Source organism: Ovis canadensis, chromosome 3 (genome assembly GCF_042477335.2).
Source record: "Ovis canadensis isolate MfBH-ARS-UI-01 breed Bighorn chromosome 3, ARS-UI_OviCan_v2, whole genome shotgun sequence".
In the NCBI taxonomy this organism is placed as follows: domain Eukaryota; kingdom Metazoa; phylum Chordata; class Mammalia; order Artiodactyla; family Bovidae; genus Ovis; species Ovis canadensis.
The window spans coordinates 3,950,420-4,212,713 of NC_091247.1; the positions used below are offsets into that span (position 1 = coordinate 3,950,420).

General features: G+C 50.4%; 4 protein-coding genes and 2 long non-coding RNA genes across 34 annotated transcripts; 3 read left to right on the forward strand and 3 right to left on the reverse strand.

Moving 5' to 3' along the window:
• Positions 1–4,907: 4,907 nt before the first annotated feature.
• Positions 4,908–17,474, reverse strand: GFI1B (growth factor independent 1B transcriptional repressor). 6 transcript variants are annotated; one of them, XM_069579983.1, is made up of 7 exons: positions 16,949–17,474; positions 9,497–9,615; positions 8,883–9,023; positions 8,204–8,475; positions 7,501–7,638; positions 6,434–6,599; positions 4,908–5,651 (listed from the first exon to the last, which is right to left on the reverse strand). In XM_069579983.1, the coding sequence occupies exons 2-7, from the start codon at positions 9,594–9,596 to the stop codon at positions 5,473–5,475; spliced, it is 996 nt and encodes a 331-aa protein (XP_069436084.1). In that variant the 5' UTR covers positions 9,597–9,615; positions 16,949–17,474; the 3' UTR covers positions 4,908–5,472. The 6 variants fall into 6 exon arrangements, with proteins under 6 accessions (XP_069436084.1, XP_069436088.1, XP_069436085.1 ...); XM_069579987.1 differs by having other exon boundaries at positions 6,434–6,692; positions 16,949–17,134; XM_069579984.1 differs by having other exon boundaries at positions 8,204–8,472; positions 16,949–17,098.
• A 9,017-nt stretch (positions 17,475–26,491) lies between these two features.
• Positions 26,492–28,820, reverse strand: LOC138436483 (uncharacterized). Its single transcript, XR_011255429.1, has 2 exons — positions 28,693–28,820; positions 26,492–26,683 (listed from the first exon to the last, which is right to left on the reverse strand). It is a non-coding gene; the product is annotated as an uncharacterized lncRNA (long non-coding RNA).
• An 11,315-nt stretch (positions 28,821–40,135) lies between these two features.
• Positions 40,136–92,353, forward strand: TSC1 (TSC complex subunit 1). Of its 12 annotated transcripts, XM_069582078.1 has the most exons (25): positions 40,444–40,517; positions 49,091–49,153; positions 53,423–53,655; positions 55,780–55,875; positions 56,176–56,360; positions 60,445–60,548; positions 61,661–61,813; positions 63,968–64,112; positions 65,624–65,778; positions 66,158–66,231; positions 71,804–71,979; positions 72,800–72,912; positions 73,251–73,362; positions 73,688–73,800; positions 75,561–75,630; positions 76,057–76,161; positions 76,410–76,968; positions 78,008–78,051; positions 78,634–78,800; positions 79,778–79,960; positions 80,821–80,931; positions 81,746–81,868; positions 86,218–86,405; positions 86,491–86,652; positions 87,010–92,353. In XM_069582078.1, exons 5-25 carry the CDS (start codon positions 56,255–56,257, stop codon positions 87,521–87,523), a joined length of 3,477 nt encoding a protein of 1,158 aa, XP_069438179.1. In that variant the 5' UTR covers positions 40,444–40,517; positions 49,091–49,153; positions 53,423–53,655; positions 55,780–55,875; positions 56,176–56,254; the 3' UTR covers positions 87,524–92,353. The 12 variants fall into 12 exon arrangements, with proteins under 12 accessions (XP_069438174.1, XP_069438183.1, XP_069438181.1 ...); XM_069582080.1 differs by lacking the exon at positions 55,780–55,875 and having other exon boundaries at positions 40,157–40,488; XM_069582077.1 differs by lacking the exon at positions 53,423–53,655 and having other exon boundaries at positions 40,157–40,488.
• Positions 92,354–93,251: 898 nt separating this feature from the next.
• Positions 93,252–107,220, reverse strand: SPACA9 (sperm acrosome associated 9). 7 transcript variants are annotated; one of them, XM_069582092.1, is made up of 5 exons: positions 107,037–107,220; positions 100,527–100,702; positions 95,006–95,208; positions 94,124–94,271; positions 93,252–93,320 (listed from the first exon to the last, which is right to left on the reverse strand). In XM_069582092.1, the coding sequence occupies exons 2-5, from the start codon at positions 100,671–100,673 to the stop codon at positions 93,309–93,311; spliced, it is 510 nt and encodes a 169-aa protein (XP_069438193.1). In that variant the 5' UTR covers positions 100,674–100,702; positions 107,037–107,220; the 3' UTR covers positions 93,252–93,308. The 7 variants fall into 7 exon arrangements, with proteins under 7 accessions (XP_069438193.1, XP_069438191.1, XP_069438192.1 ...); XM_069582090.1 differs by lacking the exon at positions 107,037–107,220 and adding an exon at positions 106,419–106,603; XM_069582091.1 differs by lacking the exon at positions 107,037–107,220 and adding an exon at positions 102,476–102,561.
• A 7-nt stretch (positions 107,221–107,227) lies between these two features.
• AK8 (adenylate kinase 8) lies at positions 107,228–241,121 on the forward strand. Of its 7 annotated transcripts, XM_069582096.1 has the most exons (14): positions 107,276–107,420; positions 108,968–109,052; positions 110,475–110,559; positions 116,854–116,903; positions 119,133–119,246; positions 129,044–129,112; positions 156,813–156,894; positions 157,440–157,511; positions 157,995–158,195; positions 162,271–162,402; positions 169,935–170,024; positions 191,518–191,659; positions 239,613–239,693; positions 240,787–241,121. In XM_069582096.1, exons 3-14 carry the CDS (start codon positions 110,478–110,480, stop codon positions 241,022–241,024), a joined length of 1,353 nt encoding a protein of 450 aa, XP_069438197.1. In that variant the 5' UTR covers positions 107,276–107,420; positions 108,968–109,052; positions 110,475–110,477; the 3' UTR covers positions 241,025–241,121. The 7 variants fall into 7 exon arrangements, with proteins under 7 accessions (XP_069438194.1, XP_069438195.1, XP_069438196.1 ...); XM_069582093.1 differs by lacking the exon at positions 108,968–109,052 and having other exon boundaries at positions 107,228–107,420; XM_069582097.1 differs by lacking the exon at positions 108,968–109,052 and having other exon boundaries at positions 107,274–108,413.
• LOC138436490 (uncharacterized) lies at positions 192,422–231,491 on the forward strand. The gene is made up of 3 exons (XR_011255430.1): positions 192,422–192,493; positions 193,298–193,330; positions 231,412–231,491. It is a non-coding gene; the product is annotated as an uncharacterized lncRNA (long non-coding RNA).
• Positions 241,122–262,294: the final 21,173 nt, after the last annotated feature.

Below are 262,294 nucleotides of genomic sequence, written 5' to 3' on the forward strand. Positions count from 1 at the left end.
AATCATATGGTGTATACTGATTTTAAACCACTTTTTCACTTAAGATATCATGAACAGCTTCCTATGTCGATGCGTTTATTCGGCAAAACCTATTTTCTGTTCAGTTTTTTTTTTTTTTTTTTAGTAAAAAAAATACACACACACACAAATCCGAGTTTCTTTTATAGATAGCATTGAGGGTGAAGTCAACCCTCCTTCCCAGGCTCCAGAAACAACCGCTATCAATGGCTAGCTGTGCCTTCCTCGGATTTGTTTCTCTAAGCACCCACAAACGTACGTTGTGCTGTTTTTAAAGAGTCAGCACGCGATCGTGAAGCAAGCGTGTTTCACTCCACGTCAGCACTCAGGCCCCTTCCGGGTCAGTCCTTGTAAAGCACACTGGCTCTTCATGATGGCTGCTTGGATGACCGCGGTCTGGGTGTGCCAGCGGTCACTTAGCTGATCTCTCCTGGGAGGTTAGGATGGTTCCAGTGTTGTTGTTTTTTTTTCCATTTCCAGCTGGCTTCAGAAGATGACCCAGTAGCTAACCTGTGGTCCCTTCATGACTCTCTTTCGTGTGAATTCCTGGGAGTGCAGTTGAGGGTCTGGGGTGAGCACGTGTTGGGAAACCTATGTGCTTGCGGGACTTCCCTGGGGGTCCAGTGGTTAAGGCTGTGCTTCCAATGCAGGGGCTGCAGGTTCGATCCCTGGTTGGAAAACTAAGATCCCACATGCTGTGCAGCCAAAAAAAGAAAAAAAGAAAAATCTGTTCACTTCAACTGGGTTTCCAGGGTTCAGGGGAGGGAACACTGTTGGCCAAAAGGGTAGAAAATGGCCTCGGGAATTCCCTAAAGTCCTCTTGGGAAATAACAGGGAAGACCTGGCTTCCTGTACAGAATCCCAGGGAAGTGGGATGGTGCAGCCGTGACGGTCCCGTGCGTCCACTCTCCATCCCGGGGCCTTCCCTGCCTGACTGGGGGCAGCAGGAGAGACCCAAGACCCAAAAGAGTCTTCCCAAGGCACCTGAGCCATTGACTGCTTTGGGGGAGGACCCCAAGAGACATGGGAACTGAGCTTCGGAAAGATAATCTGTCTTGGATGATCGGTGTGGTCTGGGGAGCCGGTCGGAGTGGGGAGGTCCTCTCCTAACAGGCTGGGGTCAGCTCAGCCACTGTGCAAATGCCTGGACGGACTGCCCTTGGGAGATGCATTTCCATGCCGACCACTGATTTCCATGGAGGGCCGCCTGGCCTCTCCCAGCGTGTCCCTCAGGGGCTGGCAGGGACCTGGGGATGTCACCTGAAGCTGCCACCACCGGTGGGACATTCCATCGGAAAACTGATTCAAATGTTGCATTCTGCTTCCTGATGTGACCAGTTCATTTTAATATTAAAATACCGGTTTTGTCATGTACCGCGGAGTAAATAGATCCTCCAAGTTGAGTTACGGACGCCACATCTGACTTGTTCCATCCACACCCTTCCAGTCCCCAGTAGCCGGGTCGGTGCCGCAGTCGGGCAACCCCTCATCTCCCGCACAACCTTAGAGGCCGCCGCTGACTCCACATTTTCCGTAAGCAGGGTCCCCTGGCGTCGCGCACTCAGCCTCACCGTTCTGGTAGGAAGGCCCTAGACCGGAGGGTCAGAAAACCTGGACTCTGTGTGATGTCACAGCCAATAGGCCTTGTGAGGGGGCCCATCAACTCTGCCCCCAGGGCCCTTTCCCTTGGGCAGGAAAGGGAAGCCCTGGGCAGTCTTCTGGGGGCTGGATAGGCCTTCACATACAGGGACTCCACGCTGGGCATCCCAGATGAGGGGGTGGTAGTGGGCTGGGGCACAGAGAACGAGCAGCTGGACTCCCTCCAATCGCAGCAGCTGGAGGAGCCACTGTACCCACATGGCTGGGCCCCCCGACCCCAGCGTGCTGAGTGAAGCCCTGCCATCGCAAAGGCTGAGATGCTCCCACGGGCCACAGCACAACTTGCTGGCTTGTGGGCAGATGCTGACCTGAAGGCCTTCTCCAGGACTGCGGCTCCGCGTGGGTAGCCCATCCTCCCTGGGACCTCCCTGGGGTTCCCGAAGCTGAGTGAGGGGTGGGCGCAGGGAAGGGGTGGCAGGGTGGCTCTGCCCTCCCCCGCCCCGCCCGCACCCTGCGGACTCTTCCCAGGAAGCAGGTTTCACAATCGGATACCTGCCTGTGCGCTGACCCCCTGTCTCTGCAGTGTGTGTGGAGGTGGGGTTTTGGCACCCTGCTCCGAGGCTGCAGCCCCCACTACCGCCCCACCACCCTGTCGTGGGCACTGGGTGGAGGGGTCGATGAGCGCAATCCCACTCTCCCAACCTCAGCAGAGGAAGAAAGACGCCTTGTCTTTCTTGAAGAAAGAGCTCCTCTTCCTAGCCCCGCCCTGCCACAGAAGTGGCTGAAATCCTGATATTAGAGTGGTTTTGTTTAGCAAACAAGGAGCATGCAAAGTAGTTCCCCCGTAGGTGTGTGTGTGTGTGTGTGTGTGTGTGTGAGTGTGAGTGTGAGTGTGTGTGTGTGTTCCCGTCCTCTGGGAGGTACAGGCTCACTCCAGGTGAGCCTGACTCTGCTGTGTGGCTTTGGGCAAGTTTTCTTCCCTCTCTGGGCCACGGGGTCCCCATGGACGGGAGGAGGGGCCGGAGCAGGGGTCTCCAAGGGCTCCAGGGGCTCCAGTGGATCGGCTGCCAGAGGCTGTCTTCCTCGGACTTCAAGAGCAAGACCTGCAGGACAAGGATCTGAAAGCCTGCCGAGGAGACCAGACCACCTTAGTATGCAAATCCCAAGCCTCCACCCCACCCTCCACACACCTGACGGGTTTGTGCAGGGGAATTCTTGCTAAAGTAAACAGGAAGGGCCTCTACAATGAAGTACGCCAAGGGGTCCTGCCCAGCCAAACCCAGAGCCTGGGAGCCCAGGGATTTACCATTCCCCAGGGGCCTCAGAAACCTCTGGACTCAGCGTGGAGCACAGCAAACAGATGTCACTGGGAAGAAAGGCAGAGACTCAAAGAAGACCTGGATCCAGTGACCCCAGCTCTGCACTTACCCGCTGGGTGACCTTGGGCAAGACGGGTGACCTCTCTGAGCCTCATTTACACCCTCTCTGTAACATGGGGTGACGACACCTCCTTTGCAGAGGGCCATGTGGGTCAGAGACAATGTCAAGCAACCTTGGGCCCAGCTTGGCACCCGGAAGTGACTCATTCAGAAGTGTTCATCGCAGCGGGCCAGGCATGGGCTTGGTGCTGAAAGCCAGAGCCCAGAGGGAATTCTTTCCAGCAGAGAGGAAGCTTACCCACAGATAACTACTAGTCCAGGTTCGGTGTGTTCTGAGCTATAACCAAGGAGCCCAAGGAGCTCAGTGTTTAGAAGCAGGAGAAAAACTCTGGCTGGAATGACCAAGGGAGGCTTCCTGGAGGAGGCAGCACTTGAGCAGGCCTTGTAGGACAGTCAGGACTTCAAGAGGGCATGTTCATGGCCTAGCAGCACTTACCATGTGCCGGGCCCTGCTCACTGCTGTATAGGCGTGGCCTCAGGGGATCCTCCGACAGCCCACAGGGAGGATCCATTCATCATTTTACAAAGGAGAGTCTCATGGCTAGTGAGGGGTCACACCTACTAAATCTCTTCTGCTGTATGAGGTAACAGTCACAAGTTTCAAGGATGAGACATGATATTGTTTTTTTTGGGGGGGAGGGGCATTCTTCTTTTTTAAAACTTATTTTAAAACATTAATTTATTTATTTATGGGCTATGCTGGGTCTTCTTGCTGTGTGCAGCTTTTCTCTAGTGGTAGAGCAGGGACTTCTCGTTGCAATGGCTTCTTTCGTTGCAGAGCGCCTACTCTAGGACACACAGGCTTCGGCAGTTGCGGCTTGTTGGCCAAGTTGCTCTGAAACACGTATGAGGTCTTCCCGGCCCAGGGATTGAACCTGTGTCTCCTGAACTGGCAGGCAGATTGCTTACTACTGAGCCACCAGGGAAGCCCCTGGTGACCATTATTCTGCCTACCACGGTGATTCCATTAAGGACCTTGCGATGGGAACGGTCTCCCGGGTGATCCAGGTGGGGCCCAACATGATCACAAGGGTCCTTACGAGAGGGAAGCCAGCAGGTCAAAAGCAGAGGAAGGAGGTGGGCTGATGGGAGGTCAGAGTGATGCATCTGGAGATGGAGGAGGTGACCACAAGCTGCGGGATGCAGGCAGCCTCTAGATGCTGGGAAAAAAGAGGCAACAGAGTGTCCTTTGAAGGTTCCAGAAGGAACCAGCTTCCAGACACCCTGACTTCTACCCTCGTGAGACACCCTTTGGATTTCTGACCTCCACATCTGTAAGAGAATGCCTTTGTGTTTTTGTTTTAATTTTTTTTGGCCACGCTGCGATCCCTGGGTTGGGAAGATCCCCTGGAGGAGCGCATGGCAACCCACTCCAGTATTCTTGCCTGCAGACTCCCTGTGGACAGAGGAGCCCGATGGGCTGCAGTCCACGCGGTCGCAAAGAGTCGGACACGACTGAGTGACTAAGCGCCACAAACTGCGCGGCATGCAGAATCCTAGCTTCCGAACCAGGGGTCGAACCTGCGCCCTTTGCATTGGAAGCGTGGAGTCTTAACCACTGGACCACCAGGGAAGTCCCCCTTGGTGTTGTTGGAAGCCACCAAGTTTGTGGTGACTTGTCATAGCAGTCACAGGAAACTGAGAGAGCCCCCAGCTGTGCCCACCTGGCCCCTGCCTGCCGTCTTGTCACAGGGGTCTCTCGTGGCTGTGCCCGGCACTTACCAGTTTGGTCTGTCAGCGTGTCTGTGAGTGACTACAGAGCTTTTTCTGCTTTTCGAGACTGCACCATCCCTCCCCAAAGCCTCAAGCACTAGTTTATACCCAGTAGGTACTGAACAAATGCTGGTCAAATGTAAGTAAAGGGGTGTCTTTATTTTTATTTACAGCTGTTGAGAGGAGCAGGCTTCTGACAGCAGTAACTGCTGGTTTCCCTGTGGCCGGAGTGCCCGTCAGAAGTGGGGGTCAGCAGGCACGTTGGCTGAAGCAGAGGGGTGCTGGGCCTCCCACTGAGGCGGGAGATGGCTCTGACCATCTGTGGCGGCCAGAAAGAGGCCTGCTGAAAGCCAAGCTGACCCGATCCCCGGGGACAGCATATAGGGGAGGATTTCTCTGGGCCCACCTGGGGCTACTCTGGCCTCCTGGGCTCTGACAGGGGCGGTACTGAGCTCCTGGACCTGCAGACAGCATCAGCTTGAAAAAGACCAGCTGACACACTTTGTGGCAGGGGAAGGGTCGGTCCGGAGAGGGAAAGTGACTTGCTTGAGCTCACACAGCTATCTGAGTCTCGAAACAAGTTTGATGAGTCCTGTCCAGGGCTCCCTCCAGGAGACTGGGCATCTGGGTGTGTGAGACTGGCCTCTGCCCAGGTGGCACGGTCTCGCCGGCAGTCCGGCGGAGAGCCGGGCTCCGGGCAGCCTCACTTGAGGTTGTGCTGGCTCTCACGGTGCCGTCGCAGGTCCACTTTGCGCTGGAAGCCCTTGGCGCACAGCTCACAGCTGAAAGGCTTGAAGCCCGTGTGCTTCCGGCTGTGGGTGATGAGGTTGGAGCTCTGGCTGAAGGCCTTCCCGCACACCTGGCACTTGTGTGGCTTCTCACCTGCAGGGCAGCAGAGACAGGGTCAGGATCATCCGGGCCAGGTGCCCTGCATTTGTTCTCTGGGACTTTATTATGTTTTATCTCACATTCGCTTTTGAAAATTATTAGAAAAGGGAGGCAAGAAAAACTCTGACCACCCACCCCTTCCAGGGAATTGTATTCCAGTTTTAGGGGTAGGGACTGGGTCCAATTTATTTATGAATGGAGCCCAGCACCTGGCCTGGGGCTCTGCACACAAGAGGCACTGATTAACAGCTGAGGAATGAATGAGTGGGGGAATGAATGAATGGAGATACGGAAAACGGATGGCTGGAGGGGTGACTGGATGAGAGAATGAATGGATGAGCGGCTGTGGGAGGGATGGAAGCGTGGAGGCGTGAATGGGTAGCTGGAGGGATGAATGAATGACAAGCGGGGAGGCGTGAGTGGGGGAGTGAGTGGAGGGAGGAGTGACGGCGGCAGCGGAATTCACCTGCCGCTCTCACTTCTCCCCGTGGGTCACAGTGCTGACATTTCGCTCTCTCCTTCTGGTATTTTTTCTGTGCATTTTCTTTCCTTTAAGCAGCACAGCGTCCAGCCCTCCCATTGGAGAGAAGCAGCCTCCCCTGTCGGCCTGACACCCCACCCGCCCTCCCCCCAGCCTGGTCCTAAGGCCTGGACCTTCGAACAGTGATGGGCGAGGATGCTCAGAGGCTCGGCCTGGGCCCTGCGGGGGTGCTTGGAGGGGCTGGGGGGCCCTGGGCTGGTGGGGACGGTGGGGTAGAGCGGAGCCCAGGCCTCACCTGTGTGGATATAGGTGTGTTTCTTCATGTCAGACTTCTGGTGGAAGCGCTTGCCGCAGAACTGGCAGGGGTAGGGCCGCGTGTCCGAGTGGATGAGCAGGTGCGTGGACAGGGTGGACGACCGCTTGAAGGCCTTGCCGCACATCCGGCACTCGAAGCTGCGCTCCTGCCGGAGGAAACGAGGCCCCGGGGGGTCAGGTGGGGCCTCGCGGCCCGGGGCTGCCAAGCTGGGCGCAGGACTGGACCCGGCCGGGATCCCCTGAGGAACAGGACACTCCGTTGGGGTGGCCTCGAGGAGCAAGACACAGGAACTCCCCATTCCTGCCCCTCCCAGGAGTGGCCGAGGCCTGGCGGCTGAGCCGGCTCCTGCTGGGGAATCCTCCCTTGTGGTTTGCTTAAGAGTCTGAATTCTGCGGGCCCCGACTCTGGCTTCTGCCTCTTACTCGCCACATGACCTCAGGCAAGTCATTTAACCTCCTTGAGACTCAGTTTCCTCATCTGTACATTGGACTAGTGAGCAGTGACCTCAAAGGGTCGTTTGGAGGTTGAGAACTGAGCCGGCAGCTGGCATGACTGGACGTGATCACGAAGGGACGGTCTCACCATCCCGGCCTATTTCTCCACCTGAACTTTCAGATCTACCCAGGTCAGGCCCTCAGGTCAGTTTCAGGCACTTTCCCTGGAATGGGATTCTGAAGAAGGGATCTTGGCATCAGGCAGGGCTAAGTGGATGAGATGAGCATTTAAATCTGACTCCCAGATTGTAAGAGTCAAGGACCTCAAAGGTGAGAAATCTGCTCTGAGCGCCCAGAAGGCGGGGCGGTTCCTCAGCATCCCAGACACCCACCTGAAGTCCCACCTGAGCCCCTAGCCTCTTCCAGTTGTACGCGGGGCCGGCCTGGTCCATCAGGGGCTGTTAAGGGCAGGTGATGGACACCCAGATCGAGGAGGCAGATGAAACGGGGTCCCAACCTGTCACTCTCAGAGGCACGGAGAGAGTCCCACCCCAAGTGCCCTAGGATTCCTGGGGAGAGCACCGGGGCTCGGGCGCTCGGCCAGCTGCCCACCTGGGAGTGGACGTGCGTGTGCTGCTCCAGGCTCACGGAGTGGCCGAAGGTTTTCCCGCAGACGTCGCAGGCGAAGGGCCGGGTCCCGCTGTGGGAGCGGCGGGCGTGCACTTCCAGCCCATGAGGGGTGGAGAACACCTGTGTGTGGGGGCAAAGGGTGAGGCCTGGGGGGCTGCGGAGGGGAGGGGGTGCCCAGCTTGGCCATAGCTGGACGTACAGAGGAGGGAGCAATCCCGTGATCACTGGATTGCTGACTGCTGGCGCGTGCTGTGTGTCCCGGGAAGGTCTCTTTGTCTCTCTGTGTCTGGTTTTCCTGGCTATAGAATGACGTGGGAGGGGGGGCATCTGGAAGGCCCCTTCTGGCCCCGTCTGGAGGCTGAATTGTCTGGTGGTTAAGAAGCGGGAGTTGGGCAGAGCCAGGTGGGAATGGTGATTCTGATATCTACTTGCTGTGTATTCTGGGGCAAGTGACTCGACCTTTCTGAACTTTAGCCCTTCGTCCACCTCCTGGAGCTCAGGCACATCGAGTTCTTAGCACAGGGCCTAACACATGGTCAGGGCTCAGAGTGATGATGAAGACGAACACTGTGAATTCTTGATCCCACCAGAGGACCCGAGTCACAGCACAGGGGATGCCCAACTACAGACACTCGTGGCTGCCAGGGTGCTAGGGAGGGGGTGCGAGCAGGGCCCGGCCGCCCACCTTGCTGCACTTGACACAGTGGTATGCGTCCATGCCCGGGGAATAGTGGAGGCTGAAGTCCAAAGGTGGCTCGGCGCTGGGCACCAGAGGGCTGCCATACAGGCTGACGGAGCGCTCCAGGAAGGCAGACTGCATGGTGGAGGGGGCCTGCCGGTAGCTGTGGCCGTAGGAGGAAGCCAGGGCATCCCAGGAGAAGCTGGGCTTGTAGAATGGGGGTGAGTCAGAGGAGGGCGTGTCCCCATCCTGGGGTCGGGACGTCACGGCAGGTCCTTCTGTGGAGGGTGGGGTGCTCATCTAGTGGTGATGCTAAGAACAGGGTGCCCGCTCCCCGCCACCCTCCACCAGAACCCCATGCTGAGGTTTTGGTGTGCAGCCCAAATTATTCTCTGCAGGGGGAAGGTCTGGGTGCTCACTGCGACTCCTCGAATTTTCAGTCCAGAAATGCACCCCAACCCCTGCAGAGCACCCACCTCCACTATGTGGGCCTGCCCACCACACGGGAGTTCTCTTCTGGGAATAAGCTCAGTATCCTGGAGGGATCCAAGCAGAAGCCAGAGAGCCTGGACTGTCGACCCTTCCTGACTCTACAGCTCCAAGGGACCCTGCTTCCTCGAGCCTGTCCACCCTCTAAGTCCCCTTGTGCCCTCTGGGGCGAGGCGGGGGCCCCTGGGCTGAGCACCTGGGCCTGAGGCCAGCCGGGTCATTGAGCTCTGCTCCAGCTCCAGCTGCGGCTCCCGTTTGAGGTCCGTCCAGCCCAGGTGCTGGTTTGGGAACAGGGAGCTGAGGACGGGGCTGATGCTCGGGACCTGGTCCCCGGCCACTGTGAGGGAGACAAGACAGTCAGACTTTAGCTCTGCTTAGAGGTCTGGTAAGAGTAGGAGGATGGAGGGACACCAGAACGACCCACTGTGGCTTCTCCTGGAGACTCACACGCAGGGGCTTATACCCAGGATGCTGGGAGCAGGGCGGAGACCAGGAGGAGCCCCCCCACCCCTTGGAGAGCTCCATTTTTCCAAGCACCCAACTTCAGCTCTGGATCAGCCCTCCAATCACAAATCACGTGTCAGCTGCTGAGGACCAGATCCAATCAGGATGCGCTCATCACCCCTTCAGGGTGAGAAGAGATGGTGCAGCCATCCATCCATTCATTCATTCAATCAGTATTTACTGAGCTCCTCCTGATTCCAGACTTGGAAGAGCGGCTACTTCCGGATGGGTTTCTCCTGCCTCCCCCTCTTGTGGGGCAGGGAGGCCAACGGGTGCGGCCTCGGACCAGCCTGGGCTCTGACTCACCAGGGCCAAGGGCAGGTGGCCAGAGCAGCTCATCCTCCTGGGCTCGGGGCTGGTGGTAGGTGTGAGCCTTCTTGCTCTTCACCAGGAAGGAGCGTGGCATTGTCAGCGGCGCCCCACACCTACCAGGAGAGAGGGTAAGAAGGGTTAGGTGGGACAAGAGGAAAATGCTCCCTTATGTTTCAGGGCCTCCTCCTAAAATCAGAATCTGTTGACTTGAGTTGGATGAGTGTGCCTGCAGGTTCAGTCACTAAATCATGTCTGACTCTTTGCAACCCCGTGGTCGCCACTCAGGATCGTGTCCATGGGATTTCCCAGGCAAGAATACCGGGAGTGCATTTCCACTTCCTCCTCCAGGGGATCTTCCCAACCCAGGGATCGAACCACGTCTCCTTCATTGGCAGGCGGGCTGTTTACTGCTGAGCCAGCAGGGAAGCCCCTTAAAGAGGCTTGAACAGTGTCCGCTTAAAGTTCGTGTCCACCCAGAACCTGTGACTGTGACCTTGCTTGAAGATACTTTGTAGATGCAATCAAGTGAAGCTGAGGTCACACTGGGTTTGGTGAAACCCTAGATTCAATATGACTCATGTCCTTCTAAGAAGGAAATCTGGACACACGACCCAGACACGCACAGGAAGAAGGCCACGTGGAGACGGAGGCAGAGGTTGGAGGGATGAAGCCCCAAGCCAAGGATGGCTGGCCACCACCAGAAGCTAGGAGAGAGGTCTGAAATAGACCATACCTCAGAACCCCCAGAAGGAGCTGATTTTGCCGACACTGACTTTGGATTTCTAGACCCCAGAACCATGAAATAACCCACTCCTGTGTGTTAAGGAAACTGGTTTGTGAGTTTTGCTTTAATATTTATTTGTATTGATTTAGTTATTTCCCTGGTGGCTCAGACAGCAGAGCATCTGCCTATAATGTGGGAGACCTGGGTTCAATCCCTGGGTTGGGAAGATCCCCTGGAGAAGGCAATGGCAACCCACTCCAGCGCTCTTGCCTGGAAAATCCCACGGACGGAGGAGTGTGGTAGGCTACAGTCCATGGGGTCACAAACAATAGGACACGACTGAGCGACGTGACTTCACATCAGTGGGCTGCACCAGGCCTCAGCTGCAGCTTATGGGATCTTTGATCATTAGTTGTGGCATTCCGGACCCAGTTCCCTGACCAGGGATCGAACGCAGGCCCCCTGAATTGGGAGTGCTGAGTCTTAGTCACTGAACCACCAGGGAAGTCCTGGTGTTTTGTTAGAGCAGCTACAAAGCCTAACGTCCCTCGCTGCTCACTTGCTGGCAAGCCAGTACGCTCCCTTCTAGAAGATCCCAGATCAGATTGCTCCTGCCGCATACCGAGTTGTGCTGGGAACAGAGAATGAAGGCCAGGGGCACTTCCGTTTGTGACCCACTGTGGACCCTGCACCCAGAAAACGGCTTCCACATCCCACTGGAGTCTGCATTCAGAGACCATGGAAACTTGCCGTCTGAGCTCAGGTTTGGGAGTCAGATGCTCATGGGCTGGAATCCCATAACCTCTCTGGACCTGTTATCTTTTCTGTAAGGTGAGGCCTCCAGGTTCCTGGCAAGCCCACTGTATGCACTCAATGCCTATCAGAGGGGAGCCTGGCAGGTGGGCTGCAACAGGGGAGGCCACATCCATCGCAAAACCCGCACGATCATGTAAGTCGAGAGCAGATGCCGCCCTTGTCCACGGGCCAGCCCAGAGCCCGCTCTCCAGGGAAGGAGGGGCCTTTTCTCTCACCCTGTGGGTGGAGGGGATGGCTGGAGTTGTATGCGGGGCTCAAAGCCCGATGCTGGAGGCCTGAGGTCATTTCGGGCACACAGAAGAAGAGGTCAGTGTCCACCAATCCCAGAGACTGAGCGCTGGGAGCCCAGGCCCAGCACTCAGCCCGCAGGTCAGCGGCTGGGGCAGGGGCAGAGCCAGGCCAGCCTGACTGCCCGGTCCTCCTGGCTTCAGGTGCAGAACCCTCTGGGGCACAGAGCAGCTCCGGCCCCTGCCCCCCACTTGTTTCACCTCCCCAGTCCCAGCCATGAGGGTCTCCTGAGAGGTCCTGGAAGAGAGAGCATCACCAGGTGGTCCTCCGTGTGCCCCACCCCCAGGCAGAAGTTGAGAGGAATTACTCAGTCACTGCCAGTCTGACAGCAGCTCTGCGTGGGCCTGGAGGAGGAGTCACGCTGGGCAAGGCTGCGGGTGTGATAGGGCCAAGCGCGGGAAAAAGAGCGCGGGAAACAGCTCGCGGGGCGCTCCAAACAGCAGCAAGGCTCTGGGTGATAAGGCCGTGGCCTGGGGTGGGGGGCTGGGAGCCAGCAGATTAGAGGGCGCTTGGAGCCCTGCCTGGGGAGCCGTCCCCATCACCCCTTCCCCAAGGGGACAATCCAGAGCAGGCACTAACCGTGCCCAGCCCGCCTGCCCCTCTGGGAGCAGCAGGAGCCTGGGCTGCGGCCGCTCCGCCCTGGGGGCAAGGCTCAGGCCCAGCCCCCCCTTGATGGAAGCCTCAGTGTCCAGATCTGCTGAATGGGGATCACAAACCAACCTCCTGGGGCTGCTGTGCTGAAAAAGGACCTTTAATTATTCCAAGCGTGTAAGGGGCCCGGTGTGGTGCCTGGAGGGCCTCAGCCTGCGGAGCAGAGGCTTGGTAGGGGCGGGCACCACGTGGTCCTGGCGGGTCAGGTGGCATCCCCGGTGCCTGGGCTGAAGCCAGCGGGCATGGACGGGCATGAGCCCTGATTGGGAGCCGGGACATGCTCCAAGCCCCTCCCCTCTGGGCCCTGAAATGAGTGGGTGGGACCTGAAGGCCTCTGGGGTCCTGTCCAGCTGTCAGATTTTGACGTCAAAGGCCGGGCTGTCCCGCCATCTTCCCCAGGCTGTGGGGCAGCCGCGGCCGCCTTATCTTCCAGCGACAGTCTTCTTCCTCCTGCCTCCCTGTCTCCCCCGACTCAGGGCTTCCCACACCCCCTCTTCCTTCCCCCTTCTAACTCTTGGGTTCGGGAGCACCCCCCTCTTCTGCCCCCAGATGAGGCCAGACCCTGGGCAGAGTGGGAAGAGACCTCCACACTCTGGAGACAGGCCGGGGGGGGTGGGGCTGGGTTCCCCTCGCCTTTTGTTTTGGGGGAGCCTCCAAGACCGTGGTCTGTCTTTCAATCAAAAGATGATTAAAAAAAAAAATAGCATTTTATTAGTCGATCAGCTAGAACCAGAGGTAGCTGTTAGCTCCGTTGAGCTAGAATACAGGGGGATACTTCTTGCAGCCTCAGCTCCGATGAGCCTGGCCTGTGAGCTGAGTAGCTATGACCCCATTTTACAGAGAAAGAGGTGAGGCTTAGAGACTGGCTCAGGGTCCCAGAGTGAGGCGGAGCTGGACTCAGAGGTCCGTCTCTCAGGCCTCCATGCTCTTGACCATCAGACCGCTGTGGTCAGTAGTTCAGGACAGAGGGACCTGAGCTGACCAGCTAAGGAGGAGACCCGGACAGCGTGGGGTCATCAGCTCTGACCCCCACCAGGCGAGGAAGGGAGTGATCATTGTCGCGGGTCACAGGGGGACACCCAAGGCTGACTGAGCCACGTGGCTTGTCCAGGGCCTCGCAGCGGGGCTGGGCCCATCGCCCCTGCCCTGCAGGGCCTGGACTCCTGGCCCCGCGCTCTGCTGGACTGCGTGCGATCCTTCCAACACTAAAGATTGCCTGCCTGGAGCAGGGAGGGGAAGGCTCCCTGGAGGGGCAAGAGTGGGGAGAGGGGGAAGTCAAATTCTCTATCTTTGGTCTTTTTAGGAACCCAGCCGGCCCCACCTGGGTTCATGAAGAATTTGGGGTGGAGAGGCTGGCAAGAGAACAGACTTCTTTTAGGAAGCTTCCAGGACCACTTGGGCTCAACCCAAGGAAACCCTTGAGGTCAGCTGATGGGAATTCAGGTGACAACACATCGGCACTTCTGGGGCTTGGGGGCACTGAAATAAGGGAGCAAGGGGGTCCCTGGGTGGGGGAAGGTTCCTCGAGGCTTACTCTAGTGACACTCCCACTCCCCACCCCCGCCCCTCCCTCCCTAGAATATTTTCTCCGCTAAGCCTGGCATAGTGACATGGCACAGCCAACCCTCCAGCTGAGCCATCAAGCTCTCCGTGGGGGCCAAATGCACCCAGAGAACTTCCTTCTGGCCCCTGTGAGCTGAGTTTAAAAAAAAAAAAAAAAAAAAACAGGAACCAATCACCTATACTATAGTTAATTAACAACCACACCGTTTTGATTCACACGAACCTGTTCTGAGAAAGAACTAAGAGCAGAGATTGTGAAAGACCAAGATTTCTTCATAAAACAGAGGCCTTGATGGTATCGCAGCCTCCGGAAAGAGCCTCGTTGTTAATATCCCTTCAGAAAGCCCCAGTCCTGATAGAGGGTCCCCCCCGCCCCAGCCCCAGTCAGACTCTCGGCCAGTGCTTCTGAAGGGGGGCAGCCCTGCACCCTGACTTCCACATGGAGCCGGAGCAGCTGGCCTGGGGTGCGACCGAATTGATTGCAAGTTCTGTGACCTTGAACTTGACCTCGTCTGCCGCCAACCTGGGGCTTGGTTTTCCTATCTCTCAAAAGGACGGCTGGATTAAGAGATTTCTAAACTTCCCTTTCACTCTAAAATCCCATGCTGGGGTTCGTTGTCTCTGAGCGCGGGACTGACCCACCTTGACTAAGAAACTCATCACGAGGGTTCCCTTTTTGGGAGGGTTGAGAAAGCCTCCGTTGTTTCTCAGCGTCTGCTAGGAGGGACCCCTGGACTTCCTTTATGTTTGAAGACATGACTCAAGGGGAAACACAAACAGACAAACAAGCCAGTCATTCCATGTAGGAGGCAGGGGCATGGGTCCTGGTCTCTCTCGGGGCCCCAGCAGGGAGTGGCCATTAGTTCTACGGGAAATTTGGAAGGATCTCAAAAGCCTCTTTGTAAATTCAGAGAATGTAATGTCAAAAAGGATCCCTGGTGTTCCAGTAGCTAAGACTCTGAGCTCCCAATGCAGGAGGCCCTGGTTTGATCCCTGGTCCGGGAACTAGATCCCACATGCTGCGACTAAGACCCACCACAGCCAAGTTAAAGAAAAAAAAAGAATGGATGAATCCATCTCTGGGTATATATTGCAAGCAGGGATTTGAACAGATATCTGTACCCCCAGGTTCATAGCAGTATTATTCACAATAGCCAAAAAAGGCGGAAACAACCCAGATGCCCGTTCATGGATGAATGGATAAATGAAATGCAGTCTAGACATACAAAAAGAATATTATTCAGTCTCCAAGAGAAAGGGGATACTGACCCATGCTATAGCATAGATGAACAATGAGGTCATCATACTACTTGAAATTAAGTCAGACACGGAAGGACAACTACTGTATGATTCTGCTCACGTGAGTTGCTTAGAGTAGTCCAGTTCAGAGACAGAAGGTAGCAGGGTGGGGGCCAGAGGCCGGGGGGAGGGAAAAACGGGGAGTAACTGCAGTGGGGACAGAGTTTCGGTTTTTTGCAAGATGAAAAATGTGCTGTAAATGGCCACTGGCCGCCCCTGAGCCGGCTGGTTCAAAGAGGGTGAAAACGGCCAGCTTCAGGTTCTGTGTCATTTACCGCAATAAAAACCACAGGGAGTGAACAAAACATTTCCCCAGCACCTCTAAAGGAGAGACTAAGCAGCTCCATGGATTTGAATTCCTTGAAACAAAGGAACAAAAACCCCTTTAAGACAGAGGAGGGGTTGAGAGGTTGTGTCACAGTGAAGCATCGCATATGATCAGGCTGGTTTTCCCGGGTTGGGTTGCGGGGGGCTGGTGATCTGACTCCTAAGACTCTCCAGTTGAACCCCCTACCCCACCCCACTGTCCTGACAGCCTGGAGGGAATGCTCTGCCCTGGTTTTGAGTGGCTCCATCAGTCAAACCTAATCAGGTAGAGCTCTCTGGTGGTTCCCAAGAACTTTTTGCTGAGAAACTGATATTCTGACCCCCAACGCTTTTTTTTTAAATTTTGGCTGCTTAACTTGCCAGATCTTAGTTCCCCAACCAGGGATGTGATCGAACCCGTGCCCCCGGTAATGGAAGCATGGAGTGCTAACCACTGGACCTCCAGGGAACACCCTCTGCCCCCCAAATCTGAGTTGGAAGAAACCTCACACGTCTTATGCAAAGAATCCTTTCCGAACCACCTCTGAGGACCAGAAACTTGCCCCTTCACTAAGACTGAAATCTTTTTTTTCTTAATGAATTTTACTGGAGTATAGTTGCTTTGGGGGGCGATGGGAGCCATGCTGCACAGCATGTGAGATCTTGGTTCCCTGACCAGGGATTGAACCAGTGCGCCCATGCGCTGAAACTTGGAGTCTTAACCGCTGCTGGGGAAGTTCCTGAAATCCTCTACCCATTGTCCACTAAGAAACGTGTAGGGGGTGAGTCCACGTGGGCAGGTGCAACTTGCCCGGCTTCCAGGTTAATTTGTGCACCCCTCCCCACCACGGTATCTCATGAACACGGTGGATGTTCTTCCCAGAAAAATGTATACAGGCATATACCCACAGTGATTCTGTGTACTGCCCCCCTTAACAAGCCCCAGTTTAGAGCGAGCGCCTCTCCCCATGCAGATTCTGTCTTGGCTTTTCCTTCAAAATTAGGTAGAAGAGGCTAAGGCACCACCTCTCCCCGTGACTTGTTCCTGGAGGCTGGGGATATGGTGGAGATGGCAGCCTCCCCTCCCCTGAGGGGCTCGGATGAGAAGAGCCTCTCTCTCCAAGTGAACCCTCTCCCAGGATCTTTGGTGAAAGTTGCCTGGGACTCTGGATGCTGAAGCTGGGACTCCGTTCAGTCCTCAACCCCACACTCTCTCATTTCACAGCCAAGAAAGGCTCAGATTGTCCTGGGGACAGACCCAGTCCGAGCCCACAGGTGGGGCAGTGCGGGGCACCTCCACATGTGACTCGCCTCGCCTGTCCGGGTCCCTGGGAGAGCTGAGGGTGGGTATGACACTGTGCAGGCAGGTGACCTCTGTCATCTTAAAATCAAATCTTCAAAGGGTGCTCATGGGACTTCCCTGGTGGTCCAGCAGTTAAGACGCTGAGCTTCCACCGGTCCGGTTCGGGTTCTATCCCTGGTCAGGGTTCTATCCCTAGTCAGGGAAACTTAGAGCCAAACAAGCAAACAACAAAAACATCCGCGGTGCTCACGCGCAGTTGGAGGAAGATAATTCCCACCAGGTGCGCGGGCTGGAGGCATCTCAGCTAAGACTGCTTCTTTGCCACCTCTTCTCCTCTGGGCTCGAGAGCTGGAAGCCACATTCCACAAAAGAGATTTTTTTCCAGCCCACCTTAGTCTTCCGAGGACTGCCAAAGGGACTAGGTAACCTACTTGGAAACAATCTAAGTGAGATATGCAAATTTCAAAAGGAGAGGCAGGGGCTTCTCCGCACTCACCTGTCCAGAGCCGGTCTTCGGGAAGAACCTGGCTGCGTCTCTCTGCGGATCAGCACCGCCCGGTCAATTCGTGACTCTCGGCACAAATAGATACTTCTCCTTTTTTTTTTTTTTTCCCACCCTCTGTGTGTGTGTGTATGTGTTTTCCTCTTCTGTTCCCCTCCCTGATTTTCAATCTGATTATTTGTGTCAAAATCTGGCGGCGAGGGAACAGCCAATGGAGAGAGCGCCAGGGCGCGGAGCTCTATTTGCTTATCAAAGCTCTCCAGGACTCCCCATTCTCTTCCCTAACCCTTCACTCCAGGAGCTGCACTCTCTCTACGGAAACTTTTAACAACTTGTGGATTTTAACAGTGATGGCTAAACCCTTAAAATTTTACAAAGTGAAGTTGAAATACAACATTTACTTAAAAACCTGATCTTGCTTAGAGAACTCATTGAGTGAATCTCTTTCTTTCCTTCTTTCGCTTTCTTCCCCTTTTTACTTCTTTTCTTTCTTCTCCTTCCCTTCCTCTGCCCCTCTGTGGACTCAGCTTCCCCAGCGCTCTCCTAGGAAGCCCCTGGCTCGCGCTGCTGCAGACTGCTTTTAGAGGGGCCCCCTCTTGTCCTCGCAGAAGTCGCCGTAAAGAAAAAAAAAAAGTCAAAATTCACGCTTCCCTAGCCTTGACCCTAGATTGAGTGAGGAGCAGCGGGCGTGGTACTGAGCGCGGGCGCTTCCCGCATCGCTGGGACCCCCAGCCGCCTGGCGCACCGGGCGGGCTGCGCTCTGGTCCCAGGGCCCGCGTGTGCTGCCACCTGGTGGCCGAGGCGGGCACGGGCCGGAGCTAGCCTCCAGGTGTCCCGGACCCCGCGGGAAGGCTGGGAAGGCCTGTGGGGGACATTCCAGCCCCTTTGGCACAGATGTTCCTTTGAGCTTCCCTGGGGGGAGACGTGGGTTCGATCCCTGGGTCGGGAAGATGCCCTGGAGAAGGAAATGGCAACCCAGCACTCTGGCCTGGAGAATCCCATGGACGGAGGAGCCTGGTGGGCTACAGTCCATGGGGTCGCAAAAAGTCGGACCCGACTGAGCGACTTCACTGGCACAGGGGCCCACCCCTGACCCCCCTGACCTCCTCCCTCCACCTCGGCCCCTCAAGCCTCCTCCTCCTCCTCCTCCTCCGGCTTACTTACAGGATGGCTGGTTTGTTTCAGGAGGTTTTGCATATGGGGAGAACTCACAGAATAGAGCACTGTTAGGCTAATTTGCATGCTCTGCCAGCCAGCCACGCTGGACAGATTGTGTTTCCCTCCTAAAGAAAACAAGTTTGGCGACAGGAAGCCCCGACCCAACTGGAGGCCAAGGTCCGAGTTGGAGAGAAAGAGGGGCGGGGTTCGGACGAGAGGTCTCACGGGCGCAGGGCCGGCGGGCAGCGAGCGCCAGCCCTCGGGCCCCGTCAATGCCTGGCTCCCAGGTCTGAGGGTCCACAGGCCACGGGTCTCTCTTGTTGGCGGTGAGAGAGTAGTGGCAATGCCTGGAATTTTCTCTGCATCCCGTATTTTGCCCACAATCACCTGGAACTGTTTGTTGTTATGCAGAAAATTTGACAAATAGTTCAAGGACGTGAAGAAAAGCAAAAGCGGGGGAATCCCCTGGTAGTGCAGTGGTTAGGACCCTGCGTTCATGGCCAAGGGCCCAGGGAACTGAGATCTTACAAGCCGCGCAGTGTGCTCCTCCCCAAAAAAAATTTTTTAGAAAAATGATTACATTAGAAATAAAAAATTATTAAATAATTCAAGGACTTGTCCCTTAATTTATTTCATTATACACACATGCTCACCTTTTGCTACTATTAACTAGCTGGTCTTTTCCCTCCCCCCACTGAATGTTATTTTGTTTAAATACCGCCTAAATGTTCTTGCGGCTTTTATTAACATGTTTCATGATTTCACAGTTTTTCATGACTTACCTTAGCCTCTGCTTCCTCCATTTGGGCCATTTAGTTGCGTGGGGTATTTTCGAGTGTAAAGCCATTGTATCAGGCATGTGCAGCTAGCTGTTGTTCTGAGATGTAATCCCACGTGGGGTCCTTCTCCCCCTTGAGTAACCAACTCAGGGATTCCCTTCTTAGACCAGGATCCCAGCCTGCAAGCAAAGGTAAGCCTTCCCTAGAGCCACCCGTGTGTGTGTGTGTGTGTGTGTGTGTGTGTGTGTACACTCAGTCTTGTCCGACTCTTCTTCGACCCCATAGACTGTAGCCTGCCTGGCTCCTCTGTCCCTGGGACTCTCCAGGCAAGAATATTGGAGTGGGTTGCCACTTCCTCCTCCTGGGGATCTTCCCGACCCAGTGATCAAACCTGCATCTCTTGTGTTTCCTGTATTGGCGGCTGCTGCTTAGCCGCTTCAGTCGTGTCTGACTCTGTGTGACCCCATGGACGGCAGCCCTCCAGGCTCCTCCGTCCATGGGACTCTCCAGGCAAGAATATTGGAGTGGGTTGCCATTCCCTTCTCCAACCTTTGAGACAGACTAAGTGATGTCTCTGCTTTTTAATATGCTGTCTAGGTTTGTCATAGCTTTCTTTCCAAGGAGCAAGCGTCTTTTAATTTCATGGCTGCAGTCACCGTCCTGAGATCCTTAGGTTTCTCTTCAGCCAAAATTTGGTCATTAGGTTTAAGAGAATACTTATAGGCAGAATCTTTAGCACTACGCCACCTGGGAAGCCCAGAGCCACCTGGGGCCCCCTCTGTGGGAGAGCAAGAGTTCAGGACTCTGGAGCCTGAGCACATCAGCTGAAGCTGGGAGAGCCCAGCAGCCTCCTCACACAGGCTCCTGCGGCTGAGGCCATGGCCTCCGGATCTCGTCCAAGAGTGTCCGCAGAGACAACACCAATCCCTTCAGTAGACAGCCCTGGAGATGAAATGCCCTCACTGAGCCTCTCCCCAGGGCTAGGTCGCACCAGCATCCTGGTACCCACTCACCCACCATTCATTCACTCCAGGTCTGTTGGTACCTTTCACATATCCGGTGCCTCCTTCTCCTCTCCCCTCCCGCCAGCTAAATCCTCCAGAATAAAAGCCCACAGACTGGGTGACTCAACTAACATTTATTTCTCACAGAGGCTGGGGAGTCCAAGGTCAAAGTGCCAGCAGATCCAGTCTCTGCTGAGCACAGGCTTCCTGGCTTGTAGATGGCCACTGTCTCACTGAGTCCTCACGTGGCAGAGAGAGGGTGAGCCCTGGCCCCTCTTCCTCTTCTTTTGAGGACACTAATCCCATCCTGGGGGTCCCAACTTCGTGACCTCATTTACCTTACTCATAAACCCATTTACCTTCCAAAGTCCCCACATCCAAACACCGTCACCTTCATTCACTGACACGGGAATTTGGGGGGGGACACGGACACTCTGTCCATCACATCCTTTAGCTAATACATGTTTAGTGAATACAGATTAGGCACCACATGCCAGGGTTTCAAACAAGAACCAGACAGGAGCCCCAGTGAGTTTCTCCTTTGTCTAGCAGGTGGGACAGAATACACCGAAATTTGTAATTTGGGGTAATAAGTGCTGTGATATAAACATGGTTTGCATGTAAGCAAATTGCGTGCTACAGTCCATGGGGTCACAAAAGTCAGACACGACTGAGCGACTGAACTGAACTGACCTGGGCTTGACTGGTGGCTCAATTGGTAAAGAATCCGCATGTGATGCAGAATGCTCAGGCGCCTGGTTGGTGCGGTTGTGGGCGCGCACCACTGCTGCGCCCGAGTGGCAGGCACTGTGGGGCTCCCTGCACCCCAGCTGCCTGCAGCTCCTGTGCTTGGACAGAGCCCCCAGTCTCCCTGAATAACTGAGTCACCACAGGACTGCGATGGGTGCTTTTCCAGCGCCAGGAGGCAGGTCGAGGAGGATGGGGGTGGGGAGACAGCCTCTGGACGCCCCACATCCACCCGCATGGCTAAGACTACCTGGTCCATCCTCAGGTTGCAGGAGCAGGTGGGCTCAGCTCCTGTTTGCTGCATTCTGTGGCCGTGGTAACTCGAGGCCATGAAGGTACCCAAGGTCACACAGCTAATGCCAGCTGGTGCCAGGACCACAGCCTGAACCCTGCCGCCCCCCCACAGAGCCCAGGTGAGCCTTGCCAAGGTCAGTGTGTGCCTGTTGTTGGCTGAGACAGGAGTCCACAGGGTCCCTACCCTCAGATCGCTGCTGGTCTCATTAAGAAGCAACTGGTCTTTTTCCTTCCCCCACCGAAGTTATTTTGTTTAAATACTGCCTAAATTTTCTTGTGGCGTGGGGAAACGGACCCAGACGTGGAGAGTTAGTGAAAGAAGTGACATCTAAAATTGACACCAGACTGAGTTAGTTGGGTAGAAAAGGATGTGCAAGAGTTGGAAGCCAGGACCTTCAGACAAATGACAGCGGCCAAGTCCAGCGTGAGTGGAGGAGGCAACGGAGGGGAGGGGAAGGAAGGATAGCACATTCGAGAGATGAGCCTAGAGGGACTTCCCTGGTGGTCCAGGGGCTAAGACTCTGAGCTCCCACTGGAGGGGACCCGGGTTCAGTCCCTGGTCAGGGAACTAGATCCCACATAGTGCAACTAAAGATGCCACCTGCCGCAGCAAAGACCGAAGATCTCACGTGCCGCAACCGAGACCCCCGGAGCCAAATAAATGCTTAAGTTGTTGCCATTCAGTCGCTCAGTCATGTCCAACTCTTTGCAGCCCCAAGGACTGCAGCAGGCCAGACTTCACTGTCCTTCACTATCTCCCATAGTTTGCTCAAACTCATGTCCATGGTGATATTATCTAACCATCTCATCCTCTGTTACCCCCTTCTCCTCCTGCCTTCAGTCTTTCCCTGCATCAAGGTCTTTTCCAATGAGTCGACTCTTCACATCAGGTGGCCAATGTATTGGAGCTTCAGCTTCAGCACCAGTCCTTTCGATGAATATTCAGGATTGATTTCCTCTAGGATTGACTGGTTGAATCTCCTTGCAGTCCAAGGGACTCGCAAGAGTCTTCTCCAACACCATAGTTCAAAAGCATCAATTCTTCAGCACTCAACCTTCTTTATGGTCCAACTCTCACATCCATTCATGACTACTGGAAAAAACATAGCTTTGACTATACAGACCTTTGTCAGCAAAGTGATATCTTTGCTTTTTAATATGCTGTCTAGGTTTGCATTGCTTTCCTAAATAAGTATTGAAAAAAATAAAAGCATCTGCCTTCCAATACAGGAGAAACGAAGCGAAAGTGTCCGACTCTGCGACCTCATGGACTGCAGCCCACAGGCTCCTCTGTCCATGGGATTCTCCAGGTGAGAATACTGGAGTGGGCTGCCATGCCATTCTCCAAGGGGATCTTCCCGACCAAGGGATCGAGCCGAGATCCCCCACATTGCGGGCAGATTCTTTACCATTTGAGCTAGCTGGGAAGCCCCCCAATACAAGAAATGTGTTCAGTCCTTGGTCATTGAACTAAGATCCCAGATTCCTCAGGCCGTGGAGCAGCAAAGCCCTTGCGTCCACAGCTAGAGAAAGCCTGAATACTGCAACGAAGACCTAGCGCAGCCAAATTTTAAAAAGAGAGAGAGAGAAATGAGCCTAGAGAATAAGTAGTGGCAAGATGAGGAAGATTCCTCTCCGGTTGAAGAACCTTCAGTGATTTTCCTTTACCTAACAGGACAAAAAAACCTCAGCTTCAGAACTGACCATTCAGTATATTCACAGCGTCAGAACTCTTTCAAATGACAGCACTTTTTCAGATGCAAGTTGCAGAAACCTGATTTAAACTGGTTTAAGAACAACAAAACAGTTTCTTTCATGTCACTGAAAAGTGTCTACTTCAGGTATGGTTGGATCCAGATGCTCAAATGATACTGTCTGGATTCAGCCTCAGGACATTTACACTTGCTGTCCCCTCTGCTGGATGGCCTAACCCAAGATCTTCCCATGGCTGACTCCTTGTCATCCAGGTCATGGCTGAAATGTCACCTCTGTGGCCAGATCTGCTTGAACACCAACTAAAGCAGGACCTTCCCATCCCAGGCACTTTCGCTTCATCGGCCTTGCTCTTCTTGACATTCATAATTTTCTGAAACTATCTTGTGGATTTCTTTCCTTTTTATTTTGGGGCCTGACTGCCCATAAGGAATGTGAGCACTACAAGAGCAGGGGTTGCATTTGCCTGGCTCACAGCTGAATCTCCAGTGCTTAGATCAGTGTACGGTAGACACTGATGGCGTATTTATAGAATGCATGGATGGATCAATCAGGGCATGAATAGCTTACTTGCCATCTCTCAGCTTTGCTGTATCCTGGGGCTGAGATCCCCAACATTACTAGTTGCAGTCTATAAGCTTAGAAACTCCAGAGGAAAGGTAGATGCTTTCTCAATAGTTTCAGTAAGAGGCCAGGGGCTGACTCTAATTGGCCCATCTCTGCGCCATTCACTATGGCACAAGGAGGGATATGGGTCTCTCATTGGCCAGGGCTGGCCAGCTTTCTGCGAAAACCACTCCAGAGTGGGAACAGGGCTTTGGCAAGGACACAGAAGAAGACCATATAGATTGAATAAGGACACAGAGATTGAAGGCAAGAGGAGAAGGGGGCAGCAGAGGATGACACGGCTAGATAGCATCACCAAATCAATGGACATGAATCTGAGCAAACTCGGCTAGACAGTGGAGGACAGGGAAGCCTGGCATGCTGCAGTCCATGGGATCGCGGAGTTACAGATGACTTAGTAACTGAACAACCACAACAGAATAAGGCCAGCAAGGTGTTGGGGAAGCCTCCACTTTCTAACCATCCTGGTCACCTGAATATGTTGCATCCTTTTCTGCTGGAGATTGTTGAGTGAAGAAAAACAAACAAACGCACAATCTAAAAGTTGAGAATTATGTTTTATTTGGAAGACGCAAGCCTGGGAGACAGCCTCTCAGCTCTGAGGGATTGTTTCAAAGAGGAACCAGGATACATAAGAGTTTTTGCAAAAACAAACAAAAAACACCCAGGCAGCTGAACGTCAAAAGATGACCGCTAATTAAAGAAAAGTCCGGACATCTCAAGTTAATGAATTTAGTGCTTTTCTACCTATGGGAAGAAGCAAGAGTCTGGGTTTAATGAAACTATTCCTTTGATATGCATCCTAACTCAGTATCCTGTTTTTCTCCATCCTGAATCCCCTAGGGGGCACCCCTGGGTGACGGCTGCAGTGGCAGCTGGCTTGGTGACCACAGGCGTGTCGTATCAGTTTACCAATATCTGCTTACTGATGTTCTGTGTCCACCGGACCAAATTCCAACTCCTGCCTCTGCGCTTCCTGTTCCCCCTTTCTCTTCACTCTGCTCCTTCAGGAAGCCTTCTGGATTCCCCACAGTCTCTGGGGTCACCTGTGGAATAAAGGACTTGGCCCAGCCATGACAACCCTTGGATTCTCGTCTCTGTCCTCACCATGGGCACTCAGCAGATTCTCATTTACTTTTCGTTGTGCTGAGTCTTTGTTGCTTCACCGGCTTTTCCCTAGTCGCCGAGAGAGGGGGGCTGTTCTCTAGTTGGGGTACGCAGGGTTCTCGTTGAGGGGGCTTCGGCTCTAGGGCAGGTGGGCTTCAATTGCTGCAGGTCCTGGGCTCCAGAGCGCAGGATCAGTAGTGGTCGCACAGGGCCTTAGTTGCTCCAGGACACGTGGGATCTTTCCAGATCAGGGATCAAACTCATGTCTCCTATACTGGCAGGCAGGTTCTACACCCCTGAGCCACCAGGGAAGCCCCTCGGTTGCTTGTTAATGAGGCCAGCAGCGATCTGAGGGTAGGGACCCTGTGGACTCCTGTCTCAGCCAACAACAGGCACACACTGACCTTGGCAAGGCTCACCTGGGCTCTGTGGGGGGGGGCGGCAGGGTTCAGGCTGTGGTCCTGGCACCAGCTGGCATTAGCTGTGTGACCTTGGGTACCTTCATGGCCTCGAGTTACCACGGCCACAGAATGCAGCAAACAGGAGCTGAGCCCACCTGCTCCTGCAACCTGAGGATGGACCAGGTAGTCTTAGCCATGCGGGTGGATGTGGGGCGTCCAGAGGCTGTCTCCCCACCCCCATCCTCCTCGACCTGCCTCCTGGCGCTGGAAAAGCACCCATAGCAGTCCTGTGGTGACTCAGTTATTCAGGGAGACTGGGGGCTCTGTCCAAGCACAGGAGCTGCAGGCAGCTGGGGTGCAGGGAGCCCCACAGTGCCTGCCACTCGGGCGCAGCAGTGGTGCGCGCCCACAACCGCACCAACCAGGGGCCCAGCGTCACGGGAGGCAGCAGTGCACAGAGTCGCCACACGGTGGCGCTCCTTCCCCTTTACCGCTAACAAATCAGCTTGAAAACTGGCTATTTATTAATATTTATTTATCTACCTGGACTGCAAGGAGATCCAACCAGTCAGTTCTAAAGGAAATCAGTCCTGACTATTCACTGGACGGACTGATGCTGAAGCTGAAACTCCAATACTTTGGCCACCTGATGCGAAGAACTGACTCATTGGAAAGAGTGATGCTGGGAAAGATAGAAGGCAGGAGGGAAAGGGGACAACGGAGGATGAGATGGCTGGATGGCATCACCGACTCGATGGACATGAGTCTGAGGGAACTCCGAGAGTTGGTGATGACAGGGAAGCCTGGCGTGCTGCGGTCCATGGGGTCACAAAATGTCGGACACAACTGAGCGACTGAACTGAACTGACCTGGGCTTGACTGGTGGCTCAGTTGGTTAAGAATCCGCATGCAATGCAGGAGACACGGGTTCAGTCCCTGGATTGGGAAGACCCCCTGCAGAAGGAAATGGCAACCCACTCCAGTATTCTTGACTGGGAATTCCCATGGATAGAGGAGCCTGGTGGGCTACAGTCCATGGCGTCGCAAGAGTCAGATACGACTTATCGACTAAACCACCACTATTTATTTATCTATCTACCCACTTATCTATCCATCTACCTAATCACAAAACAAAATATGGTCAGAGTAGAAAGAGGAAACTAACACACGCACCTCCACACTAACGTGTGCTCAATCTCCGCCCTCCCTCCCCACTCTTTCCCTCCTCCCTTCTCTCCCTGCTCCAGTCTCCCTCGCCCCTCATATATTAAACACGGGTGTGCATGCGTCCTGAGTTGCTTCAGTCATGTCCAACTCTTCTCAACCCGAGGGACTGTAGCCAGCCAGGCTCCTCTGCCCATGGGGCCGTGCCCTCCTCCAGGGGATCTTCCCGACCCAGGGATCAAACCCATGTCTCTTACATCTCCTGCACTGAAATGCACGCAGGTGCTTCCCTGGTGGCTCAGACGGTGAAGAATATGCCTGCAATGCGGGAGACCTGGGTTCGCTCCCTGAGTTGAGAAGATCCCCTGGAGAAGGGAACGGCAACTCATTCCAGTATTCTGGCTTGGAGAATTCCATGGACAGAGGAGCCTGGCAAGCTACACAGTCCACGGGGTTGCAAAGAGTGGGACATGACTGAGTGACTTTCACTTTTTCTTTACCACCAGCGCCACCTGGGAAGCCCATTAAAAACATATGTGGATATAATGTTTTTCAAACAAACCTTTATTGGTCCTTTGCTCTTGGGCACTGCACAGGTAGTCTCTCCCTCAGTCCATGAGCTCAACCCTCCCATCCTCTCACCTCCACGACTCTCTCGATGGGAATGGGCGACATCCTGGAGGACCACTGGGTGAGCTTCTGGGGTGTCTTCACGTCACAAGATGGCTGGTTTGCCTAGAGGCCCATGATAGGAAAGAGGGGTGTTGAGACTCGGGTGGGAAGCTGAGACGACAAGGGAAGAGCCTGCAAGGACCAGCGCTCCTGCCTGATGCCTCCCAGCATTGCCAGCAGGAGCATGAATCTGGGGACCCTGTTTCTAGGTTTAGGAAATAACCGGATGATCAAGCAGCTTCTTGATCCTTCTCGGCTCCTTCTCCCCCACAGTGACTTCATGGAGCCCTCTGGCAGGAGGCTGGGGAGGGCTGGAGAGGGAGAGAGTGACTGTACATCCCCAATCCAACCACCTGAGGCTTCAGGAGGGGACACCGAGGCCTGGCAGGGGCAGGACTCCTCTCTTTCCACAGCCCTTCCTAATGGAGACCCTTGTTTATTGCCTCCCACCTAGAAAACTCATGTATGTTTTATTTATTATTTTTAATATTTTATTCATTTGGCTGTGCCAGGTCTTAGTGGAGGCATGCAGGATCTTTCTGGTCGTACCTTGTGAAAATCTTCACTGCTGCGTGCCAACTCTTGGTTGCACCATGTGGGATCTAGTTCCCCTGCCCGGGATTGGGCCTGGGGCCCCCGCAATGGGAGCTCGGACTTGGCCACTGGACTGCCAGGGAAGTCCCCCATAACTTGTATCGGTTTTTATAAAGCATGAGACCCCAGGGGCAGCTAATAGAGCAGGTAATGTCTGATTCTCCAGCCAGTTGGGTGCAATGGGGGCACCATTGTGGTCTGAGGACCCGCTGTGGTCTGGGTTGCACTTGGCCTTGACACTCACCAGCTGCAGACCATAGGCAGCCACTGGCCTCCCCGAGCCTCAGAACTGCCGTCTCTAAAATGGAGCTAAGATAAAGCTTCCCTCGGAGCTGCAGGTAGCAAACTAAAATGATACACCCAAAACGTTTTAGACATGCTACAGCACTTTAAGTGGGGGAGGTGGTACATCTCAGCAGAAACCCTCAACAGCAGGCTCAAGAGCTCTGCCCTCTCCCCCTCTCACAGGACAGTCTGGAAGCCTGAGCTGCTGGGGGCAAACGAGCGAACAAGGTGTGTCGGCCCGATTCTTAGCAGGTGGGCTGTGCTCATTTACACGGTAGGTTGATTATTAATGAGACTCATGACATCTGGTTACTGCCCTGTGAACCCTCGGTGACTTCCGCGTTTGTATTCTCTGGACACTCACAGGAGGCTGTGGGCGTGGAGGAAGGAATCAAAGTCCCGTGGACGTTTACCCAGGCCAGAGAGGCTGCAGGGCCTTCGCAAGCCTTGTGTCCTTCAGTCTCAGGGAGCAGTTGGTCCCTAGGAATTACTGACCAAATGATGGGAAGAGCAGCCCCAGGGGCAGCTGGCACCAGAGTCAAGTCCACATGTGATAAGTGTGTGTGTGGCACCTGTCAGACCCCATCAGGGCAAAGACCCCACCTCCTACTCCTCAGTCCAGCTCCACGGCAAGCACATGACAGCATCAGTGAGCCTGCATTATCTGACACAAGTTTGTATTATTTCCAACAAGCAGTGTGTATGTATCTGAATATGTGTGTGTGTGAAGTTGTGTGGGGGGTCATTAACCAGCCTAAGGAGCGGGAAAATCACCCCACGGATCCTCACCTCCCTGGTCAAGGCCCCACCCCCCACCCCAACCAGGCAGCAGCCCCAGCAGACAATGGCCTTGGAGCCTGGATCAGCAAACAGAGGAGTTTTCTGTGGCTACTGAGACGGGAGAGACTCTTGTCTTTCCCCACATCCTATGTGGGTCAGGGGTCTCTGGGCCTGGGGCATAGCTTCAGCCTCCAGGCCAAGGAAACAAAGCATCAGAGGAACCCACAAATAAGTGAGAGCCGAGGAAAAACATTCAGGACGACGAACACATCTCTGCAGAGAACTGGACATGCAAACCCATCTGGGCAAGAGCGCTCTATCTCAATGCCGAGCGGCACCGGGAGTGTCCTGCAGGGGGCGCTGTTTTCCAGCCGCCAGGATTTGCACTCAAATTGCATCTATTTTGCATGTACCTTCAGAGGTTTTCAAATTACTGTTGTATCATTGTCCCCTGAAGAGTGAGCGTTTTTTCATTCCTGATGCTTCTTGTCATCCCAAGAGCATGTAGGGAGGTCTCCTCCTCTGAAGGATGCAAGGACCTAGCGGTCTTTCGACTAGAGTTGGTACATCCTTGGAAGGTGGTCTGTGTACACTTTTCTGCAAGCTGACTGGTTTGCAGTTTAAAAGGACACGTATGGTAAGCTCATCTGGAAAGTAGGAAAGAATCCTTTATAAGCCACCCCGCCCAGATCCAGCCATTCCGCTCCCGGATACGTACCTGAAGCATCAAGGCAGGGTCTCAAAGAGACACCTGTAAGCCCATCTTTCCAGCAGTCGTATTCATAACAGCCTAGCAGAGGAGGCGCCCAGTGTCTATCAACAAATGAATAAGTAAACAAAATACAGTATATCTGCACCATGGAATATTATTTAGCCTTAAAAAGGAAGAGAATTCTGGGGACTTCTCTGGTGGTTCAGTGGTAGAGTCCACCTTGCAATGCAGGGGACGCGGGTTTGATCTCTGCTCAGGGAATTAAGATTCCACATACTGCAGAGCAACTCATCCCGCAATCCACAGCTACTGAAGCCCATGCACTCTGGAGCCCATGCTTCCCAACTAGAGAATCCATGCACCGCACCGAAAGACCCTGCATGCCACAACAAATAAACAAAGGAAGAGAATTCTGACACGTGCTATAACACAACAGGTACGAACCGTGAAGACACCCTGTTACGCTTAATAAACCAATCACAGGACAAACACTTTATTCCACTTACACAAGGTATCTGAAGAAGTCAAAACCACAGCAACAGAAAGCAGAATACTGACTGCTAGGGGCTGGGGCAGGGAGATGAGCTGCTAAACAGGTGCAGAGTCTCTATTTTACAGCAGAGAGTCCTGAAGACAGATGGTGATGGTTGGTTGCACAACAGTGTGACCGTGCTTAACGCTGCTGAACTATATACACTTGAAAATGGTTAAAATGTAAATTTTACGTTATGTGCAGGTTTTTTTGTTGTTGTTGTTCATCCACTCAGTCGTGTCCAACTCTTTGCGACCCCATGGATTGCAGCACACCAGGCTTCCCTGTTCTTCACCATCTCCCTGAGTTTGTTCAAACTCATGTCCACTGAGTCAATGATGCCATCCAACCATCTCATCCTCTGTCGTCCCCTTCTCCTTCTGCCCTCAGTCCTTCCTAGCGTTAGGGTCTTTTCCAACGAGCTGGCTCTTTGCATTAGATGGTCAAGAGAATTGGAGCTTCAGCATCAGTTCTTCCAATGAATATTCAGGGTTGATTTCCTTTAGGATTGACTGGTTTGATCTCCTTGCTGTCCAAGGAACTCTCACGAGTTTTCTCCAGCAACACAGTTCAAACCATCCTGCTCAAACCTTTATTTTTCACAGACACAGAGAGTGAGGGTGAAGCCCAGAGAATCCCACCATCTCGTGATGAGGATCTCTGATTTCCCTTTGCCACGAAGTCCAATTATTTTTTGATCTTTCAATATTTTTGAAAGATTACTTTATTATGAAACATTTCCAAGGAAAGTGAATGAAACATGTCTAATGACACCTATATACCCGCATCTGTTATTCAACAATTATCATTTGCAAACTGTGCTTTATCTTTCTATATGCATTTGTGAGTGTATATAAATGTGTTTTCTTTTGATAAAACATTTTTAAGTTATATTGCAGACAACATGACACTTTGCCCATTAATACTTGAACACATATCTCCTAAAAACAGGTATTCTTACATCACATAACTGTCATGATCACACCTAAGAAAACTGTCAATAATTTCCCAGCATCACTGAATATTCAGTTCATACTCAATTTTACCCCCAATTTCCCCCAATTTTCTTCCAGAGTTGCTCTTTTAGAACCAGTTTCAAGCATTGTATTTGCCTGCTTCTTTAGCCTCCTTTTCGGAGAAGGCAGTGGCACCCCACTCCAGTACCCTTGCCTGGAAAATCCCATGGACGGAGGAGCCTGGTAGGCTGCAGTCCATGGGGTCACAAAGAGTCAGACACGACTGAGTGACTTCACTTTCACTTTTCACTTTCATGCATTGGAGAAGGAAATGGCAACCCACTCCAGTGTTCTTGCCTGGAGAATCCCAGGGATGGGAGAGCCTGGTGGGCTGCCGTCTATGGGGTCGCATAGAGTCGGACACGACTGAAGTGATTTAGCTTAGCTTAGCCTCCTTTTGAGCTTTCCCTGGAGGCTCAGCAGTAGAGAGTCCACCTGCTGATGAAGAAGACTCAGGACTGACCCCCTGGGGGAGGAAACGGCACCCCACTCCAGGACTCTTGCCTGAAGAATCCCCACGGACAGAGGAGCCTGGTGGGCTACAGTCCATGGGGTCACAGAGAGTCAGACACGACTGAGCACGCATGTACACACACATTAGTCTCCTTTATGATATTACTAGAACAGTGCCCTCATCCCTTTCTTTTGACATTGATTTTTTTTTTTCCCCTAAAAGAGCTCAGGCCAATTTGGTAGAAGGGCCTGCTTTCTAGATTTGTCTGTTTCCTGGAGGTGCTGTTTAACCTGTTCCTCCCTCCCATGTATAGTGGAAGTTAGGGCCAAGATTTGACTTAACTCAGGTGAGATGTTTTAGGCAAGGATACTTCTCAGGTACTGTGGGCTCCATGGCATTGGAGGTACCTAATGTCTTTCATGATGTTGTTTGGTCCCTGGGTTAAAGAGGTGACAGCCAGCTCTCTCCATCACAAAGATGAGTTGAGAAAAACCTGTGCACGTGTGCTAAGTCACTTCATTGTGTCCAGCTCTTTTCGACCCTGAGGACTGGAGCCCATCAGGCTCCTTCATCCATGGGATTCTCCAGGCAAGAATACTAAAGGGGTTGCTGTGCCCTCCTCCAGGGGGTTTCCCGACCCAGGGATCAAAAGAGTAAGACTTTCTCATCACGTAGAAATCCTGCTCCCACAGCCTTCCCCTAATGGGTTTGGTCTCCACTGATGGTTCTTGCTTGAATCAACAGTTTCATTGTTGGCTGGAAATAGTGATCCTCTATCATTCCTTTTGCATTTATTATCTGGCTTCCCCCCCCCCCCCCCCCAGTAAAGAAGAGCTTTCCCTCACTAACTCTGGATGAGCCAGAGTTCTTCCAAACATTAGAGTGTAAGTGATGCCTTTTCTTTTTAATTGCCGGTTACTATAATAAGGTGTTGGCATAGCTGGATCCTGTAACTCTTCTCTCCTTTTTTCTCCTTAAATTTGAGTTATCACTATGAGCGCGTGGGTTTGTATTTTTTAAACGTTTTACACTACAATCCAGAAACTCCTTCTTCTGGTCGGTGTGTTAGTTTCTGAGAGCTGCTTTAGCAAATGACCACAACCGGGAGGCTTAAACAGCAGAGCTCTTAAACATTCTGTTTCGGAGGCCAGAAACCTGAAATCAATTGCATTTCTCCTGGAGTGAGCTTTCTTTTCATGTCTTTTGCCCTCTTTTTCCATGCAATCAGTGGGCTATGAAAAGATTTTAAAGAGGTCCCCCTGTATCAGGAGGCTTGTTTGTGACATAAGTTGCAAATACTTCCTCAGCTGTTTTCTGCCTTTGCTTGTTTCCTTTGCTGCTGTACCCAAGGGGTTTGGTTTTGTTTCCGCTTTGTTTTGGAGGCTGGCTGATTTATCAGCCTCTCTTCTCTTGCTTCTTTCTAGCCACTTCCAGAAACGTTTTGCCCCTCTCCATGACAGGAAACTCACCTGCGTTGTTTCTTTAGCACTTTCATGGCTTCTCTTTCGACACTTAAGCACTTTGACCGCTTTGGAGTGTTTTCTGGAGTAGGGTGTGAAGCAGGGATCCAGATTTATCTTTTCCAAGGAGTCCTGGCATAGTCTTCAGGAGAGGCCCAGCTGAAATAAAACCTCTAGCTGCGGATGCTTCTCCTCTGGGGGACAGGGGAAAGGGAGGGTTTCATGGTGACTAAAAGACTCCTCCTGGACATGGAGAACCCCGTGTAACATGGTCCTCCACATCGTACTGCAAGGGGGAGACAGAGACCTGGTCGGGGGTCTGGGTGAGGAGGTGGCCTGCCCAGGAGAGAGGGAGCCCAGGATTTCAAAACTTCCATCCGCAGGTGTCAAAGCCAAGATGGAGCCTTTTCCAATATTCAGCAGACAACTTTCTCCTCTCCTTTCCTCAACTCTCAAACCTTCAGAGGATCCTCTTTGCCCGCACACACAGTTCAGGCTTTTATTTATTTATTTTTTTAAGCTCAGGGCCCTCCATGTCCTGCCTTTCTCATCTCCCATCCCATGTATATCTTAAATCTGACCACTGATCAGCCAACGAGCCTTAGGTGGTCTTAACTTGCTGCCTTCTTGAAAACTGGGTTTTCCTCCTGTAAAGCCCACCTGCCTCAACACCATTAGTCAGGTTCCTGATTAAACTGGAAGCAAAGTCCAAGTCCCAACCCCACCCACAGGTTGCCCTCATCACTCTGAGGGCACCCGCTCTGCGGGGTGGACCTGACTCTGAGTCACAGCACCATGGGCCCCCTTCCATCTCATCTGCTGGGCTCCGTGCACCCTAAAAGCAAGCAGGGGATTGACTAGTGCCCGCCTCCAATTCACGTCCACCCAGAACTCAGCATCTGACCTTATTTGGAAGTAGAGTCTGTATAGATGTAATTCAGTTCAGATGAAGTCATACTGAATTACTGTGGGCCCCAAAGCCAATGACTGGTGTTCTGATAAAAAGAGGAAGGGAGGGAGTCCCTGGGGGTCCAGTGGTTAAGAATCTGCCTGCCAGTGCAGGGGCCATGGATTCAATCCCCGGTTAGGGAACTAAGATCCCACATGCCACAGGGCAGCTAAGCCTACGTATCACAACTACTGAAGCTTGTACGCTGAGAGCTCGTGCAACAAGAGAAGCCACTGTAATGAGGACCCAGTGCAGCCAAAAATAAAATACATGAATAAATAAATCTTAAAAAAAAAAAACCACAAGAGGAAAGGACACACACAGAGGAGCGCGTCACCTCTTTACCCAGTGACTGAATCTGCATCTGTGAAAACACACAGGGAGCGAGGACAGGTGAGGATGGAGGTAGAGAGTGAAGGGATATAGCCCCAAGCCAAGGGACATCATCACACATGGCGGGCAGCCCCCGGGAGGCAGGAGAGAGGTATGGAACACTCCCCATCAGAGCCCTCAGAAGTCAGCCCTGCTGACGCTTGGTTTCAGATTTCTGGCCTCCAGAACAAAGGAAGAATACGCTGTTGTTGTTTGGCCATGCCACACGGCTTGTGGGATCGTAGTTCCCCGACCAGGGATTGAACCCAGGGCCCCAGCAGTGAGAACACCAAGTCCTAAACACTGGACCACCAGGGAATTCCTTATGCTTGTATTATTTAAAGCCAGCCTGTCTGTGGTACTTTGTCCCAGCAGCCGCAGACAGTGGAGCTCGTGCAAGCAGCTCGTGCAAGTGGAGGGAACGATAACGCCAACATTCACTGGTGCCCACACTTTGGCAAGTGCTCTGATGAGCGTTTACACAAGTCTCTCACTGGACAGTCCTAGTGACCCACTGAGCTGGGTATTTAAGGCATTGGTGGCGTCCCTATTGTCTAGGTATAGAAAAGGAAGCTTGGGGACTGGCCCAGGCCACACAGCAGGGCTGCAGAGCCTGGGTCTCTGCTCTGCCCATCCCCCTCTGTCCTCCTAGGTGGCCTGGTGAGTGCACTGCACACTACGGCCCCCATGCCACCTGTCCTTTATGAGTAAGTGTTGGAAAAGGCATCCTTGAACAAAACCTCAAAAACCCAGATCATAAGTCAAAAAAGAAAGAGGACAGTAAGGAGGAGGAGGGGTCGATAACACCAAAATTAGCGTCTGTTTTTCAATGAAGTACAATACAGTAATAGTTAATATGACGATAACAGACAGGGGAAGACACTGGAAATATCTGTAGTCAATGAAGGACACATTTCTGTGTGTTGCAATTCTGCAAATCAATAAGGAAAAGAGAGTAACTCTACTAGAGAAAAAATAGTCAGAAGAATTGGCCATTTGTAGAGGATAAAACCTATAAGACTAACAAGAACATAAAGAAATGCTCCATCTCATTAATAGAGAGAGGTAAGCTAAAAAGAGAACATATCACCATGACAGGCCTATTATACTTCGCAGCTGAAGACTGTTGGCAGGAATGTGGGCATTTCTGTAGACTTCCAGTGAGACTGTACACTGGGGAAGCTGTCCTAGAGAACACTCGGGTGGTGTTACCTTCAGTCTGTAAAATTTCTGGGGGTGATGGATACGGTTAGCACCTTGGCTCTGGTGATGGTGCCACAGGTGTATGCCATGTTCGAAGTCATCAAGATATAACATTAATCTTCTGCATATCAAATGGCAACTCACTCCAGCACTCTTGCCCAGAAAATCCCACGGACAGAGGAGCCTGGTGCAGGCTACTGTCCGTGGGGTCACAAAGAGTCGGACACGACTGAGCGACTTCACTTTCTTTCTTTCTAAACCTCTGTAAAGCTGATTTTTTTCTCTAAAAACAACAAAAAAGAGTAAGTCCATGCATACTCTTTGACCCACCAGTTTTACTCCTAGTTATGTATCCCAAAGAAGTTCTCAGCTGGACCCATAGGGAACAGGTGCGTGCGTGTGTGCTAAGTCGCTTCAGTTACGTCCAATTCCTGGAGACCCTGTGGACCACAGGCCACCAGGCTCCTCTGTCCGTGGGATTCTCCAGGCAAGAACACTGGAGCGGGCTGATCCATGCCCTCCCCCAGGGGATCTTCCCAACCCAGGGACTGAACCCACACCTCTTAGGTCTCCAGCACTGGCGGGCAGGTTCTTTACCACTAGCTCGACCTGAGAAGCCTCAAGGGAACAGGTACACTGAGGTTTATCACAGGTTTTTTTCTGGTGGGCTTTGGGTGTCATTCCATGGGACAATTGAGAGTAGACTGGGATAAATCCATATCACTGAATAACTGTCAACAGAAGCTACTGGTTGGATTTATTTAGAGCGACGTACATGGGCTTCAAAACAACACTGAGGGGGGCAAAAAGTAAGAAGCAGATTGCCATCTATGACATAATCCATTTACATGAGTTAAAAATATATGCATACATTTGTATACATATATGTGTCTATTCTGACAGTGATAGACAGCAAGGGGACAATGACAAGATCTGGAGAGGCCAGGGCTGTGAGGGGCCCTCAGGGCTACTCTCTGAAACTTGGACTCCATCCTCCAGGAGACTGGTGACCCCCAGAAAAACATCTATTTCTGCTTTGTTGACTATGCCAAAACCTTTGACTGGGTGGATCACAATAAACTGTGGAAAATTCTTCAAGAGATGGGAATACCAGACCACCTGACTTGTCTCTTGAGAAACCTATATGCAGGTCAGGAAGCAACAGTTAGAACTGGACATGGAACAACAGACAGGTTCCAAATAGGAAAAGGAGTACGTCAAGGCTGTATATTGTCACCCTGCCTATTTAACTTCTATGCAGAGTACATCATGAGAAACGCTGGGCTGGAAGAAGCACAAGCTGGAATCAAGATTGCCGAGAGAAATATCAACAACCTCAGGTATGCAGATGACACCACCCTTATGGCAGAAAGTGAAGAGGAACTAAAGAGCCTCTTGATGAAAGTGAGAGAAGAGAGTGAAAAAGTTGGCTTAAAGCTCAACATTCAGAAAACAAAGATCATGGCATCCGGTCTCATCACTTCATGGGAAATAGATGGGGAAACAGTGGAAACAGTGTCAGACTTTATTTTGGGGGGCTCCAAAACCACTGCAGATGGTGACTGCAGCCATGAAATTAAAAGACGCTTACTCCTTGGAAGGAAAGTTATGACCAACCTAGACAGCATATTAAAATGCAGAGACATTACTTTGCCAACAAAGGTCTGTCTAGTCAAGGCTACGGTTTTTCCAGTGGTCACATATGGATGTGAGAGTTGGACTGTGAAGAAAGCTGAGCGCCGAAGAATGGATGCTTTTGAACTGTGGTGTTGGAGAAAACTCTTGAGAGTCCCTTGGACTGCAAGGAGGTCCAACCAGGCCATTCTAAAGGCTATCAGACCTGGGTGTTCACTGGAAGGACTGATGCTAAAGCTGAAACTCCAATACTTTGGCCACCTCATGCGAAGACTTGACTCATTGGAAACGACTCTGATGCTGGGAGGGATTGGGGGCAGGAGGAGGACGAGAGGATGAGATGGCTGGACGGCATCACCAACTCGATGCACATGAGTTTGAGTGAACTCTGGGAGTTGGTGATGGACAGGGAGGCCTGGCGTGCTGCGATTCATGAGGTTGCAGAGTCCGACACGACTGAGCGACTGAACTGAACTGAAAGCAGGGGGCTGCCATGCAAAAAGCTGAAGCAACAGGACCCCTCAAACGGATGAACCTGTGATACTGAAAAGGATGTAATTTTGACTAGTGGGGTACTTCCAAAGGCCTTCAAATCTTACTGTGTCTGGACGGCCTTTTGGGAAGGACGGAAATCCAACTGAAACTAGAATCCGCTGAAAACAGTTTTTGCCTCATGGAACTCAGAAGCCCAGGGTAAAGCTGGCCTCAGGGACTTCATAAATTGAGGGGAGAGCAGCCACCATTTCTCTTTTCATCTCTCTCTCTTTCTCTGTATCTTTTCCATCTTTTGGCTAGAGCGTTCATGGAGCCTGAGGTAGCAGAGGGAGAAGGGGAGGGCCACAGCTTTATCTTAGTTCAATGACCCCAGAGGAAAGACAACAGCTCTTTAAGCATCCATGTATAAAGACTCAAGGAGGCACCCTGATTGGCCCAATTTGAGTCACATGTCCAACTGTGCCAATCCCTTTGGCTGGATGCTTGGGATCTGGGATTGGCCAGATGGGTCCAGCTGCCTGAGGTTGATGCTGTGGTCCCAGGAGAGGGAGGGGGAGATGCTGCCCAGGCAAATACACAGGTGTGCCTCATACACAGCAAGTCAGTGCCGCCTGCCTCCGAGAGCTCATCCCTTCTGTTTTGTCACTGAGTATGGACATGATGGTTGGAGAAAGGCTGCCCAGAAGCTCGTGATGTGGAGAGGCTCCAGGGAGGTATGTGGAAGACAGTGGTCTGATTAACATCTGTCTGAGCGCTGAAGAATTGATGCTTCTGAACTGTGGTGTTGGAGAAGACTCTTGAGAGTCCCTTGGACACCAAGGAGATCAAACCAGTCCATCCTAAAGGAAATCAGTCCTGGATATTCATTGGAAGGACTGATGCTGAAGCTGAAGCTCCAATGCTTTGGCCACCTGATGCGAAGAACTGACTCACTGGAAAAGACACTGATGCTGGGAAAGATTGATGGCAGGAGGAGAAGGGGATGACAGAGGATGAGATGGTCGGGTGGCATTACCGACTCGATGGACATGAGTTTGAGCAAACTCCGGGTGATAGTGAAGGACAAGGAAGCCTTGTGTGCTGCAGTCCAAGGGGTCACAAAGAGTCGGACATGACTTAGTGACTGAACAACAAGTCACTGACAAAATCAATCCCAGAAAAACAGAAAAAAGGGAGCCAGCCCCTGAGCAGGGGCAGGGATGCCTCTGCCTTTCCTCCTAGCCTCTTCTCACAAGCCCCTAGCGGCCCATATTGAGAGAACTATTACCATTCTTCTTCCAGATACTGTATAAACAGTAACAGTGCAGTTACGGTCCCCTTGAGGGCCAGAAGCTGATGAGGCTCGTGTATCACTGCTCTCTTCCACGGAGGATACCATTCCAGCAGGATGAGGTCACTGAGCCAAGGAAGAGGGGGGTGGGGAAAGGGGATTCCTGGGCTGGAGCTCTGGAGTCATGCCCGTCCCCCGACTCCATCCCGCCTGATCCCTGGTGGATTCACAGTGTGCTACAGTGCTAATGCCAACGCAGGAATCTGCTCCTGTGAGATGGTTTGTGGACTAGGGGAACCTGGGCACTCCCCTCTTCTCCTCCAGCCCTTCCATCTCTGGGTCCCACGCTGACTATGCTGGGTGACTACACAGAAGTTAGCAACGGGTGGACTGACTGCAGGCAGTGATTGGATGCCAGTTGTGAGAGCATTGAGGAATGCTAACAAAACTAACATTTATTGAAATAGGTTCTGTGCTGGTTACATCTCAAGGTCTCATTGGATCCACCAAATCCCTATTCTGTAGGCATCATGATTAATATTAAAACCCCTATGTCGTAGACAAAGAAGCTAAGGCTCCGATCATTAGCATGATAGCAGAAACCTGTGTTCACACTCTGGTCTGTTTGAGCAACAACCTCTTGGCTTCCCCAGCCGTCTCCAGGCACTGTTAGGCTGGTGGAATTCCCAAGTCAATGCCCACCTGCCCCATAAGCCGGGATGGTGGTAAAGGCTGTGCACTGCTCCAGGACCCCCGGAGAAGTGGGCGTGGGTGGCTAAGGGCCGAGACACGCCCTGGGCTCTGCTCACATGGACTGTCGGCCCAGAGCAAAGGCCTTCTTCTAATGCTCGGAGCCTCTCTGACCCTACAGGCTAACAGCAGTCCTATCTGGGACCACACTGGGCCTCCTGGAACCCTGGCCACTCTCACAGTAGGCCCCTTAAGCCATATGTTGCCTTGTGACCCAAACAGTTCCCATGACAAAACTTGTTATTTCCATAACTCAACCCGCGTTATCTCCAGGTGCTAGCTTCTTTTAGTTCTTTCCTTCCCAACTGCCTCTCCCACTTCTATTTCATAAAACCCACCTTTTCTTTAAGGCCTAGCTTGATGCGCACCCCTTCAGAAAGCCTTTCAGATACCTCAGACTGCAGCCTCTATCACCCTGCTCCGGATTAGTCACAGCGCTCACCACAACCTGCCTTCGAAGACCATCATCTTGTGAGCATTTACCCTGCGTGGGTCACGGTGCTTAAACACCCTCCATACCTTATGTCCCTGAATCCTCACTCCACTCGTGTTATCACGCCCATTTCACAGAGGAAGAAACTGAGGCTCAAAGGACTTCAAAACTTGTCCAGGTTTACACAGCTAGGAAGGGGGCAGGGCAAGGATTGAATGAAGGGGTTGGGCTTTAAAAGCGGCCAGCTCTGATGATGGTGGTTTTCCACAGATGTCGTTACCGGGTGTCTGAAACGCTAGCAATCTGAGGGGCAGAAGTCAGTGTGATTCTCCGTAAGCCCTTCGCCCACGGGGGTCCCATTGGCTCCTTGGGAAACAAGATGGAAGCTCTGCGGTCAGGCACAGGGAGACCCTCACTTGGGGAGTATCCGGGTGTGCGAGCCTCTGGAATGCAGGAGGCACCCCAACCACACCCAGCGCGGCCAACTTGTTTACGCCTCTTGCACAGCCCCTCCCGCCCGGCCCGGGTCACGTGACCGCCTCCCCGCCCCTCGCTCTCTCGCGTGGCTCCTCCCCGCCGCGCCGGCTCTTCTTTTTGCCTCCTTCGGAGTCACAAGATCTCTCAGCAGCTCCCTTTCGGAATCCTTCCGCCCGTCCCCGCCTCCCCACCCCCCGTAACCCCCCTACCTTACAACTCCTCTTGGCTTTTTCTCGACCGGTTAGCACAACCAGTAATGAGCAGAACGGCCCCTTCTTTCCAAAGGGGCAGTCGGCCACGGTCAACGGTTCTCGGGTTCGAGGGCGAGGCGAGGTGCGGCTGGGGATTCTTTTTCGTGGCGGAGGCTGCAGCGGCAGTGGTCATTTCACGACGGGGGGGAGGTGCTGTACGTCCAAGATGGCGGCGCCCTGTAGGCTGGAGGAACTGTGAGGTAAACAGCTGAGGGGGAGGAGACGGTGGGTGAGTACGGGGGTGTCGCCCCTTGCTTTTCGCTGGGGTCTTCTCGGGGCGGTCCGGGCACCATGACCCCAGTCTGGGAAGCCCTGTGGGGCTGGGGCAAGGGGCTCATTGCCGGGGAAGGGACCCCGGGAAGGGGGGGTTTGGAGAGCTTTCCCCTCCCTCTTATTACTCGCTATCTCCGACGGGGCCTGACGGGTTTCTGGGGGAAGAGAAGCGGCCCCGGCCGGCCCTTGGCCCCTCCTCGGCGGCGGAGGGGACCGCTGCACCCCCCCGGGCCGAGGTGTCGAGGGCAGGGGGTGAGGTGGGCCGCTTTGCCAGCCCCTTGCTTGGTGGGGTGACAGGTTCCCTCGGGGTGCGGAGAGCCGAGGAGAGACCCTCCGCGGGAGAGGCAGGTCTGGATTGGGGGGTGGGGGCTTGTGCCAGGGCTTGATGAGAAGGGTCAGGGGGTGGGGGCGGGGAATGAACGGAGTCTGCCTGTGGGCATCGGGGACCTGCCCGGACTCGGTGTCTCCGCTGAAATTTGCAGGAGCGTGTGTGCCTCGCTCCAGGTGTGCTTCTGGGTGTTTAATTGATGGTGAAAGACAGTTACGTTCCAGCCGGCAGAGGTGATTCTTAAGAGACAGCTATTTGCAGAGCCACTCCTAGACGCTCATTCATTCATTTGAGGAACTTGAGGACGAAGAACCGGCAGTCAGAGAGCCCTTCAAGAATTAAAGCTGTTTCTTTGTGTTTCCTAGTACAGAGTTTTGCTTCTGGCGTTCTGGGTTTGGAGGGGTGGGGGTGGGGGCTTTGAAGGGGGCGCGGTCCTCCTGACACCAGCAGCTTGTTGACGGAGCGCGCACTTTGGAAGGGCTCCGCAGTCGTCACCTCCTTTAGCCCTCGGGACAAAGGGGAAAGGCCGCCACCAGGAATCCCTCCCATTTCTCAGATGAAGAAACTGAGGCCCAGAGAGATTAGGGAACCGTGCCCCAAGGTCACACCTCTAGGATTCTGTGAGCCGGGATTGGAACTGGAGTCTTGATTCCAAGACTGTGCTCCTGTCTTTGTACTTAACATGATTCTCGTTTATCTGTTAATAGATCAGATCTGACTTGTCATTCTTTCTGATCAGGTGATTAGAGTTAATCAGTTGGCCAGGGTTTGTGCATAAGTGCCTGTGTGTGCGTGCTTAATTTTGAAGAGGGGCCCACTTGCTCAAATACTTTAGCTTTTGTTTGGGATGGCAGTGTTGTGACTATAAACACGGTAGTCTAAATTAGGCTGGAAAGTATTTGATGTTTTCATAAAACCAATGCGTTTACTGCAGAAAGAAGCCATGCTAAAATCCTTGCCGGATTTTTTATAGAAAGCATAGAAATAGCACTTCACTTGACACAGCCTAAGCTGGTAAAAGTACTAAAATAGAATAATATTCTTCTGAGATACTTGGATTTATAATTTGGGGATCAACTTGGAATCATCTGAATTTGCACTTGTTGACAAAACGGGGCTGTAAATTTCGAGAAGCGTTATAAAACCCAACCTTGTGGGAGCCCTTGATTTACTGAGCAACCACCTGTGATGCTTAAGTTGAACATTCCCGAGTAAACCTGGAATATGCAAATATGGAAACTGATTTAAGGTCGTATGGGGAAATGCAAACTTTAACCGTCGTGCATCAAGCAAATGAGGCGCCTCAGAAACAGTGAAACATCCTTTGCTATGGCCCTGGGGAGCTGCAGAATCTTCCTCTAACCACCGGGTGTAAACTTAAGGGGTGTTTATCGAAGATGTAAATGGGAAATATCCTCTTGCTAAAGTTAATATCTTAGGCCAAACACTCTTACATCAGGTGCATGAAAGGGCGAATGATGTAAGCTTTCTCTGCTTCATGCATTTCCTGGTGTCATAGACTTTGGTTTGTTCCTAAATTCCTAGTTAGACAGATTCCTAGGCAGCTACCCACATTCTTTCTTGTTTTCCGTTAAATTGGAGTGTCTCAAATCCTGTGACTCAGTTGTACTCTGCCTGATTGGATTCTTAAGAGGGAAGACATCCCAGTCTGCGGGTGTAACATGATGCCTTCTGTTCTTATTTGTGAAGTGAAACTAAACAGTCTTGACGAGGACAGATCAAATATATTCCTGTCTGTAGAATAATGAAATTGCTGGAAATGAGAAATCTCTCAACAGTAGTGTCTGTCAAACCTTCATGCACAGGTAGTTTGCATATGTCGCTGAGGACACCCTGGATATATATTTTGGAAGAAGTTATAGGTGATTCTGATGGCACCAGAGGTTGAGGACCAGTGGCTGAAGTTATCAGTTTGGCTATTTTTCTTTTAATTTATAATTCACTGCAGAGGCATTTCTTAAAATAGCTCCTAACCTCTGGTGTATATAGTGGTGGGTGAATTTGGGGCTCTTGAGGTACAGCTGACTTGATCTTACAGGTGTCTTCTTTTAAAGTTTGTTAAGGTGCAGGCACCATTCTTTTCTGGGTTCTAGGGCCTTGGTGGACTAAAATTAACGTTTCCTGGAATTAATTAGATAGTCTTGACTGCAGATGAGCCACATACAGCAATACATCAACCATTTCAAGCTTTTCTAAAAGTCACATAGATTTCAAGTACTTTGGGGGTCAGGTTAAACATTCTATGTTGATCGAATCAGGTGTTAAATGGCTTTATAATAACTAAGCAAACCAGCGACTTTTAGCTTGACCTGTTGAGTTTTTATTCTTTCCTATCACATTTTAGAAAAAGATATTCCTTGTAAGTGCCTCATATTATAAATCTCTTTGAGAGATTAGTTTTATTGGTATTGGTTTTATCAATTAAGTAGCTGCAAGCATGAAAGAAAAGTGTACTCAATAGCATTTAAACCTCTACTTTTAGCTTTTTGCTTTAAAAATAAATATGTATAATTGGCATATACTTAAACACTAAATTTTTTCCTCTCAGTGTTTCGTATAGTTTGTATATGAAAAAAAAAAACACAACAGTTTTTTTCCATTGGTCTGAAAAAGATTTCAGCCCATTTAAATTGGTCTAAAATTACCATCAACGATTTTAGATTTTTCCTTTTCTGCTTTGCTTTTTTAAAAAAATTATTTTTTTATTGAAGGATAATTGCTTTACAGAATTTTGTTGTTTTCTGTCAAACTTCAACATGAATCAGCCATAGGTATACATATATCTGCTTTGCTTTTTAAGCCTGTAGTTCCTAAACATTAGTAATTTGATGTCTAGTGTCTATTTTTGGGAGGGGGGAGAATAAAAAAACCAAAAATTTTCATGTATATAAAACATGTATAATCCCAGGACCTTGCTTATTTCTTCTTACTTCTCTTGTGTAGTACTAACTTTTTTCTATACAGGGAAGTAGCAAAAGATAACAACACTTTTAAAGGTTGAATGAATTCAGGTTATCATCTAATGAGTAAAGTGCCTGAAAAACCTGGTTTTGATACAAAACCAGACATGGTAGTTACTGGCCTAGAATTCACAGGTCACCTTCTAAAGGGAAGATGATGGCAGTAGAGCCCATGAAGTATCTGAGTGACAAGGGATAATTTTACTCTCCTGTTGGTGATGGAGGGCACACTGGGCCGCGGTGAGAAAGAACAGATGTCGTGACCTTACTGTCTGCAGTGGTTAAGACCTGTGCTGCTCTGAGTACAGAGCACACAAGCACAGCGAGAAACATGAAATGTATCCATTTTAAACTACAGAATGACTTCATCAGTGTTTCAAATATGTTAGTAAATGTTGACTTCTAAGCCTTATGTACCTAGCAGTACATTTTGTGTAGTAGTAATGTTATAATAAAGTTTGTATTTATTGGCACAATGCCAAACAGTGTGCTAAAGTTTTTGACATTTGTGATCCTGTTAACTCTTCTTGAAACCTTTCAGGGACAGGAGAGGGAGATGAGAAATTGGAGGTTTCAGTAACTTATTCAGTGAGTTGAGCTAGGATTTGAACCCTGTTGGTTGACTCCAGAACCCACACATTTAATCTTTCACTTGATAAATAGTCTGAACTGCTGAGCTCATAAACTATTTGAAAGGTCAGTGGTTCTTAAGATTTTGGGGGCCTCAGTTCCCCTCTGAGAGTTTGTGGGAAGCTGTGGACCAAATACCCTTTTCTGTCCCATCAGCTCCAACAAAATTCACACAGATAAGAAAGTTTGAATAGGAACTTATAGACCCAGCCTGAAAGCCGGTTGATCATTCCAAATAGTTTACTGCTCTTAAAAATGGACTCGGGCTTTCAGAAACAAAAGCAACCCACAGATAGGAAAGGCCTAAGTCTTTTAAAGATGGACTGTGTACTGCTTGTACTATATTTTGTTAAAACTTTTATATTGAAAGGTTCTTTACAGTTCACTGGGAAATCAACCTTAGGTGTCACATTAAAAGAAATTATAAGTGGAGAACTCAGGTGTGTAACTTGCTAAATTCTTGTCAGGCTTAGGATTCAGTCCCTGTGTACCTTTATCACCTGGCAGAGTTCCATTGGGCTTTTTTCCAAGGTTTAGCCATTATCTTTTTTTTCCTTTTGAACCTCAAAAGTATATATATATATTTAATATTTCTTGCCTTCCCCCTCCTTCCTAGACTAGTGGTTCAGAATCACCTGGAAGACCCCACTTCCAGATTCAGAAGTCTCAGACCAGGCTTAAAGCCCTAAATGATGGGTGTTGCTGGTGTGAGGACCACCTTTGAGAACCACAGGTGTTAGTCCTAGACTATCAAAGCTTGTGCCTTTATTTCCTAGGAGTTTTCTATTTTAGTCCTTGAACTTGAAACCTAAAGAAAACTTACAGTTTGCTCAGATTTATTTTAAGAGAAGCTCTTATTTTGAAACATGACACTTGGTTTATTTTCTTGGTAAATAATTTTGTTCATGGTAATAGAAAGTTAAAACACAAGAAACATAGTTTATAGATGAGGTGGTGGTTGCTGTTGTTTTAGTCACTGACTCAAGACCGACTGTTTAGAACCCCATGGACTGTAGCCTGCCGGGCTCCTTCTGTCCATGGGATTCTCCAGGCAAGAATACTGGAGTGGGTTGCCATTTCCTTCTCCAGGGGATCTTCCTGACTCAGGAATTGAACCTGCTTCTCCTGCATTGTAGGCAGATTCTTTACCACTGAGCCACCAGGGAAGTGCCTTATATTATAGAAAACGTATACCTAACCAGAATCAGTGTCTCTCCCTGCAGACAAGATGCTAGAGGATCCACCTATGAAATAGGTTATACGCTCCAGCAGATTGTCCTTTTGGGTCCCTGATGGCTAACATTCTGAATGGAGAACCTGGAGCTCCTCCTCTGTTTATACAACCTTGAGAGGGACCACACTGCTGAGACCATTTAAATCACACATGACTATACATATTGCCAGGTTTTGCTCTCAGCTGTTTCACTTTCACACACTTGAGTGATATTTCCTTCTCTGCAGAAGTAGGAAGAGGAATTGGAGCTCATATCTTACCTTTTTTAGTTGCATTTGTGCTGAAGACAACTTTATTCACTTGGTAGAATATTCCTGTAAGAAATCACCTGAGCGGTACGGAGCCAGAGCCAGGCCTGACTGTGTAAAGTATATTATTGCCATTTTATTACTGTCTGTTATCGGTGTAATGTTGCTCTTCTCTTTGTGCTGTGCTTGATAATGACATAGTCCATCTCTGCCTCAACCTGTGTCTGAATTGTCTTTGAACTTTCTTAGATAAAAACCTCAGTATACAAAACAAGTTAGTGAAAAGACAACTACCTACCTTTATTATACCTGTAGTTGTTTTTACATCATTGACAAGTTGTACAAGATTATCTTAGGCGATGTGATACATAGTTACATATTTTATGTGGGGTTTGTGGTTCTGAAGAGTCCCAGGGGTGAGAAGGCCACACACAACACTTGATTTTCCAAAAGTCCGAATATTCAGCTGATATTTTCAGATAAAATGCTTTCTGAAGGCATTTGGGTGCCTGCCACGAGTGTTTCATGAAGGCGCACACAGCTCTTAGCGCTCTCAGCCTGTAATGCAGAATGCTGGGGTAGAGATGCATGAAACAGTCACCCTGCTGGTGACACCTCCACATGGCTGGGCTAGCTGGAGTCCACGTGTGGCCCCGTGTATAGAGGCCATCCCTCTGGAAACACCTAAAGAATGAAATGAAGGTGAAATGTGAAAACAAGTTGGCCTGTGCTCCTTCTGCTTAATCTCAAAACACTGAAGCACAGAGCTCTCATCTTCCTGGAACCCACCCTTTATTTTTATTCAGAGAGACTTCTTAATTGCCCTTGTAGAAAGGCAATCACCGTGTTGCTTTCAGGTGAGAATACCACTTTGGGGTCAGACATCAAAGAGGAAGGGTCTAGGTTTGAGGGCATGTTTCCTTTTTAATTTGGCTTCTGAAGGTAAGAACATTGCATTGGCCCTGTTACGCCCTGACAGGTGTTTCCATCAGAACCCCTCAGGGGGACACATTTTTGAGGAGGGTCTTCTCCATTCCTCACTTCTAAGCAGGAAGTTCACAGGTCACATGATTTTCCCTAGTAGTACCTCCATGGGGCAGGATTTAAATATAAGTGAACAAGTAAACACTTCAAATACAAATAATGGCAGGTAGCCCTTGACTCGCCAACACTTATTACCATTACCATCTTTTAGCATGGTGGTAAAGATGTTAAGTGTTAATGTCGAGCATTGGACAAAAACCGTTCTGACTTTCTATGCCAATTTCTTTATCTGTGACGGTGATCCTGGCTGGACAGGCTACGAGATCGCATCTGGTATTACATCCTAATTTTACCCTTGCCTTAGATGTTCCTTTTCAGGTAAAACATCCAACTGCGATTAATTGCAAGAGGAGTCTGCATGACTCACTGGACTCACAGCTGATTCTAACATTCTCAAGATTAGAGGCTCCACGGTTTTAACTGCAGCCCTTCTGGTGGAGTGACTGTGGCTGGGCAAGCACTCCCTGTCTGAATGGTTTGCTTGGCCTCCTCGGAAAGCCAGCCTCTGCCCAGCTCTGCACACACACTTGGCGTATGCTGCTGAGGACTGCTGGTATTAAATGCCTAGAATGTGTTCCACAAGGAAAGATAATTACCCCATCATCTGAGCATGAAGTTTTAACTGTGAGAGAGCTGCCCGACACGCTAGTTCAGCTTTGGCCAGGATCATATATTGAAGGGCTTGCTTCTAGGCTCTTCCATGTTGACTGTAACTAGGCCTGTGTTGTATATGAGGTTCAGCTGCCATGTCTACATCCCACCCTGGAATGGCTACCAAAGAAGCTGGTGAACTTTTTGTTGACCCACACAGAGTATATTTGCCCATTGGGTACCGGACGCTAAATAGGCCCTGGGTGTCCACCAGTAGACCCAACAGGTGGTCCCAGTCCCCATGGAGCTCACAGTCTAATCAGGCTGTACCTAAATGTAGTTTGAAGGATCCACATTTTAAAAAGCAAACTGGAATGTATATATATTCGTGTTAAACATGGATATTTAATATAATTTAGAAAGGGGAGCAGGAGAAGAAAATAGAAAAATGCTAGCTGTTCTCAAATATGTTTGTCATGCAGAGGGATTAGGTTAAGGTGGTGCTGTTTTGAAGGCCGAGTTCAGCTTTGTACATTTATTTAAGAAATGTTCTGACTCCTAGTCATTCTGTCAACAAGTCCCAGACTCTGTGGCAGCTGCAGGAGATACAGCGCTGAAGAAGCCCCGTCTTTCCTTGCCTGGACTCCTGTGCTGTTGATGGGGACATGCTCAGTAACTCATTGCACTTATTTAATTGGGTTGTGGTCAGTGACACCGAGAAACACAGGCTACAGGGAGCACATGCTGGGCCTCGCCTGGTCTGGGCGTGAGTGGAGGAAAGTGAAGGCTTCTCTGAGGAAGCGCCTATTCAAGCAGAGAATTTGAGGGTGAAGACGGAGCTCGGGAGCGGGCAGAGGTCAGGTCTCGGGGGCACAGGGACTGCTTGTACCTGGTCCTGAAGTGGGGAGCACATAGGTCAGCTGAGAGAAGGTGAGGCTAGTGGGGCAGGGGCGGGGGGCTTATGGGGGACCAGGACGTGCTTCATGCCTGGCGCTATTCTTACTCGTGGGGCACGTCAGGACTGCCCCACGCAGCCTTAGGAGGCAGGCGCCGCGGCGCTTCTCTCCGTGCAGATGACAGGATTCAAGGTTAGATGTTAGAGACGTGCAGTCACCCAGCCAGAGTTGCGTGGCTGCTCGGTGGCGGGGCCTGGGTTTTTCTACTCCGAGCTCTAATTCTAGAGCCTGTCCTGCCGGCGCATTTACTGCCCACTCATTTATGGCTCTAATAAAGACAGTTAGCAAAAGGCAGACTTTACAAGTTCAGCGCAATAGAAAGAATTTTCCCGCAGCCAGCTGTTCGGAAATGTAGATGGGGAGAGGCCTGTGCACCATTCCAGTGGAAACCAGATGGCCACCTGTCAGGGATGGGGTGGAGCGGGAAGCCAGTGACCCCCAACACCCCGCTGATGGCATCTGGGATCTCACTGCAGCGTGAGATGGTGATTTACAGATATGTGTTTTTTCTCTCCAGTGACCATGAAAGACACCAGGTTGACAGCACAGAAAACTAAAGTACCAATTGTCCCCAGAACAGGTAAGGTGTAAACTCAGTGCAGCGGCCGTGGGGAAGGGAGGGGAGAATCATTTATCTTGTCTGTGGTTGCACTCGTGCAAAGAGGTTTCTTTGCATTCAGGATGTAACGTTGATGATTTTAGCTATTTGCCAGTAACTGGACCTTCTGTGCCGTGAAGTAATTAGTCAAATTATCGGTAATTTATTAACGGCTTATTGAGTGCCAGGCATGGTGTTAAGTGCATCCTATGGTTATTTATTTTCCTCTTCACAGCCATACTTTTGGTATGTCTTCATTATGCAGATAAGGAATTGGGCTCTGAAATGTTACATAATTTTCCTAAGGTTGTATAGCTGGGGTACTTGCTTTACCTGCAACTCAAATCAGTTCTGTCTAACAGCAAAAATTGGTTTTAACTACTAAATAAAATTGAATCCTGAGTGTTTTGAGCAAGCCATTTAACTAGCACAGAGGTTCTCAACCCTGGCTGTGCCTTAAAAACCCACATGGGTCTATAAAAACAAACCAGATGTCCTGTCTGGACCCTGCCCCTTAACCTGCTCTGGAGTGAGGCCTGGGCTTCAGGATTTCATAGCCTCTCCAAGTTATTCTAGTGTACGAACTAGGCTGAGGACCCCTGAGCTAATGAGTTAGCATTTACATCCTAACATGGCTTTATCTACTACTTGTCTTAATCAGTTTTCTGGGGATGAGATGTATGCTAGTGTGCTTTTTAAGAGCTGGAGGATTCCTAGAGTCCTAGAATATATCCTTCCTAAATACAGGGATCTAGCGTGTCTGTGGCTAGGAGTGTGGCCTGAGTGGCCCCTGAGCAGGATGTTGAATTTGGAGGCAGGAGTGCGCAGTGCAGCAGCTTTCTGTCTGCAGGAAGGGCATAAGGAAGATGGGAAGGCGTTCTGTCCGCCGTCTTTGTGCACAGACGGCTGATGGGACTCGGCTGGTGCCTCCCTGGTTGCCCTTTGCTGTATTGTCACTGTCTGCCTCATCTTGCCTCATAAGAGTTACGAAATAAGGTGAGGATTTTTGCCTTAAAGCTTGCTGTCTGTTCACAAACAGGGTCTTAATACAGATTGTAGACTCACAAGAAGGTGGAAGAAGCATTGTTCCCTCACGAGTACGGAAGACTTCCTTGAGTTTGACTTCTCATTAAAAAAATTTTTTTCTTTTAATTTTTATTTATTTTTGGCTGTACTGAGTCTTCATTGCTAGACAGGCTTTCTCTAGTTGTGGTGAGTGAGGATGTCTCATTGTGGCGGCTTCTCTTGTTGGGGAGCATAGACTCTAGAGGGCATGGGCTTCAGTAGTTATGGCTCATGGGTTCAGTTGCCCCGCGGCATGTGGAATCTTCTAGACCAGGGGTCAAACCTGGGTCCCCTGCACTGGCAGATGGATTCTTAACCTTGGGCTGGTGGTCCAAGCAAGTCCCATTTTCAAGCGTTTTATGGGTACGTCACCCTGTCCGTTGTTGGTTGGCCACTGAATATGTGTTTGAACCCAGTGTCAGATGGTCCTGTTCATAGCCTCGAGGCCCAAGCTGAATGTCACACATCAGAAATCTCAGATTGTATTAAATATTTTTCAATATTGCACTTGTTTTATGTTACAGTAGTCCTATTGTTAACGTCTGAAATTTTAACGTAGGAAAAGTACTTGGTCAGCACCATCAGCTGCTGGACTGCCCCCGTGTTAGCAGGTGGGTGACACTAGAAAGATGTTCCCCTTCAGCTGCCACTTTTAGCCCCATCACTAACCTTTGTGGACAAAGCAGAATGGAATTCAGGAGAGTTTCTGGTAAATTATGTTTTAGAAGGAACCTGTACCTGGGATTCATAGCTTGGTCAAGCCTCAAGGATCCTTCATCTTAAAGCCACCTTAACAGTTATTGACAACCTATGTCAGTCATCTTGAAAAGCTTTTTGTTTAAATTTTTAGCCCCCACAGACACAAAATACAAGACAAAAACTATAAGAAATTGTCTTCCTGTAATGGTTTTATAAAATCTGTTTTGAAATTTTTGATTAGTGAGTATAAAATGTGTTTGAGTATTTCATTTTTTTCTTAACATTGTTTTTTTCATATTTATGTTTGACTTGAAGATGATTTATCATGGATATTGTTGACTGTGGTTTGGTTTTTTTTTTTCATGTTTTAAAATTTAGATAACAAGCTGGCATTTTATTTTTAATTCACCTTCACAAGACGTGTGGTGTTCCCAAATCTGACTTTTTCTTGAAAGACTACAAATTAGGATTACAAATTAAATGAAGTTATTAAATGAATATTTTTTATGATAAATGTAAAACAATTATATAAAGGTTAGAATTAATTTCTTTTGTGTAGCCAAGTATTGTTAAAAGTTTTATAAACATTTGGCTCAAAGAATAATTAATGTTATTTGTAAAGCTATCTAGTGAACCTACCTTCTTGATACTCATTAATACATTTAACTCTTTGAAAGTCCTTAATTGTTTTCGAACATAAAAATCACATTAACCGAGGCTTTTATTTTTAATAATAATAAATGAATAAATATTGTATTGATGGAATTTCAACTTATAAAACACAAAGCCTAGATGTTGCATCTAGAATGTTTTCTCTTTGTTCCGATATTAACGGTAATCCTAAATGCATGCCTGTCCACATTACAGACATTGTGTGGATTACATATGATGGTAACATTAACATATCCTTGCTGGTCACACGTACACAGTCCCAGAAATGCTGCTAAATGCTGCTAAAGTGGCCGATGGACCGTTCAACTTTCAGTCCTACAGACCAAGGCCACAGCCAGATTTGGGCCAAAAATAGAAACTAAAACCGAGCTTTGGTAAATCCCTGTTTTCCATGTTTGTTGAGACCATGCTAAGTGTTCTGTTTGATCAAATCTGGTTACCAGTGTAGGGGTTAAGTTTGGTTTATTCAGAAGTAGTGATGTGGAACCCCTGTGTTGCTTTTGATTAGGTGGTCAGGGAGGCCTCTCCAAGATGGTAACATTTTGAGCAGAGACTTGAAACCAATAGCAACACGAGGATCTGGGAGAAAAGCCCCCCAAGGACAGAGGCAACAGCAAGTGCAGCGGCCTGCGCAGGGCGCTGTGTCCCTGAGCCTTCGGAACCGGAGACTAGAGTAGGACGGCAGGGTGCGGCGAAGCAGGCCGCCCCGTCAGGTGCGCCTGGCAGCCACAGCAGAGCCGACTCTCGTGAGCTCCACGGGGAGCCGCTGGATGCTTTCACATGGGAGCAGTGGGGTCTGATTTCCCTGTTTCAGAGTGTCTTGGTGGTGGTGTAGGGGAGAGGAGTGTTGGAGACTGCTGGACCCTCGTTCTTTCGAGGGGACACGATGGGGGCTTGGACTGGGATGAAACGGAAGGGGTAGTCGGTGGGCTTGCTGGAGGATTAGATGTGAGCATTAGAGTGGCGGAAGAGTCAAGGATGTCACCTGGGTGTCGGCTGTAGACTGATGGTTGTGCCTATTACGGAGGTCCAGGAGACTGGCAGAGGGACAGGTTTTGGGGTAGGGAGTGGGTGTTGAAGGTCATGACTCCCTAATACAAACAGCATCATTGATGGCACTGTACTGTGCCGTGTGGCCCCCAGTGGTAGTCTTAAACTAAACAAAATGTTTCTCTGGTGGGTAGGATACAGAACTGTATGAACTCAGATACTGAACTCTCGGCTTTTCCCATCTCCTGTTTGCTATGCTTGGTTACTTCCAAAATGGAAGCAAGACGTTCATGGCGAAAGCAGATGCCTGATGAGCTGTGGTGCTAACCTCTCAGTGACTTTTCCCTTGTCTCCTCTAGGCTGTAAAGTGTGTTTAACACGTGCAACTCACCCACTCCCACCACATCCAGCTGGAGCTGGTCCCTTCCCTCCCTTGTGTACTCACTGAACCTTGTCCATTTCCTGCTCGTATATGTCTAGTTCTTCATGGCACACGCCAAGTCTGTCTTCCCTACTTAGCACCCTGCACTTAACCAAGTATTTGAATAAGCTTAAAAAAGAGAGAGATTCCGGTCATGGAACTAATTCCAAAGGCTTATGATTGAACTCCTGAGAGGGCTTTTTAGAATGTCAAAAATCCTTGAACTTGAGGCACTTAAATGAAAAATCCCACAAAAAACCCATGATTTATATTTTTCCTGGGGGTAAGAAAAATATGATTAAAGGTAGAATTTTAGAACTGAGGAGACAAGCAACAAAAGCTTGTTGCCAAAAAAATGTACAAGTGTATTTTAGACTGAAACATTATTTTTGCTTTCTGTAAAGCACTTGGAAAGAGTAGCCTCCAGAAACCAGACTTTATACCTAAATTACAGCCTGAAAATAAGTGAGGTGGTCTGTGCCGGTCAGCCCTGAGTGCCGCCAAGTTGACTGGATGGACGCCATCTTTGTCTAGTTGCTCTGCTCCGGGCTGCCTGCATTTGCAGGAGCAGCTCCGACACGACTGTCTTCTGAGCGCACGGAAGACAGACTCAGGAGCCTCACTAGCCTGAGACAAGGCAAGTATCCGCTTTACTAGCACAAAACCAAACTTAGGGGCAAAACACCTCTAAGAATCATTTGTGAGTTACCCGAAGTAGAAATGAATGTGGGGATCAGCTAGATAAATGTGCTGTTAAAGTCATTTTGAAAGTGGTGACCCAAAGATTTTCACCAGTATTCGTAATGGTGATATGTGAGTACCACTCAGTGAGTGAGTGTTTGTGCCAGGTACTGTGCTTAACTGTGTGATATAGGTTATCTCATTTAATCCTTTCGATGAACAATAAACCCTGATAGGTTGGTATTGTCTTCGCTTGTGAGTTTAATATAATCCAACTTACAATAAGGTGAAATTTGTTTCTATTTTCAGCTTTCACTTTTTACAGTGAAACCTTACTGATTATGGTCTCACATTTCTGAGTCCTTTGAAATGACTTCCTTTATGATTTACCTGTTGGATTTATACTTACGTAAATATAAATTTGTATTATATTTTTATTATACAGCATGTTTTCTGTATCAAGATTTGCTGTCAAAAATTTATTTATATGTTTTAATTGATCTTTCTGGCTAATGAATTTCTGATTCACCAAAAGAAAAATCACTGAATATCACCAGGTTGTAATTAAACAAGAGCACGGATAATAATAAGTTAATACTCACCAGTTTCAGGGGGTCATTGCTACTTCAAATTTGGCATTCTAGAAGGAGGAGCTTAACTCTTAGCAGTTTTTCCTTTGTGTGGTGTTTCTCAAATGGGGCTTATTTACCCTTAAAAGAATTATTCTGGAGTGCTTATTAAAATGAAGATTCCTGAGTCCACAATTCAGTTCCAAAATGGGCCCAGAAAGTTAGATCTCAGGTGATTTTAATACATGCTGAAGCCTGAGAACTGTTCCTTTTTTAAGTATGTATCTTTATTTATGTATTAATATTTAATTGGCCGCACTGGGTCTTAGTTGCAGCATGCAGGATCTTTAGTTGTGGCATGTGGTGTCTAGTTCCCTGACCAGTGATTAAACCTGGGCCACCTGCACTAGGAGCACAGAGTCTTAGTTACTGGACCGCCAGTTCCAGAACATTACTCTAGCTTACTCAAAGACCAGCAAATACAAATTAAGAGTATATTTTAATGTGGCTGCAAGTGACTATACAGTTGGTCTGAGAGCTGGGCCATCTAAGTTCTGCTTTACTGTGGGACCTTGGCAGAATTGTTTATCCTTTTTGAATATCCATACTCTGATTTGTAAAATAAAGATAATATCTGCCTGCCTCACAGTCACTGTGATGATCACAACCACGAGTTAGTTTAATGTCATGTTTATGGACTTAGGGCTTTGAGTGAAGTACATTTGGGGTCAAATTTCAGTTCTCCCCGGTTTTGCCTCCTGATAGCTTTGTGGAGAAGGCAGTGGCACCCCACTCCAGTACTCTTGCCTGGAAAATGCCATGGACGGAGAAGCCTGGTAGGCTGCAGTCTATGGGGTCACTAAGAGTTGGATACGACTGAGTGTCTTCACTTTCACTTTTCACTTTCATGCATTGGAGAAGGAAATAGCAACCCACTCCAGTGTTCTTGCCTGGAGAATCGCAGGGACCCGGGGAGCCTGGTGGGCTGCCGTCTATGGGGTCACACAGAGTCGGACACGACTGAAGTGACTTAGCAGCAGCAGCAGCTTTGTGACACTAAGCAAATAGCTTGATCTCTGTTCCTCTCCCTGTAAAACGGGGGATAAAAGAACCAGTCATACTGTAGTTATATATGGAGTATATTTGATGATATTTGTGAAGGGTTTGCAGTGCCTGTCTAAGAAATAGTAGCTGTTTTTACAAATACAGCTTTAAAAACCATAGTGGGGAGAAATGAATGGTTTTAAGTGTGTCTAGTGACTCGTGGAGAGTGAGCTGCTTTTTTATATAAAGTGACTGCTCCACTGCTATGAAGGACTGAGTATTTGAAGGTGCAGATTTTGCCCTGATGCCCCTGTTCCTTCATACCCACTTTGCTGTAACCAGCAGCATTGGAGTGTGGGATCGGTGTCTGGAATGAGGGGCATAAACTGAAAACAGAGGAACCATCCCGGGTTGAAATCAGGTTTCGAACTCATACTTGTGACCTAACCGGCCATACTGTCTTCCAGACACTGATGGGGTTATCAAGAAGATAGCATTCTTTCAGTTCTTCTGAAAATGGTTCATCTACTCTTTGGACCAGTGATTTGAAGCCTAAACCCAAGGTAGAGTCAGCAGTAATTAATAAAACTAATAAAACTTCAATTTAGTCCTGTCACTAAGTTGCTGGGATGATTCCAACTGGTTTTTGTGTTTTTTTTTTAAATAGGTTTCTCTCTGTTGCATTGCCTAGAACTCCTCTTCATAAATTTGTCAAGAACACCGTTATTTACACACCTTTGCTTCTTTTTATCAAAAGTGTTCCGGACAAACACTGCTTTGAAAACATGCTCAGATCATCTGGCAAGTAGGTTTTTGTGTGGGGGGAGAAAAAATTATCACAACATTTCTCTTCTGTTTTTTAGTCTGGTCGTGGCACCAATGAAGAACCTTCAAAGTCTTTAATGCGTGTCCTGAAGCAGCAGAGCACATTCGTGTCAGACAATGGCCCAGCAAGCCAATGTTGGGGAGCTCCTCTCCATGCTGGACTCCCCGCTGCTGAGTGTGCGTGGCGATGGAACAGCCGTCTTTAAAGAGAATCTCAGTTCTGGTAAGCCAGACCCTACCCTGGTTAGCCGCTTCATCTTCTAAAGAGAGTCTTTAAAACCACCAGGAGAAAGCATACATGGCTGATTCATTCTGTAGGTGTGTTAAGCTTTTGGTTACGGAACTATTTATTCACAGGCTGTGCACGTGCTCAGTCGCTTAGTGGTATCCAGCTCTTTGCAACCCCATGGACTGTAGCCTGCCAGAACTCCTCTGTCCATGGAGTTTCCCAGGCAAGAATACTGGAGTGGGTTGCCATTTGCTACTCCAGGGGATCTTCCTGACCCAGGGGTCGAACTCACGTCTCCTGCATTGGAAGGCAGATTTTTACCATAGAGCCACCTGGGAATCCCTTCACATAAACTCACAAACATAGAAGTAAGAATCCCATAAGGGACCTTGCTTGCCCAGCCTGTACTGTTTCAGTGAACCTCCCTGACTTCCCCCCGCATAGGTATTTTAAAACAAATCCCAGATACATCATATCATCTGTCAATCATATGCCATTTTTAATATGAAACATGCTTGTGTGCATGCTCAGTTGTGTCTGACTCTGCAACCCCTGGACTGTAGCCCACCAGGCTCTTCTGTCCATGGAATTTTTCTAGACAGGAATACTGGAGTGGGTTATCATTTCCTTCTCCAGGGGATCTTCCTGGCCCAGAGATTAAACCTGCATCTCCTGTGTCTCCTGCGTTGGCAGGCAGACTCTTTACCACTGAGCCACCTAGAACTTCTTTTTAATCATAGAAATAGAAGTTTAAACAGTACCCTTTTTTCGCTTGCCAGATTGGCAGAAATCAAATATTGGTCATATAAATGGGTGTTGTTAGCAGGAGAATGAATACATGGGAGTTTACCCCTTTGGGAATATCTGTCATTAATTAAAAGCACATGCCATTTGGTCCACTTATAAGAATCCATATTTCATTCACTTGAATGAAATGTAACAAAAACTCGGAAAAACCAAAAGTACCCTTCAGTAGGTGGCTGACTGAATTAACAGTAGAGCCGTGAGGAGAGCGAGGAGCTCGGCCCAGACAAGGAAGCAGCTTGTTGGTGCCGTCGTGGAAGGTGTCATGACGGCAGGAAGAAGGGAGGCCCTTCCACCGCACCGTGTTGAGTGGGAAGACACGCGTGCGCACAAACTGTGGCTGTGTGGATGTGGGGGCTGTGTGTGAGTGCTGCTGCCAGGATGAGAAGTTTTGAAAGGACATGAACCAAAGCCAAGAGTATTTGTCTCTGCAGTGGCTTGTGAGGCCAGTGGTGAGGAAAGCTGTTACTTTGTGTTATTCCCTTTCATATAATCTGAGTTGTTAACAATAGGCATGAATTATTTTTGTCACTGCTGCTGCTGTTGCTTTTTTTTATGATCCAGTGGATATTGGCAATTTGATCTTTGGTTCCTCTGCCTTTTCTAAATCCAGCTTGAACATCTGGGAGTTCTCGGTTCAGGTACTGTTGAAGCTTGGCTTGGAGAGTTTTGAGCATTACTAATGTGTGCTGGTGCTGCTAAGTCACTTCAGTCATGGCTGACTCTATGTGACCCCATAGACGGCAGCCCACCAGGCTCCCCTGTCCCTGGGATTGTCCAGGCAAGAACACTGGAGTGGGTTGCCATTTCCTTCTCCAATGCATGAAAGTGAAAGTGAAGTCGCTCAGTTGTGTCCAACTCTTAGCGACCCCATAGACTGCAGCCTAGCAGGCTCCTCCATCCATGGGATTCTCCAGGCAAGAGTACTGGAGCGGGGTGCCATTGCCTTCTCCGTACTAACATGTGAGATGTGTGCAATTGTGTGGTAGTTCCAACATTCTTTGGCATTCCCTTTCTTTGGGATTGGAAGGAAAACTGACCTTTTCCAGTCCTGTGGCCACTACTGAATTTTCCAAATTTGCTGGCATATTGAGTGCAGCACTTTCACAGCATCATTTTTTAGGATTTGAAATAGCTCAGTTGGAGTTCCGTCACCTCCACTAGCTTCGTTTGTATTGATGCTTCCTAAGGCCCACTTGACTTCACATTCCAGGATATCTGGTTCTAAGTGAGTGATGACACCATCGTGGTTATCGGGGTCATTAAGATCTTTTCTGTATAGTTCTTCTGTGTATTCTTGCCACCTCTTCTTAGTATCTTCTGCTTCTGTTAGGTCCATACTGTTTCTGTCCTTTATTGTGCCCATCTTTGCATGAAATGTTCCCTTGGTATCTCTGGTTTTCTTGAAGAGATCTCTAGTCTTTCCCATTCTATTGTTTTCCTCTATTTCTTTGCATTGATCACTGAGGAAGGCTTTCTCATCCCTCCTTGTTATTCTTTGGAACTCTGCATTCAAATGGGTATATCTTTCCTTTTCTCCTTTGCCTTTCACTTCTCTTCTTTTCATAGCTATTTGTAAGGCCTCCTCAGACAACCATTTTGCCTTTTTTGCATTTCTTCTTCTTGGAGTTCGTTCTCATCACTGCCTCCTGTACAGTGTTACAAACTTCCGTCCATAATTCTTCAGGCACTCTATCAGATTGAATCCCTTGAATCTATTTGTCATTTCCATTGTAGAATCATAAGGGATTTGATTTAGGTCATACCTGAATGGTCTAGTGGTTTTCCCCACTTTCTTCCATTGAAGTCTGAATTTTGCAGTAAGGAGTTCATGCTCTGAGCCACAGTCAGCTCCCAGTCTTGTTTTTGCGCGCTGTACAGAGCTTCTTCATCTTTGCCTGCAAAGAGTATAATCAGTCTGATTTTGGTATTGGCCACCTGGTGACGTCCATGTGTAGAGTTGTCTCTTGTGTTGTTGGAAGAGGGTGTTTGCTGTGACCAGTTTGTTCTCTTGTCAAAACTCTGTTCGCCTTTGCCCTGCTTCATTTTGTACTCCAATGCCAAATGTGCCTGTTACTCCAGGTATCTCTTGATTCCTGCTTTTGCGTTCCAGTCCCCTATCATGAAAAGGAAATCTTTTTTTGGTGTTAGTTCTAGAAAGTCTTGTAGGTCTGCATAGAACTGTCCAACTTCAGCTTTGGCATTAGTGGTTGGGACATAGACTTGAATTACTATGATGTTGAGTAGTTTACCTTGGAAATGAACAGAGATCATTCTGTCATTTTTGAAACTGCATCCAAATACTGCATTTTGGACTCTCTTGTTGACTATGATGGTTACCCCATTTCTTCTAAGGGATTCTTGCCCGCAGTAGTAGATATAATGGTCATTAGAATTAAATTCGCCCATTCCGATCCATTTTAGTTCACTGATTCCCATCACTTCATGGCAAATAGGTGGGGAAACATTGGAAACAATGACAGACTTTATTTTCTTGGGCTCCAAAATCACTGCAAATGGTGACTGCAGCCATGAAATTAAAAGACCCTTTCTCTTTGGAAGAAAAGCTATGACAAACCTACACAGCATATTGAAAAGCAGAGACATTACTTTACCAGCAAAGGTCCGTCTAGTTAAAGCTATGATTTTTCCAGTCATGTATGGGTGTGAGAGTTGGACCATAAAGAAAGCTGAGCACTGAAGAATTGATGCTTTTGAACTGTGGTGCTGGAGGAGGCTCTTGAGAGTCCCTTGGACTTCAGGATGATTAAACTAGTCAGTCCTAAAGAAAATCAGTCCTGAATATTCATTGGAAGGACTGATGCTGAAGCTGAGATTCAATACTTTGGCCATTTAATGTGAAGAATTGGAAAAGACCTTGATGCTGGGAAAAATTGAAGGCAGGAGGAGAAGGGGGCGACAGAGGGTGAGATGGTTGGATGGCATCACCAGCTCAATGGACATGAGTTTGAGCAAGCTCAGGGTGTGGGTGATGGACAGGGAAGCCTGGCATGCTGCAGTCCATGGGGTCGCAATGAGTCAGACATGACTGAGCAACTGAAATGGACTATGGCTACTTAGGCATATAAACTTGATATTCCTGTTGTTAAACCTAAATTCATTTTAGAAAACAGAAATACAACACTTCATGTAACTTTGGGTTGTGTACAAAGAACCATTCTCTGAATTTTGTTACTGGCAACTATTAATATTTGAGGTAGGTTTAGAATGTTAGAGGAAATAACTATTATAAATAGTCCTTTTCTTTCTTTAGACCGTGGTCCGATGCTTGTGAACACCTTGGTGGATTATTACCTGGAAACCAACTCTCAGCCTGTATTGCACATCCTGACTACCTTGCAAGAGCCCCATGATAAGGTACCTGCTGAATAGTAGAGATCTGATTCACTTTTTCCGAGGGCCGTGACTGCGTCTGTGTAGCCCCAATACCTGGTGTGTTTATAGCTTGCTGCTTCCACTTCCGTGTGCCACTGATGCTGCTGCTCCCAGATTGTAACTACACATACAAATAGTCGTCAGGACTTTTGTTTCCTGAAAAGGTTTCGAAATACAACATATTTCAGAGGCCTTCAAAGATCTTGCTCTCAGAAGAAATCCTGTCATCCTAAGCTATAATTGTATAGTGACGATGATCCATAAGGTACCCATCTTTAAACACGTGCTCTGAGAAGGGTTTTAATCCTAGTTTTAGACTTTTAATCCATATGGCAAATGCTGTAAATGTGAGTACCTCATGGGGCTAATTGCCTAGTGCTCTTTCCAAGCACCAGGCACTTGGAAGGCTTCTTTATGTTTTGTTTTTGCTTTTATTTCTGTTGATGGTAAATAGGTGGCAAAGCCTCGCAGCTGCACATTCTGATTTGTCTTGAGTCCATGTGTACTGGTGATTTTCTTAACTGAGCTTTGAAGGCCTTGCCATTGTCTGCCTTGGGTGGTGTTTTTGTTTTTGGTTTTGTTTCCCACTCTGGGCTGAATTTTAACTTCTGCTGCTGCCTGAGTTATATCTGGGGCCAAACCATGGAAGCAAGGCCCTGGTAGCAATAAGTAGCTGCTTCCAGTAGGATCCCCTGAAGTTTCAGCAGCTTCCACTTATTCGAGGCTTATTAGAACAGAGGTTATTCTAAGAAGTGGCCTATTTGTATTTCAGAAAGATACAGAAGAGTCTCCTTCCTGCTTACAGACCTGTATTGTGGGGACTCTCTTTCAGGAGTTGCAGGCTGGCTGCCCTCTCTTAGGACTCATGCAACACAACAGTGTGTTTGTTTGCATGGCTTTAAAAAAACCTTGAGTTTGATCTCTCTACCTGCATGACCCTTTTTTACATCCAAGTGACGACTCGAGAGACTGGAGTTAGTCACTGCTGCCTCGCCTCGTGTGCACTTCATGCATTCACATGAGTGTTTCCCTGGGGTCCCTTGACTTTCCTCAGCTTTATTGAGATCGTTTCTCTTGTTCTTGTGCATGTTCAGCACCTCTTGGACAAAATGAATGAATATGTGGGCAAGGCCGCCTCTCGGTTATCCACCCTCTTGCTACTGGGCCACGTCGTGAGGCTGCAGCCGTCGTGGAAGCATAAGCTCTCTCAAGCACCTCTTTTGCCTTCTCTACTAAAATGTCTCAAGGTACGATGTTTGTAAGGATTTGCACGAAATAGCTTCATCATATAATTTCTGAAATTCTGAGGACCTTAAAACAAGCCAGCTAGATTTTAACTTGGAGAGTTTAAAGACGTCTAGGCATTTGGCTCTTCTTGTAACACGGTTCAAACTTGGTGCTTGGGAAGCTCTCAGCGCGTCACTGTGTCTAGTGCAGTTATGTGTGGTCCCAGCAAATATGGTCACTTTTCGATCAGATTGGTTCAGCATATGCTATCCCAGCCCTCTTTGATTTCATCATTGTCTAGCCTTTTGTCAGTTAGAAATGTACTGGTTTTGTCTTGGGGGAATCCCTATTTCTGCATTCTCTTTTGGCTAATAGCAAAATGGCTAAGACTTTTAATTATTTAGGAGCAGGTTCTGGTTGCAGCTGTAACGAGGTTTGTTTGGTAGAAGCCCTTGCCAGACTGTGTTCTGCTTTTTTTTGCACTCAGCTTAGTGCACTTTTCTACAGAGTCAAAACCTAAGTGGGACCTTGTGGTTTCAGTTTTGACCATGGCTTACTGAAATACTTAGGGCGTTTGTTTAACCTGTTATAGTTCCTGGGCTTGTTTCCTACCTGTAAACTAGGGAAATGTGGGTGATGTGAGCTGCCCGCACCTCCCAGACATGAGGGTGCCCAGTAGCATTTGTTTCAGGATGGCCAGCCTTTGAAGGCATCTGACACAGCACCGTGCGAGTTGATTTCTGTCTGTGCCAGCGAAGGGCAGCTGTTTATCCTCCCTAGAGGTGGGTCTCAGGGAGTCACGGGGGTAGGGCGTCATAAAGATGTGCATTTAATGTTAAGGAAAAGCAGGAGCCACTTCAACAGCTTAATTTTTTTAAATGAATGGATTGATGAGAATATAATCTGATTTTGAGGCACACTGTTTAGTTCAGATTGAAGAATACTTAACCTTTTCCAAAAGAATAAGCCTTGAAAATTACTTACAAACTGTTAACCCAAACTTTCAGTTAGGATGTTTTGTTAGTGTTTTTGTTTTTTTTTTTTTTAGTCAGAATTCATTACGGATTCTTGATTCTCCTGTCAGTATTTTATGTTTTTCCTATTAGATGTCTGCCATAACAGATGGCTTGGTGCTTGATGTAAAAACTAAATCTATTTAAAACTTTATTTCCAGGTACTTTCCCTGGTGGTCCAGTGGCTGGGACTCCATGCTCCCAGTGTGGGGGTCCCGGGTCCAGACCCTGGTTGGGGGACTAGATCCCACATGCCACAGCTAAGAGTTCTCATGCCACAGCTGAAAACCCTGCATGCCGCAGCTCAAGACCTCATATGCTGCAATTGAGACCGGGCACTACCAAATAAATAAATTCATATTTATTAAAAAAAAGAAAAAAACTTTATTTCCAGACTCATAGGTTCCTTTTTTATGAGGAATAATGAATGTTCTAACCTGAATGGTAGTCTTTTGTTTAATGTCTTGTTTCTTCAGTCTGAATTCCAGTTACTTGGCAGACATTCATAATTTAATTATGGTCAGGTGAGCCGCTATAGCTAGTCTAAGTTGATTTATTATTCATCGGTTATTAAGTTCAGTTAGTCTAAATTTATATGACTTTTTAGACGTGGTCAGAGGTCCCCGTATCTTTTTTATTTGCTGGTCTCTAAATACTGCTGTGAGGTGAGCCATTAAGAAGATTTGTTAGTGCCATACTAATTTCATATCAAGTTATACTTCTGTTATGATCCTTTAGAAACAGAGAATGACTTGTTCATGTATATGGGTCTTTTTACCTGACTTTTAAGAGTAAGTACGGCATAATTTGGCTGAATGAACAAGAATAGCAACATTTCTTTGTTCTGTTCAAAAGCAACTAGTGCGTCCCGCCAAGGGCTATTTACAGCGCATCCGAAGTATCTGGGTTTGGGATTTTCTAAGCCACGTTTAAGCCCTGCCCTGGAAGAGTTTGGTGCCTGAGTACGGTCCCCACAGACTCAGCTTGGTTGAGCTGGTCCTCAGTGGCTTGTGGTTGAGTCCGTTTCAGTGTTGTGCCCCCAGCATCCTAAGGGGTAGGATGAGTCTATGCCTGTGTTCTAACTTGAGAACCTCTGAGTGTGCTGATCTAATGCTGCACACCTGAGAGGTGTCTCTTCTCGCTTGACCTTCCCTCCTCCAGATGGACACCGACGTCATTGTCCTCACAACAGGAGTCTTAGTGTTGATAACCATGCTCCCAATGATTCCGCAGTCGGGGAAACAGCACCTTCACGATTTCTTTGATATTTTTGGCCGTCTTTCGTCATGGTGCCTGAAGAAACCAGGTAAAGATCTCCTTCTATACCCGTCATGCCGCACCAGGTGAGTGCTTTTGTGAATGATGAACAGGTCATGTGCTGGAAGAGAAGGACATGTAGAATCCTGTCGCTGAAATGGTTGTCACCAGCCAGGTGAGGGAATACCTCAGCTAGTTTCCACCAGGGGCACAAATAAGAAGCAAGACAGGGACTTCCCTGGTGGTCCAAGGGCTAAGACTCCAAGCTTCCAATGTCAGGGGTGTGGGTTCAATCCCTGGTCATGAAACTTAGATCTCATATGCCAAGAAATTAAAAAAAAAAAAAAAAAAAAACATGACTGTGGAGATACTGTCCTTATTTTGTTGGCTTAAGAGGATTAGTTGTCAGAGAAACTGAGTGGTGGGTACAGCTTCCTGATCTTCAATAAACTGAAAAACAGCTTAAAATCTGTGTTGCAGCAGTATGGGACTATGCTTGTGGGGCACGTTTGTCCTCCTCTTGGTCTGTAGTGACAGAGTACAAGCTTCTGGTTCAGAGAACTCGTCCGTTGTACATGTGGAAGGAGGAGAGAGAACCTGGCTGGCCCTGATTAGTCTTCCAGGTTTCAGTACAGGGGGATTTAGTTTCTACATCAACAGGTAGCACAGCTCTATCAGAATGACTCAGAACCTGTAAACATGTGAGCTTTGGGATCTTTTGGTCCTCCCAGCATGAAATGTTCACATCAAAAGAATGAAACGTGTAAGCCCTGGGAAATGGAACACTGTGGCTTCTTGTACTGGATTAAGTAACAAGCCCGAGGCCTGTATGATGCCAACTTGTCTAGTAGGCTCTTCTTGCTTGAGGAGAAAGGAGTGGCCTTCTCTTTGTTTTAGAGCAGCTTTATGTATACCATTGGGATTTTCCATAGGGTCTGGATAAGGCTAGATGAATTAAATTTTCTATTTCTCCCACTCTTAGCTCTTTAAGCTAATTTCAGATAGTAGCTTTTCACTCTGTAGTTAACGAATCTGCATAGCTAAGACTACGAACTGATTTTAAAAGGTTCTCACACATTCATTCCACAAATATATGAATGCCTGTTATGCAGCAAGCTCAGTGAGAGCTCTCAGGGCACAGAGGTGAGTGAGTTGGTGCTCTTCTTGAGGTGTGTACTGAATCGGGCTGTGGAGGAGACGTACGATGACAGCTTGCAGGGGGTATTCTTGTAAAGGTGCTTAAGTATTACAGTTCTAGGGTCCTTGTTAAGGGGTGCCTAGAGAGGAGGGCAGGGATTAGATCAGTGCAAGCCTCTGTGGGTTACTCCAAGTAGATGGGAGTTCATCCAGAGGCCATGGGAGCCACCCACGGATTTCAGACAGTGGTGTCTGGTGTGTTCAGATTTGGGTTTTAGAAAACTGTTCTTTACTTACTGTCTTTGGAGTGAGGCGGGAGCACACATATGCAGAAAGTCCTATTGGCAGCCTGTGTGTGTGTCTGTCTGGCACACACGTGTCCCGTGTCCAACTAGGAGCCCCCTCAATGGATTTCTTTTTTAGGCCACGTGACAGAAGTCTATCTCGTCCACCTCCATGCCAGCGTTTACGCTCTCTTCCATCGCCTGTATGGGATGTACCCTTGCAACTTTGTCTCCTTTCTGCGTTCTCACTACAGTATGAAGGAAAACCTGGAGACTTTTGAAGAAGTGGTCAAGGTAAATGAACACCCATTTGTTTGCCATTTGGTGTACTATGGAGATGGGCTGCATTTGTAAGTTTCGTGTTAAATGTTAGGAAATTTTGAAAAGAAATTCAGCCTTCTCCCCATATTGCTCACTGCCCTCAGCCCTGGTAACTATGAATCTATTTTTTGCCTTTATAGGCCTTGCCTGTCCTGAATATTTCATGCTTATGGAATCATATAATATGGTTTTTTGTTAGTGGCTTCTTTCACTTAATGTAATGTTTTAAGATTCATCCATGTTGTGGCCTGTGTCAGTACTTCATTCCTTTGTATTGTCAAATAACGTTTTATTGTGTAGAAATACAACAGAAATTAAGCCTTTTATAACTTGTCAACCCAAACTCTTTTAGCCAATGATGGAGCATGTACGAATTCACCCGGAATTAGTGACTGGATCCAAGGACCATGAACTGGACCCTCGAAGGTATAGAACCTGAACTAGTGACAGAATTTCATAGAGTCACTTGAGAAATTGAACACGTGATCTCAGAGATGTCCCTTTTGAGATGTTATTGGAGAAGACAGGTTTCTCTGTTTATTTCATTTTAAAGGACTTGCACAGTGAAGCATTTTGCGTGCCTGAGTCTAAGACATACTCCTCGCTGACAGAGGAAGAGGTTGCATTGCAGGTGCCTGTCCCATAGAACCCCAGAGGGCCGGGAGCTCGGTGGTCTATGATCATGCGAGGTGGGCAGTGATGGGTGTGGTTGGAAGCAAACACACTGTGGGAAATCTGGATGTTGAGTGGTCGGATTCCCCTGGTCGCTTTCTCCATCCTGCTTAGCCAGGTGACTACCGTCCTCCACGGGGCCTGGTGGAAGTGCCCAGTTTTATCTCTGGAGAAGTGGAACCTGCCAGCCTCCTTAGTTGAGAATGCCAGGCTTAGTGGAAGGTGGAGCTGAGTCACGACCAGAAAGAAGGAAGTGAGGTGAAATCTACACACCAAGCTGTGTGAGGCTCAGCCCTTCCCTTGCTTCTCTCTGGCTGCTCCCCAGGCAGGGAGTTGATACCTTTTGGAGGAGAAGTGATGCTTGGATATTGATGTTTGAGGATCTCCCTCTGAAAAAGATGACTCACTGCTTGATCACCTCAGTAAATCTCAGATCTCCACAAGCCCTCCCTCTGCTACACAGACCTTTTATCTGAGCAACTTGCTGTGAGATACATGTAGAGGAGCTTAGAAAACGTGTAAGCAAAGTTTATAGTAATGTGTGGATGCTTGTGTAGATACCACTTTAAAAAAATGGGACAGTACCCCCTCCAGTTGCAATCATCTTTGTCCCTGGTCCCTGTCTCACCTTAGAGACAACTGCCGTTCTTGCTTTCATTTTAATCATTCTCTTACTGTGAAAAAAAGTCTTCATCTTTGTTCACTTTGTGTTTGGTTGCAGTGAGTCTTTGTTGCTGTGCACAGGCTTTCCCTAGTTGCCGCGGGCAGGGCTCCTCTTCGTTGCAGTGCAGGGGCTTCTCGTGGTGGTGGCTCCTCTCGTTGCAGAGCCCGGGCTCTAGAGCCTGAGGGCTCGGTAGCTGCGGCTCGCAGGCTTAGTTGCTCCATGGCACGTGGACTCTTCCCAGGTCAGGGATTGAACCCATGTCCCCTACATTGGCAGGCAGATTCTTAACCACTGTGCCACCAGGGAAGTCCTCTCTTTCATGGTTTGACCACATGTGTTGTTTCATTTTGAGAGCAAGCAAAGTCTGGCCTTGGAAAAGGCAGTCTTGTCACCATGAGATGAAGGTTCCCAGGAGTAAGAGGAAGAACCAAGAGGGAAGAACTCGCGGCTTACCCTAGTCAGGGCATCTGGTGAGACCCATAGCGAGGGCCAGGTACTGAATCTGCTGCCGAGTTACGGCAGAGGGAGGAGACTGCTCTGTGTGCACTCGTGGCAGCTTCCAAGTGTAGGTCAGAGAAGAATCCTCCTGTGGGAAGAGATGAATGTCCTTAGCTAATCCAGGGAGAGCAGGCACTTCATTAGTGTATTCATTAATCAAGACAAGCTAAGTACCAACAAGTTGTCTAGGCCGCCTAGATGCTCTGTCCCTCTGTTGGGAGGATGGTTCGGTGGCAGCAGAAACCTTAGTGAGGGCCTGTGCACGCCTGTCTCAGTGTGCGTTCTGATCTCAGCAGTCGTCTTCGGTGCCTCGTGCACGGCCGCCGTCTGACTCTCGTGGCTTCTCTGCCTCTCACCTGTGCACGTTCTCCCCTTTCCTCTATCTCATGCCTTTCTGGGTTTGCTCCTGTTTTCATGGGATTTTAGAGAAAGGATGCTGTTTTCTGTGTGGGTATAGATTTCTGGGTTGGGAGTCATTCTCATTCAGCAGTTTGAAAGCGTTATTCCATTGCCCCTTTGCCGCCAATGCTGCTGTTGAAATCCAGAGACATTCTTATTTCTGATCATCTGTGTTTATTGTTTTCTCTTTGCTCTCAAAATACTCTGAAACTTCCTAGTGATGTCCCTTGACATGAATCTGTTCTCGGTTTTCAGTCTGGAAGCTCTTATCTTTAAATGCTAGGAAATCTTCTGCAGTTATATTGTGCTTGATTTCTTTTCCTCTGCTATCTCTGTCTTTCTTTCAAGAATTCTTAGTGTTCTGATTGAGAATTCCTTGAGTGGTTCTCTGCTTTTCTTTGCTCTCCTGTTTTTTCTCTCTGCTCTCTTGTCCTACTTCCTAAAGATTTCATTGTCTTTAGCGCTTAATCCTTCTGTATTCATTTCTGCCACGTTTTCAGTACTAAGAACTCTTTAGTTCTCCGGATGCCCCCATTGTTTAAAATTGTAGCCTGTTTTTGTTTCATGGATGCAGTCTCAAGTCTTTGATAAGATTGATGGGAGGTTTTTTTTTTTTTAAGGTTTTCTTTTTCCTACATAGTCTTTTTTCTCTAAACTGCCCTGTTGTTCTTTTTAAAATTTTGAGGCTTTTTGCAAAGATCTGGTGATCTACTTGTATTTGGATGAGGAGACTAAAAACCTCTGTTCACAAGGATGGGGCTTGTTGACTTTGTGCTTTCTTGTAGGTTGTTCTGAGCATCTGTAGGAGATGCTGCTATCAGTATTGGTTTCCTTTTGAGTTGGTCAGACTTTTTCAGAAAAGGGCTTTCTGATCTCTAGTCTGCAAGAGTTGGGCTACTCCTGGAGAGTAGAGACTGCCTGGTGGGAGAGATGAGTGGTCTTGGCCTTCAGAATGTACATGCTCACTTAACTCCTCTCTTTGGAGTGCCTCAGTCCCTTGACTCTGTTGAACCTCTTCAGAGATGAGTCCAGATTTTGGAAAGCCAAGTGGGATCTCAGGGCTCAGGCAGGGTTTACCCCATCTTCTTGATTTTAGCTGCCCTGATTGACCTGTCACTCATCTCCAGTTCTAGAAATACTTCATGTATGCAAGTTCTTTTGCTTTTCAAGGATTCTCCAGTATAAGTCAGGTTGACTTTTAGCTTTGAAACATTGGCAACTTAGGGTTCTGCTTTCTGGGATTCAGTCACTACTTGCCGTTTGGCTTTCTGGTTTCAAACACATGTGGTCCTGTTCTCTGTTTCCTCATGCTTCTCTTTCTTGTAGGTTTATATTTAAAAGGAAACAAACGTTGGTGGGGCTTGGGGGTATTGTGCAGTTGGATGCACACATCCAGTCTGTTGCGTTAATTAGGAAATCTCCTGGTTCAACTTAAAGGGCCTCACTCACCTTGGATAGGCGGGTCATCTAGCCTTTGAAGAAAGGCTCTAGTACCAGAGACAAGAGACCAATGTAAAGAGTAGGTAGAGGAGCTAGCAAGAAACAAAGATAATGCAGAGAGCAAAAGGAAACATCTACAGTAGCTGCAGAGATGAGACATGAGTGCATATATAAAGTTCGGGATGCTACGCAAGAGGCTAAAGAAAGCAGTGCTGGAAGTTTAAAACTAGAGCTAAAATAAGGATTCTGATAAAAGAATTGGAGGGTATATTTGAGGGTATCTTAGAGAGCAGAATCAAAGGATAGAGATGAGTTAGATGAAAGAAATTTAAAATAATCAGTCCAGAAAGTCTAACATCCAATAAAAAGGGGAGGAGAAAACTTTGGTAGGGGAAGAAATTGTGAAAGAAATAACAGAAGAAAATTTCCAATACAAGTACAAATGATACAAGAAAATACAATCATAGAATTGAAAGACATGAGTTTCCAGGTTGAAGAGGTTTATGTAGTTCCCAGCACAGTCAATGAAAAAGAATGCTACCAGCTCAATATTGTGACATTTCAGAAAAAGAAAAAAAAAAAAACAGGATCAGAAATCAAAATGAGGTTAGCTTCTGAAACACCTTCAAAATGGAGAGAAAAAGGTTTTTAGCTTAGAATTTTATTCCTAGCCTGATTGCCTATCAAGTATGAGACATTTTTAGATACGCAGGGACTCAAATTTACCTCCCATGTACCCTTCTTTAGTGAACCATTGAAGCGTGTTCTTCACTAAAATGAGAGTAAAATCAAGGAAGACAGAGTCCAGGAAATGGGGGGCCTGACTTAGGGTCTTCGACAAGGGGAGTCTTGGTATAACTTGTATAGCAGTGCTGAGAACAACCAGTAGGAGAGGGAGGGCTCTGGCAGGCAGCTCTTTAGGAGAAGCTGAACAATCTCGGTAAATGGTTTGCATTTTGTTATGTAAAAATTATATTAGGCATTTTCCCCCAGCTGTTAGAGCAAGTTTAGGAAGGATTAGTATTAGATACATGGAAGACTGAGGTAAAGAAACAGAAAAATTTAAACTCTAGGAGAAACTAAATTGGACAGAAGGGGAAATATTACAGAATACTCTTTGGCTCAGCTGTCAGTGGTACTGATCTAGTCATTATAATGCATTGTTCAAAATCAGTTTAGAAACAACAAATCAGTGATCTGCTGTTTTGAGAACACTGGGGAGGATCCGTGGAAGTGACCTAAATGCTCACCTACCATAAGGATGTTAATAGTTGATGTCTAGAAATTCAGACGTCAGAAATTTGATGCCTAGAAATTTGGAGGTAGGGTTACAATTTAGCTGGAAGCTGAAGCCCAGAAAGTTCCTTCATGCTCTTGGGGGCCATTGTCCTCTCCCACTCCTGGCAGTCATCATCTGCCAAAAGCACGCTTTTCCATGGCAGGGTACCTTTCTGTAGACCCTGTCTCTCTGGTTGGACCTTAGGTGTCTCTTTTCTTCTTCTGTGACAAGCTGTGCTGACTGTTGTTGTCCATCTTGATATGTGTCTGTTTCCGCAGGCTGATTTCTTAGACATGGAACTCTGGATCACACAGCAGGACTCTTGAGACAATTCTTTAAATATCCTCATGGGCTTTCTCTAGGTTCGAGACTTGCTGAGCTGTCTTTCTGGTCTAGGGATGGATGAGAATCCTGAGGGTTTGACGGGAGACCTTAAGTCAGCCTCAGCTGCCTGGCAGTTCCCAGGCCCCCCTGTTCTGTGATTACTTCTGTTCCAAAGGAGAGTCCCCTGCTGACTGCTCTGCATAGTCTGTGTTCTGTTTTGAGGCTATGCCTGGTCTATTGTTGCTGAAACTTTGGTTTCAGATTAGTTTCTGATAACTTGATATAACCATTTTAAATAGGGTATAGGTTTGTAAGGCTTCCCTGGTGGCTCACTCCACCTGCAGTACTGGAGACCTCCTGCAATGCAGGAGACCTGGGTTCAGTCTCTGGGTTGGGAAGATTCTCTAGAGAAGGAAATGGCAGCCCACTCCAGTATTCTTGCCTGAGACGTCTCATGGACAGAGGAGCCTGGTGGGTTATGGTCCAAGGGGTCACAAGAGCTGGACATAACTTAGCGACTAAATCACCTCCACTATAGGTTTGTAAAATGAATGGCTAATTCCTTTATCATAGTGCTAATTCGTACTTGGGCTGGGGTGGTTCTGCCTTATTCTTGCTGGTCATAGTTCAGTGGCTGGCATTGAGTCTGCACTCTGAAGTATTTGATGGTTTGATTAAATGGATTATAACTTGCATTTCTTGACTTTGACTGTCTTCTACAGGTGGAAGAGATTAGAAACACATGATGTTGTCATAGAATGTGCCAAAATCTCTCTGGACCCTACAGAAGCCTCATATGAAGATGGCTATTCTGTGTCTCACCAAATCTCAGCCCGTTTTCCTCATCGTTCAGCCGATGTCTCTGCCAGCTCTTATGTTGACACACAGAATAGCTATGGTAAAAAGTGACTTTGGTACTTATCTCTTTACAGCTTTGTCTCTGGAAAGCATTGTTTATTGTTGACTTCAGTTTCTTTTCCTACAATAAGGCTTAGTTGAGCGCCTAGGAACTGTTTCCCAAATACTTAAAATTTGGATTTGTCTCCGTTTTCTCCTGATTAACTTCTCCCCTAAGTTTAATTCACAATCTTATGACGTTAATCTCCACCTTGATAGTATATCAGCAGAGTTGGGCTGTGTCCTCAACACTTAACAAAGAAAATGGATGGAAGGATATGACTTATAGGCTCCTGTTTATAAAGGAAGCTTCTACTTTCTCAGACGCCCTTAGTGAGGCCCTCTGGGCCGTCACATTGACACAGTTTTGAATGAATCTGGACAATTGGATGAAATGAAAGTCTAGGCTTATCTACAGGTAGCACCTGCTGAAATTGTCATACAAGTTGTGCTTTTTCAAGCTATTCTGAAGCTTAAGACATCAAACCTTAGTGAACTTTATTGCTAAAGAGTATTATAAAGTGTTAGTCACTCAGTCATGTCTGGCTCTTTGTGACCCCGTGGACTATACCCTGTCCAGCTTCTCTGTCCATGGGATTTTCCAGGCAAGAATACTGGAGTGGGTTGCCATTTCCTTCTCCAAAAGGGTCTTATGAAGGGCCTTTTAAATGCTACTTTATACCCATGGACATTAGGAGTCCCCTCAGCCTTTTTAAATGTAGGGAACTGAATGCTATCAAATGGTCTCGAGGACCATAGTTCTTTGTCAGAATGACTGGAACCCCACGCTGACCCCATGTGTTCTTTCCCTTCCCTTGTAGGGAATGCTACTTCTACCCCCTACTCTACTTCTCGGCTGACGTTAAACACGCCAGGGCAGCTACCTCAGACTCTGAGTTCCCCGTCGACACGGCTATTAGCTGAGCCGCCACAAGTACGCTGTCAACTAGTGTGCCTGCTTTCTTCTCTACTTGCTGGTGAAGCTGGCCTTTGGGGTCAGGGTTTAGCCTGCGGTTGGGAAAATCTCTCACTGCTTGTTTCAGGAATTAGTTTTGAGGATGCGTCATGTTTGCAGAGAAAGTTAACTGTTGCCACTTGGGTTTCTGTTGGCGTCTAGGCTTAGAAAATGCAATGTGTCTCTTGATAAAGCTTTAATAAGATTGCTTTTCCCAGTTGAAAGGCTAAATTTAAAATGATTGTTGGTCACAGGCTTGTACCTCGGGAGGTGGTGGTGTTTGTTTTTCGTTGCTGACCTGCCTGTTAACTTCCTAGGCTACTCTTTGGAGCCCGTCTGCAGTTTGTGGGATGACCACTCCTCCAACTTCTCCTGGAAATGTCCCACCTGATCTGTCACACCCTTACAGTAAAGTCTTTGGTACAACTGGTATGTATGGCTTAGGTTAGGGTTGGTTGATTGGTTCAGGCCTGCCTGTTATGATAAGGAACAGTCTCCTCTAAGATCTAAGAGTTTGAGAGCCTCTTGCAGTAGGAAGCCTAGTTTTGATGCTTAATACAAATGCCTGGAACTTTCAGCAGTTAAAGTGAGCCTTAAAAAAAAAAAAAGACTGATATAGATTCTCCAGAAAGTGAAGTGCAGGAGCTTTCTTTGCACTACTAGTTAGGCTGGGAAAGAAAAAGAAGTGGCAGTTTTCCTAATCGTTAAACTGACAGTGTGTTTGTGTGTGTGTTCTGCTCTTGTCTTGGAGCAGGTGGGAAAGGAACTCCTCTGGGAACCCCTGCAACCTCTCCTCCTCCAGCCCCACCCTGCCATTCGGACGACTACGTGCACCTTTCACTCCCGCAGGCCACTGCCCCCAAGAAGGTTTGCCGGGCTCGCCTGCTGTCCCCTCGCCCATGCACAGAGACTTGCTTCCAGCCTCACTTTGGGAAACCTTTTATGCCAGTTAGAAGTCTGACCTAAAATGTAATGGGTTTGAATCAGATCGATTGAAAATAGACCAATCAGCAGCTCTCATAGAATGTGGTCTGCTGACCCTGAGGATCCCCAAACCTTCTAAGAGACTCTGCCAGGGCAAATCCACTTTCATAGTTACTCTTATGTGGTCATTCGCCCCTTTTTTCTGCATTGGCGTTTATACTCATGGCATAGAAACAGTGGTGGGTAAGATGGCTGGCCCCGTGGTATGAAATCGGACTCTTCTAGTGGCATTGCATTCTTCTTCCTTGATGTGTCCTTTCAGTTCGGCAGAAGAAAAGAAGCGACAACCAAAAAAAAAAAAGTGCCAACCTCGAGTATTCTACAGAAAGAACCCACGTGTTTAATATTGTTTGTGATAAAACAGGAAGTAGACATAAAGCAGCTTGCGTGCATACCAACATGTGGTGGTTTCCATAAGCGCTTGTGACATTGTTAGAGTTGGGAGTTGCACTAGTTGCTCTCTTTCATGGAACAGTAGTCTTATTTGAAAGAATAACTGGCGACAAACCATGGTTACTCAGACTTGAGTATTAGGCAGGCAGTTAGCTGCTTAGATGACAAACTGGGTCTGTCACTTGAAGATAAACAACTGACGGTCTTTGTTGCCCACGATAAAAACGTGCAATTAGAATATTAAAAAACTGGTATCTGCCACCGAGTGCTTGATAGTGCCCCTGAGTCTTTCATGACAAGATTGAAAAGTCTTGGGAAGCTTGGTTGATAGGTTTGAGTTTTCAATATCGGATAATGAAATGTTTTAACACTTAGAAGATATGCATAGCTTGGTGAGCCAGTGTTCTGCCCGCCTTGTGTGTGATGTTAAAGACCCACATGTAGGTAATACCTCTGGGAGGCAAGAGAGACCAGTGGATCTTACTTAACACGATGTGAAGAGTGAATTGCCATGGCTTCAGGTTCTGCTCCATAACTAACCTTGAAAAAAAAATACCCTTGTTGAGTTTTGGAGTAACATCAAAGATGGTTTTCTGCAGTTATCTAAAAAATCTTTCTGCTTTTTATAACTGCTTATCCGTGGGGGCCTAGAGTTTTTCTCCTACGCTTTAGCCAGAATAACCCAGCAGAGCAGAGGCAGCCATAAGAACCCAGCCTCCTTCCATTAAGCCAGATAGGAAAGAGATTGCAGAAATGTGGAACCACTTGATCCTTCTCATTAAACTTACCTTTGTTTTGGGAAATATAGTTATGTTTCATAGAAATATGTCATTTATGTTTATATCTATTGGGTTGGGTATTTTTCTGGCCGTGCTGCACAGCTTGTAGGATCTTAGTTCCCCGACCAGGGATTGAACCCACCTCCTCAGCAGTAAAAGCATGCAGTCCTAATGTTGAACCACCAAGAAATTCCTGAGTTTGTCAAGTGAATTAATATTTTTAAAATTCTGTTTTAGTTTCTGGCTTGGTAACTATCAATAGATTTAGCCATATAAACAAAATCCTTGAGATTCTTAGTCACTGTTAAGAACAGAAAGGTGTCCTGACACCAGTTTGAGAACTACTGGGCTAAACTTTAAACTCCTTTATAATATACTAAAATTTGAGGAGTTTAGGTTATTTCTCTAGCATTAGAGACCATGCACACAGTTTTCTGCCTTGTGATATATAAATGGTACCTGTCTTTTCAGGAAGAGAGAACAGACTCTGCAAGGCCCTGTCTACACAGACAACCCCATGTTCCGAATGACAGAGGATTAGGTAAGGCCTCTGGGTAACGGTGGACCTTGCTTGACTCTTGATGGGTTGGGTCATAGTGTGGAAGCAGGGAAAGTCCAGAGCACCATGAAACACTGAAGCCCAGAGATAATGAAACATGTAATTAATTCTAAAAGGCAACCTCATAATGGCATCGTGTAAAAGCTGCTGAGTACTTGTGTCTTGAGCTGATCAAACCATGGCTTTATCTGTTCTCTGCAATGTTAAGAAAGAATGGAGAGTTTTGTCTTCTGTGGTATCTTGCATTGGATCATTGTAGCCTTTTGGCTCTGGGAGTTCCAGAAGAGAGCTGTCTCCCCCTGTCTTCTTCAGCAGGAGAGCCAGGGTGGGCCTGTTCTGTCACAGTGTGAGCAGTTCTCACGGGGATAGGGGTCTCCAGCATGTTTGACTGTTTTGTTTTCTCTTTAGAAGAGCTGCACGGAGGCAAGGAATCTGTCACTCTCAGTGATCTTCCAGGGTTTTTAGGCGACCTGGCTTCTGAAGAAGACAGTATTGAGAAGGATAAAGAAGAAGGTAACGTGTGCAGGGTTCTGGGCTTGTGGAGATGCTGCACGTTGATAAAGCCCTCATTCTGCCCGAAAACCGGGACTCAGTATCAACATGCACAGGATTGTCTGCTTTTTCTTCCTTTGGGGGAGGGAGATGGGAGTTTTGTTCTGAGCCCTGTGCCTGGTCCCTCTGGGTGACACAGGGCAGCACACAGCCCCACACTGCCCGGCCTGACCCGGATGCACCGTCTCTTCCCTCCTCCCTCCTTGCAGCGGCCATATCTAGAGAGCTGTCTGAGATCACGACGGCCGATGCCGAGCCCCTGGTTCCTCGAGGAGGCTTCGACTCGCCCTTCTACCGGGACAGTCTGCCGGGCTGCCCGCGGAAGACCCTCTCAGCTTCCTCCAGCACTCAGGGCCCCAGTGCAAACCCTGAGCCTTTAAACTCCTCCCTGGACAAGTCGGGGCCTGACACACCAAAGCAAGCCTTCACGCCCATAGACCTGCCCTGCGGAGGCACCGGGGAGAGCCCTGCCGGGAACAGGGAGCGCCAGGCCTCCCTGGAGGCCAGCATCCTCACCCCCAGCCCCTGTAAAATTCCACCTCAGAGGGGAGTGGGGTTTGGCAGTGGGCAGCCTCCCCCATACGATCATCTTTTTGAGGTGGCATTGCCAAAGACTGCCCATCATTTTGTCAGCAAGAAGACGGAGGAACTGCTCAAGAAGGCAAAGGGATGTGCAGAGGAGGACTTCACGCCCTCCGCCTCCCCCATGGAAGTGCTGGACAGGCTGATTCAGCAGGGAGCGGACGTGCACAGCAAGGAGCTCAACAGGTGAGGCTCGGCATGGGGCTGCAGTCTGCACTTCCCACCTGGTTCGCAACTACGGGAAGGCAGGAGTTCCTCTTCGCGCGCTCACCAGAGGCAGCTGGTTCTGCGTTTTGTCGGGTGTCCTCCTAGCCTGATGCTTTTTCAAACCTACGAATGTACATGTCCTCTGTGCATGTTACCCTCAGGCCATTCCTTAGGTAACGGGCCAGTGAGAAATGAGTCTTCTCTGCATATAGACCCTCCTGTGCTGTGAGCAAGCGTAAATGCTTTCACTCTGCTCTCTGACACTTGAGGACGAGCTTATTGCATTCAAATAATAGAGAAATACTGGTCACGAAGTCGCCTTCTCCAGCTACAGATTATTTGTTGTTCTGTTTTGGTGACATAGCCCATTAGATGGAGAATAAAATCAACATTTCACTGCAAGGTCCAGGTGGCCTGTCCCCACTTCTGGCTCGCACACACAGGTTAAGAACCCCCCTGAACAGCTGTTTTCAGCCCTTCTTTTACTATGGTTTTCAAAGGTGACCTAGGAAAGGATAAGAGAGTCACTATCCATAGTAATACTGTTCCTAAACAGGCTCTTAGCGGGTGAGGGCTTTCATTTTTCCTCTGCAGAATAACCCAAGTGGAATTTGACAGATAACTGTCCTGTTTAAGGTCTGTCTTGAGTGAAGTTTAGTGTAGTAGACTCAGGTGAATCAGCTGCTGTGTCCTTAACCTGGACAACAGTAGCCTCTCAGCAGAGCCGCACCCTGTGTATGGTGGCAGGGAGGGCTGAAAGCAGCGCCCAGGGTGTTTGATCTCTCCCTGCCGTGAGGAGCCGCCCAGCATGCCCAGGCTGCGGTGTGAGCTGTGAGTTAGGGGCCTCTCCATTCTGGAGACGCAGCCATGCTTACTGGGGGCTCTGACCCCCTCAGTCCCCGGGGGACTTCAAGTTTGAAACTGTCTCGCGCCTCTGGCTTGTAATCACAGAGACGTGATCTGCCTAGTTTTTCCAGCTGAGATCAGTAACTTTGTTACTCGACAACTTTCTTCCTAGGTTGTCTTTACCCAGCAAGTCTGTGGACTGGACCCACTTCGGAGGTAAAGTTGTTACTTCAGCTCCAAATCCAGCCAGCAGGGATCCTGCCTGCTGGTGGCCCTTTCTGTCCTTGAAGGAGGGTGCCCCTTCCTGTCGGCTCCAGCTGGGTTATCTGCTTGGCTACATGGTAGCTCACATGTTGCAAAGTCAGCATTTCCTATTTTTGAAAAGTGGCAAGGAGCCCAGTGCTTGAGAGCAGAAGTGCAGGAAGGCAGCCCTCCCGCCAGGCTTCTCCCTAGAAAAGATCCAGGTAAAGTGAGGGGTAGTAGGAAGGTACCCGTGAAGCATGGAAAGGAGTCTTGAGTAGACACACATATAATCATATTCCATAGGTGGGGAGATACACAGGGCTCTCAGCCATCCTGCCTCATGCCTCTCCCTCTGTGTTCCTTTAAAAGGGAGATAGGTAGCAAGCACTGCCCCCCCACCCCCACCCCAGCCCCCAGTGACTGACTGGGAGCCAAGTGGTCATTGGCAAAGCGAATGACTTCTTCCTTCAAGAATTGCGTTAAGCTCTGGGCGGGGCCTTGGTTGAACAACATGTAAAAGGCATCTCTGCCATCCTCCCTCTGCTTTAAAATCAGGCTCTCCTCCCTCAGATGAGATCCGCACCCTCCGTAACCAGTTGCTTTTACTGCACAACCAGTTACTCTACGAGCGTTTCAAGCGGCAGCAGCACGCGCTGCGCAACAGGCGGCTCCTGCGCAAGGTGATCCGGGCCGCGGCTCTGGAGGAGCACAACGCTGCCATGGTGAGTCCCGCGGGGCGGGGCGGGAGGCGGGCTCTCCGTCTGGCCCCGCCCACCAGCTTCTGGGTGGGTCAGCCTGTGAAAGGCCGCATTCTTGGCACCTGTGGGGACGAGTGATTTTTGGTGTTTGTTGGTCTGTCATCGGCGGTGATGATAGCAGAGAAGAAAGGTGATTTTGTTTCTCCAGATGTAAAACCAGCTCTCGGGACACAACTCTCGTGACAAAAACTCGTGGGGGGGGTGGTGAAGCCAGTCAGAGCTGGACATGATCTTGGCTCCGCGGCCCTGTTACCTTAGGAAAGTAATGGAGCCTCTGGAGGCCCCTGTCACCCATTACGTAAAATGAGAGTAGTGATAGCAGCATCTCCTCCTCAACTGGGGATGCAGAGAGCACCTGCCCAGTGCAGGGCAGGGTGGGAATCCAGTGTCTGTCACTTGAGTGACCTTGGCCAGTACCAGTGCTCACGTCAGCACTGGTGGTTGTGTGCTGAGTCAGTTCAGTCGTGTCCGACTCCTTGCAACCCCAGGGACTGTAGCCTAGCAGGCTCCTCTGTCCATGGGATTCTCCAGGCTAGAATACTGGAGTGGGTTGCCGTGCCCTCCTCCAGGGGATCTTCCCAACCCAGGGATCAAACCTGCATCTCTCACATCTCCTGCATTGGCAGGTGGGTTCTTCACTACTGCTGCCACCTGAGAAGTCCAGTGCTGATGGTTAGGACTTCTGAAAGTATTTGGAGCAGGCTGATGGCTGGGAAAAGTTCTTTCAGCCACTTCTGATCCACTTGCTAACGCGCAATTTGGAAACCCTTGACCAAAAGCCAAGTTAGACAGCAGTGAGCTGGCAGGTTCCGGGTCTGTGGTTACAGCCTCAGGGTAGCTCGTGACTGTTCAGGTGAAACGTCTGCAGTGTGTGTTGAACTTGAGCATCACTGCCCAGGCTGGAAGGCAGCTAAAATGATGGCATCTTTGGTATGTGCTAGAAAGACCAGTTGAAGTTGCAAGAGAAAGACATCCAGATATGGAAGATTAGTCTGCAGAAAGAACAAGCCAGGTACAATCAGCTTCAGGAGCAGCGAGACACGGTGGTCACCCAGCTCCATAGCCAAATCAGACAGCTTCAGCACGACCGGGAGGAGTTCTACAACCAGAGCCAGGAGCTACAGGTATGGACTGCAGAGGAGGCCAGAGAGGGCGTGAAAGTCCTGGCTCATCTCTGAAGTCATGGCGGCTGGATTTCGTGTCTGGTGCTCTCTAAGGGCAGAGGGTCCCTGGCTTTCCGAGTTCACAGTTCTTTTAGCATTTCAGTAACTTTGTGCTGGTACTCCACAGCTGAAAGAAACACCTGACAGTTCTGCTTATTAAGTAGATCCAAATAATTTGGGTTTTGGGTTCTAGCAATTTGAGAGAAAAAATTGAAATAGTACACATGCATTTTTTTTCAGTTTTCAATTTTATTTTTTAATAACCACAGCTATTTCCGAATGCTGAGTGTACCTATGGGCGCTGCAGAGAGTCTCAGACCTTGGAATCATGAGACACTGACTCCCTCCATTCCTGTTTCACATTGCTTTCCTCATGGTGATGTGTATCACAGCAGCCACCTGAAAGCACACACAACTGCTGACGCTCAAGCCCTGAGCTGCCTCCAGCTCGCAGTTCACATCATGGCCAACAGATGTCGCTGTGTCTCCCTCAAAATTTACCACTGGCCCAGCAGCGCCCCTGTGAGCCTGCTGTGTAGCCCTGGGGCTCTTTGGAGCACAGTTTGGGAACTGCAGACTTAAGGTGGTTTGTTTTTGTTTTTGTTTCCCTTTTGTTAATTAGTCAGAAACTCAGAAATTAGCGGTAACTGCCTTTTTTTAAAACTAAGACGTTAGCTTTAAGTATGATGGCCCAGGAATAGTAGAGCAGCCAAGGCCTGAGGCTTTCCCAGCTCTCTGTGGACGGTGGGCTGAGGGCCGGGTGCCCCGGGGCCCGAGCTGCCACTGCTCTGGTTGCAACTTCCTGGCACGTGTCTCTGCAGACGAAGCTGGAGGACTGCAGGAACATGATCTCAGAACTGCGCGTGGAACTGAAGAAGGCCAACAGCAAGGTGTGCCACACCGAGCTGCTGCTCAGCCAGGTGTCCCAGAAGGTAAGAGCCACTTCCTCTTCCAGGCAGGACATGTGCAGTGCCGCTGTGTCTGTGTCAGGGGTGCCCAACGTCCCCTCCCCCACAGGACGTGGGGCAATGTCTAGAGACATTTTTGGTTGATGTCTTTGATGCTGCTGACTTGGAGTGGGCAGGCAGGTATGGTACCCCTAAATATCAGGCGGTGTGCGGACAGCCCTGCAGCAGGGAGCTGCCCAGCCTGAGCCCCAGGAACTCCTCCTCAATATTTGTTCACATAAACGTGAAGAGTTCGTTCAGCTTTTTGATCCATGATCTTTTCCTCTCTGGGAGTCATTGCACTCTCTATAAATTGCTTACTCAAGAACCAGTAGGGGGACTTCCCTTCCGGTCCAATGGTTAAGACTCTGCGCTTCCACTGCAGGGGGCAGAGGTTCGACCCCTGGTCAGGGAACTAAGATCCTGAATGTTGGGCATTGTGGCCAAAAAATAAAAATAAGTTGAAAAAGAACTGGTGGGTTTCCCCTGAGACTTCATTCCTCTGGGCCTAACATCCCTGCTGTGGGATTGTATACGTATCCATCTCCTCCAGGTGTCCTGTAGGTGGCCAGTTTCGACATGGAGCATTTGCACTTCTTCCCCTTTGCAGACGGACAGTTTTGAAGTGCATTTCTGTCCATTTGTGTTGCCCTCGGACGCCTCCATCCCCACTGGCCACTGTGCTGTGTACGGTGCCCCAGCCCTGAATAGTCTGCTCCCAGCTGCTTCCCTGCTTCCTGCCCCTTTGCAGCTTTGTGTCATCAGCTCTTTCACTTTGCTTGCTTCTTGTCTCGGTTAGCTCTCAAATAGTGAATCGGTCCAACAGCAGATGGAGTTCTTGAACAGGCAACTGTTGGTTCTTGGGGAAGTCAACGAGCTATATTTGGAACAGCTGCAGAACAAGCATTCAGACACCACCAAGGTATGTGGGTTCGGGAGCCAGACCTTGCCTGGGATGCTCTTACGACCCAGGCAGTGTGTCTGTGGCACAGGCTAGAGGACGGCTTATGAACTGTTTCCTAAAAAGTGTCTTGGCAGCCCTAGGGCTATTTCCACCTCTCCTTGGCCTGGCAACACAGGCTCCTTTCAGCTGTCACATGAGCTTGTTTCCCCTAGTGGGCCACTTCAAAATTAAGTCAGGCACAGGTAAAAGCACCTGATGGTACTTGGGACAGAGTAGGTGATGAAACTGTGTTCTTTCTCTTAGCCGCGCTCCCTTGAAACAGAGACAGACAATGAAATAGCTTGGGGAAGCCAGTTCTGTTTAGAGCTCTCAGGGATGTGGGTTTATATTGCTATACATATTTTTTTCTCCTTCGTGATGCTGAATTTAATTTCAGCAAATGGTGGTTCAGTGCTGGCAACCAGGCCAGCATCAGGATGATCTCTCCCATTGATTAGTGCCTCACCAGTGGTGTTGAGGCAGAAGTTTTACATCACTTTATAGATAGCCTAGGGTAACATCAATGAGTGAGTTGGGATGGAATTTTAAGAGTAAATGCTTAGATGCTTTCTGTCAGTAATTTCTCCATCACGCATAGGCATTACTGAGGTTTCTTGGGCTTGTGCTTTATCAACTTTTTTTTTGGGCCAAATAAAGGGAGTAGTCTTAGAACCAGAGAGATGTAATTTCCTTAAGAGTTACTCCTTACTTCTCAGCTTCTCTCAACTCAGATTCAGATTCCCTTTAGAAGGATGTTAAATGTGGAAATGTCTCTAGAAACCAGGTCTCACCTATTTTGAAAGTATAATGGCCTTGGAAGAAGAAAGAAGGGAAAACAGGCCTGAGGAACTAGAGGACATCTGATAAAGCTACTCAAATACACTTAATATCTCCCGAGGGAAGTGTGGCTGGGTTGGCCTCTGCGGTGCTGTTTTCTGATTGGAACACTTAAACTCTTGGGACCTCGACCAGGCCCCCTGACCTCAGTTCATAAAAGGGGCATGGTGACACTGACTTGTAACAAAAAAAAGACTTCAGTGGCTTAACTGTAAAGAGTGTCATTATTTAGCTTGACAAGCAGTCCCGAAGCAGGTGAGTTCCAGGTTGGTAGGGTCAGATGTCGAGGGACAGCATCAAGGAGCCCGGTTCTTTCTGCTTTTTTGCACCACCCAATCTTATCTTGTCAACCTGTGCTCCTGGTTGCAAGGTGTGTGCCCCAGTTAGTACTGTCACAGGTAGATGTCATGATGTCCCGAGGAGGAGGAGAACATCACTGCCTGCAGGGCTCTCATCCAGGAAACCTGTCCCACCAGACCTCCCACCCTTCTTACTTGCGAAGATTATGTTCTGTGTCCAGTAATGCTCAAAATTCTCCAAGCCAGCTTCAACAGTATGTGAACCAAGAACTTCTAGATGTTCAAGCTGGGTTTAGAGAAGGCAGAGGAACCAGAGATCAAATTGCCAACATCTGTTGGATCATAGAAAAAGCAAGAGAATTCCAAAAGACATCTGCTTCATTGACTACGCTAAAGCCTTTGACTGTGTGGATCACAACAAACTGAAAAATTCTTAGATGGAAATACCAGACTACCTTACCCGCCTCCTGAGAAATCTATATGCAGGTCAAGAAGCAACAATTAGAACCAGATATGGAACAAGGGACTAGTTCCAAACTGAGAAAGGAGTACGTCAAGGCTGTATATTGTCACCCTGCTTATTTAACTTATGTGCAGAGTATGTCAGGCAAAATGGCAGACTGGATGAAGCACAAGCTGGAATCAAGACTGCAGGGAGAAATGTGAATAACCTCATCTATGCAGATGACTCCACCCTTATGGCAGAAGGCGAAGAGGAACTAAAGAGCCTCTTGATGAAAGTGAAAGAGGAGAATGAAAAAGCTGGCTTAAAACTTACATTCAAAAAACTAAGATCATCGCATCCCATCCCGTCATTTCATGGCAAATAGATGGGAAAACAGTGACAGACTTTATTTCTTGTGCTCCAAATCAGTGCAGATGGTGACTGCAGCCGTGAAATTAAAAGACACTTGCTCCCTGAAAGAAAAGCTGTGACAAACATAGACAGCATATTAAAAAGCAGAGACATTACTTTGCTGACAAAGGTCTGTCTAGTCCAAGCTATGGTTTTTCCAGTACTTATGTATGGACGTGAGAGTTGGACCATAAAGGTGAGGGATGAAGAATTGATGCTTTTGAACTGCGGTGTTGGAGAAGACTCTTGAGAGTCCCTCAGATAGCAAGGCGATCCAACCAGTCCATCCTAAAGGAAATCAGTCCTGAATATTCATTGGTAGGACTGGTGCTGATGCTGAAGTTCCAATACTTGGTCACCTGATGCGAAGAACTGACTCATTGGAAAAGACCTTGATGCTGGGAAAGATTGAGGCAGGAAGAGAAGGGGATGACAGAAGATGAGGTGGTTGGATGGCATCACCGACTCGATGGACATGAGTTTGGGTAAACTCTGGAAGTTGGTGATGGACAGGGAGGCCTGGCGTGGTGCAGTCCATGGGGTCGCAAAGAGTCAGAGATGACTGAGCAACCCCATGGACTGTAGCTTGTCAGGCTTCTCTGTCCATGAGATTTCCCAGGCAAGAATACTGGAATGGGTTGCCATTTCCTTCTCCAGGGGAATCTTCCCCACCCACTGAGGGATCAAACCTCCGTCTCCTGCGTTGGCAAGCAGGTTCTTTACTGCTGAGCTAGTTTGTTCACTACCCTGTGCTGAAGTCTGGAGCCATCTACCATAACTGGAATGACCACATTATCCAGTCCCAGTCCTGAGCTTAACTCCGTCCTCTTCTGGGCGAGGAGGCATTAAGCTTGCTAGTCATCTTCATGGAAAAAGGGCCTTCAGGGCTACTCATCTCCTTGCTCCTTGTGGTTTACTATCTTCTTTAAAAAAAAAAAAATGTAAATTTCATGTTAAGCTTATCTTACCACAATTAAAAAAAAACACACACCACACAAATGCAGCACATGCTTGTTAGAAAAGTGTCCTTTCCGCCTCTTTTTCCGAGTGCCCGTGTACACTTGCTGTTGCCGTCAGCCAGCAGGCAGGCTGTCTTCCTGGCATGATTGACAGGCCTCATGTGTGTGTCAGGTCTGCAGATGCTGCCTTGCCCGAGCAAATCTGCTCGGTCACCTTGTGTCGCTGGCTTGATCTCAGCCGGTGTTAGAAGAGAGCAGGGAGCAGGATGAAACAGCCCACAGCATACTGATAGCTTATGGTGAACAGTGTCAGAGTCGTGATCTCTGGAGAAGATTTAGCTTCGGGGCCAGGGACCAGGCTTGATCACTCAAGAGCTTTCGTGTGGCAGAGTTTTATTAAAGTAAGAAAAGGGCCAGAGAAAGCCTCTGACGTAGACATCAGAAGGGGGACAGAGAGTGCCCTTCTTGCTAGTGTTAACAAGCGAGTTTTATACATTTTAAATCGGTTGTTACAGTTAATCAAAAGAATGCCTCAAGGTTATAAACGTCTTGCCAGACCCACTCCCACAATTTACATTTTAGAATAACAGGATTAGAGCTTAACAGAGAGATCCTACCAGACCCACTCCCATAATGGACATTCTAAAAGACCAGGATTAGTCAGAAGGTTTTCAGGAAGGAGAAACTATCTCAGCAGCATACAGTGTTATTTAATGCCTCGTACAGAGTTTAAACTGAGTTGTTTGTTGTGTAATCATCAGTTTGAGGCCTAAAGAAAAAACATTTATGTGACTAAGACTAAGGAATGTAGAGGGAAAAAAGTTTGTCCTTTCCTCCTCCTTGAGAATTCCAGACCACTTTCTTCTCCTCAGGGACCCCGGACTTCTTACTAATCTGCCTAGGAATCGACTTTCTCAGTACCACCACCTGAGATCATCACTGGATATTGGCGTGTTTTCAGAATGTATATATCTATATAGTTGACCGTACCATACACATGGCTTTCATAGTCTTTTACTGATATATATCATTTAAAAAATTTGTTGAAGATGTATTTTAATTTACTTAACTGTTTCCTTAACGTTAGACTTCACAGTGTTTCTAGTTTTTTTTCTTCTAAATATCCTGTGATGGTTATTTTTGTGCCAAAATGTCTGTTTCTGTTTCAGATAATCTCCACAGGGTTAGATTTTAGGGAAGGATTGGTTGGTTAATACTCACTGCCAGCTTACTTTCCAGAAAGTTGTACCAGTTTCTGTTTCCACTAGCAGTATACCGATGTTCTCAGTGCTTGTTATGTAGATTTTTCAAAGTAGGTATGGTGTGTTCATTTTCTAAAAGTACTAACTCCAGTTCCTTTTTTTTTTCTTTTTTAAGGAAGTAGAAATGATGAAGGCTGCATATCGGAAAGAGCTAGAAAAAAACAGAAGCCACGTCCTCCAGCAGAATCAGAGGCTTGATACCTGTCAGAAGCGGATTTTGGAACTGGAATCTCATCTGGCTCAGAAAGACCACCTTCTTTTAGAACAAAAAAAGTACCTAGAGGATGTCAAGCTCCAGGCAAGGTAACTGCGGCGGGGAGGCTCCTGCTGCGATGCGTTTATCGGGTAGAACCTCCTACACTCTGGTGGCGGGGTCCTTGTCTTTCAGAGGACAGCTACAGGCTGCAGAGAGCAGGTATGAGGCCCAAAAGAGGATCACCCAGATGTTTGAATTGAAGATCTTAGATTTATACGGCAAGTTGGAGAAGGATGGCCTCCTGAAAAAACTTGAAGAGCAAAAACCAGAAGCAGCTGAAGCAGCAGAAGAAAGGTAGGAATTGCGAGCCGGCAGCCGTGGCCTTGTTGGGAGGCTGCGCAGACCGACAGAGCAGGCTCCAGCCTGACGAGCTCTGAGCTGCATCCCTGAGGGCCCAGCTGTCCTCTCTGCTCCTTTTCCTGGGCCCCGAGTTGCTCAGTAATGGTCCCAGGGAGCATTTCTGTTTAAGATCGCCATCTGATGTTCATGCGCTCTCGCGTGTGTGTGCCCTGTTCTAGGACACAGAGCAGGCCAGTGGAGTTCCCCATCGGCGTGAGCACATGTCACTGTAACCCCGTGCCTCCCCAGTGGGGTTGGAGTGGTTGGACGCCACAGCCACCAACCCCTTCCTCCCCCTCGGATTTCTTACAGGCTTGACTACTGTCAGGATGGCTGCTCGGATTCGGTGACAGGGCACAACGAAGAGGCCCCCGGCCATAATGGTGAGACCAAGCCCCCGAGGCCCGGCGGTGCCCGGGGCAGTGGCGGTGGCAGAGGTGGCGGCAGCAGCAGCAGCGAGCTCTCCACCCCGGAGAAGCCCCCCAACCCCAGGGCGGGCCCGTTCAGCAGTCGATGGGAGACGGTGGTGGGTGAGCCCACTTCCGGCACTCCCACGACGGTGGGCTCGCTTCCCAGTTCAGAGAGCTTCTTGGGCATGAAGGCGCGAGAGCTGTTTCGTAACAAGAGCGAGAGCCAGTGCGACGAGGACGGCCTGACTGTCGGCAGCCTTTCCGAGACCCTAAAGACAGAGCTGGGCAAAGACTCGGGTGTGGAAGCCAGGCCCCCCTCGGCCCTCGATGGCCCGCTGCCGCCTGCCCCAAAGCCGGACAGCGTGGGCCAGCTCTGCATCATGGACTACAACGAGGCCCAGCTTGAGCACAGCTAGGGATGCTGGCCGTCAGTGTTAACTCGTGTGTCGCTGGCCTAGACAGGAGGTGTGAGTGCCCGATTCAGAGCTTTCCTGTTTCCAGGGCTTGAGGGGCGAGCTCCCGCAGAGGAAATGGGATGGGGGTCCTTTGACAGTTGACTGAATGCAGAACGGTTTTCGGATCTGGCATTGCAGCGCCTCTTCACTTTCCCATCGGCCACCCCAAACCCTCTCTTCCATTTACCTGGCAGTGTGTACTAGCCCGAGGGCCAGGGTGCGTTCCTCACTAGCTTTATTTCCTTCCTTTCCCGCCCCACCCCCAAATGGTTGCGTCCTTTGAACCTGTGCAATATGAGGCCAAATTGAACCCTGGAGTCTGACACACCACCCACACCTTTCCTGAAGTTCAGTTCACTGGGCAGGCTCCCTGTGAGCCTAGGTCACTGGTGGCGTTGCAGGTAAGTCCAGTCCTGTCCCTTTCCAGGAGGACGTGGCGTGCAAAGCTGAGCATCTTGACATGAGAGCTTTTATGAGATGTTGTCACTGCTTTTGGTTTTAAAGTCCAGCATCTAAAGCCGCAGAGCTCAAAAAACAATGGTTCATTCTCTCAAGTTCTTTTGGCGGTTCTGATAAGCTTCCTAGAAAGTTCTGTGTGAACAAAGGTCTGTTGTTGGAACAGTCTGGAGCTGGCCCTGTGGAGACTGTGCTCCCCGTGTGGCACGCTCTGTCCCCCTGCCCCACTACCTCTTGTTTACGTGGCGTTTGCTTGAAAGCTGGTACTGTTCTGTGCGGAGGCTGGGGTGGGGGCGGTCAGGCCTGGGCCCTGCATGAGAGAGGCCAGTGACTTAAGCAGCGCCCTGAGCAGGAAGGTGCTGTGTGTGTGGACACCCCCTGCAGGCGGAGTGCTGCTGGCCTCCTGCCACAGGAAGCCTCTGAAGGTCCAAAGAGCTTCTCCCGAGTTTCTGGCCGTCATTCCTCAGGCTGTGAGAGTTGCCTCACTGTAGGAGATTCTACAGGTATCAGCTTTTCACTCCAGTTCCTGCCTTCAGGGGCTGACCCTGCAGGGAGCTGGGTGCTGCTCCCCCACCCCCGGCGTGAGTTGGTCATGGCAGAGCATTAAGACAGAGTCCTGGAGAGGGTTGACAAAGGCTGATGTCCTGGACCCACAGGGCCTGGGTGCATGCGCTTGAGAGAGGTGATAGCAGTCAGAATACGGGGGCTGACAGAAGCCGAACCCAGCAATTGCTCCTGAAATAAACGCTAGAAGCCTAATAAGGATTGTTGCCTGGGTTTCCAGCTGAGGCCTGGGCAGGGAGAGGCTGGTAGTAAAGAGCCAACGACCTTGGCGTGTCTCTCTCTCAGTTCAAAGTGTAGAAGGGTTCATCCATGAAGAGGGAAACAGCACGCTGTAATGGTACGGAACTTCAGTGCGTGTGGACGCTTCTGGCACATGAGGGTGATGGTCTCTTTTTTTAAAGCGTGGAGAGAGTTCTTAGCATCCTAACCAAAGGGAGCTGGAGAGTCAGTCTCCTTGTCCCTGTGGCTGTGCAGGCAGCAGCCCTCCTTGGGACGGAGTGTTCGGGTGTGACTGACTGACCGACCCCAGCCTGAGGGAGGGGTGCCCAAGCGCGCTCAGCCTGGCCCAGCCGGCTCCGCGGTTGCTGCAGGATGCCGACTGGAGTGCTAACAGTGCTGCACATCTAACTCAGCTGTTTGCAGAGGAGAGCTTAGGAATGCACGCATGCTGGTTTCCTAGTCCCACTTTATTTAGGAAAGGCAGGCATGAACAAATACAGGAAAGAAAAAAATGTTACAAGATTAACTGCTAAACGTGGTTCTAAATGTTCATCCTCTCCCCAGGCCCAGGAGATCCCTGCCACAGAACAAAGATACCAGGCACTTACAGCCTTTATCCTCACTGGCAAAAGCAAGGAGGCCAGTGTAAAGAAAAGAAAAAAAAATTTTTTAATGGGCAGATTATAAAAATACAGGGAAGGAGGAAGCTGTGGGGTGCAGTGGACTGGGACCCAGACAGGAGGGCCCTTGGTACACACCTCCAGCTGGGGCGTCCGTGTGCTCAACTTTCCAAGAACGGCTGGCCCTGAGCAGCTGTACTTGACTTCCTCTGGGCTCTTGGAGGCCGTGGGTTGTATGCAGCCAAGGTTGGGGACGGAGGCCTGGGATCATGAGGAAGTTACCCAGCCTGAAAATGTAGGCTTTCATCTTCCAAAGGACTTGAGATGACGATAAAGTTTGATTTTCAAAATCATAGACCTGCTGAGAGTCAGCGGGTTGGTCGATTAGGCTGCCAGTGAGTGTGTGTTTGTAAGGATGGAAAGGGGACAGTGGTAGTGGAACTCCCAAGAGAGAATTTAGGTCCAGGGACCGCCAGGGCAAAGGCCGGGGAACTGACGCTGCCAGGTTGAGCCTGTCCTGAGACTGATGAAGCAGTGTGGTGTTCACAGGCATTAGGGTTAATCTCCACCAGAGTCACCCGGAGCAGGCCTACCTGCCTGAGTTGTTTGGCCAGTGTCCGTAACCTGATGTCCACCTGACGCTAACCAGGGTCAGCACAGACCCTGGGATGACTGAGGTCTGCTTCTTGGGAGCATGAAATGTTTTAAAAGGGAGCACTACAGAATCACGGGAGGGGGGGATGTGTGGGTGTTTGGGGCGGGGGGAGTGGGGAGAGGGAGGAAGGTGATAGCATGGTCTCTATAGAGAAAACGAGCTCCTGAACCTATCCCCGGTATAGAAGCACATGGATCTCTATCAGACAGAACTTTCATGAATTAAAAAAAAAAAAAAAACCCTTGTGGCAAGATTCTGCTACAAGTCTGTGAGATGTTACTGTGGAGTTGGAAGAAATACCAGAAAAGTAACTGAAATCCCAGGTTAGGAGATAGAGATCATTTCTTGGGACAGAAGTTTCCTTGGAGATGAGCGCAGGGACTCTCCACATGAGGCGGGTAGGTGGATGTGACCTCCCTAGGTTTGTCAGCAGTTTTGCAGGAGCGAAAACTGCCTAACCTTTGGGAATACGCTGCTGCTGCTGGAGGTTCTTCCTAGGCTCTGTGAGTGGAGAGAAATGACAGATAAGCTACTTTGTGAGCCAGGATATGTGTACTGTATTTCGAGGGAGATAGTCCAAACTCTTACTCTTGAAAGATTGTTAAAAGAGGTCCCAGAAGCCACTGACAGCTGCAGAGGTCTGCACCCCCGCAGGGCAAAACCAGGACAGGGGAGAACAGAAGTCCAGAGTTGGGCCATCTCTATTTAAGGCAGCACGTGGCGTGTAGTTTCCAGTGTTTTGGTTGAGAAAGATAAAACTCTTAGTAGTTTTGCAGAAGAGGATAAATGATCATGAGGATGAGAGAGGGTGTCTGGAGACCACAGAGGTTCACACTCACAGTTAATTAAAACTGAGTGTTTCTATGTAGAGAAATGACAGGAGTGCCATGACTGGCCAGTGTGAATCCTCACCAGATACTAGCATATGCTGCTTGAGGCCGGAAAGAAAGAACCGAAGAACAAGTGAAAAGAAATGCTGCACGAAGATGCGGGTTTCTGACCAAAAGCAATAAGATGCGGTAGAAAGTGTGGATGGGTCTAAGGAGGGATTTGAAAACAGTCCGGGGCTGCTGTGGGCCGTGGCCTGCCTTGTGCGGATATTCTCCGAGAGGCCAGCCCTGTCCTCAGAGTGGCCCCTGGGAGCCCACCCAGAAGTGTGTGTCTCATGTGAAATGACCTGAATCAGCACGTCTCACTATGGGAAATCGCCCTGTTGGAGGTGCGTGCTTTAAAACTGACCAGCAGTGAGCGTGGGAAGGTGTGTGTGTATCTGTTTACGTCCAGAGTTCTCTGACACGTGCCCCCACCCCCCCACCCCCAGGTGGCAGCAGAGGACTTGGTGGCACTTGATTAAGCTGTTCTCTAGCCTGGTCCCTGAGCTGCTGCTTGACCCCCACCCCCACACGGCTCGTTCCCCCGTCTGTGACTGACGTTCCCCAGAGGTGTGTGTGTAGGGGGGCGCCTTTCCGTCTTCTCCATGCTGTCTTGCAGTCTGTATGCGCCGACCTGAGAGGAGAATGAATGGCTGTAGCAGCTGCGAGGGGAGCCTGTGGGGGATAGTTGAGCGTCTGTGCCCGCGATGGCTTTTGGCCTTGAAACGAGTTCACGAAGGCAGAGGAGCTTTCTCTTCCCCTTCCCATCCCAGTGCCACCAAACTGTCCATCCTCGGGGATAAGTAGACTAGTTGAACTTGGAATAGATCTTTTAGAGGAAACCCCACCCCACCTTCCCAGACCAACTCCTCCCCGTTTCCCCACCTCCATACAGTGTTTGTACAGGAGGGTACGGCGCTGTTCTCAGCAGCACAGACTTTGGCTTATCGAAGAGGCAGCCAGGCATTTTGCACTAGGAAAAATCAGTGGTCACTTTTCAGAAGACTTCTATGGACCATAAATATATTACGGAGGAACAGATTTTGCTAAGACATAATCTAGTTTTGTAACTCAATCATGGATCAACCACACGTGGCTACCTTGCAGTTTAAAGGGGGTCCCATCAGTGAAAAACAGATTTTTTTTTTTGGCTGACTGCTTTTAGCTAAATTTAAGAAAGTCATCTTTTGTCAAAAGGTTTCCACCTTCCCATCTCGATCTTAAGAGCATGTCAAACAGTCCACATCAGATGCCAACACGTGAACTGCAAGAGAAAAATGGTACAATCGTAGTGAATGGGAATCTGAATCAAAAGGGTTTGCCGTCCTTCTCAGAATGTTCAAAAATGTCAAGGCAGTTGCTTGTGTTTAACTGTGAACAAATAAAAATTTATTGTTTTGCACTACTCTGCTGTGTTGACATGAAGTGGCTCATGTTGGCCTCTGAGGGGTTTCTAGGCTGAGTGGGAACTGGCTCCGGGTCTGGACTGCTTGGTTATTTACCCCAGGTGCTAGAAGGATGCTGACAGGTGGAATCAGACTTTAGTCCCTGCAAGAAAGACCTTTTGTTCTGGCAGAGCCTCAGATTCTACCTGTGTCTGTCTCAGATTCGTGCCCTCTCCCCAGAGTGTGTGGTGGTGGTATAGGAGGGGTGACTGCAGTCATCTGTAGCATACCGGCCTTGGTATCTGCCTGCCTGCCTAGGGGTTGGCTGGCACACAGGGTTGCATACAGTCCTTACAGTTGAGCCCAAACGACACTGAAGTTGTCAAGCCTTGCTGAATGTGTCATGCGAGTGTGCCAAGGGGAAGGGGCCGCCCGCATCCACGGCCTGCCCTCCCCATCAGGCATTTGGAGGAAGGTGGTCTAAACTGCCTTTAAGGGGTTGGCTGCACCCTGGCCTGACCAGGGAAGGAGCGGAGGTGAAGACCCCTGTGTGTAGTGCGGGTTTCCACGGCTCACCTCTGCCCAGCTGCCCTGGAAATCGGTGTGCTCTGCCCATTAGAATGGAGGAAGCAGCTACTTTGGGACGAGACTTTGAGGTGGCACTTTTAAGTGTTGTCTGGAAAATTTAGATGTTCTTGTCTGAGTAGGCCTCTAACTCTGCAAAGAGTTACTGGGCTGGCCTGCTGTGGGCCTCTGGCCTGAGCCTCTAGGGAGCAGGGGCAGGTGTGTCCCCTGCACATGGGCAGCTTTGCCAGCAGTTCCGCTCGTGGGGCTCCTGCCCAGCATCCTCTGGTGTCTCGGAGTGAGTGTCACTTTCTCTAAGGGGTAAGTGCCAGGAAAGCCGGCCAGGCAGAGAGGTGCCAGAACACGTTTTTATTCTTGACTGTCGCCCCCGAGGAAGCAAGAATACAGAAGCTAAGTCGCCCCCTGTGAAGGGAAAAACCAACAGTGAGACAGCACCTCTGGCAGGCTCAGCACCAACGCCACAGTCCCAGCGTCTGGGCTGCAGTTAGGTCGTGAGGACCAGGCGACCGTCCTGCAGGAGCCACACTGGCAGTTCTTCTGGCTTCTCCCCGTCTCTCTCGAAAGGAGAGGCTGGGCGGCTTGTTCCCCTTTGGTCCAGAGGCCTGACCCCATCGAGCATCCTCAGGCCGGAGCAGCTGTCCCGCGGCCAGAAGGGAGCCGCGCGGTCTCCTCCGGCTGTGCAGCTGGGCCTGGGTGGGAGGGTCAGCGCCCCAGCCCTTCCAGGGGCCCACCCTCCTCCCCTGAACCCACCAGCGGCAATGTAAATGGGGGTGCTCCTCCTGGGCACAGGGCCTGACACTCGGAGGCGAAGGAAAGTTAGAGGTTAAAGCGCTAGAGGGAAAGAGTTTGTAGGTTGTCGGTGGGGCGGCCCCCAGGGATTAGTAAGTGGCGAGGGTGGTGAGCACCTGTACAGATGGATCAGCTGGTGGAAACCAGGCTTAGTTACAGGGTGCCCCGCAGGATGGGATGGGAGGGAGCATGATGGGGTGGGGCAGGGCTGGGGTCGGGCGGGCTCCCCCAGCTCTGAGTTACAGCTTCCCACCAGGTGGTCTCCAGGGCGGTTTTGAACTTCCTTGGTCTTTCCCCCCAGGTTTGGGGACGTTCTGTATCAGTTGCCCACAATTTTGTTTCCGAAGCTGGGGCTTGGTGCCTGAGGCCTGGGGAACGTGTGCGGTGGCCCGCGTGGCTGCCTGGGGCTCACTCACTTGCTGCAGCGCTTTGCGGGGCAGCTTTTCCGAGTGGGCGACCCACTCTTTCATCAGGTCTAGGATGATGGGGATGAGACTGACCACACCTCCATAGTGGTTCCGGGCCTCGTCACAGCTGAGGTGGTTCACCACGTCGTGGGGGTATCTGCAGGGCAGCGGGAAGGGCTAGGTGAGCCCTGCTCCGGGGACTGGTGTGCTGGGCAGGGTTTTTTCCTGAGGCTGCCCCCGCTGCACAACCCTTGGGGAGGTTTTAGAGCTGTGCACCCGGCCAGGCCAAGCTCTCCATGCCAGGCATGGTGGTGGCTCAGCAGGTTTGGGGCCCCAGAGCCCCCAGGGGTCCCAGTGTGAAGGGTGGGAGCAGAGATCCCTTGGCCTGTGGTTGGCAGAGAGCTGGACAGGGGCTGAGGAAACCTGCTGTCATCGCCCTAGGCGCGCCGCGTACCCTTTGACTCTGCTCACCCTTATACCTAAACAGCTTGCTCCGGAATCTGGTACTGCATGCTGTGGATCGATCCCCCAGGGCTCAGAATGAGGGAACCCAGTAGCTAACGCCCGTGGGATCAGGCTCCTGATGTCCCTCTTCTTTGTGGGGCTCCTGGGAACAACTGCTCTGTGAGCCCTGCTTCTGGCCCGGTGCTGCCTCCAGCCAGAGGGTTTGCATTTTGCTAGGTCTCGGCCTCAGAGCCCCTCATTTTCAGTAAATGATTTGTCAGGTCAGAGTCACTCGGGTGAACCAAGGGGCCTAGGATTTTCCAGCTGGGGACCTCTGGACAGTAGCCCCAGGACTCACTTCATCTAGGTCTGGTCCTCTCCCATCCCCACCTCGGCCCCTCCCACATGTACGTGCGGAGACCCCTGAGGGGACCAGGAGGGTCTTACTTGGCTTGCAGGCTGCTCAGGTCATTGCTTTGGCTCACGAGGGTCTTGCATTTCTCGAGGAGGTTGTTGGTGACAGGGGTGCCAGCGTGCAGGGCCTCGAAGTGCTGGCAGAGCTTGCTGAGCTCTGAGCAGATGTCCAGGAACATGAGCAGGATGCGCCGGTCTGTGGAGTTGCTGCAGTGGTGCTCCATGTAGCTCTGCACCTGCACGGGCCCGCCGGGCGTGAGTGCCCAGGGCCCGCGAGCACCTGCCCTGGTCCTCCCGCCCTCCTGGGTCTACAGGCCTATAGACTGCGAATGTTGTGAAGTGTCCTGGGCCCCATGCAGAAGGCTCCGCGGGCTCCGTCTCACTCAGCCCTCGCTCGAATGCCACCTTCCAGGTCCCCTTTTTCAGTCCTCATTTTACAGATGATTATAAGGCTCAGAGAGGTGAAATACCTGCTCAGGTACCACTGCAGTGGTGAAGCTGAGTCACCCTAGCTCCAGGGCTCTGAGCCCAGACCTCTCACCAGACCCAGGCAGCTGAGCCAACACCTGAAGTACAGGGGGCTGGTCCCTGACTCTTGATGCTGAGGTCCCACCCACTTTGAGAATTGCTGGGCTGGGCCACTCAGTCCACAGAGCAAACTAGAATCTGTTGCAGTCTTGTTGTCCTACGTTTCCAGGGGCAGAGAAAGGAGGGACAAGTCAGTAAGTAGAGCTGGGAAAACAGTGGCCCGTATGAGGAAAGAAATGTAGCCTCCGCCTCATGCCACAGACAAAGTCAACTCCAGGAGAATGGAGAACTTGATTACTAAAAACGGACTTCCCTGGTGGTCCAGTGGCTAAGACCCTGCTCCCAGTGCAGAAGGCCCGGGTTCCATCCCTGGTCAGGGACCAAGACCCACATGCTGCAACTAAGTTCACATGCTGCAACTAAGACCCACGTAAATAAATGGAGCCAAGTAAAAATCAATATAAAAAATACTACAACTAAAGCTTCCATGTGAATGTGTTTTAGTGGAAGGGAAGTTTTTCATCACCAACTCAATGGACATGAGTTTGAGCAGGCTCTGGGAGTTGGTGATGGACAGGGAGGCCTGGCGTGCTGCAGTCCATGGGGTCGCAAAGAGTCGGACACAACTGAGTGACTGAACTGAACTGAAGTTTTTCTTAAGCCACAAAAGAGGCTAAGGACAGTGATGCAGCTGATCTAATTTCAACTCATTTCCCTGGAGACCCTGGGGGCCTTTCCAGCTCAGGACATCCCACATCTGGACACCCAGTCAGTCTGGGTCTGAGATCCACATGGGCACAGGAGGAGGGGACTCCAGTCTGGGCAGGATTAACTGACGCATTCCATGTGGTCCTACCCTCAGTGATCTGCTGGAAGGGGGTGTTTCCCACCTCCTCCAGTTCCCAGAAAATTGTAAGTCTAAACCTAGGTTTTCCTGCCGCTCCCAGCTGCCTTCTTGTCACTAGGGGATGTCTTTCCCCAATGATCTCAAGTGGTCCTTCCCAAGGACAACAGCTTTGTGTAGGGGAAGAGGCTTTTGACACCCACAGTCTCTGCCTATACACCATGCACACCTGCCCCAGTATCCGGGGTAGGGACGAGCCTGCACTGTGGCGTAACTACAACAGAGCGGTGTTACTGGGCTACCTGGGGGACACTGCATGCAGGGTGCAGGGCAGGCGGTCACTTCCGATACCCTGGGCCAGGAAGGGCAGGGGCAGGGTTGAGAGTCAACACAGGTGGGGCCGTTATTCACCAAAAGCATTCTTGAACCTAAAGGCAAGAAGGAGCACACTGGGGTCACAAAGCCCTGATGGCGATTCTGAGCAGAGGCGGGGCATCTCAGGTGCTCCTTCCTGATACTAAACACCTGTCCATGCCTGTGGAAGGCTGAGCCTTTGAGGGACAGGCTGACGAGGATGCAGCCAGTTTACTTTCAAACAGTTCAGAGGGAGGAGGGCGTGCATCAGTTCAGTTCAGTTGCTCAGTCGTGTCCGACTCTTTGCGACCCCATGAATCGCAGCATGCCAGGCCTCCCTGTCCATCACTAACTCCCGGAGTTCACTCAGACTCACGTCCATCGAGTCCGTGATGCCATCCAGCCATCTCATCCTCTGTCGTCCCCTTCTCCTGCCTCCAGTCCCTCCCAGCATCAGTCTTTTCCAATGAGTCAACTCTTCGCATGAAGTGGCCAAAGTACTGGAGTTTCAGCTTTAGCATCATTCCTTCCAAAGAAATCCCGGGGCTGATCTCCTTTAGAATGGACTGGTTGGATCTCCTTGCAGTCCAAGGGACTCTCAAGAGTCTTCTCCAACACCACAGTTCAAAAGCGTCAATTCTTCAGCACTCAGCCTTGTTCACAGTCCAACTCTCACATCCATATGTGACCACTGGAAAAACCATAGCCTTGACTAGATGGACCTTAGTCGGCAAAGTAGTGTCTCTGCTTTTGAATATGCTATCTAGGTTGGTCATAACTTTTCTTCCAAGGAGTAAGTGTCTTTTAATTTCATGGCTGCAGTCACCATCTGCAATGATTTTGGAGGCCCCCAAAACAAAGTCAGCCATTGTTTCCCCATCTATTTGCCATAAAGTGATGGGAACAAATGCCATGATCTTCGTTTTCTGAATGTTGAGCTTTAAGCCAACTTTTTCACTCTCCACTTTCATCAAGAGGCTTTTTAGTTCCTCTTCACTTTCTGCCATAAGGGTGATGTCATCTGCATATCTGAGGTTATTGATACTTCTCCCAGAAATCTTGATTCCAGCTTGTGCTTCTTCCAGCCCAGCGTTTCTCATGATGCACTCTGCACAGAAGTTAAATAAGCAGGGTGACAATATACAGCCTTGACGTACTCCTTTTCCTATTTGGAACCAGTCTGTTGTTCCATGTCCCATTCTAACTGTTGCATCCTGACCTGCATACACATTTCTCAAGAGGCAGGTCATGTGGTCTGGTATTCCCATCTCTTTCAGAATTGTCCACAGTTTATTGTGATCCACACAGTCAAAGGTTTTGGCATAGTCAATAAAGCAGAAATAGATGTTTTTCTGGAACTCTCTTGCTTTTTCCATGATCCAGCGGATGTTGGCAATTTGATCTCTGGTTCCTCTGCCTTTTCTAAAACCAGCTTGAACATCTGGAAGGTCACGGTTCACGTATTGCTGAAGCCTGGCTTGGAGAATTTTGAGCATTACTTTACCAGCATGTGAGATGAGTGCAATTGTGCAGTAGTTTGAGCATTCTTTGGCATTGCCTTTCTTTGGGATTGGAATGAAAACTGACCTTTTCCAGTCCTGTGGCCACTACTGAGTCTTCCAAATTTGCTGGCATATTGAGTGCAGCACTTTAACAGCATCATCTTTCAGAATTTGAAATAGCTCCACTGGTATTCTATCACCTCCACTAGCTTTGTTCGTAGTGATGCTTTCTAAGGCCCACTTGACTTCACATTCCAGGATGTCTGGCTCTAGATAAGTGATCACACCATCGTGATTATCTGGATCGTGAAGATCTTTTTTGTACAGTTCTTCTGTGTATTCTTGCCACCTCTTCTTAATATCTTCTGCTTCTGTTAGGTCCATACCATTTCTGTCCTTTATCAAGCCCATCTTTGCATGAAATGTTCCCTTGGTATCTCTAATTTTCTTGAAGAGATTTTTAGTGTTTCCCGTTCTATTGTTTTCCTCTATTTCTTTGCATTGATTGCTGAAGAAGGCTTTCTTATCTCTTCTTGCTATTTGGAACTCTGCATTCAGATGCTTATATCTTTCCTTTTCTCCTTTGTTTTTTTGCCTCTCTTCTTTTCACAGCTATTTGTAAGGCCTCCCCAGACAGCCACTTTGCTTTTTTGCATTTCTTTTCCATGGGGATGGTCTTGATCCCTGTCTCCTGCACAATGTCATGAACCTCAGTCCATAGTTCATCAGGCACTCTGTCTATCAGATCTAGGCCCTTCAATCTATTTCTCTCTTCCACTATATAATCATAAGGGATTTGATTTAGGTCATACCTGAATGGTCTAGTGGTTTTCCCTACTTTCTTCAATTTAAGTGTGAATTTGGCAATAAGGAGAGCTCATGATCTGGGCCACCGTCAGCTCCCGATCTTGTTTTTGCTGACTATATAGAACTTCTCCATCTTTGGCTGCAAAGAATATAATCAGTCTGATTTCATTGTTGACCATCTGGTGATGTCCATATGTAGAGTCTTCTCTTGTGTTGTTGGAAGAGGGTGTTTGCTATGACCAGTGCATTTTCTTGGCAAAACTCTATTAGTCTTTGCCCTGCTTCATTCCACATTCCAAGGCCAAATTTGCCTGTTACTCCAGGTGTTTCTTGACTTCCTACTTTTGCATTCCAGTCCCCTATCATGAAAAGGACATCTTTTTTGGGTGTTAGTTCTAAAAGGTCTTGTAGGTCTTCATAGAACCATTCAACTTCAGCTTCTTCAGCGTTACTGGTTGGGGCATAGACTTGGATTACTGTGATATTGAATGGTTTGCCTTGGAGACGAACAGAGGTCAATGTGTCGTGTTTGAGATTGCATCCAAGTACTGCATTTCGGACTCTCAGTACTTGGATGCAATCTCAAACACGACACAATGATCTCTGTTCGTCTCCAAGGCAAACCATTCATTATATCTACTACTGCAGGGTGTGCATAAACGTGGCTAAATAGTAAACAAACTGGCGTATCTGGGTGAAGGTTATATGGGTGTTTTTCTACAGGTTTTTAAAATTTCGAGTTAAACTGGGAGAAATTTTCACAAAAATTAAAAAGTTTTTTTTTTTTTTTTGAGGATACTGCCAGGCCAGGGTTGTTCTCTGTGGCCCCGTGTGCTTCTCCTAAGCAGTTCTGAGCCTGGTCCCCACTCCCTAGCAGGTGGCATCTCTTCAGTGGGAGAGAGATCCATCTAGAGCTGTGCTTCTCAGGCACCTGGCTTCCTGGAAGGCTGCTTCAGTCTTGAGACCTCCACGTTTGGCAGGGCAAACTTGGACGGCAGCTCACACAAAGAGGAGACTCCGGTTAAATGAAATCATTTGCAAATGTGACTTGGCAATGTGTGCTTGGCGGGTCACAATTTCTCAATCCCAGGGGGATCCAGTGGCTGGGACCATGTACATCTATCTGTTCACCTCATATCCCTGTTTTGAGCCCTAGGGCCTGGGATGAAGGGCGCTGCCAGATGCTGGGGGCGTGGGCTTCCAGATGAGCTCATGAAGTCTACCAGCAGCCCTGGGAGGTACGTGCTGCTCTTTGTACATTTTTAGTTAAAACCAGCCGGAGGTCACAGAGGTGGCATGTGGCAAAGCCAGGACTTAAACCCTGGCCCAGCGGTGTCTCCAGCCTCCGCTTTCAGCCGCTTTCTCACGTAGTTGTTGAGGGAATGAGTGCCTGGCTTGTTCCACAGTTAGGATCTGAGACCTGACCTGCACCCACACGCTGGCCCTCTCTGGGCCTTGGTTTCCCCAGCTTTTCCAGCAAGGGGTCGAGGCCTGGCCCCGCCTGCCCGCCAGTGCCTACCTGTCCGATGCTGGAGATGGGCCGGATCTTGTCGTGGGCATTCTCCCTGCAGTGCTCCAGGGCCCCGATGAAGGTGAATTGCTGCTGCTGGAAGATCTTGTACTTCTGCTCCACGCTCCGCAGGGACTCTTTCACCTCATTCATCATTCTACGTGCTCACCGGGGCACGGAGGAAGCTGTGCAGAGGAAGAGGAGAGTCCTGAGGTCCCAGGGCGCTGAGCAGCTTCCCACAGCCCTGGGAACGGACACAGTCTTCATCCCCATGTTGCAGAGAGGGAGGCGAGGCCCTGGGAGGCTGTGCACCTGCCCAAGAACCTGGCCAGCTGTCAGGGACACAACCAGGCTTGACTCAAACCCGGCCCAAGCCCCATTACCCTCCAGGGACACGGTCTTTGCTGCAAACAAGACTTCCTTCCCTTAACTGTAGACAAGAGTTTCTCTGGGCCTCAGTTTCTCCAGATTGTGGGTCTCTCTCTCTCTCTCTCTCTCTCTCTCACACACACACACACACACAACACACACTCACACTCTCACACACTCACACTCACACACTCTCACACTCTCACACACACACACACTCACACACACACTCACACACACACACTCACACTCCGGGACACAGTCCAACCCTTAGTTTCTCCAGATTGTAGGTGTTTATCTCACACACACACACACACACACACACTCTGGGACACAGTCCAGGCGTCAGTTTCTCCAGAAGACTGGGTGTCTACCACACACACACACTCTCACTCACTCACTCACTCACTCACTCTGGGACACAGTATGGCCTCAGTTTCTCCAGATTGTGGGTATCTATCACACACACATACACATGGCCTCCCATGGGTCACAGCGTGTAAAATCTATTTCATCAGCTGGGACCCAACTGCTTTAAAATATCTGCCACTCTACAGTTGGTAGGAAAGTCTAGGGATTGTTTTCCAGCTAAGCAGGGGGAGGTCGGCACTGGGACCCTCTCGACTTGTCTGAGGAGGTGCAGTTACCGGCTCTGGGCTTGGAGCAGGAGCCCTGAACTCGGGTTTGCCAGTCCCCAGGGCAGGCCTGGCACTTTGAGCACATGCCCAGTGCCCGGGGTCACAGGTTTATGAAATGTTAGGGCTGGAAGGCACCTCAGAATGTCAACTCCGCTTAACTTCCAGGGGAAGCTGAGGCCCTGGGTCTCACAGCACGCTTGTGCCTGAGACACCCTAGGTCCTGGGTTTCCTGAGGTCTCACCACCAGCATCCTCAAAGGTGCCACAGCCGCTGTCCCTGCACCGTGAGGCCCCGGCACACGTGGAGCCCAGGCTCGGCTGCACAGAGACAAGGCCCCAGCGAGACGCTGCAAGTGGAAGAGGCCAGAACGTGGGTGGCGGGGCGCCAAGGAAGGGAAGGATGCATTCCAAGCGAGCTACCAGGTCCCAGGTAGGGAGGAGGCTTGCTTTCTGCTGGGCTCCCCTCAGCATCCTGAGCACAGCAGGATGGCAATGAGGAAGTCTGTGGTGAGGAGATGGCATCGGGGATGCGAGGACAGCAGACCATCAGGTGGCCTCCACAACACGGCAGGAGGGGTGAATCCCCGAGCTGGGGAGGGCAGGGGACAGGAGGCCGGGGAGCTGCTGCTGTCCTGGGCTGGGAGCTAAACGCAGCCCTGTTGCCACTGTAAAGGGGCTGCGCCAGGAAGGGGCCCGACCGTTGTGCCCCGCCAGCCAGGGTAGTGGCCCTGCAGACATCATGGGACCCTCTTGGCAGCGCCGTCCTGGGCCAGGCCTGACCCAGGGCCATGCTGGGTGGGGCCTCCTTCCACTCAACTTTCTCCCAGTTCTGGTTCTGCTGAAGCTAACCCTAACCCAAGCCAGGCAGGGAGTGGGGTTGGGGGTTGCCGCGGGGGCCATGGTTGGACACCTGTCATAGCCAGCCAAGGCCCACCCCCCCAACCAGCCCTACCTGCAGGCGGGAATGACGGTCAAGCTGGCTGCAGTGGTTTTCTGTTGCCTCCCCATGGAGGCAGGCCTACCAGGACCTGGCCTAGGGCGAGGAGGGGGAGGCACTTACCTGGGTGCAAAAGGTAAGGGGGTGCCAGGCACTCAGCAATCAAGATAGGTAAAAGCAAGCATGACGTGTGCCCCCCCCCCCCCCACACACACACACAAAGCCGCAGGGGCTGCTGACGGCTCGGCCTCCTCGGGGAGGAAGTTCTGAAAAGAAGGCAGGCTTTGGAGAGGAGGGTGGGCAGGCAGGCAAGCAGAGGTGGTGGGGTCCTGGGCAGAGGGTGAAGGCTGTGGGCAGGGCGAGGCTGAGGCCCCACGTGAGGGCAGAGCTGTGAGGTCATCCACGGAAGCTTCTAGCACAGGAGGTGCGGAGCACCTAAGGCGGTCAGTCATTCATGTTGAAGCGCCTGCCAGGGGTCAGACACCTGCAGGGTGCTGGACTGGGCACACAGCGTTCAGCCAAACAGACAAGACTCCTAACCTGGAGGGACGTCAGGAGTGGGAGGCAGACAGTGAGTGAATGGATTAAGGAGCAAAGAAAGTGAGGGGGACGGGTGGGGGTGGCCAGAAGGGCTACGTGGCCTGCAGGAGAGGCACATGCAGGAGGCAGGCAGGTGCAGGGGAGGCCGAACTGGAGCCGAGCTTCAGCCTTCACCGAGATCCCATGTGGCTCGCCCCAGTCCTCCTAGTAACAGCTGGCTACGCAGTGAGGCTCTAGGTAAACCCTGGACAAGCCTCATCTCAGATGCTCGCCACAGCCCCTTGAATGAGGTACCACAGTTATTCCCACAGGACAGACAACAAAGCTGAGGTCTGGCAGCTGGTGAGCAAACCCAGATGTCTCACTCACTTCTGCCCGATTTCACTGAGCCTGAGATCTTTACTTGGTTACCTCCCCTCTTGCCCCCACCTCAGTGAGGGTCCACTGAGAGAAACACACCGGATACCAGATTGACTGAGGCTGGAGGTGGGTGGGTGGGTGGGTGGGTGGGTGGGTGAGGTGTGGATATCAAGGGCCTACACTACCCAGACCCAATGCCTTGCTTCCACTTGTATGAGACTGTTCCGTTTCCCCATCACAAAGCAACGAGGACTAGAATTCAGTGTACCCCGCTCTCTGCTGCCCTCCTGGGCTTGCCAAGTTCTTCAGGGATAAAGCCCTACCTCGGCTGGTGGCCCCAAGAGCCCCTGAGAGCAAAACCGACTTGGTTCTTGATCCTATTGACTTGTGACATGCGCACCAGGAATGCCGTGCGGGGAGCTGTAACAAGCTACCCAAAGTGACTGTCCCTTGAACAAGAGTCACCGCAGTCAAATTAGTCTAGATGAAAGGCAGGGGATGCAGGCGCTTCTCGATCTGGGGGAGGAGGAAGGAAAAAGTGATTACCCACTAGATTTTCAGCTTTAATTGATTTGTATTTTCCCAGGCTGTTAAAGAAGATTAAATCATGGTATGAAAAGTGCCTAGGGCTTAAAATAAATGAGGAGAAAGGCAAGTCACTTCAGAAATGTCCAGGAAGCAAGCTAAACCTCCCCAGTGCAAATTGCAGGCCTGGTGGTTGTGTTCTTTGTTCAGAGGGAGGCTGCTTCCTTCTCTTCCCCAGCTGTCTCTGCAGTTGGATTTGACTTGACAAGTCTACCAAGGTGTGCATGCTTTGAGGAGGCAGTTCTGAGGGGAGAGCCCTTTTCCCTTGGAGGCCGTGTCTCTGGGCTGGTGGCTGCTGGGAAGGTTTTGGCTAGGAGTCAGGAAACTGAGTTCCAGGCTGGCTGTTGTTGTTGGTTTGCTCAGTTATGTCTGACTCTGTGACCCCACGGACTGCAGCATACCAGGCTTCCATGTCCTTCACTATCTCCTGGAGTTTGCTCAAACTCACGTCCACTGAATTGATGACACCATCCAACCATCAATCCTCTGTCACCCCTTCTCTGCCTTCAATCTTCCCCAGCATTAGGGTCTTTTCCAGTGAGTTGGCTCTTCGCATCAGGTGGCCAAAATATTGGAGCTTCAGCATCAGTCCTTCCAGTGAATATGCATTAGAAGGCTGGCTCTACCTTGGATTTATGAGTGACCTTGGCCTAGAATTTTCCCCTTTCTGGGCCTCAGTTCAGTCGCTCAGTCATGTCCGACTCTTTGGAACCTCATGGACTGCAGCATACCAGGCCTCCCTCTTCATCACCAACTCCCAGAGTTTACCCAAACTCATGTCCATCGAGTTGGCAATGCCATCCAACCATCTTATCCTCTGTCATCCCCTTCTCCTCCTGCCCTCAATCTTTCCCAGCATCAGGGTCTTTTCAAATGAGTCAGCTCTTTGCATCAGGTGGCCAAAGTATTGGAGTTTCAACTTCAACATCAGTCCTTCCAGTGAACACCTAGGACTGATCTCCTTTAGAATTGACTGGTTGGATCTTGCAGTCCAAGGGACTTTCAAGAGTCTTTTCCAACACCACAGTTCAAAAGCATCCATTCTTCGGTGCTCAGCTTTCTTTATAGTCCAACTCACATCCATACATGACTACTGGAAAAACCATAGCCTTGACTAGATAGACCTTTGTTGGCAAAGGAACGTCTCTGTTTTTTAATATGCTGTCTAAGTTAATCATAACTTTCCTTCTAAGGAGTAAGCATCTTTTAATATCATGGCTGCAGTTGCCATCTGCAGTGATTTTGGAGCCCAGAAAAAATGAAGTCAGCCACTGTTTCCCCATTTATTTGTCATGAAGTGATGGGACCGGATGCCATGATCTTAGTTTTCTGAATGTTGAGCTAAAGCTCAACTTCTTCTCTCTCCTCTTTCACTTTCATCAAGAGGCTCTTGATGCCATGATCTTAGTTTTCTGAATGTTGAGCTAAAGCCAACTTCTCTCTCCTCTTTCACTTTCATCAAAAGGCTCTTTAGGTCTTCACTTTCTGTCATAAGGGTGGTGTCATCTGCATATCCGAGATTATTGATATTTCTCCCTGCAATCTTGATTCCAGCTTATGCTTCATCCAGCCCAGTGCCTCTCATGATGTACTCGGCATAGAAGTTACATAAACAGGGTGACAATATACAGCCTTGATGTACTCCTTTTCCTATTTGGAACCAGTCTGTTGTTCCATGTCCAGTTCTAACTGTTGCTTCCTGACCTGCATGCAGATTTCTCAAGAGCCTCAGTTTATTCATTTGTAAAATGAGGGAGTTTGAATTAGAAGCTCCTCAAGGGCTCTTATGATTGATTCTAATGCTCTGTGATTGACAACTGATGAGGAAAGAGACCCAGAGAGGGGAAATGGCTCAGCCAACAGCTTTGCACCATTCTGAGCCTCCAATTTCTCATCTGTAAAATGGAACAAAGGTACCTATTTCTCAGGGTTGGTGCAAAGATTCAGTGAGATAATATCTCTAACAGTAGCAGCTATGCATTGCGCATTCACTACACATCAGTTACTAATACTTCTGATACATTAGCTCATGGAATCTTCCATAATCCCCACTCCATAGGGGAGGGAAGTGAGGCCCAGGGCAGGCTGGCACTGTTAGTTGAGAGTGGAGTCAGGATTTGAAATCTGCGCAGTCTGCATTGACTATGCTATACTCCCTCTCCATAATGTTCACAGACCCCATAGTTTTGTCGAGAGTAAAGCTCAAAAACGGGCAGCTCCTCCTGAGAAGAGCAACTGGACAAGAGCTAGAGCTTCCATTTCAGTGCGGTGGCCGCTACCAGGCGTTCCATCCCCCGCCCCCCACCCCCCACCCGGGATGAACACCATTCGCAGACCTCCTTCCCCCCGTCGCGTCTCACACCATCGGTCTCGGGTCAGCGGCAGCAGCCCCCTTCCATTCTCCAGCACCACCCCCCTCGCCCCCCAGTTTCCAAATCAGGGCTTGGGTGGCCCTCCCCAGGCCTGCTTTAACCTTGGTTGTCCTAGAGCGGCCTTCACTCAATGGAGCGCCCTGAAGCCGGAGAGTCTCCGCGGGTGTCTGGGGCCCGGGAGGGGCGGGGAGGCCCTTCCCGGGGCTTGTGAGGAGGGGTGGGTGGGGTGGGGAGAGCAGGGGTGAGAAGGGGCGGGGCCGCGGGCCTGATTGTTACCGCCGCTGCCACAGCAATCGGGTCACGTGGCAGTCCCGCCCACGCCGCCGGAGCTGCCCGCTGGGCCGGGGGTCGAGGCACACACCAGTTCGTCCTTTTTCAAACACCCTGCCCCACATGGCCCGGAGTTGGTGATGGACAGGGAAGCCCTGTCGTGCTGCAGCCCATGGGGGTCGCAAAGAGTCGGACACGACCGAGCGCCTGAACTGAACGGCCCCACATCTACCCCCGCGTCTTTCTTTTAAAGACAGGGAAACTGAGGCCCAGTGAGCGGAGCTGGGGTGGCTCAAGAAGCACCGAACGCCTGGGCCGGGGCGCCTTGGCGGAAACAGAAGTAGGATCCGCCTCCCGCCTCTCCCGGGCCGATGTGTCCTCGGGGTACTGTAGGGTGTCTCAGCACAGGAGGGGGCCCTCTGAGCCAGGAGGCCGCAGCAGGAGGAGACCTGGGGTTCCCCGCTGAGGCGCGCAGATTCGGGGGGCGAGGCCAGAGCTGGAAAGCACTTGCTTCATGCGGCTGAGGAGACCCGGCGCCAGCCTTGCCCCAGGGGCGGAGGCGGGGGCGGGAGCGAAGCGTGCTGGTGACGCAGCGGCGTGGCGCCCCTGGCAACGGCGGTCCCCAGGGAGCGTCACGTGCTGATGACGCAGAGGCCCTAGCGACGGCTGTCCCCAGGGAGTGGCGCCTGCTGATGACGCGGGGCCCTAGCGACAGCGGTCCCCAGGGAGCGGCCTCGCTGCGAAGCAGCATGGACGCGACCACCGCCCCTCACCGCATTCCCCCGCAAATGCCCCAGTATGGGGAGGCGAACCACGTCTTCGAGTTGATGCAGGTGATCCAGGCAGCCCTGACCCATCGCGACACCAGGCGGTGGCCGGGGACCATCTTGGCGGCGATCCGGCTGCGCGCTGGCGACCCTATATCTGGGAGGGGTCACGTCTGTTAGCCACGAGGCCGCCCGACTTGGGGTGTCCGACACGACTGTGTCATCGTACCCCCAAGGAAGCTCTCGACCGAAAGATGCTCCTTGACCCTATTCGGCTGGCCCTGGAGGGAGGAAAAGGGGGCAGGCCATCCCGGCCGTGACTGGACCCTTGCTCCGACCCAGTCAGGTCGATGACCTGGAAGAGGTTCCTTCCTTTTTCTCACTTCCCCTGTTTGTGAAACGCCAGGTTGCAAGAGGTGGTTTCCAAGGGACTCATCGGGTGCTGACCATTCCCAGGCTGGCTGCGGTGTTGTGTCTGAGCTGGGGAGTGTCTGAGTTGAAGGTGGCCTCTCCATCCTCTGAGAAAGACCGCCTCCTGGGACAGCGGCCGTGTGGTGTGGACAGCAGCTTTTCCCACCCGGCCCTTTCTCCTCAGAGCCAAGAGTTCAGGGAAGCTTCTAAGCCCTCACCCTGAGTTCCCGACCTGACTGACCCACTGCCTGTGTGAACTGAGGCAAAGCCACGCCCTAGCCTGTTCTCCAGGTTTCTCTTCTGCATCTTAGGGTGGTGGTTTAGTCGCTAAGTTGTATCCGATTCTTGCGACCCCATGGACTGTAGCCCGCCAGGGTCCTCTCTCCATGGGATTTTCCAGGCAAGAATACTGAAGTGGATTGCCATTTCCTTCTCCAGGGGATCTTCCCCAGCCAGGCATCCTGGGGAAGTGAAAGCTTTCAGGAACTGGACTGGAGGATCTCTCAGCCACTCAGAGGTTCTGAGGGCCAGAGGGAAGCTGGAGTATTTGTCTGCTCCTCCGGGTAGACCTCTCCCCATCCCCAGAGGCACCTCCTCAGTGATGCCTGTGGCTATTTGAGCGTCTGACAGCTCAGAGCAGAGCTCAGAGTAAGAAAGCCGCGTCTCTATCTTTCCTGCGGACAGGAAAGATACTTTCCTTTGGAAAGTGTTCACTGATAGAGGGCGCACGAGAGATTTCTAAAACCGAGTGGCCGATCTGAGTAGAGGAGATGGCTAGCTGAGTCCTAAGCCCTCAGTGGTGTGGCGGGCAGGACACGGACAAGTCCTGGGGGCACCCTAGTCTGCTCTTAGGGAATCTGGTGTCTCTCATAGCAGTTGTTGGAAGGGGTAGCCTGAGGAAGCTTTTAGTCCATTATTTCCAGTCCTTAGTCATTTCTGTGCTACCTACATGGTTTTTCATCATTTTCATTTTTTAGCATTTTTATTTTAAAATGATTTTGGACCCACCGGAAGTTACGCAAGTAGCGCAGAATTCTAGTGTATCCTTCCGCCAGCTTCCCCAGGTAATAACATCTAACGTAAGGGTAGTTCATTGTCAAAACCAGGAAACTGACATGGGCACAATACTATTAACTAGACTACAGACCTTATTTGAATTTCATCCATTTTTACGAGCACTCTTTTTTTTTTTTTTGTATGAGTCTACGAAATTTGGGGCTTCTCAGGTGGAAATGGCAACCCACTCCAGTATTCTTGCCTGGAAAATCCCATGGACGCAGCAGCCTGGTAGGTCACAGTCCATGGGGTCTCAAAGAGTCAGACACGACTGAGCAACTTCACTCACTCACTCACTCAGGTGGCTTAGTGGTAGAGAATCCACCTGCCAGTGCAGGAGCCACAGGAGATGCAGGTTCAACCCATGGGTGGGGAAGATCCTCTGGAGAAGGAAATAGCAACCCTCTCCAGTATCCTTGCCTGGAAAAATTCCATGGACAGAGGAGCCTGGCGGGCTACAGTCCATGGAGTTGCAAAGACTCGGCTGTGGCTGAGTCAGTGAGCATGAGCACACGCACACGCCACACACTGAAATTTTACCACAGGTATAGATCACGTAACCAACAACATTTCCATCTTAACGTCATCATTTCTTTAAACCAGCCCACTCAAAAAAAATTAACTTATTTTACCTCATCCTAAGATTTGATGTACTGGTTTTCCTAATACACATTAGACATGCAGCTGTGTAAAAGTGGATTTTAGAATATTCATCCGTGAGCTATCTAGAATCATCTCACGCAGTCTCACCAGCACCACAGCACCATGGATCGTGTCCAGCTGTGTCTTAATAGGTGTGGAAGCTGAGGCCCGGAGAGGGGAAGGGACTGGAGAGATGCGGCTCGGGGCTGGGCCTTCTCGCCGTTCAGTGCTCTCTCTGCTACGCCGTTCTCCGTCTGCCCGGAAAGGGCTGCAGCCCCTGCCTGCCCGTCCCTAAGGCAGAAGGCTGCTCGTTTGTGCGCTGGCACTGCTCTCAGCTACCTGATTCATTTCTGTGCCTTTTGTTCTAGAACCATGGAAGCTGTTTTACTTTAGAGTTAAATGGCCAGACGGTCTCTTTAGATACCTGGCTAGTACATACCCTGTCCCACACTGGACAGATGCAGGTAGCGGCAGTGGCCACGTCACCCAGCACACGCTCTGTGTGGGGCCCCTTCTGTGGTTGTGCTGGGCACTGAGATGTGGGTGAGGCAATAAAGGGGATGCGTGCTGGCCAGAGGAGCGTGCCGCAGGATTGACCTAGTGAGCGTCATGGGGAAAAGTGTGTGATGCTGAGGGAGCAGCATCTGCAAGGGCTCTGAGGGGTGGATGGGTGCCCTGCAGGAGAAGGGTGGAGAGAAGGCTGGTCTGGGGGGGGCCACAAAGGAGCTGAGGGGCAAGGGCCCCAGGACTACTTGCTCTGAGTCAAGGGCGCTTCCCTCCAGCTCCGCCTCCTTCCAGGTGCCCCCACCCCCAGCAAAACCCATGTGGCCCGTCCCTCACACCTCTGCTCCCAGGGACCGAGGCAGCCACCCACTAGGGTGGGAGGCAGGGAAGAGATCATGCCCCATAACTGGTATCCATAGCGATGCCAGGTTGCTTGGCCACCGGAGCCAGGGGCCTTGGGTGCCCATGCAGGCGTCAACCCCCTGAGTGTCTGCCCTGTGCCCACAGAACATGCTGGAGCAGCTCCTGATCCACCAGCCCGAGGACCCCATCCCGTTCATGATTGATCACTTGCAACGAGACAACGATTATGGTGAGCACCAGAGTGGGCCTCCCCCTTCCCCCGTTCCCAGCTGTCCCTTCCCTCTGCCTCCTGGGAACCACTCTGCCCTTCCTGTGCCTACAAGGGAGGTCAGAGCAGGGATGGGGACAGGTTTTGACCACTTGGGAGGTGGTTAATTGAAAAAAATGCCGTCATTTCTTCTGGAGCACAACTTATACAAATGCTCTTGCCAAGTGATTAAAATGGAAACCTCCGAATGGCCCACGGAATCAATTATTAATGCTTTGGCACGCCCCAGCTGATGTCGCCTGATGAGTTTAAGCTCTGTGATCACTCCACTTGTCAGGTGTAAGTGTGGCTTCTGGTCTACCCAGACAGGCCGCGCTCGGCTCTTCCTGATGGTCTTGTTACGGGCTCCTGTTAATGAGTTCCAGAGCTCCCCCAAACCTTGCCCGAGTGAATGCAGGCCAGCCAGACCCAAGGCAGGCACTCGGGACAGGGAGGAGGGAGAGGAGGCGCTCTGTCCTGCGGTCAATTTGCCGAGTGGAGGCGCATGAGCGGAGGAGTGTGGCTGTCCCTCGTGAGCTGTCAGGGAGGCCAGTGTCCCGGAGCTTTGATGTTTCTTTCACTGGAGCATTAGCTGCTTTGAAGGTGCTCCCGGTGCAGCAGTGAAACGAGTGGTGCAGCTGAGAGGGACAGAGGCCTGAGATGCCCGTGGCGGGGGCAGAGGCCTCACGTGAGAAAGGAAGTGAAGTCGTTTTTTAAAAAAATGGTGAGAGAGAGGAGACTCGGAACCCATGGGTTCCCAGGCACGCCTGGCCTCTTCTGGGGGCCCGCCCTCAGGTCCTGGGCAGGCCCAGCCTGTGGGAATGAGGCGCTGTTTCAGAGGCCCGAGCCTGGCAGCGTGATGTGGCCTGGAGCACCCCACACTCCTTTCCCGAGCCTCCAGGGAGGCAGAATCGCACGTCTACACTGGGTGTGAGCTGCCGAGGTGCCCCAGGTGGAGACCGAGCCGGGGTGGCGGGGCTGGGGGTTGATCCGCTCTGCCCTGCGGGGACTCTTCTAAGGGGCCTCGGTTATCTGGTCGTCTGGTTGGTGTGGGAGGGAGGGCAGCTCCGCTGCTCTGTGGGGGTGAGAAGCCCCCTTGCTTCCTGGTGGTCCTGCTGCAGACCCCCACTCGCTGCCCCCGCCTCGCCAAGTGGTCTCTGTTGTCTGGAGGAAGGTGTTCCTGCAGCCTTACCCCCCACCACGCCCCCATGTCGTTTGGAGCTGGAGTTGCTAAGCTCTGATACCAAGGGATGCAGGGGGCACTTCTGCCCGTGTTCCCCTCTCATGCCGCCCCCCACCCAATCAATAAAGCAAAGCACAGTCAAAAGAAAGTAAAAGGCCAAATAAAGCCTCAGTTTCCTCTGTAAAACGGGCATGTCTGGTCGCTGAGATGGAGGTGGCCAAGCCCCAGCCTGGTCCCTAGTGGTGTCAGTGGAAGGGACGCCGAGGCCTGGAGGTTCCCACTGGACTTCAGGTGATGCTGGGCAAGTATCCGCTTTCGCGAAGCCCGGTGAGAGTTTTCCGGACTAAAACCGTACTTGAGAAAAGAATGCTTTGCACTCTGCGTTGGAGGGTGTATGTAATGGTCTGGTTGCGGCGGTACTTCCTACTTCCGGCTTGAAGAGTTCTGTTCAGGGACGTGTGTACCGCGCTGTGTGTGCCCCTGCCGCCAAGCTCACAGCTTCACCAGTCTCCCCGCCAGAACTTCAAGAGCCTGACATCCAAGGTACCACTCGTCTTTACGCTTTCGTCTTGCTCCTCTCTGTGCAGTTACGACTTTCAGCGTCGAACTGACTGCTTCACCAGAATGAAATCCAGACATCACCTTCCTGTTTTAGCCACGATGCAGTTGTCGTCAGGGGGGCGCTCATCTCGGGCGCCGGCCGTCCCGTGCCCTGGGCCACCCCTCCCCACCTCCTCAGCATCCCTTCCATTTATCCGCAGGCTGCCCTCGGCAGAGCCCTTCCTCCTTTCTCCATGTGACACCGCTCTGTCCCTCTCCAGTGGGGTGGAGAATTCAGACCCTCTTCATTCAGCTAGAGCTGGGGTGGGGGCTTCTGACTGTCCTCCCCCATGCCTGGAGCCTTAGGCTTTGGGCCCAGACACTGTCTCAGGGAGTCGAGTCATTGGATCCCAGGAACCGCAGGTTGGAGGAGTCAACTTGTTCCCACAGCCCTCCAACCCCACTCCCCCGCCTTGGGCCGGCAGCTCAGAGGGACGCGGGCACATCTTTTCCCTTTGGCTCAAGTCCCACTGCTTAAGTGAAGAGAGGGCATCTCTGGTGTCCCTCCCACGCCCAGGCCTCCACCTCCAGGTGAAGCAAAGATGCGGGAGAAGGAGGGGAGGACGAGGAAGATGGGAGAGGACCACGCTTCTGGGATTTCTCTAGGAGAAGGAAAGCCGGAAAGAGTTGCACCCACCCTCATGGTTCTAAAAGAGGACGGGGGCCTGGAGAGGCCCCCTGGTGTCCAGTGAGCATCCCTGTGGCCCTGAGTTAGTGAGTCAGTCGGTCTTGCCTTCTCCCAGCCTTACAGTGGTCCATGTCACCTGCAGCCAGGCACTCAGCCCCCTGCCTCCTTGGCCTGCGTGTTGGGTGGGTGGGGGTTGCCTGTGATGCGTGGCGACATGGCCAGTGGCCAGTGTAGAGGGACAGAAGCCTCTGGGCTCCTGGCGCTGAGTGTGCACGTGAGGGGCTGGGGGAGCCGTTGACACAGGGCTGGCAGCCCCTTCGCTGCGAGAAAAGCAGATTTAGTACAAAGTGAGCATTTACAGTAGCCCTGGGCAATATTAAAGCAGGCAATGGTGTATATAATGGTGTGTTTCGTTTTTTATCAAACGTTTGTCCAAGAAAGCTGTGTATTAGAGCTCCAATACCTAAGGGTTTTCTTGTGAATTTTAAATCATGCTCCTAGTTAAACCTCAAAAGGCTCTGTGGATGGAAAGGTTTTTTGATTTCCTTTGAAGTGGGTTGAAGAAGTTGATTACTCTTGGCAGTCAAGCAGCCTTTTATGACACTGTTTATAAATAATTACTCATGAGCAGGGCTGGAGTTTCAAGGTGTTAGATTTTAAGAAACTGAAATTAATCACATAAATGTGTGCGAGAAATTAGGTGGAGAGAAAGGCAGTGTGAATGTTCCCCTTTTAAAGTATTTTCAGAGATGTGTACAATTTGGGTGCCACTTACAGGAGCCCGGAAGGCGGGCTGGGGTTGAGGGGGGCTTTCCCCAGCAGCTGTGGAGCCTCGTAACTTTGTCAAAACAAGCGTATGACTTGGGAGTCCGCTTGTTCCTGAAACGCTGTTGTCAAGGTGCAGTCCCCCTTTCTCGGTCCCTCAGACCCTGAGCCTTGTTGGGTCCTGCCCCGGTTCTCGGGTGCTATGGCGGAGGCTGGGGGTTAGAGCCCTGGAGGGGCAGCAGGGTGGCGGGCACAAAGACCAGACCCACAGCCCACCGCTGCCTTCCTCTGGCTTTGGCAAGTGGGCGTCCTCCCCGTGGTCTGAGCAAGCTCTTTGCTGGAACACGCCAGGCCCACCACCCTTGACCCCCCATCCTTGCTGCCCTAACGCTGTGCCTCCCCTCAACCTCCCCTGGTACCCCAGTTCCAATCTGCCCTGATCAGGTGTTCCCAAAGCCACCTCATTTCCAGACTCACCCACCTTCCACTGCTTCTCTCCTCTGGTTGGGGCACCCAGGAAGGCCTTGGCCGGGTTCCAAGGCCAGAGAGAGGCTGGGCCATACAGCTCCGTCCTGGCTCCCAGCCCCGCAGCTGAACATCCCTTGCCTGCCCTGGGCCTGCGTCCTGAGCTTCACCGCCCCATGGCTGGGAGGTGCTCTCCCTGGCAGCCTGTAGAGCCCACAGTGGCTGTGGCCAGGTGGTGGCAGGGCAGCCCCTGTGGGCCCTGTGTGTGAATGGCATTCTGGGCTCAGGCTACTGGGCCAGGTGTCCAGGGCAGCAGGGTTGTCCCCCTCACACCCCTCGGTGACTGCCCTTGGGGCCTGGCTCCTGTGGGTGGCCCTGGGCCTGGCTCCTGCCTGGGCAGGATTCTCTGAGCCATGCTGGGCTGTGAATAAACCTGCCTCTATGCGACTCAGCCCCGTCCACGTCCCGCAGCTTGCACCCAAGAGTGGCGACTGGCAGAAGGTGCCTTTGCAAAAAGGTAGGAATGGTGGTGACAAAGGCGACCAGACACTCAGCAGCCAGAGGGGGACGGCCAAGGACAGGCCATCGGAGGCCCTGCGGTGTGCTTGGTTACTCGCGGTTCTAGCTGCTGGGGTGGAAGGTGAGACGTGGTCCCTGCAGCTGAGACACCCTCTCCACTGCTCAGCAGGTGGATGGGACTTAGCACGGCAGCAGCACCCTTCAGTCAGGAGAATCCCGGGGGAGGAACCCAGTGGGGCTGGGGGTTGAACGGAGGGAGGTGAGGAGGACACCCCTGTCGGGGAGGTGACAGGTGACAGGTAGGAAGATGGGAAGAGCGTCATCAGAACGAGAAGTCCAAGATGAAGGGAGAGGCTTGCCCAGGGCTTCTGAGTGACCTGGATCCCCAGCAAAGGTAGCTCTTAGGGTGCCCAGGGCACATCCCAGCTCCTGCAGAGGTCAGGCCCCTCAACAGGGGTCCACGGGTACTTAAGGCCAGAAGAACCCTGGCAGCTGTGGAGGGCGGGAGGCCCACCAGGTGAGTGTGGCTTTGAGGGGAGGGGGTGTTCAGGGGTTTGCTGGGCTGGAGCACGGCTGTGCGTCCTCCAGCAGGCACCCTCCTGTCCTTCATCCCTGATCGCATCGCCCGCCCAGAATCCAGGCTCGCAAAGAGCAGGTTACCTACATTTCACACCGTGGGGCCAATGGACCAGGTTTAGAAATGAGGGACGCGACAGTGTTTGTTCTAAAGCCATCAGCTGGGGACACGCAGGAATCCAGCAGCAGCGGTGTGTGCGGCCTCATTCGTGGTCCTCTGAGAGACTGCTCCCTTGCAGAGACTGGGCAGAGGCCCTGCTCCCTCCCAGGTCTGCGCCGAAGCAATCACCTCGCCCACCTGGTGTGGCTTCCATGCTCTTCCCAGCAGACTCAGCCCCATGCAAGTTTGGAGGGGGTGCTCAATGAGTGTTTGTGGAGTGAATCGGTGAATTACCTTGAACTTGCCCTCAACATTTCCCCTGAAAATGAGAAAGGGCTGTGGAGTTGGGGCAAAAGTCTCTTCAAACCCAAGCAGCCCGGCTGGGTACTGGTGTGCTGATCATGAGTTCACGGGCCACACGGACCCTCCAGTTCCTTCTCCGTGTCCACTCTCAAACTAGGAGGTCTCTGCATGGATGTGGCTCCTTCTCAGAGGCCTGGCAGGAACGGGCCCCATGGGTTGTTGTGCACACCTGTTCACCTGTCCCTGGGGGTGGGACGGGGCCAGGCCAACAGGCGGAGCCAGAGGCCGGCTTCCGCCCTCCTTCTTCCCGGGTGCTGATGCTTCTCGCTCCCCGCAGTTGGGGGATGGGTGACATCATCAGTGTGGCACCCAGGGGGGAACCAGCTTGGAGTCCACACACCACATCTTGTTGCCCTTGTTTTGACCCAAGCGCACACTTTCCAGCCCTCTTCTTTAGATGCTGGGTTTTTTTCCTTCTTTTCCAATGGCCAGTACCTGCTCCCTAGTCCACGAGTGTCTTCAGGGCTTCTGCAGGGGCCAGGAACCTTCCAGAGCCAGGAGTGCCACAGTGAAGCCCGTGGTATCCATTTGCATAGAAATATCCATATTTGAAAACAAAGCCTTTCCTATCTGGGGTTTTATAAATCTGGCTCATACACTCCAGGCTTTTCCCTATTATTTCCTTCTGTAACATGATGGGGAATACAACTTGCTAAATAAAAAGGCATAAATATTTAAAAAAAAAAAACCCACCTTTGAAAGTCGATTTACATAAAATACAGCTTTATTTGAGAGCGTGTCCCTGAGACAAAGTCCCTGTTTAAAATGCTTTATGGTGTTTGAAATCCCAGTTGTTCTGGATATTTATTAGTTCGGCAAACAAGTTACCGTGTCCACGTCCCCTTGGAGACAGAAGAATAAACCATCTCAGTGATCACTTACCTCTCTAAACACAGGATACGTTCTATGGTGGGAGCGTCTCAGAACCGCTGGGTTACAAACGACCGCATCACTCCCAGAAAATGAAATCTGGGGAGGAGAGAAATAAATATACCCAGAGCTCTGCAGACACGAGAGGGTTTTTTTTTTTTTTTTTGTCATACTGAACAGTGACATTCAAATCTCTTCATTTCACAGTGCCGAAGATTGTAATATTAGGCCCACCTGCCTCGGGGAAAACAACCATAGTAAGTGTATCATATTAACTGTGGTAATATGGTAATATCTCATTTATCCTGCAAAGCTGGACTGAGGCTGCACCTCGGTGACTTTTCAACTGAGACTTTTTTCATCTCTTCTCTCTTCTGCTTCCTAACTTATTTTCTCATTACAAGAGGCAGCATGTGTTTGTAGTAGAAAACCTAGAAAATACAAAAGACAGAAACAGATTTCCCCAATCACACAGTGATGAGCATTCACTGAACACGTGAGTTATGCCTGCCAGGGTATTCTCATGGCTACGTGTCCACCATCCTGGCACACCCTTCGTTCCACCCTTAGGATTCGTTTCCAGAAGGAGAAGGTCTGGGTCAAACAGCAGACTTCTGGTATAGAACCTTTGGGTTCACCAGTAAAATTTTAATCGTGCAGTGTGTCAACCAATCAGAAAAGCAGAGAAACGGCGCCAGAGAGACTCATGTACCCAATTCCCGGATTTTACAGGGACTTGTCATTTTGCCACATTTGCATGGTTTTCTCCCCATTTCAAAGACAGTCGAGCTTTCAAGACACAGCCGATGCCTCATCCCACTTTGCTTCTCCCTTTTTGTCTTGCCCTCGTGGGAGACAGCCTCTGTCCTGAAGCTGAAACTTCGTTCCCTGTACGGTTTTAATCTTTCACCTCCTTTGTTAAGTGCCAAAAAACACCTTCAAATTATAATAATCTGAAATGGAACTCTTTCTTGTTCTTTAAAAAAGCCTGGTTAATGAACATCAGGTAACCATAAGTTAATGATAAATAACAAAGTCCTGCTCTACAGGACAAGGAACTATATTCAATGTCTTGCAATAACCTGAAATGGAAAAGGGGCTTCCCTGGTAGCTCAGACAGTAAAGAATCTGCTTGCAATCCTGGAGACCCAGGTTCGCCGACTTAATGGATGTGAGTTTGAGCAAACTCCGGAGAGAGTGCAGGACAGGGAAGCCTGGCATGCTGCAGTCTGTGAGAGGCACAGAGAGCCAGACACGACTTAGCAACTGAGCGACAATAACGGCAAAGACTTTTACGCATATCTGAGTCAATTCGCTATACACCAGAAATGAACACAACATTGTAAGTCAACTGTATACTTCAACGAAAAAAACAAAACATCGGTAGACTGTGGAAGACTATGTCATCACTGTCAGCACTCCTCCTGGGCCCACAGGCTGTTTCTCTGACCGGCTGGCACCTTGTTTTATTCTGAAAAGGAATCAAGATGGCTGTTCTTACATAAAGCCACATGCAGCTACCCTGCTTTTGGAGTGAGATTCGCCAGCTCTTCAGTTAATCTGTCATCTGTCTTGTCTGTCCATCCATTCATCCATCTGTCTATCTCTCTGTAGTGTTTCTACTTGGTTCCTCAGGACCAGGCTGTCAGCGTTCACTCTCTCTGAATCTTCCCTCCCAGTCTCCATTTCCCTGCCAGAGACCACGGACTCCCAGGCCTGAGACCTGGCAGCCACTGGCACTAGCTGGCGTTTCAGCCCCAATTCTTTTGGCAGATTCACAGGCCCCGCCCCTGTCCACTGTGTGGAACACACAGAATCTAATTTTCCAGGAAGATGATAATAGTAAAATCCCAGCAGGCTGCTTCCTGATCTCGTCACTGACACCTCCCAGCAGGAGAAGCAGCGAGATTAAGGTTCATACCTGCCCCGGGGGACCCCCAGGGCCTTCTGAACCATCCTGATGCTGAAATAGTCATCAGTATAATCTTGGCGTTAAGAACATTTGGTTGTATGGTTATTCTTTACAATGTATTCTTCCCTGGAGGAGTATACAGAGTGGTCATTGGTGAACTGAACATTGACTTGGCCCGGACATGAGTCTCCCAACCTTTAAGAGAGGATGAACTTGGAGTGCGTGTCGTGACCCCTATTTAGGGCCTGTCCCCCTGTTTCCTGGTTTAAACTTTCAAGTTAAGAACTCATGGTCCAGAGAGCTTGAAAACGCAGGCCTAGGGCAGTCGAGCATAGGTTTTCCAGGTCCACTTAGAGTCAATGGCTGGTTGAAGAAGAAATGGCAGGCAAGCAGAATCCTTTGGCTGGGAGGGATTCTGTGGCTTTGTCTCCCCTGGTGGCCTCCTTCCAGCCAGAAATGATGACGCTTCCCTGTGGGCAGCCCTTCCTGGCAGAACATGGAAGGACCCAGGCATCGGAAAGGCGTCCTCCTTAGTCATTCCTTCCACAAAAACGTTCTTTTCCCCTTTCTTCAGGCTATGTGGCTTGCCAAACACCTGAGCACCAATCTTCTCAGCGTGGAGGGCTTGATAGCAAAGGAGTATTCCCCTCTGGCGGCAGACGCCAGGATGCACTATCAGAAGTTCAAGGTAGGATGAGGGGTTCTGGGAAACAGGATGGGGTGAGAGCTCCCCGCAAGGCGCCTCCATCAGCTGCTGCACTCCTTCCATTTCCTGGTGGGTTGGGGTGACATGAGACCCAGGCAGGATGGGACCGAAGGAAGGGAGAGGTCTTCCGTAGGGCACAGATCCCGGGGGCTGCCGGGGGAGAGGCTCGTGGTGCGCCAGCCTCAGCGGCTCACGGCAGTGGAGCGTGGAGGGTGGCGGCCCGCCCTGCTCTGCTCAGGGTCAGCCGGACCACGTGGGTATGGGCGGGGCCGGCGGGGCCTCCATCCGCAGGCACTGTGCCTCCTGGCTTGCACCGGGACCTGGTAGGCCTGCGCCGGCGGGGAGCGTAAAGGGCAGTGGTCCGGCTCTCCTGTGCTATAGCTCAGGGCCACTTCCTTCGACTCCTCTGGGAGGGCGCCCCGTGGCATCCCCGGAGGCTGGGGGTCTGTTTCTACCATCCCACCACCACTGTCTTTGAAAGACGTTTTTAAAAGGGACACTTAGGGCTTAAGCATGTTGGTTCTCTTAAATACAGAAATTTCCAAATATCTTTTCAAAAACTCCCCTTTGGAGCATAAGAGGATGTCTTAGTCCATGCCAGCCGCTGTCACAGACTGGGTGGCCCAGAAGCAGTCTCCCCCACACTCCTAGAGGCTGGCGAGTCCGAGGTTACAGCGTCCGCAGACTCACTGTCGGGAGACAGCCGTCTTCTCACCGTGGCCTCGCATGGCCAGAGGACAGGGAAGCTCTGGGGCCTCTTGGTCTTATTTACGAGGCTGCATCTGCAGGACCTAATTGTTTTCCAAAGGCCCCACCTCCCGGCACCATCGCCTTGAAGGTCCTATAGGACTTTGGGGAATGCAGGCATTCAGCCCAGTACAGCAGGGGTGCTCACCCGTTCAGGCGTTCCTCACCCACACCCGGGCTTTCTCTTGTTTGTGTGGGGAGAAGGCTGAGAACAGTCGCGATCCCAGTGTTTGCTGAGCATTGCCCAGGGCTCTGCCCGCCTGTTGGGGTGACCAGCCGGGGTCTCCCGCCAGTCTCCACAGAGGCCGTGGCTGAGGGCTGGTTGCCTCCCGTCTTCACCTTCACTCACAGGCAGGCTCTTGACCAGATAGTGACCACGTGTGGTCACTGTTCCTCCAAGAACGTGGAAGGAAGCTTCCAGGCCTCGTGGGCAGCCTGTGAGTGATGGCCGGTGGGATGACTCTCATGGCCAGCCCGTGGTTGTAAGTAGCAGAGATCCGCCGGGGCTGCCCAGGGCAGGAAGGGGAAGCTGAAGGCGGATGCACTGACTCCTGGGCTCCAGATGGAGAAAGCACCCATACATCTCCCCATCTCTGAGGCCGGAACCTGGGCAGCACCCTGGCCTGCTCTGCCCTGTGTGGTCGCTTGTCCCTTGTGTCCATTCTCTCTGTGGCTCTCCCTTCGTCTTCTGTGTCCCTTCGTCTCTGTCGTCCTTGCCTGCTCATGACCGCCTACCTCGTCCCAGTTCCTGTGTCTTCAGCTCAGACCATCCCCAGAGGCAGCGCCAAGGCCAGGTTTCCAGAAAAGGGAACTGCGTGGGCCTGCTGGTCAGGTGGCTGCGGGGCCCTGCCAGCTCTGGTGAGGGGTGTGCACAGTGGATATGTCGAGGCCCTGGAGCTCGGCCATGGGCAGGAAGGCCTGCTGGGGTGAGGACATTCCTGGGGATGACATGTCACTTAGGCAAACCCCCAGCCTCAAATTTGCTGATTTGCTGAAAGTAACAATTTGATGGAAGAGAAAGAAAACCTCACTCAGCAAGACTAGCCTCTCTACCCTCCCAGCTGGTGAACCAGCTCTAAAACCGCTTAATCCAGAGCACTTGCTGACCCCATGTTCCTGGCCAGGACTCTTGGGGAAGCAAGCGATGCCCCCTGACTGGCCCCTGTGTCTTGCCGGAGTCCGAGTGTATGGTTGGAGTATGGGGGATGGCAGCCCCAGGAATGGGAATCCGGTTTTAGAAAGAAAGCGGTTATCTCATTTCCTGCAGAAGCTAAACTTTCCAGGGTAGGGGAGGGAGGCTGATTTCTAGGATAAAGATGCTTTTATTAGGTTTATAAGATTCAACAGCGAGGAGGGAGTTTAAGAAAATTCCTCCTGGGTTTCATTACTCTAATTATCAGACCACATCGAAGTGCTTTCAAGGGTGTCTTGTTGGGGTTCTTTGGTTCGGAAGCTCGGGTGGGGGGAAGATGAAAGGCCAGGGCGTCAGGACTGATGAAGGAGGGGAAGGTTCTGAGGAGGCGAGGGGGCGCGTGGCCTTGCCGCGGAGCCGCCTGCCCGCGAGGCCGCTCATTAAGCTTCGTCTTTAAAGCGCTGCTGATCCAGAGCCTATAAAGCTCTCTTTTGCAAGCAGCAATAATACCTTCAAATACGTAATTTTCTCCTGTTAATCTCTGCTCTGCCTCCTATATGGAATTCTCTCATACAGTCGGTGTTAACCAAGACATCTCCATCTTGTAATTTCCAAGCGGTGGCTGAAACACTTCCCAATTGCCTCCTGTGTGCCAAGCACCCTCCCGCCAAACCACGGGAGACCCAAAGATGAGTGCCTTCTCCTTGCCCCCGGGAGCTGATAGCCACTGGGGCGAGGGGGAGGGGGGTACCGAGGGTACCCAGCCCAGGCCGCAGGACAAGGAAGCCCTCATGCAGTCGCTGGTCTCTGGACTCAGTCATTTCCTGAGGGTTCTCTGAGCACCTGCTAAGCCCCGAAAGTGGCTCTGAGTATACAGGCAGCAGGGTTTAGGGACTCTGGAGCCAACCCGAGTCGTGCTGAAAGCAACGATGTGGAAGAACCCAGCATCTGGCAGAAGACCCGCACAGGCAGGGGTGGCTGAGGAGGCTGGGGGTTCCAGGCCGCCGGGGTGGGAAACAGCTCTGTGTCTGGGTGGTTTGTAGCGTTGTTACAAGAGGTTGTAAAGGTGCCCAGAAGCAGTGGGAAGCATGTAAGAACATCCACGGACCCATCATCCGGCTTCAGGCAGCGTCATCAGCTCATAGCAGTTCTGACCCATGGAGATGCCCCAGCCCCCTGCTTCCTGGTCATTTGAAAGCAAACCCGCCCTGCACTTCATTTCATCTGAGACTGTGCTAGTCTATATCTGCTGAGAGGCTGAATATATTATACAATGGCTGGACCAGACCTCAGATGAGATCTCTGGCCTGCAGCCACAGCAACCGGCCCAGGAAACCAACCTGCTGTCTTCAGTAACCGGCCTCAGAAGCCAGAGGGCTGAGAGTTATTAGACTGGGAGGAAGTCAGCCTGCGCCTCTGGTTCAGTCCAGGAAGCCCAGCAACAACCCCGGTCACAGTCAGTCCCAAATGGCCAGGACTTGCTTCAAAGTGAACTGCCAGCTTCCCTAATGCTTGTCCCCACTTCCGGCTTGTGACCGGGGAAGGCCAAGTCCACTCCCCTAACCACGTGCACAGGATGCCCAGCTCAGGGCGCCGATAAAGCCGTCCCAGTCCTCTGCCTGCCAGATGCTGGCGCTGCGGCCGACCCCCCTGTTGGCGTAGACTGCCACTAGGCAGACTGGGCTTTCCTCTTTCGAGAGGTCTTTGTTGCCACACCCCGAAAGATAAAGGCACAGCCCTACACTGTCATGCTTAGAAAACTTACCCATATTTCTCCAGTGCCCCTTCAGGGTTAAACTCCCCCGAGGAGGTGGGTGTCTCACGGTTCTTGCCACTGGCCCACCCTGCCCCGGGGCACTCCTGGGAACACCTCCCCGGGCAGGTGTCTCTCATCTCCTCTCCACGAGGACCAAAGCCACCTTGGCGCTCTGCGGCGCCTCGTTATTAAGTTGGTTGAATTCACCTGCTTTGTCAAGTCTCTGTTCCTCACCTGCTCCCTTTGGGTCCGTCTCTAAGCCTGCCACCTGAGTCAGCGTCACAAACACCACAAAAAGGCTCAGAGAGGGTGGCCCCCGCAGGAGAGGGGGGTGGCGTGGGGTAGGGAGCCTGCGTGAGGCCAACTGTAGCCCAGGGTGTGAGGCCGAAGGCAACGCCTGCCCAGGTGCCAACCCCACACCTGTATGGCCTGAGCTTGAGCCCCGCCTTGGGCTTGTGTCCGGGGCTCCTGAGAGCAAACCTGGTCCTGGCCCCTGGTCCTGGCCCCTCTGGGAGTTTGGGAAACGAGGGAGAAAAGAGTCAAGTCCTACTGGGCTCTCGTCACACAGGATGTGATCGGAAGGTGAAGAGCTTCCACGGGGAAGGGACATTTCTTGGTAGCTGAAGTTGAATGTGATCGCTCTTGATTATTTTAGATTTTTACTAGGAAAAAAGAAAAGCTTTATTAATTGAAATCCCTGCAGTAAGCATGCATATTTGCAAATGTAAAACTGCCCCAACCAGAGGTCCTCAACCCAAGCAGCGGGTTACTCACCCGGCAGCGTGGGACTGCCTTAGTCTGGATCTCTGGATGTGGGGCCGGGCATCTGGAGTCAGTTCCCCTCCCTGGGGAATCCTCATCTGATCAGCTGGGAGCCCACCCCTCACACCACCCATCTTTCCTCATGGCAGTCGTTATTTGTACAGCTCTGCTGCTGCTGCTGCCAAGTCGCTTCAGTCGTGTCCGACTCTGTGCGACCCCATAGACAGCAGCCCACCAGGCTCCCCTGTCCCTGGGATTCTCCAGGCAAGAACACTGGAGTGGGTTGCCATTTCCTTCTCCAATGCATGAAAGTGAAAAGTGAAAGTGAAGTTGTTCAGTCGTGTCCGACCCTCAGTGACCCCATGGACTGCAGCCCTCCAGGCTCCTCCGACAGCAGTACTGGAGTGGGGAGCCATTGCCTTCTCTGTTGTACGTGCAGTGATCGCTAAATCGAGGTTTCTTTTGGAACCTTGCATAAGGAACAGACCAGCCTGTGTTTGTTGTGTGACTAAATGACCCACACTCTGAAGGCTGGCCCAGCCAGAACATGCCAAAGCTGGGTTCTTCCTAACTTCAGTTCTGTTTAGCTCCTCCCTTCAGTCCCATTTACAAATCAAGAGCCTGATGGAGCCTGATGCACCCAAGTGCCCAGGTGTCATCACTGTTTAATAACATCCAGATCATGAGACTTGTGCTCTCGGCCTGCCAATACCCACACAGAGTGTGGTCCCCTGCAAAGCTTCCCAGGATCTCCCCTCAGTCCTGGCTCCCAGTCCTCTGGGGTGGTCTAGCTAGTCTCCGTCCCCCACCCCACCCCGCCATCCCACCTGCCTCCTGGCTGCTCCCTGTGCGCTCGGCCCTTCCCTGTCTGCCCTTCTAGGTGGTGGTGCAGAACGGTCCTCTGGGAAGATTTGGGGTGGTGGAGGAAGTTACAGCCCAGGAGGCGGGCAGAGGAGCCCAAGGACCAGTCTCCTTGGCTCCTTTCAAGTTCGCTGGCCGTTCCCACCCTCGGGTCTCCCTTCCGGCCCCCTCCCTCTGTGGGGCTGTCGGCTGCCCCTTGCCGGGGTCTGTGAGATCCCTTCAAAACCCGGGCCCCTGCTCCCCACCCCACCCCCACCATCTCCTGTCACTGTTTTGGAAGCTAGAACTAGGAGAGTCTCTGCCACGGAAACCTGTTCTGACAGCCCTGAGAAGTGGCAGAAACTTTGAAAAGAAGAGTTGTCTTTAAAGAATTCTCTAATCAAGTCTTAAGTGAGTTCCAGTCCAAGTATGCCTTTCCTCCCCCAGCAGCAGCCCCTTCAGAGGCAAGGGGACGCCGTCAGGCCGACCGGGAGCCTCAACTCTTCCCCTCCCCGCTCTGCTCCAGACTGAAGTTTGTACCATCGATTAGGACACCTGCAATTCCTGAGCAAGCGTCCACCCAAGGGTGACACGGGGACGTCAGGGGCCCCGAGGGCGGGGCCTGGTGATGAGACCATGCAGGCTTCTGTCATCCCAGGAAAAGAAGCTTGGGCTTGAAAAGTTCAGTGAGGTGCCCGGGGACAGACAGGGCTTGAGCGGCCACACCAGAGGCTGCCCCGTTGGGACAGGGGAGGCACCTGCGAGGTTCCCAGCCAGCAGTTCTGTCCTGGGCCTGGGTGCTGGGAGAAGAAAGGTCCAAACTGGAGCCACACAGCTGATTCTGCCCGTTATGGCAAAGCGCCTGGCCAGCGGGCTGTCGCATTGCCCCTGCATGGGAAGACAAGGGCCGGGGGCCTGCACCTGTGCTGACCTTCTCGGTGACCAGCAGGGACTGCACTGGGCTCCATCCAGTTTGTCCCTGATTCTCCCCCAAAGCCACACTTTGGGGGCAGGGGTGGAAGAGCGTGGCAGAGCTTGGGAAGGAGGGAGCCTGATTGCCGCAAAGACAGTTTGGCAGGGCTCCGAGCAGCGGCCCCCGGGAGGCCCCCGCCACTGACATGACACATCAAAGCTGGTACCGAGACAGCACCGAGGCAGGGAGCGGTGGGGGGCACCCGAGAGGGGCCGCGCTCAAAGTCGCCAGCCTGTCCCCCGCCGCGCAGACCATGGGGGGCACCACGCTCCACCCAGACCTGTCGCCTTTCAACCCGTGTTCTTTGATGGGCTTGCACCCCCCCATCCCCCGTGTCCCAAAACCTGTTTGAATGCTGTCTCCTGAATGGGTGATGGCAGGAAAGGGGAGGAATCATGGGGTGGAAATCACTGTTTCTGGGGTCGGCAGGGACACCCAGGGACAGGAAAGGATAGGAACCACGTGGAGGGGAGGGGCAGTGCTCCTCCCCGTTCCCCTCGCCAGTCTTGGGGGGCTCTAGTTGGGGCAACATGGGCACCAGCAGGATAGGTCACTCTCCAGCAACTTCTTCCATGTACCATGGGGCTCTCGGATGCTGGAGTTTGTTTAAGCCAGTGGTTCTCCAGGTGTGGTCCCTGGACCAGTATCCTCAGCATCACCTGAAAACTTGCTCAAAATGCAGATTCCCAGCCCCACCCCAGACCTGTGGAGTCAGAACCCTGGGGCGGGGCCAGTGATCTGTGTGTTAACAAGCTCTTCCAAGATGTGTGTTCCAGTTGAGAACTACTGGCTTAAGCAGGACGGAGGGCAGATGTAAGGACACAGAGGTGCCTTAGGAGATACTGAAACGGGCTGGGTGCTGGCTGGCCTCTGGCCTGCTCTTCTGAGTGTGCCTCTCGTTCTTCGCTCGCTCTCCTGCTCCTGCTTTTGCGGCCCACTTTGTAGAAGAGGCCCATGACTTTCAAGGTGTGCTCTTCCTCTTCGAATCTGACATCCTGGAAAAGCCATTCTGGGGCTGAGAAACCTGGTGTCTCTCTCCTCTTGTGCTGGGTTTCTTCCCTTATACGCCCCTTGTGCCTGCAAAGTGGCTGCTGCCGCTCCAGCTCTTCCATCCTCTCAGCTTTGGATCCAGTGGACAGCAGAGTTCCTGCCCCTGATGATTTCACTCATGTCCTGGGTTTATTAAGGGTGCCCCCGGCTAACGATTGCCACAGCACCAAGTCCTTGCTGGGGGCCACACACACACCAGCAGCCACGTGTCCCACCTCACTAATCCTCACGGCAACACTGAAGGACCTTGTCTGCATCTCATTTACAGACTCAGAAAGCAAGACTCAAAGCTTTGAAGGCACTGGCCAGGGTCCTTAGTGGGTGGTCAAGGCCCAGATGGAGAGCATCTGAGTCCCCAGCCAGTCCAGTGGGCCCCCAAGGTTCTCCCTGGGAACGTCCTTCTCCTGAATCCAGAGAGAACCTCCTGGATCACTACTCACGACCTTCCTCCCCCTCCCCCTCTGGCCTCTGACCCTCCCCTGTGGGCCAGTTCCCGGGGCATCCTTCACCACCACCTCCATCTGCCCAAGCCCAGCCTGCTCTTGTTGGGGACCCATTCAAACAGCTCAAGGAGATGGCAGGTCAGGTCACTTCTGGAGAATCCAGGATACCTCAAGCCCCGGAGAGGACTGTCCCCTCACCTCCAAGGTCCTCTCTGCACGTCCAGTACCCCATTCGCTGTGTCAGAATCACTCTTGTGTGCAAACTGACCGAACTGTTCCCTCGCACAGATAAACATGGCAAACATCAGTAGTTAGCGGGGCCGGGCACCGTCTGTTTTCCCGACCCTTGCTCCTAGGCTCTAATGAGAGTGAGGTGTGGACGTGTTCTCCACATGTACAAACACTTATTAATGTCCACATCTAAGTCAGCAGCCCCGCGCATCCCCCTGACCTGTCCCAGCAGCTCTGTGATGTCCCAGCTCTGTCCCTTCAGGCATCCCTGCAGCACTCCAGGCAGAGTCAGCGTTCCTGAAGCAGGATCTGGTCACTCTGAATGCTGGGTCTAGAATGAGAGATCCAGACTTTTCTCCAGCATCACTAAAATGTTGCCAGGGCTCCCATTCACCCTAAGGATCCTTGGGGAAATCAGGGCAAGGTGCTTGTCCCCACTGTCCCTCCCGGGTCCCCGGCTTGGCCCAGAGAGTGTAAGATAGGTCTCCTCTGCCCCTCGCCCCATAGCCGGGTGCCTCTGTGTGCGCCCAGCGCAAACCTGCTCGGCCCTGGACGCAAGGACCCTCCCCTGCACCTGGCAGAAGTCCAGCCCCTTCTGGAGACCAGTCAGCCCTGAGGTAGCTTGGGAGGTGGGCTGGGGCTGGCCAGGTTGGGGAGTTTGGGGAGAACCACCAGCTGTTAGTGACCGGGGATCATGGCGACACCTGGGAGTGAGTTTTCCAGGGGCATTGGCTCTGGGGCATGTGAGGCTTTGTTAGAAAGAACAGACCTTGTGAAAAATGGGACGTCAGTTCTGGTCCAAGAGAGAGGCTGCTGAGAAGAGAGGAAACGGAAGGAAGGCCGCTCTGAGCGTCACCCTGCACTGGTCCAATCTCCCCGAGCCTGGCCTGATCGGGTTCAGGTCCCACCTCTGCCCTTACCTGGCTGTGTAGCCCTGGGGAGATGGCCTAACCTCTCTGAGGCCCAACCGTAAAAGGAGGATGACAATAGTACCGACTGTACGGAGCTGCAAACGTGGGCTGCCGCAGCCTGGCACCCAACATACACTCGGCAGAAGCCGCCGCAGGCTCACTACTTACTGAGTGGATTAAGGAGCATGACGTGCCGTTAGGTCACAGGTCAGCAGGGCTTCCTCCGCCCCTGACGCTGTGCTGGTGCAGGCGGGAAGGGGTGCGGGCCAGCACCTCACAGCCAGGTCTCCGGGGGAGAAAGCCCTCCTTTCTAGCATTGGCCCATCTCCGTGGGACAAACACCATGGAACACCAGGGCCCGCTTCACGGGACGTGGGGATGGGAAGACATGGGCAGGACTCGCTCCCTCCTGCACGTCAGTGTCTGGCAGCCAAAGAGAGGAAGACTCAGTCCCCTTCATCCAGGAACTGAAGCTCTTTGGGGAGACAGATGTGTGCACAGGCCCCTGGAAGGCCACATGTTTAGCGCAGTAACAGAGTTTGCCATGGAGGATCATGGCAGCCCCCAGCCCAGCCAGGGGAAGAGTCAGGGAGGGCTGCTTGCAGGCAGTGGCACTTGGGGAGCCTGGAGTCACCCAGGTGGGGGTGGGGGAGAGCATCTGGGGCGGGGCGGGGCGCTGGAGAAGCAAGCGAGTGGAGTTGGATGCACATGCATGGGGTAGGGGCGCTCTCAAGGAGTCTGGACCACCCTGGGGCCACAGGTTGGCCCTGGACTTCATGGAGGCCACAGGGCCCTGGTCAGGGATCTGGAGAAGCTTCATGGCCACAGGACCGGGTCCTTGGGCCTTAGCAGAGTCCACTGGCCTGCCAGCTCTGTGTCCCCTTGAGCCCCACATGGCGGGGCAGGCCCTCATCCTGTGTCATCTTTCCTTTAGATGGTACCCAACATGCTGCTCATCAGACTGATGCAGGAGCGCCTGAAGGAAGAGGACTGCATCAGGAGGGTGAGAAGCCGTGTGTGGAGCCGGGTGGCGGGAGCTGGGGGGCTCCGGGGACGGGACTCTGTCACCAGATGAGGGAGGGTCGGAGGTTGGGGCTGCGTGTTCATGTCCCAGAGCAGAGATGACCTGCAGAGAAGGGTGCAGCTCTGAAGTCTGGCAAAGGTCAGACTGTGCACGTGGGCTTCACCTGGGATGGAGGAAAAGCAACAAGGAGGCGCCTGGGGAGCTGTCAGGCCCCTGTAGGGATAAGCTGGATCGCCACACAGGGCCGAAGCTGTGCAGGGCTGGGGGACCTGGACCTGCCGGGCCAGAGGCAGAGCTGGGGCCTAGCTCTCAGTCCGTCCCCTGCTCTCTCACTAGTCCTCTTCCGCCAGACCCCATGATGTCAGAGGGCCGAGGTTCCGGTGAGGCCCTCCGTGGAGGTTGGCCCCCTGGGGCAGGTGGGCGGGGGCTGAGGGATTGTGACCTTGTGATTCATAAAAAGAAATACATGTTTCATCTTCATCCAATTTATCAACTGTTGGAATTTGTTTTTAGTATTCCATTTTAATTTTTTGCTTGTGGGTGTTTTTTTGTTTGTTTTTACTATCTCTCTCTCTTTTTTTAAAGTGAATGACCTAGTGATTACAATATACGGACTTAGATTCCCAGTCTGTTTCGAGTCGGTTTTACCATTTCAGGTGGAACACACAATATAGACCTCTTCCGTCTCTTGGTGTAGCTGTCGTGTGTATTGCATCTATATGCACCAAGACCCCATCAGGCAGATGTTATCATTTTTGCTCTCAGTCATCAAACATGTTTTAAAAACTCAAGAGAGTTGTTTGTTGTATTTATTCAGGTATTTACCATTTCTCTTGTTCTCCATTCCTATCGTTGCAAGTGTCCCTTTCTGTCTGAAAAGCTTCTTTGAGCAATTCTTCTAGAGGAGGCTTTTCTTTCATCTGAGAACATCTTTATTCATTTTTTTTTAAATTAACTTTTTTATTTTTTAACTGAGCCCCGTAGCATGTGGAATTTTAGTTCCTGGCCCCCTGCAGTGGAAGCATGGAGTCTTAACCACTGGACCACCAGCAAGGTCCTGAGAATGTCTTTATTTTGACTTCGTTCCTGAAGGATGTTTTTTTCTGGATTCAGAATCCTAGATCAACAATTTTTTCTTTCAGCACTTTATAAATGTTCCATTTTAGCACTGTGGTTTCTGGTGAAAATCTATAGTCATTAGAACTCTTATAAATAACGCATTTTTTCTCTCTTGCTGCTTTCAAGATTGTTTCCTTTAACTTTCAGAAGTTTAACTATGATACATCTGGGTGTGGGTTTTGGAGGACTATTCTTTGCAGGGTTTGCTGAATTCCTTGAATTTGTGAGTTTACGTTTTTCTTCAAGCTTGGGAAGTTTCCAGCCATGTCTTCCCCACATAATTTTCCACACCGTTCTCTTTCTCTTGGCTCCTTCCGAGACCCCAGTGGCATGAAGGTCAGGTCAGATTGTCAGTGTTCGCTCATGTTCCCTCACTAAAGCTCTATTTTTTTTTCCCTCTCTGTTGATAAGATTTCATCATTTGTATTGAACTAGCTTCGGGCTCATTAAATCTCTTCTCTCTCATCTGAATTCTACTGTGGAGCTCATCCACTGAGTTTTAAATTCTGATTATTGTATTTTTCAGTTCTGAAAGCTCCAGTTGGTTTTTCTCTCTTCCTTCTGTCTCTTGGCTAAGACTTGCAATGTGTCCATTCATTTACTTGGAGGTCTGTTGTTGCGGTTATTTAAATAACAGCTGCTTTTGTGTCTTGTCTGATAATTCTAACACCAGAATCATGTTGGTAGTGGTGTCTGATATCTTTTCCCACATGAAATGAAATTGTCTTGGTTCTCCCTGTGCTTAGTAATTTAAAAAATTCTTTGTTTATTTATTTATGGCTGGGCTGGGTCCTTGCTGCTTCGTGAGCTTTTCTCTACTTGCAGCAAGTGGAGGCCACCCTCCAGCTGCAGTGCATGGCCTTCTCACTGTGCTGACTTCTCCTGCCGTGGCGAACGGGCTCCAGAGCATGGGCTTCACGGTTTCGGCTCCCAGACCCAGCTGCCCCGCGGCATGTGGGATCCTCCTGGACCAGGGGTCGAACCTGTGTCTCCTGTATTAGCAGGTGGATTCTTTACCACTGAGCTACCAGGGAAGCCCTGTCCTTAGTAATTTTGTATCCTGAATGTTCAAAATATTGCTCTCAGGCTCTGAGTCCTGCTTGAATTCCATGGCAAACGTTGATATTTTTGTCTTAGCAAATGACTGGCCCAGTTGGGCTCTGGTCACGAGTTCTAGCCACCTTCTCTGGGTTGTGGTTTCCACCTCAGCTCTCAAGCCTTTGCGGTGTTGTGCAGGTCTCTCCTGCTCTGTGCGTGTGGATGCCACTTGGAGGGGCCTGGGCACTGGTCTGTGCTGTGGCTGATTTCTCAGGGAGGCTGGAAGGCTGGGGTCGGACCTGTGTGTGCGCAGCTCAGAAGTGACCAGGAGTCCATAAACTACCGTCTCATCGCTTTCCTGCGCCCCCCCTCTGCTGTCTTCCTGGTGACCTCTGGTTCCCTGGTTGTCCTTTATTTGGCCTCTCGGTCAGAAAGCTGGGCCTTGATCTACCCGGCTCTGTCACAGTCTTCCTGTGACTACACTTGCGACCAGAGCCAAGTGCTAGGAAGACAGCGAGAGGAGGCTCGTGGGGCTTTGCTGCGTTCTCTGGGCCTGGAGAGGAGAGGGCCCCTGCGCCTACGGAGTGTGAGGCCCCTGCAGCCCCTTTGTCACTGTGACTGTAGCAGGAAGGCCTCAAGGCAGGAGTGCAAAGAAGCAGAAAAGAAGAGAGCACAGGGAGGTTCCCCCACCCTCTCTGCATCTCAGGAGTCCCCTTTCGTATTGCTCAAGCCAGAAAGAGGGGCTCCCGGCCCGTCTCTGTCCCTCCCTACGGCTCAACTCAGGTTTCAGGCCACCTGGAGAGACCAGGCCGGGGATACTGGTTTTGTGGGATCTTGCAATCTGGTCTTCTTCCCCAGTTCTCCTATTAGGATACACTTGCTGAGTCCTCAAGGAGCGCCCCCTTGCATTCCATCCTATAGCTGCTGTCAGTGGAGGTGACAGGGTAGGGATGGTTTTCTCCTCCTTGCCCAGAACCAGAACCTGTATGCTTTTTAAAATATGTGCGTGTATTTTTAAAAGACGTGTGCATGCGCTTGTGTACACACATGTGCACACACTTGCTGAAACGGTGGCGAGGCCCCCATCTGGTAAGACACCTGGGCTCCTCCCCAAGGAGGCACTGGGGAAGGAGTGGCAGTTTTCACAGCCTTGCTCCGCATGGTCCTCAGCCTTGTGGGTCTAAATCACCAGAGAGCCACAAGTTAACTGCAGTTTGAGTTTCAAAGTCTGGTCTGAACAGGCAGATTGCCTCTGACTTGAGACTGTTCCCTGTGAGTGGGTGGTCATCCACCACCCAGGAATAGGCAGGTGCCCAGAGCTCCAAGCCCAGTCTACATCAGGGGGGAGACACAGGCCAGATAGTAAATATTTTAGCCTTTGCATATAGTCTCTGTTGCAATTACTCAACTCTGATGTCATGTGAAAGCAGCCATATATGATACCCAAATGAAAGGGCATGGTTTGTTCCAATAAAACTTTATTTATAAAAACAGGCAGCAGGCTGTAGTTTGCCAATCCGTGTCCTAACTGCTACTTTCACATGATGATAAAAACACTTCTGCTCTGTCTCTTCAGTTCTAAGTAAAAAGCAAACTTCCACCTTCCAGCAATATTAGGAGAAAGGCCACTTAACCATAGACTCTCATGGCAACCAAGATCCCTCGTTGTGACCCAGCTCCCAAGTCCCCTGGCTTCCTTCCGCCCACTCTAATTGAGCGCCCACCCCAGAGACTGCGTTGTCCTTCCTGCTGGGACCCTACCCCCTTCCTCAGCACATCTTCCTCCTCAAGCCCCCGTGAGCTCGGTGGTCCCCTGGGTCCCGGGCTCACCATCTGCCATTGGAGACAGAGTCTCACGTGGCCAAAGCAAGGTTGACTGAGAAGGCTGGTGATGGGGCCACAGACAGGCCCAGGGGAGTTTTAGAAAAGGCAGAGGAACCAGAGATCAAATTGTCAACATCCGCTGGATCATGGAAAAAGCAAGAGAGTTCCAGAAAAACATCTATTTCTGCTTTATTGACTATGCCAAAGCCTCTGATTGGGTGGATCACAATAAACTGTGGAAAATTCTGAAAGAGATGGGAATACCAGACCTCCTGACCTGCCTCTTGAGAAATCTGTATGCAGGTCAGGAAGCAACACTTAGAACTGGACATGGAACAACAGACTGGTTCCAAATAGGAAAAGGAGTACGTCAAGGCTGTATCTTGTCACCCTGCTTATTTAACTTCTATGCAGAGTACATCATGAGAAACGCTGGACTGGAAGAAGCACAAGCTGGAATCAAGATTGCTGGGAGAAGTATCAATAACCTCAGATATGCAGATGACACCACCCTTATGGCAGAAAGTGAAGAGGAGCTAAAGAGCCTCTTGATGAAAGTGAAAGAAGAGAGTAAAAAAGTTGGCTTAAAGCTCAACATTCAGAAAACGAAGATCATGGCATTTGGTCCCATCACTTCATGGGAAATAGATGGGGAAATAGTGGCTGACTTTATTTTGGGGGCCTCCAAAATCACTACAGATGGTGATTGCAGCCATGCAATTAAAAGATGCTTACTCCTTGGAAGGAAAGTTATGACCAACCTAGACAGCATATTAAAAAGCAGAGACATTACTTTGCCAACAAAAGTCTGTCTGGTCAAAGCTATGGTTTTTCCAGTGGTCATGTATGGTTGTGAGAGTTCGACTGTGAAGAAAGCTGAGTGCTGAAGAATTGATGCTTTTGAACTGTGGTGTTGGAGAAGACTCTTGAGAGTCCCTTGAACTCGGAGAAGGAAATGGCAACCCACTCCCATAATCTTGCCTAGGAAATCCCATGGACAGAGGAGCCTTGTGGGCTACAGTCCATGAGGTGGCAAAGAGCTGGACATGATTGAATGACTGAACAACCGCAAAAAGTACCAAGTGTACAGTCCTAACTAGCTAGCTGATCATTTAGAAGCCGAGTGTGTCAAAGCCACAGAGAACCTGTCTGTTAGAGCTCATTCAGTTAGTAACCTTTATCGAGTCCCATGTATGTTTGTTAAAAATAAAATAAAATTGAAAGCCTTTGTATAAAAAAAAAAAAAAAAAAAAAAAGAGAGTCCCTTGAACTGCGAGGAGATCCAACCAGTCCATCCTAAAGGAGATCAGTCCTGAGTGTTCATTGGAGGGACTGATGTTGAAGCTGAAACTCCAATACTTTGGCCACCTGATGCGAAGAGCTGACTCATTTGAAAAGACCCTGATGCTGGGAAAGACTGAAGGCAGGAGGAGAAGGGGACGACAGAGGATGAGATGGTTGGATGGCATCACCAACTCAATGGACATGGGTTTGGGTGGACTCTGGGAGTTGGTGATGGACAGGGAGGCTGGTGTGCTGCGGTTCATGGGGTCGCAAAGAGTCAGACACAACTGAGCGACCGAACTGACGGACTGACTGACTGTGCTGTCCGATACATCTTGTGTAGCTTATTTTATAATGATTGTTTGTGCCTCCTCATCCCCTACCCTGCTTGTCCCTCCCTTCCCCTCCTCTCTTCCCAGTGGTTTGTTCTCAGTTTCTTCCTCATTACATTCACTAGTTTGTTATATTTTTTTAGACTCCACATATAAGTGATATCACGGAGAAGGTGATGGCACCGCACTCCGGTGCTCTTGCCTGGAGAATCCCAGGGACGGGGGAGCCTGGTGGGCTGCCGTCTATGGGGTCGCACAGAGTCGGACACGACTGAAGCGACTTAGCAGCAGCAGCAGCAGCATAAGTGATATGATACAGAACTTGTCTTTCTCTGTCTGATTTATTTCACTTAGCATAATGCCCTCCAAGTCGTTCATGTTGCTGCAGATTTCTTTCTTTTTTATGGCTGAGTGATATTCCATTGTATACACGCACCATATCTTCTTTATCCATTCGTCTGCTGATGGACAATTAGGTTTTTTACCTGTCTTTGCAGTTGTAAGTAATGCTGCTGTCAACATTGGGATGTATGCATCTTTTCAAATTAGTGTTTTTTGTGTTTTTTTTTTAATGTGTATCCAGGAGTGGAAATACTGGGTCACATGGTACTTCTATTTTTAGTTTTTTGAGAAACCTCCATATTGTTTTCCATAGTGGTTACACCAGTTTGCATTCATGAGGGCTATATTTAAAAGCCTAGCTGGGGGACTTTCCTGATGGCCCAGTGGTTAAGTCTCCATGCTTCCAATGTATGAAGGCATTCCAGGGTGCTTGAGTTCGATGCCTGGTCAGGGAACTAGGATCCTATATACCATGCAGTGTGACCAAAACAAATAAAATGAAAGCACATCTGGACACAGCATGGCCGATCAGCAAATTCCATGTGCCAAGAGCTCCTGGCAGCAGAATATCTGCCTGACTGGCTGTGGTCGTGAACGTGTGGGCTGGGAGCACGCCTTCAGTTCCCGTCCCAGCTCCTGGGACCTGCTTGGGAGCCACAGTCACAGCCCTGCCGAACTGAAGCCCCGGTGGACGTGGCTCCCTGGGTGGAGGCCAGAGCTTCCTGCAGGCACTTGTCTGTTCATCCATTCATTCCCGTGTGCGCCAAATGCCAAGACTGTGAGCAACAGAGTGAAATGCCTGCTCTCAAGGAGCGCAGATTCTAGCTGTGGGGAGACAGATGACAAACCAGATGAGATGTGCAGTCGGATGTCAGCTAGAGATGGGTGCCTGGGAGGACAAGCTTCCAGAAAGAGGGCCCGGCAGATACCCAGCATAAAGGTGTGTCTAGGAGAAGGGAGGGAGGCCCCTGGGGGACCTTCCCCAGCCCAGACCCCTGAGCTGTGCAGAAGGCCAAGGGCGGCGGGGAGGCGTGCTGGGAGGAAGGGAAGAGAGGGAGCAGCCAGTGTCATGCTGTCGACGACCTTGAACCAACTGATGTGAAAGCCGGGCATCTGGATGCCGAGTGACCCCCAGAGACGCCAGCCTTCCCAGTCTCAAAACATTCAAAACAGTCTTAATTTGTGAAAGTTATTTATCTAAGTGACTGTTTCCAGGGTGTAAGCGTTCAGCCTAGACTTCAGAGGCATGGAATTAGGATGGATGGTTGGGTGAGTCTCACTGGTGAGTCAAACCCCCTGGAACCCATGACACAAAGATCCAGCCACAATCCAGACTCGGGAGCCAGACAATCATATGATTGTCTACGGAAAACTTTTTTGATCTCTGTAAGTTACTGAGTCATTGTTTCTGGGGAAAACATGATGGCACTCTGTGATTGTAGCTGGGCATCCCATTTGTCCTTGGTGATCTATAATAGTCTCTAAACACACACTTAACTCCTATAAGCCTTTCTTGAGCTTATGCAAGCCTGGCTGCACAGCTGCAGCATGGACAAAGCGTGAGACCAGGCATCTCAAGTCCTCACCAGCAGCTACATCGTTATCGAAGTGGTCAGAACACTTACGACTATTATTAATTAATCACATCATAAGTGGTACTACTCCTATTTATGTTGGACTATACGACTCTACTGTGTATCATGTTGAACACTGGGTTGAATTAAAACTACTTGTCATATTATCGTTGTTGTTCACTCCCTAAGTCTTGTCCCACTCTTTGCAACCCCATGGACTGCAGCACGCCAGGCTTCCCTGTTCCTGCAGTGTCTCCCAGAGTTTGCTCAGGTTCATGTCCATTGAGTTGGTGATGCCATCCAACCATCTCATCCTCTGTCATCCACTTCTCCTCTTGCCCTCAACCTTTCCCAGCATCAGGGTCTTTTCTAGGGAGTCAGCTCTTCACATCAGGTGGCCAAAGTATTGGAGCTTCAGCCTCAGCCTCAGTCCTTCCAATGAATATTCAGGATCACAGCATCGTCATGGCAAAGGGGCTTGTGTAACTCAGTGACTCTCTGAGCCACGCCGTGCCGGGCTACCCAGGACAGACAGATCATAGTGAAGAGTTCTGACAAAAAGTGGCCCACTGGAGGAGGGAATGGCAAATCAGTCCAGTTGTTGCAGCGAGAACCCCACGGACAGTATAAAAAGGCAAAAAGATATAATAGTGGAAGATAATCATCATTATCATTGGTGTTTTGGTGATGGTGGCAGTTGTTGTCTGGACTCCAAACAAAGGCTTGGGAGGCCAGTCTGGCGCCTCGTCCCCTGCACTTCCCCGTGAGGACACAATGCAGACAGGCTGTGATTACTACACTGTTGATGGTGACCACTGATGGGGGGTCTAGGACTGCGGGCCGTGTTCATGATCTTGTTTAATCTGTGCAGCAGCCCAGTAGAGGCGGGCTATCATCGTCCATGTTTTAGGGATGCAGCGTCTTAAGGCTTTCAGGGTCTTGCCCAGCGTCCCCACAGTCAGCCCCCGAACCAAGATGTTTTTGGCCCCTCTGTTCTTGTCTGATCATTACTCGGCTGTCTCTCTCCAGCGAGTACCTCACCTTCCTCTGCTTCTGTGTCTCCACTGGGCTCATATTTGCTCTCTAGAGCTCCTTCTAGCTTGACATTCTGATTCCAATCATGTCCAGGCCATTGTTACCTGCCAAGTAAAGAAATATCTCCTTTAATTTGTTTTAAAATTTCTTCTGAGCTTCCAGGGGCATCCAGTACCTTTTTCATCTCTTCCCAGTGGAGACAGAATTTCAAGAGGAAGAGGAAAGGCGCCTAATTATGTGCTCTGTTCATTGAGAAACAAAACAAACCCTCATCCAAAATAAACAGGCTTTCTTGCTTATATGCATATTCATTTGTATGGTAATTATTATTATTTAGCTACACAGGGACTGGATGGGTAATTCAGAGCACAGAGAGGAGGCAGGGAGCAGTGTTCAGGGAAAAAGATGCAATCACAACCCGCCAGGGTTGCCTTTTTCCGTTTTTTTTCTTTTCCTCTTTTTTTTTTTTTTGGTCTAATGCAGCGCTCTTTGAAGTGACCACCAAAGATATTAAAGAAAGAGAAATTAGCGCTTTGTATTGGAATTGTAGAAAGCAGGTGGGCGCTACATGTCGGGGACCCATTGCCTTTTCTTTAGGGGCAGCTGAGTTCTTGGAGTCCAAGAGTGCCGGGTGCTTGAGACCGTGTCTGTAGGGCCAGGGAAGCCAGGAAGTGAGGCAGGGGGCTCACGAAGTCTGGCAGAGAGATTCCAAACCTCACCTTCACCTCTGTAGTCACCTCCACTGTTTTTTTTCTTTTTCTTTTTAATGTGTTTATGTCTTTGATTGTGCCCACTCTCAGTTGCAGCATGTGGAAACTAGTTCCCTGACCAGGGGTGCAGCCCAGGCCCCCTGCATTGGGAGCCCAGAGTCTTAGCTGCGGGACACCAGGGAAGTCCCCCTGCACTGTTCTTTGGATTTTACTAAGAAACCCTTTCCCTCTCTGGCTGCTGATTCATCTCTCACAGCTACCAGGGTTTCTTCCTAATCCTTTCTTCATATTGTTTCTGGAGGGGTTGCTTTTCAAAAATGAACGAATTTATTTCTTCACTGCAGAATGTTCAGTTCAGTTCAGTTTAGTCGCTCAGTCGTGTCTGACTTTGCAACCCCATGAACCACAGCACGCCAGGCCTCCCTGTCCATCACCAACTCCCAGAGTCCACCCAAACCCATGTCCATCGAGTCAGTGATGCCATCTAACCATCTCATCCTCTGTCATCCCCTTCTCCTCCTGACCTCAATCTTTCCCAGCAACAGGGTCTTTTCAAATGAGTCAGCTCTTCGCATCAGGTGGCCAAAGTATTGGAGTTTCAGCTTCAACATCAGTCCTTCCAATGAACACCCAGGACTGATCTCCTTTAGGATGGACTGGTTGGATCTCCTTGCAATCCAAGGAACTCTCAAGAGTCTTCTCCAACATCACAGTACAAAAGCATCAATTCTTTGGCACTCAGCTTTCTTTATAGTCCAATTCTCACATCCATACATGACCACTGGAAAAACCATAGCCTTGACTAGACGGACATTTGTTGGCAAAGTAATGTCTCTGCTTTTTAATATGCTGTCTAGGTTGGTCATAACTTTCCTTCCAAGGAGTAAGCATCTTTTAATTGCATGGCTGCAATCACCATCTGCAGTGATTTTGGAGGCCCCCAAAATAAAGACAGCCACTATTTCCCCATCTATTTGCCATGAAGTGATGGGACCAAATGCCATGATCTTCGTTTTCTGAATGTTGAGCTTTAAGCCAACTTTTTCACTCTCCTCTTTCACTTTCATCAAGAGGCTCTTTAGTTCTTCTTCACTTTTTGCCATAAGGGTGGTGTCATCTGCATATCTGAGGTTATTGATATTTCTCTCGGCAATCTTGATTCCAGCTTGTGCTTCTTCCAGCCCAGCGTTTCTCATGATGTACTCTGCATAGAAGTTAAATAAGCAGGGTGACAAGATACAGCCTTAACGTACTCCTTTTCCTATTTGGAACCAGTCTGTTGTTCCATGTCCAGTTCTAAGTGTTGCTTCCTGACCTGCATACAGGTTTCTCAAAAGGTAGATCAGGTGGTCTGGTAAGCTCATTTCTTTCAGAATTTTCCACTGTTTATTGTGATCCACACAGTCAGAGGCTTTGGCATAGTCAATAAAGCAGAAATAGATGTTTTTCTGGAACTCTCTTGCTTTTTCCATGATCCAGCGGATGTTGACAATTTGATCTCTGGTTCCTCTGCCTTTGAACAGCTTGAACATCTGGAAGTTCATGGTTCACGTATTGCTGAAGCCTGGCTTGGAGAATTTTGAGCATTACTTTACTAGCTTGTGAGATGAGTGCAATTGTGTGGTAGTTTAAGCATTTTTGGCATTGCTTTTCTTTGGGATTGGAATGAAAACTGACCTTTCCCATTCCTGTGGTCACTGCTGAGTTTTCCAAATTTGCTGGCATATTGAGTGCAGCACTTTCACAGCATCATCTTTCAGGATATGAAATAGCTCAACTGGAATTCCATCACCTCCACTAGCTTTGTTCATAGTGATGCTTCCTAAGGCCCACTTGACTTCACATTCCAGGATGTCTGGCTCTAGGTGAGTGATCACACCATCATGATTATCTGGATCGTGAAGATCTTTTTTGTGCAGTTCTTCTGTGTATTCTTGCCACCTCTTCTTAATATCTTCTGCTTCTGTTAGGTCTCTACCATGTCTGTCCTTTATTGAACCCATCTTTGCATGAAATGTTCCCTTGGTAGCTCTAATTTTCTTGAAGAGATTTTTAGTCTTTCCCGTTCTATTGTTTTCCTCTATTTCTTTGCATTGATTGCTGAAGAAGGCTTTCTTATCTCTCCTTGCTATTCTTTGGAACTCTGCATTCAAATGGGTATATCTTTCCTTTTCTCCTTTGCTTTTTGCTTCCCTTCTTTTCACAGCTATTTGTAAGGCAGAATGTTCACATGATTCAAAATTCGAAATGTTCCCAGTCTTCCTCAAACCCCTGTCCCCCAGCCACCTGGCTCCCCTCCTGGAGAGGTGTTGATATTCTGTGGACAGCATGTTCTTCAGAAGATTATTTTATACTTAGAGAAGTACAAAGTGGACTTAGAGAAGTATAAAAGTATGAATGCCAAAGAAGCATTTGTCTTTATTTTTTTTTGAGTTATGGTACCAGTTTGTTTTTTCATTTTTTAATTGGAGCATAGTTGATTAACAATGTTGTGTTAGTTTCAGATCTACAGCAAAGTGATTCAGTTATACATACATGTATATTAATTCTTTTTTAGATTCTTTTCTCCTGTGGGTTATCACAGAGTATTGAGGAGAGTTCCCTGTGCTACACAGCAGGTCCTTGTTGGTTATCTGTCTTGTATGTAGCTGCGTGTTTATGTTCCTCCCAACCTCCTGATTTATCCTTCCCCCCACGTTTCCTCTTTGGTAACCATAAGTTTGTTTTTGATATCTGTAAGTCTGTTTCTGTTTTGTGAATAAGTTCATTCGTATGATTTTTAAAAATTAGATTCCATCTATGAGTGATATCATACAGTGTTTATCTTTCTCTTTCTGAGTTACTTCAGATAATCTCTAGTCCACCCATGTTGCTGCAAGGGGCATTATTCCATCCTTTTTTATGGCTGAATACTATTCCGTTATGTATACATGCACACACGCCGCATCTTCATCCGTTCCTCTGTTGATGGACAGTTAGGCTGCTTCCTTGTCTCGGCCATTGTGAACAGGGATGCAGTGAACATTGGGGTGTATGTATCTTTTTGGATTATGGTTTTCTCCGAATATATGCCCAGAGTGGGACTGCTGGACTGTGTATATATGTGTTAATTACTCAGTCGTGTCTGACTCTTGCAACTCCATGGACTATAGCCCACCGAGCTCCTCTGTCCATGAAATTCTCCTGGCAAGAATACTGGAGTGGGTAGCCATTCCCTTCTCCAGAGGCTCTTCCTGACCCAGGGATCGAACCCAAGTCTCCTATATTGGCAGGCGGGTTCTTTACCACAGAGCAACCGGGGAAGCCCCTGGTGTGATTGCATTGCGTCATCTAAGACTTCACCTTAGCAGATGAGAGAGAAAGAGTGTCCTTGCTGGCCACTGTGTTGGAAAAGCCTGTGGGGGCCTCCTGGAGGACTCAAAGGCAGTCTCCAGCCTCCAGGCAGCAAGGAACTAGAGCCCTCAGTTGCAAAGCAGCATGGAAGGAAATTCTTCCACATCCTGAGCTTGGACACAGTTGGATTTGGAAGCAATTCTTCCCCAGTTTGGCCTCCAGATGCAAGCGCAGCCCGCTGACACCTCGATGGCCAAGACACCAGCAGAGAACACAGCTCAGCAGTGCTCAGCCTCCCCATCCGTGGGAACCCTGGGGTGAAGGAGTGGTTTTAATCCCTAAGGCTGTAGTCATTTGTTACAGAGTAACAGAAAACGAACACACCCACGTTCTCGCATTGAGATAGCCCACCACTCCTGCCTCATAGCTGGCCAGCTGCTTCTTAATTCTTATTGTCAGGGCAGAGTCCCTTCTTCAGGCAGACTGTTGCATGAGCCCACAGCACCCTTCTCTTCTCTGTGAGTTCTGTGAAGGCAAGGTCCCGTCCGTGCCAGTCACCACAGAATCCCACAGCAACTCCCGTGGTACCCGGGTACAGACTCAGGAAATATCTATGAAATGAATGAACAAAGGAATGCCATTCACGTAATTCCATGAAATCTGTTCCCAACTTGCTGTGAAGGTGTTTAAAATCCATCGAGCCTGCTCCATGGAATGTGAATGTTCTGGTCTTGTCGGTAGGAATAGACGATTCCGTCTGAAGATTATTTTCCATTATCAGCGCTTTCAAGGCTCATGTTTGGCCGTGGTCTCCTCTGGCTCAACCAGGCTCGGGGTTCCAGTGTTTGGAACCTGCCTTCGCTTGGGGCTTGACATCTTGTGCTGAGGCTCCCTGTGTCTTCCTCCTTCTCTCTAATCACCTGTGACAAGGACAGACCACCCAGACACTTGATTTTGAAATAGTAAATAACAGCATTTCATAGAAGTCGCTGTGCCTGGTGGATGAATTTCAATCTGTCTCACCAACTTTCTTAAAAACAAATTTCTTGAAAATATTCGTGCCTAAAACCTTTTCTGAAAGGGGAAACTGAGGCCCAGATGGGGGAAGGGGCTTAGCCTAGATGAGGGGACCCGTGGCCAGGACAGGTGTGGACCACCCCTTCTCCCGGCTGCCAGGCCGGGCTCTAGCCCAGGATTCAGTGACCTTGTGCCGGCTCTTTGACAAAGGCATGTCCACGTCCCCAGAACCAGACCGAGTTGGAATGTGACCGTCTAGACGTATCTGGCTCAGGAGGGAAAGAAGAAACATTTACATGGAGGGTCAGCCGCCTTCCCCAGCTGTGGGGCGGGAACGGCTGTGATCGATTGTAAAGGCTCATCAGACAGTGGGCGTTTCATCACCCCGAAAAGGCAGAGGCCTCCGCAGACGGCTCATGTCCACCTCTGCTGGCCCTCGCATACCTGGGCTGGGGGCGGCAGCAGGACCCTGCCCCGGTGTGGCTGGGTGTGGGGCCCCTGGGGCTGCAGGCAGGCCGAGAGGGCTCTGGGGGGTGCAGCCAGTGTACAGCCCCGAGCCCGGCCCGAGGCCCACGAGGCAGGGTTACCTGCTTTCCTGGTGAGGTGAACGGATGAGAGCAGCAGGAAGCTGCCTCCTCCACGGTCACCCTGGGCGCTAGGGCGGGGCCTCTGCTCTCCGGGTCCAATGGGCTCCAACCCATCAGTGAGCCCGCAGCGTGATTCCAGAATTGTTCTGGTGAGTTCTGCAGCGTCCCACACCTACATGGATGAGAGCTAGCAGTTAATTGTAGTGCCTGGGGGTGAAACAGCGACATCTCAGAGCCAGCTGGATCCTCCCCGCCCCGGCTTCTGTCCACATGCCATGGCTTTTCTTCCCTCCTCTGAGCTGCCACGTGGGCTGGAGTTCCAGGGCTCCGCAGGTTACGGTTGCTTCTTGCCAGGCGTCAAGCTGGAAGCCCCTGCAGGCTGGGCCGGGCTGGGCAGCAGCCTTTAGTGGGAGCGAGGCGGGGGTCAGCATGCTGGGGGCTCCCATGGCGGCCAGTGCCCTCCACAGCCGTGCTCCATGTCACAGGACCTCTCCTTTCCGTTTCCCAAACCAGGGTGCTCAGAGTCCCGCCCACCGAGTGGATAGCCCACCCTGATAGCACAGACTCACCTGCTGTATCTGTGTCCCCCCCGGGGTGGCCAAGTAGAGGCCTGCGTTCAGGGTGCTGAGTTCTAACCATCATCTCCTCATCCCCAGCCCTGGGTCAGGAAGTCTTCCCAATGCCCCTACCAAAAGCAGAGGCCCAAAAAACAGAACCTGTCCCCCCAGGACTGTGGTTAGTTCAATGGAATGGAGCCAGGCCCTGACTTCAGTGAGTTCAGAAAATGCCACCTTGCCCCAGGACTCGTCGGCCTCTGGGAGGGTGGCGAAGATCAGGAAGAAGGCAGACGAAGGCCAGACCCAAGCCCCGCACGGGTGCTGGAGCCACAGCGGGTCCATCAGGAGGAAGGTACATTCGCAGTTCACCAGCCTTTCCCTGCACATGCCAGGGGAGTCACTGCCACACTTGTGCGATCTGGACGACTGTCCTGCGAGGTCTCTACACCCAAGACTCCTGGGCACTACTGTGCGGCAGGGAGCATCCTCAGTCCCGTGGGGGACGACAGAATGAAGGAACTGGTGCCCGCTTTCGCGGGCCGGCGCTAGCGGTGCAGGTAGGCCTTTAGCACTGGTTCCGCCTGCTGTGCAGAGCAGGAAGCTGCAGCACCCACACCCGCCGCTGATGTTAAGGAAGGACACGTGTGCTGCCTGGAGGAGGAGCCGCTCACTCTTCCAGACAGACATCCTGCAAGTTCAGCATCTGCTCCATGTCATCTCCCTCCTTAAACTGGAGTGATGTCGCCGAAGGCAAACCTCTGACCACAGCCCCTGCTTCCTAAGTCGGGGAGAAAATCCCCAAGGCAGACTGGAAGGGGGTTTGCTCCCCACCCCCAGTGACCAGTGCTGGGTGGAGGCCTTTCCTTTACAGAAAATGGCAAGCGAGCCTTTGCATTCACAGGTTAACTTCTTTTTGAAAGTGAAAGTCGCTCAGTTGTGACTGACTCTTTGTGACCCCATGGACTGTGGAATTCTCCAGGCCAGAATACTGGAGTGGGTAGCCTTTCCTTTCTCCAGGGGATCTTCCCAACCTAGGGATCGAACCCAGGTCTCCCACATTGCAGGCGGATTCTTTACCAAGCTGAGCCACAAGGGAAGCCCAGGTATATTGGAGAGGGTAGCGTATGCCTTCTCCAGCAGATCTTCCCAACCCAGTAATCAAACCGGAGTCTCCTGCACTGCAGGCGGAGTCTTCTTTTTAATCTCATTCAATATACTGGAGACATTCAGTTATTTCATGAGAAAGGAGGTGATGCTGGAGTGTACTTTTTTAAAAGGTTTTTTTTTAATTGGATGTGGGCCATTTTAAGTCTTTACTGAATTTGTTATAGTATTGCTTGTTTTATGTTTTGACTTTCTGGCCGAGAGGCGTGTGGTATCTTAGCTTTCCCGCTCCGGCGATGGGACTCATGCTGCCGGCGTTGGAAGGCGAAGTCTTAACCACCGGACCCCCAGGGAAGTCCCGCATACTTTTGACATGGAACCAAAAGTTTAAAATTTACATGGCAGGTTTCTAGAGTCTTGTTTGCTTTTTCCTCTTTGCTCTCAGATTTACGCTTCCCTGCCCGTAACAGGAGTCCGTATTTTATGGCTGAACTGCTGTCGGAGCGGAGGAGCCCGACTCTGGTCTGCAGAACCACCCGCTGTTTGTTTTATTTCTCCTGGTGGTGTCATTGGGCTGGCATTAATTACCGGGCTCCCGTCCTCCGACAGAGGGAATGCAGAATTTTCCTGCCTCTGTTCTGATGCTCGCAGGTTGGTAGATGTCACCCGCGGCCTCTGAGGAGTGCGGGTTTATTGATCCACAGCTTAGCTGAGGCCCGGGGCTGTGTGTTCCTCTTATCCAGAAGCAGCCAGGATGCCAGGGCCTCCGAGGGCGGGTCTGAACTCTGCTCGGAAAACTTCTGGCGTGCATCGCCGTGCAGCAGGGCTCTGGGGGCCACAGGGTGGGTGCAGGCAGAGCCCAGTGAGGATCCCCTCGTGGGTCCCTTGCTTGTGGATATTTCTGGACCCTTTGTGGTGTGATGTCAGGCTTGTTGGTGGCACATGTGGTCCACCTATCTGCACGCTGAGCAGCAGCGTCCAGGTGCTATGTGGGCAGCAGGTCCCGCTACGCTCTCAGGACCCCTCTCGCTGCCGTCGGGGAGGAAGAGGAGATGACTGCAACGCAGGGCAGAGCCCGACATTCTAGCCCCAGAGAGCGCTGGAGAGGCCCAGTGGTACTGGAGATAGGGCTGGACTTGGGACCACCAGCCACGTCGCCCTTGGCTGGATGATGGACCCAGAGGCTGCAGCAGGAGGCCTGCCCACCCCGAGAGCTGGAAACGGCCTCCAGGAGGGCGGCGCCGAAGGGCACCCTAAGTGCCCCAGTGCCAGGCTCTTGGTGTGACTTAGTTTTCCCGTCAGGGGTCAACCTGGAAAAGCATGGCATGTGCCCGAGGCTGGGAACGGCGCCAGCTGCCGTCGTCCGTCCAATACCTGCCGTCAGCCAGACCTCGGGCCGGCAGTTCCCGCCCGTCACGGCACCTCACCCTGAACCCCAGGGTGATGATGCTGATGATGTCAGCATTATCCCCGCTTTGCAGATCAATTGTTACGGCTGGTAAGTGCGGGTCCAGGGTCCCAGCTGGCTCAATATTGTCATTCAGTGCGTGTTTTAAGGATTGCAGAAACTAAAATAATTGATTTTTAGCTATAATCTGTAACATATTGACTACCTCCAGTTTGAATTATACATACTACTGGCAACCACTCCAGTGTTCTTGCCTGAGAAGTCCCACAGACAGAGGACCCTGGCGGGCTACAGCCCAGTGAGTCTCAGAGTCCAACACGACTGAGCCGCTGAGCCAGCACAGGACACACTTATGATGTTAATTATAAATAGGCGTATTGATTAGAATACCAGAGCACAAGTGCATGTGTTTTCCAGTGTGCTTTTGACTTGTTGAGGCTGTGTGGAATTCACTAGGCTCTCAACTGATGAAGCCTCATTCTCCAAAGTAGGCCCTGTCGCATCTCCTTCCGACACGTGGTCAGGTTGGGTTTTTCCTGGCGCGGCACCCTAGGGTCTAGTCTCTGGCAGCAGACCACGGGCCTGAGTTGAGATGAGCTTAGAAAGGTGTGGAAAGTGGTCTGGGCTTCCTCGTGGGTTGAGAGTGAACGTCCCAGGGGACTGAGCCCGAGGAAGAAGGTGGTTCCGACTGGGACAGAGGGAGTGAGAGGTGGCAGGGCCCCATGCCCATGGGGCCCAGGCGACTCCTCAGACCTCGCCTCTCTCTCTTCTTTCCAAATCCACTGATCCAGGCGTGGCTCGGAGCCAAGCAGCCAGCCCCTCGACTCCCACCGCTCCCTTGGAGCTGGCTCTCTCTCCCCCTTGTCCTGGGGCCTGAAAAGCTTGGCGAGTGCCAGAGGCTGAAAGGGCCTGAGCTGCTGAAAGAAGTGACTCAGACATGCCAGGGACAGTGGGACAGAGGAAAGTGACTCGTGGTGGCTGCCCCCACCGAGGTAGGGGGTGAGGGGACAGCTGCTCCTGGTGGAGGTGGGCCCTGAGCGTCCGCCAGAGTCCTGCCTGCCTCTCAGGGCCCGAAACGGCAGCCTTGTAATCAGCCGCGTGAAGATGCGGCCTCTCTTGGTTTTGTGGAAACGCCCATGCTCCTGCAGCGCAGGTTGTTCTTAGCAGGAAGAAAGGGCCCAGTGTCCCAGGCGCCTGCTCCGGGTCGGGTGCTGGTCAGCCCGCTTCTCGTCAATAATCTGATGCAGTCATTGCAGGGACTTTCTCTTAGAGGGTCTGACTGCCCCTATTTTGCAGTCGAGGATACTGAGACTCAGGTCTTGGGTAATTCATGATCAAAAGGCTACAGGCTTAGGGCCCAGATGTGGCCACGACTCTGTGCAAGGCCAGTGCTTTCGCTGCCCCAAGGGTGGGTGTGGAGGTCCCAGGACAAGGGGGAGGGAGCTGCAACTCGAGGAGGAAGTGGAAATCAAGGGGCTGGCTGCTTGGCTCTGAGCCATGCCTGGATCAGCGGATTTGGAATGGAGAGAGAGAGAGATGAGGTCCCAGGAGCCCCCTGGGGTCAGTGGAGTCCGGGCTTACAACTTCTGAGAACGAGGCCAGGACTCTAGGCAGACACGCACACCCAGCTTAGACCCAGCACTCGACCTTCAGGGTGCCCTTTGGAATGCCCTGGGAGAGGAGTCATTTCAGGTGTTGATCAGACCTGGTAATTGTGACCCCCCCACGAGCTCTGCCCCCACTGCCTGGTGGGGGTTTCCCCCTTCTTTTCATTATTTAGGGGAGCTGGCAGGATTTCATAGGAGAATCAGTCTGCAGGGTTGCAAGTAAATTATGATGTTTTCATGTGCAAAGACGCTCAGAGGCAGGACAGTCCCTCTTCCTGGTTGATGCCTTTTTCCCTGCATAATTATGAACAGCGGGCTGTTTACTCTCAAAATGTCTTTGTTAGGCCATAATTGTCTTCGCTAGAAGTTACCTCTTCCAATCCTCTTATTTTATAGGTGATGTTCAGTGCCTTGCACAATCCACAACCAATTAGAAAAGAGCCCTAAGTGACCGGAGTTGGCTCAGCCAGATTTGGGGGTAGGTAGTTAAATGAACCAGTGACTGATCACCCCCAGGGCTGCCTAGCGGACAAGCCCTCCAACCGAGGGCTTCTGAACTTTTTGGTATGAAAACAGCGTTCCGTACGCAGCGTGAATAAATATGCTAGTGGATGATGGATGGACAGGTGAATGAAGTGGCCCTCAGGCTTGTTTCCCACATGCTGGCTCCTGACTGTGATTTCAGGGGTGCAAGCCCCTGGGAGGCCCCCAGTCAGGCTCTGGCAAACAAAAGACCACCTGGAGCGGGTCTGCACTAGGCCACAATTCACTAGACTCCCTCACTTTCAGCGAAACGTGTTTTTCCCAAGTCTTCGTTAATTAGAAAGCTTTTCTTAGTTCATATCCGGAATGCCAGTTAGTGCTCTTTCCAAGAGATTGCCTTTTCATTTATTTTACGTTATTTATTTTGGCTCTGCTGGGTCTTTGTTGTGGCAGACAGGCTTTCTCTAGCTGTGGTGCATGTGGGCTTAGTTGCCCAGCGGCATGTGGGATCCTTGCTCCTGGCCCAGGGATCAAACGCGAATCCCCCACATTGCAAGGCGGATTCTTAACCACAGGACCACCAGGGAAATCCGTGAGACTGTCTTTTTAAATGAATTCTTTAATTTCTACAGTCCTAAGTGGGATGCCTTCTTGAAAGGGGATAGAGGGAAAGAACAGAATTCGCCTTGGTCAGAATTATGAGGACAGTAATGAAACTAGTCAGCAGACTGGGCTGTGTCTTCATCGCCAGACACCACGCTTGCTTTCTCCTTGTCTGTCTGTTTATACTCCTCATTTAGTCATCCTGGCCGCTGTAGGGTAGATGGTTGTTAGTGTGCCCATTTTGCAGAGAAGGAGAGCGAGGCCAGAGGTGTTGAAAGTCATGGCTGGCAGTGGCAGAGGCTGATTCCCAAGGCTCTGCTCTTCAGCGACACAGTGAACTGCCATCCTGATGGGCTAATCTTGTTTCTGAAGAGACAGGCTCTAAAGGGTTTGGAAGGTTCAGACCCATTAACTGGACATTGTCGAGGTATCCACTTTCTGTGCTTTCAACCATTGCCCACTGTGTCTGAACCTGGAAACTAAATGTGATGCAGCAAAGCAAGTTTCTCTGCAGTGGGTCATCTCAGCATCTTCCCAGGTGAGGAGCTGGGGTGGAACTAGTCCATTTTTATGTGAATTTGATTTTAAAACATTTTTTAGCTATTTGGGAACAACAACAAAAAAAACCCAAACCTCTGGAGAAGACTCTTGAGAGTCTCTTGGACAGCAGGGAGATCAAACCAGTCAATCCTAAAGGAAATCAACCCTGAGTATTCTTTGGAAGGACTGATGCTGAAGCTGAAGCTTCAACCCTTTGGCCACCTGATGCGAAGAACTGACTCATTGGAAAAGACCCTGATGCTGGGGAAGATTGAGGGCAGGAGGAGAAGGGGACGACAGAGGATGAGATGGTTGGATAGCATTGATGATTCAATGGACATGTATCTGAGCAAGCTCCAGGAGACTGTGGAGGACAGAGGAGCCTTAGGGAGCTGCAGTCCACGGGGTTGCAGAGTCAGAAATGGCTTAGCGACTAAACAACAGCAACAAAGACCTCTTACACATTGACACCTGTGTTTCGCCAAATTTCAACACCCTGGAGACCAGTGGCTTTTAACCAGCGGGACCCAGGAGTATGGATTTCCCCAGATTTGTGTTTGTGTAGAAAACCATCAGGCATGTGTCACTGATTTGCCAAGATGGGTGGAACCCGGCTCCGTCCGTTACTTGGAAACACCACTCGCGCACGCCTCAGCCTGTTTGAACACAGGCCCTGAAGACGGCCGAGCCAGCAAGCAGGCGAGTTCCAGAGCAGCCCGGCCCACTGCAGGGTGTGCCAGTCAGGGGTGCCGGCAGGCATTGCCTATTGTTTGAGATTAAACTTCAAAGTCAAACTTGCTGCTAGTCATCTCTCAGATGAGTTGATATGGAAGGCGTCCTAAGATGCCATGGCAGGCTAAGACTGGCATGTTTCTGTCTGAACCAGAGGAACCAATACTGGCTCAACATGATGTCAACTTTTTTGTAACCATCAGAATACTCTCATCTTCCTCACCAGTTGTCTTGAAACACATCAGTTACCCAAACTGGATCTTTTAATAAGCATTTCTTTTCTGGCTGATCAAAATCTCCTTTCTGCCCTCTTCTAGATAGTGGGGAAACTGTATAACATTTCACCAGAAAAAGTGAGGGTGGTGGCAGGCCTACGAGACATCTTGTGACTTGTCCCCAATTCAGACTTGGAGCTGAGTGACCTGATTGATCAGACACAAACCTTCAGCCTCAGATTGCCTCCCTGGGACCTTGAGGAATCGGCCTCTGGCTCCAGGGAACCCTTGGGAGAGCCTCCAGAGCCTGCAGTCAGAGCTGGGAGCCAGAATCAGGGCGTCCTCCAGAGAACCCAGGGGAGCGCCCCCACTCTGGTCTTTGGAGGAGTGGGGAGGAGACAAGAGCACCACATCAAACAGGCTGAGGGCTCAGAGGGCAAGAGTCCTGTGGTGTGAAGTTGCTAATTGCACTTTAATAATAGTCAGGAGGGCAGGAGAGGCCAGTGTTCACACAGAGTGGCCCGCGCTCTGCGGGGGCCCCCGCCACATTCCCTGGGCTGGCGGGCTGCTTTGCTTTCCCTTTTTTTTTTTTTCCGTCTGTGACATCTGCTCGGTGCTTGTCCCTCCTCTGATACCGAACCCCACGCAGCTGTGCAGACCTCCAGCTCTGCCGGTGCAGGAGTGCCCTGAGCATACGGCCTTTTTGATGTGTGATAAAACAGAAGTGAGCCACGGGGGTATGGCGAGCGAAGGCCTTGGAATATCAATTAGCCTGCTCGGAACAAAGCTGCGGCTCCGGAGCAGCAGAATAGACATTTCACTGAAGTGTCAGGAAGATGGATAACGTATTCTAATTAGGGACTGACTGCTACCTCGGCATCCAACCGCTCCTGGAAGTCAGACCCACGACCCTCACAACGCAGATCGCCAGCATCCCATCGCAGCGGGGCGCAGAGGCTGCTGACTGATGGATGACTTCCTGCTTTGCCAGAATTTGCGGCCAGTAGCTTGCTCTCAACCAGAATTGCTGTTTCCCCTCAAAAGTGTGCTCCGTTTACCACCGGGCAGTTGCGAATAACCTCTACAAAGGGAGGAGCTCTGGGGGACTTCCCTGGTGGTACAGTGGCTAAGACTCTGCGCTCCACCCTCCCACCCAAGTTTGATCCCTGGTCAGGGAACTAGATCCCACACAACACAACTGAGGGTTCACATGCCACAAGTAAAATCGCCATGTGCTGCAACAGAAGGCCCCACGTGCTACAGCAAAGATGGAGGACCCTCCATGCAGCAGCCAAGACCTGGCACAGCCACATGAATAAGCAGCTTTAAAAAGTGGGAAGCGGGGAAGAGCGCTGGGAAAGGTCTTTTCCAGGCATGAAACCTGGGGCTTCCATCTCGAGGATGCTCCACAAGCCGCACTCCCTGATGTAGAGGCCTTGGGCACTGTGGCCTTCCTTCCCAGGCGAGCTGAGGCTGGGACTAGCGGGGTGTGGGTGCCGCCCTAAGAGGTCAACAGATGACGTGATAGAGTGACTGGGCGACTCCTTAAGACTGGCTCGTCAGAGAAGGCCTTTCTGAAGAAGCAGCATGCCAGCTGAGACGTAAGGATGATGGGGAAGGGGAAGGAGGTGTGCCCCCTAGGGACCTCGTTTCTTTGCACTTCGGGTGATTGGACCATCTCCCTGAGTCTGGAAGCGTAGACTCGGAGAGCCAAGGTGGCCTGGGATGCGCTTTGAGCCCCCCACCCCCCGCCTTCTCCCTCCTTAAATGTCACGTCCTCACCAGGATGACGCACGAGCAAGGCCAGCTAATTAGGAAGATGTTCCTCACTTAGCTGCACTTTCCCCGTGTAATTGGAAGGCCCGCTTTCTCCAGTCGGCGAGAGCTGTTTCCCTGAATAGTTCTAAAAGCTTTGGACCACATACTGATATCAGCTGCAAATTTATGGGTGAGATTATAATGATTGCTCAGTAATGCAATATTAAAAGCGGAGGTCTTTCTCAGTGCTGAGTGAAGGCGGAGTTCCACCCTCCTTTCAGCTTCAAAACCGGGATTTGAAACAGAATTAGCCGCCCCGGTCCTAGAAGAAGTGGTCAGTGGGCTCCAGCTCCCGCTCTTCCAGATATGGAAAAAATGAAGGGGTCTCAATGTAGCCAAAGTTCAGAACATTTGGGTTTGGCTTCCAGAACCGTAAGTTCGGGGGGCAGGTTTCAGACCCCACACCTCTTGGTTCCTGTAGGGTGCGTACATATGTAGGTGTTTGCTTTTTTTAAGAGCTGCAGCCAACACTTGGCTGGCTATAACAAGGACTTGAGGGAGCAAAAGGCTGTTAAAAATCTTGGTTTCCATTTTTTTTTTTCACTTTTGCTTCATTAGTTGTAGAATCCAGGGCCTCCGTGGCTGCGTGTTCTCCTGCATAATTTAAGAAATTAATGAAAGCGTGCCTGATTTTTCCAACACTCTTTACTCTGTAAATTTGTTTAGCTTTTTTTTTTTTAACTGTCAGTTGAGGCTATTGGAGCCTAAATATTTCAATATTGAAGAAATGTGACCCTTTCCCCCTTTTTTAAAGAAAGACATGACTTGCCCTCGCATAGAACTTGGTGTTCTATACATCAGGTGTTATGAGTTACAAGTGACCTTGAGTCTGAGTTTATCCCATCAGTCCACCTCTGACCTTAAAGCAACCAAGTTCTTATAATTGCTGAGAGGGCGGGGCCTATGGCAGGGGGGAGCCCCCTTCTGGGAGCCAGCGTCAGAAACCTGGGCATCCACTTGGGGTTGCCTGATGCCTCTCACCCCAGAATGGAGATCTAAGGGGGACCCAGTGTTTTGAGGCAGGAGCCCGCTATGTCCCCTGGTGAATGAGTAAAGCTATGCTTTTCTACTGTACCTTCCTGAAAGGAAGGGAGACCTGAGATAATCTATGGCTTTATTTCACCCTTCCAAATCTTGCTTTATCTGACCATCACGTTGAGGGCATTAAATAGTATATATGTGAGGGCTTCCCAGGTGGCTCAGTGGTAAAGAAGATCCCCTGGAGAACGAAATGGCAACCCATTCCAGTGTTCTTGCCTGGGAAATCCCATGGACAGAGAAGCCTGGTGGGCTATAGTCCATGGGGTTACAGGACCTGGATATGACTGAGCAACTGAGACACATGTATAACTCTAGGCTCAAGGGATTTGAAAAGACTCTAGAAATTGTTTAATGTGAATATTATTGGGGGATATATTAAAAAAGAGAAAAACAACGTAAACAAATGGGAAGATATATCTTTTTGTCATGTGACTTGCAGAATCTTAATTCCTTGACCAGGAATCGAACCTGGACCCCTGTCAGGTAGAGAGCTGTGTCATAACCACTGTACTACCAGGGAACTCCCAGGAAGATGTTTTGACTTGAAATTGTAAAAATGTCCATCCTCCATAAATTAATCTCTATTTTTAATGTCATTCCCAACCTTGTAGAATTTATATCTTTGGAACTTAACAAAATAGTCTTCTGTCTACCTGGAGGAACAAATTAAAAAAAGAAAAAGAAAATGAAGGAGGAGCATCTCCTCCTAGATAGAACAATAAATTATAAAGCAACAGTAATTTAAGCAGTGTGAGTCTGACACAAGAGTCTACAGCAAGAAAGATGCCAGAACCAACATCACACCAACATGTAGACGGTGTTAATTTTTTTTTTTAATATTTAGAGGGAAGAGGGGCTTCCCTTGCAGTTCAGTTGGTAAAGAATCCACTGGCAATGCAGGAGACCCGGGTTCAATCCCTGGGTCGGGAAGATCCCCTGGAGAAGGAAATGGCAACCACTCTAGTATTCTTGCCTGGAAAATCCCATGGACAGAGGAGCCTGGCCAGCTATCCATGGGGTCACAAGAGTCAGACACGACTTAGCTACTAAACCAACAGAGGGAGAGGACAGGCTGTTTCATAGATGGCCCTGGGAGAGTCGGAAATCCACATAAAAATGGATTAGGTCAGGCCTACATCATTTTTGAAAAAAAGAAAAATGCGGCTCTATTAAATATACTATTTCAGGGTAAAGAATTAAACTGTTAAGAAAACACAGTTTAAATGCAGGTGAATATTTACCAGCTTTTACAGTGACAAGGCCCTTTTTATACATCCACTCAACACCAGAATCTGAAGAAAACAGCACTGATTGATTTGGCCATAAACTTATGTGTTAAAAAGCACATACACAAAATTAAAAGGCCAAAGCCAAACTGTGGAAAATGTTGGTCACTTTGTTTGGTAGCTGCTGCTGCTGCTAAGTCACTTTAGTTGTGTCCGACTCTGTGTGACCCCATAGATGGCAGCCCACTAGGCTCCCCCGTCCCTGGGATTCTCCAGGCAAGAATACTGGAGTGGGCTGCCATTTCCTTCTCCAATGCATGAAAGTGAAAAGTGAAAGGGACGTCGCTCAGCCATGTTTGGTAGCAGTTGCCAAAATAAGTTAATATTCTTTATATGTAAAGAGCTCTTGTGAACAAATAAGAGGATAAAACCCCAAGGGCAGAGTGAATAGATGGCATGAATGGACATTTTGGAAAAGTGCAATTTCACAAATGGAAATTTCAAAATTCACAAATTTTTTCACACATGGAAAAAATAGTGGGCCTCATTAGTGCTCAAAGAGATGCAAATTAAAACAGCAACACCACGCTGTCTTGCTGGACAGATTTTCCCTGAGATAGAGCCTTACAGTGACCAGGATGCAGGGCAACTAAACAGGTGATCCGCCATTGGGCTCAGAAACTGACAGGCAAGTTTGTAGCTTGGTGTGGCAAAATGTATCAAAAATGATAAAAAGAAGGTATCAACTTTTAGGAATTTATCAGGGTCTTTTTGGGTGGGGGGTGCATACCAAAATGCATGTGGGATCTTAGTTCCCCCACCAGGGATTGAGCCTGCACCTGCTGCAGTGGAAGCTGGAGTCTTAACTACTGGGCCACTAGAAAGTCCCTAATAAATGGCTTTGTTTCCTTTTTTTTTTTTTTTTAAAGTAGTGGAATGAAACTAAATGAGCAGCAGTATGTGATTCATTAGCATTTGGCAGGTCAATTCATGCAATGCTTGGCAGCTGCAAAAACTCTCAGGAGAGGAGAATTCTGTGATGTGGGAAAGTGTGCACGAAGTGTTCTCACTGTATGAAAGGAACAGATTACAGAATGGTATGTACACTTGATTTTGCCCCCTCTGCTGCCTTCCCCACCCCCAACCAGGAAAAAAGAGATATCCGTATGTGAAGCCTGGAAGGAGATGCACCAAAGTGTTAACAGTGGCTAGTTGTGGGGTGGTGGTGTCAATCAGCGGCAAGCATTATTGTTTCCACCCTGTAGTATTTTCCACATCGTGTGCAGCAATCGTGTGTGAGCCTCACAGTTGGACTGAAAGAGTTCATGAAAATAAATCTTCTAAACCGATTCCGCAGCTGATCCAAGAAGGTGCCTGAAGAAGTTCAGCCCTAAAACAAGTTCGCTAGGAACAGAAACCTGGACTCAGGCCTCCTGGTGTTCTGTTCATCCAGGACTCGTGGGCTTTTGTTTTGCTCCTGATGGTTCCTTGCCTCTCACATCTGAGAATCTGTCTTTTGGGAAATAATCCAAAATGTGGACAGAGCCACCCACAAAGATGTTCCTTACAGTGTTATTTATAACAGTGCAAATGGTCAGTGGGTGAAATGTCCAGTCATGGGGCATGGCTCAGTAAGTGAGACAGCTCACCGGTGGGACGTTATATGGCCAGTGAAGAGGTGGGTCAATGTGAAAAAAAATGCAGTGTGGTTATAACGTGGGATGGAAACAAAAAATCAGGACAGAAAATCTCTCTGTTGTGACTTTCATTACAAACGTCAGGTTCAGAAGGGAATGTGATATTATGAGAGGGATTGTTAAGTACGGTTGGTGTGGCTATCAGAAACATTTATTTTCTCTTAGAAGTTCCAGTTTTTCAGAAACGTATGATACAGTATTCCTTAAAAAAATTTTTTTATTCTTTATTTATTTGGATGTGCTGAGTGTTTGTGGCGGCCTGTGGGTCTTTAGTTGTCGGCATGTAGAGTCTTAGTTCCCTGACTGGGGATCGATCCTGGGTCCCCTGCATTGGGAGCACAGGGTCTTAGCCACTGGACCAACCAGGGAAGCCTCAATATTCTTTTTATAATAACTGCCCCCCCAATCTGAAAAGTAAACATAGGTGAGCCTCTTTCCACATGCTCTTTCTAGGGCTGGATCCTGGACGGCATCCCTGAGACGCGGGAGCAGGCTCTGACGATCCAGACCCTTGGCATCTCCCCGAGACACGTCAGTGAGTAGTCCCGCCCACCAGAGCTGCAGACCCCAAGAGTGAGTGCCCACCCTGTGCTGTGTCAGCGGCTCCCCAGTGCCCACCCTCAGCCCAGGCGCCAGCATCCAGCAGCGGGTTGACGGGCCTGTGACCCGGCAGGAACCAGGAGGACCGCTCAGCTGAGTTCTCCAAGAGCTAAATGCACTCGGGGCTTGTGCTGAGGAACCTGGGGTCTTGCTCTGACCCTGGAGATTCCTTGTTTCAGGAAGCCCCCGATCTCAACCATGGGAACCTCTGAGAAGCCACTGGAGACTGGAAACCACTGAGAAGCTCCCTATAGGAAATAATCCCAAATGTGGCGAAAGCCTTCTGTACAGGGATGTCGCAGTTGCTGGCGGCCCTGACGGCGGTCGGCAGGCAGCGTTCACATGTGGGCGACCTCTGTCCTGAGATTCCATGTCTGTGTTCTGGCCTCTCTCTTAAGGGGTTGATGGGGTGGAAGTGGTGGGTGTATTAGTGTCCTGCTGCCCACCGTGTCTGGTTTGGCTTCTTTCCTCTCTGCCCAGTTGTGCTGAGCGCTCCAGACACCGTCCTGATTGAGAGAAACTTGGGGAAGAGGATCGACCCGCAGACTGGAGGTATGGCGGTCTCCTCCTGTGTCCGCCCGACCCCCCTCCCCGTGGGATCTCAGAGGTCTCAGATCCTAATCACAGCCCCCACCCCTCACGGAGCACCCCTCTCAGCTTGGGCAGCAGACAGACTGAGGTCCCTGCCCGCTTCTAGCCGTGAGACGTGGGCGGGGCTGCCCAGTGTCCCAGGGTCGGTGTTCTCACCTGGACTTGAGGCGGAGAGCACCAAGCGCCGCCTTGTGACCCGCTCCCCGTGAGAAGGCAGAGAGCCTGCGGGTGGGTGCCTGGCCCAGAGTGAGCACTCAGAAGGCCGGCGCCGCCCTTCCCCTCGCCCCAGCATCCGCATTGGTTTATGACTCGCGGCAACGGGGAAGCAGGCTGAAGCCACCGCTGGGGTGGGCTGACCCGGGGGGCGGACAGGCGTCCCTGGGACCTGCAGGCTCTGCTTCCAGGACGGGCGGGTGGCTCTAACCGCGCCCCTCTCTCCGGCAGAGATCTATCACACCACCTTTGACTGGCCCCCCGAGTTGGAAATCCAGAACCGGCTAATGGTGCCTGCAGGCATCTCCGAGGGGGAGACAGCGCGGAAGCTGCTCGAGTATCACAGGAACATCGTCAGGATCCTCCCCTCGTACCCCAAGATCCTGAAGGTCATCAGCGCCGACCAGCCCTGTGTGGACGTCTTCTACCAGGGTAAACCCAGATGGCCCCTCCACTCGTCTTGTCCCTGCGTCACTTCATCTGGCAGCGTCCGGGTGTGCCTGGGAGTTGGGGAGTCAAGTCGTGGGTGACCCAGGATCCCTGCCCAGAAACAAGCATGGGGACGCCAAGAGCGTCCCCCTCAGAGACCCTGGGCTAATACTCTACACCCTGAGTGGTCATCAGACTTGACAGTGGAGCGAGGAGAGGTGGGGGACGGGGTGGGAGGGCAAGGAGCGCGCAGTCTTGCCCTGGGACTTCCCTGGTGGTCTAGTGGTTGGGACTTTGCCTTCCAGTGCAGGGGGCCTGAGTTTGATCCCTGGGCACGGAACTAGATCCCACATGGTGCAACTACGACCTGGAGCAGCCAAATTAAATTAATAAATATTTAATAAATACATAAATACATTTTTTTAAAAGGTTCACATAAAAAGTCTTTAAAAGAAAAAAGAAGAAATCTTGCTCTGAGGATCAAGGAGGAGAGAGAGAAAATGTAAAACAATTAAATAAACAAACATACAAACCCAACCCCCCACCACCACCACAAGAAAACAAACAACACCAACAAATATACATCGGGGGTCCTGAGCCCACTGAGGACAGCGGAAGCAGCCCCCCGCGGGCGCAGCCCTGCCTCGGGGGCAGCACCAGACGTTCACAGCAGTTCCCCAGAAAGTGGCTGAAACAGGCCTGTTTGGGGACCGGGGGTCTAGCCATTGAGACCTCAGGGCCAGGTGACGTGTGAACAAGCCTCAGCCCCACCACACATCGGCTGTGCCATCTGTGGCAACTCTCATAATCTCTCTGGGCCTCAGTTTTGTCATCGCAAAAATGGGAACAAAGATGGATCCTTCCTCACAGGCTTAGGTGAGGCTGCGCTGTGTGAGGTCCTGCGCAGCAGGCGTCGCAGCCGTGAGCCCAGGAGCTGGTGCAGAGGGACAGCTAAGTGTCAGGCGCTGCTGTCATTGTGGTTCAACATCCGGTCCCAAAAGACAAGGACATTAGAATAATTCTCCCCCAAAGCAGCCCTTGAGAGTCCCTTGGACAGCAAGGAGACCTACCCAGTCCATCCTAAAGGAAATCAGTCCTGAATGTTCATTGGAAGGACTGATGCTGAGGCTGAAACTCCAATCCTTTGGCCACCTGATGCAAAGAACTGGCTAGTTGGAAAAGACCCTGATGCTGGGAAAGATTGAAGGCGGGAGGAGAAGGGGACGACAGAGGATGAGATGGTTGGATGGCATCACCGACTCAATGGACATGAGTTTGAGCAAGCTCCAGGAGTTGGTGATGGACAGGGAGGCCTGGAGTGCTGTACCCCGTGGGGTCGCAGAGTCAGACACGACTGAGCGACTGAACTGAACTGAACTGAAGGCAGCTGCGTAATCATTTTTTATTTTTAGGTTAGTTTTTCCTTTTATTTATTTTATTTCTTTCAGCTGCACCGTGTGGCTTAGGGGGATCCTAGTATCCTGACCAGGGATTGAACCCCAGACCTCAGCAGTGAAAACGCAGGGTCTTAACCACTGGACAGTCCGGGAATTACCCTGTTTTTTTTTTAAAAAGTCTTGCTGAGCTTCACACCCAGTCAGCCCCTTCTGTGTGATGCTGGGTGCCTGAGAAGATAAAAATAGCACTGCAGGGCTTTTAAGACACCTGACAGCTTACAACGCCCTTTTTTGGTATATCCTCTTAAATCTCTTCCAGAGATGTTTAGTTTTGGAGGGGAGGTGGTTCTGAGCTCCCTACTAGTACCGCCAGCCCCCACCTGCCAGCGGGTGTCTTTGCTTTACCAGGAGAGCAGATAGTGGCACAGCCTCGATCTCTGAAGGGGAGTCAGTGGACGAGGGGGGATGTCTGCAGGGTGATGCTACTTTGAAAAATGCCAGGCTTACAGACGCCTTGTAAATTTCCAGTGATTTTGCATCTCGGAAGGGTCTTTAGTAGCAAACACTGCACTCCGAAGATAAACAACCACAACATTTATCTCATGCCATGCTTCTGAATTTACACATTAATTACTTCCAAATTACTTAATTAAATTTAAAAGTTCATATGATCGTTCATAAAGAATTCATGCCTGGAATTGTAAATAAAAATGTGAGCATCTGAATATTAATTATTATTAATTAATAATGCAGAGAGATAAATTGAAAATTGGAATGCTGAATTCTCTCTGTGTTGTTTTTTTTTTTTTTAATCTCTCTGCAGTGCATCCAGCAACCACACATTTTTAAAAAGAATAATTAGATGTTGAGACTGTCTGGGGGATCATTACTTCTAATTAACTTAGTTATTTACTGTAAATTAAGCATCATTTGTAAGCAGGCTGCTTTGGCTGTAGTATTTGTGCTCTTCAGATGGGCTGGCTCCTGGAAGGTCTGAGGATATAGACAGTCTTGCTGGAATCTCTGTCTCCTGGGTTGGTCTCGCTGGTGGAAAGTGTTACCCCTGGCAGTGGGGTTGGGAGAGTGGCCCCAGCACTGCCAACTCTGCACAATGCAGACAAGAAAAGCACCTCCCTTGGGGGACGGTGCATGGACCAGATCAGACAAGGCCCGCAGAGAGTTTAGCTTGGCAGATTGTCATCCTAACCATGAAGATCTAGTAATCTACCTGTGCCTTTAGTTCCAAGAATTGTAGTATTGCTAATGAACCTTCCAATAAAAAAAAAAAATCCCACAAAGATCTGAGACTTCAAAATTTGCCCAGTGAACTCACCCCAGTAGGTTCCAATTTTGTGCGCTTCCCGGCCTGGGCATGTTGGGAGGCATTTGCGGTTGTTACCACCAGGGGGCGTGCTACCAGCACCTGGTGGGTAGGGGCCAGGGAGCCCCCTGGATGTCAGGAGCCCGAGCTTGGCAGACCCTGCCCACCTGTCCCAGGTGTCAGGGTGGTGCCCTGGGACCCCTTCCTGTCTTCTGATGGTTCCATCCTGGGTGAAGGGCTGACTCAACACGCTGCCTGCAGAAACCCTGGCACCTGCTGGGGATGGTCCATGTCCCTGGCAGGAGGCAGGGCTGGGGAGGGAGACACTTTTTGATGCAAGGGGGACTGGGGTGGAGGTACCACCCTCGGCCTCAGCAGGTGGGCTGTCCTGCCGCCCCTCCGCGCCCCCTCCCCCCCCCCCCCCCGCCCCGCCAGGTGCCGAGTGGCTGACCTTTAACAGCCTGCCCAGCTTGCTCTGGTGCCCCCTCCACGCTCGAGTGGGAGGACCCGGTTTGATGTTCAGCAGCTTTAGGCATCCAGTGCCCCCCATGGTGCAGGCACCTCACCCCCGTCCCCCTGAGTCTTTGTTCCTCAAATGCCAGGGCACCCCAGGCCAGGCCTCCGTCTGCCCACGCCTGTTTGATCGCGGCCTCTTTGGAGACTCGCAACAAAGTTGGTGTCACTGGAGTGAGGCTGCAATTTATCCTCCACCAATTCCAGAGGCCTTCAGAAGTCCCCCGTGAGCCCGGCCCCCACACAGCCTGACGCGTTTATCAAAGCTTGTGTCTGACTCTGGGAGGTCGGCCTGTTCCCGAGCCTCAGGCTGAAGCTCAGCCTTCATTCAGTTGAGAAACACCTCAGCACGATTTTTTTTTTTTTTTGGCCATCCATGCTGCATGGCATGCAGGATCTTCTTTCCCTGACCAGGGATCGAACCCACACCCCACCCCCAGTGGAAGCATGGACTTTTAATTACTGGACCCCCAGAGACATCCCCCAGACCAATGTTTAGTGTGTTTTCTATGTCCCAGGACCAGCCCTCAACAGTACCCCCAGCAGCGCTAGGGACTGAGAGGGCGGCGCTGACCCCGCTCTGTGTTAGGAATCCCGGGACAGTGTGCTCTCCGAGAGCGGCCTCTGCGCCTTTCATTGTCCCCTCTCACCTTGGTGCCCAGACCTGAAGGGTAACTCCTTCCCTGCAGCTTCGCCTGTGGTCACCTGGCAGATGCCCAGAGAGTTTCCCCGGGGCTGAAAACAGAGAAATAATTACTGCTGCTAAAAGAGCCCACGCAGAGGCGTTGGGAGCTGGCCCCCTTTCTCTAGGAGCCTGGTTTATCATCCTGCCCTCCTCTCATTCCAGCTCTGACCTACGTCCAAACCAGCCATCGATCCAATGCCCCGTTCACCCCAAGGGTGCTGCTTTGTGGGCCCGTGGGCAGCGGGAAAAGCCTGCAGGCCGCCCTCCTGGCCCAGAAATACGGCCTCATCAACGGTGAGTGCCCTGGTGCCGCGCCGCTTCTAGAACCTTCCACGGCGTCCTGCCCTCCCAGGCCCTCTCGTGTCACGGGAGCAGTGAGGGGATCGGCATCACTTCTCTTTCTTGCTCTCTGCTCCGGACAGTTTCCAGTTAATCCATCTTTGCAGGGATAAGGTTTTTTGTCTCCTAAAGAACACGGCCATGAAAACATTAACCAATAGTAACATGTCTGCAGCCCCAAGCGCTGGACCGTTTTCTGGTCCTCGTCTTTTATGTCCTTTGGCTCAGTGTTTTTTCTGTGCTCTGCCCCAGAGGCGCTCCCCCCACCTCCCGCCATTCCCCTCAAAGTCAGAGTTCTTGCATAATGTGGACCTGCTGTTTATTTATTTTCTCCAGTCTCATTTGGTTCCCCCAACCCAGGTCAGCGTGCTTACAGGCAGACAATTTCTGAACCAGAGGAAGGCTTCTCGCTCAGCACAGTTTCAATAAATATTTTACCAGGAGGAGAGAAAATATTGAAATCAGTTCTCCAGGTCTTTCCTGGAGTGGTCCCAGGTGGTCTCGGATGCCATCCAGGTTTCAGGAGGATAAAGGGCTAGAAAGGATGCTTGTAGGAGACATACTGCAAGGGAAGGGATGGGAGGCACTGACCGCCTCCCACTTCAGACGCTGCGGAAGCTGCAGTACCCGCTGCTTTATTTACTCAGGCAACGTGAGACCTGCACCCCCAAATATGCGGATCTGCACGCTTATGGCCCCCAATGATGCATGCACACCATATAGATATACACGTATACCGACACACAGATATATACATGTCACCCTAGAAAGCTCAGGTTTTCAATAAAGAATGCTTTTCAGTTAGGTTGCCAACTTAAAATCACAAAGCCACTGAGATTCCCAGCCAGGAATCAATGACAAAAGTTGAAGGTAGAGAACTGAATGCTTATTCTGATAAGTATGGGAAAATAGTAATGTGTGAGTGTTTTAGTAAAATGACTAAATAGCAGTATTACATTTTGGTTAGCCTGGAAAAATAGTCTGGATACTTTACGATAAAAGGTGTGCTTTTCTTGTATCCAAGTTTTGTGTGTTTTTTTTTTTTAAGTATAATTATTCAAATAATGCCTTCTCCTTCTGTGTTTACCTCTTAAGAATAGTATAAGACTAGAATTCCAGCTGCTGTTTGGGATGACTTTTTTGTAAAGAATGAGCCCCACTCTACATGTGGCCACACCCATAGGTTTATTTATGCACCTGTGCTTCCTGGTAGGTGAAGACACGTGAGGAAACAGTCAGAAGAGCCTTAATGGCAGCAGGAGGGTCTGAAAAACACTAAGGCGACACCTTAATATCGTGCAAACCAATTCAGATAATTGTCACTGGGCCAAAGCTTGTTTACGCAGACAGGCTCGTTCAAGAAAAGTGTTGTTTCATTTAAATTGTTTTCGTAAAGAAGTCAGATTCGCCTAGAGTTTTCCAAACAGAAAATAGAAAAACTCACGCTGGTTTTTGCTTGGTAGCAGAAGAGTCATTTGGGGCTCATTTCAATACCTGAGCATTTGGAGACTGATTCGAAGTTCACATTTCTCAAAGGCGTTTTTGAGAAACCCAAGACGTCGTGAGATTTCAGTAAAACTAGTTATAGGGGACCTGTGGTTGGCAGAGGCAAGTGCTGAGCTGTCAGGTGGGGTCTCTCTGCCGAGACCTGTCTACACCCAAAGCTCCAGGAACTGCCGGCTCTGCCCCCACAGGCCCCCCACCGCCATCCCCTTGGGTTTTCGCATTTATGATCCTCTCACTTGTGGGAAAACATCTCAGAACAAACAAGCCACATTCCCTCCCACAAGGTTTATTGAAAGACTCCTGTCTGTAGCTGGCGAGAATATAAACAGGCACAACCTTTTGTAAGATAAAGGCCGCTGCTGATCAACATATGACCCGTGCTCATCCTTTGGCCTGGTGACTTCACGCCTAGGACTTTATTCTGCTGCAACACCCCCCCAGATACTCAACAAGAGATGTGAAGGATGCGTGGTGAAACACAAAGGTGACCCCAGACTGTTCGTAAGAGGGCTAGTTAAGTAAGCTGTGGGCAGCTTTAAACCTGTGAAGTGACTCCATGTCCCTGAAGTGCTCTTACCTGGGAGCTGAGTGGAAAGCAGTCACTCGATAGCGCTGAGGGGATGGTCTCATCTTTGTTCAGAAAAGTGTGTTAGTCTGTGCTCAGAGAACATCTGAAGAAACATCCAGATCGCAAACTGGTTATCTCTGTAGAGTGATGTGTTACACAATCCTGATTTTTTTTCCCTGCACTGAGCATGGATTTTCTAACCAGAAACAACCATGAAGTGGTTTTTTTTTTGGGCCACGGTGAGCAAACATATGGGATCTTAAGTTCCTTGATCAGGGATTGAACCTGTGCCCCCCGCATGGGGAACTCAGAGTCTTAACCACTGAACCATCAGGGAAGTCCCAAGACTTTTATTAAAATGCTTTTAATTTTACTCATTACAAGCCTGTGATACGCACTACATTTTATTTGGTACACAGATAGGGAAAGTGCAGGAGAAAGAAGAGGCACTTAAGGATGGAGGTGGGCTCTGCTGAGCTGGGGGAGAGGGGGAATGAGGCGAGGCGGCAGGGCTTACCCCAGCACAGCCCCAGGTCACACGTGTCTGAAGCCTCAGTGCTTCCACTCTCTAGCGAGAGGATACTGTTGCAGTATTGTCTTAGAACATTGTAGAGTGAGGTGGCTACAGGCAGGGGTTTTAAACCATTCTTTCCTAGTAGAAGTGGGCCTTCCCTGGTGGCTCAGATGGGAAAAAGAATGCGGGCAAAGCAATGCGGGAAACCCGGGCTTGATCCCTAGGTTGGAAAGAGCCCCTTCTCCAGGGGACGTGGCAACCCACTCCCGTATGTTTGCCTGAAGGATTCCACAGACAGAGAAGCCTGTGGGTTGCAGAGAGTCGGACAAAATGACTGAGCAACTTAGCACTTTCACTTTTCCCAATATAAGCACTTAATGTTACACAATTATCTCTAAACACTTCTCTGGTTGCATCTCACAAAATTTTAATGTGCTGTGTTTTATCATTCAGTTCAAAGTATTTTCTAATCTGCATTTTTTTTGACCCATGCATTATTTAAAAGTATACTGTTCACTGTCCAAATATTTGGGAATTTCCCAGATTGTTTTTTGTCTCTTTAATTCTCTTGAGGTCCAAGAACATACCCTATATGATTTCAGCCCTTTGAAATTTATTGAGACTTTTTTTGCGGCCGAGCACGTGTCTATATTGGTGAAATACATGTGCACTTGAATATATACACTGGTTTTGTTGAATATCGTGCTCTTAGAGTGTCAGTGAGGCTGAGGTGTCTGGTGGTGCGATCATTTCTTCTGTGTCCTTGGTGACTTCTCTCTGCGTATCATTTCAGTGGCTGAGAGAGGTACGTTCAAAGCTCCAGCTCCGCCTGCAGGTTTCTCTCTCTCTCTGCCGGTCTCTGTGCCCTGAAAGCTGAAGCTGTGTGTGCACTGGGGGGCATGTGCACTGGGGGGGGGGGGGGGGGCTCTTTTTGGTGCAGTCTCCCCTTAGCACTAGGCAGCACTCCTCTGCCTCTCCAGTAATACTCATTTTCTCCAAGCCCGCTTTGTCTGATAAGTATAACCTCTATTCTTTCTTTTTTTGAACTATCCGTGTCTTATATTCTAAATATGTGTCTTGTAGACAACACATAACTGCTTAAAAAAAAAAAATTCAGCCTGACATTTTCTGCCTTTTAATGGAAGTGTTTAGTCCATTTCCCTTTAAGGTGATTTTTTATATGGTTGGTTTCAAGTCCACCATTCAGATTTTTTGTCTTCTATTTGTGTGGTGGGTTTTTTTTTTTTTTTGCTATGCTAAGTCTTCATGGCTGCCTGTGAGCTTCTCTAGCTGCGGCTTGAGGGCTCCAGAGCCTAGGCTCAGGACGTGTGCACGGGTTTAGTCGCCCTGCAGCACGTGGGGTCCTCCCGGACCAGGCATCAAACCCACGTCCTCTGTGTTGGCAGGCGGACCCTTAGCCACCAGACCACCAGGGAGGTCCTTGTTCTTTGTTCTCCCTTTCCTGCCTGCTTTTGGATCGGTCAAAAACGTTTGCTAGTAAGCCACGTTATTTCCCCCACTGCCTTTCTTCCTGTATCTCCTTGCTCCGTCTTATTTGTGGCTGCTCCAGGGCTGACACAGTACCCGTCACAGTCTGTCTTGGATTAAGACTGTGCCTCTTCCTGGGGAGCAGGAGAGGCTGACAGCAGGCTTTCCCTTCGCCTTGCTCTGGTTCTTCATGGTGCTGTAGCCACACATTTCACTCCTACGTATGTCATCAACCCTACAGTATATTGTAATTGTTTTTGCTTTAAAGAGTCATTTTTTTTTAACTCAAGAGAAGGGAGGAAAGGGCTTTTATATATACTCAAAGTCAACACTTTTCACTCCTTTGTTTAGATCCAAGTCTCCATCTGATACATCATTTTCTTTCAGCCTAAATAACTTCCTTTAACATACCTTGTAGTGCAAGTCTGCTGGTGAAGTTCAGCTTTCATCTGTCTGAAAATGTCTTTATCTCACCTTCGTTCCTGAAGGATGTTTTTGCTGCATATAGAAATCTATGTTGACAGGTTTCCCCCCTCTTAGCACTTTAAAGATATCATTTCATTGTTGCATTGACGCATTTTGTTGCATTGCTTCTGATGAGAACTCAGAGATTATTTTTTATCTTTGTTCTCCTATATATATAAAGCATCTCACCCACTCCTAGTTGCTTCTAATATTTTCTGTTTGATTTTCAACAATTTAACTGCAATGTATCAAGGTGCGGTTTATTTTGTGTTCTTTTTGCTTGGATATCAGAGAGTCTTGGATCTATGGGTTGATACTTTTCATCAAATTTTGAAAAATTTCTCCCATTATTTTCTCAAATATTCCCTCTCTCTCCCCATCCCTCCCTCCCTCTCTCTCCTCTTTTTGGAACTCTAGTTACATGTATGTTAAACTGTTTGCTCTTGCCTTCCAGCTCTCTGAAATTTTATTCTTTTTTTTTCCCCCCAGTCCCCTCCCCACCTTCTCTTTGCTTCAATGTGAATGCTTTCTAGTGCCTGTTTTCATGTCTTCAGATTCACTGATTGCAGCTTATTCAGTGATGTTTTCCATTTAAGACTATTGTATTTTCCAGTTCTGGAAATTCCATCTGGTTCTTTTTTATAGTTTCCATTTCTCTGCTGAGATTCCACATCTTTTCATTCATTTTAATTATCTTTTCAAGTTTAAACATATTCATAATAGCCATTTTATAGTTCTTATGTGCAAATACTGACATCCATGTGATCTCTTAACCTATGATACTATGACCTGTTGTCTCCCCTTGTAGGGGTCACATTTTCCTGATAGTTTTTGTTTGTTTGTTGTTTTTGATCTCAAGCATTTTTTTATTAGATGCTGGACATTGTGGTTCTCACATTCTTCAGAGTCTGGATTGTGTGGTCCTGCTTTGAGAATATCACATGAAAAAGAGCTGAGTTCTAACAGGCAGTTAGTCAGTTAGTTTCCTGGAGGATCAGCTTGACCTCATTGAGGCTTAGTTTTAGTCTTTGTTAAGGTGGGACTGGGCTTCCCAGGTGGCACTGGTGGTAAAGAACCCTTCTGCTAATGCAGGAGATGTAAGAGGCAAGAGTTCAATCCCTGGGTGGGGAAGATCCCCAGGAGGCGAGCATGGCAACCCACTCCACTATTCTTGCCTGGAGAATCCCATGGACAGAGGAGCCTGGCGGGCTACAGCACATAGGGTTGCAAGGAGTCGGACACGACTGAAGCGACTTAGCACGCGCCCACCAGGTGGGATTAGGTGTGCTCCCTCTGGGGCCTGTGTATCCTCGCACCTGAAGCACGGCCTTCCTGGAGTCTCAGCGTGGGTCTGCGGCGCTGAGCGAGGTCTCTGACCCTGGCCTTCAGAGGCTGGCCTCATTTTGCCCCGTTAGACCCCCTGTCAGTTCCCAGCTACCCTGTGGCCCTTCTCCCCCAGGCCCTGTGGAGCCTGCCCGATACACGGGTGGTCTGGCATTGATCAGTGACTCCAGGGAACCCTCCTGCAGGTTCCCAAGCTTGCCTCTGCCACGCCGCCCATTGTTCTGTCCTATAAAGTCCAGCTGCCTCGAGGCCCCAAGCTCCAGTGCTGTGTGCCCCTGCTGTGTCTGGGTTCCACTTCTTCCTGGCCGTGGAATGGGCAGTACCCGTAGGTCGAAATCCAGGGTGAGTGAGTCCCACTCGGTGTGTGTCCTTTCTCAAGGATCACAGCCCCGCGTGTCTGCTGACCAAGTGCCTGAAAAGAGTTGCCTCATATGTTTTGTTTAGTTTTATGGCTTTTTATGACAGAAGGGAAACAGGATACTTGCTCCTCCCTCCTGGTCAGAACTGGAGGCTCAGCCTAGTTTTGGTGTCACACAGACCTGGGTTTGAATCCCAGCTCTGCCGCTCACTGGCTGGTGACCTAGGACAGCACACAGCGCCTCTCCTTACCTAAAAAGCTGCAGTTAGCCTGAGGGCTGGACAATACCAAGCATGACTGGCACAGTGCTTGGCGTAGGGAAAGGTCTCGGTTGCCTTTATGCCTCCTCATTAGCGAGCGAAGCCGCAGCCACTCTGCACATGGTCACTGCTGCTGCACAGAATTTAGCATGTCATTCAGAGGAATCCGTCTTTGGTGGGAGTCATCCTTAACATTCACCTTATCCACTTAACTTTAGGATTTCGATTTCTTCAACGTAGGAGGCCAAGTCCTTAGCTTTAAAGTTAAGAAAAGTAAGACTGTGCTATGAACAACTCATGAAAATGTGGCTGGACCCTTCCGGCGCTGGCTGCCAAGGTTTTCATAGCCAAGGAGAAGGCAACTGTGTTTATTCCTCCCATGCTTGGTAACTGGCATGCCCTGTGTGTTGGCCCCAGCTGGGGTCTAGAGACACAGCAGTTGCTTGTGACAGAAAGACACCTGTGCGTCCCTTTGTTGTACAGCCTGATGGTGTCTGTGGACTCGTCATCACAGGGGGCCGTGGACACTCTAGGGTCCCCACCCACCGCTGAGTGATAACAGCGTGAAAGTGGACATCACGCTGGTCCACATGGTTCCCTGCCGGAGTGTGTCCACCCCCAATAGCGCTCGGGGCCGCGAGCTGTACTCCCCGGTGTCGCCGAGGCCCTGCGGGCCCTTCTCTGGCGGTGACAGTCCTTGTTATGTCTTCTCCACACGGTCCATTTTTAATATGTCCTTCGCCAAATGCATTCTTTTTCATTCCACAGCATCCTTCCTCGGCTTCTTTTTTATTTCCAATTCCTTTTTGATACTTCCTTTCACTTGGACACGCGCCCACACTGAGAAAACCCTTTTATATTTTTTTTCAGTGACCTTTTTTTTCCCCCCAGCAGGCAGCACTGGGTCTTTGTTTTGTTTTTTCCTTCTCATTCTTCCTTCTATTTAAAATTTAACGGGCTTCTTTCTGCTCCTCTCTCCTCTAGTCTGCTGTGGGCAACTGCTCAAAGAAGCCGTGGCGGACAAGTCCAAATACGGCGATTTGATCCAGCCATTTTTCGAGAAGGAGATAGCAGGTAGGCCTTGCTGGCCGTGACTCCCAGAACCTTCCAGGCTCTGGAGAGAGACTGCTCTGTGTGAGGCTTATGGGGCACCTGGGGGCTCCAACTGGGAAAGACCACCAGGAAATGGAAACCAGGCTTTCTGGGAGGCAAAGGCTCTGGTTTTGTTCCCCAGCTGGTCATCCTGGCTTCCAAGCGATGGGGGCTGGGGGGCAAAGTCTGTGAACGTAATGCATTTTACTGAGGGTGTGAAGTGGCCCTCTTTCTCAAGAATGCTCGCTGTCACTTAAAGCTGGGAGCCAGGAGAGGCCCAGAGCTGCCCACCTCTTTACCACCTCCTGTCCCAAAACACCAGGGGCCAAGATTCTGATCTGGTCAGCAGTCAGAAGCCAGGAGGCTCAGATAGCCTTGCAGACCTGAGGACTGACCTGCCGTGGATCCTCAGGGGAGGCTGGACCAGGTCATCTTTGCAGACCCCCTCTGTGACCTAAGCTCCGAAAGTGTGTCCTCGATCCAAGCCTGTTCTCTGCCGTTTCCCTGAGTCCACAGATGAGCCCCAGAGAAGGGACAAGGTGCTCAGGCCACAGGCATGCCGGCTCACGTCTGGGCTCCTCCCCGGGGCGGTGTGTTTCCTCGCCCACATCTCCCATCCTTGTGTAAAGGGCTGTATGTAGCTTCTCTGTGCGGTGAGCACAAGCGCGTCATCACGTCTGCTATGAACAGGCACTTATTATGAAGAAGGCTGACCCAGAAGGAGGAGAGGGCCGTGGAGACAGTCAGTGCGCTCGTTGGCTGGGACACCCTCACTGCCCAGTGCTCCTTCCTCCTCCTGCTGCTTCTGAACAGGCTGCTCGCTCCTGATCCCCGCTCTGAGGGCCCGCCTAGGGAGGACGACCTGGCCTGGCTCTCCCCAGGCCCTCCTTAAGATGTCGTGGACCCCACGGTGAAGTTACAGGGAGGCAGGCAGAAAGGGATCCCCCGGGCGCGGCAATCAGAGGAGGGAGACACGATGGTCCGGGCCGGCGAGTCTGTTCGCATCACCGGCTGGTCAACAGGGTCAGCCAGTGCAAGCTCCGGTGCTTCCCCGTCTGGTTCAGATCCTGGCGTGCCCGCCCCGCCCCGCAGCAGCCACGAGGCCCAGGCGTCTCTGTGGAGAGGTGGAGACAGAAACCCCGGGTGTTGGGTTCACATGAGTGCGGGCTGGGATGTGCACATAGGCATGGGCCGTGCGGGCAGCCAGCAGGGACGGAGGCCCAATGCCTGCTCAAGCTCACTCGCCCTCCAGCGAGCCCAGCTTCCCTGTTGTTGAGACGGGGGATGGGGGTGATTGGCCCTCTGGAAAACATCTGTTGCGCTAATGAGAGAATAAGATAACAAGTTAATAGGTTTATGTCATTTTAAATGTTGTTGCATGGTATCCCATCACACGGACTGGGTGGGTAATTTGTATCATTCTCCCTGACAAAGCATTTCGTGGTTCAGAAAGAAAGACAGTGGGACAGTGACCAGCCAGAGGAGGCAATGTTGACAGGGGGGTAAACCTCAGGCAAACGGAGGCAGAAATTCCTTGCCTCTTCTTAGAGACATTCTGTACCTTTGAGTTTTTTTATTAAAATAAAAAGTTGTGAAAAGTAAATATTTAGGTGGTTTTCAGATTTGCACGCCTTTCAGTGAGCCTGTAAGGCACCCTCCTGTGACAGGGCAGGTTTGCAGATGCTTCTGATTAGGTCAGAGGGAACATACGCCCGGGAGGCCGGTGACGCCACACTAGGGCGCCCTCCCGCCCCTGGGCACCGGACGCTCGAGTCCCCTGTGGCTTTGCACCTCGCGATATTGCCTAGTTATTCGTTTTCTATCATGGCTGAAACAAAGTCAGCGGTTTGGAACAACACACATTTCTTCTCTCCCGGTCCTGGAGGTCAGGAGTCTTAAAGTCACGTGCCGCAGGCCTGCATTCCTTCCTGAGGAATTCTCTGGGGATGGTCTGTTTCCTGGCCTTTCCCAGCTTCCGGAGGCCCCTTCCTCTGTCTTCACAGTCAGCAGTGCAGCCTCTTCAATCCTCTCTCTCTCTCTGCATGCTAAACACAGAGGCCCCCAGGGGGCCTTTCCACTGGTGGTCAAGAGGCAGAGTTGTTCTGGTTTTTATTTTTCCTTTTTTTTTTTTTTCTGGTGGATACGAAGGAGACTGAGCGCACACTTCCGATTCCCATACAGGGAGCCAGACCTTGGCAGCTTAAGTCTTCAGTGCTTTGTGCTACCGTTTCCCTCCGCAGCCTTCTCTTTCCTTAGACAAGGTAGCTCTACACTCCTCCACTTGCTGCAGAATTAAAGACACAACCACCACCAACATCATATCTTCTTCACAGAAGCAATAAGTCCTGTCATTTCACTAATCCCCATCTCGCAGGGATAACAAAGAATGCATTTACATTCATCACCACTAACAGGGGCTCATTAGCGGGCTGCGGAGACGCTGCCGGGGAAACCAGAGCGCCCGGCTGCTGGAGGACGCTCGCGGCAACCACCCAGGCCGGCCGCCCGCGTCGCCGCCCGCCCGGCAGAAACAGGAAACGGAAACTTCAGTGATTCTCCACGGAAGTTGGGCTTGAAGGGAAAGTCGGCCTGAACCTGGAAGCGCCATGTTGCCACCTCGCGGCCCGCGTGGCCGGCGTCGCGCCTCAGGCGCAGACTTGGGTGGGGATCGACCACATCAGCCCTGAGTCCTGAACCCAGAGGAGACAGACGGGAGGAGAGAGACAGGGTTCTGAGGGTACAGCTGGGCTTCCTGACACGCCCCGACCAAGTCCAGACCGGGGGAGGCAGAGGTGTGACGGGACGGGGCGCCCAGGCCCTCCCCAGGAAGAGCCGAGTGGGGCCGCGGGGGGAAGCGAATCCGTCCACACGAGGGCCCGCCAGCCGGAGGGTGGGAGCTGGAGGGGCAGGGCCCCCCGGGGACTGACTCTCCTCTCCCGGGGGTGAGGCGGGCCGGGGGCATGCCTTCTCCCCACACTGCCCTGGGTCAGGAGGGTCCCCGAGTCCGCACGCGCCGTGCGGCGCAGCCCTGAACACTTTCGGCCACGGCCGGAGCGTCTGGGAGAAGGAGCCTCGGCTGCCCCTCTGTCCTGTGGGGCCGCGCGGACCACTCAGGTTTCCCTCCTCAGAACCTGGTGGTGTTTCAGATAGCTCAGCGTGGGGGGGCGGGGGGGGCAGCTGCAGTCCTGGGAACCCCCGCCGGGGTTTCCCCAGATGAAACCCAGAAGGTTCCAGAAACCTGCAAGGATTTCCAGAAATCCTGCAGGGGCAGAGAGTATGGTAAGGACCCACAGGCGTGGTCCCCGAGGCAGAGCCCCCGCGCCTCGGGGCTGGTAGATGTCACTGTCAACACCCTGCCCTGCAGCCAGCCTAGTGTAGACCGCCCCCTTCACTCCCTCTGAAGGCGGGCAGTGCCCTTCCAGGGGCTGGACCTCCTCCGCTGGGGACTCTGCCCTGTGCTCCCGGCAGCTGGCCACACCTGCTGCCCGTCTCTGGGACTCCTGCCCTTGCTCCACCGGCCTGGGAGCTGCGAGTCCATCCCAGGAGCATGGTTATCGCGGGGCGTCTTCACAGCCGTCGCCGCCAGCAGCCCGAGAGTAGACCCAGATGTCAGCGTACCCCCACGGAGCCACTTCCTCTTACTGCCCCCTCGGGGCCTCCCGATGTGATGTCCCAGCCGCGGCCTCTGAAGACTCAGTTATGTTCTTTTATGTCCTCACGGGTGCTGCCAACACCTCCTCCTCTCAAATCAGCCGCAAAATTAATAACCGTGCTGCTGTCGCGTCTTCCCACGTTTACCGGGCACAGGACTCCAGGGCCCCATCTTCGCTCATCCCAGCCTCTCGATCCTGGGCTCTTGGCGGCTGCACTGTGGACGGAAGGTTGGGGAGACGCTTGTTCCATGCTCCAGATTTTGAGATACATAGGTCTGACCTCCTAAGCTCTGACTCGAGCTGTGCTGAACAGAGCAAGTTGGCTCTCCAGGGCCCCACACGGCACTCCTCACGCAGCCATGTCCCCGGTGGGCACAGAGAGGGCACTGCTCATGACATGGGGCCAGGCCGCCCAGCACGCAGGCTTGCCTGCCTGGGAGCTCCTGTTACTTGTACATGGTTGCAGAGCAACTGAAAACCCTTCTGGGCTTTTGGAAAAATAACTTCTCAGCTGCTAAAAAACCATTTAACCTTCAGTGGTCATTGCCGGCAGACTCCATGGCCATTTTATACTAGGGGCATGTGTGCAGGCATTGTTTTTTTCTGCCCAGGATTAGCCAAGGGAGCAGCTAGAACTCAATTCTCTGCTTAAACCATCAGTGACTCACAGTGGTCACCATCTCCAAATGACGTGCCCTGAGTCTTCTCTGCTTCATTCCTACCAGAAGGCCTTTTGGACGTGAGCTTCCCAAGGAAGGCAGCCATCTGACCTTGCTTATTGAAATTCTCGTTTCTCAAGTTTCACTTAGCATAAAAACTAACTCCCTCATTGGTCTCAGCTCACCCTAGCGCTTTTTGGCTAAGGTCAAGTGTAGTGTGGGGCCTTCCCAGGTGGCACAGTGGTAAAGAATCTGCCTGCTAATGCAGAGGTACAAGCGACGCAGGTTTGATCCCTAAGTTCAGGAGATCCCCTGGATAAGGAAATGGCAACCCACTCCAGTAGTCTTGCCTGGGAAATCCCATGGACAGTGGAGCCTGGCGGGCTACAGTCTGTGGGGTTGCAAAGAGATACAGCTGAGCACACATAGCTTTTAGTCCTCCTGGGAATTCCAGCCATAAATTACAGTCCTGTGGCTGCTGGTGGTAGATGCTAATATAACCTCATCCCAGACAACTGGGTCTAATCAGTGGTACGCCACCATCTCTGGTTCAGAAGGGTGGCCTTCTCCCCCAGCTCTGGTCATTGTTCTCATTCTCGGACGTTGCTTGTGTTTTCTCTGGAAATTGGTGACCCAGGCAAGATATTAAAACAGCTGAAGGTGTATTTCGTCCTCACTGGTTTAGTCTTTGCTCTCAGTGTGTGAGATGCTTGCCTAGAGCTGTCCCCATCGTGCTCCGTTCATGCAGGGATGTCAGGCGGGGGGGCCGCCAGTGACAGTGTGTCCCCGGGGTGGGGTTTTCAGGTCAGACCCCAGCTTTTCCCACCTCCTGGGTCTGCAGGGTCGGAAGGGAGAACTGAGCACCTGCACCCAGGTGCTGCTAACCCAGCACCTGCCAGACTGGCTCGTTGACCAAGGTGCGGGGGGCGCGGCTCTCCTCACTCACTTCCACTCTGTAACCAGCCCCGCCCTGCCAGTATCCCCCCGACAGCTGGAGGGGGTTCAATCGAATGAAGGCCTGGATTCCTTGGCACACATACCAGACATACACTGACTTTTTCAGGTGAGAAAACAGCTCTTTAATTGGCATAATAACTTTCCCCTAAATGCGCAAGTGTTGGCATGTAGAAAAGATAACGGGGAAGACAGATCATTACCCCGTGTTACCCATGCCTGCTCCCATAAACCCCGTTATCGCCCAAATATTTCTGTCTGGAGAAAGTCCCTCTAGGCCTAATAGAACCTGAGGAGAGGCTGGAGGTTTGAGGGAGACTCCAGACTCTTAATTTGCACCCTTTCTGGTAATGAGACCTCACCATGGCCAACGCAGCCATCAGAACACGAACAAGCCGAACCAGCCCCAAACTGGCATGATTACGAGCATTTTCGAGAGGCTTCCGTGAGTACACGTCCCAGGAGGCCTGGATCAGAACTCAGCCGAGGGGCTGCCCTTTTTTTTTTTTTGAGGGGGAATTAATATTCTCCTCACTAAATGCACACTAAAGATTCGACAATACACCAGCTTTTCTCTTTTGTTAAAACCTTGCAAAGAGTGGCTGAGTTGAAAGACAAAGTAAATCTTCCCATCTGAGGAGGTAAGCGGCTTGCTATTTCTTGTTGTTGTTTTTTTTTTAATAGTGCAGCCTCGGCAAGCTGCTAGCTGTCTTACCACAGAGGGGAGACCCCGAGGGACCCCGGCCGGTTTCCAGCAAGCCTTTGCATGTGGTGTGTTTGTACCAGCTGAAGACAGCGCATGACTCTCTAAATAATTTACCAGTTGATTAATGGACTCACAGGGGTATAATTAGAAGAGAGAGAGACTGTGGGTACAGTAACCGGTACAGTGCTTGGGGGAGCAGGAGCCTTTATTTTTATAAAGAAACTTTCTAGGGTGCTGGGCGTTTGAAGCTAACTTGGGAAGAGCTCAGTGCCTCTTCTCTTTTGAAGTGGAAATAGGACAGTTTGAATCCGTCGAGTTTAATTTTTCACAAGCTTTAGGGGCCCTGCAGTGCAACTCCCTTTTTATTATTGAAAAAACTCTACATTTTTCTTTCATTTTTCTCCGCACACACACACATGCACACACAGACACACAAGCAGCCCAAGCAGTAAGTAATAAACACATTAATTTACTCTTTTACTGAACGTATATTTTATTCGCTGCACCTCCCCTGGATGTGTCCCGACGGCCCCTCAGCACCCCCACCAGACCTCCCCCTCGTTGGGCTGCCTGTAGGTTGATTAATGGACACCCCAGTAATTTATGCATTTTTAAAGGAACCCTCACCTCCGTCTTGACAATGCTTTTGAAGTAGCTCCTTTTTTCAAGTCAAACTTTTGACTTTTCCGCTGGGACCGCTACAAAGATTTTCTTCTGGAAACTAGGTAGGCGCCTTCCTGCCGAGACGGCCCAGCAGAGCAGCGGGTCTCAAAGTGGGGGTGTGTTGTGAGGGGCAGAGGCGTGTAATGAGGACAGCTGTAGAAAGGGGGTCAGCACGCTGTTTATCAACAGGGTTGTGCCCCTAGAGGGTCCAGCTCCTGAGTTTTTAAGAACTAGGCTTTGGCTGCGAGAGTGGCATCGTCTGTCTGCGTTATTAAGATGACGCCCTGCTGGGGCATTGGCAAAGGTCTGTGGCCAAGAGGTTGCAAAGCTTTCTGTTCGGTGGCCAGAGCGGTGGGGAAACTGAGGCAGCGAGGGGCTCTCAGTTCACCCGTGTGTCCAGTCCGTGAAGTAGCCTCTCCCCCTGGAAGATGGGGGCCTGGCCACCATGGCAGTGTCAGCAGAGGGGCCGTGCAGATGGTTTTCCTGGGCTGAGTGTCTGTCGGGGGCTTGCCATGTGTCAGGCATGGAGATCACAAAACCGGAGGGGAGCCCAGAGGGGCAGGGTGTCCTTCTCATTCCGACCAGGGCTTCTGGATGCGTCTCCTCTCCACGGGCAGCCCTGGTGGCTTCCAGCCCACTCAGCTGTGAAATCGCCTGTGACAGGCCAGGCCCCAAGGCCCCCGCCTTCTCCTCCAGCCAGGAGTCTCCTGCTCACACCCCTCCAGGCAGGTGTAGCTTGAAGCCCCTTGCCCTCCGAGTACCCCAGGCAGGGATCTGACACTGGCTCTCCTCTCGGGCTGCGAGCAGGGCCCGAGGGGTGTCGGGGAGGCTGCCCTCAGTGACCTTCTGCAGCCCCTACACTTCGGACAGTTGCCACATCCCTGAAACAGACTTCCCATGGGGGACTTGGCACAGCTGTGATCGCCGAGGAGGGGGGCCACAGGGCCCTCACCCTGCAGCTCTGCCCTGCTGTACCCTGCCCTGAGCTGAGCAGGAAGGGGGCTCAGGGTAGAGAGAGGTAGGTGGGTGCGATGGGGCAGAGGGACACAGAGGCGAGAGGGGAGGGACGCGTGTTGAGTATACACCCACTCCAGTATTCTTGCCTGGGTTCCCATGGACAGAAGAGCTGGGTGGGCTACAGTCCATGGGGCCCCAAAGAGTCAGGCACGACTTACCTACTGAGCATGCATGCACGCAGACCGCGCCCTTCCCCTGCTCTTCCCCGGGGCATCCAGACCTCGATTTCTCCCATCCGTGGCCCTGAGCACTGGAGCCCTTCTCCACCTGGGCATGGTCAGGTTATAGGGAGGTAAGGCGGCCCTCCTCTGGGACGCCTCCCAGCACCTCCTGCTGTGTGTTTCCACTTGGGCTCCGTCTGCTCCCCAGTCCCCATCGCCAGCGTGGCTCATAGTAGGAGCTCAGCAAATGTCGTCCATGAATGAACCCATGAATGAATGAACAGATGAGGGCGTAGCTGGTGTCCCGGGACGGCACGGCGTAGCAGAGCCAGGCAGGCCCGCCCTGTGGCGGTGGGGGCCCAGACACTTTGCCCCACTGCCTGCATTTCTACATGGGTGAGACTCCATTCGTCTTAAGGAACAAAGGGAAAACAGGTGCCGGCGGGCGGCCGGAGGGGTTTCCAGAGAGGTGGCCTGAAGTGTTCACTCCTGGAGAGTGGAGGGTGAAGCTGCAGGCTTGGGGTGTGCACTCACCACTCTAAACTCTAGTGCAGGTCAGGTTCTGCCACGGGGTGACCTTGGGCAAGGCCTCTCAGGACTACAGCGTCCTCATTGACAGCGTGAGCTTTCCACAGTACCATAGTCATGGTTTGTTAGGTGTCCACGTGAAAATGTGTCTGTGAAACGTTTAACACCACGCATGGCACCCAACTGGGGCTTGCCTGGTGGCTCAGATGGTAAAGAAAGCACCTGTGAGGCAGGAAACCTGGGTTCGATCCCTGGGTTGGGAAGATCCCCTGGAGGAGGGAAAGGCTACCCCCTCAAGTATTCTTGCCTGGAGAATCCCATGGACAGAGGAGTCTGGCGGGCTGCAAAGGGTCACAAAGAGTTGGACACAGGGGTGCGACTGTGACTTTCACACTTTATGGGACCCAACAGACCACTTATCAGACACTATTATTATCATTAATAGTTATAGTCGTTGTCATTCTCATAACGATAGTAGAAATCATGGTGGTAGTAGCAAGGCCGTGTATGTTTACATGTACCTTACATGTACATATGTGTATTTAACATGTGTATGTTACACAAGGTCATATACACAAACACACATGTATGTTTCATAGGTGGACTTCTTTGAAACCTTGTTCTCTTCCTGTGACTGACGCCAGCTTGGGGCACCCGGTCCCCGTGGTCGCCAGGAGCTGGCCAAAGCCTGGTCCCCTCCACCTCTGGGGCCCCGCTATCTATTGCAGCCGCCCTACAACATGATGGCATAGAAGGATGGCTGCTTCGTTCTGCTCCTGAAGTCCTGGGTCAGGATTTCAGGCAGGGCAGGGCAGGAGGGCTTGGCACCACTGTCTGACTTGGGCCTTAGTTGGCACGACTCTTGACGACTGGAGGCAACTGGGCTGGATCATCCATCTGGGCCCTACGTGTGGTTCTTGGTCCTGGTGTGGACCTGGCTCCTTGCTTCTTCTCCCCGCTGCATCTGCTGGGGCAGGACCCTTCATCCCCACGCCTGGTGCCTGCAGTGAGGTGCTCAGGTCTCCCCCTCGGTGCAGCGTCGCCATGGGGCAGCTTGGGCTTCCTCGTGTTGGTCAGCCCCCTTGTGTGATCCTAGCTTCCCCCACAGCAAGCGTCCCAAGGAGGCTGAGAGCAGCCGTCGTGGATGGGGTGGAGGGTGGAGGATGGGGTAAGAGCAAAGGCTTCTTCTGACCCAGCCTCCGAAGTCCCAGAATGAGCTTCCAGCTGATTCTGTCCATTAACCGAGCCAAGATGGGCCCAGATTCAAGGGGTGGGAGGCTCAAGCCCAGTTCTCAGCTGTAGGAAAGTGTTTCTCGGTTGTGTCCGACTCCTTGCAACCCCATGGACTATAGCCCACCAGGCTCCTCTGTCCATGAGATTCTCCAGGCAAGAATACTGGAGTGCGTAGCTGTTACCCTTCTCCGGAGGATCTTCCTGACCCAGGGATCGAACCCAGGTCTCCTGCTCTGCAGGCAGATTCTTTACCGTCTGAGCCACCAGGGGAGCCTGGGGGTAGGAAGGCCACCTCTAATCTGCCGCCATAGGGAAGGCTTGCGTTCTGGTTCCGTTCGGGAGTGGCTGCATCTGGTGACTGAGTGAGGCTGAACACAGACGGCCTCATGGGTCCTCAGAGCCGGGGGTGGCCTGGCTGCAGACCTGCCACCTAGCAGCTTGCCGGGAGCTCAGAGAACTGAGTCCAGTTCTCTTTTTAAGATGAAGAAGCCTCAGCTGAGAGGTAAAGTGACCTGTCTGGGGCATACCGCAAACGAAATGCAGAGAGGAGGGCAGAATTCACGCTGCTTCTTCCCCTGTAAAGGGGGCAGAGAGCAGAGACGGGGCAGGTGGCCCCACAGCCCAGTGGCCTGGGTTTAATTCTGGGCTCCCCGACCCATTTGTGTGTGGCCTGGGGCACGTTTCTTCCTCTCTCTGTGCCTCCAGTTCCTCATCTGTAAAATGGGTTTGTTATGAAGATTGCAAGAATCAATACTTGTATTAGGGAAAAACCCAAGCTCACAGCAGAGCTGAGTCAGCACTATAGCGCATGTACTTGTCAAATCAATGCATCAATGCGTCTTTTCCACCCAGAACACCGGGCTCATGGTTGTTTCCTGGTTTCCCAGGACTTGCTGACTTTCTCCTCACAGATCATGTGAGCACCGGCCTTCCCGCTGCCCCTGAGATGTGGGGGATATAACTGGTTCTGAGCCCTGACTGCATTAAAATGGAAGGAAAATCGTGTTCCGGAAACTCTTTGATCCGTAGCGTGCAGTTAGTTTAACACTGCACTTTCCAACAGTCCAGTCCATATCTGGATTGCTGGCCTGTCTCATCTTCCACTGAAAGGTGCAAAAGTGGGTGTTAAGATAGGAATGGCTAATGATCCGATTGTCAGACACAGTGTGTCTCAGTGAGCATTTTTATTAAAAGTCTTCTAAATTTGCTAAGTGAATCCCCATTCATTCAGAGGATGGCCGTTCTTTAATTATTTATTTGGGCTGCCCTGGGTTTTGGGTGCTTCGTGCAGGTTTCCTCCTGTTGCGGTGAGCGTTGGCTGCTCGTGTTACAGAGCGCAGGTTCCAGGGCATGCGGGTTTTAGCAGCTGTGGCCCATGGAAGAATGCCTGCTTTTAAATGGTCATTTTTTTCTTTTTCTCATCTAGAACCTCATTAGCGAGATAAACTCAGGGCCCCCAGTTGGAGTTGCCCCTCTGCTGCAGGGGGTTCAGCGGTGCCGGCACCTCACGTCTTATCTTTGCTTTGGCCCCAGTAGACGTGTGGGAGAGGGGAGTGATAGAAAGTGATCGAAACGAGCAGCTGCTCACCAAGGGCTGAGCGGCCTCCCAACTGTTAAGGGCCCAGCCCTAACGTACTTTTCTGGACTTGAAAAAAAAAAAAAGCTGGTGTTAAAAAAAATTGTTGGCAACCGTAGGAAGAAAACTTCTAGTTGAAATTCATTTGCTAACTCTGGGAGGAAATAAAGCTTGTAAATTATTTTTTAGGCCTTTTTATTTTGTGTTGCAGTATAGCCAGTTAACAAGGCTGTGCCAGTTGCAGGTGGGCAGCGAAGGGACTCAGCCGTACATATTCGTGTATCCGTTCTCCCCCAAACTCCCCTCCCATCCAGGCTGCTGTATGACATTGAGCAGAGTTCCCTGTGCTATGAGGTAGGTCCTTCTGGTTGTCCATTTTGACTATAGCAGTGTGTACATGTCCATCCCAAACTCCCTGACTATCCCTTGCCCCAGTTTTCCCCCTGACAACCGTAAGTTCATTCTCTCCAAGTCTGTGAGTCTTGTTCTGTTTTTTAAGTTGATTTGTATCGTTTCTTTGTGGATTCCACACTTAAAGGACGTCATATGCTATTTCTCCTTCTCTGTCAGACTTACTTCACTCATTATGATAATCTCTAAGTCCGTCCATTGCTGCAAATGGCATTAGTCCATGCTTTTTAATGGCTGAGTAATATTCCATTGTGTATGTGCACCACGTCTGTATCCATTCCTCCGTCGATGGACATTTAGGCTGCTCCCATGTCTTGGCTATTGTGAATAGTGCTGCAATGAATATTGAGGTGCATATATCCTTTTGGATCATGTTTTTCTCTGGATGTATGCCCAGGAATGGGATTGCAGGGTCATACAGCAGCTCTGTTTTTAGTTTCTAAAGGAACCTCCATACTGGTCTCCATAGTGGGTGCACCAATTTGCATTCCCACCAGCAAGGCAGGAGGGTTCCCTTCTCTCTACACTTTCTCCAGCATTTATAGTTTGTGGGAAAACTTGTAAATTATTATTTTTTTAAATCGTTATCTCCTGGCACCATTGTCTGACAAGTAGATTTAAATATTGTTGTTGAGTACTCGAGATGTTAGGAAATAGATTTTTGGAACCTAAAGAAGTCTTAGAAGACATCTGTTCCATCTTGTGCCTGGGAAACACTGCTGGCCAAAAAAGGCGCTTGTCAGGGCAAGTGACTTGAGTTTACGGAGGAAATAAGTTCTCCAAGGGGGCTTGCTCCCTACCCCCGAAGAATGGTGGAGTGCAACCAAGTGGAATAGCCAGCCCACTTTCTCCTCTTCTCGTCCTGTACTGGTTTTAGAAATGGTGCGTTTATCCTTTTAAGAGCTCACTCGGGGCGCAGGATCCACAGCTGACCAGCAGGTGGCAGTAAATAATAAACAAAGAGCATCACTGAAGGCCCCCTGGCCCCAGGCCTGGCTGGCGCCGCACACAGTCCTGATTTCCGGCTGCGGCCGCGGGGAGGCCTTGCAGGCCTCGGCTGCCAGGAATCCGCGCCATGCCGAGGGTGGTGGGCTCCCAGAAATGGTGGCGTTTAGCTTTCACTGAACTATAATGCTTAGTAAGTCGGGGCCAGGAAGAGCCCAATCCACAGCCTGAGCCAAGCCCCCAGCAATCTGGGGGAGAGACGGACTTGTGGGGGAGCGGGCACCCTGCTTCCTTCAAGCATCAGTATGCATGAGATGGAACCAGAAAACGAAAACAAAAGCAGTGCTTCTTTCTCCTCCGCAGCGCAGCGCAGCTGGGGCTCCTTTCCAAGACGCTCCCCTTGGCCGGGTCAGGAGGGGGCGGGGCCCGGGAGCTGTGCTGGGATGTGGCGAGGAGAAGAAAGTGCTGAGTCCCCCATGAACCCTGACAGATGCCAAGTGTCCCCTTTACTTTTCAAATGGGGCCTTGAAGAAGGAAGACGCTACAGGCTCTGTGTGTGGTGGGGGCAGGTGTGTGTTTGTGCTCTATTGTGTGCGGAAGGGTGTGGGGTGTAGTGAGTGTTGTGCGTGTGGGTGTAGCCTGTGTAGGGTGTAGGTAGGTATGTGTCCTGCAGGGATGCGTGCAGGTGTTACAGGTGAGCGCCTGGGCGTGTGTAGGGTGTCGGGTGTGTGTGTGAGGTCCTCAGCCTTTTCTGGTCTGCCCTGGGGTGGCAGGAGGGTTAAATGGTGAATCCTGGGCATGCCAGTCAACCTTGGGAATCCTTTACCTTGAAGCACCGGCTGAGGAAGCTGTTTCCTTTCCTCCACTGTCCATCTCAGCCTTTTGGGGCCAGCACCAGCAGCCTGGTGCCCTGGGGTCCCTGCCTCCCCAAGCCAAACCCTGGTCAGGGATGCTCACAGGGATGCGGAGGCTTGGACCACAGGTGGCAGCAAGGTGCGAAGTGCAGCAGGAAAGGTCCAGGAAAGGGTTTCCAGCGAGTCCTCTCTGCCCTTGCCTCTGGCTTCCACTGGACTTCCACGAGCTGGCCTGGGAGCTCTCTTGGGACCCTTCCTAATGGACGCCACTGGCTCTCCGAGCTGGACTGTACTGAGGATGCAGACTTGCCTCCCAGGAAGAATAGTCCCTTCCAGTCACCTCACGGTGGTCTGACTCACAGGGCCCTTCCTTCTGCATGAGCCAGGGGACCAATAGGCGGGAGGGAGCTTGACCATGCCTCCCCTTCAAGACCAGGATGGGCCAGGTGTCCTGGATGGGGTCGGTGGGGGGCCTGGTGGATCCCCCTGGGGCCTGAAAGCCTTTCACTTGTGACCGTGGCTCCCCGTCCAGCCTTGTGCCAAGCACACCCAGCCGGCAGGGAACAACGGATTGAGATTTTAATAACCTCGAGGTCAATGTGAGGACGGCTCTCTCTCGTGGAAGATTTTCAGAAAAAGAAAAAAAAAACACCTGAAAGCATGTGATGTGGCCTTTATGAAATAATGGGATATTCATATCTCGCACTTTGCTAAATTTAGGGTTGACAGGACGTTTCGGAGACGTAGCCCTTGGCAGTAGCTTATACGCAGGGTAAGATGTTAGCTGTCAAGCCCAGAAATCAAGCCTGAGGCACCTGACTCAATGGAGAGAGACTCGAGGCCGTGCTGGAAATCTTTCTCCGAGAGGAGGATGAAGGGCAGTGGACAGCATTATCAAGGAGAATTTCAGCTTCCGGAAGAACTCCGCGGGCGAGCTCTGTTCTGCGTTTTTGCTGAACTGGCCAGTCAGGCCATGCAGGGCTGAAAAAGTGAGCTGACGGCCTGCGGTGGTAGGGGCAGGGGGGCCGGGGGCGGGGAGCGGAAGGCAGCAGCCAGACAAAGGTGCAGGGCAGAGAGCCTGACGCGGGAGACACAGGGGTGGGCCTGGCAGTTGCACCGAAGGTGGGTCTTCCTGCCTCACCCTTCACCCCTGGGCCTGAGCTGCCGTCACCGGGAGGGCCTCTCAGGCAAGGACACATCTGGGGCGCTGGGCAGGGGGGTTCTGTCATTGGTTTTAGTGGCCAGCAGTGTTCCCAGCCTCCAATGGGGGAGCACAGCGAATCCCTGGGAGAAGGCCCCTGGTGATGCCCAGAGCTGTCCGAGCTTCGAGGGGACCAGCAAACCTCCGTGGCCTTGCAGCGTCTGTCTCCCAGGTCCCAAGAGCCTCAGTTACTGATGTTCAACCTTGACCGAGACACATGGAGGGCAGCGGCCTGGTGTGCGCTCTAAGCAGCTTCCCCAGGATCGCCTAGGGAGGGCAGATCTGGACGGGTACCATGATGCCAGGCTCCTGGGCCCAGAGTAACAACAGGCAAAGGCTGTCTCCAGCCCTTGGGTCCCCCCAAAGTGAGAGCTGCTTCTGGGGCGTGAGGACAGCCTTCCAGGGAGATTCATCCTTTGACCCGTAGCGACAGTGTCTCACAGTGATCGTTTCAGCCTCTTTTAAGCCTTTAAATCGTTTCCTTTAGACAAAACACCCACTTTGTTAATGGAAGCCATTAAACATGTTTGGAAAACAGAGAGAGTAGAATAAGGAGCCCGAGGGGACCCACCGCCAGTTCAGGGAACCTGCGTGTTCTGGATCAACGGTGCAATCCTCTCCCCATGTAGGATTATTTTGAAAGTAATTCCCAATGCCAAGATGTATTCCTTTGACTATCTGTTTAGTTCACAAGTATGTTGTGGAGTGGGTGAAAGGGAACCTTGGGGGAACCCCCTGCCATGGGACCTGACTCGGTGCTTGGGAGAACAGGCCTGGTTTCAGGAGATGGAGCTGTGTGGTCATTCATTCGTTCATTCAAAGAGTGTTCACTAAGCACCCGCCAAGGGCCTGGCATGTGTACCAGGTGTGGGGGTAGCAATGAGCCTGACTTGGCGAGGGCCTCTGCTTTCTCCAGTGAGGGGTGAGGATGTAGGCGTTAAACAAATACTCCACCGATGATTATTGATCCACAGTCATGGAAAGCCCCTCTCAGGAGAAGTGCTCCTTTGAGAACCTGCAGAGAGGGGCTCATTTTGGTATTGGCTAGAAGCTGGGGTCTGCGTGAGTGGCTGCCTTCTTCCCCAGCTTCTGGGGCGACGAGACCTTTCCCGCCTCCAAAGCCCTCGCTGTCACACCTCCCAGGTCCTTCGGCTCTTCGGCTGGGATATGTTGACTTGTGTTATTGTCTCTCTCAACTCCAGGACCCTGAGCCCCTGAGGGACCGGCCATCGCTCGTGGGGCATCAGTGTGGCCCCTCCTCTCTCCCCTGTGTGTGTGTTGTGTGTGTACACGTTGTGTGTGTATATGTATGTCAGTATATGCTTCAGTGGTTTCCGTGGTAGCTCAGCTGGTAAAGAATCTGCTTGCAGTCCAGGAGACCCAGGTTCAATCCCTGGGTCTGGAAGATCCCCTGGAGGAGGAAATGGCAAACCACTCCAGTATTCTTGCCATGGGCGGAGGAGCCTGGCAGGCTACAGTCCATGGGGTTGCAAGAGTCGGACTTAGCGACTAAACCACCAGATCATACTATCTACGTCGTTTACTTGCTTCCCCCCCTCCTCATTTGATATTCTGTCAGAGGCCTCTTTCCAAGTCAACACAGATGATTTTTTAAAGGTTTCCTAGTAGCATGCTGCCAGAGAAGGTGATGGCACCCCACTCTAGTACTCTTGGCTGGAAAATCCCATGGACGGAGGAGCCTGGTAGGCTGCAGTCCATGGGGTCGCGAAGAGTCCGACTGAGCAACTTCACTTTCACTTTTCACTTGCATGCATTGGAGAAGGAAATGGCAACCCATTCCAGTGTTCTTGCCTGGAGAATCCCAGGGATGGGGGAGCCTGGTGGGCTGCCGTCTACGGGGTCGCACAGAGTCGGAAACGACTGAAGCGACTTAGCAGCAGCAGCAGCAGCAGTAGCATGCTGCATAGATGTCTCGTCCTTTATGTAAGCTGTCCTCTGCTGATGGACGTTTGAAATCGTCTCCATCATCTCTGTTATAAAGGGCACTGAGATGGACATCTCCATGGGCACGTCTTCTGTCCTCTCTGCAGTTGTATCTTAGATGTAAATTCTTTGGAACATGATTGCGGGACCACGAGGCATGTACATCTTAACTTCTGATGCCAGTTGGGCGATTCCCTCTAGAAATCTTTGCCAACTTAACAAGGAAAAAAAAACAAAAAAAAACAACCCCAAACCAAGAAGTTTCTTTGTGTTTCTGTCTGGTCAGACTTCTTGGCCTTGAGTCGGATTTCTCCCCAGCTGAGCAACTGGCTTGCATAGGTCACTTAACTCACAGCCTTTTGGGGCCTTGGTTTCTCAGCTTTGAGATGAGGGTGGTCAATGGGAAGACCTTCCTGGCCTCTCCCTCTCTGAGCCTCCGAGCAGCCTCTGTTGCCCTCAGAAGCTCAGTGCTCAGCTGTCCACCCCTAACTGCAGCTTGGTCTCCAACAGCACTGATTAGTGAAGAAAATTACTTGCCCAATGCACTCCTCACCCGCATCAACAGAGGCCTTCACCGGGCCCAGGGCATCCGTGGTCAGCAAACTAATTACCCCAGTGGCCCCCCCGCAAGGACAAGCCTGTTTCAGGCCCACCGCCTTCTCCTGAAGCCAGATTCATGCTCAGATGGTCAGGTTTATAATTTGAGCATCCCTGTGCTTACCAATGGCTTCATCATGGCCACCTGATGGGACTCTGGGTAAACTTTCAGAAGGAATTAAATTTATACCCGCACCTCCCTTCAGAAGACCTCAATGGGTCTGGCAGGCCCCATGAGTTGTCTCCAAGCCCCGTAACAGCTGGTGAGGCAGGTGTCATAGAGGAGGACTCTGACGGTCAGGGAGGGCCCACAGCTGGACCCCAGGGCTCTCCGCTCAAATTTGCTCCAAGAAAGGAGCCCAGGGGAGACAAGAACTGAGTTTTCTGGGTTTTGTTCTAAGGAACTCTTGTAAAGGCAGCAACACTTACTAATCTTCCTGCCTACCTTAGAGCTCAGCCCACTCACCTTCCCCGCCTGTAGGTGAAGATCCTGCCCCTTTAGTTTCAGGGCTGACGGGGGCAGGTCTGGAGAGGGATGACAGAGAGCTTGTTGTACCTCAGCAGGCCTCTCTGATGGGGCATCGATGGAAGCAACCCTCAGCCCCTCAAGGTGCCCAAGGACTTGAGGGCGCTGTGCTTATGGGGTCAGCAAAAGATGATTTACTTTCCTTTTATTTATTTATTTGGTCATGCCGTGCAATTTGCAGGAACTTAGTTCCCTGACCAGGGATTGAATCTGGACCACTGCAATGAAAGCGCCAAGTCCTAACCACTGGACCACCAAGGAATTCCTTTTTTAATTTGGTGTCCTTTTAGAAATTTAAAAAGCTGGAGCTGCTCACAGCTGGTTTGCACTCGGGGTCCTCAGCCTGAGCTCTTTGCAGACTTTGCTGTTGCTGTCGTTCATGTGCTAAGTTGTGTCTGACTCTTTGCGATACCGTGGACTGCAGCACACCAGGGTTCCCTGTCCCTCACTGTCTCCCAGAGTTTGCTCACACTCATGTCCATTGAGTTGGATGGTTGCCATCTGACCGTCTCATCCCCTGTCGCCCCCTTTTCCTCCTGCCCTCAGTCTTTCCCAGCATCAGAGCCTTTTGCAGTGAGTCAGCTCTTCGAATCAGGTGGCCAAAGTATTGGAGCTTCAGCTTCAGTGTCAGTCCTTCTAGTGAATATTCAGGGTTGATTTCCTTTAGGATGGACTGGTTTGATCACCTTGCTGTCCAATGGACACTCAAGAGTTGTCTCCAGCACCACAGTTTGACAGCATCAATTCTTGGGCACTCAGCAGACTTCACAGGAGGTAAAGTGCTATCTCCTAGCCACATCCTTGGAGTCTGGACCCCAGCTGGGGACTCCACTGGCTGATCCCACAGAATGGGCCGTCCTTGTGCAAACGCGGTGAAGCGCACGTTCCTGGGCGTTCTAGCTCAGGATCCTGAGATCAGCCCCTGTGTGTTCTTTCAGTAAATGTGCACTGAGGGCCTGTGCCCAGTCCTTCCCCAGATGCCCAGGGAGCAGGCGGATCCACTTCCTTCCAGAAGGCCTGGCAGGACTTCCCCACCCCACTTCCCAGAGTCCCTCCGCTCCAGCCATGCTGGCCCTTTTTCCATCCCTTGAACGTGCCAAGGTTGTTCCAGCCTCAGGGCCTTGCCATGAGCTCCACCCTGAACATCCTCCCCAGATCCCTGTGAGGCTGACCTCAGCATCCAGATCTCGGCCAGCTGTGGCCTCAGAGACCATCCTGGATCCAGCCAAGCCAGCATCACCCCATCGCTTGGTTTGCTTCTTCCTGATATTTATGACTTTCTGAAATGGGTATGTATTTATCTGTGTACCGTCTGTCTCGCTGGCTGGAGTGTAGACTCCAGGAGGGCAGGGCCCTTGGCTGCTTGTTTGCTGTGGTTGGCAGCCTCAGGCCCCGAGCCCGGGCACAGCTCGGGTGCTACACAATGCTCCACCGGACAGACCCTGGGAACAGCTTCCTTCTGGATGGGTTTCAATTTCCGTGAGAATCTCCGTACACAGGGGTAGGCCTGGACTGGAAGGCTGTATAGCAGATCTGTGACCCTCCTTGTCTTTGACCTGCATTTATTTCTCCTGACAGATAACATGAGGTTTCTAGATCAGAGAAAAGCTCTGTTCCTTATTCACACTGTGGTCTTAGCGGTGGTTCCCCGCACCCCGACTCCTCACGGGGGTCTCTGGTGGGAGCCAGTGTGCACTGCCTGTGTAGGGAGTGCAGCGCGGAGCTGGGGGAGGGGACCCCCGAAGCCGTGACAGCTGCCCCTCTGTCCTCCCCGCCCCTGCCCTGAATACGAACAGCTGCTGGGGAGTGAGGGGGAAATTGGTAGGTTTCCTACCCTTGGGATAAGAAGAGAGGACTCGGGACGGGGTCCCTAAATCTCTCCATCTTTAACTGCCCAGACTTGCTTGAAATCAGCCACCCTGTATCCCAGGAGTGAGTTTAGAACACCTTGACCCCGGGGGAAGCACGCGAGGGTTCATGGATCATCGTTTCCTGACGAGCCGTTAGCTCTGAGCGCCTCGCAAGCTCCTGGGACAACGTGTCGTGTTGTCCCCAAGGGGACGGAGCCCGGCTCCCTCTTGGCAGACAAGGAAACCGGGACTGGGAGAGCCCGTGGGGCCAGCGGAGGTCGGCTGGCATCCAGGCACAGGGCAGAGACCAGACCCCAGATTTGTGGGTACTCCCAGCCCAGCTCCCACTCTTCTTCTGAGCTCCCCAGAGTCTGGTCAAGTTGGTTTTAACATCTTTGTTGCAGTGAAGCTTTGCAAACGGAGGGCTCTGGTCTATTTCTTCCACCACGTCCTGCGTGCCAGGCACTGTGTCAATTATGGAAAAGCGAGGTGGGCGTGGTCCTTTGTCCTGGTGAGAGGCAACCCTAGGCAAAGCTTTAGCTGGAGCGTTAAGAACAGGGCGGCAAGAAGTGAAGTGGAAGTGAAGAAACACAGCTGCTAACCCAGCTATGGACAGTCCTGGGAGCGGGCCCTCCTCGGGGGCCTGGCCCCAGGCAAGGCGTGGGGGATGGAGACTTGGCTGGAGGGACCGGCACATTTGAGCGGAAGTGGAGAGCTGGGGGGAGATTCACCCGGGGGAGGCAGGCTGTGGAGCCTGCAGGGCCCCGTCGACCACAGCGAGGAGCGCTGGGGAGCCACGGCGGGGAAGGGATGGGATCAACTGCATCAGCTCCTCACTGACCTGTCTCAGCCAGGTCGTCTCATTAGAGCAAAATCCCTTCCCTGCTCTTTCCTTCAGACTGGGGAAGGAAGGCTGAAGGATGTGAAAACAAAATCAGGGGGACCCTGATTAGAGGGGGGTTAGATGGAGGTTCTGGTTCTTGGGCAGCAGGGTGGTCACTCGGCGTGTCCCGGCCATGGAGGAGAGCAGCTGGTAGTGATTTTTTCTGGATCTCTCTCTCACCCGGCTGTCAGCCTAGGGGGCCTTTGGGAAGGTTCCAGTCATGTGTATTAGAGCCAGTGGGCTGACCCCCGGATGGCCGGTCGGAGGGCAACCGAACATCTCCAGAGAAGCCGCCAACCGCTCTGTCACTGCCGCTCAGAAAACCTGCTCGTCATCAGGCCCACATTTATAGCAAACAACGGTAATATTTACCAAGTATCTCTGGAAAATGAGTGCAAAGCGCAGGAAATGCAGTGCAAATTGCTAGAACGCAGTACATTAGCAACACAGGCCATCTAATGAGTCTGGGAAGAAAGGTATAAATTTCAGGAAAATGTCAATTGCAGTAATGTAAACAAGAGGCTTCTTAACATCTCCTTCTCGGCAAGACTTGATTTCAGTCACCGGTTATAACTAACGCTGTGCTTCTTGTGAGAAATTTGATTCTAAACAGCAAGGAGGGGAGAACCAGGGGGAAGGGGAGAAGAAAGGGGTGGGTTGCACGTTCGTCGTAAATTAGCAGAGAGCCTCGGGGGCACCACCGCCGCTCCATTGGAGGAAACTGAAACCTCCCACCGGGGCTTCCGTGAAAAGTCTTTTGCCGCAAAAGCTGGATCCTGGGGTGCAGGGTGGGGAGAAGGGTGCAGCACATCACTGGAGAGCTGGGAGCTGTCCTAGCTGCCAATGGGCGTCTATCCTGTCAAAGTCAGGGAAAGCTCAACGTCAAGGTCACCCAGTACATCCCTTCCCCGCACAGACATGTTCCCCTCATTGGTGGGACCGCAGAGCACCCCGAGAAACAGGCACCCAACATCCTTGGCCACCTAAACCCGCCTCTTCAGCAGTTCAAACCCAGGTCAGATGAAGTTAGGAAGCTGGTGGGCAAGGACCTCGGACGCGCCCTCGCCTTCCTGCTGGGTCCGAAGAGTGACGAGCTGTGTTCCTTTCTCTGCAGTCCCCGACAACATCATCATGAAGGTGCTGAAACAGCGCCTGGACCAGCAGGACTGCGTTGAGAGAGGGTGGGTGCTGCACGGCTTCCCGCGAGACCTGGACCAGGCGCACACGATGGACAGCCAGGGCTACAAGCCCAACAGGTGAGCAGCCAGCGACCCACGGGCTTCCGGGAAGGCCTCTGCCGCCTCTCCAGGTCCCTGTGACGACAGGCAGTGTGCCGGGAGCCTGCCCGCAGTCCCGAGCGGGCGTGCATCCTGGCCACCCGCATCCCGCCACCCGTCCTGTTTACCCTGTGAACCAGGAGTCTGGCTCGGGTTCGCATCCCGGCTCTGCCGCTCACCTCACTGGACCTGAATGTCCATCTGTGAGTGAGGACACGTATTGACCAGTCTCGCCCGCCTTGTGGGATTGTGGTGCAGAGCAATCCATGGGTTCCTCCGACTGTTTTCACAATTTTCCTTTTTCATTTGGGATCTTTGATGCATCTGATATTTATTTAAAATTTAAAAAAGTAATCATTTTCTTTATTTTTGGCTGGTGCACGCAGGCGTTCTCGGGCTGCAGCAAGCAGGGACTTGCCGCTTGGTGGGGAGCACAGGTGCTAGAGCGCTCAGGCTCGGTGGTTGCGTCTTGGGCTCATTGTCCCAAGGCAGGTGGAATCTTCCGGGACCAGGGAAGGAACCTCTGTGTTGGCAGGCGGATCCCTAGTCCCTGGACCACTGGGGAAGTCCCTGATGTTTATTTTGATGGAGGTTTGCTGTACCAGCCTCCTTTTCCCCCAACCGTTAGCCACTTCTTTCAAAACGATGTCAAATATTGTTGCATATTCTGTCCTTCCTCCACTAACTTGAATTTGAGAGCATCCCACAACTGCAGATGTTGTGGAAATAAACAAAGACCACCCACATGAAGAAAACAAAGGCTGTCAGAATTTGCTGTTTATACCAAGAGAGTCGGCCACCCGGTGGCTTGCGGTACGTATTTATGTGTCGTCTGACCACTGTCTGCTTGTAGATGCCGTCTCTCAATATACTTGGCTGTACTTCTAAACTTTCTGTTGTTCCCCACAAGTCTATTTCTGCAGCAAAAAGGCATGGCAGCCCACTCCAGTATTCTTGCCTGGAGAATCTCATGGAGAGAAGACCCTGGTGGGCTACAGTCCAGAGGGTCACAGAGTCAGTCCAGAGTCAGACATGACTGAAGCAACTTAGCATGGCATAGTACCACACCATATAACTGCTTTAGCTTTATCGTATATTTCAAAATAGCCAATGCAGGACAAGGCCCTCCCATTACTCTTTTTTAAAAGACTATTTTCTTTATTTCTTTGGCTGTGCTGAGTCTTAGCTGCAGCACGTGGCATCTTTAGCATGTGGGATGCAGTCCTCTGACCAGGGATCAAACCCAGGCCCCCTGCCTAGGGAGTCCTAACCACCGGACCACGAGGGAAGTCCCTGGCTCTTCTTCAGTGTCTGTCTCACGTGTTCAGTATTCCAGATGAGCACTGCTGTTGACATTTTAACTGGAATCCCATTAGGGTTATGGCTTGGTCTGTGCAGTCTGTGGCCCTGTTCTCTCCTTGCCCCTTTGTGAGACAGTCAACACTTTATTGGGGCCCCTGCTTTTCATTTTAAGTGTATTTCTAGCTATTGTATTACTTGTTGTTCTTCCTGTTGATATTGTGATAATAGGATATTTGCATCCTTTTTATTTTCTAACTGGATTTCTCAGGATTCTGAGAACGGTACTGATTTTTCTTACTTATTTTTATGTCCCAGCTCGTTTCCTGAAACCCTCTGACACTGCTTCTGGTAGGTCTTCAGTTGATTCTCTTGGGCTTTTCAGGGGGGGGTGATCATGTCATCACAAATATTTATCTTTTTGTCCTTTTCCTTTCCAGTATTTTTCATTTTACTCTTTTGCCTAACTGCATTGAATAGTCCAGAGCTGGCTCATGATAGACCAGTGTGTTTTTGGTTTTTTTTTTTTTTGCCCTCTTACCAGAAGGATTGTCCTGTATTCTACCACAAAGGTATTACTGTCATTTGAGGTATATAGAGCTTTTAGAAAGTTAAAGAGGTGTAGTTCTGGGACTTCCCTCATTGTCCAGCGGTTGAGAATCCTCACTTCGATTGCAGCGGGCATGAGTTTGATCCCTGGTCAGGGAACTAAGATCCCACATGTCTCACACGGTACAGCAAAAATAAATGCAGACTAAATACATTTTTTAAAGTATAGTGTTTAGAGTTTAAAATGTCTGCAGTTATTTCATTCAAAGGTTTTTTTTTGGCATCTTCTAAGACAGATGTTTTTCCCTTCTCTTTTTGACGTATGAATATATTATTTTAGCAGATTTTCTGATAGTGAGTCAACCTTTCATCCCTAGAATGACTATCACTTGGTCATGGTGTGTTATTCCTTCAGTGCATGCCTTGTGCAGACACAGTTTTGATTCTCCATGCCCTACGGAGCCCCCTCCCCACCGCGTCTTGCCTGTGGCTGTTAGGTTACATGGCGGAAGGAACTTTGCTGGTGTAATTAAGGTAGCTGAACAGGTGCCGTTAAAGTAGGTGGGTCATCCGGGTGACCTTGATTGTGCTACAGTCGGACCTGTACCAGACTTCTGGCCTACAGAACTGTGGGATGATGGATTTGAACGTTTTAAAGAAACTGCATCTGTGGTAATTAGTTATAGCAGCAGTGGGAAACGGATATACTATTGCATGGTATTGGCTCCACTTTTATTTAGATTTCTTGTATTAATGAGCTTAGGTAATATGGGTCTGAATATTTTCCATGTGTTTTTCCCTTTGTCAGGCTTTTATGGGATCAATGATGTGGTCATTTCATAGGTTTTCGTTCTCTGCCTATGGCTGGAATGGTTTTGAAAACTTCAGCAGTAACTGTTCCTTGGAGCAGGCTTCTGATTTTGTCTTTCCTGAAGCTTCTGCCTTCTGTGTTTTGGTGCTGTGTTATTTAGCTCGTAAAGGTTTATGTCAGCCGTGCGTCCATCACGCAGCACCACGTTGATGAAAGTGACTATCTGGGACAGGACCATTGCTTGTCTCCTCCAGCACAGATGCTCTGTTTTCTCCTAGGTAGCAACACATCAGTGTTCACTGGAGCACGCTGGTGTCTGAAAGAAAAGAGCCCGTTTCCCAGCCTCCTGTCCAGCTGTGTGGAACATCCAGACCCATATGACGTCTGCTGATACGTATATTAACACGGCTCTATTTCAGTATCTGTGCCTGAGGCTTTTAGGATTTGCTGATGGGGACTGGGCTTATTCTCAGCTTTTCCTGCTGCTGACTTGAGATTTGCCTTTTTGAGCTCTCTGCAGTTTCTTGCCACTGATCCAGCTCTTCCAAGCCTCAAAAAAAAAAAAAACAACCCTTAAAAATTTTAATTACTTTGGCCATGCTTTGTAGCATGTAGGATCTTAGCTCCACAACCAAGGACTGGACCCGGGCCCCCTGCAGTGGAAGAGCAGAACCTTAACCGCTGAACCGACAGGAAATTCCCCCCAGAATGTGTTAAGCTGCCTTCCCTCCCTCAATTCTCCCCGTCTTTGCTGGCCAGGGTCTCAGAATCCCTTTCCTGTCCACTTTCTGTGGGGTTTGGGAGGAAATAGTGTGGTGCCTGGTTCAGCATGCCACGTTTGTCCGCAGCTCAGCCCATTTGCTTCATCGCGTTTGCACGTCTCTTAGCATCAGTTACTTTGCTTCCTTTATTTTAGGTTGTTGTGTGGGACAGAACGAAATTGAGTTTAATATGTTTCATTCAACCTGCTTGTCTTTTTCCTTGAATGGCTGAATTTATCCCACGATATTTTTGCTTTTTATCACTTTATTTCATGCTTCATCGTGGTTTCCTCTGTTTTCCATCTTTTTTCATGGTGTGTGTTTTCCTTATGTTTTATTATTGCTTTTGTTGCTTTCTCTCCTCTCCTCCCCTCCCCCCAGTTGGTTTAGAAGATAATCTATTTCTAGCTCTGCTGGTCTCGTCAAGACGGCCTGATTAAACTTGTATTTCTCAATTTGTCGATTCTGAAATGAAACAGAATATTCCGACTCTGTCATATGAAAGATGAAGGAGAAAATGCTCCCATATGTGCCACCTCCTGATTTCCCTCCCCACCTCATTTTTGCTGTGCGGCCTCGGGGGCCTCGGGGGCCGTGGGGGCCACGGGGGCTGCAGTGACGGTTGGGAGGAACAGACACATGTGATCTCAGGCTGTTTGTACACAGATTATGACTTTTAAGATCACTAAGCTTTCATTTCTAGAAATAGAACAATTGCATTCTGATTTCAGCTGTACTTACTGTATTTGGGAGGTTTTCATTCTCTCTTCAACTGGATTCAGATTTCAGTACCAGCTATTCATATTGGTCAGCCTCTCTATTTATCCATTTTGATTCATTGTTCATTTGAATGGATTAAGTCTTTGTGTCACTTTCAACAAGGGTTCGTACATGCTTAACTTCCTAAATTCTTGCACATTTGAGACTGTCTTTCTGTTAACTTTACTTGTAAACATCTAACAAAGTAAAGAATTCTCCCATCACATTTCTTACCCTCAGCATCCTGCATCGTTTCTATACTGTGCTCTGACACCTGTGAGGTTGCCGGGACATCTGAGGTCCGTGAGTTTTTTTACATTTAAGGTAATAGACTTCTTATGTCTGGATGCTCTCTCTCTCTCTCAATTCATTTATATTCACCAGGCCGTGTGTCAGTTCTGGTTCTCTTTATTACTTTTCTCTGGAATATTATGAATCCTTTCCATTTCCATTATTTCAAGAGAATTTCCTTCTAGTACATATATTAATATTTTTTTGGTTCATTCACTTGGTGTGCTAAGTTGCTTCAGTCGTGTCTGAGTCTTTGCAACCCCATAGACTGTAGCCCACCAGGCTTCTCTGTCCATGGGATTCTCCAGGCAAGAGTACTGGGGTGGGTTGCTATACCCTCCTCCAGGGGATCTTTCCAACCCAGAGATCAAACCCGCACCTCCTGGGGCTCCTGCATTGAAGGCAGATTCTTTACCGCAGAGCCACCGGGGAAGCAAGATCCATTAAACGTATGTTGGGCATTCATCATCTCTCTTCCATAGTTAAGATTTCTTTCTAGTAACCTTTATCTTTTCCTTTTCCTTTCTGTATTATTTTTAAAATCTATCCTTCACAGTAAGTTTATTTAAATAAACATCAGTATTATTTCTTATTTCTTCTTTTTTCACTTCTGTAATTCTTTCACATTTCCTGTATTTTTCCCCCCTTACCTTTTTCTGACTTGTTTTGGCTGAACCACACAGTCTGCAGATCTTAGTTCCTGGATCAGGGATTGAACCGGGGCCACGGCAGTGAAAGTGCCCAGTCTAGACCACTGGACCACCAGGGGATTCTCTTTTTCCCTTAATGCTGTCAGTTTTCTTTCTTGTCCTTTTAAACTTTTGTGTTTGTTTTTTTTTTAATTGAAGGATAATTGGTTTACAGAATTTTGCTGTTTTCTGTCAAACCTTTCCATGAATCAGCCATAGGTATACATATACCCCCTCCCTTTTGACCCTCCCTCCCATCTCCCGCCCCACCCCACCCCTCTAGGTTGACATGGGGCCCCTCTTTGAGTTTTCTCAAATTCCCGTTGGCTATCTATTTTCCATATGGTAATGTAAGTTTCCATGTTACTCTCTCCATACATCTCACCCTCTCCTCCCCTCTCCCCATGTCCATAAATCTATCCTCTATGTCTGTTTCTGCATTGCTGCCCTGTAAATGAGCTCTTCAGTACCATGTTTCCAGATTCCGTATATATGCGTTAGAATACCTCCTTTTGAATTTTATCTCATCCTCTTTTCTCTGGTTCCTCCTATCATAGAGTCTATTCTCTCTAAGTTATTTTGAGCATTGATAAGGCTTTTTTTTTTTAACATTTTATGTGTTTATTGATATTTTTGGTGGCACTGGCTCTTTACTGCTTTCCTGGGGGCTTTTTCTGCTCGTGGTGAGCAGGGGCTGCACGTTGTCGCAGTGCGTGGACTTCCTGCGGTGGTGGCTCCGCATGGGCTCTAGACACGCAGGCTCAGCAGCTGCAGCTGCCGGGCTCCAGAGCTGAGGCTCAACAGTTGTGGCACACGGGCTTAACTGCTCCTCAGCGTGTGGAATCTTCCCGGACCAGGGCAGAGTCTTTACCGCTGAGCCACCAGAGAGGTCCTTGATAAGGCTTTATCTAAAGTGTGCTACTGTTTCCTGGAGTAATTTTTCTTCCAAAGGCTATTCATTCTCTATTTCTCTCTTTAAACTTCTCGGACCCTTATTTGGCAATGTCTATATCTGAGTCCCAAGGTGGGCATATTTTGCAAATCGCTTGTCTCTGTATAGATCTGCTGTTTGTCTAAGAAGAGCATGAGTTGGTTCTAGAAAACAGACAGAAAATTAGTTTTCTGTGACTGTTGTCATAAGCTACCACAAGCAAGATGGTTGGATGGCATCCCTGACTCAAAGGACATGAGTCTGAGCAAGCTCCGGGAGGTGGCGAAGGGCAGGGAAGGCTGGCGCGCTGCAGCCCGTGGGGTCGCAAAGAGTCGGACACGACTGAGCGTCTGAACAATCACCACCACCACCAACTTAGTGGCTTGAACAATACACATGTATTGTCTTACCATTCTGTAAGGCTGACATCAGGATGTGAGACAGGCTGCATTCCTTTCTGAAGGCCCTAGGAAGAGTCCATTTTCTCCCCTGTTCAGCCTCTCGAAATTGCCTCCCATCCTGGGATCATCTCCCCCTTCCTGTTTGTTCAAACACTGCTGCACCTGGCTTCTGTGCTCATATCTCCCTCTGACCAGAGCTGGGGACGGTTCTGACTCTGTCATTGGGGTGGGTCCATGCAGACCATCTAACCCGTCGAGGTCCTTAGTGTGCCCTCAGTGCGGAGCCCGTGCTCCACGTAAAGCAGCACGTTCACAGGCTCTGGGGATTAGGGGTGGACCTCTTCGTGAGGGGCTTTCTTCCATCCCCCCCTCCCCCGCCCCCGTTGGAGTCTCTCCTCAGCCCTGTCTTGATCATGTCCCCAGTGCTGGGTCTGGAGAGCTCCCTCCTGGAAGACTGAGCGGTCTGCTGGTTCTCGAGCAGCCGGGACCCAGCGGGCAGCCTGGGCACCCCGTCCCTTCCCGTTCTGCCCGGTAGTCTCCAGGGACCATCGGGCTACAAGGCCAAGTCTCCACCCTCTGTTTTCTGGAGATGGAGCAGACTTTGGTGTTGGTAGTTAGTTTCTGGGTAGGCTCACCATCGACCTGAAGATGAAAGGCTCAGGAAAAACGCAGACAGTCACTTAGAAGAAGGCTGGGGGCGGGTCATTGACAAGACGCAGGGAGAGAGCCTAGTGCTCATTTTTCTGAACCCCGAGGGGGAAAAACGACTGTTTTATTTACCAGCCCTTGTGCCAGGCCAGGGCTGCACGACCCACAGGGAACGGGCCTGGTATTTATTAAAAGCACACGGGGAGGGTGATTCAAGAACCTCTTTGATTTAGGGCAAGCTTGCAAAGAAATACTTCTCCGTTCACCACGAAATAAAAATCAGTTTCTCTTTATGTAGTAAATAATGCCAGTTTAATTTATTTGACCCTAAGGCAGAGGACAAGCGGGGGCGGGGAGGAAGATGTTTGTTTACAGCCTAGATTTAATCATCTGCCCCTGTTTAATCATCCTTCTGTTCTCCTCTCCCTTCACTCAGGGTGTATTTTCCCCCTCCTTTCTTATCTCTGTCTAATCCACTGCCTCTGCCTTAGCTTTCAATGCAGCATTTTTGTGATTAATTTAGAAAGTAATTTTAGCCATAAACCTTCAAGCCCAGGAAGAGGCTAAGGAAGAGAGAAATACTCTAACACGAACCCACCCAGCACTGGGATGAATATCGAGGCTGTAATTCTGGTTCTGTTGTGATGCCAATTATAAAGCACTCTAGCTGTGGTGTTGCTGTTTTCGACACCGAGAGGAAATCTTGACAGAATTATAGCCTGGAAATCAATCTGGGAATATGATACAGAAATCTATAACTCAGATATGAAAACAGTCTACAAAGGCTCTTTTTTTTTTTAGGAGGATTCGATGAAATTAGATTAAAATAAATTTACATATATATCAATTTATTATTAAAATATATTCATAGTAGTAAATAGAGTTATTGGGGAAGGGCAAGCTACTCTGTGCATTGGACACAGAAATAGACCTCTTCGGCTTATCAGGAAGCAAAGTTATTGTCTCCTTGTCAAATATAAATCTCTCCATAGAGCTAATAAATGGATAGTGTTCAAATGCAATGTTTTGTTTGACTCCTGCTTCATAAACCCACGGCACATAATACTAAATTATATTCCGCTGAGCAGTATCAATCTCTTGGTTTCAACATCTCATCGTGAGGGAAACAAACCAAGTCATTGATGTGTCGAAAAGAAGGAGAAAAAGTTATTTGAGAAGAAATAAAATGGGCTATAAAGTTTGTTAAAACATAATAATAATAGTAAAAAAAAAAAAAACACACAGAGAAAGAAAAAGAAAGAAACAAAGAAGTGTCCAAGACTACATCTAGAAATCGGCCCTTGCCTGACTGTAAAATAATTCATTTCATGCTGCAAGTTTGTAGCACTGTATTTCCTTTCAAAATTAATGTTTGCTATGGAAAGGGAGTATAGGCTTCTGATTGATGTTGGAAAGTTTGCCGTGTATCAGACAGATGGGTTCTTGTTTTTTTTTGCATCCCCCGTCCCTCTGATGTTGTGAGGAAAGGAGGGGGTGGGCCATGCCTGGAGCCTCCTGGTCCTCCCAGGCAGGACAGCTGTGGGGCCAGCCGGCAAGGTCTAGGTCAGGTCCATCTGCCAGGGCCTGGGTCAGAGCTGTTGCTGCAGCTCTCAGAAATTCCCGGAAAGAGGGTGAAGGGGGGGACACTCGCTGAGTCATTGCCCATTGAATTCGGCAGGATGGTGGCGTTGATTAGTGCTGTTTGCTCTAATATTTCACCCTGGGCTCCACTGGACTGAATCTGGGGGCGAGGGAGAAATCGCCCAAGGACAGTATCTTGATGAGCTGCTTGTGTCCCAGGTTGCTTTGTACAAACTGGCAACTGCTCTGTAGGTTCCTTTGCAAGCGTGTGGGTTTTCATTTTTTATTTATTACTATTTCTTAAACTAGACAGTTGTGTGTCCCACATCTAGAGGAGCCCAGAGGGGTTTGGTTGTCCCTGGGGAGGCAGTGACAAGTCTGTTCGCATTGCATGTGGCTCCCAGTCAGTGCTGGGTGTCTTGTTGGCTTTTGCTAAAAACACAGCCCTTTCCCCCAGGGAACTAGAGAGCAGAACTACCCAGGGGACCCGGACCTGTGGACACAAATCCCCCCCGACCCAGAGGGGCTGGGCCGAACCCCCCAACCCACCCAAGTGCCACCTGCCCGGTACACTTCTCGGACAAGTGGGCCTCAAAGCTTTCAAATTTCATGGGGCCTTGAAACAAGCCTCCACTTGGTGTGGGAGGCAGCCCGGAACATTCTGACCAGGCCGCTGCCGGTGCTGACAGGGAGAATGGCTCGCTCTCTCTGTCCCGGCCGCCATCTGCATCCACTTCCTGCCTCTGCCCTGCAGCGGCCTTGCCTTGTTCCTAGGGCAGTCCCCAGAACACGTCTTCCCTTCCAGGTCCCGCCCCCTCATCTTTACCCCTCATCATTGCCCTGACAACAGGAATGATGCTAGTGATACCTGTGGTCTGCTGAGTCTCCATCATGTGGCCGCCTTACATCTCCTTTAGTCCATTCAATAGCCCCATAAAGTTGGTCGATTGAGTAAAAGGCACCTGGGCTCAGAGAGGCTGCGTCCTTTGCCCCAGGCTGCCTGGAAGAGGCCAGCCTCGACCCCAGCTCTTTGCTCCAAATGGCTGCATTGTGCCCGTTCTGCAAGGTGACGAGTGTCTATCCCTGTTCACTGGCTAGCTGCCTCGAAAAAACTACATTTAACCTCAGTTGTCCTATCTGTCAAATGGAGCAATAGCCTCTACTCTTTCAACAGGACAGCGCCACTGCTATGTGTGTATGTGTGCGTCATTTATAATTGGCAAGTGCAATGGACACAGCGGGCTCCGAAATATCCAGCCCATAGCTCCTCTTGGGAGGACAGACTTTCATTCAAAGAGTGCGTGCGTGCATGCTCAGTTGCTCAATTGTGTCTGAATCTTTGCAACCCCGTAGACTGTAGCCTGCCAGGCTCCTCTGTTCATAAAATTGTCCAGGCAAGAATACTGGAGTGGGTTGCCGTTTCCTCCTCTAGAGGATCTTCCTGACCCGGGGATCGAACCTGCATCTCTTGTGCCGGCAGGCGATTTCTTTACTGCCGAGCCACCTGGGAAGCCCCCATTCAAAGTGTAGGATATAGCTTTCTTTCCTGTTCTCATATAATAAATTACACACTCACATGCCCCAAACATGTGTGCCACTGATTTGCCTACATGTTAAAAATCATGGAAAACATTATGTTAGTTACTCACGTGATTTTTGTTTTGTTTTTAAATACTGCTTTATTTATTTCGCAGTGCCGAGTCTTAGCTGTGGCATGTGTGATTGTTGTTGTGGCATGCGAGATCTTTCAGTTTCGGTATGTGGGATCTTTAGTTCCCTTACTAGGTATCGAACCCCAGTCCCGTGCAGCAGGAGCACAAGGTCTTAGCCCCTGGACCACCAGGGAAGCCCCCACCCATATGATTTTGGATTCCAGTTTCATAGAAAGAGGCTACAATGGCAAATACTGTTATACTTGAGGGATGAGCCTCAGGGAGTAATTGCTGTATCTATTCATTGTAGGTTGGCACAGATAACTCATTCCGATTCAAAATGTTAATATTTTTACTCTAAAGTCTCAACCTGCTTGCTTCTCTTACCGATGGGAAGCATTTTGCAGCCTCCTGTTGGTTGGAATTGAGGAAGGTAGCTCCTTACTCACCTGGCAGCACGTGAGATGAGAGGGTGACTTTGAAAGAGAGAAAGACGAACCCCCTTTTTGTCCAGGAGGGTCCTGTGGAGCCAGGCAAACTGGGAAGTCGTCATCAGGGCGTTTAACCACGGTGACAAATCCCCCTGCTGAATGCTGGTCTGATCGCTCGGGTTCCACTGTTAAACAATGGTGTAATGTGGTATATTATGAAACGAAAAACTGAACCGGTATATCGTGAATATGCCAGAGCTCTCTGTCTGATTTAAAAGGCTGATTATTTTTTAGTTGCCTGTGACCCTGTGTTTTGCAGGACCACACAACGAGACCCTCGGAGAACGGCTTTGCCGTTTCCGATGTGTTCCAAAGTGAGGACGCTCTCGTCTCTTAAGAGAACAGCGGTTGGCCCAGAGAAAAATTAAACTATGAGATGGAGAGGATTTCTCGCCTCTCTCTCCTCCTCTTATTATCACTTGGTCCTTCCAGGAAGCTCTCATATTTCTGCCACTGATCCTTATGTGGATTAAGGATAATAAACAGCCCATTAATAGAGGCCTGAACTAGGAAATGGAGTTGGAATCAGCCGCACAATTCAGTGGCTGACTGAGGTTAATAACTCCATTACTCCAGCTCTGTGCCGAGCTGCCCGACGAGCGGGATGTTAGCCTTATCTTACTCCTCATTAATTGAGCTAATAGAACCCGCCTGACCCTGCCTTGCAGCTGCCATCTGAGAGTTTGCCAGACATGGGCTGGAATACATATCATCCACCGAGCGCTCCGCTGGTGCCTTTTGTTTTTTGGAAGAACGTTCTCTCTTAAATTTTGGTGCGCTGAAAGGCCCCTCCTGACAGCAGAGTCTCCATTTGCATGTCCACAGCTGGGGCAACGGTGACCCTGTCGCCTGGTCCTGCGACACTGTGTGTGTGCAGGACCACACCACGAGACCCTTGGAGAATGGCTTTGCCATTTCTGACATGTTCCAGCCGCTCTGACCCCATTGCCTGAGCAGTGGTGTCCACTGGCCCCTCTGTGCAGATGTCCACTCAGGTTAGAGGGCTTTAGAGTCAGAGTGAACTGCTTTGGAGGAAGTAGCGGTTGTCTCAACAGCGTGTCTGGGGTCCAGGGTGAAAGAGCGTGTGAGTCACGGCGGTGGGAGTGGGGTCAGCTCCGGGCCTCGTCTCTTCCGGGTCTGCTCTTTTCTTCGAACGTTCGGCCGCTGTCTCTTTTGCATCCACCCTTCTCTGCCCCCAAAGTATCCCAACAGTTGGATGTGTTTCTGACAGTCTCGCTGTACAGCCCACTGGTAAGCCATCTGTGGATGCTACACAACCTTCCTAGGCCTCGGCTTCTGTCAAATGAGATGATAACCCAGCCCTTCTGACCTCGCACTTTGCAAGGCTCATGTACACGTCTGCTGGGAAAACAAGCGCAGGCGGGACGCGTGAGTTAGAAGATGCTCCATCCAACCAAGATGGCGTTGTCAACAGACCAAAAGTCGAAAGCTGAGTTTCCTGCAGCAGGTTATTCACCTCTCTGGGTCCCGGTTTCCTCAGTGAGGACCAGGGGCCCGGGCATGGAGGACGTGAGGTGGGGTGGGAGGTGGTGTTACAGAAGCTCTCTGACCAGAGCCTTGCACTCGAACGAGGCGCTCCTGGTGTGGGAACCCCTCTGATTCCTTGTACGCTGGGAGCTCCGGGCTTGTGCGTGGAGATCAGAGCTTCTGAAAAGTGAGCTTAGACCAGCTCTTCACCGAGGAGCTGTGGCCCCGGGCTGGCCCCTCAGCTGCTCTGCGCACACAGCCTCCCTCTGGATGGAGGAAGGTACTTTCCTTGTTACCTGGTGATTTGTTGGCCAGAAGATGACCCTGCAGACACACAGGGATGAAACCACACTTCCTGGTAGAGAAGCCACAGAGCCAGACAGCTGGGAAGATCTGAATGCTATAACAGCCTTGCGGATCAGGAGCAGGGGCTTGGAAAGCATGGATCACCTGTCCCCTGTTGTTCTGTAAGATTTAAAGATTTTTTTTTTTTTGGCTGTGCTGCACAGCTCGTGGATTCTCAGTTCCCTGACTAGGAATCGAACTCAGGCTCTGGCAGTGAAAGTGCCCAGTCCTAACCTTTGGCCTGCTAAGGATTTCCCTGAAGAGTCTTTTGATGGTAGGACACACGATGATGCTCAGAGAGGTGGGAGGCAGAGGTCTGTGACTTACGGCTCCAGAGGAGAGGTGGGTGCCTCTCGGGGCCGTGTGCGGGGCTGCACCCTGGGGACAGGGTGACTACAGCTGAGCTGTGGAACGCAGCTTCCGTATGGTAGGAGGGCAGTTAGCTCGGGTTTGCAGTTCTCTTGGTGGATGGGCTCATTTAAATAGTTTCAGGGGCTCTGGAGCCTGGGGGCTGTCCCCAGATCGAGTGTGGGAGCCCCAGAAGTGGAGCGATCAGAGTGGGGCTTGGCAAACTGCCCAGGAAGGAGAACTCAGGGTTATGAGCCCTGACTTCAGAGTCGGGTGAGACAGCACTTGTGGAAGTTTGTATCACACCCGCCCGTCCTCGTTCTGGATTCTTCCCCCTTCACGGTTGAAGCATACTTTTGGAGACAGCTTTAAAGAGGTGAAAACCCAACCCGAGCGCCATCCGTCCTGGCCACCCCTTCATCCCTCCAGCATCTCTGAAAGCTCTGCCATCGTGTGCTTGGGCAAACCGTTCAAGTAAACTGCCTCGTCCACGCTCTCCTATCCACTCCCCCCGGAGACGCAGGCCATCTTCCTGGGCCGCCAGCTTGGATTCCACCGCCCTTGTTATAGCCACTTGGTGCACAGCAACAGCGCATCCAAACCATCCTGGCTCCAGTGCGCTTCGCTGTGGCAGGAAGAAATACTAGCTGGGATGGGAATTTGGCAGCCGGCTGGGAGGTCAGAGGGGAGGCAGGAGGTGGTTCTGAGAGGCGGCGGCTGGCTCACCCATCGGGCCTGGAGCTAGGAAGGAAGGGGTACCCTAGGCCTCAAGCTCAAGATTGCAGCCAATGGTGGTGACGGGGCCCCCAGCCCCCAACCACAGTCCCTGGAACCGGAGCATTTTAATCCTTCCATCAGTAAGAATCGCAAGAAGGGAAATTTTCCCATTATTTTCCCGCCTAGGGACTGCTGACATTTCACCACTTATTTCCAGTGTTTGTGTAAGAAAAAGTCTGGTGGGGATAGTTCTGAACAAACGTGGAAGGTCAGCACCACTTTTTTTCCAAGGGTTAAAACTTAGTTTACCGCAGCGTGTGACCAAGATCTGTCGTCTGTGTTGGGGCGCACAGAGCGATTACTTCTGAAGCAGCGACGTCAAAAAGGTGCATCACCTTTGAACTCTTCACTGGCAGCCTCCAGGGTCTTTCAGGGTATACAGATACGGTGAGTTCCTGGAAGGAGAGAGCGCGAGCCCAGGCCACCAGAGGCTTAGCTCTGCTGTCCCCAGTGGGCCGCGGGGACGGAAGGCACTTGGCGTGGTGTGCTCGTGGGGCGGCCAGCCAGCCGGGAGCCACAAGCGCGGCCTGTGCCGGGTGATGGAGGGCCTGGGGGTTTAGTCTTTACGAAGGGATGGCGCACACGCATAACGAGGGATCTCCATGGCGTTTTCTTTCTTTTTTAGAAGATTACCTGTTCTTGGAGTGTATTTGGTTTACAGTGTTGTGTTAGGTTCTATCATCCAGCAAAGTGAATCAGCCAGACGTGTACGAATATCTCCCTCCCGTTCAGGTCATACATGGTATTTTCTTGGTTAGCAACTTTGTTAAATGCTGACAGTAAACATCTCACTGCAGTGTATTTTTTTAATTAATTAATTTTTTAATTAAGGTTAATTGCTTTACAGAATTTTGTTGTTTTCTGGCAAACCTCAACATGAATCAGTCATGGGTACACATCTGCCCCCTCCCTTTTGAACCTCCCTCCCATCCCCGTCCCCATCCCATCTCTCTAGGTTGATACACAGCCCCTGTTTGCCTTTCATGGGCCACACAGCAAATCCCTGTTGGCTATGGATTTTACGTATGGTCGCGTAAGTTTCCATGTTACACTGTAGTGTATTTTTAAGATTGTTTGTTGATTTTATTTTTGGCTATGCTGGGTCTTCGTTGCCATGCGGGCTTTTCTCTAGTGGTGGGGTGCGGCCTTCTCGTTGCCGTGGCTTCTCTCGTTGCGGACCTCGGGCTCTAAGGCCCATGGGCTCAGCAGCGGCAGCTCCCGAGGTAGAGCCCAGGCTCAACAGGTGTGGTGCACAGGATTACTCTCTCCTCAACATGCGGGATCTTCCCAGACCCGGGATCGAACCCGTGTCTCCTGCATCTGCAGACGGCCTCTACCACCGAATCTCCAGGGAAGCCCTTGCTGTAGGAACACAGTGTGTTTATCAACCACTTAAGATGTTTTCCTGAGGACTTTCTGAGAGCCCCCGGTCCTGCCTGTCCCACTCCCCTGCTGTCTCTAAGGTGTCTACGAAGGGCCCCAGGGTCAGCTTGCCACCCTCTGCTTTGAGCACAGCATTCCATGTAAATGTGACATTTGGGGGAGAAAGTGACAACTTTTCTCAATTTGCTATCTTAATGTCTGATAACCTTCACAGTCAGAAAATCTCCCCTCGTGCCCAGCTCTCCCCTTCCCCCCAGCAAGGCTGGCTGGTCTTCACTGGCAAAGCACGTCTCAATTTTTCTTTCCCCTGTGGATTAGGGGTCCAGCGGGCTTTATCTGGTGGGTTTTAACTGTTGGGCCTAAGCTGGTGGAGGCCGAGACATCGGGGGAGATAAACACACCTCCGCTGCTGTCAGGGATCTGAAGCAATCTTCCAGTCTCGGTGGAGAGTGACAGGCGACCTTTAGCGGCACGGAGCCTGAGGTAGTTGGCATTTGAGTCCAGCTCTGATGAAGACGCCCCCATTTTTGGCAGGCGCGACGCTCAACCGTTAACTTAAATTCATTTCCCAGAGAAAGGCAGGAGGGCGGATGGTGAGATGACTTGGAGAAATCATATTTGCTTTCTTTACTCATAGGAGACTTTGGGAGACGTCGCCATGTGCTTCAATTTTCCGTCTTCCTTAGAGGCATACATCAAGGGCTGAACTGGTGAACCCTGCGTGCACTTTAAAAACTTGAGCCTCCGCCAGACTCATGTGGCAGAGGTCTAAAAGCAGGCAGCTCTCCTCCCTAAATATCACAGATGTTTCATAATAATAATGAAACTTTTAAGAAAGTCTCCCACAAATTGAAATTCAGCTCTGCTTTTTCTGAGATTATAAAGCGTGGCCTCCTTGCTGGCATTGGAGTGTCTGCGATCCTAGATCCCGCCACCCCCCGGGGGGGGGTTTGTGGGTTGGAACCCCCATGTGGCTCGTGGGCAGAGTTCTTCCTTTCTCTCCAGGCCTCTGTCTCATGAAGTGTAGGTTCTAGATCCTGGGGGAGGACTGCGTGCACCTGGAAGGCCTGCCAGGCTTGGAACTCCCGCCCACAGAAGAGGAGGTGGGTCGGGGACCCAGAGAGGGCATCTTTCCTCTTTCTGCCCACCCCCTCTTCTTGCCCCTACACCTGAGCCATCTGCCTACTTCCTGCTTCCTAAACACCCAGTGTTTGCTCTGGATGTGTCTTCTTTCAGAGCACCTTGGGGTTTTGTCCAAATCTTATCATTTCTGCAAGGCTTAGCTCAAACTCCACTTCCTCCGGGAAGCCTTCCCTGACGCTTCTTCTTGCTCTGCACCTTCATGGCACTTCAGGCATCATCCTAGTGACAGGACAGCAGTTAAGCAAGAGGCTCTGGAATCCTGGCTTGGCCCCGTACAGGCTGTGTGAGACTGAGACGGGTTTTACTATCTCTGAGCTCCAGTTTCCTCCTGTGCAAGATGGGGCTGACTTTGTTCACACAAGCACCAAATATTTACAGAGCCTCAATTACAGGCAGGTGCTGCGCGACCTCTGGGGACACAAGAGGAAACAAAACCTGAAACAGTTGCTGTCGCATGGGGTGAGGAGAAGGCTGTGTACAACCCACTGACGTGCTGTGTTGGCGCATTGCTTGGAAGGTGGTCGGGGCTGGCCTTTCTGATCGGAGCACATTGGAGCAGAGGCTTCAGCAAATCCTGGGAGGATCTGGGGAAGAGCAGTCCAGGCCGGGGGAACAGCAGGCGCGAAGGCCCTGGGGCCGGCTGTGGTTGGCAAGTCCAGGGGCATCACGGAGGCTGCTGTTGCCAGTGGAGCAGCAACAGACTGGGAGGTGGTGGGTCGGAGGGAGATGGGCTCCTGCAGGGCTTAGACCTTTCCCAAGTCAGGTGGGAGCCACTGGAAGGGGACACTGAGCCGTCGAGTGATGGGACCTGACTTCTGTTTTAAAAGGGCTAATCAGGCTCCTGGGTGGAGAACGGACCATAGGCAAGAGGGCCAGGGCAGAAGCAAGGAGGCCGGTGGGTGCAGCTGGCGTCATCCAGGTGAGGGAGCCTGGTGGCCACGCAGCTGACGAGACGCACTTGGGCTCTGGCTGCAGTGTTTGCTAGTTTATCTTTGCGGTTGCGCTGGTCTCAGTTGCCGTGCGAGGGCTTTCTCTAGCCGCAGCGAGCGCGGCCGACTCGTCGTTGCAGTGCGCAGGCTTCCCGCTGCGGCGGCTTCCCTTGCTGCTGAGCGCAGGCTCTGTGGTCCACGGGCCCCGTAGCTGCGGTCCTCAGGCTTAGTCGCCCCCTGGCACGTGGGATCTTCCCAGACCAGGGATTGAACCAGTGTCCCTTGCATTTCAAAGTGAATTTCTTAACCCCTGGACCACCAGGGAAGCCCTCTGACACTGCAATTCTGAAGATAAAACAGACAACAGTCAATACGCCATCAGACTGGATGTCAGGCCTTGAGAAAGACAGCCGTCAAGGATGACTCCGCGTTTTGCTGGCCATCTCCCGGCTAGGGATGTGGGAGGAGCAGGTCTGGGGGAGGGGACCCCTGGTTCCGTTTGGGACATGGCAAGAGGAGCTGCCTCTCAGGCATCTGCATGGCTTCCCAGGGCTGCTGAAGCAAATAGCATTGACCTCGTGGCTTAAACAGTGGAAATTCATTTCCCCGTGGCTCTGAGGCTGGACGTCCAAGGTCACGGTGTTGGCTTCTGCCGGGGCCTCTCTCCTTGGCTTGCAGATGGCCCGCCTTGTGCCTCCTATTCGCGTGGTCTCTTCTCCGTGTACATGTGTGTCTTTGTGTGACCAGATTTCCTCCTCTTTAGGACTCCCTTCAGCCTGGATTAGGGCTCACCCTCAACAGCCTCATTTAGCTTCATCACCTCTTTAAAGGCCTTGTTTCCAAATATAGTTGCATTCTGAGGTGCTGGGGCTCAAGGCTCCAACACTGGAATTTGGGGGGGGACATTCAGCCTGCAGCAGCCTCCAGGGCACTTTTAAAAAAATATTTGTTTATTTATTTGGCTGCTCCAGGTCTTAGTTGTAGCATGCAGGCTCTTTAGTTGTGGGATGTGGGGTCTAGTTCTCTGACCAGGGATCAAGCCCTTGCCCTCCGCGTTGGAAGCTAGCGAGCCTCAGCCGCTGGAGCACCAGGGAAGGCCCCTCTTGGGCTCTCGGCAGCGGCAGCCTGACCAAGCTAGGACAGGCTCCCAGGACGCATCTCAGTGTCACCTTCACATCTGCTCAGGTTACCGCCAAGGCCGTGCTCAAGGAGCCCAGGGCCTTCTCCCTGCAGCCCCTCCTGCTCCCTGGCCAGGTTCTCCATCACTTCCTCCCCACCCACCACCCCTCCAGGGTCTCAGCTCTCCTTTTCATCCCAAGATCCAAATTCACAGCAGTTGCACCGAGGAGGCCCCTGGAGACCATCTAGGGCCCGCCCACCCCAGATTGCACAGAGGGAGGGACTGAGGCGGAGAGACTCACTGCGTGACCGAGCGGGGACCTGGCTGGCCTCCTGGCCCAGGCTGGCGGCCGTCTGGGTTGGCTTTCAGGTGCCACATGTATTCTTCCCCACCCCTCACCTCCAGCTCATTTCAGTCTTCCCCGGGCCCTCCTTTCCTCCCCAACCTGTGCCCCCACCATCCCCAACCCCACCCCCCACCCGGCTCCTGGGCAGATTGGGATGCTGGGTTGGGACAGCCTGGAATACGGCTGCGCCGTACCTGATGGAGGTTCCATCGCATTGGCTTTAACCAGAGGCCCCTCTTCGGGCGGTGCTCTGGGATCATCCCCCCTTCTCCGCTCAACGATAATTAGCCTTGTAAGACTAATGGACGAAATCGTGTCTAATTACCCTGTTGAAGGCCCAATTATGTGATTAACATTCGCGGGCTAGAAGCTAATGATGAGAAGAGCCTCTCATTTGCATAGCATTAAGTTAATTGAGCTGCAAGCCGAGGGGTGGATGGGGTGGTGATGGCAGGGTTGGCTTTCTGGAAGGATACTAATGACCAGAGAGGATGACTCACCTGACAGCTTTATTAATTAACAGCAATCTGATTACCTAGCAGGAGTGGCAAGTGGCAGCGGGCAGAAAGGCTCCACTTTGTGAAAAATGAGAGGCAGGAGCCCCTGTCTGCTGAGTTTTCTTCCCAGCACTTGGCTGTGATAGAGATAAGCTCTCTGTCAGTTTGCAGAACCATTTTCGAAAAACCTCCCTTTAAAATCATGCTCGAACCCTTCGGTTATGCACTTCCTTGCACATTGACTTCACTCATTCCATCATTTGTTCGTTCCACTCACATTTACTGAGGGCCTCCTGCACGCAAGGCTAGGGGCCCTGCCCTTGGGAGTGTCCCAGGAGAGGGTTCCTTTGAGCTGCAGGCCCCCAGCTTCCCCTGCCAGAGGTTTGGGATTCAGCACTAAATCAACCTTGCAGCTAGCGAATGTCAGCAGAGAATTTCAGACTTTGAAGAATTCTTAAGGATCAGCAGTTCAAATCTCTAAAAATGGGGGCTCGGGGAGGCTGGAGCTCAAGGTCACTAGGCAGGGAGTGGCAGGGGTGGGTGGTAGCTGGTGCTCCTTGCTCTGCCCAACAGCCCACCCACAGGACAGTCCCACTTTCTAGCACCTTCATCAGCCCCCATGCACTATGTTTTGAGTATTTAGTGTTGTCTCCTGGGAAACTTGCTGAAGCCCCTCCCTCTCCGCTCACCTCCTTGTCCTTTTCTCTTCTGTGAGGGCAGAGGCAGTACCCTGCTCCCGCTTTGATAAACAGATGATCGAACCAAGCAGGGAACCACTCAAGTGGTGTGCCTGGCACTGGAACCCAGACTGCTTTCCAGTGAATTTGTTTTTTTAACAAAAAGTAAGATCACATGTAGGTCCTTTTGTAACTTGATTTGGTACTTAGTAAAAGATTGAGAACATCATTCTTATTTAAAGTTATAACTCATTAAATGTTTGCATAGTATTACACTGAAAACTATTACATAGTAATAGTTTATGAGCGGGATTACATGGTCCAGGTGTGTTATAATGCCTTTAAATACTCTCTGTTGGCAGACATTTAAGTTATTTACAGTTGTTTTTTTTTCCTTTACAAACAAATGCAGCTGCAATGGTGTCTATACACATACATATATCTTTCTTTCTGGCTGCACCGGATTTTATCCGTGGCACTCAGGGTCTTTACTTTTGGCACGCAGACTTTTAGTTGAGGCATGGGGGATCTAACTTCAGCCCCCTGCATTTCGAGTGCAGAGTCTTAACCACTGGACCACTAGGAAAGTACCCCCTACACACACACACACACACACACACACACACACATCTTTATGCATTTATTTTGGCCGGTGGAAAAGTAAGTCATGAAAGAACATACACGGCATGATACCCAAACAGGCAAAACCAAGTAATGTGATACAGGACAACCAAATGGGTTTATCCCAGGTCACAATCCAGGATTCTTGGGCTTCCCTGGTGGCTCAGACAGTAAAGAATCCATTGCAGTTCAGGAGACCCTGGTTCTATTCCTGGGTTGGGAAGATCCCCTAGAGGAGGGAATGGCAACCCTCTCCAGCATTCTTGCCTGGAGAATCCCCATGGACAGAGGCGCCTGGCAGGCTACACCATGGGGTCGCAAAGAGTCGGACACGACTGAGTGACTAAGCATGGCACAGGGTCACAAGGATGGTTCAACATACACAATCAACATGATACACCATATCAACAGCAGGACAGAACTACGTGATCTTCTCAGTAGATGCAGAAAGAGCATTTGATAAAATCCGGCATCCATTCATAATAAAAGCTCTTACCAAAGTGTAGAGGGAACACACTGCGCTGTGCTCAGTCGCTCAGTTGTGTCTGACTCTCTGAAACCCCATGGACTGGAGCCCGCCAGGCTCCTCTGTCCATGGGGATTCTCTAGGCAAGAGTACTGGAGTGGGTTGCCATGCCCTCCTCCTGGGGATCTTCCCAACCCAGGGATCGAACCCAGGTCTCCCACATTGCAGACAAATTCTTTACTGTCTGAGCCACCAGGGAAACCCAAGAATACTGGACTGGGTAGCCCATCCCTTTTCCAGAGGATCTTCCCAACCCAGGAATCAAACCCGGGTCTCTTGCATTGCAGGCAGATTCTTTACCAGCTGAGCTACCAGGGAAGTCCAGAGGGAACATATCTCAACATAATAAAAGCTATTTATGACAAACCGACAACCAGTATAATACTCAACATGAAAAAGCAAAAGCCTTCCCACTGAAATCTGAAACAAGACAAGGATGCCCACACTCCACTTCTACTCAACATAGTACTAAAAGTCCTAGCCATAGAAATCAGACAAGAAAAAGAAATAAAAATATATCCAGCTTGTAAGGGAAGAGGTAAAGCTGTCATTATGTGCAGACGACATGATACTAAATATAAGCCCGTGCAGTTTAAGCGCTCACACGCATTAAAGAAAATCTGATCGCGGTTTACCTGGGGTGGGGGCCAGTGTGTGTAGACAGAGAGATGGGATTGGTTAGGAGCATCCAGTGTGTGTCAGTACTGGGGGGATGCATTTCTTAGAGGAATGTATCCACCGGAATAGAAGTTCTTTCTAGTAAAAGCTTCTTTGTCTTATTCACCAGTTTACCTCAAACTCCTAAAATAATGATACCCGGCACATAGTAAGTGCTCCATAAGTAGCTGTGGCCTGAATGATTATATGTTTCATAAATTTATTTTTATGTATCAAAATATGTGATAATTTTTAAAATGGGAGAAATACTGTTTTCTTCTCATTCTTCCCTAGGAGCAGCTACTCTTTATAGTTCCTAGGTTATTCTCCCAGAAAATACCTCTGCATCAATAAGGAGACATAAATATGGGCATTCATTTTATATAAATGAAGACACACTTTTAATATAGATTAAACTCACACTGTTTAATTTCTCCTTTTTCTTGACAGTGTATCTGGAGATATTTCTGTTTAGTGCCTTAGCTCTGCCTCATTCTTTTTAATAGCCATGTAGTATTCTAGCCTGAAACTAGACTAATTAATTTGACCAGATTCCTATTGAGAAACAGGCTTCCCTGATGGCTCACTGGGTGAAGAATCCCCCTACAATGCAGGAGATACAAGAAACACGGGTCTGATCCCTGGGTTGGAAAGATCCCCTGGAGGAGGAAATGGCAACCCACTCCAGGATTCTTGCCTGAAAAATCCCATGCACAGAGGAGCCTAGCAGGCTATGGTCCAAAGGGTTGCAAAGAGCTGGACACGAGTGAGCCACTGAGCAACTATTGAAGAGCCTTTAGACTGTGTTTCTTCTTTCACTTTGCAAACACAGCTACAGTTGATGTCCTGTGGTATGGCTCTGTGTATTCATGGAACTATCTCGGTAGATTAAAATCCCGGAAGTGGAATTGCTGGGTTGTAGTTTTTATTTTCGATGGGTGCCCAAGAGCTCTGAACTCTACTGGTGGAGATAAAGTGCTGTGTGAGCAAAGGTGGTGCCCCCATGGAAAGGGCTAGAACATCCAAGGAACAAAGGCTTCGTGTAGGTTTGGGGATGCCATGCTGCAGGACTCCAGCTCCCAGGAGCCGTGTGAGTCCCTGGAGCCACCCAGGTGTGTGACGCAGTTTGGCTGAATCAGCACACACATGCTCAAGTGATGGAAGTGCTTAACATCGGAAAACTTGAGTTTTAGGGGACATTTTGTTCCCCCTTCAGTATCAATGCTGGATTTGAAAGATGCCTAAATGTTTTCTTTCAAGAATGGTTGTATTCCCCACAGCAGTGCATTTTTTATTTACTTAGAGGAGTTAAGTAATGACAGTTGTTCCCATTTTTTTGTGCTTGAGCCTCCAGCCACCGTAAAACAAGACAAGATATCGAACGTAAAGGCCAGTCATGACAGACAGCGGTTCTCAGGAGACTTGTGCCGCACCTCTGACGGGAACAAAGCGTGTGTGCTGACTTGCAGTTGGGGTGGGGCTCAGACATCCAGCCTTCAGGAAGACAAGACCCTGCAAGTTCTGCTCTCTGCTTAGGCTGCCTGTCCCGGCGTCTGGTGGCGGAACTGTGCCAAGATCGTCCTTGCTTTGTGAGAACAGTCGTGCACCTCAGACGAGCATGGGTGGAGAGCTCCACCTGGAATCAGGCCAGCCCAGGCCCCTTGGGGACTGACCACTGGCTGGCATTTTCTAGAAGCAGTAGGTTTACTGTTAATCATGAGCTTTGGAGTCAAAACCTTGAGGTTTTTTTCTGTTTTTTATTGAAGAATAGTTGAATTACCATGTTGTGCTAATTTCTGCTATACAGTGAAATGACTCAGTTATACATATATATACACTCTTTTTTATATTTTTTTCCATTGTGGTTTATTGAATATAAATTGAACATGTTGATATTGAATATGGTTCCCTGTGTTGTACAGTAGGCCCTCATTATTTACCCATTCTGTAAGTCACTGTTTGCAGCTGCTCACCCCACACTCCCAGGCCTTCCCTTCCTGCCTCCGTGGCAATCACAGGTCTGTTCTCTACACCCGTGAGTCTGCTTCTGTCTCACACATGGGCCCCTTTGTGCCCTAGTTCCGAGTCCCTATGTCGGTGATGTCGTATGGTGTTCGCCTTCCTCTTTGTGACTTGCTTCCTGAGTATGACAATCTCCTGTTGCATCTGCGTTGCTGCAGCTGGCATTGTTTCCCTTTTTAGGGCTAAACAGTATTCCACTGTGTACGTTACCTGCTGATGGACATTCAAGTGGTTTCCATTTCTTGGCTGTTGTGAATATGCTGCTATGAACACTGGGGTGCATGGATCTTTTTGAATTATAGTTTTGTCTGGATATATGCCCAGGAGTGGGACTGCTGATTCATATGGGAATTCTATTTTTAGTTTTTCGAGGAACCTCCGTACTGTTTTTCGTAGTGGCTGCACCAATTTACATTCCCAGCAACAGTGTAGGAGGGTTCCCTTTTCTTCACACCCTGTCCAGCATTTGTTAGGACTTTTTAACGGTGGCCTTTCTGACCAGCGTGTGGCGGTACCTCATTGTAGTTTTGATTTGCGTTTCTCTAGTAATTAGTGATGTTGAGCATCTTTTCATTTTTCATTTCTCTATCTTCTTTGGAGAAATGTCTATTTAGATCCTCTGCCCCTTTTTTGGATTTGTTTTTTGTTGTTGTTGAATTGTATGAACCGTTCCTATATTTTGGAAATTAAGCGCTCATCAGTCTCATGATTTGCAAATATTTTCTGCCGTTCCATGGATTAAAAGACCCGAGTTTGAATTGGTGTTAGTCGACAAATGTTTAGTGAGCGCGTTCTATGTGCTAGAAGAGTGAACAGGTCCCTCTAGGTGGGAGCAGACTTTTCAAGGCGGAGTAAATAGTCCATGTGGTGTAAAGTTGCTGTTAGATTTGATGAGGTGGCCTCTAACTGTGAATAATAAACTGTAGCAGTTGGCACTTTTGTGCCAGCCTGGTGAACTGCTATTCCCTCCATGTTTTGAAGACAGGACTGAGTTAACCACCAGGCCCCAGGCAGGTGGGTGCCACTGATCAGATGAAGGAACAGCGTTTCATTCTCTCTCATCTCTTTCTTCTCTCTGTCTTTTTCACTTGGTGTGAGATGCCAGCCCTCCTTGCCCAGAGATGAGTGGGCTGGGGCATCCAGGTTGGAGGAATAAGGGCAGGAGAGTGTCCCTTGGAGCTTCCAGAATCTTCACACACGGCCATGAGCCGTGGAAGCTTCTCTGATGCTGCTGGCAGAGGCATCAAACCCCTGGGTGCTTCTGGGTTGAAACTGTTAGGTAAAAGACGACCAGGACGCCAAAAAGAGTGTCTAACAGGCTTCAATGGGGAAGCGCTCCCGGGCGGGGTTCCCAGACCCGCATGAGGCAGGTCGAGGAAGTCCGCGCCCGGACTGTGCTGGGGAGTGGTTCATATGCATTCGGTTAGTGGATGGGGGTTCGGATAGGTTGTTAGGTCGAGGTGTCGCGTGGGCTGATAGGTCCTTCTATGTGGCTGGAGTGGGGCGGCTTTAGCTGGCGAAGTGTGCTGTCATTGGTCCCCAGGATCTGGGAGGATCCTTGAGGGAGAGAGGAGGGGCGGCGCACTATGGCCCCGGGGTCCAGCCTTACAGAAATGTCAGTCACTGTGGCTGCCCCCGGACAGATGGGTTCAGTTGTCATCTGCCAGGCGCCCATAACAACCACTGCCGTCGTAACAAAGACAAATGTAGCACCAAACTGGAACGCGATGGATTTGAAATTACGTCTTTAATTCACAGTTGGTATAGAGTGCTCGTAAAATCTTGATCGTGATAGAGAGGCTAATAAACATTTGAGAACATAAATATTTGGGGAGGAAATGGCTTTGTGAAACATGTAGTTGTGGTGTAGTTAGGAGAACAGAGGAAATCCGCCAGGCAGAACTCTCTGGACACCAATCTGGTGAGTTGTATATGTGGGGTGGGTGATGATCTTGAGTGAGCTGTTTTATGTGTGTGCAGACGTTAATTTGACGAGCACTCCTGCTCACCAACCCTTGAGCTGTTTGCCCTTCAAGTACCTGAATCAAGGGGCAGAGGTACCAGCGGGTGCTAGCCAGGTGTGTGCCCGGGCAGAGGAAGCTGATGGTGGAGACGTGCCTTCAACCCCTGACCTGCTCTGGCCCCCAAAGTAGGGCAGAGCAACCCCACGACAGTTAGGCCCACACTGCCCAGGTTCAAAATCCTGCTTTGCCATTCCCTGGCCACAGACCTCGGGCAGGTCACCCACCTGCTCTATAAAGTGAAAGTATTTAGACACTCAGTCATGTCCAACTCTTTGTGACCCCATGGACTGTAGCCCGCCAGGCTCCTCTGTCCCCGGGATTCTCCAGGCAAGAATCCTGGAGTGGGTTGTCATGCTCTCCTCCAGGGGATCTTCCCAACCCAGGGATTGAACCCGAGTCTCCGGCATGGCAGGCAGGTTCTTTACCAGCTGAGCCACCAGTGAAGCCCTCTGTAAGTGGGCATGGTATAATGGCCCCTGCCCCTCTGGGTCTAGTGAGAAATCAGTTAGGTGAGCGTGTCCAGCGTGCCGGAAAGCACATTTTCGACTCCGAAGACTGAGATAACCCAGTGCCCTCTGACTTGGCCAGAAAGATGTCGGGAGTCAGGCCAGCAAGGGCCGTGTGGTTCTGGCAAGAGGGTGGGAGAGAGTAGTTCCGTTTATCTACTTTTTTTTCAGACGGTATAAATTTTATTTTTTATTTTAAAAATTATGCAAGTATGATAACACGTTTACAGGAGACTTGGAAAACAGAACAGGCTCACATGTAGTTCCACTGTCTGTTCCAGTGATGGCTGCTTACGGCACCGCTGCGCAGGCCACTGCTTCTAGAGCTGGTGGGCAGGGATCTTAGCAAATAGGAGGGTCATCCATTGACTGCAAATCCTGGGTATGCCCAGGATGAGCGCTGTATGTACTCAGTGCAGGCTCGGGGCGCGTGTCCTGCCCTCTGAGGTCCCTGCCTCCCACAGGTCTGCCTTTTAGCAGGGGATTGAAGGGTGCTGGGACAACAGTGGTCTCCCCTGGGGGCTCTTGGGGGGCAGGGCAGGGCATTCGACCCTGGGAAGGCAGCCTGGACAGGAAAACAAATGAGGGGCTGCTGAGGACATGTGAGGTCCCTGACCCAGAAAATAATGAAACCCTATGGAATGTTTCAGACAAACAAGTTATAATCCAGATATCCCGACCCGATGGTGAGGGCTCCCTCCTGTCTGCTGGAAGTAAGGGAGGATGCTGATAAAAATGTCAGCAGAGCGTGGCTAATCAGGTCAGCAGTAATGTTTTGGCCGCGAGGCCTTTTCCTGTAAGTGGTTGGAGAGCAGTGAAATAAGATGGGGAGAGTCGATGGTTCAGTGAGGCAGGCACAGCTGGGGGAAGGGGCAGGGAAGCTGCCTGACCAAGGAGGAGCAGCCACAGAGAGCAGCTGGAAGCGCCACCTGGCCAGATGGAGACTCGAGATTAAAGGGGAAGGGGCTCCTGACACTCCCACGTCCACTCAGGCGCGCCTGGGGGCTTGGGCCATTCCCTCTTCTAGGAAGATGTGATCATCCAGAGTCTTCGGCGATAGGACGACAGTGTTTCAAGCTGGAGTCACCTTGGGGCCCCTCCCCCCGACCCCGCCTTGCCGCTGCTTCCCTCCCATCTCCCAGTTTGTATCTGCCGTCCTTACTCAAAGATTGTTCGTCGTTCAGTCGTTCATTTGTGTCTGACTCTTTGTGACCCCCATGGACTGTAGCATGCCAGGCTTCCCTGTCCTCCATAGCTCCTGGAGTTTGCTCAGATTCACATCTGTTGAGTTGGTGATGCCATCCAACCATCTCATCCTCTGTTGTCCCCTTCTCCCATGCCTTCAATCTTTCCCAGCATCAAGGTCTTTTCCAATGAGTCAGCAATTTGCATCAAGTGGCCAAAGTATTGGAGTTTCAGCTTCAGCATGAATCCTTCCAGTGAATATTCAGGGTTGCTTTCCAAAGATGATGACATGCAAATAATCACTTCCATCCTGAACCAAAAGGCATCCTTGAGCCTGCCTGGGGCCGAGGCACTTCAGAAACACCAGACAGAGCAACCGGCCTGGCACTCCCCTTCTGCCCTCCTGTCTCCCGGCAGGGGTTGTGCAGAGATTCTGGGCGTCCCAGGTGCCCTTGAGCTGCGCTGAGCGGGTTCTCAGGATCTGCCAGCAGCCAGTGCCTCCAAGAGAAGTCCAGTGGAGTGGCCAAGGACTAGCCCCTTCTCCTCCAGGCCCCTTCCCACATCTAAAGGTAGAGGCGATAGTAATCCTTAATCCAGAGTTGATAGGACGCCTTTGTGCCTGCCACCTGCTGACCCACTGTCACCGGACTGCCACTCCAGCAGGCTGCAGGGACAGGCCCCGAGAACATTTGTTTCCTGTGGTCCAGAACGCAGGGGTGCCCCCACACATAGGTGCCCATTGCACCCCAGCAGGTGAGGGCACATGCCATCCAAGGCCACCTCAAAGAGGACGACAGTCGGTCCCTCCACCAGGAAGCTAGTATGTCCTGGAGCTGACGCGACCCTCTGTACCAAGGATGCCCTCACCTGTGGGAGAGCCCAGGATGGCTTCAGATCATCTAAGCAGCGTGAGACTCTGTGGGTGCCCTAACCAGGCCGCTGCCCCAAGGCCTCCCCAGACAGACATTCCGCGGGCCCCGCCCTCGGGGTCAGGCAGAGGTCAGGCTCACCTGCCAGCAGGCATCTCGCCAGTGGAGGGAGGTGAAGAGCCCAGGACCGGCTGGCGCGAGGGTGTGGCCGCTCGTGGGAGGGGGACTCTGGCACGGGACTTTGCCTCTCTGAACGTCTGACTCCTCATCACTGAAAGAGGCAAAGGATCGTACGGTATCGGTTCCTTTCTCACAAGAGTACCGTGTGATTCCCTGCTGCAGGACACTCAGCTCAGAGCACAGCTGAGCGGCTGCTATTCCTCGTGATAGGGAAGCACCACGCATCCATTTGTCCATCCCATCGGTGTTTGTTACAGGCTGCTCTCCGCCAGGCCTGATCCCAGATCCTGGGGCTAGAGCAGTGACCAAAACATTCCCCTGGGAGGAGGCAGACACCACACAAACAAAAGAAGGGTTAATTTCTACTGGAACTGAGTACCCTGGGGGAAGTTAAGATGTCACTTGGGGAGTGATGGTGGGCGGGGGGTGGGGTTGCGGATGCTGGAGGGCAGTGTTCAGTTCATTTAAGCTAAGGCTTGAATGAAAAGAAGGAGCCAGTTGTGGGGAGAGAGGGAAAAGAGCCATCCAGACGGGGGTGGGGTGGGGAGGTGGGGGGGTAGGTGGGGGGGTAGGTGGGGGGGTAGGTGGGGGGTGGGTGGGGGGGTGGGTAGGGGTGGGGTGGGGTGGGTAGGGGTGGGGTGGGGTGGGTAGGGGTGGGGTGGGGTGGGGGGTGGGAGGTGCGGGGGCCAGGCAGGAGGAAGCCAGGCAGGATCTCCTGGAGGTGGGGATGGGAGTGGGAGAAGGCAGGGAGGCTGTGAAAGCCCAGGCCGAGCCTGAAAGCCAATCCAGCCCCTTCCTAAGCCAGGCGAGGACAGGGCAGGCCCTGGGAGCCAGTCAGGGACCCTGAGTATGGGGGCCTGGGGCTCTTGTCTGTATATTTCAAACATTTTATTATATAGTGAATCCATTTGTTGTAGCACAGCTAGGAAACTGTAGCTAAGTCAAGTAATTTCCAACACAGGGAGACATCACCATCACCTTTAACATTTTGATACAGTATGTATATTCTGACATCTGGAACAGGCTACAAACACAGGGCTTTAACGAAACACATTGTATCAAACTCTTTTTTTCCTGGATCTAATGTGGTGAATCCCCATTCACAAACACTCTCCTAGCCCCTGTGTTGATGGCTTTTGAGAGCAGCCATGCCCCATCGCAGACACAGGATATAGCAGGGAGATGCCCTTGAGATTACTCTAAAGCCTGTAGGCTTCTGGACTCAAATAATAGATTTAATTCACAGGCGACTATCGAAACCCAGAAGTTTTAAGTTGCAGACCTGAGTCTGCAGCCAAGGACGTGGAAAAGCTTTATCTAGAGACTTGGGTTTCACCTCACAGGTAGCTTCACTTAAGAAGTTTAACCCAGGAGTGTCACCAGATAAACAGTTTAACCCTGGGTTTCTTCTCGGAAGGCAGTTTAAGGGCGTTCTCTCTGGGCACCACCAAGCCTTGGGGCTGGGTTTGGAGCGAGTCAACACCAAGTGCCAAAGTGTCCTTTATCCCCAAACCCAGGTTTTCTCCCAGTTGCCATCGATGAGGTCCAGGGTTCAGGTCCTACCCTGCTTCCATTCATCACCGTCTCGGGATGCACCCGGAAGTTGGGTGCAGATTCCGGGAGGGAGGCCCCTCCTGGAGACTGCTCCCAGCAGAGGGGCAGTCTGAGTTGTGACTGGATCCTCCAGGTGGGGTTGATTTGACTTTCTAGAATCTGTGTCTTTCTAGCCCACAAGAGCTCCCTGTCGTATTTAGACATTTGAGAAGAAAGAGAAAGTGGCTCTCCTGGAATGGAAGCTCAGAGTGGGAATCTCCCAGAGCTGGAACATTCTGGAAAGTCCTTTGAATTGTGCCGTGAATGCCGTGGAGGTGCGTCTCCCTTTGGGTCTCTGCGGCCTCTGCTCTGGGAAGTGAAGCTGGCAGAGGCAGAGGAGCGGCTGCCCAGGGGAACTGGAGAGGGCTGAGCCGCGGGGCGGAGTGGTGGAGGGGCGGGGCAGTGGAGGGGCGGGGCCTGTGAGCCGTGGACAGCCCGAGAGCTCCGCGTGAGGACACGTTCCTTCCGTTCGAATGGTGCAGGTCTCGCCTGAATGTGATGAAGATGCCCTGGAAGGCGATGGAGTGGGGGCCTTGTCTGTGCCGTGAGGGTGATGCTGGCACATCCTCAGCGTGAGGCCAGGCACGGGGCACCAGAGGAGCCAGGGCTGTTTATAGGGTGCTCTGCACAAGAGCCTCCAGAGAGGCAGTGTGGTCCAACAGTTAACAGCTCAACCTGGGCTGTCCGACTAACCTGAACCCCAAAAGGCTGCTCTCACTAAGGATGTGACCTTGGGAAGCTTTGCTCCCCTCTGAGCCCCAGTTCCCACACCCATCAAACCGGGTCTCATAGTCGTGCCTCGTTTGTACACGGTGGTGGTGGTGGTTTAGTCACTAAGTCGTGTCTGACTGTTTTGCAACCCTGTGGACTGTAGCCCCCCAGGCTTCTCTGTCCATGGGATATTTCCCAGGCAAGAATACTGGAGTGGCTAGCCATGTCCTTCTCCAGGGGATCTTCCCAACCCAGGGATCAAACCTGCGTCTCTTGGGTCTCCTGCATTGGCAGGTGGATTCTTTACCTGCGGAGCCACTGGGCAAGCCGTTTGTACAGGGAGCGATTCCCTAACATAACTTCACATCTGTGGCATGCCTATCCCATAACAAACTTTGTAAATATTAGTCAGTTAACAGCCATTTCATTGGGAAATTATTCACTTAAGACTAGGACGTGCTTCATCTGCCTTGCCCAAACCGTACTTATCAAATGCCTCATGCATTTCACCTCTTTGTTGGTTGCCAGCGGGTCTTTTCATATTACGTCTTTAATCTTTTCATAGGAGGATGAACCCCAAGTGCCAAGAAGAGGAAGTCTTTATTTGTATGTGTATAAACGTCCCTTGGGAGCTTTGCGAGGGCGGGATGGTGCTGCCTCATCCACTGCTAGGTCCATGGTTTTGAAACCAGAATGCTTTCGATCCACCTGGGTTACCCATTGCTCTTTAAGTGTAGGTTGCAAGGAGACAGTTTAGGCTTAGTTATCTTACTTTCTGTTAGCCTGTCTTTGGCCTTCTTCCGTCCTTGAAGCGGCAGCCGTCTGGGTGCCCGTCTCACCAGCAGTCCCTGGTTCTGCAACCTTTCCGCTTAGATCTAGTCAAAGAGATGCCCTGCATCAGTAACAGGAGAGGCTGCTGACTCCCTGGGCCTTCTGGTAGACCAGCAGTCACGTCATTTCACAACAGAGCACCCATGTGCAGTTGTAGGGGTGGAGGCCACCCCTGACCATGATGCGCATTGTAGGGGAAAAAAGTGGTGAGTTTGGACTCTCTACCTGCACAGGTTGGAATCTCTAATATCACATGATAATAATATCGCCTAAAATACTGTGGGCTCTTATTACACGTTAGACCCAACCCTCAGCTCACGGATGTGTCTCTTCCTCCCTGCCCACCTCCCGTCTCCATGGTGGTCCGGAGAGGCTGAGGCTTGTCCAGGATCACCGAGCTCTTGAGTGCGGAGAGAGTGTGAGCACTGATCTGGGAATGAATGCTGCTTCTGGCCACCGGCCAGCCTCTCCTCCCTGCTCTGGGTGTCTAAGTGGGAGCAAAACCCCTCCGTGGGCATTGCTTTCTTAGGTGTGCCCTGGGAGACTGAAGAGATGAACCCCAGGGTTTTTAAATTGTTTTATGTTGGGGGGTTCATTTGTGCAGGTGTGTTTAGCTCACGTGAATTCCAGACTGAGAAGCCGGGGGAGAGAGCAGAGCCATTTCCGAGGCCTGCCGGAGGGCCAGGTTACTGAGACCAGCAGACCATGGAGGCAGGCCTCTGAAGATCCGGAATGTGATGGGGGATGCTCGCCCCAGGCTGTGAAGAGTGAACATGACTTGCTGGCACGAAGGTGGCATCTCTCAGAACCAGGCACCCTGTCGGCCCACATTGCCTCCCTCTCCCTTCAGTCCCAGAACGGTGGATTCCAGTTCTCACTTCCTGAGCATCAGGGGTAATCTTGTATTCTCTGTGAGCTGATGGCAGAGCTTCCAGTTCGCTTACAGAAAGTCATTTAACTCAGCCTAAACTGTCTGCTTGCAAGCTATGTTTAAAGAGCCAAGGGGTAGTTCAGTTTGCCCCTAAGTGCGAATAATGACGCTGGGAGCAGCCACCTGTGCACAAGGTTGGGCCTGGAGGAAACCCTGAGCTCTGGAGGCGTCCCTGGTGAGCTGCCCTGGGGGCCGTCGGGGCCCTCTCTGGGTGATCCCTGGGGCCTCGGCACTCTGGTCGCAGTCGTGCTGGGAACAGTACAGGGGCGGCAGACATCCTCTTCCCCGCGCCCCAGAAAGGCGGGTCAGCGCCCCAGCGCGGCCACGCCGTGGAGCCAGCAGCAGAACCATCAGGACGCAAAAGGCGCCCGCACGCCGAATCCTTTTAATCACCTAATGGCGGGGCGCACCCGACGCCCCCAGCTCGGGTTTCTGGCCTCGGCCGCAGCCCAGGCCGCTGTAACTACAGCCAAGTTTGGCCCGGCCTCTCCACATTACAGCCGCGACACGGCCGCGCTCAATTGAAGTATTTGAGAACAATGAAATATGCATGGCTATCAGTGACAGCCCCATAAAGCGCGGCAATTAGCCGCGTAATCCGAGAGAGGGAGCCGGCCCTCGGCAGCCCGTGGTTCCCCATTAGTTAAATGCATTTTGTACGTCCTCATCCCATCAAATCAACTAACACTTCCTTTAATTGGTTCATGAATTATACAGCCGCCCCGCATTATAATTTAATCGCCTGTAAACATTCATAGGGCCCCACTGTAAAGTGGATCGCGCTCATTAATTCGTTAATTTCAGCAGATGGAAGGGGAGATCGGATGAACGGTGGCAGAACAGAGTGCCTTGGGCAACGGAAGAAGGAAAAAAAGGTGGGGGGCCATTTAGGTTTTTTAAGGGCTGTCAGAAACTCAATCTGTGAGCTGTCAGCAGCCCGGACCCGTCCCCCACCCCCTCCACCGCACTGGCTGCGGGAAGTGACTGGCGGATTCATCCGGAGGCTTGTCAACCGTCTTTAAACATCAAGCCAGCGGGTAAACCGAGCCCAATGTAAATTAATTCTTGTCTTACGGGCCCCCCTTTCTCTGTCCCCATGAATATTTCATGGCGGGCAGCATAAATATTAATTCTAATAGCTCTGCACAGTGGTTATTATTTCTGTTTTATGACAAATATTCATAAAATATTCAGGACCCTTTTTTAGAACATTTACACACTTGATTGTGAATTTTCCCAGTTTCTCGGGGACACTGTAAACATATTGGGGTTCTCTTGATGGGCTTTTCCCCCCTTAATTAATACCGCTGGTTATCAATATTTAATCCGATTTTAGTTTTGCGGAGAAGTAAAAGCTATTAGATTGGAGGGCGGAAGGGATTTTCCCCCCTTCCATCGGTGAAATGGGAGAGTCTGTTTCTCTTTGACACCTGGGTGATCTAACAAAGGATGACCTCCCTTGCCTTTTTATCTGGAAAAAAAAATCTATCTTTTCTGCGTGTGTCTGTTCTCCCCTTACTTTTTAACTGAGAGCTCTGGCGGCAACCCAACTTGCTGTAATGAAATTCTTCACTGCAATATTTATGCAAGGATTTAACATAATTTTGGAGTAATTAAAGTGTGGGTTTAACAAACACGGTGGCGGATTCCTCAGGCAAGACAGCTGTGACGGGGGATGAGGATCTTTTGGAATCCTCGTTATTTATCTTTAACCCTGCCGATGCCTGCAGCTGTGCATGGCATCCCCAGGGAGACAGACAGAGGAGGGGGCTCCCAGCCCAAGGCAGCTGGTGCCCGTCAGGTGGTGGAGGACACAGGTGAGGTGGTGGCTTTGGCCCAAGGGAGTCTGAGGTGGGGTCCAGTGAATCTTGAGGCTTGGGGGCGCACAAAGACAGTGTGGACCTCACCCTATTTGCACCCCTCCCAAATCTCTTCAGGGCTCCTTTTCCATTTTCTGCTTCTCACCAGAGGCGTCAGGAATGTTCTAACAACGGCAAGGAACAAGTGATATTATTGTACATGTAGGAAGGTTATGAAAGAGCGACCTAGAGTCAGCCAGGCCCGGACCCCAGGCTGGAGGCACCGCTTCACCTCTTGGGAGCCTGAGTCTTTGATGGGCAGGATCACAGGCCCTCACTTGGATTAAATAGGACAAGACACCCGTGCAGCGTGCTTATTAGTGCAGGTGCCTGGCACGTAGAAAGTATATAATGGTTTGCAGTGACGATAATGATGGTGATGCTGGAGATTCATGTGCGGCAAAGGGTTAAAATTGAAGCTGAGAAGTAAAATGCTTTTGGCTAGAGAGATTCGTGGAGGAAACTTCCAGCTGTGGAAGGGGTTAAAGCCAAAGGTTTTCTGCAGCACCTTATTAAAAAATATCCGGTGGAAAAGTCAAGAGTGGAGATTCTGATGGTGGCTGGGAGATGCTTATGTGGCTCTTCAACGGGGCAGGTCTTCCCGCACCATCTGTCACTGAGAGAAACTGGCTTTGAGAAAGGAAATGTCGAAATTAGCTCATCTCACCCTCCTTCGGCTCCCTGTCTCCGGGGACCTGTGACGAGGAGATGCACTTATTTCCCAGGGGTCCAGATCTTGCACACCCTGCTCTCTGTCCTTGGAGCAAATTCCTGCTCCCAGGAAGTGCCCAGGGGAGGTCTGCCCAGTAGCAGGGTGCCAAGAGGGAGGCATGTGGTGGAGGCCTCCCTGGAAGAGCGCCTGCCCCATCTCCTGCCTTGAGTCCCTCCCAGCTGATCCATTAGAGTGGAGGAAGGTGGCTCTGACTCCAGCTGACTGTGCAGCACAGCCCAGAGGGCTAAAACCTAGACACGTGTTCAGAGTTTGGGGTTTGTGCTGAGCGGTGGACGCCGAGGACCCCCTCCCTCCTTCCGTCCCTCCTGCCTTCCTTCCTTCCCGCCCCTCCCTTCCTTCATCTTTCAGCAGATTCATGATGGGGTGCTGTGCTCAGCTGCAAGAATACTGTGGCTGGCTGCCTGGGTTTGCATCCTGGCTCCACGGCTGTGTTAGGTGAAGGTCTCCAGAGAAATAGGAACAGTCAATGTGCATTATATCAGGAGAAAAAGATTCTTTATAAGGAATTGGCTCATGTGATTATGGAGACTGGCCAGTCGCAAGATCTGGGGGTTAAGTCCACAAGCAGGAGCTTCAGGAAGAGCCAGGAGGCAGGAAGGCTGAAGTGGGGTCCACTGAGACTTTAGGATGGGAGTACAAAAGCATCCCCACCCCACTAGATCTGAAGGCAGGAGAAAGTCAATGTCCTTGTTCAAAGGCAAGCAGACACGAGGAATTTTCTGTGATTCAGGAAGGGGTCAGCCCTTTTGGTCTATTTAGACCTTCAACTGATTGGGCGAGGCCCACCCACACTAGGGAGAGCAATCTGCTCCATTCATTCCACTAATTTTTCTAAAAAATTATTTTATTGGAGTACAGTTGATTTTTAACACTGTATTAAATTCTCCTGTATTCCACTGATTTAAATGATGAGAAACACTCTCACAGACACACCCAGAATAATATTTGACCAAATATCTGCATACCCTGTGGGCCCATTCAAGTGGACACACAGAGTTAGCCATCACGGCCACTTTCTAGCTGGGACGCTTCGACAGGTTAACCCTCTCTGTCTCTTGGGTTTTCTTCACCTGCTGTAAAAAATGATGATAATCCCCTTGTAAGGTCACGAGGAGGAGCTTTGACCTAAGGTAGGTCAAGTCTTAGAAGACTGCCTGCCATGTAGGCCCCATGGGTATTCAGTCTTATCATCACAGTAAGCAATTTGTATGAATTTTCATATTTAATCCTTAACTCTGTGAGGTACTTTTATTTTTTAATCCTTGTGTACGGAGACTTGGACGGTAGGATGGCTGGTCCCTCAGTGAGCCGGCAGGTGCCACTGGAGTTTGAACCCAAGTCTTTCTGACCTCAGAACTCATGTCCAAGCCTGACAGCCTGGGGGACAGGCTTGCACACAGGAGGTTGCATCCACTTCAGTGGGACTGATACTTCGAGGCCCTTGGTGACTTTCAGGGCACCTGTCTCAGGTGGAGTTCCCCCCGGAAGCAGAGGCTAAGACAGCCGTAGGGTGGGAAAACTCAGTGAGCAGGTAACAGCTGAGCTGAGCAAAGGGGCCGAAGCTGGAGGAGGCAAGCTGACCCAGGCTCCTCGATTCTGTGGGGGCCCCTTGCAGGGGAGGGCTGCGTTGGGCAGGCCCTGGTACCCCTCTGTGCTCACTCACTGGCCATGGGCCACCCCCAGAGGACTGTGACCTTGCTCAAAAGCTTGGGTTAAAAATGTCCATCAGTTGGTGAATGAATAAGCAAAATCTGGTCCAGCCATACCACAGAACACCATTTGGCCATAAAAGGGGATGAAGTTCTGATACATGTTACGATAGGGACAAATCTTGAAAACACTGGCTAAATGAAAGATGCTTGGCACGTAGAGGCACGGGGATAGTCTATGTTATTATGTGTTAAGCACTTGATATGTTTAACCTTTAAAATAACCTTGTAAGTTCCTCTTTTTTTTTTTTTTTCGTTTTCCTAATTGGAGACTTGAAGGGCCGTGCATCATATGATTCCATTTGTAGTGTGTGTCCAGATGGAACACATACACAGAGACAAAACCAGACAAGCAGTCGCCAGGATCTGGGAGCTGGAGGGTGGGGAGGGCCTGTTCACGGGTACAGCGTTTCCTTTGGGCATGATGAAAGTCCCCCAGACTTACATTGTGTCAATGGTTGCACTCTTTGTAAATATAATACACTAAAAATAATTACGTTGTATACTTTTGAGGGGGTGAATTATATCTTAGTTCCTGTGTGCATGCCAAGTCACTTCAGTCGTGTCCAACTCTTCATGATCCTATGGACGGTGGCCCACCAGGCTCTTCTCTATGGGGATTCTCCAGGCAAGAATACTGGAGTGGGTTGCCATGACCTCCTCTAGGAGATCTTCCCAACCCAGGGATCAAAGCCACGTCTCCTATGTCTCCTGCGGTGGCAGCTGGGTTCTTTACCACTAGCGCCACCTGGGAAGCCCCAAATTATATCTCAGTAATCATGTTTTTTTAAAAAAAAGAACATGGGGCTCAAGTCTTGCAAGGTATTTACAGCTGGAAGAGGTCAGCTGGTCTCACTCCTTACAGCTGAGACGCAAATTCTTTCTCGAAGAGGGGTCTGCTGGAGCATCCAGGTGTCAGCCACACCACGGGGCCCTGAATGTTCACCAGCCCTGATGTTCTTCTGGGACTGAACTGGGGTCCACACCGGCGTACTTAGTGGTTGCTCAGCTGTTGATCAGCTGATCAGTGGTTGATCAGTATTCCCGCCGTCAGAGGGGACCTCGAGGCAGCCAGGCAGTGGCTGCAGGCACTCCGACGCCTGAGCCCTCTCACCTACTCTGAGCACTGACAGAGGGAGGGGTGTGGCTCCTGGCCAGCGGCCAGGGATGACGGGTCTCCAGAAACACGCAGGAGCCTCTCACAGAGGAGGAGCCCAGCTGGGCGGTGAGCCAGGCCCCTCAGACACAGACCCGGAGCTGAAGGATGACCAAGGGAAAGGCAGTGAAGAGTGTGGGTGCCAGTGGCCCCTGAGAGCCGCTGTGGCTCTGCCCAGCTGAGTGCCCCGTAGCGATGGCTGACTTGCTGAGCATGAGTGGTCATGAGCGATGTTGGGGAGAGGGCAGTGTTGGAGGGAGTTTGGACACTGGGCCTGTGTGGATCTGAGCAAAGCCAGAATTTTCAGAGTCCTCCGGTGTCCGCACACGTGCAGGCTGAGAGCCATTGGTGTAGATGGGCGCCCTGACTGGGCATAGGCTGGCTAGTCTTGGAGTAAGGCTCTGGAGACCTTGCTTTCTACAGGTCTACTGTCATTTTCAGCCTGAAACTCATTTGCCTTTCTCTTTGGGAAAAGTTTGCAAAACTTTCTGGCTTCCAACGACATGCGGTTCATGACCGTCCAGGAAGTAGCTGGGTGGCCACGTGCAGAGGAATTATTCTCTTTCTTCCCAGTGGTGATGGAGGCAGGCATTTTTAGAGGACTCTCGAATGGAGACCGATTATGCAGGAATCTGATCCTGGGGTCACTCTCCTTGCACCAGACTGCTGCATTTTTGTATGGCGTGTGCTGTACTTACTGCCAGGCATGCTCACTAATTTCCCAGTTAATGACAGTCGTGGAGACTGTTCTCCCTGCCCCTTGAGAGATTTTAGACATGGGCAGGGTAGATCTGCCACTATCAATTATGCACAGTTTTAAACAAGAAATGGGCAGCGGGAGCCTCGTTTTTTTTTTTTTTTTTTTTAAGGAGCAGGGAGGGGACACTACAGCTGCTACCAAAGGGCAGGAGGCATGGTGCATGGGGGCTTAAAACGGGGTTGAGATGTCTGGCCTTTTGTTTTCAAATTGTTCTCTTGTCAGAGTGAAACTTATGCATAGTGAAAACATTACACTCTGGCCAGGGCCCTCTCCTGTCTCCAGGGCGGCCTTGCATCCAGACTCCGTGCAGGGGCACATTCTCCTCTGCACTGTAGTTGAGGGCGGCTGTGATGGCAATCTGCAGCCTGCATCCGCGGCCGGGAGGACCAGAGACCGATCTCATTGAGCTGATGGCGCCCGTTGCCATGAGATCGAATCCGCTCTTCCACGGCATCACAGCTGGCTCCCTCCCATGCTAATCCGCTCATCCACTGCACATTTATTCAGTCCTCACCTCTTTCCTGCACGAAGGGCATAACAGACCTGACCACCCAGAGCCTTGTCTTCAGACAGCTCACCCCCAGGGTACTCAGAGGTGGGGATCCTTCTGCAGCTGGCCGAGTTCTTATTGTTCTAAATCCAGTTTTTAAACACTATTTTTATTTATGTATTTGGCTGCATCAGACCTTCGTTGCAGCACGTGGTATCTTTCACTGTGGCACGTGGGCTTCGATGCCCCGCAGCACGTGGGATCTTAGTTCCCTGACCTGGGTTGGAAACCACAACCCCTGCTTTGCAGGGCAGATTCTTAACCACTGGAGCCCCAGGGAAGCCCCCTTGTCTTGTCTTTTGGTTTCTGATAGTCTGTGCATAATTCGTTTGCCCTCTCTAACCACTCTCTGCCACGTCGTCTTTCTTCATGCTGTTCTTGGCTACGTCCAGCTTTCACTCCCACGAGCGTCCTCCAAGAGTGTACATCTCCCACGCTGCCATCCCCGAATGCAGCCACCTCTAGACGTGACGCCGCCTCTCCCTGACCCTGGACCGAGGGAGGCCTTGTCCCGGTGGGTCCATAATGAGGGTTACGCCTGCTTTCTGTTATCCGATGGCTCCGCAGCTCACCGTCATATGAGAACTGTTTCGCCAGGGCTTTGACCTTGCCTGCCCTCTCTGATGTGTCAGGGCACAAACATTAAAGGTGAACAGACCATTCTAGTGTCTTAGGGTCACTTTGCCTTTTTTCTTGGCGGCTCTTTTTTCTTTCTGTTCCCTGCTTCAGTGGCAATCATTGCAAAGTTCCCTTTGAGATAAGACCCGTTGATTATTCCAAAGCCGTAGAGCCGCTGTTGCCTGCGCTCCAGCCGCACAGAAGGGCTCTGAGTGGCAGAGCTGAGTCCTGGTTTAAAGTGCAGACAGTGCTCCTGCCTTCCAGACGGCTCAGCGCACCCTCTGGGCTTTGAAGAAACTGGAGAAGGAGGAGGCGTTCAAGCCTGTTTCAAGAAATGGTTTTCCTGGACAGATCTTCCCAATTTGAATATCAAATTTGGAAACAGAGGTTACTAAGGGATCTATTTGTGCCTCCTCCTGTATGTTGTTAGTTGTGTATATAATTCACATGTTTATGTATTCTCAATGCAAATCCAATCCCTTATCAGGTATAGGTTTCACAAATATTTTCTCCTGGTCTATGATATCTCTTTCATTTTCTTAATGTTTTTTTGAAGAGCACACGCTTTCAATTGTTAGGCTTTTAATAAAATCTAATTTATTAATTTAAAAATCCATGGGTCATGATTTTGGTGTCATATGTAGGAAATGTTTAACCCAAGGTCACAGGTTTTCTTCTAGAAGTTTAATAGTTTTAGGTTTATATTTCCATCCATGATTTGTTTTGAAATAGTTTTTGTAGATGGCGTGAGGTGTGGCCCAAGATTATTATCATTATTTGCATATGAATGTCTCATTATTCTAGCACCGTTGGGTGAAAAAACACATCTTTCTCCTTTGAATTGTGTCACTGCCTTTGTTGAAAAGGTCATATTTGTATAAGTCAATTTCCAGACGCTTTGTTCTGTCTTTTTAATCCATCTGTCTAGCCTGTCACTAACATTCATACTGTCTATACTACTGCAGCTTTATAGTAAGCCTTGAAATCAATTTGTTCTTCTATTTCAACATTTTTAAAGTGATTCTAATTCTTTTTCAGAAGCACGTTGCATATAAAATTGACTTGTGTGGAATCTTCAAAACACCTTCTTGGAATTTCGATTAGGATTGCACTGAATCTGTAGATCTGTCAGGATCAACATCTTACCTGCATTGAGTCTCTGAGTCCATGAACATGGTATAGCTCCCGATACGTATTTAAGTCTTTGGCATCTTTCATCAGTGCTTTGTGATTTTCACCATACAGATCTTATACGTATTTTGTTAGCTTTACATCTAAGTATTTCACTTTTATATTATTGCAAATGGTACTTTAAAATTTTGATTTCCAACCGTTTATTGCTAGTATCTTGAAAAATTGGTTTACTCTTGTCTATTGATTTTGTATCCTGTGTATTCACTAATCCCACTTATTAATTGTTGTAGCCTTTTTGAAGATTCTTTAGGGCTCTAATTAGATGACCCTGTCATCTGCAAATAACGGTTTTATTTCTTCCTTTTCAATGTGTATGCTTGCTATTTCCTTTTCTTGTCTTATTATACTCTCCAGGACTTCCAGTAAGATGTTGAATAGAATTCATGAAAATGGACATTCTGCCTTGTTCCCAATCTTAAGGGAAAAGCACCCAGTCTTTCACCATAACATATAATGTTAGCTGTAATATTTTGGTAAATACCCTTTATTAGATTGAAGAGGAAATTACCTTCTGTGTATAATTTGCTTGGAATATTTACCAGGAAGTGACATAAAATTCTGTAAACTGCTTTCCTACATCTATTGAGATAGTTATATAGTTTTCTTCTTTAGTCTCATAATACGGTTATGTGTTAGTTGCTCAGTCAACTCTTTGCAACTCCATGAATTGTAGCCCACCAGCCTCCTCTCTCCATGGAATTCTCCAGGCAAGAATACCAGAGTGGGTTGCCATTTTATACTCCAGGGGATCTTTGCAACGTAGGTATCCAAACCAGGTTTACAAGCATTGCTGGCAGATTCTTTACCATCTGAGCCACCAGGGAAGCTTATACTAACTGATTTTTGAATACTGAACCAGATTTGCATCACTAGGCTAATCCTCATTTAGTTGTAATGTAGTATTCTTTTTTATGTGTTGCTAGATTCAATTTGCTAATATTTTTATTGAGTATTTTTTGCCTCTGTATTCGTGAGGGATATTGGTCTACAGTTTTCTTATAGTGTCTTTGTCTGGCTTTTGGTATCAGGGAAATGCTGCCTGATAAAACAAGTTGTATTCTCTTTTCTGAGTTTTTATAGCATTGGCATTTTAGATAGTGTTCAGTTCAGTTCAGTCGCTCAGTCGTGTCCGACTCTTTGCGACCCCATGAATTGCAGCACGCCAGGCCTCCCTGTCCATCACCATCTCCATACAGTGGAAGTGAGAAATAGATTTAAGGGTCTAGATCTGATAGATAGAGTGCCTGATGAACTATGGACTGAGGTTCGTGACATTGTACAGGAGACAGGGATGAAAACTAGATAGTGTAGAGTTAATACTATCACATGGTTCATTTTTTTAAATTTATTTCTTTGCTGCGTTGGCTCTTGTTTGTGGCCTGAAGGCTCTTTCTCTAGGTGTGCCGTGTGGGCTTCAGAGCACATGTGCTCAGTAGTCATGGCACACAGCAGGTGGAATCTTAGTTCCCTGATCAGGGATTGAACCTACATCCCTGCATCGGAGCAGAGTCCCAACCATCGGACCCCCAGAGAAGTCCTGGTTCATGTTTTTCGGTCCATTCATTCGTTTGTATACATATGTATATTCAGAACCTCATTAAATGTTAAGTTTTTCCCCCCTCCCCCTACCTTCATCATAATAACTATACACTGCACCATCGTGCTTATTTTTAAAAATATTTCTTGATTTGTATTTATTTGGCTTCACCAGGTCTTAGTTTCGGCGTGCAGGATCTTCGATCTTCCTTTGTGGTGTGCGGGGGCCAGTTCCCGGAGCAGGGACTGAGCCTGGGCCCCCGCATTGGGAGCACAGAGTCTTAGCCACTGGCCCCCCAGGAAAGTCCTGTAGCACTTATTTTTTATTGTGGTAAAATACACATAACATGAAACTTGCCATTCTAACCATTCAGCGTACATTTGAATGGTGTTAAGTACATTCCTGTGCAACGCATCACCACCATCCATCTCCAGAACTTTTCCACCTTCCCAAATGGAAACTGTCTCCACTGAACAACAACCTGGGATTTCTCCTTCTTCCCAGCCATGGGCGCCCACCATTCTGCCCTCTGTCTTTATGAATTTGACTAGTCTACATACTTCATTTAAGTGGCATCATACAACATTTATCCTTTTGTGTCTGACTTCTGTCACTTAGTGGAATGTCTTCAAGGTCCATCCACACTGTAGCAGGGGTCAGGATTCCATTTCTTTCCAAGGCTGTCTAGTAGTCCGTTGTGGGTGTATGTCTCACTTTGTTTATCCACTCATCTACTGACGGACACTTGGGTTATTTTTGCCTTTTGGCTCTTGTGAATAATGCTGCAATGAACTTAGGTGTGCAAATACCTGTTCAGCCTCTGCTTCCCCTTGTTTTGGGTGTATATGTCAGCAGTGGAAAGGCTGATCACACATGGCACCTTTCTACATTCCTACTGGCAAGGCGCAAGGCTCCCACTTCCTCCGCATCCTCATCTACCAACCCTTGTTATTTGCTGGTTTTTTGATAATGGCCCTCCTGATGGGTATGAAGTGGAATATCACCGTAGTCATAACAAGAGTGGGTCAAGAGAGCCAGCAGTCATCGGGCATCTGTGTCCTGGGTGATAGCCGATGAGTCCTCCCCTCTTTGGGGCTCCGTTTCCCCGTCGTGTACACTGAGCAGACTGGATCAAAGCTATGGTTCTAAGAATTGACTACATACTACAGTCACTTGGGGAGCTTTTAAGAATCTCCATTCCCAGACCTTACCTCAAGCCAGTTATAGCAGAATCTCGAGGGCTGGGGCCCAGGTCTCAGTAATCTCAGAATTCCCCTGATAGTTCCAAGGTTTGGCCAAGTGAGACCTGAGGATACAGACAAGCTTCCCACACCTGCCCAAGCATAAGAATCACCTGTGCTGCTGATTTACAAATATAGGTCTCCCAGTCCCTCCCCCGGAGGTTTTGGCTTGGTACCCTCTGGGAGGGGTACCCTGTATTTATTCTTTTAATAATTTTTATTAAATCACTGGGAAAGACCCTGATACTGGGGAAGATTGAGGTCAGGAGGATAAGGGGGCAACATAGGATAAGATGGTTGGATGGCAACTATCCAGCTCAATGGACATGAGTTTGAGTAAACTCTGGGAGATAGTGAAGGACAGGGAAGCCTGGCGTGCTGCAGTCCATGGGGTCGCGAAGAGTCAGACAAGACTGAGCAACTACACAACAACAACAGTAGCTGGTTTATAATCTGGGTCAGTTTCAGGGTCAAAATCTGTATTTTAGACAAGCCCTCCCGATGATCCTTAACATCAGACAAATCTGGGAAACAGGATCAGAGCAGCCCTTCTCCAGCCGCAGTGTACGTACAGGTCCCTGTGGATCTCGTCAACAGTAGTCTCCGGTTCAGTGGGTGGGCCATGGGGCTTGAGTCCCAGCTGCTGCTGCTGCTGCTAGTCTGGGGAGCCCACTTGGAGCAGCGAGGGATTGGAGGCGCATGCCTTCCGTCTCCCTCCTGAGGCAGCCCTGAAATTCTGCAAACCCCGAGGCAGGTGGCGCTCCCGCCCCTGGTGAGCCCAGGCACGTAGACCAGGAGTGTCTCTGCGCCGTGCACCCTGCTCTGGCTCTTCTCTGCTTTCACATTCTCTCTTTCCTGACTGTTACCGTAAATGAGCAGCGTAACACCCCAAACCCGCAGGTGGGGGCCCGCACAGCGCCGTGCACCTCCACAGAGCTGCGTGGGCTCCCCGCTCCTCTCCCCACCACCTGGCTCTGACATCGGGGTGCATGAGTCTGGCTAATCAGAAGCTTCCAGCCTCTGGAAGCCCAGCTCCTCCACAGAGAGGCTTTTCCCAACGATGTGTTTCAAGTACCAATTTGGTGTCTGCGCACTTCTGATCTTGCCAGCCTTTCACAAGCCTTTCTCTTGAATGACGACAAATGGTCTTCATATGCTGGGTTAAAAATCTTTCAGTTGGGGCTGTTTGTTTATGAAGCAGCTTCTATTATCACAGATTTCCAAACTAGCTTCCTTTCTACTGGCATCGGCGTCCAGAGCTATACCGTCAGCCCCCAGCCGCAGTGACAGCCGCGTTTCGGTGTTGCTGTTGGGCCTCGCAAGTTCTGGGGGTGCAGGGGGGCAGCATGTTTGGAGCGTAAAGGATGAAAGCACATCAAAAACACCTGTGCGCCCTGTGTTCCAACGCTCCTGATCTTACGTGTTTTATTTGGTGGCTGTTATCCTGGGAATGGAGATTTTTGTCGACATGTGCGGGGAAGATTTCCATGGCTGCTGCCACACCGCCCCCCTCCCGTTCCCCCCTCCCCAGGATGAGCTTGCTTGGTGTGGTGGTGGCTGCAGCTTTCACCAGATACCAGCAAGGGGATCCTTGGCAACTGGGCAGATGTGAGCCTCAGCAAACAGCATGGGCGAAACAAGGGAAAGAGAAGAAAGGGGGTGGGAGATGCCAGTCTTGAACAGAGAGTATTTGCCTCACATTTGGTTTACTTCTTTTTTTGGGGGGGTGGTTCTTCCCTGGTGGCTTAGGCAGTGAGGTGTCTGCCTGCAGTGCAGGAGACCCGGGTTCAGTCCCTGAGTTGGGAAGATCCCCTGGAGAAGGAAATGGCAACCCACTCCAGTATTCTTGCCTGGAGAATCCCATGGATGGAGAAGCCTGATGGGCTACAGTCCCTGGGGCTGAAACAAGAGTTGGAAACGACTGAGCGGCCAAACAGCAACAGGACAATGTGCTGCTCATTCATCCACCCTTTTCTGCACGTTTCCTGTGAATGCTCCCCAGGCCCCAGGACCCTGGTCAGGGGCTGATCGCTGGTCTGGCCCTAGAGGTGACACCTGGGCTCAAGAGGCTGTCTGGGGCCCCTGGGGACTGGGGCCCTATTCGACCCACCAAAGCTTGGCCTCTTGGCAGCCCCATCAGTACATCTGGTGAATTCCTGGGGGCAGGGGAGGGCCTTCTTTTGTTCACTAGCTTGGGGGAAGGCAGAGGATCCATCCTGAAGACTCCCACCCAAGAGTGAAGGCGGGAAAGCTCTGAGTACACAGCGGGCACTCCATAAATGCACGTATGAATTGCAGCAATGAATAAACAGTAAAGTGAGCGACAGAATATTCCAGAACTTATTAAAAAACCTGAGATGGTTTAACCCTAGAAGGCAGGGCCTGGATTAGACCTGTGGGCAGGAGCCAGAGCACTTGGTCAGTTGGCCTGCCCCCAGCCCCCCGCCCCCGGCAGGCACGCCTCCCTCCTGTCCCATTTGTCTTGCGACTGACCCCGGGGCCGGTGGCTCTTTGCAGTGGGGCCTGTCCTACAGGCGGTGAGATGCTGAGCTGTAGCCCTGGCCTCCACCTGCTGGGTGCCAGTTGCACCCCCTCCCCAGCCGCGACAACCGGAAACGTCCCTATACATTGTCCAACATCTCAGGGCAAACTCAGCCCTGACCGAGAACATCTGTCCTCAGGTTTCGTATAAAGAAAGGCTTCCAGATGATAAACACCATATGATACCGCTTATATGTGGAATCTAAAAATGTGGAACAGATGAACTTATTTACAAAACAGAAACAGAATCACAGATGTAGGAAGCAATCTTACGGTCACCAGGGGGAGATGAGGGGAGGGATGCCTTGGAGGTTGGGGTGGACACATGTGAAGTGTTAGTCACTCAGTTTTGTCTGACTCTTTGCCACCCCATGGACTGTAGCCTGCCAGGCTCCTCTGTTCGTGGAGTTCTCCAGGCAAGAGTACTGGAATGGGTTGCCGTTTCCTTCTCCAGGGGATCTTCTCGACCCAGGGATCAAGCCTATGTCTCTTGCGTCTCCTGCACTGGCTGGTGGGTTCTTTACCAGTGAGCCCCCAGGGAGGCCCATCTTCAACATTAGCAGACTCTTTGAGAGCCACGGACTGTAGTCCATGGAATTCTCCAGGCCAGAATACTGGAGTGGGTAGCCTTTCCCTTCTCCAGGGGATCTTCCCAACCCAGGAATCGAACCCGGTTTCCTGCATTGCAGGCGAATTCTTTACCAACTGAGCCACAAGGGAAGCCCAAGCATATAGGAGTGGGTAGTCTATTCCTTCTCCAGTGGATCTTCCTGACCCAGGGATCAAACCCGGGTCTCCTGCATTGGCAGGCGGATTCTTTACCAACTGAGCTATCAGGGAAGCCCAGCAACTATTAGCTCAGATGGTAAAGAATCCGCCTGCAATGCAGGAGACCCGGGTTGATCCCTGGCTTGGAAAGATCCCCTGGAGAAGGAAATGGCAACCTACTCCAGCATTCTTGCCTGGAGAATCCCATGGACAGGAGCCTGGAGGGCTACACTCCATGGGGTCACAAAGAGTTGGACATGACTGAGCAACTCACACACTTTTGCAGGTGAGGAAACAGTCTCAGAGAGGTTGTGTTTGTGGCCTGAGGTTACACAGCAGGTCCATGTGGAGGTGAGATTCTAACCCGCATCTGTGTAATTCCAGGAAACTCACTGGTCTCCCCCAAGGATGGGGCATTCACTCCCCACAGCTCACCCCCCATGGAGTGTCTCCCCCAACCACTGCCCCGGGAGCAATGGCGGCTGGGAGCTGTCCCTGAATCAGGAGGTGGAGAGCTTCCGCAGCGGGGAGACCCCACCTGCATCTTTCCCTGGTGACCGGCCAGAGCCTGGTGCCCCAAGCCCTGAGTCAAGGCCACTGAGGCTCTGCCCACTCTGGGGGGCTGAAGCCCACCCTGGCCTCGAGTCCAGCCTGCGGTTCCCTCCAGCAGACATGGTGCCTCTTCTCCCCGCAGGGTGTTTTTCCTGAATGTGCCATTTGATTCTGTCATCGAGCGGCTGAGCCTGAGAAGAACTGACCCCGTCACAGGAGAAAGGTTTGTGCCAGCCCTGCAGTGGGCTGCGGCCCTCTGAGGGCTCCAGAGGCCACGCCCCACAGGGGACCCCCCTCTCTCCATCTAGCTGATGGGTGCCAGGGCGGGGCTGCTCCAGGGACCCTGCTGGGGACAACTGACAGAAGATTCTAGAAAGGGGGTTCACCCAGCCAGTTCCTCCACTCTGTCTGCTGACCCTCTTTTCCTGGGAGAGTAGCAAGAAAATGAATGTCCAGGCTGTACAACAGCTGTTAAACTGCTCACCTGCTCTGACCTGGGCTTGGCTCTGACCCCAGCATGTCGCCGCGGTGCATCCCTGACGTGGCTGCTGAACAGATGCGTCCCCTTGGGAACAGCGTCGCCTCTGAGCCCTCCCGTGGCTATAGGGGCTAAATCCTGCAAGCTAAGGCCTTGTATCTGACCAAGTGCAATTGCTGTGTTGGTGGTGAAACACAGTCTACAGTCCCCGCGATTAAAGGTTGAAGCCCCCATCTTCCCAGCAACCAGGGCCCTGTTTCTTGGTAACTAGACCGCGTTTCTCAGGACAGAGGAGGAGGGGCGGGAAGGAAGCACCAGGATTTTCCCATCACCTTGCACTGGGGGATGTCCTCTCACTGATCTGTGTCAAGTGAAACGGCCTTCGTGCTGCCGGGGTCTCTCCCCCAGGGACCAGGGCACTTCCTCGTGTCTCCACTCATGCCTGGTGTTGTGATGTCCCATCCCTTATTTGACCGTGAGCTCCATGAACACAGAGGTGATGTCTCACCTGCCATTGGGTTGCCAGTAGCAGGGGTATGCTAGGCGTACGTGGCAGGTACCTAGTATTGCTTGGAAGGAAGAAAGGAAAGGAGAAAAGAAGGAATGAACAAAAGGAATCTGGCCCTTAGTATTTTACTTTATTCTGTCCTAGTACTGATCTGTGGCCTTCTCTCCTGGGAAGGGGCCATGCTGTGGCTCTCAGCCTAGCCAGTGGCTGGTGCAGAGTAAATGTCTGCTGCTGGTGGTCATGGGCTCCAGCCTCTCTCCTGGGAAGGGGTCCCTTCTCGCCTGTCCTCTGAGCTGGACCAGGGTTCACTGGCTTCCCTGCCTCTCGCAGGTACCACCTCATGTACAAGCCACCTCCGACCATGGAAGTCCAGGCCCGTCTCCTGCAGAATCCCAAGGATTCGGAAGAGCAGATCAAGCTCAAAATGGATCTGTTCTACAGGAATTCCGCTGAGCTGGAGCAGTTCTACAGGGACGCCATCACCCTCAACGGGGACCAGGACCCGTACACAGTCTTCGAATACATTGAGAGTGGGATCATTAATCTCCTACCCAAGAAAGTCCCCTGACAGGTTCTGAGCTGGGAGCATCCCTCAGGAAAACAGAGTTAGCCCCTCACCCCCAACCCTCTGGAAGATCAGCCAAGCCAATAAAGTGCTGGGTGCAGTCTCGTGGGTCCTGGAGGTGGCGGCCGGAAGCTGGCCTTGTTTTGGGGTCTGGGAATGCAGGCCGGGCACAGCCCGGGGAGGCAGTCAGGTTGACAGTGGCGGCCCGGGTCAGACCTGGGATGCGGTGTGGCTCCAGTGGCCATGCCCTGTGCACCCTGGGGTTGTCGCTGGATCCTCGTTTCTTGCATCTGAAATGGGTAACAATAGTCCCTGCCTCACAGGGCTGCCTTGGGATGAAACGCGATGATACAGGGAAAGCTCTCACCCACGCTACGCTCTCTGTGAATACAGTTTCACCAAAGCCACTGTCTCCAGAGCAGCCTACCCAGTAGAACTCTCTGGAATGACCGATGTGCAGCTAACACAGCGGCCGTGAGCTCCAGGGGACTGTCGAGCACAGGGAACGTGGCCATTGCCACCGAGGAGCTGTCTTTTACGACTGTCCTTGAGCTTCTCTAAATTAAGTATGAATGGCCGCATGTGGCGAGGGGCTGCAGGGTCAGTGCAGTTCCAGACACGCGCGGCTGCTTCTAAGACTCTGGAAGCCCTTGGAAGGCCTGCCTTCAGCTCCCACTGAGATAGCCCCTCTGGGTCCCGCAGGGCCCACAGCACACAGGAGGGACCCTGGGGGGACAGGACAGTGACATCTCAGGGTGGCAGAGCTCCTGATCCTCTTCCACGAGCTTCTCCTGCCCCTGATTATTATTTTATCTTGCTAGAAAGGTACTTGGATGATTCCCACTGAAGCTGCAGAGGGTGAGTGACTTGCCCAAGGTCTCTCGGATCCATGGCTACACCTGAACCCAGCGCTCCGGTGCTCTCCGCCTGCAGGCCTCAGGGGGCCTGGCCAGCCAGGGTCCAAGACAAGGACTCGAGCTTCTGGGCTCCACGTGGTCAGGGACTCTGGGTCTAATGGCTAAAGCCCCTTCCAGCCTAGGGCAGCCCAGTGTCCCCCCAGCAAAGATCTGACCCTAGCAATGGCCGTTGTGACCCTAGGCAGCCGGCAGCTGGGGCCCATGGAACCAGACCTCTGGGCCTGCCCTCCGGCCTCTGCCTGGGTCACGGCAGGGTGAACCCCTCAGGCCTTGGCCAGACCTCCCAGCACTAGGCCTCCTCTCTAGAGGCGGCATCCGGCCACAGCGCTTCCCCTGTGCCTAGTGGCCCTGCCCTCAACTCTCTCTCTCTCCATCCTGCCCAGGCACTGGGTGCCATCTCCTGACACTCCATCGGGCCTTCCCCTCCCCCTGCCCCTCCCCTTCCCCACCCCACAGGGAACAGGGCATCTCTCCCTGAAGCCCCCTGACCCTGGAATCTTGCCCGTGGAGCCTCCTCAGGCCCCGGAGTCCCCAGGAAAGGTCTCGGGTCCAGACCATAGGGCCAGGCTGCTGTGCTGAAACTCTGCCCACGTGTACCCAGCACCCCTGACTGCAGGAGACAGAAGACCGGGAAGGTGGCCAGCACCAGCCTAGCCAGGGGCCGCTCCCCTTACTCTGCCTGCCTTGCTGCATGTCGTCCCAGGCACCAGAGACTGCAGCCTGTTTACTCTCCAATGGAACCCCGTCCCGATGCAGATCCGATGCAGCTCAGTTCAGTTCAGTCGCTCAGTCGTGTCCGACTCTTTGTGACCCCATGAATTGCAGCACGCCAGTCCTCCCTGTCCATCACCAACTCCCGGAGTCCACTCAGACTCACGTCCATCGAGTCAGTGATGCCATCCAGCCATCTCATCCTCTGTCGTCCCCTTCTCCTCCTGCCCCCAATCCCTCCTAGCATCAAAGTCTTTTCCAATGAGTCAACTCTTCGCATGAGGTGGCCAAAGTACTGGAATTTCAGCTTTAGCATCATTCTTTCCAAAGAAATCCCAGGGCTGATCTCCTTCAGAATGGACTGGTTGGATCTCCTTGCAGTCCAAGGGACCTTCAAGAGTCTTCTCCAACACCGCACTTCAAAAGCATCAATTCTTCGGCGCTCAGCCTTCTTCATAGTCCAACTCTCACATCCATACGTGACCACTGGAAAAACCATAGCCTTGACTAGACCGACCTTAGTCGGCAAAGTAATGTCTCTGCTTTTGAATATGCTATCTAGGTTGGTCATAACTTTTCTTCCAAGGAGTAAGCATCTTTTAATTTCATGGCTGCAGTCACCATCTTCAGTGATTTTGGAGCCCAGAAAAATAAAGTCTGACACTGTTTCCACTGTTTCCCCATCTATTTCCCATGAAGTGATGGGACCGGATGCCATGATCTTTGTTTTCTGAATGTTGAGCTTTAAGCCAACCTTTTCACTCTCCTCTTTCACTTTCATGAAGAGGCTTTTTAGTTCCTCTTCACTTTCTGCCATAAGGGTGGTGTCATCTGCGTATCTGAGGTTATTGATATTTCTCCCGGCAATCTTGATTCCAATCTGTGTTTCTTCCAGTCCAGCTCCAATCCTTAGCTCAGGACATCACAAACACTTGTTCCGCTCACACAGCGCTTCGTGCTCTGTGCACAGCCTCCTCTCTCTCCGCCTGCCCCGCCCCCCCATAGAGCAGCTGTCCCTGCTCTGCGGGGCAGGTGATGTCCCCGCCAAGAGCCTGGACTGTGGACCCCAGCAGCCTGGGTCCCCATGCTGCTGTGTGGCCTGGGGCGAGCTACTTCACCTCTCTGGACCCTTGTAAAATGAGAAGGGTCGCTGCCTCCTAGGCAATACTAGGCACATACTGTGGGATGGAATGATGAATACATACACCAAGGCTAAAACTAGGGCGTGGCACAGCATACGCGCCGCAAATGCGGCTCTTCTCACTGGGGTTCACAGCTCTCCTTGAGGTCAGGGCTGTTTTTCTTTTTTTATCCTTAGATGAGGAAACTGGGGCTCAGAGGAGTCCAACAGCTTGTGGACGGCTGCATGTGCTAAGTGGCAGCAGGGGTCGGGACCTGGGTCACTCGCTGCTCCCAGGACTCCAGGAGATGACCAGCAGGCCGGTGCTTTGCCCTCAGTCGCCGTCGGGGTTGCTGAAGGCATCCGGGCTCGCGGGGCCCCTGCCTTCTTCCCCCAACCCAGGTGAACGAACGTCGCCCGGCGCTCCTCCTCCCGCCTCCCAAAGGCCCCCGGCGTCCCGGATGCCCCGATGCAGGGCCTCGGTTGGGTTCCGGCGCCGCGGCAGAGCCGGAAGGCGCGGGCTTCATTGAGATGCGCCCGGGGCGCGCGATCCCGGGCGCGCCCCTCGGGTGTGCGCTGCTGGGGTTGGCCCGACAGGCTCCCGCTCCTGTAGCTCGCTCCCTCCGAAGCGAGGAGCAAATGACATTCGTCCTCTGCGCCCCTCCCCCCAGCCAGCTGGCGAACATTAGCATCCGGTCCCAGCCGCAGTGATGCCGATCTGGGGGCTTTCCGGCCAGGAGAGGCCCAGTCCTGTGGCTGGAGGGCAAATGTCGTGTTAATTCCCAGATGAGGGGCTGTGCTTGAAGTTAACCTCTGAGGTCTGATTAAGGTCAACTTGCAAGAGAACAGTCGTGCCTTTGTCGACATTAAAGCAGTCCCCTCGTTCACCTCCAGCCTCTAATCCTGTTGGCACTACAAGCTCTCCCGCCTCTCTCTTACACCCTACCCCCTGGCCCCGGTCTGTGTTTGTCCAGCCCCTCCCTTCCCTGCTCGCCTCGGCAGAGGCTCGTTTGGGGTGTCTGCTCGTCCCCACCCCGCAAGTGTGTCTCCTGTGGGACCCGGAACTGGTTGCCGCTGCTGAGCCCAGGCGTATGTATACCTGCTCTTCCTCTGAGCCGGCCAATCAGCTTCTCTCTCCCAGGAATCTGGGAAGAGAAGCGAGGGCACGGGTCCCTCTCTTCCTGCGGCTTGGGGAAAGGAGAGGATGCTGGGGTCTGTCTGGCCCATGCGCAGCACCGCAGAGCAATGCAAGTTCATCTGGTGGAACCGAGAGAGGCAGACACGTGCCTGCCCCATTCATTCCACTGGTTCTTGTTGAGTGCCTACTGTGTGCCTGGCACTGGGCATAGAGCAGATGGGAAAAAAGACAAAAATCCCTGTCCTAACGAGTCTTCTGTGCACGCATGCTAAGTCGCTTCTTCAGTCATGCCTCTGTGTGACCCCATGGACTGGAATCTGCCAGGCTCTTCTATCCATGGGATTTCCCAGGCAAGAGTACTGGAGTGGGTTGCCAGGCTCATCTCCAGGGGATCTTCCTGGCCCAAGGATCAAACCTGCGTCTTTTATGTCTCCTGCATTTGCAGGCGGGTTTTTTTGTTTTTACCGCTAGTGGCAACTGGGAAGCCCCGTTGAGGCTTTGTGTGTGCGTGTGCTTGCTAAGTTGATTCTGTCGTGTCCTACACTTTGCGACCCTATGGACTGTAGCCCACCAGGTTCTTCTGTCCATGAGATTCTCCAGATGACAATACTGGAGTGGGTTGAGGCTTACATTTTACCAAAAAAAATGACAGAAACGAGAGAGAAAAAGACACCACCTAATTTCTGATAGTTCCTAAGATCATCTCTGCCCCTAGGTCCCCTGAAACAGCCCTGCACTGTCCCAGCCAGCTCTTTTTTCCATAGGGGATCAGATAAGATTCCTGGGCACAGTGCATAGAGTGCATGTCCAGGGCCAAGCAGCAGGTAGCAGGGAATTTAAATGTAGTCAGGACTCACAGGAGACCCCCTAGGGGAGGTGACAGTGGCTTGGGAGCTGACTTCTGAGGCACATGAGAGTTTGAAGGCACAGGAAAAAGTGACTCTGAGTTGATCATGGAAATGCTGCCATTAAAAAATTGAAATGATTATTTTTATTATTAAAATGTTACTTATAAAAAAAGAGCCAAACTACATCAGAAGCTCATCCCTTAGGAAGGGAAACTCCCATCCTCTCCACAATAAAATCCTTAGGTGTCATTCGCTAGAGATAACTGTATTTCAAAGTCTGAAGCGGATGGATGGATGGATGGACGGATGAGTGAATGGACAGGTAGACAGATAAGTGGTATAAATACACCAATGGGACGGTATTGTATATATTGCCCTATAATCTGCTTTTTAAAAAACTGTGGTAAGAACACTTAACAGATCTACTCTCCTAAATTTTTTAGCATACAGTACAGTGTTGACTCTAGGCTCATTGTTGTGGGTGACTCTCTAGAATCTTTATTCCACTTGGGTAACTAAAGCTCTGTACCTGGGGAACAGCAGCACCCCACTCCCCTCCCCCAGCCCCAGGCAGTCCCCGGCCTGCTCCCTGCTTCTGTGAGCCTATCTCAGATCCCACATGTAAGTGAAATCACGCAGTGCTTGTCCTCTGTGGCGGGTTGATTTCACCGAGCACAATGCCCTGAGTTCACCCACGTCATCACATAAGCCAGGCACCTTTCTTCAGCAAAACGCTTTCCTGATTTTTTTTCCCCCACCAGCCATTCAAGGCCATCAAATAAGTTACTGAGCCACCAATGTGGCCATTCCTTCTCCAGGGCAAGAGGGCTGAGCTTGGTTCTTAGTGGTCACTTTTGCTCAACCGTAGACTGGTTTTTAGTGATGCCCATGTGAAGTCCAGTGTTTCCTGTCAAGCTCTTGTTGCCTTTGCAAATCTTTCTTACCCAGACAGGATGACACTATCGTGTAATTTACGTGTAAATAGCCAACAGAGCACTAACTGAGTCATACTTCAGAAACAGCGGGACCCTCCCACTGATCTCCAGGTGGAGAGGAAGAACAAGCAGGGACCAGCTCACAGGCCTGGTGCATTGAACCTGCCGCCTCGGATCCATGGGGAGGCTGAACCACAGGTGTGCCCGAGTTGGGGTCTCCTTTGCAGTGATAACTTTATATGCTCTCTGCAAAGCCACCAGAGCTTGGAGGTCGTGGTGTGTGATGGAGAAGATGCAGCAATGTAAACTTTCCAGCTACATCAACTTTATTGAGATCTAATTCCCATATCATAGAAGTTGTTCATTCAAAGCAAGAATTCATTCATTTAAAGTGTATTAAATGCAGATGAGGGTCCCAGTGAGAGCTGCCTGCACAGCACCACCCGCCCCCCGCCCCACCCCCGCCACCCCGGCCAGTTTTTAATGAAGCTGTCATCACAAAGTGTTGGCACCAGGATGGAGACACTGGAACTCCCCTCCCTGCAGTACTGGGGGGCGGGAGCATTGGTTTAACCATTCAGAAGACCGTGAAGCAGATGTCTACCCATGCTACACATGGGTGCCTGCCCCTCGACCTGGCATTCCTCTCCTAGTAGTGCCAAGAGAAATGTGTGAGTCTGTATACAAACTTGTTAACAGCAGCTGTGTCCATATTAACCCTAAACTGGAAACAATACTGGCCATCAGTTGTGGCGTTATCACACAGGTAGACGATCTGTAGAACAGAACAAACCCCTGGTAAAGGCCCCAGGGCAAGCGACTCTCACAAGCAGACCTGGAAGACTCGATGTCATGATCTGATGTGGATGGAGTTCATGAACAGATACAAACGAATCCCTGCTAACAGAAATCAGAAATAACTAAGACCTTTGAGCAGATCATTGCCGGAGGAGGGGGTTGGTGCCAGGAACCTTTTGGACACCGTCAAGTTTTCATCAGTCTGGTAGAAGTTATGCCCAAATCTTAAGCCATACACTTCGTTATATATGTTAATTAAAAAGCTGAATGCATTTAGGATAGACCTAAATGGCAGCACACACGAACATGTGACTGAGAAGTGTGAACAAGGCATAATTGGACATTTTACAGAAGAAAACATGACCAGCCGACTGGATATATTTAAAAAACCCTACCTTTTTAGTAGCCGGGGACATGCACACTGTACTGGGATAGTGCCACATGCTCCCAGACTGGCAATAATTTAACAGCCTGGCAGCTCCTAGTGTTGAAAGAATGTGGCCCAACGGGAACGCATGCAGACTGCCAGTGGGGCCGGGGAAGCCACCAGCTTTGGAAGTGATCGGGTCACTCGGTAGAGTGAAGCTGCGGTGTGTGCACGCGTGTGTGGAGGAGCGCCTTGAGAGGCTGCAGGTGAGTTCACAAGTGCATAAGCATCCCCTGAGGTACACGCAGCTTGGAGCTTCTCAGAGCCCACCTCCGGCCACTCAAAAGATACTTGCCTCCTTAGGTGCTGCCAGGCGTGGGCACCACCTTGAAAACATTTCTCCAGTTAGCCGGCACATATCTTGCTACTGGCCTGACGAGGAAGCTGAAATGCAAAGAAGGGCAGAGCTGAGAGAATCAGAGACTCAAGGACTCAGACCTGGGGCTGGATTGAGCCCCCCCGACACCCAGCCTCCCCCGAAATCCCGAGAGACTCTTGGAGGCACCTGTCTTGAACGATCACCCCACTCTTCCTACACTGGTCCGTGTCCCCAGTGAGCAGACCTGGGTGGCAGACGTGACGGTCTCTTGTCAAAGAGTCACAGCTAGAGGACCATCCCCGCTAACGGCGTCAGCATCATTGCCTCCCTCTTACCCCTCACTTCCTTGGCTCGTTTGAAGGAGAAGACAGGGAAAGGAGGAGATGGTAACAGAACCTGAATGTGGAAGCACAGCCAAGGATGGCGTTAGCCATGGCTGTGGGCTGGCTGCGATCCTGGCAACGATGGGGTCCTTCCTGGTGACTGCAGAGATGCCCTTGGAGTCCCAGGCTTCTCCCTTCCGCTTAAAAGCTCTTTAGTTCATGTTTGAGGAGCATGGTTTGCAGGGTGAATCAGTGTCCCAGTATCCACAGGTCTGAAGGCATTGTGGGACTTTCAATGTTAAAACCGGGCCAGTCTTGGACAAACTGGCATGAGTTGGTCACCCTACCAGGCTGATCAAATCTGGGACCCACGGGCCAGCTGCCCTCATGGTTGGAGACACTTAGCAAAGCCTGGGGCAGAGCATCAGTGACAATCCTCTGTAGCCGTGGTCACAGCTGCTGAGGAGGAGGAGGAGAGGTAAGGAGGAGAGGAGGGACAAAGTCCAGCAGACCCAGGAAACCCCTTCCTTCTGCAGTGTCCTTCCAGCACCTTCTATTGACAAGCTTAGCATCGTGCTCATTGCCAAGGAGAGATGCTGACGGAGGGAGCCCACTTGAGCCGAGGCGGCACTGAAGGGTGCCTGGAGCTGAGCGTTGAGCATTCAGAAAAGCGGCACACATGTGTCACGGCCCTGCTCCTTTTTCACTGCTGTGTAATATGCCTTTGTGTGGATAGTCTACATTTTTAAAATATATTTACCTATTGATGGGCATTTGTGTTGTTTCCAGGCTCTAGAATATTATGAACAGAACTGTCATAAACATTTCTATCTTTTTTTTTTTTTTTTGGTTTTTATCCAGAAACCTTGCTAATCTCACTTAGTTCCGAAAATTTACCAGTGGGTTCTTTTATACTTTTTTCATGCCCAGTCATATTGACTGAGAATACAGTGCCTATTTTTCCCAATTTTTATACCTGTCTCTTTCTTGTCTTATTGCAATGGCCAGGACCTATAGTACGATACTGAGCAGAAGTGCTAATAACAAGTCTCTTTTTTTTCTCATTCCTGATTTCAGCAGAGTTCTCAATATTTTACCATCAAGCATAACATTTGTTGTAAGAATTTTTTTAGATATATTTTATTAAATTAGGAAGTTAACTGTTCCTTTTCCAAGATTGATGAGATAGTTATTTTTTAAAAAAATCATTGTTATTGAATTTCATCAATCTTCTTTTTCCATCTTTTGAGATGATCTCTTTATTTTTCTCTTCATTTTCTGTAGTAAACTGAAGAATGATTGGTTCTTTCTGGTTCATTTCTAGAGTAAACCACTTTGGTTGTGATGTAGTATAATTTTTGTTGTTGAGTGGCTACGTCGTGTCTGACTCGTTGTGACCCCATGAACTGCAACATGCCAGGTTGCCCTGTTCTTCACTATCTCCCAGACTTTGCTCAAACTCATGTCCGTTGAGTCAACGATGCCATCTAACCATCTCATCCTCTGTCGTCCCCCTTCTCCTCCTGCCTTCAATCTTTCCCAGCATTAGGGTCTTTTCCAGTGAGTTGACTCTTTCCATCAGGTGGCCAAAGTACTGGAGCTTCAGCATCAGTCCTTCCAATGAATATCCAAGGTTGATTTCCTTTAGGATTGACCAGTTTGATCTCCTTGCAGTCCCAGGGACTCACAAGAGTCTTCTCTGGGGCAGAGCAGCAATGGCGACCCTCTGCAGTGGTGGTCACAGCTGCTGAGTAGGAGGAAGAGGATGGGGAGGAAGGAAAGGAAGGACAAAATCCACCAGACCCAGGAGGCCTCTTCCTTCCGCAGTGTCCCTTCAGCACCCTCAAGTGACAAGCTTAACACCACAGTTAGAAAGCATCAATTCTTTGGCACTCCGCCTTCTTTATTTTTATTATATATTAAATATATTTAATCATATATATAATGAATCCATTTAGATAATCTTTGTTTAGGAGTTTTGCACCTAAATTTTTGCTTGTCTGTAAGACTGGCTTTGTCTTGTTTGGGTTCACACCAAAGCAGATCCTGGGACAAGGAGGGTCTTGGGTACTGGGAGGTGATCTTAGGAAGTACGTGTAGGGATGGGAGACAGGAAAGGGAAAGAGGTCAATAAAGTCTAGGTTGATGGGCAGGATACTGCTGTAGGTTACCAGGCTGCATCCCATTGGGGTATCCTCCAAAAAACCATGGGAACACCCCTTGAGATCATCCCTCCCAGGGACTAACCTTCATTTCTCATTTCCCATTGCTTTAGAGTTACCCTCAGGGGAGTTGACTCCCCAAGACTACTGCTATCTGGCAACCAAGTAAGTCCCTGGGGTGCCAGGAGAAGCCCTCCCACAGGAGAGGAGAGAAACCAATGCTCAAGCTGAGAAGGTATCAGGAACTGCTGACACTGCTACCACATCTAATTGTGGACTCAGGGGAGTCAAGACGATATGTGAGAGGCATCCAGTTTCTGCTACTATCTACCCCTTTGGCTGCCCACATAATGTCCTTGCTGGAGCTGTTTTAGGGTAGTGGCCTGCACAATCTTCAAAGCAAGCTTTACAGAAGAGAATTAGTATACAAAAGGCCCCAAATAGACAAAGCAATCTTGAGAAAGAAAAACACAGCTGGAGGAATAAGGCTCCTTGACTTCAGACTATACTACAAAGCTAGTCATCAAAACCGCATGGTACTGACAGAAAAAGAGAAATACAGATCAACGGAACAGGGTAGAAAGCCCAGAGATAAACCCACACAAACATGACCAATGAATCTATGACAAAAGTGGCAAGAATATACAATGGAGAAAAGACAATCTCGTCAGTAAGTGGTGCTGGGAAAACCAGACAGCTACGTGCAAAAGAATGAAATTAGAACACTCCCTAACATGATACACAAAAATAAACTCAAAATGGATTTTAAAAGAATGACTGGAACCAGCCATTTCTAATGGCAGAAAGTGAAGAGAAACTAAAGAGCCTCTTGAAGAGGGTGAAAGAGGAGAGTGAAAAAGCTGGCTTAAAATTCAACATTCAAAAAATGTTGGAAGGCATGGAATCTGGTTCCATCACTTCATGGCAAATAGATAGGGAAAAAAAATGGAAACAGTGACAGGTTTTATTTTCTTGGACTCCAGAATCACTGTGGATGGTGACTGCAGCAATGAAATTAAAAGATGCTTGTTCCTTGGAAGAAAAGTTATGATAAACCTAGACAGCATATTAAAAAGTAGAGACATCACTTTGCCAACAAAGATCTGTAAAGTCAAAGTTATGGTTTTTCCAGCAGTCATGAACAGATGTGAGAGTTGGACCATAAAGAACGCTGAATGCTGAAGAATCGGTGCTTTCAAACTGTGGTTTTGGAGAACTCCTGAGAGTCCTTTGGACTACAAGGAGATCAAACCAGTCAATCCTAAAGGAAATCAACCCTGAATATTCACTGCAAGGACTGATACTGAAGCTGAAACTCCAATACTTTGGCCACCTGATGTGAAGAGCTGACTCACTGGAAAAGACCCTGATGCAGGGAAAGACTGAAGACAGGCAGAGAAGGGGACGACAGAGGACAAGATGGCTGGATGGTATCACTGACTCAACGGATAGGAGTTTGAGCAAACTCCAGGAGACACTGAAGGACAGGGAAGCCTGGTGTGCTGTCCATGGGGTCCCAAAGAGTTGGACATGACTCATGACTGAGCAACTGAACAATAGTCAGTGATGCTGAACATTTTTCTAATGTGCTTTTTGACCATCTGTATGTCAAGGCTGTATATTGTCACCCTGATTATTTAACTTATATGCAGAGTACATCATGAGAAATGCTGGGCTGGAAGAAGCACAAGCTGGAATCAAGATTGCCGAGAGAAATATCAATAACCTCAGATATGCAGATGACACCACCCTTATGGCAGAAAGTGAAGAGGAACTAAAAAGTCTCTTGATGAAAGTGAAAGAGGAGAGTGAAAAAGTTGGCTTAAAGCTCAACATTCAGAAAACGAAGATCATGGCATCTGGTCCCATCACTTCATGGCAAATAGATGGGGAAACAGTGCAAACGGTGTCAGACTTTATTTTTTTGGGCTCCAAAATCACTGAAGATGGTGACTGCAGCCATGAAATTAAAAGACGCTTACTCCTTGGAAGGAAAGTTATGACCAACCTAAATAGCATATTCACAAGCAGAAACATTTTTGCCAACAAAGGTCCGTCTAGGCAAGGCTATGGTTTTTCCAGTGGTCATGTATGGATGTGAGAGTTGGACTGTGAAGAAAGCCGAGCGCCGAAGAATTGATGCTTTTGAACTGTGGTGTTGGAGAAGACTCTTGAGTCCCTTGGTCTGCAAGGAGATCCAACCAGTCCATTTTAAAGGACATCAGACCTGGGTGTTCATTGGAAGGACTGATGCTAAAGCTGAAACTCCAATACTTTGGCCACCTCATGTGAACAGTTGACTCACTGGAAAAACTCTGATGCTGGGAGGGAATGGGGGCAGGAGGAGAAGGGGACAACAGGATGAGATGGCTGGATGGCATCACCGACTCGATGGACATGAGTTTGAGTGAACTCCGGGAGTTGGTGGTGATGGACAGGGAGGCCTGTCCACAAAGAGAAGGACACGACTGAGTGACTGAACTGAACTGAACTGAACTGATGGGCTCAATAAAGGACAGAAATGGTAGGGACCTAACAGAAGCAGAAGATATTAAGAAGAGGTAGCAAGAATACATGGAACTGTAAAAAAAGATCTTCACGACCCAGATAATCACAATGGTGTGATCACTCACCTAGAGCCAGACATCCTGGAATGTGAAGTCAAATGGGCCTTAGGAAGCATCACTATGAACAAAGCTAGTGGAGGTGATGGAATTCCAGTTGAGCTGTTTCAACCCCTGAAAGATGATGCTGTGAAAGTGCTGCACTCAATATGCCAGCAAATTTGGAAAACTCAGCAGTGGCCGCAGGACTGGAAAGGGTCTGTTTTCATTCCAATCCCAAAGAAAGGCAATGCCAAAGAATGCTCCAACTACCACACAATTGCACTCATCTCATATGCTAGTAAAGTAATGCTTAAAATTCTCCAAGCCAGGCTTCAGCAATACGTGAATCATGAACTTCCACATGTTCAAGCTGGATTTAGAAAAGGCAGAGGAACCAGAGATCAAATTGCCAACATCCGCTGGATCATCGAAAAAGCAGGACAGTTCCAGAAAAGCATCTATTTCTGCTTTATTGACTACGCCAAAGCCTTTAACTGTGGAATCACAACAAACTGTGGAAAATTCTGAAAGAGATGGGAATACCAGACCACCTGACCTGCCTCTTGAGAAATCTGTATGCAGGTCAGGAAGTAACAGTTAGAACTGGACATGGAGCAACAGACTGGTTCCAAATAGGAAAAGGAGTATGTCAAGGCTGTATACTGTCACCCTGCTTATTTAACTTATATGCAGAGTACATCATGAGAAATGCTGGGCTGGAAGAAGCACAAGCTGGAATCAAGATGCCAGGAGAAGTATCAATAACCTCAGATATGCAGATGACACCACCCTTATGGCAGAAAGTGAAGAACTAAAGAGCCTCTTGATGAAAGTGAAAGAAGAGAGTGAAAAAGTTGGCTTAAAGCTCAACATTCAGAAAACTAAGTTCATGGCATCTGGTCCCATCACTTCATGGCAGGTAGATGGGGAAACAGCAGAAACAGTGGCTGACTTTATTTTTCTGGGCTTCAAAATTGCTGCAGATGGTGATTGCAGCCATTAAATTTCCCTGGTGGCTCAGAGGTTAAAGCGTCTGCCTCCAACGCAGGAGACTCGGGTTCGATCCCTGGGTTGGGAAGATCCCCTGGAGAAGGAAATGGCAATCCACTCCAGTATTCTTGTCTGGAGAATCCCATGGACAGAGAAGCCTAGTAGGTTACAGTCCATGGGGTCGCAAAGAGTCGGACACGACTGAGCGACTTCACCTTACCTTACCTTACCTTACTCCTTGGAAATAAAGTTATGACCCACCTAGACAGCATATTGAAAAGCAGAGACATTACTTTGTAAGCAAAGGTCCATCTAGTCAAGGCTATGGCTTTTCCAGTGGTCATGTATGGATGTGAGAGTTGGACTATAAAGAAAGCTGAGCACCGAAGAATTGATGCTTTTGAACTGTGGTGTTGGAGAAGACTCTTGAGAGTCCCTTTGCAAGGAGATCCAACCAGTCCATCCTAAAGGAGATCAGTCCTGAATATTCATTGGAAGGACTGATGCTGAAGCTGAAACTCCAATACTTTGGCTACCTGATGCGAAGAGCTGACTCATTGGAAAAGACCCTGATACTGGGAAAGATTGAGGGCAGGATGAGAAGGGGATGACAGAGGATGAGATAGTTGGATGGCATGACCGACTCAATGGACATGGGTTTGGGTGGACTCTGGGTGTTGGTGATGGACAGGGAGGCCTGGCATGCTGTGGTTCATGGGGTCGCAAAGCGTCGGGACACGACTGAGTGAGTGAACTGAACTGATGTCTTCTTTGGAAAAATGTCTATTTAAATCTTCTGCCTAATTTTGGATTGGGTTTTTTCTCTTCTTTTTTTTTTGATATTGAGCTGTGTGAGTGGTTTATATGTTTTGGAGATTAATTCCTTGTCAGTTACATCATTTGCAGATATTTTCTCCCATTCCGTAGGTTGCCTTTTTGATTTATGATTTCCTTTGCTGTGCAAAAGCTTTTAAGTTTAATTAGATCCAGTTTGTTTTTATTTCCATTACTCTAGGAGATGGATCCAAAAAAGTATTTCTGCGCTTTATGTCAGAGTGTTCTGCCTTTGTTTCCCTCTAGTTTTATAGTGTCTGGTCTTACATTTAGGCCTGTAATCCATTTTATTTTTGTGTGTACTTTTAGAGGATGTTCTAATTTCATTCTTTTATACGTAGCTGAACAATTTTTCCAGCACCACTTATTAAAGAAATTCTTTTCTTCATTGAATATTCTTGCCTCCTTTGTCATCTATCATTGGCCATAAGTGCATGGGTTTGTCTCTGGGCGTTCTATCCCATGCCATTGATCTGTATTTCTGGTTCTGTGCCAGTACCATACTATTTTAATGACTGTAGTTTTTTTAGTATAGTCTGACGTCAAGGAGCCTTATTCCTCCAGCTGTTTTTCTTTCTCAAGATTTCTTTGGCTATTTGGAGTCTTTTGTGTTTCCACACAAATAAAAAAATTTTTTGTTCTACTTTTGTGAAAAATGCCATTGGTAATTTGATAGGGATTGCACTGAATCTATAGACTGCCTTGGGTAGTATAGTCATTTTGACAATACTGAGTCTTCCAATCCAATGAAATATCAACCACCTTTTGACTAATGTTTGCATGGTATAGTTTTCCATCCTTTAAAAGTTCCGGTATCCTTATATTTTAGCACTTTTAACACTTAAAAAAATCAATCTGACAATCTTGCTTTGACTGGATGGTTTATTTATATTTGATGTAATTACCACTGCAATTACTGCTCTATTTTAGTGTAAATCCATTATCTTATTTGCTTTTCATTTTCACAGACTATTCTATGTTTATCTTTCCTCCTTTCTTGCCTTTCGCTGTTGTTGCTCAGTCGCTTAGTAGTGTCCACCTCTTTGTGACCCCAAGGACTGCAGCACGCCAGGCTTCCCTGTCCTTCACCATCTCCTGGAGCTTGCTCAAACTCATGTATATTCAATCGATGATGCCAACCAACCGTCTCATCCTCTGTCGTCCCCTTCTTCTGCCTTCCATCTTTACCAGCATCAGGGTCTTTTCAAATGAGTCAGGCCTTCATATCAGGTGGCCAAAATATTGGAGCTTCAGCTTCAGCATCAGTGCTTCCAATGAATATTCAGGGTTGATTTCCTTTAGGATTGACTGGTTTGATCTCCTTGAGTCCAAAGGACTCTCAAGAGTCTTCTCCAACACCACAGTTCAAAGCATCAATTCTCCAACAATCACCCTTCTTTATGGTCCAACTCTTCACATCCATTCATGACTACTGGAAAAACCATAGCTTTGTTGGCGAAGTCTCTGTTTTTTAATATGCTGTCTAGGTTTGTCATAGCTTTTCTTCTAAGGAGCAAGCGTCTTAATTTCATGGCTGCAGTCACCATCTGCAGTGATTCTGGAGTCCAAGAAAGTAAAGTCTCTGTTTCCATTGTTTCCACATCTATTTGCTATGAAGTGATGGGACCGGATGCCATGATCTTCATTTTTTGAATGTTTAAAGTCAGCTTTTTCACTCTCCTCTTTCACCTTCATCAAGGGATTCTTTTGTTCCTCTTCACTGTCTACCATAAGGGTGGTGTCATCTGCTTATCTGAGGTTCTTGATATTTCTCCCAGCAACCTCAATTCCAGCTGTGCTTCATCCAGCCTGCATTTCTCATGATGTGCTCTGCATATAAGTTAAAGAAGCAGGGTGACAATATACAGCCTTGACGTACTCCTTTCCCAACTTGGAACCAGTCCCTTATTCCATGCCCAGTTATAACTGTTGCCCATAGTTGTCCCTTGTGTTGTTGGAAGAGGGTGTTTGCTATGACCAGTGTGTTCTCTTGGCAAAACTCTGTTAGCCCTTGCCCTGCTTCATTTTGTACTCCATGGCCAAACTTGCCTGTTACTTCAGGTTCTCTTGACTTCCTGCTTTTGCATTCCAGTCCCCTATGATGAAAAGGACATCCTTTTTTGCTGTTAGTTTTAGAAGGTCTTGTAGGTCTTCATAGAACCGTTCAACTTCAGCTTCTTTGGCATTACTGGTTGGGGCATAGACTGGGATTACTGTGATACTGAATGGTTTGCCTTGGAAATGAACAGAGATCATTCTATCATTTTTGAGATTGCACCTAAGTACTGCATTTAGGATTCTTGTTGACTATGACAGCAACTCCATTTCTTCTAAGGGATTCTTTCTAAAATGTTCTGGTTTCCGTCCTCCATGAGCTTAATTTTAGACCCTTTGCTTTTCTTCAGGTATTTAGAGAAAAAACGTATCCAGTCTAATATGGATTAGTTATACCTGCTCCTAGGTAGGGCTTGGACTTAGAGAGCCAAACACTCCTGACTTGCAGGTATGTTTTGTTTCAGAACCGCAGGATGTTCTGTTTGCTTCACATGTTCACAGCCTTGCCCTCCCGCCTCCGCTTCCTAGTGCTCATCTGACGTCACTCTAGAATTTCCTCTGGTGCTTTCATTTTCCATTCTTGTTTGCCTGAACGTGTCTGACGTTTCTGCTGTGCTCTGAATCCGAGGCTGGAAGTTACTCTCAGCCCCCAAAGGCCCCTTTTCACTGCCTTCTCATCTTCACCATTTCCACGAGAAGTCATCTTTAAATCTTACTACTGTTTTCTTCTTCTTCTTTTTTTTTTTTTAAGGTTAACTTGTTTTCTTTGGAGAAAATTTTTTTTTTTTGCTTAAAGTTTTTTTCTCTTTGATCTTTCAGCAGTTTTATTAGCACACATTGAGGCATGTTATTAATTTTCTTTCTCCTGTTTGGTGTTTATCTAGCTTTTCTGGTTGTTCTCACCAGGAGGATTTGTCTGAATCACATGCTTATTGTTGATGAAATCCTGGTAATGAGCACTTCACTTCACCAGATGCTAGTCAACTGACATTAAGTACATGTGGTCTAACAGCGTACTGAAGCTGTCTGATTTCCCCTTACGTTCCTCAACTTGTTCTAGAATAAACTACTGAAGGCATACTGCATTGCTTCTGGGGTCCTTGCTGATGGCCATTTCTCTGAGGCACAATTCTTTCCCTTCTCTTCTCTTAGCACCTTTGCTGGTGCTGGGTAGGGCAGAATGTTTCTAACCCTTGCTACAAACTGGTGAACCCGACAAAATATGCACACGATATACAAATAACTTGATTATTTTATTTATTTTGAATTAAAAAAGTGGCCAAGATAACAATACTAGTGGCTCTGCATACAAAACACAACATAATTGAGGTTATTTCACATTTACAAAACTGCCATTATGTACAGCACTGGATATTCACAGCAACTCTAATAGACTCTAAGTACTAGAATCATAAAGAGCAATTGAGGAGGGGATCCAAAATGGGAAAAAGTTTAAAAAAAAAACCAATGATCTTTCATAACTGGAAAATTGGCCAACCAGCTAACTGGTAAAGAAAGAGAATTGCTATCCTTTCCTTTAGTAATAACTAAAGTAAGATTGCCCCATAGGACTGCATTTGACAAACACCCTACAAAGTTTCCACTTCATTTTCTCTACAATCTTTCCCACTTTAAACTTTGCCCAGAGACTGCTGCCCTTTTATCATATAAAAGCTCAGGACACTAGTATATCTTCAGGGCAAGAAGATAACTAGTGCCAAGGAGACAGCATGGTCTGCTTCAGCTCAGGAGACCCAGCTGAAATCCAAGGAAGAATTTTGCCCTCTTCCCATCATTAGTACTTTGCAGTTCTCAACACAGCGGAGAAAGTAAACCAAGCTTCGTCATAAAGGTGGCAGGAAGATACTCACTCCTTCTCTGTGTCACCAGCACCTACGCTGTGCAAGGCACTTCACACTCGGCACCGCAGGAACTCCCAAGACAAGACGACAGTTCCTGCCCTCGAGGAGCTTACAATCTAATTGTGGACACTATGTACATATGTACAGTGCAGAGAAGCAGTGGATTCCTCTGGATGGGGTATTCCAAGCAAAATGTGCTATTTAGTCTCAAGGCTGTTTTACTTACACACTAAAAGTCTAAAACACACCACCTAATCAGATGGTAAGAATTTTTAAAAGTCCCCTTTCTATAACCCAAGTTTTTGGATGCCTGTTCTTTTTATTTCAAAAAATATTGCATGTAAACAAACACATAGTTTGAAGCCAAGCACAAAGGTAGCACAGGCACAGGATAAACATAGAAGATATACTGCTATACATAACACACTTATTTTCCTATAGTCTTATTTCTGTATACACAAGATTGATACTCACTTTCCTTTCATACACCGAAGTACAAATCTGTGTCAAAGTCTTTAAAAAGTCATAATTCATTTTGCATTTAATTTTGTATTAGTACCAAAAACAAAACACCTTTGACTTCACCAATCTATTAGCCAAATGTCAAACTGATAAAATACAAAATGCTTCAAAGCCACCACCTCTTACACCATCCCATGAGACCACTTCATGGGACCTTTTTATGAAACTAACAGGATCTCATGATAGTGACGTAAGCAAGTTTTTACCTTAGGAAAAAATTACAAGATTTAGAGTTTTGAAATTCAATTCCAGTCAACTCATTCACAGTATTTCCACTAGGGAGTCTGCACCTTCACTTTATCATGTCAGTATGAAAGTACCATCATTCCCTGCTTTGCGGCCCCTCCCAAGCCTGGAATGAACGGATAAACAGCATGCAGGGGAGCCACTAATACTGTGCTAAATAAGCTCGCTGTCGAGGATCTCAGATCCTATACTAAGTCTCTCCCCTGGAGTATAGTTACAACCTAAAAAAAAAAGCAAGACAAGAAAAGCTGAATCACCTAATCAAAGAGGCTGTGGGGGGTGGGTGGATGGATGTTAAATACGCATGTACCAAAAGGACTAAACTTCCTTATAGGACACCTATATATAAACAGTCACTTCCCTGTTAGAACTTACTGATCCCTCAGTAGGTTTTCAGAAATAGCCATCATAAAACACCACACATGCCGATGGGAGGCTGCACCCGCCTTACCAGACTCAGGCCAGCCAGCCAGTCCTGACGCTGATGTGCGTCTGTGCCATGGAAACTAGTCTTCATCTTCTGAAAAACCCAGCTCTATATCGGGACCGTGATGCTGTGGTGAGTGGTCATTAGAAGCAACTCTGCAAATCTGACTTAATTCAATATGCGCTGTGCTTAGTCGCTTAGTCATGTCCAACTCTTTGTGACCCCATGGACTGCAGCCTGCCAGGCTCCTCTGTCTGTGGGGATTTTTCAGGCAAGAATACTGGAGTGGGCTGCCATGCCCTCCTCCCAACCGGGGATCTTCCCAACCCGGGGATCGAACCCAAGCCTCCCGCATTGCAGGCAGATTCTTTACTGACTGAACCAGCAGGGAAGCCTTCATTCAATATGGCAGTCCAACTGCACACACTCTAACATCAGTCTGAACAGCAGACACGAAGATCTCAGCTCCAAAAACTTCTTTCAGGGTCAAGAAAGAGCAGTGCAAAGCTCAATGCCTATACGACTTGAGACATGGCCCAAAACTCTGCTTGCAGCTGCCAGGTGATGCTTCCACTAAGAGCTGCAGGGCAAGTGCCTCACTTGAGCTCCGTTAGAGGCATTCTAACAGTCCAACAGTGTTGAGGGGGAGGCTAGATGCTCAAGCCACTGTGTGGTGACCAGCCCTGCCGAGCTCCACAGACACGGGGAGTGGTGGGAGAGTGCACAGCGGTGTTCACGCTCCACAGCCCATGGCAGGCTAGCAGAAAGAAATGCATTATCTATCTGGCTATTTGCTGTCTGTGCTGTCCAATCTCTAAAATGAAAAAAAAAAAAAAAAAGAGCAAAATCTACCTTTTATTTAAAAATTTGAGGCCTGCTGACCTGGAAGATAACCTGAATTTTTGCTTGTCAGGACTTACTGGTATGGGAAGCAGAGCGGGTGTGGCAGGGAGCAGAAATGTAGTCCATTCTGCCTGAAATCCAGTCTGGAGGTGCTGGGCACTCCAACAGGGAGACTTTGAGGGAAAAATCAGATACAGTTTATTGAGCTCTTAACAGCTAACACTATTATATTACCTTCAGCAAGAAAAACTACTGTTTAATAGTTTCTTATAGGAAGGGAAGCCTTCTAGGAATGTAGCTTTTATTTTATTTTTATTTTTTTTTATTTTTTTATTTTTTTAATTTTAAAATTTTTAATTCTTACATGCATTCCCAAACTTTAGAAATTTTATCACAAACCTAATTTTCTATCAGACAGATAGCTCAGAGGGTGTCCTAAAGCTGAGAGAAGGAAAGGGAGAGAAATAGAGAGGGCCTCTCCTGGCAGGAGGAGCGAGGCAGAAAGGGGCCAGGAGCAGTGGGGACGGACGGAGGGATGGGCCTGTGGAAGTCGGACACTGACAGCACCCCTCCTTTCACTCTGGGAGCTATGGCAACTCGCCTGACATGGTTCAGTGCTGCCCAGGGAGCGGGGACTCCATAAATGCAGCTCCATGTTCTTCCTGACAAGACCCATGAGCCTTGCTTTCTTCTGCATCTTAGCTCACACCATCACAATTACAACAGAATATATTTTAATATTTAATTATTACCCCGTGACATTCTTTTAACCTAATTAACTGGTGACGGCTGCTAACAGGTCTAGTCCCCACGCCCAACATTAACATTATCAAAAACTTCCTAGAGGGAGAAGCAGAAAAATGTCACACTCCACCACGAGCTTCGCCAGTGCTTCTAATAACTTCTGACATTGAAAAATAATTGGTAGTTTTGGCAGATATGATAGCAGGCAGAGATGGCTTGAAGTCTGGGTCATGGACACAGGAGGATTTCAGAATGAATATCAGGCCTAACAAGCTATCAATTTCCTATCTACGATAATGGGAACAAACTAACCTTAGGCAGGGAAGACGTGACACAGGTGTGGATATCAGGTTCCCACGATGCAGTGCTGCCCTGGCTTCAAAGGTCCAGTCGTGGGGGACCTTTGCTTCTGCGCCGTCACACAGAGCAGCGGCATCACTGCCACT

What these genes read in the sequence shown, in the direction of transcription:
- GFI1B (XM_069579987.1), bottom strand. Translation starts at nt 9,596, where the DNA reads ATGCCACGCTCCTTCCTGGTGAAGAGCAAGAAGGCTCACACCTACCAC. An exon ending in GCCACCTGCCCTTGGCCCTG is followed by an intron (nt 9,024 to 9,496) that starts GTGAGTCAGAGC and finishes TCTCCCTCACAG; the next exon opens with TGGCCGGGGACCAGGTCCCG. An exon ending in CCGGCTGGCCTCAGGCCCAG is followed by an intron (nt 8,476 to 8,882) that starts GTGCTCAGCCCA and finishes CACCCTCCACAG; the next exon opens with AAGGACCTGCCGTGACGTCC.
- TSC1 (XM_069582073.1), top strand. Translation starts at nt 56,255, where the DNA reads ATGGCCCAGCAAGCCAATGTTGGGGAGCTCCTCTCCATGCTGGACTCC. An exon ending in CATGAACTGGACCCTCGAAG is followed by an intron (nt 66,232 to 71,803) that starts GTATAGAACCTG and finishes TGTCTTCTACAG; the next exon opens with GTGGAAGAGATTAGAAACAC. An exon ending in TAAAGTCTTTGGTACAACTG is followed by an intron (nt 73,363 to 73,687) that starts GTATGTATGGCT and finishes GTCTTGGAGCAG; the next exon opens with GTGGGAAAGGAACTCCTCTG.
- SPACA9 (XM_069582089.1), bottom strand. Translation starts at nt 100,673, where the DNA reads ATGATGAATGAGGTGAAAGAGTCCCTGCGGAGCGTGGAGCAGAAGTAC. An exon ending in CCATCTCCAGCATCGGACAG is followed by an intron (nt 95,209 to 100,526) that starts GTAGGCACTGGC and finishes GGGCCCGTGCAG; the next exon opens with GTGCAGAGCTACATGGAGCA. An exon ending in CTGAGCAGCCTGCAAGCCAA is followed by an intron (nt 94,272 to 95,005) that starts GTAAGACCCTCC and finishes GCTGCCCTGCAG; the next exon opens with ATACCCCCACGACGTGGTGA.
- AK8 (XM_069582093.1), top strand. Translation starts at nt 107,280, where the DNA reads ATGACGCGGGGCCCTAGCGACAGCGGTCCCCAGGGAGCGGCCTCGCTG. An exon ending in GATCGACCCGCAGACTGGAG is followed by an intron (nt 157,512 to 157,994) that starts GTATGGCGGTCT and finishes TCTCTCCGGCAG; the next exon opens with AGATCTATCACACCACCTTT. An exon ending in TTTCGAGAAGGAGATAGCAG is followed by an intron (nt 170,025 to 191,517) that starts GTAGGCCTTGCT and finishes CTTTCTCTGCAG; the next exon opens with TCCCCGACAACATCATCATG.